General features: G+C 37.4%; 26 protein-coding genes, 1 long non-coding RNA gene and 1 pseudogene across 43 annotated transcripts; 14 read left to right on the plus strand and 14 right to left on the minus strand.

The window, feature by feature from the left end:
- Positions 1 to 720: 720 nt before the first annotated feature.
- Positions 721 to 2244, plus strand: LOC117635776 (annotated as a pseudogene).
- Positions 2245 to 6555: 4311 nt separating this feature from the next.
- LOC117634860 (polygalacturonase-like) lies at positions 6556 to 8192 on the plus strand. Its single transcript, XM_034369126.1, has 4 exons — positions 6556 to 7042; positions 7130 to 7419; positions 7617 to 7845; positions 7969 to 8192. The coding sequence occupies exons 1-4, from the start codon at positions 6569 to 6571 to the stop codon at positions 8185 to 8187; spliced, it is 1212 nt and encodes a 403-aa protein (XP_034225017.1). The 5' UTR covers positions 6556 to 6568; the 3' UTR covers positions 8188 to 8192.
- A 1215-nt stretch (positions 8193 to 9407) lies between these two features.
- LOC117634089 (ankyrin repeat-containing protein At5g02620-like) lies at positions 9408 to 14246 on the plus strand. Of its 2 annotated transcripts, XM_034368004.1 has the most exons (4): positions 9408 to 9754; positions 10074 to 10601; positions 11262 to 11671; positions 12730 to 14246. In XM_034368004.1, exons 2-4 carry the CDS (start codon positions 10115 to 10117, stop codon positions 13594 to 13596), a joined length of 1764 nt encoding a protein of 587 aa, XP_034223895.1. In that variant the 5' UTR covers positions 9408 to 9754; positions 10074 to 10114; the 3' UTR covers positions 13597 to 14246. The 2 variants fall into 2 exon arrangements, with proteins under 2 accessions (XP_034223895.1, XP_034223894.1); XM_034368003.1 differs by having other exon boundaries at positions 9408 to 10601.
- A 514-nt stretch (positions 14247 to 14760) lies between these two features.
- LOC117633927 (probable thiol methyltransferase 2) lies at positions 14761 to 17798 on the minus strand. 2 transcript variants are annotated; one of them, XM_034367787.1, is made up of 8 exons: positions 17190 to 17798; positions 16898 to 17040; positions 16711 to 16797; positions 16521 to 16621; positions 16341 to 16440; positions 15998 to 16044; positions 15770 to 15848; positions 14761 to 15034 (listed from the first exon to the last, which is right to left on the minus strand). In XM_034367787.1, the coding sequence occupies exons 1-8, from the start codon at positions 17590 to 17592 to the stop codon at positions 14981 to 14983; spliced, it is 1014 nt and encodes a 337-aa protein (XP_034223678.1). In that variant the 5' UTR covers positions 17593 to 17798; the 3' UTR covers positions 14761 to 14980. The 2 variants fall into 2 exon arrangements, with proteins under 2 accessions (XP_034223678.1, XP_034223679.1); XM_034367788.1 differs by lacking the exons at positions 16341 to 16440; positions 16521 to 16621.
- Positions 17799 to 17912: 114 nt separating this feature from the next.
- LOC117633928 lies at positions 17913 to 25046 on the minus strand. 2 transcript variants are annotated; one of them, XM_034367789.1, is made up of 7 exons: positions 24952 to 25046; positions 22175 to 22440; positions 21071 to 21265; positions 20045 to 20161; positions 19753 to 19902; positions 18823 to 18881; positions 17913 to 18284 (listed from the first exon to the last, which is right to left on the minus strand). In XM_034367789.1, the coding sequence occupies exons 2-7, from the start codon at positions 22367 to 22369 to the stop codon at positions 18149 to 18151; spliced, it is 852 nt and encodes a 283-aa protein (XP_034223680.1). In that variant the 5' UTR covers positions 22370 to 22440; positions 24952 to 25046; the 3' UTR covers positions 17913 to 18148. The 2 variants fall into 2 exon arrangements, with proteins under 2 accessions (XP_034223680.1, XP_034223681.1); XM_034367790.1 differs by lacking the exon at positions 24952 to 25046 and having other exon boundaries at positions 17932 to 18284; positions 21071 to 21293; positions 22175 to 22284.
- On the minus strand, positions 23681 to 27181 carry LOC117633926 (outer envelope pore protein 37, chloroplastic). Its single transcript, XM_034367786.1, has 6 exons — positions 26444 to 27181; positions 25961 to 26050; positions 25289 to 25459; positions 24952 to 25046; positions 24354 to 24474; positions 23681 to 24088 (listed from the first exon to the last, which is right to left on the minus strand). Exons 1-6 carry the CDS (start codon positions 26864 to 26866, stop codon positions 23957 to 23959), a joined length of 1032 nt encoding a protein of 343 aa, XP_034223677.1. The 5' UTR covers positions 26867 to 27181; the 3' UTR covers positions 23681 to 23956.
- A 150-nt stretch (positions 27182 to 27331) lies between these two features.
- LOC117633925 (la-related protein 6B) lies at positions 27332 to 32963 on the minus strand. Of its 2 annotated transcripts, none has more exons than XM_034367785.1 (10): positions 32115 to 32963; positions 30923 to 31004; positions 30501 to 30595; positions 30250 to 30321; positions 29888 to 29967; positions 29671 to 29770; positions 28905 to 28952; positions 28723 to 28791; positions 28228 to 28374; positions 27332 to 27979 (listed from the first exon to the last, which is right to left on the minus strand). In XM_034367785.1, the coding sequence occupies exons 1-10, from the start codon at positions 32586 to 32588 to the stop codon at positions 27725 to 27727; spliced, it is 1422 nt and encodes a 473-aa protein (XP_034223676.1). In that variant the 5' UTR covers positions 32589 to 32963; the 3' UTR covers positions 27332 to 27724. The 2 variants fall into 2 exon arrangements, 1 of the variants encoding a protein (XP_034223676.1); XR_004586720.1 differs by having other exon boundaries at positions 27863 to 27979; positions 28692 to 28791; positions 32115 to 32809.
- Positions 32964 to 33596: 633 nt separating this feature from the next.
- On the minus strand, positions 33597 to 40678 carry LOC117633924 (inositol 1,3,4-trisphosphate 5/6-kinase 4). Of its 3 annotated transcripts, XM_034367781.1 has the most exons (12): positions 40203 to 40542; positions 39901 to 39936; positions 39353 to 39551; positions 38458 to 38552; positions 37788 to 37856; positions 37189 to 37391; positions 36493 to 36646; positions 35219 to 35332; positions 34890 to 34952; positions 34552 to 34697; positions 34295 to 34451; positions 33597 to 33912 (listed from the first exon to the last, which is right to left on the minus strand). In XM_034367781.1, the coding sequence occupies exons 1-12, from the start codon at positions 40380 to 40382 to the stop codon at positions 33775 to 33777; spliced, it is 1554 nt and encodes a 517-aa protein (XP_034223672.1). In that variant the 5' UTR covers positions 40383 to 40542; the 3' UTR covers positions 33597 to 33774. The 3 variants fall into 3 exon arrangements, with proteins under 3 accessions (XP_034223672.1, XP_034223674.1, XP_034223675.1); XM_034367783.1 differs by lacking the exon at positions 39901 to 39936 and having other exon boundaries at positions 40203 to 40678; XM_034367784.1 differs by lacking the exon at positions 37788 to 37856.
- Positions 40679 to 41094: 416 nt separating this feature from the next.
- Positions 41095 to 46066, minus strand: LOC117633733 (probable uridine nucleosidase 2). The gene is made up of 9 exons (XM_034367464.1): positions 45514 to 46066; positions 44736 to 44851; positions 44512 to 44571; positions 43607 to 43792; positions 43421 to 43525; positions 42969 to 43065; positions 42040 to 42147; positions 41813 to 41948; positions 41095 to 41552 (listed from the first exon to the last, which is right to left on the minus strand). Exons 1-9 carry the CDS (start codon positions 45563 to 45565, stop codon positions 41444 to 41446), a joined length of 969 nt encoding a protein of 322 aa, XP_034223355.1. The 5' UTR covers positions 45566 to 46066; the 3' UTR covers positions 41095 to 41443.
- On the plus strand, positions 46047 to 48332 carry LOC117633732. The gene has a single exon (XM_034367463.1). The coding sequence runs from the start codon at positions 46125 to 46127 to the stop codon at positions 48138 to 48140; it is 2016 nt and encodes a 671-aa protein (XP_034223354.1). The 5' UTR covers positions 46047 to 46124; the 3' UTR covers positions 48141 to 48332.
- A 1731-nt stretch (positions 48333 to 50063) lies between these two features.
- LOC117633734 lies at positions 50064 to 51083 on the plus strand. The gene has a single exon (XM_034367466.1). The coding sequence runs from the start codon at positions 50313 to 50315 to the stop codon at positions 50754 to 50756; it is 444 nt and encodes a 147-aa protein (XP_034223357.1). The 5' UTR covers positions 50064 to 50312; the 3' UTR covers positions 50757 to 51083.
- A 2533-nt stretch (positions 51084 to 53616) lies between these two features.
- On the plus strand, positions 53617 to 54699 carry LOC117635552. Its single transcript, XM_034369854.1, has 2 exons — positions 53617 to 53957; positions 54258 to 54699. Exons 1-2 carry the CDS (start codon positions 53617 to 53619, stop codon positions 54592 to 54594), a joined length of 678 nt encoding a protein of 225 aa, XP_034225745.1. The 3' UTR covers positions 54595 to 54699.
- A 60-nt stretch (positions 54700 to 54759) lies between these two features.
- LOC117636200 (thioredoxin-like fold domain-containing protein MRL7L, chloroplastic) lies at positions 54760 to 56922 on the minus strand. The gene is made up of 5 exons (XM_034370704.1): positions 56722 to 56922; positions 55730 to 56468; positions 55361 to 55442; positions 55159 to 55270; positions 54760 to 55075 (listed from the first exon to the last, which is right to left on the minus strand). The coding sequence occupies exons 2-5, from the start codon at positions 56440 to 56442 to the stop codon at positions 54942 to 54944; spliced, it is 1041 nt and encodes a 346-aa protein (XP_034226595.1). The 5' UTR covers positions 56443 to 56468; positions 56722 to 56922; the 3' UTR covers positions 54760 to 54941.
- Positions 56923 to 58028: 1106 nt separating this feature from the next.
- LOC117635976 (poly(ADP-ribose) glycohydrolase 1-like) lies at positions 58029 to 62550 on the minus strand. Of its 2 annotated transcripts, none has more exons than XM_034370384.1 (11): positions 62262 to 62529; positions 61728 to 61925; positions 61049 to 61152; positions 60611 to 60815; positions 60372 to 60476; positions 60107 to 60225; positions 59682 to 59825; positions 59073 to 59217; positions 58660 to 58854; positions 58435 to 58497; positions 58029 to 58326 (listed from the first exon to the last, which is right to left on the minus strand). In XM_034370384.1, the coding sequence occupies exons 1-11, from the start codon at positions 62508 to 62510 to the stop codon at positions 58186 to 58188; spliced, it is 1668 nt and encodes a 555-aa protein (XP_034226275.1). In that variant the 5' UTR covers positions 62511 to 62529; the 3' UTR covers positions 58029 to 58185. The 2 variants fall into 2 exon arrangements, with proteins under 2 accessions (XP_034226275.1, XP_034226276.1); XM_034370385.1 differs by having other exon boundaries at positions 58227 to 58329; positions 62262 to 62550.
- Positions 62551 to 63177: 627 nt separating this feature from the next.
- On the minus strand, positions 63178 to 66185 carry LOC117634500 (4-hydroxy-tetrahydrodipicolinate reductase 2, chloroplastic). Its single transcript, XM_034368643.1, has 8 exons — positions 65861 to 66185; positions 65466 to 65703; positions 65199 to 65332; positions 65031 to 65105; positions 64382 to 64483; positions 64042 to 64151; positions 63862 to 63949; positions 63178 to 63499 (listed from the first exon to the last, which is right to left on the minus strand). The coding sequence occupies exons 1-8, from the start codon at positions 66095 to 66097 to the stop codon at positions 63431 to 63433; spliced, it is 1053 nt and encodes a 350-aa protein (XP_034224534.1). The 5' UTR covers positions 66098 to 66185; the 3' UTR covers positions 63178 to 63430.
- A 179-nt stretch (positions 66186 to 66364) lies between these two features.
- On the plus strand, positions 66365 to 69477 carry LOC117634501 (6,7-dimethyl-8-ribityllumazine synthase, chloroplastic). Its single transcript, XM_034368644.1, has 8 exons — positions 66365 to 66652; positions 66769 to 66881; positions 67054 to 67149; positions 67748 to 67843; positions 67963 to 68041; positions 68235 to 68281; positions 68389 to 68448; positions 69060 to 69477. The coding sequence occupies exons 1-8, from the start codon at positions 66484 to 66486 to the stop codon at positions 69096 to 69098; spliced, it is 699 nt and encodes a 232-aa protein (XP_034224535.1). The 5' UTR covers positions 66365 to 66483; the 3' UTR covers positions 69099 to 69477.
- A 1234-nt stretch (positions 69478 to 70711) lies between these two features.
- LOC117634945 (inactive glucose-1-phosphate adenylyltransferase small subunit 2, chloroplastic) lies at positions 70712 to 73809 on the plus strand. Its single transcript, XM_034369236.1, has 9 exons — positions 70712 to 71139; positions 71286 to 71576; positions 71703 to 71972; positions 72068 to 72235; positions 72359 to 72462; positions 72585 to 72699; positions 72945 to 73043; positions 73308 to 73418; positions 73546 to 73809. Exons 1-9 carry the CDS (start codon positions 70942 to 70944, stop codon positions 73660 to 73662), a joined length of 1473 nt encoding a protein of 490 aa, XP_034225127.1. The 5' UTR covers positions 70712 to 70941; the 3' UTR covers positions 73663 to 73809.
- A 2985-nt stretch (positions 73810 to 76794) lies between these two features.
- Positions 76795 to 79484, plus strand: LOC117634123. Its single transcript, XM_034368053.1, has 3 exons — positions 76795 to 77015; positions 77306 to 78312; positions 79087 to 79484. Exons 2-3 carry the CDS (start codon positions 77332 to 77334, stop codon positions 79090 to 79092), a joined length of 987 nt encoding a protein of 328 aa, XP_034223944.1. The 5' UTR covers positions 76795 to 77015; positions 77306 to 77331; the 3' UTR covers positions 79093 to 79484.
- Positions 79485 to 82634: 3150 nt separating this feature from the next.
- LOC117636068 lies at positions 82635 to 84746 on the plus strand. The gene is made up of 2 exons (XR_004586985.1): positions 82635 to 83177; positions 83714 to 84746. It is a non-coding gene; the product is annotated as an uncharacterized LOC117636068 (long non-coding RNA).
- Positions 84747 to 87177: 2431 nt separating this feature from the next.
- On the minus strand, positions 87178 to 94139 carry LOC117634134 (ankyrin repeat protein SKIP35-like). The gene is made up of 4 exons (XM_034368067.1): positions 93989 to 94139; positions 92571 to 93750; positions 91197 to 91629; positions 87178 to 88255 (listed from the first exon to the last, which is right to left on the minus strand). The coding sequence occupies exons 2-4, from the start codon at positions 93209 to 93211 to the stop codon at positions 87449 to 87451; spliced, it is 1881 nt and encodes a 626-aa protein (XP_034223958.1). The 5' UTR covers positions 93212 to 93750; positions 93989 to 94139; the 3' UTR covers positions 87178 to 87448.
- A 3810-nt stretch (positions 94140 to 97949) lies between these two features.
- LOC117633918 (guanosine nucleotide diphosphate dissociation inhibitor 1) lies at positions 97950 to 102965 on the plus strand. The gene is made up of 13 exons (XM_034367775.1): positions 97950 to 98247; positions 99249 to 99311; positions 99447 to 99530; positions 99647 to 99754; positions 99871 to 100043; positions 100445 to 100556; positions 100672 to 100752; positions 100837 to 100899; positions 101053 to 101154; positions 101357 to 101481; positions 102053 to 102263; positions 102351 to 102425; positions 102624 to 102965. The coding sequence occupies exons 1-13, from the start codon at positions 98161 to 98163 to the stop codon at positions 102672 to 102674; spliced, it is 1335 nt and encodes a 444-aa protein (XP_034223666.1). The 5' UTR covers positions 97950 to 98160; the 3' UTR covers positions 102675 to 102965.
- Positions 102966 to 104474: 1509 nt separating this feature from the next.
- On the minus strand, positions 104475 to 109392 carry LOC117634404 (MLO-like protein 1). The gene is made up of 15 exons (XM_034368504.1): positions 109221 to 109392; positions 108668 to 109034; positions 108511 to 108568; positions 108167 to 108414; positions 107675 to 107791; positions 107521 to 107581; positions 107299 to 107393; positions 107083 to 107157; positions 106886 to 106974; positions 106379 to 106428; positions 105968 to 106008; positions 105329 to 105538; positions 105164 to 105231; positions 104978 to 105038; positions 104475 to 104870 (listed from the first exon to the last, which is right to left on the minus strand). The coding sequence occupies exons 2-15, from the start codon at positions 108785 to 108787 to the stop codon at positions 104568 to 104570; spliced, it is 1596 nt and encodes a 531-aa protein (XP_034224395.1). The 5' UTR covers positions 108788 to 109034; positions 109221 to 109392; the 3' UTR covers positions 104475 to 104567.
- Positions 109393 to 110777: 1385 nt separating this feature from the next.
- Positions 110778 to 115666, minus strand: LOC117633701 (methylenetetrahydrofolate reductase 2-like). The gene is made up of 10 exons (XM_034367412.1): positions 115001 to 115666; positions 114762 to 114822; positions 114331 to 114587; positions 113433 to 113606; positions 113222 to 113322; positions 112978 to 113089; positions 112610 to 112690; positions 112345 to 112522; positions 111345 to 111679; positions 110778 to 111180 (listed from the first exon to the last, which is right to left on the minus strand). The coding sequence occupies exons 1-10, from the start codon at positions 115403 to 115405 to the stop codon at positions 111097 to 111099; spliced, it is 1788 nt and encodes a 595-aa protein (XP_034223303.1). The 5' UTR covers positions 115406 to 115666; the 3' UTR covers positions 110778 to 111096.
- A 1551-nt stretch (positions 115667 to 117217) lies between these two features.
- LOC117634549 (histone-lysine N-methyltransferase ASHH3) lies at positions 117218 to 124138 on the minus strand. 5 transcript variants are annotated; one of them, XR_004586789.1, is made up of 15 exons: positions 123628 to 124132; positions 122777 to 122906; positions 122363 to 122474; positions 121662 to 121761; positions 120852 to 120930; positions 120556 to 120727; positions 120387 to 120467; positions 120066 to 120240; positions 119485 to 119512; positions 119294 to 119384; positions 118591 to 118639; positions 118412 to 118495; positions 117835 to 117935; positions 117644 to 117691; positions 117218 to 117540 (listed from the first exon to the last, which is right to left on the minus strand). XR_004586789.1 is itself a non-coding variant. In XM_034368700.1 (12 exons), exons 1-12 carry the CDS (start codon positions 123643 to 123645, stop codon positions 118424 to 118426), a joined length of 1107 nt encoding a protein of 368 aa, XP_034224591.1. In that variant the 5' UTR covers positions 123646 to 124132; the 3' UTR covers positions 117814 to 118423. The 5 variants fall into 5 exon arrangements, 1 of the variants encoding a protein (XP_034224591.1); XR_004586790.1 differs by lacking the exon at positions 117835 to 117935 and having other exon boundaries at positions 120114 to 120240; positions 123628 to 124136; XR_004586788.1 differs by lacking the exon at positions 117835 to 117935 and having other exon boundaries at positions 123628 to 124131.
- A 6754-nt stretch (positions 124139 to 130892) lies between these two features.
- LOC117634169 (E3 ubiquitin ligase BIG BROTHER-related-like) lies at positions 130893 to 138560 on the plus strand. The gene is made up of 7 exons (XM_034368123.1): positions 130893 to 131376; positions 134838 to 135174; positions 135287 to 135327; positions 135448 to 135489; positions 135572 to 135693; positions 135782 to 135890; positions 138264 to 138560. Exons 1-7 carry the CDS (start codon positions 131128 to 131130, stop codon positions 138309 to 138311), a joined length of 948 nt encoding a protein of 315 aa, XP_034224014.1. The 5' UTR covers positions 130893 to 131127; the 3' UTR covers positions 138312 to 138560.
- Positions 138561 to 139470: 910 nt separating this feature from the next.
- On the plus strand, positions 139471 to 142136 carry LOC117634171 (putative pentatricopeptide repeat-containing protein At5g08310, mitochondrial). The gene has a single exon (XM_034368128.1). It carries the CDS (start codon positions 139655 to 139657, stop codon positions 142022 to 142024), a length of 2370 nt encoding a protein of 789 aa, XP_034224019.1. The 5' UTR covers positions 139471 to 139654; the 3' UTR covers positions 142025 to 142136.
- A 9827-nt stretch (positions 142137 to 151963) lies between these two features.
- LOC117634170 (stromal processing peptidase, chloroplastic) lies at positions 151964 to 169451 on the minus strand. Of its 3 annotated transcripts, none has more exons than XM_034368126.1 (25): positions 169139 to 169451; positions 166772 to 167015; positions 166066 to 166307; positions 165728 to 165926; positions 165388 to 165435; positions 165119 to 165226; positions 164836 to 165024; positions 164431 to 164730; positions 164152 to 164253; positions 163019 to 163153; positions 162188 to 162412; positions 158283 to 158486; positions 158032 to 158202; positions 156520 to 156669; positions 155678 to 155815; positions 155267 to 155494; positions 155011 to 155163; positions 154786 to 154912; positions 154513 to 154639; positions 154067 to 154187; positions 153898 to 153978; positions 153696 to 153797; positions 153318 to 153468; positions 152918 to 153053; positions 151964 to 152326 (listed from the first exon to the last, which is right to left on the minus strand). In XM_034368126.1, exons 1-24 carry the CDS (start codon positions 169306 to 169308, stop codon positions 152971 to 152973), a joined length of 3798 nt encoding a protein of 1265 aa, XP_034224017.1. In that variant the 5' UTR covers positions 169309 to 169451; the 3' UTR covers positions 151964 to 152326; positions 152918 to 152970. The 3 variants fall into 3 exon arrangements, with proteins under 3 accessions (XP_034224017.1, XP_034224016.1, XP_034224018.1); XM_034368125.1 differs by having other exon boundaries at positions 151964 to 152345; XM_034368127.1 differs by lacking the exons at positions 165728 to 165926; positions 166066 to 166307 and having other exon boundaries at positions 151964 to 152345.
- Positions 169452 to 185001: 15550 nt separating this feature from the next.
- Positions 185002 to 192160, plus strand: LOC117635588 (uncharacterized metal-dependent hydrolase YabD). Of its 4 annotated transcripts, none has more exons than XM_034369899.1 (8): positions 185002 to 185382; positions 185480 to 185553; positions 185633 to 185717; positions 186453 to 186503; positions 188464 to 188564; positions 189185 to 189338; positions 189422 to 189625; positions 190478 to 191610. In XM_034369899.1, the coding sequence occupies exons 1-8, from the start codon at positions 185260 to 185262 to the stop codon at positions 190484 to 190486; spliced, it is 801 nt and encodes a 266-aa protein (XP_034225790.1). In that variant the 5' UTR covers positions 185002 to 185259; the 3' UTR covers positions 190487 to 191610. The 4 variants fall into 4 exon arrangements, with proteins under 4 accessions (XP_034225790.1, XP_034225788.1, XP_034225791.1 ...); XM_034369897.1 differs by lacking the exon at positions 190478 to 191610 and adding an exon at positions 191625 to 192160 and having other exon boundaries at positions 185008 to 185382; XM_034369898.1 differs by lacking the exon at positions 190478 to 191610 and adding an exon at positions 191625 to 192160 and having other exon boundaries at positions 185009 to 185382; positions 185636 to 185717.
- Positions 192161 to 234190: the final 42030 nt, after the last annotated feature.

A 234190-nucleotide genomic window follows, 5' to 3' on the forward strand; every position in this document is an offset into this window, starting at 1 on the left:
TTGACTCACACACAAACGTGTTAAGTGGGTAAAACTTAAAAGATTAGATATAAATGAGTAGCTGCTTTGAGTCTTGACTTGGAGAATGGGCTCAATCAAAAGTTGCAACCCTAAACCCTAATGAGACAAAGCTAGCCTAGCCATGGACTGAGCCTTGCATTTGTCTCAAGTTTAGCCCACATTTCTTTAACAGGCCTTCTGACTAAATACTAATGTGTTAGGGCTAAAGATCGAGTGTTGTATACTCAAAAATATTCGGGTGCGCTGTAAGCCACCCTAGCACAAGATGCTCCGATTCTAAGAATTCCCCACGTTGTCTCTTGGATCGGAGACATCCAAAACAATACGCTTAATTCATGGTGTCATGACTTGTATATTAGGTAGCGTTGGTGTGTGTGACAATGTGAGATTATTCGTAAAGGATCTATAGATTGAATTTTACATAACTGTGTCTGTCAGTAATACTACTGCACCGCCACCATTGCCACCATTGCCACCATATACCTGCGTAACATATATACGACCATCACATTAATTGTTGAGTACAATTTGTATAACAAAGAGAGTCACATTTAAGTTAACCATTATTAATGAAACAAACTGTCGGTCCAAAATATCTTAAGTATGGGGTTCAATTTTACTTTTTGATTCATTCATTCATCAACTTCTTCATTAATTTTGATCATCATCATCACAAGCTAATCATTTAATTAAGGGGAGATGGCGCCTAACATTGCTGTCACCTTGGTGTTGTTGATAGGATTGTTTGAACGCTGCTCATCAGCTACCGCAGCGTACAATGTCGTGAGCTTTGGTGCAAGAGGGGATGGGAACACAGACTCAACCAAAGCATTCCTTCGGGCATGGTCAGCGGCATGCTCCACGTCGGTCAGAGGGGCAGCCACAGTATACGTTCCTCGAGGCAGTTTCTTAATAAAACCGGTGGTGTTTAGCGGGCCATGCAGAAGCAGCAGAGTTACGTTTTAGATGGATGCTACCGGGACCAGTCTCGTAGCCCCATCCAATTATTGGGAACTTGGAAACTCAGGAACTTGGATTTTGTTCATTAAGGTCACCGGCCTTTCTGTCTACGGTGGAACAGTGGACGCGAGGGGACATGCGTATTGGCAATGCAGGAGATACGGAAAGAGTTGCACGGCAGGAGCAAGGGTACGTATATGTATATAGTACATGGACACACACATATTATATATACATTATACCTAGTTCAGCCAAACATAAATAACATATATCCCTAATATATTCAGTCAGTATCGTTGTTTTGGTGTAATAATGTGGTGGTGAGCGGGTTAAGATCCATGAACAGCCAGACGATGCATATGGCGATTGACAATTGCAACAATGTTGTGGTTAAAAACGTAAAAATAAGAGCCCCGAGCTCAAGTCCTAACACGGATGGCATCCACATAGAAGCTTCCACGGGGGTTACCATCAGTGGCAGCACCATTATGACTGGCGATGACTGCATTTCAATCGGCTCCGGCTCCAAGAATTTGTGGCTTGAACGCATTGCCTGTGGCCCTGGGCATGGAATAAGGTACGGAAAAGAGAGTTACCCACCCTTTTCTTCTTTCTTGGACAGATTTTTCATATATAATATCTGTCGAGACTGGAGATAGAAGAAGAAAAAATTTAATGTTTCCCTTGAATTTGACAGCATTGGCAGTCTTGGGGATAATGCGAATGAAGATGGTGTCCAAAATGTGACGGTAACAAGTTGTGTGTTTACTAAAACCCAAAACGGGGTACGCATCAAAACATGGGCCAGAGCTAGCAATGGTTATGCAACAAACATTGTTTTCCGCAATCTTATCATGAAAAATGTCAATAACCCCATCATCATTGATCAAAAATACTGCCCTGGTAATCAAGGTTGTCCTCGTCAGGTAATTAACTAATAACTAATTTTTTCCTACATTAGACTTCCACTCTGCACCAAGCATCCGATTGATTAATTGATTGATTGATTGATTGATTGATTGATTTCTTTCTTAATTACTTTTATAATGAACAACAGAGCTCTGGTGTGAAGATTAGTAGAGTAACATACACGAACATAAGGGGAACATCTGCCTCAAAAGTAGCCATGAATTTCTATTGCAGCTCTAGTAATCCCTGCTGGGGACTGAAGCTGCAAGACATAAGGCTTACTTACTTGAACAAGGCAGCCACATCCTATTGTGCCAACGCAGGTGGGTGGTCATACCAAGAAGTTGTTTCTGAATTGTGTACATGTATGAACAACAATTCATTTATGACTTCACCACCACCTTTTGTCGTGATTAATTACCTTTGATCTTAATGTAACATATACTGTTTATCTATTGTTTTTCGTTTTTCTTCTTTAGAAAAGATTGTATTACAACCAATCTTGCAACTTTGTATAGTACGTATATTTCGATTTCCTTAATTCAATACTTTGAATAATGATGCATTTAACCCTTCCACAACTTCCAATTGGTTAGATATAAATTAAGGAATACGAAAAAAGATATATATATATATATATATGTAACACCCCGACTCCAAATTTAATGGTTATTTTTTTATCGATTTAATTAAAATTACGAATTTACCCTTGGGGTAGGGGTAAATTGGTCACTTTCTTATCGGGAAGGATTTTGGGACCACGAATGGTATTTTTGGGTAGCTGGTTCTGAGACGAATTCGTAGACAGGCGGTAGGCCTGAATCGGAGTTGTAACGAAAAAGTTACGGGCAAAACACTCCCAGTGGCAAACTTGTAATTATTTCAAAAAGTTTGGTAAAAATCAGATTTTCACCTCAGCTTTCTCTCTCTCTCGCGCGACACTCTCTCTCTCCTCAGTCTCTCTCTCTCCCCGACGTCAACTCTCTCTCTCCTCGGTTCGCGCAGCTCCTGCCACGGCAGGACCCGAGACCGGTCCCGATCGATCCGTCTCGCCGTCCCGATCAAGCCTAGGCCGTTTTCCCCGTCGGAAACCACGAGCTCCGGCCACGAGCTCGACTGGTTCGAACCGAAGCCTTCTCGCCGTCGCGCCGCCGCCTCCGCCGCCCAAACCCGGTGATTGAGGTATGGTTTCTCCTCCTTTTTACGAGTTCTAGCTGATGTTGGTATAGGTTTGGATCGATTGTGAGTGTGGGAAACCGATTAGAAAACCTAGGGTTTGGGCCGAATTTCAAACTGAAATTCCGGCCAGTTGCCGCCCGAATTGGGCCTCCCCGTAGTTGAAGAAAGTGATCCTGACCTCGAGTAGAAGCTAGGGTAGGAAGGGTGACCTCGGGTGTGGAGTTTTTCCGTCGCCGGAAATTACTCTGCACACCCACGCGCTGCCGGCGCGTGTGGCGGCGCGTGGGCGAGTCTGGTGAGGCTGCATTGTAACCCGATGAGATCCTTAGGGTGTCACGAGCGCGTAGGAATTCGCGGATCTCAATTCGGATGTCGTTTGACTATCGAACGGATTTTCGCATATTGTGCGTTATCCGGGTTCGATAGGTTTCGACCGTTAGATCTTTCTCGAAGAAAAGTATGTTGTTCTAGGAATTCCTAGGACCGTATGGGACTTCACGGATTATGAATCGGAACCCCGGATGTTCCGATTCAAAAATGCAAAGTTTGCGGGTTAGCGATAACCGTAAAATCGGGATTAATTCCTAAACCTGTAATCGGACCTTAGGATACCTTCTATAACGTGCACGTAGGGGGATTTGGGGGAATTAATCATTTAATTGGTAATTTCCGCTTCGACGTAATTTTATATTAATTAACGGTTCGTATCTCGAAATAGGTGTTTCGACTGCACGTACTCAGCAGGCAGGACCCTCACGTGGTCAGGCAGCGTGGGACTATCTGTGAGTGGACTTTGTTTTAATCATATGCATGGTTTTAATTGATGAAAGTTTCTGCATAATGTTTTAATGGTTTATGGAATATATATATATTATATTCTTGAAATGATTTTTGTTGGTCGGGTAGTTTCTGAATATATATATATATATATATATATCGAGTTTGGCATTCTTGGGTTTTGAGAGTGTCTTTGTGTGGATATTGGGGAGGTATATTTATATATTCACTATAGATGAGATATTGGGGTAGTTGGAGGTTGTTGTGGAAGAGTGTGGTTTTAGAGAGAAGTCGGGTGATTACACTACGTAAGTACCTTCCCTAGTTACTAGTCTCACTCGCGGCGTTGGATGTTCCGGCGTGTGAGACACTTTCCATATGCTGCGTTGGATGTTCCGGCATGTGGAAAGACTTATTATAGAGTTTAGGGTCATCACCATGGCGTTGGATGTTCCGGTGTGTGATGACCCAGTCTGCGCGCGTAGGACATAGTTTGGAAGCTACACATGGCGTTGGATGTTCCGGTGTGGGAGCTTTGGAGTTTCGTTCCCCCGGTTGGACCGCTCATCCCTAGACGCAGGATAGCACCTAGAAATCCTGCGGACTAGTTAAACGATCCCCCAGTTGGATTGTTTTCCCGGTACCTAGGTGGTGTGCTGAGTTTATCGTATAGCTATTTATATATATATATATATATATTTATTTATACAAGTATCTTTATACGGGTATGTATGGTTGAGTGGGTAAGGAAGTTAGTGGTTTGAAAGGAGTGGTAAGTTTGAGTGGGTGTGGTTCCTTTTTAAAGGAGGTAACTGGTATTTTCTGAAATGTTTTTAATGAATTAAGTTTTGGGTAATTATTTATTGAATTGTGAACCTGCATGTCTTGAGCATTATTTTTACATGGTGGGGTTATTATATTGTTTTAACTGCAATTTGGTTTTTGTCCACTCACATATTTTCTGTTTTCCAGTAGTCGCTCCAGGAAGCGTGCAAGTGGTGTACGAAGTTCGATCTGTGCATCTTTCTAGTTAGGAACTGAGTAATTTCTTCTACTCAACTGTACTTGTAATCTAAATTCAGTAGATGCTCTGTATCGCCCAGATAGATTTTACTTGTGAGGCCGGAGGCCACTTTAGTGACTTGTAAAATTGTGAAAGCATGCTGTTGGTTGGGATTTTTAATTACTGTGTGTTACAGGTGAAGTAAATTTTGTTGGGATTGCTTAGTTTACAGGGGAGACTCTGCCAAATTTTTGGTAGAAAGTCTCGAGTTTTATTTTAGTGGGCCCGGCATCGGGATGATGTCGGAACAAAGACGGAGTCCGCTCCGGTTTCCGGGAAATTCCGGGGCGGGTCCTGTCAATATACATATAGCTTTTGTTTTTCTAAGATTTGTCAGAATGATATACAAGCAAGCAACTTGGTTATTAATGAAACATGCGTGAAGTTGATTATCATAATTGAGTAGTGGATAAAATGAATAAAATAGTCGCACTTTTTTTTATTGGCTCCCCCTCGAAGTTGAAAAAATGTATATATATTAATATGGTTGGGAACCCTTTCACATGGTTGCAAGTTTCTTTACATAAGTAAGATATTGAAATAAGTAAGTAGTGGGACGCAGACTCGTCTCTCTGAAATTTAACAAGTTTGTCTCTCTTTTTAAACTTTTTAGATTATAAGCGACTTTGAATAAATAATAGTAAAAATGATGTATTATGTGCTGATAATTGCTAGCTACGTACTAGTGGTACGTAAGTGAGTACGGCATATATGGCCCCATGTTAATTATTTGCCAATAAGTAACTTCCTATTTTTTGGGGTCAAACAAACAGAAACTTTATTAAAGACTAATACAAACGATTACATGTTAAGCTAAAACGATTAAATAGCCAACTTGATGCCATGCCATCACTTATATATTTAAGGGGAGGGGATAACTTGCTTAATTAAGGGAATATATATTATTAACTTGAACTTGATGCTCCAAACCAAAGGTCATGATGAATCACTCAATGATTAGAACTTAGAAGAAGAAGCAGAAGCAGAAGCAGAAGCAGTATACACAAGTTAGTGGATGGATCATGCAAAGCAATATTGCAATGTGCAAGGTCGTCTTGTTAATTTTCTTGTGTTGTGGTACGTACTTGACCACTGTTTGTGGCTCTCTTTGTTCGGCGACTTCTCCGCCTGCTATTGCTCCGGGTTTCCTCCACGTGTCACATGACACCCCAAATGCAATTCATGTTACCTGTGCTGTCTATATATCTATCTCATTCCTTACGTAAGCTCCTTGCCAAAACCCTAATTAACTACCAAATCCAACTAACACAACATATAATATATATCATCGCCGTCTTTCGCTCTCTCTCTCCTTCTCTACTGCCTGTCTATACGTATAATATATGATGATCATGTATAAGTTATCACATGCATGCATGTCTGATGTCTCCGTACTTATCACAATCACATGTACCTGCTATAGCTTATAGCCGCCGCAACCCAAAGCTAACGTTCGTTCGACGACGTGCAAATACAATATACTTTTTGACTTTTGTTAATCTCAGCATAATCAATAAAGCTGCACCGCAGCCTTGTTACCACCACTTACAGAATCTAGCTAGCGTGTCATGTATTATGTACAGCTAGCTATAAATACCTCCAAACTATTGCCTGCTTTTGCAGCATCCCAAGTATACGTATTTTTATCTCATCATAAAAATGGCTTATAGAAACATCTGCAACTGCAACAATTATTGTGTAGCACTAGTTGTGTTATTTATGGGCGTACTATCATCCAATGCAGCAGCAGCAGCTAGCAATAGTTTTAATGTGATGAAGTTTGGTGCAAAACCAGATGGGAAAACAGATTCCACCCAAGCATTCGTGAAGACATGGGCATCAGCATGCAGCTCTGCTTCTGGTCAAGCCAATGCTGTCATGTATGTCCCCAAAGGAAGGTTCTTGATTAAGGCTGTGGTGTTCAGAGGTCCTTGCAAGACTAGAAGAGTTACAGTTCGGATAGATGGAACCCTCGTGGCCCCGACAGACTATTGGGCTTTGGGCAACTCAGGCTACTGGATTTTATTCATTAAGGTCACCGGAGTTACAGTGGTTGGTGGTTCCCTCGATGCCAAGGGTGCTGCATTTTGGGCTTGCAGGAGATCTGGGAAGACTTGCCCTGTTGGAGCTAGGGTCGGCACTTTCATTTACTTATGTTAAATTAACTTAAATTTATAGACTAATTATATATTAACTATCTATGTACTTGTGTGCCTGCAGTCCATAACGTTCAATTGGGCAAACAACATTGTGATCACTGGTTTAACATCCATCAACAGTCAGCAAACTCACCTTGTAATCAACAGCTGCAACAACGTGGTTGTTCGAAACGTGAAGCTGATTGCCCCGAGTGAAAGCCCCAACACAGACGGCATTCATGTGCAGAGCTCAGCTGGTGTAACCATCACCGGCAGCATCTTGCAAACTGGAGACGATTGCATATCAATTGGTCCTGGCACCACAAACCTCCATATCAGTAACATCAAGTGCGGCCCAGGCCATGGCGTAAGGTAATCCCTATATATCATATCAATTGGATCATGTCAACCGTCTATACATTTAATATTGCCATGGAGTGGAGTGGATCATATGTATTATGCAATTAACTTACGGGCTTAATTAAACATTCAAAATTAGCCTAAGAAATTAATTAACAATGGTTTGTAGATTGCAATAGTGATTTCATTGATGTGGTGATTGTTTGCAGCATTGGAAGTCTAGGCAAGGAGCTGAAGGAAGATGGTGTACAAAATGTGACGCTAACAAATGCAGTTTTCAGTGGATCGGACAATGGAGTACGAATAAAGTCATGGGCTAGGCCCAGCACTGGCTTCGTAAGGAACATTCTCTTCCAAAACATCATAATGAGGAACGTTGAAAACCCGATCATCATTGATCAGAACTATTGCCCAAATAACCAAGCCTGTCCTAATCAGGTATTAATGATTGTGATTGTGTGTGTGTGTGTGTATATATATATATATAAGGGTTTAATCCCTTCATTAATTCCTCCTCATTTATCTGATTCTGATCTGATGTGGTTTTTCCGTTGGATACAGAGTTCGGGTGTGAAGATTAGTCAAGTGACGTTCAGAAATATACAAGGGACGTCGGCAACGGCAGAGGCAGTAACATTTGACTGCAGCCCTAGTCATCCATGTACAGGGATTAGATTGCAAAACATTAAGCTTACATATATGAACAAGGATGCCACGTCATCATGTAAGAACATTGACGGAACCAGCAGTGGACTACTGGTGCCTGAAAGTTGTCTATAATAAATCTATATATATATATATATATATGTAACTTTTGACGTGCGTACGTGTATCTATGTGATCGGAATTACCAGTGGATGGATCATGGATGGATGGCTTACATGGATTTATATAATGTATGTCACACATGTGTAATGGATCACTGAGTCTATAGTCTCATATATGTCAGTCAAAAAAAGGATGCAGGTAGCTAGCCAGCTATCGAGAGGAGAGAGGAGAGAGGAGAGAGAGGTGAGAGCAGAGCAGCAGCATATAAATATAATAGTTATCCAATTCCAACTCAATCTCATGCAGCGTGCGTAAGTTAGGTATATGTCAACTTTAGTTAATAGATAATCACACACGTAGAATAATTGAAAACAAATATTGGTCGTATCGTAACTTTTTTAAAAATAATTATAAGCAGTAAACAAACGTGGAAGAATCTGTGTATTATTCTCATTGTGTTGATGATGTCATAATACATTTGAACATGTGACGCGATCAAAGTTTTCATAGTAATTTGTAATTATTTGTAATTAAAAATTCAGATGAGTGACTCGTAATAAAAATTGATATAGGCATATAATTGTTTTATTTTACCTATATAGTATGCAATTGGGAAACGTCATTGACCATTTCAACGCTATACAGAGTATAGAGTAGAGAGTAGAGAGTATAGAGTATAGAGTATAGTACACGAAATGATACATGTACATATATACGTTCCCTTCCCCTATCAATCAATTTTATCAAGTGGGGTGTGTAGAGTGTAGGCGTGCAATGATTTTCTGGTTGATTTGACCAATTATTGTTTTGTTTTGGAAAGTTTTGACCATTAACTTTGAATATAAATGAACAAAGCGCAATCTAACACAAACTCTCTTTGTAAGTTAGGAGGGCATGCATCATAAAAAGAGGGAGATGTGCAGTGCATCCATCATCCATGTGATGTGAAAGTGATATGCTATACCATATTTCTATCATGGATTCTTTCCTTTTTTGTATTCATTTCACCTCTCTCTCTCTTGTTGTAACTAATAAATTCGAGTCCGCCTAAATGAATTATTACAAAATCAAGATCAAGAAAGAAAAAAAAAAAGCATATTGATTATGTTTATTATAAATGGAGAAAAAGCAAAAAGAGTTTTCAATAAAAAAATAAAAACAGCGTTTTTCTGTGAGGCAGATAAAAGTATCTTACTTAAAACTCTAAATTAAAGTAAAAATAAATAAAAATATCGTGTGTCTTTGCTTGTTACATGGATGGATGGTTTTCTTTTGTCGATAAGTGGAGTAGAAACACAAACATCACACGGATGGATGGTTTTCTTCTGTTCTTGCTGTCTCATCTCGAGTAAATTATTATACATGAGTTGAGTTGGGGTTTGTTCTGCTACTGCAACTGCTACTGATACGGTGATTGGATACCCTTTCAAGTTTCCAAGTTTCAGCTTCTGGGTTTCAGCTCCTGATCTAATATTCTCTCAGCCGTGTATGGTATTTCTAGATTCATTCTAGATTTTCAGATTCAGAGAAAGCTTCATTTTGGCTTTCTTCCCTTCCGCAGTAAAATATCACAATCAAGGTACCGGCTATTGATATTTTGTTTCTTCACCTATTGGCTTGCGTTTTGGTTTCTGGCTTCTGTTGCTGTGCTCACTAAACAGCCGCTTTTGATATTTCAAATGGGTCAATTTCGGTTTGGATTAGATACAGATTTTGAGTCAGAATATTGGAATTCGAAATAAGTAGTGAACAAGTTGTGTGAGTGAGTGGTCTTTCTATATCAACTGGGAATTGGGATTCTGAGTGTCTCTGTAGGGAAGTAAACTTTGTTGAAATGTTTATCTAATCGTGGAAAAGTAGAATTTAAACTTGGATTTAATCAGGATTCCAATTGCTAGGAACTTGGATTTTGTTTGAGATCATCACCCAATTTGATCATATGGAGAGACAGAGCAGTTTCCGGGCAGCAAAGATGGAAAAACAACCAAGTTTCAATGGGGCAATCGAGCAACAGCCTACTTTCCGTGGAGCAATGGAGAAACAGAAGAGTTTTCGCGGATTCATGGAGAAGCAGAAGAGTTTTCGGATAGTTATGGAGAAACAGCTGAGCTTTATTGGTGGAGAAAGGAGGAAGAGCAAGGAGTCACCCGGTAAAAGAGGTGACTCCCAACTCCATTTGGCTGCTCGAGCAGGGAATTTAGTCAGAGTCAAAGAAATTCTTCACAATTGTAATACTAGCAATGAGTCAATTGGTTTATTGTCTAAGACAAACCAGGAGGGAGAGACTCCGCTCTATGCCTCAGCGGATAATGGGCATGCTGTTATTGTTGGGGAAATGCTAACGCATATGGACCTTCAAACTGCATCCATCACAGCCAGAAATGGCTATGATCCATTCCACATTGCTGTAAGACAGGGCCATCTTGGTAAGATACTAGTATGAAATTGAATATGTACGCTTCTGCAATTACTATTCGCATTATGTATTCTGGAACTTGGTAGTTGGTAGCACTTCTTCCCGTGTTGAAAATGATGGACGAAAATCACTTCCCCTTTTCCTCGGATGACAAATTTTAGGGAAGGAGTTGCACGTGCTGATTTAATGATCTGATTACAATTCTAGGAAATAAGTTGTAGCTGAACACAGCAAAGGCTAGACTAAACTGGGTTTCTTAGACCAAATTGTACCGTGTGACGTGAATCTTTTTCTTCCCTGATCTTATCAGTTGAAGCCACACCACCACCCCTTGAGTTGTAGCTTAAAGTTCCAAAATTCTAGTTGTTTGCATACTTATCCAACATCATTTGGAATTTTTCTTTTGTTTTTCCTTGCAATTAATAAGCAGTGTCTTCATTTTAATTTCTTCTATCATTCTTCAGTTTCATCATTTGATACGGTTGCATTTTAATTTCTTCTTGTAGACTGTACCTTCCTCAATCTAAACACACGCACACACACACTTATTGACTTCTATCTTCACCTCATTTTTTCTGGTGAGCTATAAGAGCCTAATTATGCTTGAGAAACTATCAAATAATATTTTCTTCATCTATGCATCATTATGATTCAGAATTGTTTATTTCAGAGGTGTTGAAAGAACTTCTGCACGTGTTCCCCAACTTGGCCATGACCACAGATCTATCCAATTCAACTGCCTTACACACAGCTGCTACTCAGGGGCATATTGATATTGTAAATCTCCTTCTGGAAACTGACTCAAATCTCGCTAAGATAGCCCGCAATAATGGTAAGACTGTCCTTCATTCAGCAGCAAGGATGGGGCACTTGGAAGTAGTCAAATCCCTACAAAATAAGGATCCAAGCGCTGCTTTTAGAACTGATCTGAAAGGCCAAACTGCGCTGCACATGGCTGTGAAAGGGCACAATGAGGAGATTGTGCTGGAGTTGCTGAAACCTGATCCCTCAGTTTTGACTGTGGAAGATAACAAGGGGAACACAGCGTTGCATATTGCCACAAGGAAGGGCCGTATTGAGGTGTTTCCTCCTTTCTTTTCTTTCAGTTTTATTTAAAAATTTAAAGAAATATGCTACATGTTAGATCAATGATTCAGGTTTCAATTATTGCAAAGCCAAAGTTCTAAACTAGGTATGTACTCTGGCTGGCTTCCATAGTTGCAGGTTTCGTGAGATCATGCTAAGTAATATATCATTAATCAATTGCTAATATTTTAACTCAAATGTATGGTACAACTAAAGTTGTGGCCATAAATTGGAATTTCTTTTCTCCTTCTATTAATGCTATGGCTTCTCTTCGTCATATATGTTATTTTCAGTTGTGGCTTCAATCAAAGTTTGAATATGGATGTCATCCTGGAAAATGTGCTAAGTTTAAGTCTCATCCTCATTCCTCATTAACCTGGTATTTTGTGAGGGAGGGGGCTGGGCAGGAGGAAAGAAGTTAGCTTGATTCACAATGCGTTTGTGGTCCATTCTTAACATCTTAAACTCTTAAGTCTGTCCTACTTATGAACTTGCAAGTCTTTGGCTCACAAGGATTACCTACTAGAGTATCTATTGCTTAACAAAGTATACTTGATTGCTAAAATTCATTGGGTATTTTAGTATTCAACTTTGAAACCTATTATTCTGTTTTGAGGACTCAATTAAAGGAAGTGAATGCTTCAAAGTTCATAAATCAGCCAATAAGATGACCCCTTTTCTTTATTTTCTAAAACTCAGTAAAATGGACATTTTGACTGAGGTTATTAGGAGTGTTGGCATAAATATAACAAATCTGCATTTGTGTTCTGTTTGTGCCACTTCAGAAAATTTTAGTTCTGCTAGCCAGGTAAAAGATCACAAGGTTTATTGTCTTCCTCTTTCGGATCACAGTTTACTCTGAAGAATGGTTAGGCAACTAGAGAGTTTTCATTATAGCAAAGGCTGAACACCTGTAGTTTTTACATTTGAATTCAAGTTCCAATTGAACCATACCAATCTGAAAGTCTGAAAGTTAGTTGGAGACATAAGTTTCGTATCTTTGCCTTCCTGTTTCTAGTGACAGAAGTTATGCTCATGTACCATATGTGCAGAATGTACGCTGTCTATTGTCCATTAATAATGACGGCAGTAACATCAATGCAAGTAACAAGGCTGGAGAGACCTCACTCGACATTGCAGAAAAATTTGGGACTCCAGAACTCGTGTCCGTGTTAAAGGAAGCAGGGGCCACCAATTCTAAAGACCAAGGAAAACCTGCAAATCCAGCAAAGCAGCTTAAGCAGACTGTGAGTGACATAAAGCACGATGTCCAGTCCCAACTCAAACAGACCCGTCAAACTGGTGCCAGAGTCCAGAAAATTGCAAAGAAGTTGAAAAAGCTCCACATTAGCGGCCTCAACAATGCTATAAACTCTGCCACTGTTGTTGCTGTGCTGATTGCCACCGTTGCTTTTGCGGCCATCTTCACTGTTCCTGGCCAGTATGTTGAGGAGAAAACTTCGGGGCTTACGCTTGGACAAGCTCATATAGCAAACAATGCTGCTTTCATCATCTTCTTTGTGTTTGACAGCCTGGCGCTCTTCATCTCCCTGGCTGTTGTTGTAGTCCAGACATCTGTGGTTGTGATTGAGCAGAAGGCAAAAAAGCAGCTTGTTTTTGTGATCAACAAGCTCATGTGGCTAGCTTGCCTCTTCATTTCCATTGCTTTTATTTCTCTCACGTATGTGGTGGTGGGTTCACACTCGAGGTGGCTTGCTGTGTATGCAACAGTTATAGGCAGCACAATCATGCTTACTACCATTGGCTCCATGTGCTATTGTGTCATTTTACATAGGATGGAGGAGTCCAAAATGAGGAATATTCGGAGAGCTGAGAGTAGGTCTCGTTCTCTCTCTATGTCTATGGCATCAGAGCACGAGATTTTGAACAGCGAGTATAAGAGGATGTATGCACTGTAAGTTCAATTTAGGGAGAAATGAAACACAAGGATTGAGATTGGGTGACCTATGCATGAATCGTGCTGTATATAGGACTAGGATCCATATGCTGCTGCTGTTGCTCCTAGCTCCTACTCCACTAATCAGATTCTAATGGTAAGAAGTGATGATGTAGAGGCCGATCTATCTATTTATCTATCTATCTATCTCTTAACCTAGAAATATGGAGTATAAATGAAGAAAGAGTGTTGGGTTTAGCAAGTAACCTCCAACTACTTGTTTTTATACCTTTACATGAGATTTTCCTTGAAAGGATAAGGAATGTCTTGGTTCTTCTGTTCTGTGTGCGGTCTGTAGTTACTGGTTATGATGACGTGACCCTGCTATGCTACGAGCTCAGGTCAGGATGTATGTTTACCGTTGACCCTTGAGGCTGTCACAAAATTTATCCACGCTATGAACTGAGGTCAGGATCCATGTTTAGCCTTGAGTTAGGGTGTTGCAGTTGCAGAATTTAATCCAAGTTTCTTCAAGGCATATCCAACTACTATTATTCAAGTATTTAATTAGGAGTGAGTTTATAGATGATGTTTATTATGTGCAAGTATTGTAATAGCAGTACGTGATGTTTATAATTATTAATAAAAATCTGCTGCTCTTTTTCGCATGCTTTTCTTTTTGTTGGATTCACATGCTTTTTGTTCGTCTCTTTTGTTTCGCACATGTATGGTCAGTTGGAAGTTGGAACGTAGCTTTTTCGTCATGTGACCAACGCAAGGGAGAATGAGTCAAAAGAAACTATTTTGGTGAAGAATAAATTCCATGTATATATAAATCTGTATATAACTGTAACAGTTGATGCCCCATAAACTAATGGCTTCTGTTCAGAGAGAGAGAGAGAGTTTATGACCTACTCATCATAAGAAAAGAAGAAAAAATGGTAAGCATAGTTTTAGTTAGAGACGCCAAGCAGTTGACGATGGACGGCCGCCGCTTTCTTCGTCACAGTTCCTTTTTTACAGCCTCCACCCGCAAAGACAAGCTAGTTGTTTGACTTGACTAGAAAGCTTTGATTTGATGTAAAAAAATGAACCAGTGATAATAAGCAATAAAGAGAGACATGATGCTCGACATATATATATATATATATATATATATATATATATAAAACTAAGAACGAAAGTATAACATAATTGATCAATTCCAATTATTTTTTCCTTTCTTTTCAAACCAATAAAAAAAAATAAAAAAAAAGACAGCCTAATGCACTAACTTCACGAAGCTCCCGTTCTCATAAAGTTGAGGAAGAGGAATAGACTCAAAACGTACACCACCTCCATCCACCCTCTCGTTTCCAAACTGATAATCCTCTGGGGGGCAAACGAAAAATATACAACGATCATTCTCAGAGAGAGGATTTGCTTAGAGATCTCTTCCACCTTCCAAGCTTTTCTCTTCCCTGCAAAATATAATGAAAATATCTTTTTAAAACTTAATAAACATCCACTGTATTCTTGATTATGTCCAGAAAAAGGTGTAACTCAACTGGAGTGAAACTTTCATGGTAAAGTCTAGAGAAACACAAAGTGCAAAGCAGTAAAAGCTAGCAACTTAGGCTTATCTCCGCAACGCAAACATAGATGGACAAAGAGCGTATCAACATCAAGCACACATCTACAGTCTTCGCCCATAAGCACCCTTATAAGGGATGATCAAAATGAGGCCATTGACAATGTAATTGTTGCCTAATGCTAAGTTTGCTTTATAACAATTCAGTTCACTGTTCATGGGTTTTCCCCTTGCAAGTCCATTCATCGTGTTCTTTTCCACCTAATTCTCATCTTTTTGAATTGTAGAGAACCTTTACCCAATAATTTGTGAATTTCCTACTAAAATAAGATCCCTCCGAGTACTTATGTGCGTTTTAGGAATTAAAATTTAATTGGGTTCATGTTCACCCTGAGCTCTATCCTAAAATTTCCTTGAGGTTGAACAATAGCAAGAAGATGAGATTGAACATTTTCTTGAGGATCATATTGTAGCCTGATCAAATTGGGAGTTATCAACACTATCTTTTGCAATTATTTTTCTTTTGGTACAGATATCTGTAATTATATAATTTATCTTGCAACACAGACTTCTTAACTTTTGCAATCTCATATTCAATTTAACTAGAGCAACCTTTGATACATACCTGGCGAGGTGGGACAGCTAGTTCATTGTCTACGATAGAGGTTGCCTTAAAGCCCATGGGATGCAACACCTCTTCATAACTGCACAAAAATGAATCAAGAATAATGAGTATGGAGACTATAAATAAAAATAGTATCATTTGTACATCAAAAGTTCACTACTCGTAACAACACAAGTTTAGAACTAAGTCTAAAAGAATAGCAAAACAGGATATGGAGTAGGAACTTACTCTGAAACTGACACTTTGTAAGGGGGTCCACCAATATGATCACTGATCTGCCAGAAAATAAAATTCGTTTTCAATAGAACTATCAGAAACTATGTAAAAAAGTTAAATGTTGAAATTCAAAACATTTTAACAAACAAAATTTCAATAAAAGTGGAAAAAAATTTAATGTGTAAAGGGAAATGGGCGATCACCATAAAAACAGGATGTCCTTTAAATATCAGATGGATGTGTTCATGTTCATTGCAAGAAGGGAATATTAACGAAGAACAGAGAATAGAAACACACACATACACACGGAGCAAGAGAGAGAGAGAGAGAGAGAGAGAGAGAGATAAATGAATACAGGAAACATTAGTGTTATGAGCTCCCCATCTGGTTTTAAAATATCTCGAATCTTTCGTGCCCACACTGATCTCATCTCTGGTTCAACAGCACAGAAGAACCTGTTCCATTAGAAGTGATCAATCAAGGCAAGAGATCTTTCTCATGGGAAATAATTACGCGATGTTTTAAGTCAACTTACGTATAATCAAAAATGAGATCAAACAATTCAGTTGGATGCCAAGTGAAAAAGTCCACCTTTAAGAAGCTAAAATAGCGTGCTTCGGGAAGTGAGGAAAACAACTGCCATGACATTTCAAACAGAAAATGAAAGTAAATTCTACCCTCTTGTATTGAGGCACTTTGATTTTGCCAGTGTAGTCAAGTCTTACCTCGGCTGCTTTCTTAATGGCATTCTCTGAAATGTCCAATCCAGTGACATGGCGTTCAGGGGATGCAATTGCCACAACATCATAACCCTGCCATATCCAAACCACGAGAAATTCAACGAGCATATATTAATTTATTAAAAGCTTGAATGCTAGACTAGTACTGAGAGAGAAGAATCGAGATACATACAGTGCCACAACCAGGGACAAGAGCCCTGCCCTTGGGAAGGGCACCCTGACGATGAAGATGCGCAATCACTGGCGTTGGCTGTCCTAAATCCCAAGGGGTCAAACCTTGCTCCCAGCACTTGTCCCAACCAGAACCACCACCACCTTATTATGAGTTGGAATGCCAAAATCCATCAACAACAATAAGAAAACTCATTTCATCTAATCATTCAAACCAAGTTTCTTTTTTTTTTTTTTTTTTTAAAAGAAAAAGAAAAAAAAGACAGACAGATATAAATGGAACGGGTAGCTACCTGTAGACAGGAGTTGTTGAAGCTTATCAACGGCAGGAGGGTTGTGGTGAGATCGTATGGAAATGCTCTGTGCTTCGATAATCTTGGGGGGGCGGGGGTCTTCTTTCCTAATCATCCTGGATTGGTTGGCACGACCAAGGAGGGTTTTCGAGGGAATGGAAGGCACAAGATTGAGATTCCTAACGCATGTTGAGAGGAAATGGTATCCTCTTCTTCTACTGGTACTGGTAGTGATGATGATAAGGCTTCCTTGGTAAGCCAGATCGGACTGGATTGAGTTGAGAGTTGGAATGAGAAAACAAAACACGATTGTAAATTTGTGATTGTGGCCTGGTGCTGGACCGTGAAATAATAAATTATTGTAATCCTTTTTCGTTTTGGGAGTTGGGAGGATGTATATCATATATGTATTTCGACTGTTTCCAAAATAATTGCAAATATTTGAACAAGGTGATGATTTGATTACATTCAAGAACAACAGATAAGACAACTTGCTCCATGAATTTCTCGAATCAAGCTGTGTTCACTTCACTTCACAGTCCTCTTGCGTAGCCCATAAACTGTCTACTGCATGCAAGATAAGAACAAAACAAACGTCTCTATGATAACTCAGTCTTCCTTTTTTTCTTTTTCTTTTTCTTTTTTTCCCTTTCGGCTTCAAATTCCATATTTCAAAAATGGCATGTATGTATTTCTCATACATTTTGTGGTGAGCTCATGAAATTTAATTCAATGCACCAAATTTATTTCCAAGATTTCCTTCCCCTTAAAAATATACCAACAAAATACACCTCTTTCCAATTACAGAATGCGAGCAAATTGATCTCTCACTATTTCACTCTACAAAGTCATGTGGTCTGGTAGGTTCCATCTAATTTTTTACAAACAAAAATATAAGTGCTCTCTCCCTCTCTCACTCTCTCACTCTCTCAAAATGTATGGACAGCATGAACAATGGTTCAATCTAGATAGAAGAGAGTCACGATTTTCCGGAGATTTTTGGCCTCTTGACAAGTTTCCATGAGCAATTTACTATCATGAAACGCAAAGCATATAACTTGTTGTACATGTGAAATGATGTCCATATTGCACAACCTGCAGTTTCAACATGGAAGACATGAAATTTGTAGTATTGCCTGCTATAACATGAAAGCTACACTAACTACCAATCACGACTAACTATTTCATTTTCAGATTCTAGTAGACCTTGGTTTAAAGGAATTTACACGAGCAATTCAAGTAGACGTTTGGCACAATTTGATGAGTTGCTTGATCAAACCTAGAAAACTCAAAGGGACTCAACTGTCTTGATAGAGACTGGGTAAAAAATTCAAGCTCATCTACAAGCTTGATCATAGTAAATAGAGCAATGGCCGGTAACAGTTGGATTGGGTTCTTACAAGAAAATACACCCTTTTGGCTTCAGTCTTATCAGGTGCTGCAGAAGCAACCATGGCTTTGGCCCTTAGGAGGGGAGATGCTTAATATCAAATGCTTTGCATATATTAATATCTTGAATTTTCAGTAGGCATTATAAATAGGTAATGATTAGCGCTATATAGTACTGGAAGAAAACATGATAGTTGAAATTATAATAATTAAATAAATATAAGTAAGTGGAGCAACTACCAACCTGCTGGCTTCTAACAGAGGTAGATGATCATTGTAAGGCTTCTCTATCACATTCTTGACCTGAAAACCCCAAAAAATTATCAATTCCCATAACAATATTGCTTTTCCTTTTTCAGGTGGTGGGAAAAAGTGTATCATTACCACAGTCCATGGAAATATTAACTAGAAACATACTTCAGCACCTGAACCCATTAAATTCGGTTCCAGCTTATATGCACCAATCAAATTCGTAAATAACTATAGCCCCCGATTCAAATTCATTTTCTGAGGAATTCTACTGCAGACCTACTCTAGTAATGCTTTCACTCTCTCTCTCTCTCTCTCTCTCTCTCTCTCTCTCTCTCTATATATATATATATATATATATGTGTGTGTGTGTGTGTGTATGTGTGTGTAGTAATAAATTGTAGGAACTGTATTCTAACATAACAGAACGATTGAAGCTAGATTCATGAGTGTTCCCTAACAAGGAATTGATTGCAAAACGACCTTACCCAACCAAATATGAATGGATGAGTATTTTGAGAGTGTAGGCAGATGAATAAAAATTTCTATTAAAAATTCCTTAAGAATAAAAAAAATGAAAAACAAAGATCAAATACGTCAAAAGAGACATGGATCTTGTATAAATAGTTTTTCTTTGATAGATGAAATTTTACCAAGAAGAATGCACAGGGCAAGAATGATGTGCATGAGAACTACAAAAGACGCTTCTGTAGTGTTTAAAGAAATTATTTTAGAAAAATAGCATTAAGAAAAGCCAAAAAGGCAAAAAGAAGAACGAAACTCAACTGAGAGTCAAAACTAGGAGACAAAAAGCAATTAATAACTACAATTATGTAAATACTATGAGAAAATTTTAGTAAAGACCAAAATTCTGCAATAGATGAAAGCATAATATTTAAGGAATGTCACTTTAAGAAATTCTTACTTTAGACAATAATTCCTGGCTCTCAGGAGGTTGCTTCTTCAAGCTTTGCGGCAAGATTACCGTAAGTAATTCTGGTTTCTCTGCTCTGAGAGCACCCCTGATAACAGCTGCATTAGTGCCAGATGCCCCTGATGTATATATGTGATTTTTCTGCAAACAGGAGTTGAGGAACATACAAGTCAAGGGCACTGATCCGTTCAGATTCAACATAAACTGAAAAGACCCAGCATTGTTGAACATCTGATAGCTAAGTACTCATAATGCCAGAGAAAATATAATATACAGCTCTTACAGTGATAACCATCGCATAGCTAAGAATCTCGATAAGTTCTTGATGCATGAATCCCATATTACGGGTCCCAAAGAAGCCAATTGCTCGGGGCCCTTGTTGCTGAATGGCTAATAATTCCTGCAGATAATATTACAGAAATAAAATTCTAAATATCTGAAGTAGCACAAAGTAGGAAGACTGATTGTGCTTTCAAGCTGCAAGTAAAATTACAAATGAGAGACAAGACAAACAACACAAGGCATGCAACATCTGTAAGAGATGGGCCACTCAGAAGTTGCTGCCAAACATCTGTGACTGTTGGACTGAGAAAGAAAATTTATTTGAAAAAGATTATCAGAGATACCTAACCCCAAGTTTTAACTGCACATTTATCTCAAAATAATATCCTTAGGTCCCAAACTTTTGGTTTGAAAGGAGACAATGCATACTATGATTCTTACAAAGCTTGGGGTGAACAGGTGAGGGACAACTATATTGAAATTAGAAAAGGAAAACGACTCGAACATGATTTAAAACAAAATATCTAATCACCCTAATTTTGACTGTGGATTCGTCTTAAATGATATCCTTTAGGTCCCAAACTTTTGGTTTGCAAGGAGGCATTACATACTATTGTTCTTAATTCTTATAAAACTTTGGGTAATCAGATACAGAAAACTGATAGTATTTATTATTTGAGCAAATCAGTGTCTTTTGTGTTTTAACAGTACACGACTCAAGTGAGTATTAATACTGCAAAAGGATATTGAGGATAAGGCGAAGTACCCTGACTCAAGTTAGGGGTTTCACCAGTTGAATTTTGTTGTTGAATTAGTTGAGTAACAATTTTACAATATGCGTTGAGATCATCCCTATACTTGTCTACTTGTCAGTTTAATTTGGGTTCAATTAATGTTTGCTTAGGTTAATACAAAATTGACAGGGCTAAGACAAGGGTAAAAAGGAAAGTCACACAAAAGAACCCACCCCAACCCCAAACATCCACCAAAGGAGTGAAAAGAAAGCCAAATTGATTAATAAACACACCTGTAGATAATCAACATCGGCCACAGGTCTAAACTCTGATACCAGAACTGCTCCTGATCCTTCAACAACAGATTGAGCTTGGGTTGGGATTTGGGTGCCTACTTCTTCATCAGAACCGAACATGCTCGCACCCTTATTGTCTTCATTTGATGGACTATCTATGTCTTGATCTCTTCTCATATGTCCGCAGAGCCACTATACCAGTACAGAAAAAACAGATCCCCTGGTAGTAAATCATTAGTGAAAACCAACTGCCCACAAAGAGTGGTGATCATACAAGTTCAAGCTCGCATGACTTCTAATACGTGTATAAAAGAAACAATAATAATAATAAAAACTGTTCTCTGTAGCATTTCCATGGTGAAAGAAATGTTTTTTTGCCTAAAAAGTTTACAGAGAGCTTGATGCTGGTTGATCAGTCCCAGTAAGTGATACTAAAACGGGATACAAGTAATATCAACTAAACTCTTTGAAGCCGAATATAATGACTACTTGCATTGGCTACATGTTTGATCCCCAAAGTTTTAGGTGGGGATGAAATCATAAAAATACTACACATGCAGATGCACTAAAACTTCAAAGCAGTTACCTTTTGTACTCCTGTAGACCCAAGAAGCATACATATGAACAACCGATGGACAAATTCACGAACCTTATGCTAACATTTTCCATGTTAATTCATAAACCATACAGTAACGAAACTAAACTACAACTGCGATCATGGAAGATACACGGCTGAGTCTTACAAGAAATTAAACGGGTTTAGGACAAATAAAAATTGAAAATCAAGATTAAACCCATTTGTTTTAAACCTGTACCTCAACGTACACTAGGAGCAAATCGCATTGCAGCCTCTTCAGATAACAAAGAAACCCATGAAGCGCTTAAACAAACAAGACCCAATTTTCAAGGAAAATTTCAATTACTATATGAAGGAACAGCGTCCCATTATAGCCAGCTCATTCCAAAAACTAAGGATAAGGATCTCCAAGCCCAAAAATACTACCTTTCCCATCACAAGAACCTCAATGAACAAGACCCAATTCTTAAAATTAAGAAAAGTTGATGATATAGATACGAACATATAAATATGTAGAGAGATACCTTCCGCTTGGAGCGAATGGGTGTCTTGTTTCCAGTACATGTGTGTTGGTGAGATGAGAGAGAGGAAGAGTAGGAAAGCTTGAAATTAGGGCTTGCAGAGTGAAAGGATTTGAGGGACTTGGAGGGAAAGTCTGAAGAAGAAGAATAGGCAGTAATGGTGGTTAGAGGCAAGAAAAGCCTCAAAGGTGCTGTCATTCCTGCCTTTCAAAACTTTGCTCCGGGCAGCTTTTCCTTCCTTCTATCTTTCTGTGCTCCTTTTCTCTTCTCTTTTAATATCCTCCAATTGGAAAAGAAAAAAAATCTAATAAGCGAATTGAATAAGAGCAGATATGATATGTTTTATTTAGAAGTTATAGAAGATAGAATTGTGAAATGGAATAGAATTTTGTCAAAGGGGTCCTTTACCCTTTACCCTTTACTCTTTCCTCTTTTCGTTTGCTTTTCGGCTTTTTTATTATATATTTTTCTTCATATTTTGACCTCCGCACAGCTCTCAACTGAACTGGTAAAAAAACATCTACTTTACTGCCAACTGTATAATGAATTTTTCCCTTTTTTTTTTTTTTTTTTTTGAGTACAAGCTATAATAAACTACAAGAGAGGGAGATTTTTCACACACGCACGATTATAATGCCGTGAGATTCGAATATAAGAACTCTGATTTGCAAGTTTGGCCGTTTTTCCTTTTTAATAAATGTATTCTGAAGTTTCTAAAAGGACAATACTTGCACCAATCCATTAAAGATGAGAATACTTTTAACAATCCAAATGTTCATAAAATAAGAGGCAACTCCAATTCCAAATTCCAATGGGTAGAAAGAAAGAAAGAAACAAACTCGAACGAACATCTCTCTACCTTCACGTCCAATTTCCAATACTAGAGTTGGACACTTTGCTCTTTCGCTTCTCAAAACTTAGTGCCCCTCTATATTACAAAGTATAAATAAATGTATAAATTCATATGGTTTACATGAAAATACAACGCCATAAATCATTTTACATTTTTCAGTTTTCATTTTACAATTTACAATACAAATAAATATTATAAATGTAGCTTTCTTCATGCGGTCATGAAGGGAAGGGGATGATGCATGGAATGCGATGAGTCTCACAAGAATTTCATGAAACTCCAGGATTTCAATTTTCTTGAAACATTGGATCGGTCTACTACGCAACGCATACCATTGCCATCAGCATCAGCATGAGCTGGTTGTTTTTACAACAGAACAGACAAACAGGGACCACAAGCAAGCAGTTTATGACAAAAAATATAGAAAGCCACTTGCTTTCATCCCTCCCTCCCACATCTTTTTATTCTTTAGTATCTGATCCAGCAACAACTACACTTCTCACCTCTCAAATTTTATTCGTACGTAAATCAAATGCAGACTAAATCCAAGGCATATTTTTCTTTTGGGAAAAAATTAGTAGCCACAACCAACTAGTTTGGAGGCAAGGAAGGAACAGTGGAATTTGTGTTACAAAGGCTAATCTGAAACAAAAACAAAACAAAAACTGTGTTAATGCTTTTGCCGCATTATTCAGTTGGAGGGAGGACCACATTTTCTTATTTTTGTTTCATTTCAGAGAAATGACTTCTTTGTGTGGTTTAATAGGTTTCCGTTTGGACTGCTTGCTTGTCACCAGCTAAACATCAAAGTATTTTTTCAACTGGTCAAATACAAAACAATTGATGCCATTATACAGCAATAAGCATTAGAACCCGAGTTGAAAGTGTATTAAAGGATAGCATGATCCCATGATCCCACAACCAACCAGAGACTATATGTCCCATCTCTTTTTAACCCGGAACATCAAAGTTGATGATCGAATGTCATCTTGTGGCACTTGGAGCATGAATTGAACCTTCATCTTCATTGGGGCTGTCCTTGCTTTGCCACCTTCATCTCCAACCTGAAGCAGGATCACGATCACTATACTATACTATCATTTCCTCATAAAAAGCTAATTTTTATGAACCTCAATTTTCTCAACAAAGCATTATGTCAATACTAGTGTGGGTATAAGTGAAATACTTGTTTGACCCCACATATACCCTTAGGTTTTCCTTCCAAATTCCCCTTTCAAGAGCACCAATGCCTCCTTTGTGCCAATTCCAAGCCTTCTTGCCTTCTTTAACAAGAAAACTTTAAAATACTTTTCTCATATAAGCACTTACCCAAAGAGATGCCCAGCCAAGGCGCACCTCTGAATCATAACCAGCTTTAAGTTTCAAGTCCTTGCCATATGTGTGCTTGTATACCGCACTCCAGTAGTCGGAATCAAAATTGTACCAGTAGCTGGAGATGAAATCATCAAAATGAAGGATAAAAACTTTTCCAACAGTTTGGACACAGATGACTGAAACATGATATAGTAATTGGCAAACTCAAAAGTGCTCCTCTCAAGCTCAAGAAAAATTCATGCTAGACCAATAAACTATTGGAGACTCTTTATATGAATAAATACTGGAGACAAGATTTGCTTTCAGTTTTACAAATGCTATGCATGAATTGATGATATCAAGCAGACAACACAGTTACTCACACAGTGAAATATGATATAGAGATTGGCCAACTCAACCTGAATGGATTTATAAGCATTAAACCAAGCACCTCATTCTCTTGACCTAACATTTATAAACGGTCCTGTTATCCTAAAAACTAGAAAAACATGATTGCCAGGTACATGTTTACATCTGTCAGCAAGCAAGTCAAGTATGAATCCAACAAACAAAAGAAAAAAAATTGAATTAGGAAGAAGAAAAAATTTCTAACCTCAACTTGTCTGAAGGACCAAACCGACGCTTAAAAGCAAATGACAAAGCATTCGAAGGCAGCGAAAAGGTCGGGATAAAAGACATCTCCTCATCCTGTGAAAAACTCAAACATCTCAGCAAAACTCACAAAGATGAAACACCAACATGATGAAAAATGAATTCATTCAGCTATTAAGAGATGATGAATATTTTCGTACGGAACATGTTCTGGACTACACCTTTACACAACCCAGCCATACATTTTTTCTACATTTTTTATTGGGTGGGACCCAGTCATCCATCTTGTTTAATTGAAAAGCATCCAAAAAGAAAAACCAGAGTAATATAATGCTTACCTTGTATGAGTACCTCAACTTCAAATCCTCATCCGCATAATGAGCAGTGCACAACCCATTCAAAATTTGGCCTTTCACAATGCCATTGATCGACAACATTCTCTTCATCTCCTCTTCTTCTTTTTCCTCCAAAGAAACTTCGCCAAGGGGGAATTTAAGGGTAGCTTTTGGCTGCAGCACCAGAAAGAAATTAACGTAATAAAACTTATCATGTAATATGGTGCAACCAGATCCTCCAATTCTGTTTCCGCCAGTAAAAATTAAACAAGGGGAAAAATAAGGGATACTCTGGCAGCAGAAACAGGAAGATAATAAGTTACTAAATAATGGATTCATTCAATTTTTTTTACTGTTAGGTAATTCATACATAGTAGCATTACTTGTAAATTGTAAAGCGGTGCGATGGCATCAGATAAAAACTACACTAACTCAGCAATCCAAATAATGATAACAATCCAAGTTATGAATGCTGAAGCACGCTTTAAAACAGAAACAAGTTTGCAACACTATTGAGTCCTGACAGCAGTAGAACTCCAAGGACATGTCCTATTTGCGTCTGGTTAGAGTTACATGCTAAGATTATACACAAAAACAATATGTAAATTGAATGCCAGATGAAGGTCCACACGTGGGGGTGTCAAAACATGGTATCGTGTGATATATTGTACTTACGAAACCAACAGAAGGTACAGGAGAAGAGAGTTCAAATGCATAGCCAGGTTCAGCAAGCTTCGCAACCACGGATGCCTCTCCTTGTTGTGCCTAAAAACATTATGACAATCAGAGAGGCAACATAAGCACATAAAAAATAATCATCAAAGGTATATATCATCACATGCATCAGAGAAGAAGGGGTCAATCTCATGTCAAGAAGCTTGGGTAAAACATAGACATAGACATAGACACGAAGATATTAATTTCTTTTATTAATAGAAATGAAATGACATTAGTTACACATTGCTCAACAACTCATGGGGCCGGGCCAGGCCAGCAGAAGCAAGCTCCTACTGATAATATGGTGTAAGATTACATTAAATTACAAATTTGCATGTGAAAGAGAAGAGACTTGAAGAGTTGAGTTAAGGGGGCAAAATTAATAAGAAAGGTAAGAAGAGAAAAATGAAAAATAGATAGATAGGGAGAGAGATAGGTAACCTTGAGATCATGGGTAGCACGGAGTTGCAATCGAGGACCAACATCGACGGAGCCGCTGAGGAGAGTAGATTGATCTTCAAAGTCGTAGTTAATGGAGAGGTGCTTGGAGACAAGTGCCAAGTGGGGCGGAGAGAGCTCGCCCTTGTGGTTGTTGTGGAAGGAGAGCTTCAGTTTGGCCAGGCTGTCAAACAGCTTGCACGAGACCTTATGGAAGAAAACGGACGAGTCGCTGTCGAACTCGGAAGTGAGTCGAATAGAAGGCCTTTTCGGGAAGCTGAATATGACGGGGCTCCTCGAACCTCCTGTGGCTGGTGGAGACGGAGGAGGAGGAGGAGGAGGAAGATCAACACTTGCAGTTGGTAGGCCCTGGTAATTAGGGTTTGGATTCCCCGGGAGGCTGGGTATCATTATTGGCTCCGCCATTACTAAATTCACTCACTCACTCACTCACTCACTCACTACTTCCTTCTCCCACCTCTGACTCTAGACTCTGAACCTCAAAGAAAGAGAGAGAGAAGAGTGCGCATGTCACCTGTGTTTCTTCTATGATTCTTTTTATTAGGCGGAAATGTAGATGACTGGCCGGTGGCCATTCACCTTCACTCTTTTCAGGTCTTTTATTTAAGTATTTCTTATTTCACTTTGATGCATCATTCAGGTTTCGAACCTGGACCCTTGTGTTTTATTATTATTATTTTTTCATCAAACCCCCTGTTTTTTACCAACCAAAGATTTGTTTTTTCAATTTTTAAAATAGCTAAAATCATAAGCTAGGAGGATACAAAATTGCAGAATATATATATATATAATATTTTAAAAACTGAATAACATTGTTCTTTTGTTGGACTGAGGACATGACACTGTGAGTGTAACAACAAAGCCGACTGATGATCTCACCCTCTTATAATTCAATACATGTAATTTTTCTGGTCGAAGGAGAGAGGAAGAGTGATGAATGTCAAGAAAAGTTCAATTTCAAATCCCTTTCACTCACATTTAACCATTGGCGTTTATGGCTTTCGCTTCCTTTTTTCCCCTATATCTTTAAAAAGAGGGCAAAATCACATTTGTTCCTAATCATCCTTCTCTCAGTAACAAACACAATCAGAAAATTTAATCGACATATAATGGAGAGTTGACCCTTAAACTACACTGGATTGACAGCCCTTGTAAAACCTTGCCATCAAACACCACACGAGAAGGCATAGTTTCCCATCCCCAACATGTACTTGCAGCCACAGATACAAAACGAAAAAACCTCTCAAATACCGTCCTTAATCCTTATGCAATATTAACAGCAACTGGCTTCCCCCGACCCATTGCAAATCCCCTTGTGCCATCCGGCATACGCGGCCCAGGAGGCTGCTTGGCTACTCCTGGCTGCTCAATACTACCAACTAAATTGTGAGGAGGAGGCCCCACATGATTTCCACGATTAGTATTATGATGGTATTGACCTCGCCCACGCCCCTTCCCACGGCCTCGATTACGCCCTTTCCTCTGCCCGACCTCCTTGTCATTGCCATGCTCCTCTCCCTGCAAAGAAAAAAAATTACAACATACCTATGTCTTCAGGAAGTAATGATTTCAGATGTAAAGCTACATTCCAATACTATGCATATGCTACCATTAAGTTTATGGAAAAAGCCTTGACCAAAAAAATTTAAAAAAAAAAACTTTAGGGAAAAAGTTTGTCCAATTAGCATCTGTGAAAATTTATCAATGAAAATCTAATTGTCCAAAACAAAAGACATACACATTTAAATGAGTCTGTGAGTGCTTACATGTTCATGTGAATGGGCATCAGACTGCTGGGAAGAATCTACTGATTGTTTTTCATTGGCCTGCTGTTCCGGTGAAGAAGCATCCTCTTCGTCTAATTGCACTTCCCCATCTTGCCCCTTTTTCCCCCGCACTTGAGCAGGTTTTGACTGAGAATGGAACAAACAGAAACATCAATGGACTGGTCCAAATCAACTAAGTTACTATGCTGAAAGATCATTCAGTCAAGCAGCATGGGACCAATCACATACACCACAATCATATGATTAACTAAAATAACAAGAAAGTAATTTATGTCAACATTTATTCTATAACATTAGCTCATTTGGGAAAGTATACATTTCAATTATACAGTTCGAAATCTTAGCTTTATAAGCCAACTGAATTTCAGGAACTGAATTTAACAATAATTTTATAAGCCCACAGTTCGTGTTAAACTATAATTTCAGGAACTGAATTGAACTACCTAACAAAGAACCATAGTTTTGGGCATATACCACTCGTCTAAGCATTAAACGGACTTTAAGGCCACTCCTCCAGTTGGCCTCATCATTAAGCTCTGCAACCTGAAGATAGAAATGCACAGTTATCTGTCTTACCAAAGAAAGAAATGCACATTTATTCTGTATAATGAGCATGGCGAAAGCCATATTGATGTTAAATCACAGCAAACACTTACAGCTTTCTCTGCCAGCTCAGGGGATTCATATTCCACAAATGCATGCAACTACATAAAAAGAGTCCAGATATCAGATATTTCTGTCCAGCTTTAACTGTATGAGTAATAATTATAACAAAACTATTAACCATAAACATCAGTGACATTTGCATTAATGTTGATCTATTTCACCGAGTATGATTTCTTAAAACGTAGCATCCTTTTTTTTTTTGGGGTGAAAGAATGTCGCTACAGCCACTGCAATAATAGTGTTAAGTTACAATATAAAATCGATGCAAGGAAGGTCCTTCACAGGCCAGGCCCAAAGCCAATGATGATTGCATCATCAGACCAATACACTTTGGTTTGGTTAATCTGCAATTTTCCAGATTACTTTAAAATTTGAGGCATAATTTTGTTAAAGCATCTTTCTGTGAGACAACTTCTCAAAAGGTTAGCCCCCTCATACTAGAAAATATTGTAACCTAATAAAATTTGAGTCAGAAACCAGTCTTTTTTGGGGCATACCCTATTATCTTTTTATACCTGAAGCAATCTAGAATGAACGATTTTCTTTTTGTTACATTGGAAGGGATCAAACCTTTCACCAATCCTAATATTGACCCATTTCCCACCCTCCATCACCACTTGGGGTTAGAAATAAGCAAACTTTACTTCACAGAAGAAAAATGGTCATAGTTGCTGAAAACAATGAAAGCCAAAGAACAGCACAACCCATAACAAACCATAACCTGCTCCAAGCAAGTGCATGTGTTTTTATGTATACCTTGTTACTGAAAAGCGTGCTATCTGCTTTTGTAGATCTGGATGCCGGGGAAGCACTACTATTGGAGGTTTGTGGCTGGCAGGTACGGATTGTCTTCACACTGTCAAAGAACAACTCAACGTTATATAGACTTCTAGGATTGATAAAACAGATTTTACTCAGAAAATAAAGCATTCGAATAAAAAAAAGTTTCTACAGCACAATGTGATGTTGGTACCTCCCAGCAGCAGAGAAAACCTTCATGAGGTTTTGGTGGCAATGATCCTCAGGCAAATTTTCAGCGACAACTATGCGAGACTACAGATCAGAATGCACATTATATGATAAGAGGAAACAAGTATCTAGTTTTCATGAAACATCAACAATTATCAATTTAAGCAAGGATTTAAAATGAGTCTTACGACAGAAGTATAACCATAAAAATAAAATTTACCTGTTATACTTAAAATGAAACTTTATAAAAGACCCATTCACAAATTTTTTGGCATAAAGGAACAAAATGACACTATAGACGAGACACCAAACCAAAGCTTTTGTCCTGAAAACATGTAAATGGGACTGAATACAAGTAAAACATACTTGCAACTCTTCCATATCTGACTGAGTCAGGGGATGCTGGCGTCTAACTTTCTTTCCATCTTCATGAACTAGCTGCAGATTATGACATCATTAAAGATTAAAAACATAGACTAAATGAAAAAAAGATACACGGGTGAGTCGAAAAAAAGTTCCATTTTTAGAGGGGAAACAAAAAACAAAAGGAGTCAACAAGAGGATTCCTTAAGGATGACAATAGCATAATAAGCACGAGCTCAAACATATAAACTCACAAGTTTTGAAGAGTTCCGCAATACAGTTGCAAGCTGAGATTGACTATTTACGAGGGCCTTAATCTTCTTGAAAGATGCAACAACAGATATTGGCACTATATCAGAATGAATATTAAATAGTTAATAATGATTAAAAAATCAATAAAGGACTTCCAAAATAACAATTAGAATACAAAAATCGTATAAATTACTTAGTGTTTCAGCAGGCACACATGCCCGTCTTAGAGTAAGCTATTTTCCCTTTAACTTGAAGGTAAGCAGATCAAGTATATTACGGGCACACAGACAGTGAATCCAACTCTATGATACATATAAAACCATACAAAATTATAAAAGAAAATCAAAAGAAAAGTAAAAGAAAAAGATTGGTATGTGCTGCTTTCCTAATCAAAGATGGGAAAGGTAAAAGAAAAATAGCTTACCAAATCCTTCAGGGTCTTTGTTTATGAACCTCATAAGATGATCAGTAGTAGCCAAGTTTAGGTCACTGAAATAATACTCCACCTACAAAATGTAGGCCAACAAAAAGAAATCAGGCAAAGTTCATGAAGTGATCTTCACAATTAATAACAATAGCTGGTGACTCTACTGCACATTTTCATTCTCAAATGTCTTTTTTTTGGGATCAACTTGCATTATCTGAACCATAATGAACTAAATGAATGGTATTGCTTTGTTTAATACTTCCTTTTGATGAGGACTGACTTATTCAATTTCTAATGCATTTTATGTCATGTGATGATTTAGTCTATTAAAGCTTCTTATTTGAAGAGACGCACAAGTCAACCTCATCACACTGATTCTATCTTGACCACTAGGTCTGCCGGTGTTCTGACAACCACTATTCCAGAAGCTTTACCTAATGTTTCCTCTTTATCTATGTAGAAACCTTCTCCTCAAGGTTTTGTATAGGTCCGTTGTTCCATCTTCTGCTCTTTCGGACACTCAGATCTTTAAAATCCCTTTTTCATCTGTTGTGGATCTTTAAAAGACTTGTTGCTCAGGTATGATCTAGGTTCTACTGGAGAATGAAGAGCTACCTGAAGAACCAAAGCACTGCTTAAGATGGTGTTCTTTGCTTGATCTTACACTTGGGGTAGAGAATTGTCACCTATGATAACTTTAGGAGGAGGATCATTTGACCACCTTCTACGGAGGTAAAGGAGCAGTAGATGTTTAGAGAATGCAGAGGAGGTTCCAATTTGAATTTGGGTAAACTTAATTAGTGTTTAATTTTTCTCAGGTCCATTTGGAGACTTGAATTGTATGCATAGGAATACAGGACACGCTGCTCTTCCTTCCAACTTATTGAATCTCAACTGCACCATTGGAATTTGGAATCGCTAATTATATCCGAAAAAAGATTAGGCACAATTCACAAGCACAATAAACTGCCAACCTATAGAATCAGAATGAGACACGTGTGTGTTTATGGTTCGAGATGTTCAAAGATTAGGATCTGGAGTGATGGACCGAAATCCAAAAGAAGCTAATAGTATCCGAAACATGATTTAGTGAAGATTGAATATTTGGAAAAGACTAAGACAGCATAAGGCAGAGTATGGGCTATGAAGAAAAAGGTAGTAAAAGAGAATAAAAAAAGTAAACGCGAACCTGATTCAAAATCTTGGAAGTAGCTTCATCGGAAAGCTTGTGAGTCTTCGAGGAGGAGGAAGAAGCATGATCCGCCTGAGCTTGCTCTCCCAGCTGCTGCTGCTGCTGCTTGTGCTGCACGGTCGCCTCTTGGTCTCCAAATCCAGAGTAATGATACTGGTGGTGATGATGGTACTGGACTGGCAAGTGATGATGATGGACCGGCACCGGCACCACATGAGGAGGAGGAGGAGGGACGACCTGGATCGGCACATGGAAAGGGACCGAAGGCGGAGAGTAGACGTGGACCTGACCCACAGACACCGGAGGCGCTGCCGGCCCCGGTGCGGGTGTGGGCCCAGATGTGGGTGTGCTGCCACTGCGATTGGTTGGGACGAACTCGGGAGCCTGGGCGTTCAGCCGGCTAAACGAGACGTTCCGGGACAGAGATGGATCTGATGTAGAATCGGACGGTGGGGATTCCCCTTGGGCCATTTTAATCTTGTTTGTAGGGGGTTTAGGGGTGTTATGGACGAGGGTGGGGGAAGAAAGAGGAACTTGTTGGAGTAGAAAAACGAGGGAGAGAGCCCTGTGAGGGGCGGAGAGGACAGTGGAGAGGACTTCTCGGGTTTCAGGCTGCTTCCGATCCTCGCCTATTTATACTTTTGATTCTCATTCCTCATCGATTGGTCCATTTGGATTTTCGTAATGTGGGGACCCGTACTAATGCTTGACTCTTCTCATCTCACTTCTCGCTCTTCTTTCTGCCCTACTTCTCCCACTGGACTGCACTGAACTGGACTGGACTGGACTGGGCCTTTGTTCTTTACCCGTCGTGCCCGCTCTCACTAAGTCAGTCTCTTTGTCAATTGGTCAACGTACGCTCAAAACAGTACGGATACAGTCACCCCCAAAAAAAAAGTCTTTTTTTAGCTATTCGGCAAAAAAAAGTCTCTTTTTCTGCCATCTGTTTGAACGAAGGAAAATAATTCAGAATTTAGTGAAAAGTCAGAAATTAAAAGGGAGAAATTGATATTTCTATTGTTTGACAACTTAAGCATAAAACTTAATCATTGGCCAAAAAAAAACCCTTGGAAATTATTCACCTATTTTCAATTGCCATAATAGATCCTATAATGTAACCCCATGATTTAATGAGACTTAAATTGTTTTCTTTTGACATCCAACACAACTTTTTTTAAAATTAAAAAAAAAATTCCATTAGTAAAATAAAAATTCCATCGCAACCCCCTCCTCCTCAAACGTTTCCTTGATCGTCTTCATACTTGAGCCGTTTAAAATTCCTGCTCACAAAGTTTACAACCTTTTTATTATTATTTTCATTTTAATTTTTAAACAAATATTCGATTCTACTTCTTGTAGTTTTGAGAGGCCGGTATAGCAGTGCCTATCCCCGATCGGCTCATGTTTTTCAAAGTAAAGATTTCCTAACTTTTAACTCCTTTTCTTTAACATGATTCTTGCGATCCAAAGATATGAAAATGACCAAAAAGGAAGAAGAAGGTTTCATTGCTTAGAGTTCTTGAGATAGAGTGCAATTTAAGTAATAAAATGCAATTCTATTACACGAACTCTTGCCTCTGTAAATCCGTTGTCATTATCAAACTTCATGTTAACAAACCAACTACTTGCAGGTACAAGTCAAAACACTAGCAGTTGCTCATGTCGTCCTTTTCAATTCAAATTTCTTCTTAATAGCATCCCAAAACGCAGGGATGGCAACTTCATTGGGAACTTCCTTGAATGAGGGAAGGTAGTTTACATCAACAATGACATGGTCACCAGTGCCTTCCTGAATCTGCATCCACATGACAAGAAAAATTGGGTCAAAATGTGGACAAAATATCATGGCCACACACGTCAGCACAATCCAACACAGGGATGTTCATTTTTGCTCTACTGCGCATAATGTATGAAGCAAATAACTTGTAGGAGACAGAAGCAAAGATGTCTAAATGGGTGTCACGGAGCAAACAAGTAATATCACACTACCTTGCTTCAGATAGATAAGGAAGTTCTGGTGGTTACGAACCATACAGTTGTCCTCATTGTTCTATTTTGTTTTTCCTTTTCCCAAGCATAATCCTCAATCAACGCATCAACATAGGCTTACAGCTTAATTTGGTGAAATTGTGGGTTGCTATAATATATAATTGAGCAAACTGAACTTGGTTACTTACAACAACATCAAAGCCAAAGATAGTCAGTTCAAGCTTTCTCATAAGCCAATTAGCTGCACTAGTAACCAGCTCGAGATCAATGCAGTGATCAGTGTCCTTTGAGCTATTACCATCTCCAGAATTTGGGTTTCCCTTGGTAGTAGGTAGAGATTTCAAGCTGTGAAGGAAAATCACCACGACATGGGTCATTGAATATATGCATTAACAAATCAAGAACAAAAGGAAAGGTAGAGCAGAAGGGGAAGAGAGCATGCTACCTGTCAAAGACCAAGGGTTTGAGCTCATTACTTCCAGATAATTTCATCAAGGTATCTGCATTTGGAGTAGAGTTCTTAACTGCATGATAAACTTTTTCACCCAAGACGTAAAATTTGTAGAGTGTTGATGAATGATCCACATATTCCTGCAAATAATTTCTGATTTTCAGACCTGTAAATTAGCATGCATGGACACGCTTGGCAAACCATACCTGGACGTTGACGCCTATTCTTTTAATACATAACGTTGCATTAGGTTGGAGTAAATATAATTCCTATATCAAATATGTTAGGTAAGATGCTACACTAAATTCATCTTAAAATTAAATCTTTCTCACCTGTATAATTGCTGGAAGAGGAACAGTCAAATCCTTGAAATCTTCAACTCTAAAAACAATTGCCTGTAAAGTAAGGGTTGAGTTTTTTCAAATTTAAACATAACAGCAGAGGCGGTGACTTTAGATGAAGAAATCAACTTGATAATGTATGCTTCCATAATCTCATTCCACTATACTGGCTCCACAACAGTTCAATGCAATTCATTTAACAAATATATAAACACCTTTCAGAGATGGTGATAAATGCAATCAGATATGAAGGGGAAAAGAGAAGTATTTGCAGCGATGTGACTGATATCCTTATATTTTAAAAATAGAGAAAGAATTACCATACTGTGAGAATCGGCTACACCACAAGCAACTTGAGGTTTTACTATACTTGGAAGAGCTAATTTAGCTTCAGATAGGCTTTGAATCAAACCAGCCTGGTTAAAATCATAAACCTGTGCATATTTAAATTTTAAATAAAATGAGAGTAAGAAAAACTCCACATATAACTGCATCTAAGAAGAAACCAACAACTTTGTTATACTGCCCAACCTATGCCATATATTGTGAATCTCATAAATTAACGCAATAACTGCAAATAGTGAAACTCCTACATAATACAGGATCCCAATTGACTACCCAATTCTAATACAGGAGAACACTATCATTAAATTGATGAAGAAATAATGATACGGAAATATCTAATCCCACTTACTATGCGCATGTATATAGATAGTTCTCTCTTCTACTTTTTTCTTTTTTTCCCCTTTTTTCAAGTAATTTTCTTTGAACGTATAGGTGGTTTTGACAAGATTTAACTCTTATGTCAACTTGATAATTATGAGCAGTAACCACCCATCCATATTTGCATTTGCAAATACTTAAAAAAGAAACCCCCCAAAAAAAAAAAAAAGCAGTTGCGACTTAGAAGAAAAAGATTGATTCTGTTAGAATATGAAAACAATAGTTGATCCATATCTTACCCTGTCAAGTTTTCGGAATGGTGATGAACCAACAGAATTTAAATGGTATTAGATCAGGAGATCATAAGTTCAAATGCTTACCACTACAACCTCCCAATTTAGGTTAAATTCCACGTATTAGGCTCTGATGGTGGAGAGAGCCCCACATGTGAAGGTTTGTGTTGGAATATTAAAGCAATAGTTGACAAGCATCCTCAAAATTTAACCTTCTAAGAAATAGTATACCATCAACATTAAACAAACTCTAAGGCAGTTAACTTAAGTAGTTATGAATGGTTACCAGCTCAAAACACTTTTGCGCTTGCAAATAAGTTAAAAAATACAAAACAGATGTGTGCTGGCAAAAGGGTCACATCCCTACCTTAGCATCTAGGTATTTTATAATAGAATAACAGGCAGACACATTTAAAACTAAGCTATTGATGCAACACATACGAACAACTCTTATTGTCGTATGCATAGAAAGATCAATCACGTCCTTAACATAGCTACTTACTTAGTAGACCATGCCGACAGGATATATCCATGACTATTTATGCTGTATATTACCAAAAAGTTCACTGACAAAGTATCGGCATCAAAGTTTTTTCTTTCAAATTGTGAAACCATTATGAGGAAAAGAAAAAAAACACCTTGAGAAAATTGGCCCCCCTAATTGCACGGCAACCTCTGGTTTTGAGATCCTCCAACCCAAGTAGAATCTGTTGAATTTTCAATCGATCCAGTACAGGATAAATATAGTTAAGTGGGTCAATCACACAGAGGTCCAAGTGATGTTCCATATATCTGTGTAAGAGAAAGAAGGGTCTTAGAAACAACCAAATGGATTAACTTAATACAAAAATAAAAGAAATAAGGACTGTATAATATGGTGAAAAAAAGGCTTAAAACTAAATTGGAGCTGCGCAGATATATTGCTTAATAGAAAGAAAAGAAAATTACAGAAGAGCATAAACTATAAACCCTTGCATTTACAAATCATTAAAGCACACATGTGTGTGCCACATTTCAACTTCAGTACCGATAAATCATATCTTATGATTCAAGAAAATGTTCTAATTCAGTTCAATGTGTCACTAGGAACTTAAAGAGCACATTGGGTTTCTAGTTCTCAGGTGTGTTTCAGTTCCTTATAGGTGGAAACATTTCACGGGCTAAGATGGAAGCACCACAAAGTGTAAATTCATCTCAAATACCGTGTATAGTGGAATAATTGCCAATAGAAGATATATGAAAAGACCAGCAAATGTTAAGATGAATTATATTTTTTGGCATCAAGCCAACTACTCTATGGGGAAAAAATCAGATTCATAAACTTCGTAAGTTACCTTTGCAATTCCTGCATCCCCCTGCTGTAAGTTATGGTGTTAGAGGACTGTAAAGAACTATTCAAATCAATGGATATAATTTCATCAGTTGCTTTGTGGAGTACTACATCAACTTCTTGTAACTGAGGTGATAGAGGGAGCTCAAATGTGAGGGGAACAAACATCAGCCCATCTTGAGTAGGATACATAGGGAATGCACCCCTCTGAAAAATTCAAGATGACTTGTAAGTTTCAAAATGCAATAATATATACATGTCAAATTTACCTGATATTTTTTATGAACAAATCAGACCAAACTGAGATTTTCTCAGGACAAAAGTTACCAGACATCTCCAATTAAATAATTACAGCCATTCAATCTGTCATGGTTCTTTCACAAGTACCAAAAGCCAAGAGAACAGTCAAAGCCCTTCAGATGAGTACAGTTCAGAAATTTGCACTACACCAAGTATCAATAACACTAGCATTTTGATGAGGCATGTTTACATAACACAAGTCTATGGTGTCACAAGGCCCTCTTACAAGTTACACTACTTCCTTTTCTTAAATATTTTCTTAGCTACTACCACTGATCACCTTCAATTATACAGACGGCTCACCTTAGCAAAATCTTCTTCACGAGAAGGCTTCATAATATAACCAACAGTCACAACACTGTTCCCAATTGCCTGTTTTCCATGTGAAACATAAAAATTCAAACTTACAAGCAATATATAAGAAAACCTCTCCTTTTTCCTATGCATAGGCCGATAAGCTGAAGAGGTTGTACAGAAAATAAGAAAACTTCCAGGATGAAACCATTTTTTGAATGTGCAGTATATTGAGAGCAATGGTGGAACCAGAAAATTTCAGTGGCAGGGGCCATAGATGAGCCACAAAAAAATTGTTAAACAAAAAACTTGGGAAAAAAGCATGTATAGATCAAAATTAAAATGGAGGTTCGTTTAATACTTTATAGGTGCTTTAATTCTTTCTCTTAACAAAATGAATGTCCGCCTCTTCTTAGTTGCTATGAGTGTGCAGTGTAGTGGCCATACAAGCCCATGTGGGCTGCTATCAGCTAGCTTCTATCCAAATGACTAATAAAACTTGTTGCCTTGTCAAAACTTTGGAGGGGCCATGGCCATACTTGGTGCCGTTCCACCTCTAGAGAGCATATAAACAAAGTACGGCACATTCAAGATGCATATGTTGAAAGCACATATCTATACGACCACCCATGTAGACAGTAGGAATAGTAAAATATGGACAGCAGTTACTCTTTAAAACCTTTCTATTTATGTGGCAAATAGTCAAAGGCAACTCCTGTAGTTTGTTGATATAAACCATGCTTGAATTCTCACATGCACTGCTGCCTTCAACATCTGGAAGCAAAATAATTTGTACTTGAGCAAACAACAGGACAACATTGACTCACAATGTTGCAGACAACTTTGGATATAAAACATTCTTATATATACAAGCCCCAACACCATCACTAAGAATTTTATAATGACAGTGTTCTAATGCAAGTTTTCCCTTGCCATACATTAAAAAAGAATACTTAGTACTGAAATACTCACTTGTGTATGCACACATGGGTGTAATATGGAATATATTATCAGAAGGCCCCATTTAAGCTCCTTAAACAGCTTCTCAAGTCAAATTTTCTACTTCAATATATAGAAATGTCCCAACTCCATAGAGAACTTTATTCCATTAAATTTTTTGGCTTTCACTAGTTTATTTATGCCTACAAAGAGTATTTTATGTGATATGGACATGAAAGGGGCACTGTATGATATCACCGATTCTTCCTGAGGAGATATTCTATTCAATGGAGAGAACTTGCAAAAACTCCTTGTACAATTTCCATTTATCACAAGGTCATTCCCTATGAACCGATTTATACATACTAAGAAATAAATAAACAAAAAATGTAATCCTAAATATCTGAACCTTTGTCCTTAACATCAAATGCACCTGGAGAATTGTAATCATTCTTTAGGTTTAACAAGAACCAAAACAAGAAAATGGTGTTTGATATCACTTGATCAAGTCAAATTTGGTATAACACATGACAGACCTAAATTAGTAGACCTGGTTTTCATGCCATAGTGCTGCTAGTGCAGAACAAAAAGTCCTGACTCTCATTGTTGGGGAAAACATGAATTCTGATACTCACTTAGAATGGTGATCAGCCAACCGCATTTGCTTAGTTTAGGATAGATGTCTCTCTTCTTGTTAGAAACCAGATACAAAATACAGCCTCCAATGTTACTCCAAGCTAGCTTGACCTCTCGTGTAGTATCATCTATAGAGGACGCATCCAAGATGAAGCAATGGATTGAATACTGTGTCGCCACCTCTTTAAGAATACAAACCTATAACAAGCAGACTTGGTAGTAAGGATAAAGTTTGGGTAAACTATTACAGCATTTTGCTTTCTTTTTATAATTTATTTAATGTGGTATCAAAAGGGAATTTTTATTGTTTTTACCAGCAAAAGCACAAATGAATTATAAAAACATTTAAAAGCGCTAAGTTGAAAAGAAATGAGAATTATACTATACACAGCTAAATGAATCAGTAAAAACAGTAGAGCGTGATAGTCAAATTGGTAAGCGCTCTAATGAATATCTAACTATAGTGTTAGAAAATTGAAGGTTGTTAGGTAATGTAATTCTTTCTTTCATTAAGAAAAGAATAATGTGCAGGAAAATGAGAAGCTACCTTATGAGCTTCAAGACCTGGTCCATAAGAAATGCCCTGCAAAGAGAAGCCAATATATATATATATATATATATATATATATATATATCAAAAGATGAACAATTTCCATTTTTCTTACAACATCATTGAACTTTTCCTTGGGAAATGTAAGATGCCCAGCACAAAAGAGAATTATTTTCGAATACATAGAAAAAGCGGAAGAAGAAGAAGCCAGCGAAGTGATGAGAAGAAACTGATGTGAAATGTTGAAGAATTAGGCAGAATTGGAACAAGAGAAAGTACAAGTAGAAGTAGTAGCGTACCGTAGGGATGTTGGAATGGCGGAGCTTACGGAGCAAAAAGTGGGCGTCTGGTTGGAAGGAGGCACAATTGCTGCTGCTATGAGAAGAAGAAGAAGAATCGGGATGCTGGAGTTGTTGTGAGGCCAAAAGTACAGACTCGTCCAGTATCACTCCTCCTACAACACCACCCACTCCCGCCATCTCTCTCTCTCTCTCTCTCTAAATCTACTACTAATGGAAGAAGGGAGTAAGGAAATGCGGAGAAAGAATGCGATGCGGTGCGTGCGAGCGAGCGAACGAGGGAATGGAACCAAAAGCGGAGTGCGTAAGCGTTTTCTGCTTTCTCCTGTCTTATTTTCAAATAAATTTATACTTATAAGAATTGGTTAGTTAATTAATTGATGGAAATGGGCCCAAATGCCCATTCCAATATGAAGGATCCGATCCTATCCTATTCCATCATCTGCATTCAATTCTACTTGGCACACTGTCTGTTGCACTGCAACTGCAATATGCCTCATTTGATCACCGCTTCTCGTCTCTCTGTCGTATCTTTAATGTACGTTCTTCTTCCTCCTGATACCTCTTTTCTGTATCGCTTCTATTTTATTGCTTTTTTAAAAATATATATATATATATATATATATTCTTGGGCTCGAAATTTGTGTCGTCTCCTTCCAGACACTCATTACTGTATATATAAAAAGAGAAATTCAAAAGGGTTTGGGTCGTTAGGACATTAGACAAATGGGTTGGGTCCCTGGAATGCACCCTTGTGCTGGTTCTGGCCCATGTATATTCTGAAGAAATATCCAGTTGCGCTCTTCTCATATGCATCATGGGATTTCATGAGAAGAACCAACCAACCTCATCATTATTAATTGCAATTTGCAAAGGAAGAAGAAAAAAAGTGAAAACAATTTTAATTGCCATAATAATCATCAATAAAATATACAATGCTTGCAAGTTGCCACAACAAAACTGTTACCACATCAATCATCATTGATTATTGCCACCCTCACCCCAGAAGAGACTACAATACAAACAAACAATTTTATTCTCTGTAAATGGTTATTATTATTGTGCACATGAAGATGGTAATGTATTATATGCAATGCAGCAGCAGCAGGCAACATCCAAAACCAGATGCCGTGAGCATGATCAACCATGTTTGTTTGTTTTCCTGTAAAGAAAATGAAATGGATGCCAACATTTGTTCAATCATCAAGGTGCATTAATTTCATCAGCACTTGTTCAATTCATCAAGAGTCCATGAGGCGTTCCATAATCAAGTTGACTACTGCGGGAGCATCAACCGTCACTGCAACCTTCACCGTGGGTTTATCAGACCACTCCGTCACTTCACCAAACCTAACCAAAGTAAAAAAGAGATCACGACTCCATCAAAACTACATTATTATTGGAACTCGGGTGGGGTCTTCTAACAACACATGCAAATCTGCCATGAACTCAATATTTCCATTATCAACAGCGAACAAGCATTCCATTCCATGCATGCAGAAGAATTCTAAAAGTTTTCATCTTTTGCCTTTTTGAATTAAAAACTTCTTAAAAGTACTGTATCATCTGTGCTTTTTGACATCTCATCGTGGTAAAGAAGGGCCCCCTACCTTTTCTGTTTGTTGTACAAAATTGTGAGTCCTCTTGTGATGCCGTTTGTCTGTACTCTAACAACACCCTCTGTGTAAGTGATGAGTGAAGGATTAACAGCTGCAAGAAGTGTTGTGGGATCATGAAGGTAAACTCCTACACCAAGATTAAATCCACGATCAATATAACGTCTACAATCATCGTTATTCCACTGCTTTGAGATGCATCAACACTTCAGTAAACTAACCTTTTGTGCTATAGGCATCACGATGGTAGGAGAAGTACACATCTAAAATTTTGCACAAGTACTGAGCAAATTTTCCATTTGACCTTGCCAACTTTTCCCGATCAGCATCTTCATGGGTCAGAATGAAAGTAAAATATCATGCAGAAAGCATGATGATTTATGTAATAATTACAATCAAGCATGAAGTTTTCATACAAGAATTTTATTTATCCACTGGCCATTTCAAACATACTGATTTCATAAATGCCACCACAGTTTCCAGATAAATTACCGATTTGGCACACAACAGGAGTCCAACAATTGTATTTTAAGATTTCCTGATGAACTAAAAAAGGAAGTAGATTGTGTGGAAGTTTTTGCATGAAGGCTAATTGAACTCCTAAAGCCTCTGTGACAAAAGTGTTCACAAAGGCTACGCTTTTCAGAAATCAGATCTTAGTATTAGTATTACTTCATTTCAAAAATAGGTAAAAGAAACATAAAAACAAACATGGCTTCTTAAAGACATTGTCCAGCACCACCTATTATTTGGGATATGGCATGTTGAGTTCAGATAGCTTCTTTGATACTGCTACAAGAAACAGTACCTATGAGAAATCTGTTTCTTGAGGAGGACAACATATAATGATTGGTCCAATGATTCAAAAATTGAATAAAAACCTCCGAGGATATTAATGCAGATGGTCATGGCCCATGGGTAAGAAAAATAGGTTTTTCAGGATACAATTTATAGGACAATAAAAGAAGCAAAAAGTTTATTACATTTAGAAGACACGCAGAGTTAGGCTCTACAATGAATTTGTAGGATACTACTTTGAGATCACAAATATGGAGTATATGTATTATTAGAAGGCATTTCTTTGATAAGTATGTATGTTTTTCATCAAACATCAATAACAATGTAGAATAAAAATTTCCCAATATAGTACCTGTCAATACAACTTGATGGGTAACATTTATCCCCACACCCAAAATATCTGCTCCACTTGTAAATACTATATCTGCAGCATCTGGATCCCCAAATATCTGTTCACGGATTGCATCCAAGGACATTATTATCAACATCTATTTAAGTAGATCTTGAAGATATTGCCATAGAAACTTCCAAAGCTTAAGTTCAGGTGGGAGATGAATAAGCCCAATCAAAATATTAGTCTGGCTGATATACAATAGAAAAATGAAAAGGTTGTAGCTGATTTGGAACTAATGGTATTCCACAATAACAAATAAACCCAATAAGTAAGCAGGAACTGGACAGATAATAAACTGAATTCAAAGCTAGTTTCAAAGCTAGTTACATGCATAAACTCGAGCTGAAGTCTTGAAAATTTTGAATCTGAAATGTGTGTGTAAATATATGTATATAGTTTAAGCAGCTTACGTTGGCCTCTGCTGCTGGATTCACATTCCCATTGACTGCAAAAGCACCCCCAAGAAGAACAATCTGCCCAATGTTCTTTGCAAATGCAGGTTCTAGTTGAGTAGCCTGTATCAATGGATACTCTGTTACAAAAGATTAAGAATAATTGTCACAACACAAAAGCATGCAATGCATCAAGAATCTGACCAGTGCAATATTTGTAAGTGGGCCCAATGCTACCACAGTGACTTTTCCAGGGTAAAGGTTTGCTTGTTCAACCAGAAAAGCTGCTGCTGACTGTTCAATTGGCTTTCCTTTTGGTGGGGGGAAATTTTGGTTGCCAAGTCCATCCGCACCATGAACAAAATCGGCAATACGAAGTTTTGTTCCTTTCTTTTCATGGAAAAGATGAAATGATTGATGAGTTATGGATTTTAACCATACTTCAGCTTGTCTATAAGCAAGAACATAGTAAGGCTTGCTAATTGAGGCTCAGTTGGTAAGTGATTTTAATGCAAGAAATAAAGCTGAAAAACAGCTGCCAAAGGAAATGGATAGGAAATTTCTTACTAAATCTGCAGTGATCTCAGGTTATCCCTTCATTCATTTACACAATGTGCATAAATGATACACATACAGGTAGATTACCATCAAGAAACTAACCACATGTCAGTAGGGTAGCACTACGCCGTGTGTGTGTAACTATATTTTAGTCAATATATAAGAAAAATTTTCAAATTGGTTTATAGATGCATTTCCAATTGGCTTCCTATGTACAATTTCTTATTAAAGGACATGTCAGACTTTCTAACTGGTAAATATCATTGTTTGTTAAAAACCATAAAAATATAAATAAATAAAAACAGACGAGTTAACTAATTTATAATCACCATTCAGTGCTGGTTTTAACTTTTATCACACAGGAGCACATTAAAAATGAAGACACTATAAAAAGAAAAAAAGAGGTCGGGACACAGAACAATAGGAGGAAGACAAGAAGAAAATCTCTGGTAGAAGTTATGAAACTGACGGAACATATATACAAACTTGAAGAACCACTAATAGATTAATTTATTGATAAGTGAAGAAAACCAAATAGGATGAGAACTTACAGTTATTGTGACATGAGATCCTTCAGCCACAGGAATATCAGTTCTCCCTGCAACCTCCAACTAAACCAAATACGAAAACAAAAAGACAGGGTATAATTATTTTTTAATGAGCAACGAAAACAATGAATGAAATGCCTAATCCAATGCCTAGAATATACAAGGAAAAGGAGATGAAGGTCAACATATAGTACGCAGAACAAAACACAAACGGGCAGTAAGTGTACCAAATGCAAGGCATTTCTTGTGGCCAGAGTCGTATAAACGTTTCCATATATAGTAGTAAGTCCAATCACTTCCACCTCCGGGGATTGTAATGCCACAAAGATGGCCATGGCATCATCTGCATGCATAACGCAACGGTATTACTAAAAACATACACAAAAGCAGAATCCTCCATTTGGTTGCCAATAATGTAAAATTGCACAGGAAAATGCATTGGCCTGAAGCAGAAATGGACGGCTCTGCAGCAGCATTGGGTTCCTGAGTCCCAAGTGATTATGAAGAAAAGTCCTAGATTTATCAGAATCTTGATCTTTTATAAGAAGTTGTTTTAAGAAAAGAAAAGAAGTGAAATTGGTGGCATTGGCATACCAACTTGAAAATTTCCCAGGGATGGATCATGGATGCCCTAGGCCTATTCAATACCCGGATTGATATTAGTTCAATCGCAAGCAAATTGGAAAGGTATTCTTGGTGGTGACCGAAGTGGAGATAGCCAAAGTTGGCTCCTTTACTGATTAATTAAAAAAAATTCCAGATGCTGATTAATTAATTAGGGAGAAGCAGCACGAGCATTGATCCACTTAATTGAAATCTGACGAATCCATTAGTACCTACATGGCAACATGGAGCAGGGGCCACGGCAATCCATGAAAGCTTGAAGCTTGAATTAATTTATAGATGTTGGTAATAAAGTTCCAGAATTGGAATAGTGTTGGAAGAAAGATGAGATTATTATGAGATAGGATTTGCAAGAAAGTGAAAATGTGAAGGAATTATTACCGATGCCAGGGTCGGTGTCAATGATGATCTTCTTGGGTTCAGTCACTGCCATTGTCGACGACTGTCAAACAGTCAAAAGGAAAAAAAAGACTTAACTACTACTAAGGACTCTCGCTCGCTGCTACTGCCTCTGCCTCTGGCCGGGCCCGCTGATGAAGATGAAGATGATGCACTGTTTGATTGATTGATTATTTGTACCAGAAAAGAAAATGTGAGTTGGAAAAAAAAAAGAAAAAGAAACTGTGAGTGTGAGAGAGACTGAGAAAAAGTTTTTATTATTCTAAAACAACCGCACTGCTGCAGTTGTCCCCTCCTAAAATAAAAAGCTAAAACAAACAAACAAACAAACCGCACAAAAGCTGACACTGATCCCATATGCTCTCGTTTTGCTAGCTATGAACGGCTATGAGGGACCACGGCCCCACTTGAGAACTGATGGCATTTCAGAAAATATATCTGAAAATAATGGGTATGTTGATAAAACAATGATGACCTTCCCCCCCTTACCCTCTCTCCCTCCGTTAGATTTTGAAATCATTTCCTTTTCAGATCTGCTGTTTCCCTTGCTTAACACTCACTCACACACACGCAGAGTGAGGCCTTCATACGCTATGAACCGATCGTTGTCGTCAAAAATCGCCAAGAAACCCTCTCCAGCTCCGTTTCCGTCTCCGGCACCGGTAACGGCGAACAAGAAGAAGAAGAAAAAGGAGCAGAGCCCTCGAAATCCATTACAGGATCTCAATACCAGCAGCACCATTAGCAGTAGCAACAATGGCAGCGAGGCTTCTTCTTCTATCTCTGTCGAAGCCCCTCGAGGTTGCCTCAGGTTCTTTCTCTCTCATTCTTCTTCTTCTTCTAATTCAAAAACTCCTATTTGTAGGCCTAAAATACTGTCCAAAACCCCTAAATCGGCTCCTGTTGTAAAGCCTTCAAGGCCATTAAAATCTAAGGACAACCGGTCCAAATGCAATGCTTTGGAAAACCCAGAGAAACTCACATCCCGGAATGCGCACAAATTTAAGAATAATTCTTCTTGTTTGTACCAGTGGCAGTCTGGGAACAAACCCAGTTCTAGAAATGGACAAAAGATGAAAACTTGCTCAGTTTTAAACTCAAATGGAAATTCCCGGGGTAAGTTCGAATCTGGGTCTGTGGTGGAAGATATTGTCAGGGTGGTTGGTAATCCCGGTCAGCCCACTGAGCTCAAATCATGTGGTATTGATGAAAATTTTACACCTTTGAGTAAGATAGTGACAGGGTTGGGTTTGGACTCCAAAACTGTTAAGGATGAGGATTTGCAACAGAATTCTAGCAAAAGTGATAGTAGAACTCCACCAGTTCAGGCCTCTGTATCTCCAGAGATACAATGTGGATCGTCTGCGGTGTCAACAGCCACACGTGCTTGTTATGCTACTGGCCATGTTCTTTCTGGGATCACTGACAAGAGGAAGTGCAGACCTAGAGGAATTCTCAATGTAGAAGAGAATGATTCAGGTTTCAGTAAAGGGAAGGCTTTAGGCAGTTTTGAGGATGATGCTGACGATGGTGATGATGATGAAACTGGAAAAGGAGTTTTTGGCAATTTTGATGCTCCCATGGTTCCTTTACCTACTGAAGCTTCAATGCATTGGCTGTTATCACCGTGTAATGAGGAGGATGAGGATCACAAGGAGCATTCTGAAAAAAGTTTTCAGAATTCTGTAGAGTCTGTCAATCTTTATTCTCCATTTTCAACCTCAGGTCATCATGGATTTTCTTTAGATGTATGCAACAATGCTAATATGGGAAGTACTACTAACTGTAGCCGGAGGAGTACTTCAATTTCTCCAAGCTATCAAGAAGTGTTAGAGCCCTTAAATACCGATCCTGTTTTGTCGTCTCCCCCTTGCACACCTGGTTGCGAGGCTCTAACCTTGAAAGACGAAAGAAAATACCATTATGATTATGGCGGCGATAATTCTCCATTCTCTATGGTTTCACTGGGTAGTGAAAATGTTATTCGTACTCCTCAATCACACTCAAGTATGGACAATCAAAGGAAACACTACTTTGATTCTGAACTCAGTTCAGTGGCTGAAGCTATTCGGATGGCAAGCTTGTCCCCAAACAGTAATGTATTAGTTGAGGATCAGATTGATTCAAGTTTCCAGTTTGATTGTCTAACTACAACTTGCAATTCAATCAGTCGATTTCAGAAAGTTTTGGATGATCGGGCTTCCTGGCTTTCCAACTCTACACCAGAAAATGTGTCACAATCCGAGATGAGGATATCATGGAGAGAAGGGTCAGTGAGTCGTATCTACGATATGGATGAATATGATTGCTGCAGGTGTTTGTCAGACGAAGAGGAAGATATCAATGGCTGCAGCAGTGATCGCTTAAAAAAAACTTGTCAGAGTCCTGAACTCAATATCAATGTTGGGAAAGATCAGATTTTAAGTTATAATTCTCGATCGGGTGAACTGTTGGATGATGAAGCAGGAGCGGGGAAAGTTGAAGAAGGCTTTCCTTCTCAGTCATCATGCGTGTGTGCTGAGTCCATAAGCACTGATGGAGGTGGCCTGCTTGCTTCAGGGGATTCAGATTGGACTCTGTGCTACAAGAACGAGTTGTTCCATGTATAATTAGTTAGTCTTGCAATCATATTAGAGCAAGTCTGGCAATCCTTGATCCAAAGTGGTTTTTTTTTTCACCCCGTTAAAGGACCACTGTTGTATCCTATTCTTTCCATAGTTTAGTTTCAGTTGTGTATCATATAAATTCCCATTCAATTGAGATATTTTACATGAAATGCATGTGTAAGGTTTTTTAGGAAACTTAAGAATTGTTACATAAACTCTTCAGCAGTCTGTCAAGGATAGGAACAAGGAACTTCTATCTCCGTTGTCATGTGAACGAATTTACCCACATCATTATTCATTTGGCAGTAATAAGAGGTGGGTGAGCATGGATACCTCAAATGCGGATTGAAAGTCATTGTAACTGGTGAAAATGCCATAATACCAGTATGAGGAAGCAGTTGACTTGTGATATGGGGTTCCAGTCATAAATTTGATTCTGCCCCTTGGTTGGTACCCTGAACCGGTAGGCATAAGAGGGAACTTCTTGTAAGTTAGCCTACCCCTAGAATGTTGGACGAAAACTCTGTTTAGAATAACATATCGCAAATTGGAAGAATATATAAATATTTTAGGTGCAGATTGGACATTTTATAGATCATTAGTTGGGAATAGATTAGTTAATGCCATGAACAAGATTAAATGTGAAAAATGAAAGAAAAGAACAAAAGTAGACACCTAATATTAATAAGCACCTGGAGGGTCAAATTCCCTTTTTCTAAAGTGAAAAAAGAAAAGGGTAACTTGAACAACGATGTTAATGTATTTAGGAAGAGACGAACTAACTAATAATCTTCCTAATAGTATGCATTATTATTTTTGGTTACGTATGGAGTTTCGAACCCGGGTGCCAGTTGGGGGGAAAGATGCTGCCAAACCACCGCAGCTAAACTCCATTGACCTAGTAGTATGCATTTTGTAGCTCATATTTTTGTATATTAATGAATTGAAGCTCATAGAAATTTTCCAAGAGGATTAGGTGAACGAGGAGGCCAAGAGAAGGGACACCACTTTGTAAAATATTCATTCCACCAACCATGCATTGCCGACTCGGTTCAGCTGCTTCACTCAACATTAATTTAAGACGTACGGCTGCTGCTGCCTGCTAGATTTGGTATATGGTATTTACTATATGCGAAGGATGATTAATTTTGACTTAGGCTAGAATTAATCGAACTCATTAATTATTATGATCATTACATAAACAGGTGAAGTGATTAGAGTAGAGGGAATGTCCCATGTGCATGGATGGACAGTAATGGTATAGTGGACTAGCTCAGCTAGAAAGTTGAAAAGCTGGTGTGTGTGTGTGTGGGTGTGTGTGACTGAGTTTTTAAGTTTTTAAGTTTGTGTCTATTTCTTGCAGTTGCTGATAGATTTTGATAAGGATCCATCCAGAGAAGAAATCTAACTGGCGATCATTGGCAAAGGTCGGAGGAACTGGGCAAGTAGATAAGCTTTGAATTTTAATTTGACATGGCCATGGGCCAAATGTCAAATGACATATGCCAAATGGTTGGACAATCCTTAGCAAAGCTTGACCAAGTAAGCAAAAACCAGATATGCTTCTTAATTGCAATTCTTTATTTCATTTATACTTAGATAAAACCCAAAAATAAACAAGAAGATGAAGATGATGACGAAGCGTGCGTAATGTGTTTCTTATTTAATCGAATTTCAAGATTGATTTTGCATATGCTGAGTCACACTATGAGACTTTGAATTGGATTGGATTGGATGATATTATTAGTTTGGCTGGTGGAGGTAGGGGGCGGCATTTGATTAGTTTCCCTGTTAGTTAAAGTCAAAAAAAAAAAAATGGCGTGTTGGACTTGCATTCCAGTCCATTCCAATGGTGTGTGTTGATGTCCCTTGTTAGAACAAGAAAAGAATAATATATATATATATATATATATATATAACAAGGAAGAAAAAGTTATTCTACTATTCAATTATAAACGAAAGTCTCCCCTTGCCAGCCACCCAGCCTTTTTGTTGGTTTGGTCCTTATTGGTCATTTGGTTAGTTTTTGACATGCATCATTTCATCAGCCATCATTCAACTGCATCATCAAATTTATATATATATATATATATATATATATTTTATAATGTATATATTGCAAATTCTTGCTGCTCTGCTTGGTAATATATCTTCATCATTAATTAAGATCAATCAATGGAAGGTCTGATTCCAATGGTGTACAAGGCAATGAAGAGGAACAGAACTCGCCGCCAATACAGCAGCCTCGCATCATCAGCATCAGCAGCTCAAACTAATTACAACATTGCCGACTTCTACATTGATCCTAATCAAACTAATTACGTCTATGTGCCACCACCTCCTGCTGCTGCTTCTTCCACTCTTCATGATCATCATCGTCGTCTAAGTCTCGACACCATATTTAATGTAAACAACAATGGTGGGTTTTCTACAGTATCTGCCCCCGTGGAGCACAAGTCATCATCGTCCACAAACAACATAATCAATGGTCAAGTAATTCAACACCGACGACACAAATCTGTTTCTGTTTCTGTTTCTGCTCCTCCAAAGCAACTTGTCCGGTTTCGGAGCCATCGACGAATCTTCTCATGCATGACTTGTGGTGTGGTGCCTCGCTAAGAGCTGATTAACAACGTATACCACCTGCCTGCACTACAATTAATAGATAATATTTTGATTATCTAGCATAGTTAACTTAATGTTGTCTTGTAATTAATACCTCTGCACTCTGTTCCTCCATTGCCTCTGTTTCTCTGCTTTTATAATTTCTCCATCTGCCAAATGCAAATCTATAAGAAATGTTGTGATGCTGGCCTCAGGCCTGCCTGCCTCCAATAATGAATCAGACACCAAGCTTAATTAGGATTTTTTATTTTATTTCTAACTTTGTAGGATGGTTATCTGTTAAATGTGGACCTTACATTACATATTGTAAGGTGATTGATATTCCAGTCTTACACAGCTGATCACTTGATCACAGAAATTTATTAATTAATTATTGATGAAGCCTGGCCGGTCATCAATTATGAATTATGAATTATGATGATGGAACATTAATCCATCCATACAAATTAAACTCGTTTCATATGACTCTAGAAACTGGAAATTGGCAATCTTTGGTCAGTCAATGGTCGAATGCAGATATGGTACTGAATATATCAAGCAAAGGTTTTGTTGTTGAGAGAAGGAAAAACAAAATCAAGGAGTTTTGGATTTCTATTGGAAGGAAAAAGAAAAAGAAAAAGAAAAACAGAAAAAAAAGGCAGCAGGAATTTATATAAGAAGAAAGACATGAATTGATTCATCCAAAACTTAAACAAACTCTGAGACTGGGAGAAGGAATGTAAGACCACCAGCACAAACAGAGATCTGAGATTGCATTGCAAGCATATAGATATATCATGAATGTGTTTGTTGATGGTCATCTAATCATTATGTCATATATTAATTGTACAAAAATATTGAAGCAGAATAAGTAGATGACCATAAACAAACATATTCACTGCTGCAAACCTGCAACTGTATTTTACCAAACTTTGAGCTTTCAGTGGATTCAAGTTCTACTTCTCAACTGATATATTATCCGAGAAGGGTTCAAGTCAGATACCATACCCTACCATACCACCAGTATCGTACACGAATTATTATTATTATGTTATATATATATATATATATATATATATATATATATATATAAAGGAATATGCCCAGTATCATTCCCCTCCCTTACAGGAGAATATACTTGAGAATAAACTTTGAGCTTTTAGTGGTTGGTAGGAATGGGAGTTGGAGGATGGAATACACATTCATAATCATCAACTGATTATCAAAACTTGGATTCATTAAAGGAGGCAAGGCAATGATATTAGATTGTCGTTCCAAGATATATATTTTTTTCTTCAATAAACTTGGGGATTGCTAAATGAATCAAATAGAAGACTAAAATGACACAAGCACCAAAATTATAAGTAGGAGGTATGAATACATAAGAGGTGAATTTGAGTGTGGTATATAATATGTCAAAAAGACAAGATGTAAGACTGTACAAAAATAAATATATAAATTTGCCAAACTAATCATTACGCACCTCTCCTATATTTTTATTTTTTTAGTTTCATTTTATTAGGAGGGGGTGCTATTAGAAATTGCATTTGTAAAGTGAGACAAAAAGAAAAAAGTAGTGTAGAATGACTACTTTAAAGTCTTATTTTACACGGTCAATTATATGATACGTATATATAGAACAATTACTCTTATAAATTATGTATGTATCATAAAAATATAAGTATCATGTTGTTTTTTTTAAAAAAAAGCAAAGTTCAGCCCTATTTACACCGTATTTGACCGAACAATCAGAAGACCACACGTGGAAAGAAGAGATCCAAGAAGATGACCCACTAAAAAGCCGCGGTCAACTGCGTCTTACATGAGCACCATCGTCAGGAAGAGCCCTGGGCACCCATGATTGCCAATTGCGACAAAAGACTCATTCCATTTAGGTGTTTCTCACAAGTACACGTGGAGCCTCCTCAGACAATGTCCACAGTCCCATATCGAAGTTTCACTCAAAATGCACACCTCTCGAATTCTATATAAAAAAAAAGGGCGTAAGTCCCAAAAAGAAGGTAACTGCAACAAACGGCAATCCTGTCATTACTCTGTCCAGATTACTATTTTCTCCATACTTATCCTAAATTAAGTATTGGAGAGCCTTCGGCCGGTACCACACCGGTGCCAAAGAGCTTACCGAGCGCTTGTCTTGCAGATGCTCTACCAAAGCTCATGCTAGACCGAAACTGACAACATCACTAAATTGCGCCCAGAAGTGTCAGATCATTTTTAAGCATCAACAAGTCCAAATATGACTAACAGAACATCAAAGCACTCTTACAAAAAGTCAGTCGCAGAGGTGCGGAGGTCTAATAGGCCGATCATAGGAAAGCATCGTATGCATGTGTATGTCCGAACACTGTACTTTCTTGGACAGTAAAATGTCAAACAATGTTAACAGGTTAATTTATGTCATTAAATTATTGAGCCTGCCATGAGAATGAGAATGATCAGCCGGCCACCCCATTTGCCCAATATATATATATATTCACTAATGGGGATGGGAAAAGAAAGAAAAGAATCTACTGTGAAGATATAGAATTTCATTTGTGCCCAACTTTCCTTCTTTTGGAGAAAATCAGGGTGCAAACAGAACAAGGAATGCAAACAAAACTTGGTGTCCAGTTTTCACAACGACCACTAAGAAAAAAGGCCAACCTATCACCAGCTATTGTCTTGACAACATAAGGAATCCGCAAGTTAAATTCCATTAATCATATTAATACAAAGGGATCTGATAACATCAAGAACAAGAAAGCGTATATAACCATGTCAATCTCTTCTCAGGAATTACCAACAATTCTTATCTATAGAAAGATAGAGAGTGAGAGAAAGGGAGGCAAGTAACACAAGCTACAAGCCTACAAGCATGGGCATGGATAGGCATTGGCATTGCCTTTCTTTCTGTCTGCTTCTCGTCCTCGTAATAACTAATGCCTATGCAGCAAATGATGCCCCAGATTTGAAGAGTAAGCGGCTTTGCAGCCAGTGCTCCAAATGTGATTCAAGTAAATGCCCTGCAAGTGAAGCCTACCCCCATATGACAGCATTTGATGACACTCTTATTGCTGGTGCTTTACAGTCTGACTATGTGGACATGAATGACAAAGGAATCTACTCAGTGCCAGATATCAAAGGTGGCCAATCAGCAAAACTAAATGCTTATTTTGGCTGGAAATCTACTTCTGGTTCAGCTTCTGGTTATCACAGGTGAGTGATCCTATTTTTGCGCTTAATGTGTTCTCTGAAACTAAGGCCGAAAAAAAAAATTGAACAAAAGAAGAGCATGGGATTATAATATATAGATAAACGATTACCTAATGCCTTAAGGAGGCTCTCAACCTGGTAGCACTTTCTTTTCTCTGTACATTCCCATACCTAATGAAAGTGATTTGATCTCAGGCTGTAATACTATACCAAACGACTTTAATATCAAACTAGATAGATGACACTCCATTGTGACTGAAAATTCCATTAAGCATATGCTCTTTTTCGTTGTGTGCTCCCCAGGTTTAGCAACTACATGGACAAATGTTCAGGTGGACAAACTTACCTCACTGTGGACAAGCATGGGAAGGTTAGCCTTCGGTTGTTGAGCTTGCTAAAAAACTTGGCAGAGGCTGACTGGAAATCATTTAATCCACCCAAGAAACTAAATCACCGCGAGTTCCGCTTCTGGGTCTCTCACAGTACAGGAAAATGCCTCACTGTATTTGGAGGCAACACAAAGAAACGAACTGTAGGTGTGGCTGAGTGCAAGTTTGATGGCTCAAACCCGTACCAGCTGTTTGCCTTCCGCTTTCATTACCACAAAGCCTTCTGTTGTTGCGGTGTTCACAATGAGTGATGAATTATGTTTTAAAAGAGCCTAAACTCAAAGCTCTCACAATTCAAAATAATGTGGTACATATGTGTGTGTCTGTGCGGTTGCTATACTCATAGCAAAACTAAATCACTTCCATCACAGGGTATTAGGGTCCAAATCCTTAAATTTGTGGTGTAAGACTAAATATGAATTTGTAATATGTGAGATATATTGACACACAATGCTATTTCCTGTAATAAAATATTATAGAAGTTCCAAACTATGTGGCTTAGCCTTAATAACTGTAAGGAGGAAGAATTTACCAACCACCCTGGAATATTACAGTTTAGCACCAACCCCATGCAAAGTACAAACTATTCATCACAATATCATGGTTGGACATTGGCAGAGACATATGGAATCGGTTCCTGCCTATCTCCAATGCCATTCAAACAAGGTGGTCTGGCTGCTCCGTAGTAAAAGAAGGCCATCACTTTTGACAACTCATCTCCACTTCGAATTGCTGAACAGATTAAAAAAAAGAGCTGAAAACGTGCTGCAAATCAGAGGCAAGAATCAGATGCACATTCTCTAAATAAAAATTACCTTTCTCACGATATAAAATCTTCCCAGCCTTAGTGAAGATGATCTCGGGGAAGACAGACACTTTGAGAGCAGATACCAAATCATGCTCAGTAACAGCATCAACTGCAATACACTGTTAAATACGAAAAACAAATATTAGCAATAATGACCAATAAAGGGGGAAAAGGTACTAAAGAAATCATACGGTAGGCTGTAGCCTTACTCTTGGTGAAGGTAGCTTGCAGTTCCATATGATGTGTACAGCCTTCTCCAGTTCATTCCGAATCTTTTCATTTTCTTTTGGTCTGAAGAAGGAAAATTTTCTAATAAGAAAAATATGATAAACAATTTTCTCATAGCAAATATAACATAAATACAGTGTCATGAAAGAGTTCCAAATTGGGCAGTGTCCAGGATTGGAACTGTCACATGACATCAACAACGATTGGTTGGTTGGAGGCCTTTGAATATCCTAAATTCGTAATAAAGAACTATAATCTGGAAACAAGGTGCTGAAATCATAAATGTTAACAAGGATAAGGTAACATAGCAAGAAATAAATAAAAAAGAAGAAGAAAAAGGAAAAGCAAACCTTTTATAGCGATTATGTACAAGAATGATTAAAGGGCTGATGTCCTTGAAAACAGCCTCTTCCCATTCTGCAGTTACTACATCTTTAATGGGACGAATGTAATTATCATCCTGCCACACTATTTCATTGTCGCTATCATCATTATCATTGTCATCCTTTCTTGCCGTATTATTCTTGATAGTAATCTTGTCAAAGAATTGATCCAATTTGAAACCCCGCCCATCTGCGTCGTCAGGCCATTCTGGATCATCCTCCTCCACAACAAGAGGATAATTGGCCAGAAGTTGTTGCACCTTCTTCGTCCTTTCAGTAGGGTCTAACTCCTCCTCAACATCAGGGTTGGTATCTAAAACTTGTCTAATTTTGCTTCTCCACTCGCGTCTCTCTTCAGAACCCATCAAATAGGGATCATCTTTGTCACCTAAACAAGGTTCGTCCTCCTCATCAGAGTCATTAAACGGCTTAAACGGCTCTCCCTTTTCTTCATCGGAGCCGACCTTCTCAACAGTTTTAGAAGCATACAATCTAGTTACTTTGGAGCTACCACCACCATGTGTTGGTACACTGGTGTTCTTCACCCATATTCTGTTTTCATTAGCTCGAATGTCTTGAGACTGAGGACCTAAAGAAGCTAATGAAAGGGGTATTATGAATTTGTTCTGTTTTGGTGACGAGAAGAGATATGGAAGCCTCAGGGTATGTTGTAGAGCCATTTTAACACACAATTACTTGCAGATATCTGAAAAAGCAAACAATTGGTAACTAGTAACTAGTAATGTAATGGTTCACACAGTAAATGGCAGCTAGAGAATCAAAATGCATATACTTATACGGCAGACAAAACACAAGTTTAATTCATTCAGAGAGTTCTCTCTTCTGTCCTCAGTCAGTCGTCTCCATTACAATTCACATGGTACATATCCAATCAATTCATTCCATCTCTGTAAGAAAGGGAATTGAAGAAGAAAAATAACAAGAAAAAGCTGACTAACCTGGTAAGTATATGATGATGTTCCTTCGTCTTCTTTCTTTCCTATTTTGACACAGATGAGATGAGCTTGGCATCAGAAACCAAACCCCAGCCCAGCGGCAACTAATAGCCTAAAACCCCATATGCCAAAGCAGTGCCAGCAAAGATAAGGTAACGTGGATGGTTACTGTTAACCAAAGGGGAAAAAAGCTCCGTCGGAAAAGTGAGCAGTGAAGATGGATGTTTAAAATAAAATAGCCCATGAGATGAGCCGCAACTTTATTTGGGCCTCCGCTTTCGACTTTTCAGCCAGTTTGGGTTTAGGCCCTCTTCCTACTTTTTTTTATTCCTACGGCCACTTTAGACCCCCTCATTTTTCTCACCACCTTAATTCGAGTGTAGACCATCACCATTCTTAAAGCATAACATATGCCTTAGAGGATCTACAATAAACTTCTTAAATCACCTTCTTAGACAACTTTTAAGGATGAATTGGAAAAATGCAACTCCAACCATGCTTCCTATCTATTTTTTAAAATAAAGACCTCTAAGAGTTCTTAAATCTGAGGAGAGAGAAAGGACTTTTAGTGACTCTCTATAATTTAATGTTGTTTTGTTTTATCCATAGTTTAAATTTTTAATTAATACTAACTAATTTATTTTACTTTATTTTATAGAGATGGACCAATCATATTTAATTAAAAAATAATTTTTGTATTTATGACTCCCTAAACTAGAGAGTATAATTGGAGTTCAAATTTTATAGAGAGCACCTAAAATAACTTCTGTGTTTTTAATCAAATTTTAACTAGAAAATAGGAAGCATGATTATAAATGCTCTTATTAACTAACCATAGTTAACCTTCATCTTAGCATTTATAAGAATCCATCATTATAACAAAAAAGAAAGAATCAATAAAGTTTTTATTATAATTTTAAGAGTAGTGCTATTAGTACCATATTTATTGATCATATTGCTGATTTAAGTGGTTTTAATCACTTAAACTACAAGCCACTTACAATTTTTTTATTAATCTGACAACTAAATTGATGATGCCATTGTCTTTGGGTCCTTGCACGAATCATGCCACATTTTTTTCTCTGTCCCATCTTTACCATTTTATATTGATTTAATTCTTCTCGTCTCCCTCTTTGTCTCTGTGAAACAATGGGGATGGGAGAGACGTCCTATTATGTTCTTGACTAAGGGTGACAGCGAATATGCGACAAAGCCTTCTATACCCTTCGCCAAACTCACGCACCCTCATTGGTCATTACGATGCATTCGCCATGAAAACGATCTGTCACAGCCTACCCTAAAATGCAAAGAAAGAAAGACATTATGCATATCAACAACTAGGAAACCAGGCAAACAACCACAAAAGTAAAAAGCCAAAAATGCAACGTTCTACATAAATAACTAGATCAACAAGCCAATACAAGCAGCAAGTTTTAAGACATTATTGGCAAATCCAACATCTCAGTATCATGGGTAAAGTAGAGATGGAAGGAGCCAAGTAAAGAATCCATCATTAGTCTCTCCCTTCAATCTCTGCAATGAGTACTCCACCAGCAAATTCCAGAGATCACCAACTGTCCATTCATGTGACAGTATCCATTGAGTTACCTACTTCAGACAAAGTGAAAAAATTAATAAAAAGAAAAAAGAAAAAAGCTATACATAGGAATAAAGGCTTAGCATGAGCTGGGTGTGGAGCCAATGAAAATTACATACCTGGTCTAGGTTTTGCAATGCCTTCATGCCAAATGTGTAGTACGAAATGAAAGGTCTTAGTGCCTGAAACAAATGCACCCAGATAACAGTCATTTTGTGTCACTGATCCTTTGTTATATTTATTTACACACACAGACATAGAATCCTAGTGAAAATTGTCTGAGTAAGCTAAAGATGACACAGAATCCCATTTAATTGCTTTTTGAAGGCTTAAGATAAAACTACCTGAGAGGCAGCAAGCCACTGAATTATGGTCTTCACTTCAGGGTCTCCTCCAAAAGCACCACATCCCCAATTCCCAGTTGCAATCCCAACATCATCCTCATTATCAAGAGACAGGATCTCCTCAGAATCTCTGATCACTTTGTGTACAGATTTTCCTCCACACGTTTCAACAGAAGTTATGCTAGCTCCATGACTCTATAGAAAAGCAAATGTAAAAATTCAAAACAAACAAATTTCAAAGTGGAAAGAGCAAGTTTGGACACTGCTAAACCAAACATAAACTTCAAAAAAAAAAAATCCTACATTAGGAACTCAGCTAAAGTTAGTAATGCAATATCATTTCTAAATGTAGAGCATCCCCTAACACACACACACACGCACAAACCAAGATGAAACTGATAGAAAACTCATACCAAAAGATTATTACTGTATACGTCATTGGAGTCTTTAACATCTGAATGAGGCTGAATTCCAGAACACCCGCTCTCTTGAAACAATCTCTTGTACTGCTGATATTTTGATTGATGAAAAAAACCACAGAATGCCTTATTATTCTCCCTGTAGGAACCAACAAGTAGGAGAGATAAAATTTAGGATTAAGAAAATGTTATATGAAGGATCTGAAATCTACACAATTGGGATAATGATCCAACATATTCAAACATCACCGAGAAATTTAAGGCAAGGATTTGGAATTAGAACAAAAAAAGAAAACCACAGTTTAGGTGTGCTACTCTTTTCCTGTGAAGAGTTTCCAATAATAGTAATTTGGATTTAATGGGAATTTCAGTTTATGCTTGAAGCCTTCCTGGAAGTTACAGGGAACATATTATAATAAAACAATGAAAAAAGTCTTTGACTAGATAGATCTTGGATTTCTGTTCTGGAAGTAAGACTGTTCAAAAGATCAAAACTGCATGGAAACCCCATTCTATGCAGTAGTTTGAATTATATTGTCTTATTCTCCATTGAATTCCATATGTTTCTAGTAATATGTGTGCGCTGAAGTAAACTATACATACCGGAGGAGTAACTTTTGTTTGTACTGTCTCATCCCTGGGCTGCATAACGCATCTATTGCAATGATTCTGATTTTACGTCTTCTAAGAGAGTCTGTATCCCTTTTGTCCACATAGTCACCAGAAAAACGAAAGGAAGAAGCATACCTACACAACTTAAAAGATGGTAACACATTCGGAAATCAATAGCAATAGTAACCAAGTTAAATAAGTGAAGTTTAGATATTTAAGTTAATACTTAGAAAATCCCCTGCCATCTCATAGAATTAATGCATGCATAAAGTTTAAGAAAGAACCAAATTTGAGTCATTATATGTCTCCACACATGCATGTATGAACAACATATGCTCAACTTCTCTAAGAAAAACATATACATTAATATTTTCTGATACAAAGAAATAAGCAAACAATAGGCTATCAGTACTCACCCTGTATAATTTGAAAACCTTTCTGCACCAATTATTTCTATAGCCTCATTATCTGCCATGGAAGGCATGAACAGCATGCTAGCAATTAATTCAGGATTGATCATGAAACGGATCTCTTCCTACGTGAGACGATAATAACAAATAAAATTAGGTGCTTCTGCAGTTAGATCATGGCCTGCGTGATTCAAGAAAAGGTAAAACAAATAAAAATATAGTTTAAAATAGCCAGAATGCAAACGTAGATAAAATATATAACGAATCACACCTGTACACAGCCCCTATGAAGAACACCACCTCCTATATACTTGTTTGCAAAGTCGACTTCAAGAGCTCCACTTGATTGATTTTCTATAAAGCCTGAACTGTGAACCTAGAATGATATGAAAAGACTTGTTAACAAGTTATTTTATATTGCTAAACTGAATTAGGAAAATAAAAAGGGGAAACCAATTCATCTGCATGTAACTAGAGGCTTATTATGTAACACAGCTAGTCATGTAATACCTCAAAACGGCAGAGAGGAATGGCTGAATTGCTCCAGAAACTAGCCTTGGGGTAAGAAATGCTTAGAGGACCATGTTCCAGAGGAAGTACTTTCCGCTCAAATGAGACATAACCCTTAGGCATATGGAAACTTATCCTTTCAAAATAGTGTATAATACACCTTATCTTATTCTCCTGTTTTTCATTATAACTGTCATATAAAGTCCTGAAAATACACTTCAAGTGGTAAGTATATTTAAGTAAAATAACAGAAGTAGATATCTAGTGATGCTGTATACGAAATGGGTGACAGGATATCTCTTAAAATATTATGGCGAGATATCTAGCATAAAATTGGAAACCCCAAACCCAGTATTTATAGACAAACATCTGTGACCAAAAAAATATATATATAGAATAAAGGATACCAGTGACGCATAAGAAAGCAAAGTCACATACGTAAACAAATGGTCGAAGTTGATCGTTGGGAGATGTTTGGCACCTCTATTATTGATTGGGAACAAACAAAATAAAGAGCACCCAAGAAGAGCACTAATTAGTTCCTGAAAAGAACATAGACAATAATCAGCAAAGTAATACCGCAAATAAAAGAAGTTCTAACAAAGTAAAGAAAGAAGTATTCAGAACTAGTTTTTAGCATATGACAGAAAACAAGCGTCAAACATACCACAAAATCATAAGAGATATTTGAATTAGTCTCCGAAATAATGAAAAAAGAAATAATCACTTGATTTTCCCTAGATAAGACCACTTAAACTCAAATGTGAGTATAGATCTATATAGAAGATAAACCTTTGCATTGGCAGAGATCGGACACGAAATATCTGCATAACAATAAAATAAATAAATAATTTACAATTTTTCCGAAGTTCTGTTACATTCTTTTTTTTTTTCCTTATTCCAATAGAAAATGCTACTCATTTTACTATGCATGTTCAGTTTCTGCCGCACCAGGTTGTATGACATTAAAAACAAAAAAGAGAAAATTGCAAGTACCGATGCCTCTTAGTGTAAGTTTTGATTCAAACCATGCTGTGATGTGTGTGAGTGGTTATGGTTGTCCGGGCATATGGGAGCGAAAGATAAAAAAGCAAAGATTCATGAAGGATATAGGTACCTGGCTGAGGAACACGATTCCTGCTTCTTGTGAATGCAGTAGACGAAGACCAGTTTTGACTCCATCTCTGCCTCCATTAATAAGGGCGTCGGCGTTTTGATAGTGCAATTCTAACAGGGAGGGCAACCGCAAAAGCAAATTTGCCAATGCCGGGACAACCTCTCCAAACCATTTCCTTGCTTCAGCCCTAGACATGAGCTGCACTAACACTTTTCATTCAGATGCTATGGAATGGATAATACCGTTCATTCAGATGCTATGGAATGGATAATACCGTTTTAACTCTTAATGCCTTGCCTTAACTAATGATGATGATATCATGTATACCTACGCTATCAACATCTTCTATACACAGACAGACTATATTGCAATTCAATTCTATTTCTATACCTCAATGAAAAGTCACAACTCAACTCAACGAAAAACATTTAATTTAAACGATTATCGGATACTTGTAAAAAGTAAATATTGAAAAGAAGAAAAAAAAAAAGAAAAAGAAAAAAAGGGCACAAAATTGAGTGAATGGTGGATGACCTCGTCGAAGAAGAGGGCGTAGCCGTGTGGGGCGGAAGGAGGCAAAGGGTGAGAGGAGAGAGAAAGAGAGCACCTGAGGTCCGAAATGGCTGAGAATAGCAGCTCCCCAGAATGGACCCCACTGTGCTCAGGACCTCTCGCCAACGCCTTGAGAGCCTCCACCACTTGGGACGGCCAGAACAGACTCCATGTCCTCACCACCACCGGCAAATACTCTAATATCGACTTCAGGTCTTCCCTGCCTTCCATTCTCCCTTTCTCTCTGCCGTTGTCCGTTGGGGAAGCACTTATATTGCTGGATACTTAAATTTACATGTTTTGTTGTTGGAAGTCCACGTGTTATTTGACGGCAACTTTACAGCGTTTGACGAGATGGACTCCTTGGACCCAAAAATTACTAATTGCACAAGAATTAGGGCCGTTGGTTTGGGTTGGGCCATTACCAATTACCAATTACGAAGTGGACTTAATATAAAATCACGTTCACAGAGAGAGAGAGAGAGAGAGAGAGAGTGGTTAGCTGTGCATGAGGAGGCGGCATGGAGGAGCTGGAGGCTGGTGACTTGTGTTGGTCTTAAATTTGAACTAAAACCTTATTTTATTTATTTAGGGTTTGGTAAAGCTGAAGCAGGTATTGGAAATGTGTGCATGCCTAAGTAGCACGCTTCTGCCAACTTTATGTCGGCGGCTCATCTGAGCTCCAACTAAAACACCCACCTGTTTGCAAATTGCAGGAACAAGAAAGAAATGTGCACCCCTTAATTAAACCTCTCACTGCTTAGCTAAACGGCTAATATGCCCAGCAGCTTTCCAAGCTTCACAAACCAAAGCAAGGCAAGAATGCCATCAATTGAATTGAAGCAAGCCCAAGCATTCATGATTCATCCCACGCCCAATCAAACTACAAAGGCCAATATAAGCTGCATCTCTAACAAATATTACTTTAATTGAAATACTTGTATATTTGTATTTCCTTCAACAAAATACAAAATTTTCAAGCTCCCAAAGTTTTCCCAAACACAAACAGCAAGGGAAGTAATAACAGGAAGAAGAAAAATTTGAAACTACTAGTCCAAAACTTATGTCCCTATCTTCCTAAACCATAATCTAATTATTCTAAGCTAATTAATACACTAATACAGACAACACCCTTCGTACATAGTCAACTATCATCGCATATTACCCTCTCGCAGGACATCCATCATATTGTATATCCGCTTGTCTGCCCCTGAATGAACCTGCATTAATATTTCATATCAGAAAGTGAAGGAGTGCATAGTCCTATGAGTACAATAATAACTAACCAAATGTTTGTTAACAATATTCCTGCCAAATAATCGATTGCTATTCCAATCAGATAGGATCATTTGAATCTGAATTTAACCAATCTTTTTCCCAGAAATAAAATTAGTTCTTAACATATTATACTTTCTAAGACTGAAATTTCATTATTCTAGAACAATGAGATGTTACAGAAAAAAGGTAAATGCAAACGGATGGCAATGACAGCTGAATTACACCAAAGATACTTTGATTTATAAACCATCATAAGCACTGTAACAAGTAGTAAAGCAAAAGAGGGATGGAAAATCTTCATCACCTTCTTAGCAAGGAAAATTACAGCATCAACTGTACCCTCTGCATATATTGATCTACCACAAACATTATGCTGAAACTCAAAAGAAACTCTGCAGAGGGGAAAATTAAGTCAATGCAATAAAATGAAAACTACATACGCATAATAAATTGAGACAGAGAGAGCGAGGATATTTCTTATTACGTTTGATCAGGTGAAGTAAGATGATACATATGAAATGCATGACCAGACAAATGCTCCTCTGGAACTCCCACCATCTCTATCTGTTGCTGGGTATCCCGGATCAATTGGATCTGACAAAATTGTCAAAAGATTGAAGAAGAAATATTAAAAGATGAGGCATGATAAGAAAACTCTCTAAGCTTGTTTGGTACTTCATGTATGGGGACTGAACCCATTGAATAGATTCTAATAGACACATAAAAAAGGAGGGAAGCAGGTGAAAAGGGTGAGGAAAAGAGATGCTGCAGTTAACCATTTCTAATTATCCAAAGCTATAATTAACCATGTATCCTTAGCATGCCTGTTCCATATCAAAGCACAAGCCCAACTTCTGGAAGCAAGAAATAACAGCCTTGGCAGTTCCAGATGTGTCAACTTTACTTGATTGATGGGATTCCATCACCTAAAATTTTAAAAAGATGAATCAGCCACATCATCCAATATGAATAGAAAAAATAGAAAACAAGCACCTTGAAAATTTATAACATTCTGCCGTTTTGAAAGATATTAACGATAAATAAAGTGCACACAGTTGCAAGATTAGTTTATGCAACTCGCAGGAAGGCATAAGCACACAGAAGCCCAAAACAGAAAAACGTACCACTGAAAAAAAACATGAACATGAACACTAACTACTGGAGTTCTACTGGACAAACGTATTTACCGTGAATAAAAAGATACCAAAATAAATAAATAAATGAAAGTTTTAATTGATATATGAAAGTTGTCGTTTTCTTCATTAATAATTCATTTGGAAAAGAAAAAAAAAACAATTGCTATAGGTAGGAAGGATATAAGATAAATACTCGTTATGAACAGAAAGAAAAATATAACAAACCAGAGAAATGAACGTCAATAGCATACTGAAATATGACCTTTGTCAAATAATTAGACTATCTCTTATTCTATATTTTGCATTTGTACCAAATTCTAAGAAAAAAGTGAAGCACCTGTAGGGAATACCCAGAGAAAGCTCCAGGAAATTGCTCAGCCATAATTTCCATGGCCGCAAGAAATGCCACAACCTAATCATACAAAACGAATATTAGGATATGGAAGGCAAAGCCCTCACAGTAGTAAACAATATTAGAAACCACTGAGATACAAAATCTGATCACCTGCTTTCCCATTTGTGGGGAAATTACAGCATAGACTTTTGAGTCTTCTACAGTTTTATACAACTGATCCCTATCTCCACCGGTTGTTCCCATCACAAAGGGAACTCCAACTTTGCCATATAGCTCTGCATTATCTGAATATGACAGGAAAAAAAAAAAAAAAAGATCCAAAAGAATCAAGACATAAAGTCACCTAGAAAATTTACCATTTGCTGTTTGCAGCATCAATGGAAAGTCAAAATAGAGTTTCAAACCTACGATATTTACCATTTACTGCAGAAGGCACAGTGAAGTCGACCACAATCAAATTGGGATATTTCTCAAGCAGGGATGCAAGGGTGCTTTCTCTTTCAGAAGGACCATGCACCAGAATCTCGGTTGCACCGACTTGGACTGTTTGCCCAGATTCCTCAGCAGAGCCAAATGATACGGGAACCACTCCGAGTCCTGCAGAGTCTGCTGCTTGGATAATGGCCTTCCCCATTTTGCCACTACATCCGTTTACCTGTTGGACAAAATGAACACAAAGAACTAAATGCATTTCGCATATGCAGTTACAAGCGTTCAAATTATCAAAGCAGCAAGCAATGTAGCTACTAGAAAAAGATATATTATACAAAATGATGAAATATATTTCAGCTCAAACCTAGATTTGGCATTACCATGATAGGAATGTCAATCTTGTTCTTGGACATAGACTTGTCACCACGTTGGTTAGGAATGGCTGAAATTGACATCTTTGGGATCATACTGATAGCTGATGATGATGATGAATAAACTCTTTGCTTCCGATTGGTACTAGTAGCACCCAATCTACTGGTTCCAGCTCCACCCAAGAATGCCCGCTTAGGTTGCTGAACAACGATGCAATTGGCTGGGACTTTGAGCATCAACTCCATCGTACGTACGGAGTCTGAAATGCCACAGCTTCTTTGAGGTTAGGGTTTTAGAAACCAAACTGAGAGTCAGACACAGCGCATCGCTTTGTTTTCGTCTCTTTTTTGAAATAATCGCAGCCATCGGGTTAAATATTTGTATCATAAATACAATCCAATGGCTGAGATTAAACAAAGAGGGAGGGAGATTGAAAGAGGATTGAAACGCGGCGTTTTGCATAACCTGGTCCAGGTTTAGGTTAGGTTAAGTTAGGCAAGCGGCAAGCCTATGTAGGCATTTGAGTTGAGTTGACTCTATTCTCATTCTCTCTTGACTAGCTGCTAGTGAGTAGAGTTAATTGATTCAACAGTCGAACGGTAACCTAATTCTTGTTGATCTGAAAATTGAAATGGCTACTGCTTCCGCCTCCGCTTCAACCCAGTGTTTTAACTCATGCCTCCCACTCACTGATAATTGCCATTCTCATCCTCGTCATGGTGGTAGCAGCATTCTACGCCTTCAGCTGTCTCAGATACCCAAATCGCGCTCTCTTTCTTCATCTTCATCTTCCATAGGAGGTTCGCTTTATTCTCTCTGCTCCACAAAGTAATTCAAAAAGTATTCTTATTTGTTATTATTGTTTTTACTCAAGTCATGTAATCTATTTGGATTCAATCAAACAATTGAGGGGCAGGTGCAATTGAGAGGAAGGACCATCACCCCCAGCGTTCGTCTTTTGCACGAACTGCTGCTGTTCGCCATCTCGTTGGTTCCGTCACCACAACTCAGGGCCTTCGTTTCGCAGTGGTCAGTCTTCACTCTCAATGTCTCAAAAGCGCACACACCCTATGTATGTACGTGTGTATGTATGTAATTGACTAATTGTTGTTGAGTGAGTCGCTTTCTACTTTATGGTACTGACTTCTCTTTGCTTTCTATATTTCTTTGATTGTTGTTGATCTAATTATCTATTTTCAAGGTTGTAGCGCGGTTTAATGAGATTATCACAAAGCAGCTGTTAGAGGGAGCTCTGGCGACTTTCAAGAATTATTCAATTCAAGAAGAGGATATTGATGTATATACCTAACATAAACTTCCAGTCATCTGCTTAGGCTCTTCTTCTTCATCTAGTTCTTTTTACACTTGTTACCATTGATAATGATCCTTGTTATAATGAAAGGCAGAGTGCTTGGCAGTTTCTTTGTCAAACTAAGGTTTACTTTGATGTTTATGCTGTAATTTCCAATTTGATGTTTATAGGTAATTTGCTGAATTGAAACCAACTATATGCCCTCATGTCTTCTTATCCCAAACTCACCTGTTTTTTGTGTATTTCACCAAAAATTAAAAATAATAATAATCAGACTTTGACTGCTTCTTTGTTATGTCGGAAATTTCTATTTCTGACATACCACTGCTGTCAAATTTCATTCCTTGGCAGTAAGATGATAAAATCTCAAAAAGAAGTAAAAATGTACTGTTTTTCAGTTCTTAGCATTTTGCAATATCATTTGGAGACAACTTTAACCCCAAAAGAATAATTTGTTACTGTGCTTTTTGGTTAAATGCAGCAGATCTGATATCATGCCTTATATTTGTAAGGTGGTCTGTAGTCTTATTGTTGCATGAGCTGATTTTACGTGGCCTGATTATTTCTATTGCTTCTCCCTCAGGTTGTATGGGTTCCTGGTAGCTTTGAAATTGGTGTAGCTGCACAGAGGCTTGGAAGTTTAGGAAGATATCATGCAATTTTATGCATTGGAGCTGTGGTATTTTCATGCAATTTTACATGTCCTTAATATAATATATTGTCTCCATGAGAAGTTCATTCTTTAGCGTACTGTCTTGCTGCTAAAACCCTAATTTATGAACTGATCATTGTCAGTAGATAAGAGGTGATACAACTCATTATGATGCAGTTGCTAATTCAGCAGCATCTGGAGTACTTTCGGCTGGATTAAAATCAGGTTGGTGTCTGTTTTTTGTTAGTTGCCGAATTAGTTTTATCTTATATCTCGTACTGAGAAACAATAGCATTAGGATGGTCTGGGAAATCTTTTCCCGTCTTGAATTTCTTCTTTGGTTGGTGGTATTGTTTCCTTTTCTTCCAAAATGCTTGAATTTTGTTTCCTCATAACCACTTCTCTTATGTCATACTAGGAGTTCCATGCGTTTTTGGTGTCCTAACTTGTGATAATATGGAGCAGGTAAATCTTTTAACATATTCAAATGTAGCACTGACAACTCTCTACAGTTTTCTTCTAATTACCAAAGTGGGGAATGATCTTACTGTTGCCTCTCATAACAATTGCAGGCTTTAAACCGAGCTGGCGGTAAATCTGGAAATAAGGGTGCAGAGACTGCTTTGACAGCTGTAAGTTGATATCAAAGTATCATAATAAGCTATGATGGTACTGGAGTTGTTGCATTTGGAATGGATTGCTTCTGTTTATATGTATATCTTTTATTGAGTTGGGTTTGGTCTTGCTTCTCTCTCTCGAGTTTTCTTCCCTTATAGTTCATTGTTTGCCTAGATTTTTGCATGCTGTCTTCTTGTTTTGGGGAGGGAGTTCCAAGATTTCTCCTTCTTGCCTCCATTTTAATCTTTTTCTTGCTGAATTTTGTTGTAGAGTATGTAGTAGAAGATAAGTGTAAATAGAAATTATGGAAAATAGTGAAATATTAGTTAGATTTATATAAACTTACTTCTGTTGCATTGATATACTATAACATTAATTTAGAAACTGTAATCTGATTAATAGCCTTTCGTATGACACTAATATGAAACAAGAGGGTAGTAGCAAGTAGGTGCCATGTTGAGGAGGGGTTTGTATTTTATTTTTTCTCATGAACCGCACTTAGATATATAGATATATATATATATATATATATATATATTAGATTTGTTCTAAGAGTAATGTTATTTGTCTTTGTATTTTGATTTTTGGTATAACCCTTTCATGGTTATTTTGATTTGTACTGCAGATTGAGATGGCATCTTTGTTTGAGCACCATCTGAAGTAGTGGTAATGTTACACTGAGGAGAGGCAGATAAATTCTTAATTTGGCCAGCGTTTTCCTTTACTAGATGTGCTTGGTTGTTGTTGTTGTTGTTCCATTTTTGAACTGCTAAAATATATGTCTTGTGGGTGATTGAAACTCCAGCGAGGTAGCCATGTTGTTGATTGCTAAGCCCTGATAAAAGCATAGAGGCTGAAGCTGAATTTAAAAATAAAAAAAAAACAAGTAGCAATGTTTGATGTTTCGAATAAAAGATTTCTATCTTGCTGGGTAGATGTGATTCGATGTTGCTTTTTTTCCTATTTGCGAACATTCATTGTGGTTCCTTCACCAATTATCTCACTTTGAGGTTGAAATCTGAAAGGAAAGGTCGTTACCCTCACCACTTGCTATGTTTTTGGTGACCGACATGTGCACGAGATGTGTTTGATTTCGTAGCCGAACTTTATTTTTTGCAATATTTCGTAGCCAAACTAGCATACTTGTTTTTTGTGTACGATTGCACTGGAAGATGTTTGGGATGCCGCTAGTTACTTAAGAATCTAAGATGTTGTAAAAGACAGGTCGGTCGGTGATCAACAAAATTTGATTTGGCTGACAGCATCAAACTAAAGTATTCAAGAAGCGGGCTCATGTCCCTTGTGAGTGCGTTGCCGCATAGACCCGCCATATCCAAGACCTTTTCCTAAGCTGCAAGCTTCTTTGGCGCATAACAAAAAGAAAGAAAGAGACTGAACCAGGAAAACACACAAGTCTTTTTTATATAAAATTTTTAAATAAATAAATAAAAAAGAGGAAGAAGAAAGATACTTTTTGTTATATATTAAACAATCATTGTGGCTGGCTGGCTGTCTGGCTCGTAAGATTAGACCAACTGAACTTATTAGCAAGTGAATAGTCGTCACTTGTTGTTACACATATATTAGCTACACGAATTTTATTTTATTTTTTTTTAAAGTAAATTTGTTTTTACAATTTTACATGTGCGCCTGGCCAGTACTCTTAATTTGAAGAGAAGACCATAAAAGCTGAGCCAACAATGCCTAGCTTCGATGCCACTCCATTCCAAAATGCCCAACAGTCGCCAGAAGGCTTCAAGCTTCATTTCCAAACTAAGTGACAAAAATGACCTTATGTCCACCCCTTTCTTTCCCTAGTTAAAACTTAAATTTAAAAGATGACGAGGAAAATGACTGGTCAAATAAAGTGGTGCAGTGCAACTCCTAGTCTTAAACCGTGAGTGAAGAGCAGCGGTAAGCTTCAAAATCCATGTTGATTTTACCGAACATTTTTGCCATGAAGAAGCTGTCGTTAGGTTACTTGTTAGGTTAAGAAGGTCATTTGCAGTTGCATTTTATATTATTGGACAACTGGTTTGTTTGTGCATCCGTTAACTATGAATATAACTTTGAAGTCTTATGAAACAAAGAGAACAATTGAAAAGAATAAAGAAAAAAAGGGGCAATAAGAAGCTTAGAATCAAAGTTATATGTACATAAGAACACAAGAGGAAAGATTGATGGTGTTCGACATGCTTCATGTGTGATATATATATATATATATATATATATATATATGTTCATTAGAAAAATGGTTCTAATCAGGTTTACGCAAGTGGGATGGTATTTGCTCAGAAACCAAATCCTTGCCTCTAAGCCTCTAAAGCCTCAATAGCCATGCAAGGAAGATTTCCTCAATAGCCATGAGGCGGAAGAAAGTAAAATACTCCCTGCTTATTCTTTCTATTTAGTGATCTTAAATCAGTTGGGAGGAAGTTAAAAGCTGAAAATACAGATTGCAAATTGTACATACATACATTACATAGAGTCTCTCGCTCTGTATTGTCATGGTGATCTTGCAGCGTTCTTTTATTCATACCTCCCTTGTTAGCACCCAAGCAAAGCACCACATAACTGGATCGGATTCTATTCATGAAAAAGGTTCACCGAAGCTTCATTCGTCTCTTCCTCCAAGTCCAAGCTTGTTGATAACCAATTCACAGCAATCTCAAACTCCCACTTTGTTGTTTCCTTCAGCCAAACAGGTTTATTTAAATTTCTACTTAAATCATGTAAATGATACATAATTTGCCTCTTAAGTAAGCCTAAGGGTATGTATATTCTTTACTTTTATTATCTTTAATCAATTCTTCTGAAGAGCATCGATCTAGATTACATTTGTTCATCTCAGAGTGTGGCAGCTATTGTGTTTGGAGACGGACATGAATCACAGCTTTACCCATTGACAAAGAGAAGATCACAAGGGGCTATACCTATTGCAGCAAACTACAGGCTCATTGATTCTGTTGTGAGCAACTGCATTAGCAGCAACATAAACCATATATATGCTCTAACACAATATAACTCTACTTCTCTCAATTCCCACCTTTCCAGAGCTTATTCTGGAGTAGGTCTTGGGAATGAGGGGTTTGTTGAAGTAATTGCAGCATATCAGAGCCCTGGCAATAAGGGATGGTTTCAGGTCTGTATAATCAAATCCGCTGGAGTTTTATTATTTCATTTACATGTACAAGTAGAAGATATGTGTGTGTGTGTGTGTATATATATATACTCTCTCAAGTCTTGAATTCTAATAACTTGATATTAGGGAACTGCCGATTCTGTCAGAAGATGCCTGTGGGTGCTGGAAGAGTATCCAATGACTGAGTTTTTGGTCCTTCCTGGTCACCATCTCTACAGAATGGACTACCAAAAACTCTTAAAGGCCCACCGAGACAATAAGGCTCACATTACAGTTGCTGCATCAATTGCCAGGAAACTTCATGATCCGGGTTTTGGCTTTCTAGATGTGAACTCTGAAAATCAAGTTGTGGAGTTTAGATTGAAGTTGGAGGGAAAGCCAGTTAATGCTGTTTCAGTAAGTGGTAGTAGTAGTAGTAGTAGTAGTATATTTTTATGTTTGTTTATGGTATTTCTGGTGTTTCCTGAGTAAGCCTTAATCTGAAACTTCAGGCCAAAAGCTCAAGCGAATCCAAAGATACTGCTCAAAATAGCATGACGAGTATGGGAATCTATCTCATCAATAGAGATATAATGAAAAGGCTTCTAGAAGAAGATTTTCCCAAGGCAAATGACTTCGCAAGTGAAGTAATTCCGGGAGCCATGTCTATTGGAATGAAGGTCCAAACCATACCTCTGACAATTAACCAACTCTCTGTAGTGCGTTTGTTTCAAATTTCAAGTCCTTAGATAGTTAGATGCAAAGATTTACTATAATTTTGTGCATGTGATGTGAGAGGTCAGGTTCAAGCTTATGGATTTGATGGATATTGGGAGGACATGAGGAATATTGAAGCATTCTACCAAGCAAATATGCAAAGCACAAAGGATGCAGACGTGGGATACAAGTCGGTAGTAACTTCTAAATTAAGTTGTATATATTGGAGTCGATCCCCTCCCTCAAATTTCAATCTCATGGACTAACACAAACTTGCTCATTTCTTCCATATATGTAAAATGAACAACACAGCTTCTACGATAGAGAAAGTCCAGTCTACACTTTGCGTCGGTGTCTGCCTCCAACTCATATAACTGACGACTGTGTAATAATAAACAGTGTAATTGGAGATGGCTGCATTCTCAATGTAAGAACTTAGAAGAGGATTGTTGAATAATGTCTTCAAATCATTTATCTATGTCTCCAATTAAACAAGTAGTAAGTACTAGTGACCACTGATATGTATGGATCTTAATAGTTCTTGTTCTTGTTTTCTTGTTTTCTTGTTTTCTTGTTTTCTTGTTTTCTTGTTTTCTTTGTTTTCTTGTTTTCTTTTTTTGTGGGTGGGAAATGGTTGGTTGGTTGGTTGGTTTTGGACTTGCACAAGAGTAGGGATGCAGGATCAAAGATACAGTAATTGGTACCAGGACAAGAATCGGAGATGGGGCTATGATTGAGGATTCAGTGATCATGGGTTCAACTATCTATCAAGTAAGCTTAATTAAGTTTTAGTTAGGAGGTTAACTTAATGTGCTGAAATCAGAACCACTAGTGTGTGTTTTTAGCTTTCTTTCTAATGATCTGATAATCCTTGCCATTAATTATTAAGTGCATTTATTTTATACTTTGAAATCAAAATCCGGCCAAGACCAACCACAAACCATATATCTAATTTAGTCTAACTAACTGTTTCTGAAGTCAATGTTCCATTATGCTGTGTTTTTAATATCTAATCAACCGCTCTCACACTCACAGTTACAGACAGAAGGTGGTGAGAAGAGGAAAGTTCCCATCGGAATTGGTGAACATACTTTTGTAAGGAAGGCCATTATAGACAAGAATGCAAGAATTGGCAAGAATGTTAAGGTACATACATTATACATTATTATGTAGCTGCAATTCAATGTTTCATAAGCCTTGAGTGATTTGACGACGACGCCGATGATGATGATGATGATGATGGTAACTAACTATTATTCTGGTGCTGCTGCAGATCATGAACAAAGACAAGGCCCAAGAAGCGGACAGAGAAGCTAATGGCTATGTCATCCGTGACGGAATAGTAGTCGTTGTTCGAAGTGCAGTAATCCCAGATGGCACCATCCTCTGACTCTCACTCTTTCTCTCATGATCATGCTCATCCAATCCAATCAATTCTTTCTTATCAACGCCATGTCAAATTGTCAATGCCATTCATTCTTTTACAATTCAGTTGAGATCATGAAATAAAATAAAATTTATAATTACTTTTTTCTTTTTTTTAAATGTTGGAATTTGCTTCAGCCTCCAGGCATCCATCGATGCAAAATTGCAAATTTACCATTTTCCTCCAATTCTTCAGATCGTTATCCACTCTCTAGTTCCTCCAAGTTCCCGTTTTCGATTGTGCGTTTCACGGAACAATTAATATAAGCTTTCTGAGAAAAAAAAAACAAACAAACAAACAAACCATAAGTTATCTTATCTCACACCTGCATCAAATTCTCCCCCGCACAGAATATAAACAAAACAAAAAAAGTAATTAAATATTTATTTTTTCCTTTTCCTTTTTAGCCTGAATATTAAGTATACCTGCCAACCAATAATAATAATTAGTCTTACAATGATTGATTGTAATGAGGTGGAATCACTGGAACCGTGGGACCTCTCTTGGATGGGGAGACTTCTCTGTTTCATTTAATTCTAATTTTAAGTGGGAATACTAATACCGAATCCACCAAAAACACATCTTTAGGAGAGAACTAATAAACCCATATAGCTTCATTATATAATATAAGATAACTTTCATAAGCTAGTTAATCAGAGAGACTTAAGGGAGAGGGAGGCTCATGCGAAAGAGAAGAGAGGAGATTGTTTATTTCATAATTATAATATCAGATAACTTTCATTCCATCTTCTAAAAATCTGGAAATGAAAAACCATGAAGAATAGTTTGACTATCAAAACATAAACAACTATAATAAATAAACCAACGGTGAGTTTCCATTGTGAGGGTAATGGGTTTTTTTTTTTTTTTTTTTGGAATAATGCTACTCTTATCACATTTATATACCATATTCTCATACCACATAATGTGGCAGATGAGGTGGATAGCCACATCAATTAAAATTATATAACATTTTCTTTTCTTGTATGATTTATTAACACTTAAAAAAAATATTAATTAAACTTTTTTTATATTAAAATACACTTCATTGATTTAATTGATATGACATATGATATAAACATGTCACATCACGTGGTATAGAAATATGGAATAAAAATGTGGTGATGTAGCATGGGATTGCAGTCATAATTCAATATGTTTTAATTTTTGTTATTTTTAAAAATTCTTTTAGATCTGTTTAGTGGCTTCATTTGATTGTTTTGCCCATTTATATTGAATTTCTTTGCTTTGGTGTTTTTCATAAAGAAAGGGTAATTTCAGGGTTTTTGAATATTTTACCATTGTATATTGGTAACAAATTAACAATTGAATTAAATGCATTCACTGTGTCGTGTAGGAGAGATTTCGCCATTAGCCGACCCCCAATATAAGTGCTTGTTTGGCATTGCTTATTTAGGATAATAAGTTATTTTAAAAAAAAATTGGGAAGCTCAGCTTGTTTGGTAAACTATGATAAAATCACTTATTGTTAAAAATTATTGTGACAGAAAGCTATAAGGGAAGCAAATAATGAAGTGTTGTCATTTTCTGATTATGCGGGAATTAGTTTCGAAAAGGCACTGAGTTTAATGAAATTTACAAACTTCTGAAAATACCTCAATCTATTTCACGCAATCTCTTCTCTTGAATCTCTTCTATTCTTCCTTCTTTTTTTTTTTTTTTGGGAATCAATTGAAGCACGCTCCTGAGAAGTCACAAGACTCATGTAAGAAGTATATTATGTTTATTTCTTCTCAATTTCTTTCTTCTCTCTTTCTCTTTAATTTCTAGAATTTTAACTTCAATAGTTGTTGATGTTGGTTTTTATTTTTATTTTTTTTGTTCCTGCTTTTGTTTCTTTGACGGAATATTTATTTTTAATAGAATATATTAGATTTAACTTGAAACATTAGTTTAGAGCATTTGGATACAAATATTTAATTTTTCAACATAATATTTATTTTATTTTATAATTAAAATAATTTTAGAGTGTGATGAAAACAAATTTGATACAATAAATAAATAAATAAATATATTTATATATTTATATATTTATATATTTATCATTTTTAGTCATTATATACAGCTCACATCACTTTTACAAAAAAAATTACCAAACACTTAAAAATTGATTATTATACCAACAACACTTTTAACAAAAAGTTCAAAAAGCCAAAATATTTTCTCTCACATCTGATGTATCTCACAGCCATAGTCTGAAATATCGATAATATCGAGGAAATATCGAGGATATTTTGGTTTTTTCGAATCACGGATATTTCGGAACATATCCATGTACATATCGTATAAATATCGACAATATCGACGATAATATCGGAAAATATCGATGTCGATAATTTCGCTCACATTTCAGCAATATTTTGTCAAAATATCGGTGTAATATCGCTAAAATATCGATGTGAAGGAAAAAAAAAGGGAAAAAAGGGAGAAAAAAGCACAAAGGGGATATGAAACCCTCCCATTTTACTCCTCCAATACCTTAAACACCATATCACTTATGTTTTTGTGATAATATGCTAAAATATTTATATTTATATGGGTGGTATGTTAACAATTACATGCAAAACTATTTTGGGGATTTATCATTTGATGACTACTCTTCACAATACACTTATTCTACACATAGAGATGATGAAGATAGTGAAAAATTTGAACCTCGTAGGAACTCTATGTGGTACTAAGTCACTCATGTATCTTACCATGCAATGTATAAAGTGTAAAATATTATAGTAAATCATTATATATAAATGATTACGGTGTATTTAATCTTTTTTCATTAATTATTACATATTTTTTACACTCATAGTGTTTGCCCGCTTGCTGTATAATCAACTTAAAATTAGTTAAATCCATCATGCAATGCATTTCCTTCTAATTTTTTTTGTGATAAACTCATAGATAATTGACTAAATAAACATTCTCCAAAGTTTCAATGAAAATTTCCAAGTTTTTCTTACAATTTCCGTGGTTTTTATTCATTTTTTATCGATATCGATAATATCCCGATATTTCCATCGAAATTTCCATATTTTTGGACTACCGATATTTCTGATATCATCGATATTTTAGACCTTACTCACAGCCAAATCTGATACCGATTATTTTCACAACAAATGAAACTAGCACAAGTAAAGTCATATAACTCGCTACCCCAACCGAAGCTGCCGCTGCTTCTTCTTTCTTACTGCTCATTGCTTCTGCTTATAATTACATACTCAATTTAATTTTCTTTCATTAAATCTTTGCTGCTTGTGTCGTTGGGCTGCATACAAATTGAACTCTGCTCCAGCTTCCAGGTATTTTAGCTTAGATCTCATCCAAAAATCAAAAATATTTATTTAGATCTGACATGTTCTTCTTCTTGGAGTGAGTTGATATTCGGTTTTTTTTTTTTTGGGGGGGTCAAAATTGTTCATTTGTTTTATATTGGGAGTCAAAATTATGATCAAGTGGCATGCTCTGCATTCGCAAATAGATCAATAAATCAGAATGATATCCATGTATCATCAAAATGTGTTAGTAATTGGTATATATGAACTTTTGAAGGTGTTGATAAATCAATTGTAAATTGTATATATATGTATAGGGCGAGTAGGTAGGGAATACATCTTCATGGCATCGTATTCGTCGAGAGATGACAAGCCAGAAATTGCTGATCGGGATGCTAAGGAGAAGAAATCTGACAAGAAGAAGAAGGAGGGAGAGAATGATGAGGATGATGAGGGTGGATTTATCGATAGGGTGAAGGATTTCATTCATGACATTGGGGAGAAGATCGAGGGAGCAATTGGGTTCGGAAAGCCAACAGCGGATGTTAGTGCGATTCACATCCCTAGCATCACTCTCGAGAAGGCGGAGATCGTGGTGGATGTGCTGATCAAGAACCCAAATCCAGTGCCCATCCCTCTCATCGACATTAACTACTTGATCGAAAGTGATGGCAGGAAACTGGTCTCTGGCTTGATCCCGGATGCCGGAACAATCCATGCCCACGGAGAAGAGACTGTCAAAGTTCCAGTCCACTTGGTATACGATGACATCAAGAACACCTACGATGACATCAAGCCTGGAAGCATCATTCCTTACAGGTTCAAGGTCGATCTCATTGTCGATGTCCCTGTTCTCGGCAGACTCACTCTCCCCCTCGAGAAAACTGGAGAAATCCCTATCCCTTACAAACCCGATGTCGATGTTGAGAAGATCAAGTTTCAAGCCTTCTCCTTTGAAGAAACCGTTGCAGTCCTCCATGTGAAGCTGGAGAACATGAATGACTTCGACTTAGGCCTCAATGCTCTTGACTACGAGATTTGGCTCTCTGAAGTCAACATTGGCGGCGCGCAGCTCTCCCAATCTGCGAATCTTGCTAAAAAGGGTGTCACTTTCATTGAGCTTCCCATCACCTTTAGGCCTAAGGATTTTGGGTCTGCGCTCTGGGATATGATTCGGGGAAAGGGTACCGGCTACACCATCAAAGGCAATATCAATGTGGATACGCCATTTGGAGCCATGAAGTTGCCCATCGTCAAGGAAGGTGGCACTACACGCCTCAAGAAGAACAAGGAAGATGGCGGCGATGACGATGACGAGGATGAGGTAATTTATCTACTCGATGCACGTTCACTCTGCTGCACTGCAGGATTCTCATGATTCTCCTAGATTAGATAGTAGATCAGTTGTGGTTGATATATTCCTTCCATATATAATATATTCAAACCAAACCCCTGAAACAAGGATCATCCAATCCAATTATTGGACTCTATATTATTACATCTCACCACCATGTCCCATACGTAGGGAAGAAACTAGCAATTAGTTTAATGTACGATGGAACAAACTGCAAAAGGGGCGGCCATTATCTTAGAGAAACTGATGTGGGTGCAATGCACTTGCCTGATCAAATAGACCACAGAGGCACAAGGCAATATTCCAAAAAGTATTTCACAACTGCACTCAAATTGCCAGAGACAAATTTATGATATATCTATAAATTGCAAGAGTATTTCTCAAAGTGCAACTATATACATGTTCTGTGTATGGTGTCGTTGTATATTGACTATAAATGATGATGTACTCCTGCTCTGACTTCCCCTGGAACATTTTGCAACTTCCACTTTTAGGAAGCATCATAAGCATTCTTATGGAGTATTAGTGTTGAGCTTTCACATGTTTTCCGCACAGAAGCCCCTGCAGTTGCAAATAAAACTCATGGTTACATTAATACATAAAATGGAAACGAACACTCAAAATTGAACACAAGTATCACAATGTTTTTTTCTTTTTCTTTTGCGGTTAACAGTGTCACAATGCTTTACCTTGCTACATTGACTTCTTGCTCTTGTAACTCAGTTTATAATTTTCTGTTTGCAGGACTAGACAAGGATTTGGCTTGAACAGTTAAACTCGTTGCTGTTGTCTGTTTATCTGTACTGGTATTTTAAAATAATAGATAAATAGGCACTTGAACTTTAGGTATTATAGCTTCTGGTTGGGGGAGAAATTGATATGATTGTTACCGTATAATTGTTATGTTTGGATAGTAATACACATCTCATAAAGAAGGTGTCAGTTGCTTTCTTATTGTAATGGATGTTGCAGTTCGTGCTTTTGGCTCCAAGTCCATTCTACTGTTGAGACTTTTGGGGCAAGTGATTGAATAGTTTATTCTCTCATTTTTCTTATAAATTTCAGTATCATGTGATTGTGTAAGCCAATGTCACTATGATAGCATGTTTACTTATCAGTTAATGGGTATAGTAATTATTCCATTTCTTTTTTGCTCTGTGTGTACTAACATGTGTTTTAGATTCATTCTAATTCCTTACTTCCCTTGTGTTTACTTACACATACGGAATAAAAAATTATGGGAGTTCTATAGTAAAATCGGTAATCAAATACACTTTAGTGTTGTAATTGTTTTTCCTTCTTCTCTTGTTGTGAACCTCTAGCCATCTTGTAAACAATTCTTGTGTCTTGTATAATTGGTTTATTTTTGTGTTTCTCCATCGTGTTTATAATGTTTTGCACTTTTTCTTTCCGAAAGGTTAGGACCCTAATTTCCTAAAAGTATAATCATGGTTTCAAGAATGAATTTTCGTACTGGTTCTTTCAGTATCACAAACGAATTTTCGCATTTTGTGGTTTCGAGAATGAACTTTCACATTTCATGGTTTGAAGAAAGAATTTTCGCATGTTGTGGTTTCAAGAATGAATTTGTGCATTTTGTGGGTTTCGCCAATGAATTTTTACATTTTGGGGTTAGGTCAATGAGTTTTTGTAATTTAGCGTTTTGCTAAATAATTTTAGAATCTTGGGGTTTTGCTAATGAATTTTTTCATTTCGTGGTTTCAAGAATTAATTCTCACATTTTAGGGTTTTGCTAATGAATTGTCACATTATGGAGTTTCGTCCACGCAATTTGAGATTTTGTTAATGAATTTTCACATTTTTTGTATCACAAATGAATTTTTACATATGAGATCTTACTTCAACATAATCAAAATAGTCTCTCTTAATCCATGTTCCCAAGAATCCAAACATTGCCAGTGTCTATATAGCTGCCTCAAATCCACAAACCTAAGTGGAAATATCCTCCTGTGTGATGATGTTTGGGAATCCAGCCTCCCATCCTCTTTGGTCTTTGTGTTGCAAGCTGATGGGCTCTCATATCCCCCTACGATGTGAGTTCTGGCTATTAGAGGCGGACACGTTCCCTATTGGGCGGTGTCATACGTTTGGCCTATAACAAATTTGTTTTTGTTTTGCTATGGCCTGTGTTTCATCTTTTTTTTGCTGTGTCTGCTTTAGTTTTGCCGTAGCTTGTTTTTCTCCTTTCTTTTCTCTGGCTGTTGGTAGCTTTGTTGTTCTCTGGTTGTGGCTGTGGGTAGCCTACCTCTATGTTTGTACTTCTCTTTTGGTTGGAATGAAAATATTCCTGACCCAAAAAAAGGAAAAAAAAAAAAAGAAGTTGAAAAATCCTCCTTGATTTGAATAATCTAACTGACCCCAAATCAGCCCGAACTCATGCCCCAAAATTGGCCCTAAAACAACCCAAACTAAAGAGGTGGGCTTCATTTGCCACATCACCCACTCATTTGGTGGATAATGATTTATGTGTACATTAACGGATTTTTTGATGGAGTTAACGGCAGGAGATAAAGTGAGTCACCATTAAGGGATGAAAGTGACCCATTTTGAATATTTTTTTGTGGACAGGGGGAATAAAATTTGACCGAAATTTCAATAGACATTGCCTTCTTTATTATTTGATTTCATATTAATATAATTGAAATTTTAAACACTTTATTTTACATTCTTACACAAACCAAATATGAGAAATGAAATAAAATTATATTTCTCGATTACTTTTTCAATATTTCCAAATACATAAAAGAAATCTTTCATTTTCCAAGACATGAAAAATAACCTCTCATGGAATCCTTTTCGTGAACCAATCAGATCACTAGCGTACGAGGAAGGGAATTGAGAATCACAGAGACAGAGTTGCATTGCCTTGCATTTGTATGGTATTATTGGAATCATATTTATATTTAATTTAATTAATGTATGGTGGTGAATGAAAGATGCATTGAATTAGGTAGAGAGAGAATTGGTCCAGCACATGACACATGCATATGCCCATATGCTGCTGCTTATGCTTCTCCTGCTGCATCTGACGTCTATGTCTATCATCTCCCTCAGCCACAAATCAAATAGAATGCATGCACTACACACACTTACTATTTTCTGAGGTCCACTTGATAAAACTGGATTGCATATGCGGCTAGCTCATCTCATCTCTTCACTTGAAGAAAACCCACGACACATGTCAAATTCCATTTCTTCTTTTTTGGTCAGGATTTTCATTTTCTTCTCAACGACAAGAAACCGGGATTTCTTGTTTTGCAATGAGAGAAGGAAATGCCTTTTTTTCTTGTTTTTTAGATTAAATTTTAATGAGATGTCATTAGAGAATAAAAATCAAACATATCATGGTAGAGAAAATTATAGGAGATGATCCGAATCTAACAGAAAACTCATAATTAATATTTATTCTCTAATCACTTTTGATGTTACCTTGAACAAGTTCAATTTTTAAAACTTTTTTTGATAGACAAAGGGAAACTCAGTTCATATTTCGAATTCCAATACCATAAAAGAAATACATAGAGGAAATTGTTAGAAAAGTATTACCATATATTAATCTACTTCCTTATTCGATAATATTTTCTTTTTCTTTTTCTTTTTTTTTTTGGAAAACAGAAACAAATTGATGTGAAGAATGGGTCCTTCTCACTTATTGAGAAAGTTATAAGTGAGACAGGACATGTATCATGTATGTAGGCTTTTTATGCTTTCAAAATCATCTAACGACATGAGCAATGTATGACGATGCGTAGATAGATGGCCACCACTGTCCGCATGACCTCTCTATTTGCAAATGTAATAAAGAACTGAGACATAAAAGGAAAGGAATGATTTCATACTTGAATAGATTTGCAAATGGGCCCCCTTAATGTCAATTATCTTACAAGTTGTGTTTGGTTTGTGGGAAAAGCACAAAACTTGTATGAAACAGAAATATTACTAATTTGTTATTTCTGATCAACCACGATATGTGACATAAAAAATTTATCGTATATGACATATCTTAATTAGCAGAGAATTATAAAATAATATTATTCTCATTACACACAATCTTTCATTTCTTACATACAGGAAAAAAAAACATAAAAAATAATTTCCCATCAAATCCTTTTTGATGAATTACTCAAAATATAGAGTGGGCTTTTCTGAACTCAACTGGGCCTTTTCTAGAGAGAGACGAGAAAAAGGAGAGAGAGAGAGAGAGAGAGAGAAATAAATAACAAGAGTCTAGGGGTGAAGAACCTTGGGGGACACAGCCCTGATTTTCCAAAACCAGCAACTTGCATGTCAGCAAACCCCACTTGAATGTGGAATTCACTGAACCAAACCTTTTTTTCGCTCTCCTTTCTCTCTCTCCCCCTAACATAATAATAATAATAATAATAATAAATAATAAAGAAGGGAGGAGAGGAGAAGGGAAAGAAAAGGATAGTAATAATAATACAAATACAGTGCAACAACCCAAAACCCATCAAAATTCATTCCGTTGCTTCAACAGGTTGATTAGCTAGCCAGCAGTCTCTTGCTTTTCAGTTTTCACCTTCCTCATTCTTTCCTTCTTTATCTCCGCAACCCAGCAGCCCCTTTCAGAACTTCTTCTTCTTCTTCTTCTTGATGATTATGTATTTATTCTGCCATAGCCCAGTAAATCGAGGCCGTCTTTGACTCTGCCAAGAGAGTTTTGAGTTGAAGGTGGAAGAGCCATAGATAGACACTGAGATGCAAAAAGCGCTCAAGGGGACCTCTCTTTCTTGCTGCCTCATTCGGAAATTTTACTACCAAGATAACCAGAATCAAACACAAACGCATCACAGGTACATATATATATATATCTATCGACCTTTATAATTTGTTGTAGATTCCACATGTCCTCTGCTTTTCTATTGTTGATTTCCCTTGTTTCATCTCCTTCAAAGCCAAAAATTTAATTTTTTATTTTTTAGAAAAAGCAAAGAAAGATGGAGATTTCATTTCTGGGTTTGTTCCCCTCCCTATTTCGTTAGTTCATTTGTTGGGTTTGGGGGCCAAAGGCGCACGCTTTAACAAAATTTTATGCTTGTTCTGTTTGTTTGAGTGTTTTCCAAATGTATGCTATTGTATATCAGCAGTAAGATTGATTGATGTATGTGAACATATGTTATTGGGCGGAATATATATTTGTTCCAACATTTATACAATATATATACTCTCTTTTTTTCTTTCAACTTTTGGTGGTTCATGTTCTCTTGATTTGGCTTTCAATTTTCGATTTTGATTGAAATTCTTATTCAGTTGGATTATTTGGGACGACATCTCATGGTTTGTGCATTGTAGACTTGAGGAACTAATCACGTTTTCTTGCGATTTCTAGTATCTTTCAAACAAGTCTGAACGTCATTGTGGAAGTTGAGATCTCAGAAGCATCAAGCATCACAGGCTCCAAACAGATTCAGTGAGTTGTGGGCTGCATTGCATTGGATTGCTTTGCTTGTTATAATAGTTTGTTTAGATTTGTATGAAACCGGCATTAGTTAAAAGTGGGTTGCATAGTTTGAGTTTTAGGGATAAATTGGGTCTTTGAAGAATTCTCAGTGATATTGGGATTGGGTCAATACTCAATACTCTACTCAGTTGGGTGCTGTGTGTGATTCGGGGGAGCACATCAGGTAAGACTTGTGCCAGAAGGTTTTATTGATTTGCAAGATCGTTGTTCAAGCTGTGCGTCATGGATGTTAAAACAAGAAAGGTTTCTGGTACCCCAGTGGATGAAGGGCATAAACTAGAGTATCATCATCATCATCATCAGAGACACATCAAGACAACGGAATACCGTCGAACACTATCACACGGTAGAGGGAGTGGCAGAAGACTGCTGCCGGCAAGCTACTTCAGCCTGGAGTCATTGCTTTTGCTTATATGTCTCACGGCGACTCTGTTGATCCTTCCTTTGATACTTCCACCGCTGCCTCCCCCACCCTTCATGCTGCTGTTGCTTCCGATTGGCATTCTAGCAGTGCTTATGATCTTGGCTTTCATGCCTTCTAATGTGAGGGACTTGACTCATACATACGTTTGAGTATATGGTGTGTTTGTTTCCAACACAACATATACACGCACCTCTTTCATCATACAATTTTTGTACTTCACCAAATGTGCTTTATTTTTATTTTTATTTTTGGGTTCAAACACTAAATGTTCAGTACAAGAAAAACACTTCTTTTTTCTTCTCCTCCCTTAACCATTCGCTAAATGTTCAATACAATACAACGATAAAAGGATGGAACAAGTGACATATGAGGTGAGGAAACTCTAATTTCACGGTAAATGGATCGTGATTCATGTATACCCATATGATTGTGATGACGGGTTCTCCTTGTTGACCTAATATATTTCTTTTTCTTTTATTTAACCAAATCTTGCTAAACAGTATCACCAAATCTAATTGATAAGGCTGCCAAAACATTTTTAATGCGGTCTTCTGATGGTTGGTACTTGGTATTTTACGTTCTGTGGAAGCTGTCATTTGAGAAAGTGAATACTAACCAAATGTGGGTTTTCTTTTACATCCGATTTCGATCTTCTTCTATGTAATTAGCACAGTGTAATTTAAAAAATCGTATCAAAAAACGAACACTACATTATTTTAATAATGGGAAATCTCTCCTGAACAGGCTTAGTCAAGTTTGTTAGAGCAAATGTGCTCTTCACGCTTACTCAAGTTTGTTAGAGCAAATGTGCTTCTCACGCATTCAATTTGGTTAGAACGAATGTGCTCCTCACGCTTACTCAAGTTGATTAGAGCGAATATACTCCTCACGCATTCAAGTGTGAATCCCTCCCCCAATAGTTTAAACTAAAAAATAATGGAGATCTCACTCTCGCATATATTATCAAACCCACTTTAACAATACTACTCCAGCACCTTTTCTAGTTTCCTCCTTCCCTCCATCTTTTCTAGTTTTCATCTTACCGAATAATAAATCCCTTCTTGTGACTTTAGCTGAGTTATGCTTAGATTTTAAGTACTCAATCACCTCTTCTATGTTCATCCCTCAATCCAATCTTTGCCTCAAAGCCCTCTCTCTAAATTCTTCCATTTTCTCTAAATTTCTACCCACGATATGAATGACTTCGCTGTGAGTTGCCTATATGTATCTCGCGATCTTTGTCAAATCAGGCTTTTGTTCGCTATTATGCGACTCTTATTTGCTTTTATGCGCAGTTGGATATTGTTGAGGTTGATTCTTCCCCATATCTGTTCTACATGTTCTTCTTGGTTAGATACGGTGGGTTCTATGGCGGCACGACTTCGATCCGTGTGGTAGTCATGGTTTTTAGGCTTATGATTTAATTTAAGGTTTTGTTTATTTTGGGCTGTTTGGATTTGGATATGGTCTATATTAGATTTTGGCGATTTTGGTGTTTTAGGCTCTGTTTGGGATTGCTTTTTTTCCTCCAAAAATCTGCTTCACTTTAAAGTTAAATATAATGTGTTTGATTAAAATAAAATATCTCAATTATTTCAAAAGTAGTAGTCTTTTGACAATAGTTTTTAAAAGTAAACTTTGGGTTGCTTCTCAAAATTGCTTTTAAAAGAAACAGATATGAGCTTTTAATAAATTTTTTAATTTTTAAAATACCATCATTAATTTTTTAAAAATGACACCACCTCCACCTCCACATCCAACTCTACCACCTCCACCACCAACACCACTACCACCATGCCACCACCTCCACCTTCACAACCGCCATCCCCACCACCATCACCACCACTACCACCAACACCACCACCACCACCACCACTTCCACCACCTCCACCACCTCCACTTTCATCACCACAACCACCACCTCCACCACATCACTACCATCACATGATTAGGGCATAACACTTTCAACATCATGTTTATTTTAGTCATTATTCATAGTTACAACAATTTTATATTAAGATTTACCAAACGGTTTTGACATTGCTTTTTGTACTAACATTTTAAAAATATTATTTACCAAACATGGAGCTGCTTTATTTTACAATTAATTATTTTCAAAACACAACATAAGCAATTTTTTTTTTAAAGTAACAGCAATCCCAAACTAGCTTTTAATTAACGCAGATTTTGTCCGATTTAGCTTTTCCTTTTGAGTTGTTTTTTTTCTTAGTTGTTGCTGTTGCAGTCATGATATTCATGTCTTTTTTATTTATTTTTTAATGAATAGCGTTTGATTTTTTTAAATTTTTTTAAAAAAAACAATAATACTCCAGCAAATTGTAATAGTTTGTAAGAGCATCTCCATCAATGCTCTAGCCAAAACTTGGTTAATTGTGACTTTAAATGGCACAAGTTAACTATATGGTTACCCACTTTAACAATACTACTCTAACCATGCTCTCTAATTTTGACTAATATTGAATTTCAAATTGTTTTTGTATGAGTGGTTTTTTTTGGGTTGAATTTTGACTAAAAGCACCTTTGGCTGGTCTGCTCGAGATGCTCCCTAAAACAGAGAGCGTTGTTTTATTTCAAAAATCCCAAAGGCGACGGTCGTCAAATAGTCGCTTTTAACTATACATCCCCCTTGTTGTCTTTACGTTTAGGTTTGAATGGTTCTCGGGGTTTTGGTCTGTGGCTCTATCTATGTCCATGCTTACGAAAGAAAGGTGGCAGAGAAACATGGCTCTATTCATTGGGATGCAGCAACAACATTCCATTGTTCATTCTCTTCTTTGAAACTTCCTTTGACAAATTATTTTGGGTTTCTACATCCAACCAAGACAAAAAAGGCGACAGGAGAAGAAAATAAAGCCCCCAACACGAGGTGGAGAGGAGAAGCGAAACGAATTAAAAGTTACAATGATAGATATGACTTATAAGATAATAGTAGTCAAATACAAGCTCGTCATATTTCAACTCTTTGGACAAGCACGTTCAGACTATCATAATGTGTCATGTAGAAGAACTAAATTACAAGGTAACCACATGATGGAAATAAAATTGACAAACCTTGGCTTTGTCATCTGAACCCAGCTAAGACGTTATTTCCATTACATACATCGGATAGTGAGGGGAAAAAAAAGGGAAGCAAAACCCCAAAAGTAAGTAACATCTGGCTATGCATTGCTCGGCGAATGAAGTAAAAATGGAGGAAGATGATGCTCCAGAACAGCCAAGAGCTCTCCGCACTGGCTCACCCCTTCTAAGACCCCACCACCAAGCCTGCTTACAGCTTCAACAACCTGTCCTCTCAGTTTTTGTGACAACAAACAGCCACCTGCCTTGACACACTCCCTATACAGGGGCAGGTAAGCAATCGTTACCCTCAGAGGGGCTGGTAGATCTCTTAAGCAGATAGGAGATCCACCCCATTTTAAAATCCTCACCAGGCTCAAGTAATGTTCTTGTCCTAGTCTTATTCCACGCAAGAAAGCTTCCTCTGACCAATGCTCCCGAAGAAAAGCTTTTAACTCGGGAGCTACAGCCTCATCATCAGACCGAGCAATACTGTCTGCAACAGCATAAGTAGCTGCTGGATCACCCAAGAAGTCGGAATGGAGAAGAAATGCAACACCATCAAGAGAACCACCACTTCGTTCACCAGCAGCCTTCAGAATTTCAATGCTTAGTGCTGCAAGGACGTGATGAGGAACATGAGGAAGGAGATAGGCAGCAACATCAACTTGGCTACTAGATGTTGCAGCTGTGAGAGCAAGGCAGAGCTCCATGTCTCGGCAACCCCTTTTCACAAACCACTCAACAACCCGCATACAGCCCCTCTCAGCAGCTCTCATCAGGGGGCCCAAGAAAGCTATGGCATTACCCTCTTCCACAAGGCATTCCATAGTACCAATCTTGCAGTAGTGAGAAGCAAAACCCAAAGCCAGGTCAACATCAACATCCAAACTGTTCCTTTGGGCAATCTAACAACACAAAACCCAGATGCCAAATATAAGTAAGATGAAAAAATTCCAGACAAACCATATATCATAACAGCAAATTTTGGGTCTCGATCTTCTTCTCAAAATTCTCCTAAACCCAGATGCCAAACAAAATTGAGAAGAAAAGCTGCCAGTAGAACCATATATCATAAAAGCAAATCTTGGTTCACAATCTTCTTCTCAAAATTCTCCTAGAACTGATACATAAGTAAATTATTTATTCAAGTATGCTTCAGCATTAAAGAAGCAACAATGAATAATGTCAATGTCAGAAAAAATATTTTCGATTTTCCAGATTTTCAGAAGTAATAGTAAAAAGTAAGAAAGGATAGACATTACTTTAGAATTTTTATAAATTTATCATTAAACATGTAAGCAAAAAACAATACACACGACCAACACACATGAGCTTGAATATCAATATATAAAACCATCTTATAACAACATTTTTAAAAAAATGACGATTATAGTCATTAGAAGAACTAAAAACTTTGGCTTAATAACTATAATACTAATTACCATTATTATATAATTAGTATTTATATTATGTTGAGTATTACCTAGGTACTTTTATATAAAAATAAAATAACTAACAACAGTTAAACATAACTAAATTATAATAGATATTAGGGTTATGAATTTATCCTAAAAGAAAAAAGATACATATTTTTTAATTTTTTGTTTATTTTTGTAGTAAATGCATAAAGGACAATCAACCTCATTCTCTCTTCGAATCCAGAGAGTTAATGAACATTTTTTGGAAAAGCCCTTTTTTTTTTTCCAACTGTTTGATATTCGGATTTTGCTTCATTATGATTAGTAAAATGACTTCTTTTCAAAAAAACAAAAAACAAAAAGATTAGTAAAATGACCAAGCAGTGATACAACATTGATACATCATACATGAACAAGCAACCATGACACATATGTCTTTCAGATGAATAACAACTAGGAATGAAACTACGGAGATATCCTTGAGATATTCTTCTGCTCATCCCTAAGGCAAAAGTGTTATTTTATGTGACATTAGGAAGGGATTTATCCCTGAATGAGTTTCAAGGCGGGCAATCTCCCGCGGGCTGCAAGTCACATGTACTCTTGGAGAACTCACCTAAGTGAGAGACTGTGAGAATTGGGCTATTCTCTAGTAACTCTCATGAGAATCAAGATTGGCGCATGGTCATAAATAGTGCTACCCCGCATCCAAGCCTCAACCAATACTACGTGTGGGATATGTTGAAGTTTGGTCAAAGGTGCCAAGTTCAATACTTTGTACACTCAGGTTCCTCAAATGGAGACTATCATCACTAAGTGAAGGTTCAAGCCCGGAAGGCACCTACACCTATTGCATAGTATTATGTTGCCCATATATTTTGTCATGGTAAAATTTTGAAAACCTTGTGGGGATTGTTGGAATTTTAAAAAGGTTTAAATTTTTTTTTACCGTTTTGATTTGTTTAATTATTTTGGCTGTTTTATTTTATTTATTGTGGGGGTTAAAAACATTAAATCTTCAAGTTCTATTTCTATATTGAATGTCTTAATTTTCTAGTTTAATGTGGTGGAGGTTACATGTTCTTGGATGCCTAAAAAAGTCACTCATTCACATTTGAAATACGACCACATAACACAAATACAAATACAATACCATACTACCACAACCACCACTACAATCTGATTCTCTCATCTTCTACCTTTCATACTTTCTCTACTTATATTATTATTTTTGGGCAACAACTCTGACTTGGAAACCTATATCCGAAATGCTCATAATGGACCTTGAGCTTGTGTATCGGGGGTCGTATCTTAGAGTCTTGTAGACCATTAGTACCTACATGTAGGGAGGCTACAAAGGCTTTAGGACAACATCTTTAACGTGCTTCACCATACCAGGCTTGCTTTCATAATCTTAATTTTTTTTAATTTTATTTACCTATTATTTGTTTATTTAGTTTTACTTGACTTTCAAATTTATTTTATACATTATTTATATTGTAAAGGGTTTTGCCTCTCTCTCTCTGCAATTTGCTAAGTGGGTGGTGGTACTTCGATTTGAGACAGGTGGTATTGATGGTAGGGTTGATTGGGTTTGACTGGGTGGTAGTGCAATTAGCAGGTGGCTGGTCTGTTGTGGTAACTATGGTTCAATTGGCTTGTAGTGGCTGTTGGGTGGTATTTGACGATGGTGGCTTATGCTCTGTTTTTTTGCCAATGAATCCATATTCTCTGAAAATGAAAACATCATTTTGACGTTTTCTGCATTTTCAGTGAATTATAACTAAAAGGTTGAAAACGATTTCAGAAAACATTCTGCGTTTTCTCAAACCACCGAACGCAAATCTCAATGTTTTCTGAGAATGAAAACGGAAAACCGCCCCCGAAAACACCACCGAACAGGCCCTAAGTATCAGAAAAATACATAACTACATACATACAACTATGCTTGTTAAAATATAGCTTGCTTTTGTTTAGTTTCTTGTGAAAAAAAAATTCCATAATGAATTCCTACTCATCTGATGTTCTTAGGGTGCCTTTCTTCCATTTTTGGCTTTTGTGGAATGTTAGAATCATGGCAGGCATGAATGAATGAATCAAGTATAGATTCCTTTTTTTTTTTTCTTTTTTTTTTTTTCTGTTCCTTTAATTTCTTTTATCAGCTCCTAGTGTCCCATCGTGGAATTGGTGAAATCAGAAAGCATTCTAATAAACTTCATGATGCCAGGCTGCTCTTTCTCTAAGGTTATTTTGTAGCTTGGTATAGTAATATATTTTACAGCTTTCTAGATTTTACCCAAAAATAAACCACATGACTAATTTTCCACATAAACTACTAATAAAAAAGTACTCAGGCAAAAAATAATATCCAAAAGCTAGGAAGGCAAATAAACATCATCATGGCATCTAAACAAAATATTAAAGTCACCTGCAATAAGATCCGCACAAGCTCTGTACTCCCAAAACGAGAGGCTTCAAGAAAACACTGATTAACATTGTCCGCACCCCCTTCCACCAACATACCTAATAAACCATGAATTGCAGTTGCCGAGATCCCAGATGCCCAGCCAGAGTTGAATGAACTAGAAAAGAGAGTTAGGGGAAAGCAAGCAGCATCAAAGGCCTCCGTGAAATCCTTCCCGGAAAGCTGGTTACCAGCAAGATCTATGAACGTCTTAAATGCTGATAACTGGAGTTGGATCTCAACTGATGAGCTATTGTTAACTCTATCCTTTTTACCCTGACCACGAGAATGGAAGCCTATGCATTTCAGAGCCCATTCGGTAAACTTTTGAACCTTAGCACCAGCTTCTGCCTTCAAGACCTCATCTCCATTGCATTCCTGGAGACGCTCATGCAACCTATAAAAAAAAAAAAACAATGATGCTAAAGGCACACCAATTACAGGATTAAAGGGAAAAAGACTGACAAGGTGCTCAGCAGACACAATAAAAAATACCACACTATACTTTTGTACTTCAAATAAAAGAAGGGAAAATCAAAGGACATCACAGAATGAAATCTATGCATTCGTAAGTTTTGATAGAAAGTGGTGCCTTTTGCACAACTCCCAGGTTTTCTACATGTATGTTCGTACACAGATTGGCTGAAAGCATATGAACTGGCACATAAAAATTACTATAATATGATAACTACAAAAACTGAATATATGCACTTTTTCTGCTTAACAAATTGCTCACTTCATTAAGAATTTAAGAATAAGAGCAAGGCATAAACGAACTAGAACTATACACTTCAATCACAAACATCAATAAATAAAGTAATTTTATCCTACTAGTAAGAAAGATAATGCATCCTAATCTACCTAAGATAATGCATCCTAATCTACCTAGTCCTCCTTATTAGTTATAAAGTCTTCATCTTCAATTCTGGAAAAGACTTCTGTAGTCTTTAAGGACCCATGCAGAGTACAGACACCCATGCAAAAACACAGCAATATTTGTCATTATACAAGCATACGGTTTTTTCTAAGTGTTTCTGATTCAAGCCTGCGCAACAAATGCAAAAGGTCAAAGAAAAAAAATTGAAAACTACTTTCTCAAATAGATGGCAAAAACAATAGCTCTCAGTACATATTAAGTGACATCTCTACAAATTTAGCATGTATATCAACAGTACCAAAAAATTAACACATGGTTTCAAATATTGATAGATGATCACTTATTAACTACAGAAGATATAGCAGAACCATACATGATGTCAAATCAAATTCAATCTTCTCAGAAAGATAATAAAATAAATAAATATTTCCCCATATAAGACTGAAAACATTAAGCCTTACCTTTGGGCCATCACTGTGACTGTATCTGCAAGACTCATTGTTCGGCTCTGACAAGCAGAGACGCAAGAAGCAAGAAATGAAGTCCTCAAGGCAGCTCTGGTGAAGTCATACGCACCATTGACAATTATCTTCTTTATCAATCCCGTTATCCCATAGAGCTCTTGTTGTGTGCTCAAGAACCATATTGAATCCAGAGTGATGCACAAAGCATCATTCAAGGTTTGTGGATCAGCTAACAGGATCAAACTCTCTGCAAGTTCCCAATCATGGGAACTCACCGCACCCTGAAACAAACGACCCAACTCAATCCTATCTTGTCTACTGAGTTTCTTCTCTTGCTCAATTTTCTCCTTCTTCTCCAGGTTGGAATCCACCACAGCGGCCTGAGATTTGAGTTTCTTGGCACTACAACTACAATTAGTGGACATCCTTGACTCCTTCCTGACAAGGGGTCCTTCTGTAGAAAATACCACATTACTTCCCTCCCCTTTGTCTGATGCTAAACCTTGAACTCCGTTATTTGGACAATCAATTCCACTCTCTTCTGCTTCCATTTCAATATACGTGGGGTCTTCGGAATTGGTCTCGTTTACCACAATCCAACCACCATTACCCTCAACAGGTGCCATCTCCTTTTCCATCCTCACCCTCTATAGACTATTCTATTCCCCTTCCCACGAATTTCCGTAATTTAAAATAAAATTAAAGGAAAAACCCCTCTAATCAGGCTATCACACAAATTTCCCAAAAAGCATCATCAAACAGCCCAAGTAGTAAAAGTATAACTAATAATATAATGGAAGAAACTCATCGCTCACGATTCCAAATCCAACAACACCAAATGGTTAGTGCACGAATTCGTTACAAAAGTTTACTCCCTTCTTTGTTTCTCCGACTTCGATCACTGCTCCACTTGGAGTTAGGCGAACAAAATCGAAAAGCAAAGTCGTCAACAGGCAATGGAATTAAAATAAGCCCTAAATTCTCGAATTCCTATACATGTTGGTGTTAAGAGACAATCAAGAACAAGCAAACCAGAGAAACAACCTACCAGCCATACCCCTCAAATATCAAATGTCAGAGAGGACCACAGTCGCAACAACACTGGAAAAACCCTAGAAACCCTCCTTACAGCGAATCCGAAGGGATTCCAGCAATATATCAAGGATCGTGAATCACCCTATAACACCCAGAACCTCGTTTATCAACACGTTAACAAAAATACTAACAAAATCGTTAAAGGCATCAAATAAAAAATAAACTACCTAAAACTAAAACAGAATCTGTTAGGGAAGGAGGAAAGAAAGGAAACGAAAAGGCAATGCAATCGAAAATGAGTGCATAAATAGTAAGAACTTAAATAAAGAGGAAAAAGCAAAACGAAAAATACATGGAATGAATAAATAGATATAGCAAACCTCTGATTAATTGTGGTGGAGGACAGAGACTCATCAGACAGCAAAACCCTGTGATGTTTATTCATTCCCTTCAATTTTTTTATTTCCTCTCTGGAAAACCATTATAGATGTTTTCTGTTTATTTTATTTCCTTTATTATTCATTTTGTTAAAGGAAATCTGCCAATTTGCCCCTTGAATTCTACGATCACTGTCAATTTGTCTCCGAATTAAATTTTCTAAATTTTAATTAGTCTATGTATCTCTCAATGTTAAATTTTTACACATGTCATGTCACACCCCGGACCGGCTCCGTCGTAGCAGGATATTGTCCGCTTTGGGCCTGGCTACATTCTCACCAGCCCGCACGGTTTTGTTTCTGGGAGCTCACGGAGCAACTTCCCATGGTGGTCACCCATCCTGGGATTGCTCCAGCCTCCAACTCGCTTAACTTCGGAGTTCCTACGAATCCGAAGCCAGTGAGTTCCCAAAAGGCCTCATGCTATGAGGATGCGAGGTGTGCCATATAAGGCACATCACCCCCTCTCCGTTTGGTCGATGTGGGATCTCACAATCCACCCCCTTTAAGGGATCCGACGTCCTCGTCGGCACACTCGCACCACACGGCAGAGTGGCTCTGATACCAAATTGTCACACCCCGGACCGGCTCCGCTGTAGCAGGATATTGTCCGCTTTGGGCCTGGCTACATTCTCACCAGCCCGCACGGTTTTGTTTCTGGGAGCTCGCGAAGCAACTTCCCAGGGTGGTCACCCATCCTGGGATTGCTCCAGCCTCCAACTCGCTTAACTTTGGAGTTCTTACGAACCCAAAGCCAGTGAGCTCCCAAAAGGCCTCCTACTATATTGATGCGAGGTGTGCCATATAAGGCACATCACCCCCTCTCCGTTTGGTCGATGTGGGATCTCACATGTCATTCAATTTGCCGCTTGATAATAATGTCTTTTTTATTTATTATAAATTATAGAATAGTACGCTAATATGATCATATGAAAGAGTATTTTTGCTCATCATTTTAACCCAAGGTGTATATTCATCACCCTTCTCAACACTAGACATGTGTCCATATGCATAATCATAGTTCCATAATACAAAGTAAAAAAGTTAACTATAGTTATATTTATGAACACGTATAAAGTATTAAAAATGGTGGCGATGATACACTTTGGGTTAGAGTGGTGAACAAAACTATTTTTGGTCATGTGATATAGTTTGTACACGTATTATAATATTATAATATGAATGAATGAAATGATTGATTTTACCCCTTTTAAGGAATAATATCAATAAGCTATAAATGATTTTGAAGTGTTTCAAATTACTGTAAAAAAGAACAATTTGTCCTTTATAACGTCACATGTGTGCACCCATCACATGACACTATTAAAATTTGATGGCATATTTACTAATTCGTAATCGGATTAAGATGAAGTGAATTGAGGAGGAGTTGGATTTAGAAAGGTTATAATCCGGATTCCTATGAAGTTGTTTACCAAACCATATGAATTGGGGTAGGAGTGGTACTAATTCCTTGTAAGTTATTTAATAAATTCTCATGAACTGGAATTGAAACCAAATTGATTACTAAAATGCTCTCGTTGTTGGGTTAAAGTGATGACAAATTTGGAATTTTTAAAATTTGTGTGAGGATATAATCGGTAAAAAGATAAATTCCTAATGGGTTATTTCTCCATCAATTAGAATATCACCTCTCACCCAAGAGTCCAATTCTTCCAAAATCAGGAGTTGATTCCTCCATGTGAAGTAAACACATGAGTATCCGTAGGAGGAATTCAACTCATTATTTTAATTCCGATTATAGATTAGTAAACATGTAATGTGTAGATATTCACAATGTGTGGTAAATTGACCAATAAAAATAGTACAAAATTCTAATGTGTAGATATTCACTTTTTTTTTTTTTTTTTTGGGAGACCTTTCTTATTGAGAGGAGCAATAGCATACTAAACTCACACACACTGGCGGACCCAATACATGCTTACTGTGGGCAGCTGCCCACACTTAAGTGTTTTCTTCACCCATCTAGCCAAACACTTTGGCAATAAAACCAAGACACCTGACTAATATTTTGCATGCAAAATCCCCACTCAACACCCTAGTAAAGCCTTCAAGATTTTAGCCCAAAACCTCTCCTATATTGAAAATATCAAGGCCCAAGACTTAATGAAGATGTGGTCCAATATTTTATAGCCTTAGATTTTGGCCCAAGATCATATATTAAAAAATTATTGAAATAGATTATGTGTTATAATATATATCGTATTGCTATGAAAACCTAGACTTTGTAGGTGTCAGTTATGAACTTGTTTTTTATGCCCCCAGATGGGTCCGCCACTGCTCACACACACTACACGGATGCTAGAACTTGAACCCATGACCTTTCCTGAATGAGTAATTGCTCAAAACCACTATACTAGTGGATCTTTTACAGATATTAACTATTAAATGTAATACATAATATTTATTATATATTTATAAATGATAATTTTAAATACAAAACCAGGAAAAGTGCTTACGGGCATATGCAATGTGATGTTATAAACTACAATACAAACATATAGAGAGCAGAGGATTTGAATTTTCAATGCAAATGGTGGGTACAGTGCCATGGTTAATTGGACTAACTCATATATGCATACTTTACTTTTTCTTTTATTGCAAACATTTGCATGTGTTTGAAAGAGGAAATTTAAGAATGTTGATAAATAGTAAAAGTATGAGGTTTCAACTAAAATGGCAATGAGATTTAATACATGACTTAAAGTTTATGTACATTGGAAATTATACTATGAAAATATGTGATGCTGATGGCGGTAGCTACGTTAGTAGAGTTGATGTTATTGGTGGTGTTTGATGGGTGATGTGAGGTGCTCGTACGGAGGTGGCGACAATGTTGGATTGACGAAGGTAATAGTGGTGGCGATAGTTGGAGTGATGATGTTGGTCATGTTGTTGATAAGGCGGTGAGGATGTTGGGTTGGTTAGTTAGGAGAACTCATATTGCCCATTTTATTTGATGCGATATGCGTTTTAAATTGGCATGGTTACTTGTAAGTTGCAAAAGAATGGGGGAGGTCATGAATTGGGGAGCTATATGATAGTTAGGAATTGGAATCCTATAGTTGATATGATTCCAAATTTTGAGGCTATTACGAATTTTATCAAGGAACTCCCATATTTTTTTATTATGTAAAGTGTAAATAAACGCAGGAGAAGTACGAAATGAGATTTATTCAAATACCCATGTGTTAGTAAACACGCATGAAGAAATAATTGAGAGCATGTTTACTTACTAGAAATGGAGAAGCCATGAATCGAGAAATTTAGATAAGGGAATCAAAGTATTGGAAGTGGATCAACTACTCTCATAGTTGATCTTATTTCAGATTTTGAAGTTATTTGATTACATGTTTTAAAATGGAATTCACATAATATTTTTTTATTACTTATATATTAGTAAACGCCAGAAAATCAAGAATTGGAATCATACACTCAAGCTAATAAGAGCATCCACAATGGGGGATGTAGTTTCGGGGTTACTTTTACACCGCCTTTACACTTTCGGGGGTTATAATGTGGTTTTTGCTCAAATGGGAAAGATGTATAATTGATTTTGCTCACTTTTGTCCACATTTTCTCATGTAGGCCCAACTTTCAAGAGATGTAAAAAAGATGCACATGTGCATCTAAATTTGTATCTCACGGTTGTGGTGTAAATTTACAATCATTTACACTTTACCATTATGAATGATTCAGATCACAAATAATGTATATTTAACATACACCTCATTATACAACTCTCACTGAAAATGCTCTAACAATAACTAATAAATAAATCGACTGTAATTACCGAGTAAAAGGAAATACGAAATCATTTTCCATCCCAACACAACAAGAAATGTAAAGGAATAAAAATCCTCGTAAGCTTTTCCTAATAGACACACAAAGCATCTTACTAGAAATTGTAATATATTCAGATTTATATAAAATAAAAAAATAAAAAAAGGAATAAGGTAGTAGTGCTGATATATTATTAGTGCAATACCAGCACGACATAGATTAGACTTGTGTGAGAAACTGGGAAGAGAGCTTGAGACCAAAACCCTAGAATTGTGTGAAGTTTGATCTGTTCAGATCAAAGAAGCGAGGAGGAAATGGATGAAGAGTATGATGTCATAGTGTTGGGAACGGGTCTCAAAGAATGCATCCTCAGCGGTCTTCTCTCCGTTGACGGCCTGAAGGTCACACCTTCCGCCATTCCTACACTTTTTTTTCTTGTTTTTTCAATCTCATCCATGGACTCTGTTTTTTCACTTTGATTATTATTATTATTATGTGTAATTGCTTTTCCAACTGGGTCGACGGGGTATACTCGCAGTTGTGATCGGACGGATCTAGATGTTCCAAACCATCTCACGGTCTTTTTTTTGTTCCATTATTTTCATTTCTCCGTTTATGTTTACTTGGATGTTTGTCTAAATTCGTATCGTCTTACTTCAACTGGTTTTGATCTGAACCTATTAGTCCAAAGTGCGTCTAACCAAGTGCGCTTTACTGTCAATCTTAGACCCTGAAAAACTGCCACTCAAACTGGGCTGCCAGGTAATTAGCAGCTTCAACTCTTACCCATTTAACATCCTCAATTCTCCAACTATTTTGGCAAATAACCAAGGAGAAAATCTCTAATGATAAATGTCTGATAGGGCCAGTGGGATTTTGTCCTACTTCTATAGCTTGCCTGATGACAACCGCTCCCCAAAATTACTTAACGTCTGTGCTTAGTTACTACATTATTATGTGTATTTGAGTTCCTGATGCGATGTGAAAGTTTTTGCTTGCTATGACTATTTACTTCTATTCTCCTTAACAAACTTTAATCTGTTTAAACTGGAATAATTGTTTGAGATTGATTTTCTGGTTGATTTCTAATTATTTTTCTCTGAGATAATGAGTACTCCCTCCTACATGTAGAAAGAATGGTTATTAAACCACTTGTTCTTTTGTTGGTGCCTTTCCTTCTCTTCTCATTCTGTTTTTCCATGGTCTTTCCTTTTTGTGCTTATTTCTTCTGTTGGGGCATGTAGGGCAAAAACCTTAGCCCTTTTGCTATTTATTAACCGTTATATATTTACTGTTATTTATTTATTTATATAAATTTCTTATCTGCCGATGATGATTGAGTGTTGATAAAAAAAAAAAAACTAGGGACTTTTAGTATTGATGCGTGCATCTTGTGAACCAGGTTCTGCACATGGATAGGAATGATTATTATGGAGGAGAGTGTGCATCACTTAATCTTTTCCAGGTCCTGTTCTGCCCCTTATTGTTTAAACTAAAGTCTCAATGAAGTATCAGTTCTGTTCTTCTATTGCTATCTCTCTCTCTCCCTTAAACTTTCCAATTAAATATTTATGTTGATCTTTAAATGATTAACTTGCAGCTATGGAAGAGGTTCAGGGGAGATGATAAGCCCCCAGCACATTTGGGCTCAAGTAGGGATTATAATGTGGACATGGTCCCTAAGGTAGGTTTTGTGTGTTTCCCTGCTTTCTGCATTGTGTTTGGCCCACTATTTGTGGGTTTTATTTATTTATATTTATTTTCTAGTTTTCTTAAAGTGTTGTATTTTTCTCTGTGTAGTTTATGATGGCCAATGGCACTCTGGTGCGTGTCCTAATTCACACAGATGTCACCAAGTATTTGTACTTCAAAGCTGTGGATGGCAGTTTTGTGTATAATAAAGGAAAGGTAGAATTTGTGCTAACTTATTCGAAACCTGTATTTAGTATTTACACACACTCAGACATATGTGTGTAAAGATTTTATCTTAACACTTATGAGTGGCATATGAAATGTTGCAATAGGTTCACAAGGTTCCAGCAACTGACATGGAGGCACTTAAATCTCCACTCATGGGCCTGTTCGAAAAGCGCCGTGCCCGCAAGTTCTTCATATATGTTCAAGATTATAATGAAAGTGATCCCAAAACACATGAGGGAATGGACTTAAGAAGAGTGACTACTAGAGACTTGATTGCGTAAGTGATTGGATGTTGCCCTCTTTGCAAATGAACTCATTGTAAGAAGAATCCTAATTTGCAATCTTGATGGTCTCAATATCTTATAAAAATAAATTTTAAGCAACGGATCGAAGATTAGTTGGTTGGCATATTGCTTAATGGTTGTTCAAAATTTATGCGATAAGTATTTGGGGTGTAATGTTGGGATGGAAACTTGTTCAGAGAGAGAGAGAGAGAGAGAGAGAGAGACCTAATTGTACCAACCAATGATTGCCTTTGTTTTATATTGTATATGGTTAATCTCTCTAGAAAAGGGAGGTGATCTTATTTTGATTGCACTGTTGATACTGTACGTGTAATGAACTTAGTAACAATCTGAGACCATTTGTTTATTTTTTGTGTGGTTGATGTTTTGACAGAAAATATGGTCTTGATGACAACACTGTTGACTTCATTGGGCATGCATTGGCACTTCATAGAGATGACCGCTACCTGGAGGAACCTGCACTGGAGACTGTGAAGAGAATGAAGGTAAATACTAGTCGGGGTTCACAGTTGATATTTGTATTCCTGGATTTTAAATTCGCATATATTACAAGTTTCATTTTTTCATGAACTTGAGTTTTACCTCTTGTTTTTGTGTTAGCTATATGCGGAGTCTCTTGCACGTTTTCAAGGAGGATCACCATACATATATCCATTATATGGATTAGGAGAGCTTCCCCAGGTCTCTTTCTCTCTATTTAAACTATTGTAATTAATGTCAAAGGTGGTGAAGATAGTCATTTTATTTTTTTGGCGCTTCATGTAGGCATTTGCACGACTTAGTGCAGTTTATGGTGGGACGTATATGTTGAATAAACCCGAGTGCAAGGTACTCCTTACTCATGTTTATTGGATTTTACACTCTTTCACACTCTTTCCCTTATCTTATTGCATTAGTTTTTTCTACTCTGTATTTGGAAAATTGCTGTGTACGTGAATATTATTGTTGGTCAAGACTGAGTTTGGTACTGCATGATACCAGGTAGAGTTCAATGATGAGGGGAAAGTAATCGGTGTAACATCTGAAGGGGAAACTGCTAGGTGCACGAAAGTTGTCTGTGATCCTTCTTACTTGCCCAACAAGGTAAACCCTTCTAAGTTGGTTTGCGGTTTTAATATCAATTTTCTATTCACCTTATGCATTGTAAGTAGGCAGATGATTCTATTGAATTATAGGTCCATAGGGGATAGACAATTGCTTATCTTTTCTTCTGTGCCATGCTTGAAGGGTGAAGAAAAATGCTCATTATCCCACACTTGACTGAAAATTTATTGCATTTCAACAGGTTAGGAAGGTTGGTAAGGTTGCAAGGGCTATTGCGATAATGAGCCACCCAATTCCGAACACCAATGATTCTCATTCAGTGCAGGTTATCCTGCCGCAGAAGCAGTTGGGTCGCAGATCAGATATGTGAGTTCTTATGTTTGTGGCAACTATGAAGGTTGCAAGCAATGCACTTATGTATCTTGTATCTGTGATTTTAGAATGGGGTTAAAGGTATCTAAATAGTAAAAATGTTTCATGTCTGGAGCATGGTATGTTTACCTGATCTATAGTTGATTGGTTAGAATATACTAAGAAGATCTAATTTAATTGCGCATCGTGGAAATACCACGGACTCTCAAACTTTGGAAATCATTCGTGCTCTGCAAGTCCTCTCTTGGGATACGGTGAAAATTTGAGCGAACAACCAAATTCTTGATCTTACCTTGATCTGATTTGAGGTCTGTGTCACTGTTGCTTTAGCAAAAAGCAATCCCATGACTAGCTTTTCTTTTGCTATGAGAAAGAAATGGCTTCTTTTTATTTTTCTTTACTTAATGAACACTAATTTATTTTTTATGTGTGTTCTGTATTGGATATGCAATGTTATTTCCAGTGGATTTCTTACACTACTACTACTACTACTACTACTATTATATTATTATTTTGTATCGTTTGTACTACAGGCTAAGTTTTGTGATCTTTTATGGCCGAGCAGGTATCTTTTCTGTTGCTCTTACTCTCACAATGTTGCTCCAAAGGGAAAATTTATTGCATTTGTATCAACAGAGGCAGAGACTGATCATCCTGAGACTGAGCTAAAGCCAGGAATTGACCTTTTAGGACCTGTTGAAGAGATATTTTTTGATATTTATGACAGATATCTGCCAGTCAATGAACCCTCTTTGGACAATTGCTTCATATCAACCGTGAGTCATTTTCCAGTCTTGGCCTGTTCCGTGTATTCTTCATTATTACTTGTGCACACTTGACGTATGCCTTCTTATGTTTAACAGAGTTATGATGCGACAACACACTTTGAGTCCACTGTCATGGATGTACTCAACATGTATACCTTGATTACAGGGAAGGTAAGAAATATAATCCATACTCGGGCTAATTGGTTCCATTCTTTTCCATTTCATGTCTCCTTCAAGTCTTGACAGAAATTGCCTTCAATTAAAATTCAAAAGCTACTATTGACTAACTTGCCCCTGTTCATTTTACTGTTTCAAAGAGTTATGTTTATCATACAAGGCTTAACCAAAATACCTTGAATTTTGGAGCAGGTTCTTGACCTCAGTGTGGACCTAAGTGCTGCTAGTGCTGCAGAAGAATGAGTAAAAACTACATGTGGTGCTTGTACAATTGTGCTTTGTTCCAAGTACGTTGAACTGCTTAAGTTGCTGGTGGTAATCCTCATACCGTGGAGGACTCTATGAGTTTTCACTTTTATTTATAGACTTGATATGTGATATAATGCTGTTTTAAATGTACTAAACGTCCTTTCAAGAAAAATTGTACTTTAAAACATGTCTAGATTTCGGACGTGCACATGTGGTAATGTTATTTTCAGGTTGCGAGTATGCGGGGAGGCATATAAAAGTATTACTTATCAGGGGATTTGCAAATACGCATACGTATAAAAGTATGCGGGGAGGCATAAATGACATACGTGTTATATGTGTGTGTATATATATATACTTTGAATACATATACAACAAACCACCAAAAAAATTTATAAGGAAAACAACAAATATTTTTACTTTTTCTGGAATCAACCAAACATAACTCTCCAAATTCTTGCCTTATTTTTGTTATTTATAAATCAACTATTGTTGATTTGCAATTTGCGTATGCAAACTCATATAAATTAAACATGTCTTGAGTTTTCGTTTTTTATTTTCATTTTTTGTCCTAGAATATAGAGGAAAATGAGAGTGAGAATGGGAGTAAGGATGAGATTGAGAGAGAGAATGAGAGGGTAAGATAAGAGGGAGGAGTACCAAAAGTGAAAACAATTTCAAATAGATTTCAGTTTTTAGTTCTTGTTTTCACTTTTGTTACTCCTTCTCATCCTCCCTTCTCATCTTTTCTCTCAAATCTCATCTCCACTCTCATTCTCACTTTCATTTTTTCATTTTTTCTTTTATAATCTAGCACAAAAAATAAAAACTAAAATTGAAATAGTTACCAAGGGACCCTTATTTTATAAGATTTTATGCTTGTGTTAGGCATCAATAGTTGATGTATGAATTCTTTCACCTCATCAATATATGAATTCTTTTATTCTGTCTATAGTTCTTGTATGAATATGAAGTCATTTTCTAGTAAATTTGTTGTATTTCAACTTTTTCTAAAAGATAAAAGGCATTTTTTTTTGTTTTTTGTTTTTTGGTCAAGAGATAAAAGGCATTTTAGGATTCAAAGTATGTGTAACTTAATATGGAGAAAATTACTCTTATGCACTTATCAGTCAAATAGTTCATTGTTTAAGTCATCCCTTCAAAGGTGATCCAAATTAGCTAAATAAAAAATAAACTGCTCATTTCAATATTTCTTTTAATTATATTGAAAATAGTGTTATTGTCTCTTTATTTGCTTACTATAAAATAAATAAATATTGATTAGTTAATGCATCAATGGAGGAGGAAGATTTGAATTTGGAATATTTTTTTGGTAAATACCACGAAGTGTTCCCACACCCGAAGGGTGAGATTAATCCTAGCTAGTTCGGCTTGCCCCTAACCACAAAGTGCTTTCAACGGATTTCGAACCCCTGTCATTGAGGTACTAGTTTGTTCGCCAGCTGGAGGTGGCAGTTTGCCAACCACAATTTGGAATATTTTTCAATGAAGTTTCAATAGACTAAGAGTGTATTCGTTTTTTTATTTTTATTTTATTTATAAAAATGATCATGTTTTCTTGACCAATGAGTAGGGGGATTCGAGAAAGACTCACCAAACTCGATTCTAGCATTCTTGCTATATTATAGCAAAGGTTGTGCATAGACATTTTAAAAAAAGTGAATGTATAAAGTCGGCATATCATTCTTGCTGTATAATTTATAACAAAGGTTGTTTCCTCCGAAAAAAAAAAAAAAGAAAAAAAAGGAAAAAAAAGAAAAAAAAAAGGTTGCACATAAACGTTGAAGATACGAATGTATAAAGTCGGCATATCATTCTTGCTATATAATTTATAACAAAGATTTACTTCCACTTGCTATCTTGATTCTATTGAAGTTTACTAGTAAGACTAGTTTGAGTGAGACCAGGAGGTTTTTCATTTTGATTTTTGAGTGGCAATTCAGGCTCAATTTCTCCTGTATTGTGATCATCTTCTCGTGAAGATTCCTTATTTCCTGCTACTTGAGCCAATTGAACTGTCTGAGAAGCCTCTTTGGGACCTCCTTGGCTAGAAGAAGAACCATTAGCAGCCCTTCTCAACGCCTTGTTCTTTTTAGCCGACCGAGCCCAGCCAACAAGCCCCTCTTGTATATGTTCTTCAAATATAGCCTTCTTGAATGAACTTCCCATCTTCATTACAAGTAAACATAGATATATCTGAGTCTAAATTCTTCAAAAGGATAATAAAAAAGGAAAGCAATTGCAGCAAATCAAATTCTATGCATCCTGCAACTCACCTGTGTGACAATTGCGTACAATGGCAAAGTACTGTAACTGCAGACGAACTGAATGAATGCTCTGAGAATGGATATTCGCATCCAGAACGAAAAAAACATCTCAGATTTATGAAGCTGTGTTGGGATATATCAATATAAATATAATACAAGGAGTACACAAACATATGTAATTAATATGGTTTTTACCCAATAACAAGTCTTGGGATGATATAACCAACTTGCCCCATTATGCAGGAATCAAATGAATATTGAACCTGCAAGAGATGGAGGCAACGAAATATGATAAATCTACCGCAACCATTTTGATCAGATATAAAAGTTTTACTAGGTAATTTTATATTACATTCTTACCCATATCCAGAAGAAAAATGCCAGTTCAAAAGAATTTTGGAACAAGATGATTTGAATCAGTAAGAGAACCAGTCTGGGCCTGTGGAACCAGAAGTGATCATCTGAAGGTTGAACAACCAAGTCCCCTTCGATTGCAATGTGTTTCTCAGCAACCTCATGGGCCAGTTGGGTAATTACATGCTCCAACTTAGTGCCAACAGCAAGTAAAAGCTGTAGGAAAGATTTAAGAAACCACCACAAACATTAACTTCCCTGTCCTATAAGGTTTCCTGGTTAGTCTAATGCACAAATTTATGGATCACTGGACATGGATGAGAATTACTATTTAACCACACAAGCAAATTCCGATATACTCATCTAAAAAGAAACAAGTATATGATCTGAAAAAGAAGACTATGGAGCAAAAAGAGACCTCATGCATCGCGTAGCTTTTATTATAGATGAGATGACCATAAACAAAGAAATAAGATAATCATCATCATCAACATAAGTATGTATAAACTGAATTTTGGACTTGTGCTAAGTAGCATGGGGCAGTGGCAGAGCTGCAGGTAAGTCTAATCCAAACAACACAGGTGTTGGCAGTGTGATAAAGACAAAACCAGCACTATATTACAAGCATATATTTGTCAAACTTACAATGAACGGAATGAATGCTATCCAGAAATAGGCATGCCAACCTGCATAGAAACATCACAAGTGGTCATGCACCAGGTCAAAAATGCAAATGAAGATGATAAGGTGGATTGTGTTCAACTCCAGTTCTAGGAACTTCTTGTCAATAAAACTAAGATAATTCTAATCTCATTTGATGTGTCAACTGCTTAAGAACTCAAGATCTCTGCCACAAAATATCTATTTCACTTTCAAGGCAGAGACAGAGGATCTTATTGTAGGCAAATGAGTTGACCAATATCTCATTTCCATTCTAACTAAACATTGCAGAACAACAGTGCAAAGTTGTAAGAGCAACTGAATTTATTGAAAAAGGATAAAAATAATGACGTAGTCATTACAAACCCAAAAATAAACCGAAAGTTAAAAGCTTACCCGAGACATTCAGCAACAAGAAGATGACCACAAAGATCCAAAGATACCAACTGTAAATGATAATTAACAAGTTAATGACACAGCAGTATGCTTTATGAACAGAGAGAACAGTCCAAAGACATGATTCTAAACTTTCGTAAAACCCTGAAACAAATGATTTTAGACTATAGAAGTATAAATCTCTCATGCCTGCACTTGATGTGCTTGATTAAGTCTTTAAGGTATTTTTATGTTGTGGATGGGAAGGAGTAAGGCAGTAGTAACTAGTAAGTGCAGCCCTGCCAATGAGGCTCCAGCCATTGCAGGGTTTATAGAGGGTCAGATAAATGCAGACTTCTCCCCGTTTGAGGAGAGGGAGATGCGCTGTTTCCTGCTTCAAGGCTGTGGCTTCTAGGTTGCAACTCATCCTCAAAGAGTAAGGCAGTGAGCTAACTAGTAACTACCAAAAAGATGCAACTAGTGAAACTATGAGCATGAGGTGAATGATCTTGTAAAATTGTAACTAACCTTATTCCAACGACTCTCTTAAAATCTGCTTCAAGGGCACGTATCATGTACTTGTGGAAATTAAAATTTGGATTCCCCCTGCAATGGGTCTACGGGAGAATTACTTCAAAATTTGAAACAGGAATTTTGTGTAAACATTCAAAACGTGTGATAGCGCAGAGAGAAAAGAGGATGCAGAAATAAATAAAATAACTTACGCTGATGAAGCCTAATCGCATTGTCATATAATCTGTTTTGGTCACAGACCCATAAAATTGCTTGAAAAACGCATGCTGGATAAGAAAAGAGCCATGAGACAGACAGATAGATAGACAGAGAGACAGACAGACAGACAGACAGACAGACAGACGACAGAGAGAATTATGCGACATTGCTTATTGATGCTGAAGGATGATATATATCATATGACTCACCAACCAGCCTAGAAAAGCTGAATTCTTTCCAATACCAAGAAAACGACCCCTGATAAAGTCATGATCTTGAACGTGCGTGAACTTCTTTGTCAAAACTGCACACATAATATATATTCCAAAAAGAAGAAAAAGCACTCCAGAATCAATTAGAAGTTGAAGCACTTCCTTCCAATGTGAAATTAATTATAAAGAATGATGTAAATTAACATTAGCCAGTGGTACCTTCTTCTGGGTTGTACTCCTTTTTTGCGATAGAATCCTCCCAATGTTTCCATTGACGTATCTACTCCATTGAGAAAACATGAAACGGAAAATGTCGATGCTATAGAATGAGTCGATGAGAGACACGAATAGGAAATTAAACCAAGGATGTTACCTTTGCCCCTCCAAAAAGAATGGTTAGAACACAGAAAGTCACATGCACCACAGCCAGCACAAAGATGAAGATATGAAGATGATGCAATGCAGTGGTGGATAACAATGGGACCTTCCCCTGGAAAAATTTAAATGAAAAAAAAAAGTAAAAATTAATTGGTGGCATAATGGCTTTGGCATGATATTTCAAGTGCAACATGAAGGAAGGAATCAATCAATCAATCAATCTTGTTGTTTAATTACACGTTAGTTTGGTGGAGTTTTGATGATCAGGTCATTTCAATTTTCAAGAGATCCGGTGTTATCTAGTTAATTTCATTTGACCAGAAGACGCGGGTGGGTTAAAGACTATATATAATCAAATAAAAGATAATAATTGAGCACCAGCATTCGAATGGTCTCTCTCAAAGAGCTTTAAGTTAAAACTTGGAGACAAGTTTTAAAACTCAACTTCCTCCAACTAAAAAAGAAAGAAGAAAAAGAAGATGAATACCTCCGGACAGTGGTGGCCAGCAGAATCAGAGTCGTCAGCAAGAAGGCGACGGGCAGTAGTAGTAGTCCAGGGAAGAAAGGAAGTAGTAAACAAGGTCTGGAAATGGGCAGTAGTACTAGTAGTGGTCTCTTGTTTTTCTTTCTTACAAGGCAGCCATTGACTAGCCTGTTTCTCCGTTATACAGATTTTGGCTATACGATCTTGGCACACCGTCAGCAGCAGTGATATAAACCCCAAAAGCATCAACTCTGCATCACCAATTCACCATCATATGATTGATCACTGATATACATATTATATTGAATGAATTGGATTGGATGAGTGAGGTACAAGGAAAGGAAAACCTTCTTTGATCTTCTGCAGGGCCTCAAACAGAGGTTTCTGGTTCTGTTTCTTGAGATACTGCAAACAAACAATTAAATTATATATGTTAATAGTTACAAATCGAGATGAGAATATATGTGGGTGTGTATGTGTAGGGTGGATGGGGAGGATGCATGCCTTGCCAGTGTAGTGAAGGATTCTCTCGAGGGCTAGGGATATGAGCACTATGACACTACACACCAAAGCCACCACCCATGTCGGCGTGTGCTCCAACGTTGTTCCTCCTTGTGCTGCCATCCAATTCCAAATTCCAATTCTTTCCAAACCCTCTCCCTGAGTTCCTCACCCCTGCCTGCTCTGCAGACACTCCTACCTAAGCTTAAGCTACCTACCCTAAGAAACAAACCAATATATATATATATATATATATATATATTATACCCAGCTCCAGCTCTGTGACGGCTCCGTCTGTCCGTCTGTCTGTCTGTCTGTCTGTCTCAGTACTGTAGTCTAAATACTTGCTTAGAGTAATAAGTAATTTGATCTGTAAAAAAATAATTAATTAGTGTACGTTATTAGGAACAAAGGCCTTAGGCCTGGCCAGGTGAGTTAAGGCTGGCTGGGTGGCTAATATATATGTCGCGGGCGGCGGGCGGATTGTGATGAGCAGTGAGAATAATAATAATATTATATCAAGGAAGGAGCTGTAAAGCAGCTTAGCTTGGCCTACCCGCTACTACAAATCGCATTTCTCATCATTTCGTTTTGTGGTTGGCTTCATTCTCTCTGCGCGCCTTCCTTTCGTTTTGTGGAGGAGATGGGAGGTGAGGTGGTGGACTCCCTCCCAGTCAGTTCCAGACCTGCAGTCTTGTTCGTTCTTTGTGTTCACTCTTGACGTTGCAGTCCTGTATTAATATTTTTCGATCAAATTAAAGAAACAAGGAAAGAAAGAGGAAATTCCACAAGGGCCTCCTAGTCGCGCGGAAGACGTGGCCCGTGGGCATAAAAAACAAATACTCCAATCCATCCGATTCAATCTGCCCTGTCTGTCAGTGAAGACAAATAATAGTATATACTGTACTTTGTCAAATTCATTCAAAAAAAGCCCTTCTCATTTATGAATATTTATTTATTTCGTTTGGAAGCTACTATTCTCTCCTATCTCATACCACGCGTCCTGTCTCCATCCCGCGTGTTTGACAACGTATGTCAGGGTTATGTGATGGATGAACATGAATATGATGGGTAGGAAGAATAACTTGAATGTTACGGTAATAACCTTGTTTTGTTGGTTCCATTCAATCACGTTTCGTCAGAAAAGTTATTATGTTTGATAAAACGTGATTAGTTGGGATAACAAAAAATTACTATTCCCATGATATACAAGCTTTTTTGGATCGGTAGTTAATGAAAAAAATGTCCTTCTCATTTATTAATATTTAGTTATTTCGTTTGGAAGCTTCTATTCTCTCCTATCTCATACCACACGTCCTGTCTCCATCCCGCGAGTTGACAACGTATGTCTGGGTTATGTGATGGATGAACGAAAATCTAATGGGTAGGAAGAAGAACTTGTATGGTATGGTAATAACACTGTTTTGCTGACTTCATTCAATCACGTTTCATCAGAAAAGTTATCACGCTTGATAAAATGTGAATAGTTGGGATAACAAAAAATTACTATTCCCATGATATACAAGCTTTTCTGGATCGGTAGGTAATGAATCAATCTCATCGACTCAATAATATTCAAGCCATCCCTAATTTGATTTCATATTGTTGCAATTTGCAACCACGGAGAAGGTTTGAGAAAGGACTGTGGCTGAGCATCTGTGTTCTGCGTAGCAAAATTTGAATTTGCTGTGCTGATCCACTTGCGGGAATAATAAATGACTTCTTGTGTTGATCTATTGCTTATATGTGACTTAAAAGCTGGATTCATTATGCATGCATTTGCAGAACCTCTTTTTTTCTCTTTCTTTTTTGACATTATATGACGGGTGGATCTACCACCTTTCACAATCTCAAAGAGTGATACTTCGTTAGTTTCCTAATTCTCTACAATTGCTAACACAATCCTGAAAGTTTTGAAACCAAATTGTTATCTACATTGATTTGTTGTATTTATGAAAAATGACATACTTCTGATATGTGGCATGGTTCTATATAAACAGTTGTGACATAATTTCTGAACCAAAAACAAAACAAAAGAACCATTCTGAACTCCGGTTTCTTTTAAATAAGATATTACCAATCATGTAAATGTCAAGTACTTTAACAAATGATATTAATAAAGAGAAAAGACCACCTATTAATTTATATGTCATTAAAATGCGGATTCCATTGCCACAAAGCACATACTGGAAGCAAACACACAAGATGATCGTATCAATTACGCCAGACATTGATGAACTCTGATACAGACCGGTAATCAATCACGAACGCAGATGCGATTTGCACATGATACGGGGGAGATATCAAAATCCCAATGAGTTATTATTACACATCCCAGTGACAATAAATTTATAACCCGACTTACAATGAAAGCACCAGTTTAATGGCTTATGCGGCTTTAAGAAATGGAAGAGTTGACAAAATAGCTTCATTCAGAAATCAGCAAAAACAGCAAAAACATCACCCTGGATATAGTCATTATCTACCAAACTGGCCAAGAAGTAGCTGTTCTGGACCTGCAATAGTCAAGAGAACATCACGTCAGCATTACTAAACTCAATGCTAATCAAAAGATTGAGCAGAAAAGTGTCTGCAGGGCTGTGTGGTAGGTATACGTTTCAACAATCAAAATCATAATTATGTCAATAAGCAAGAAGGGACATTAATGAAGAAAATAAACCTCTTCAAGCAATTTCCTAGATGAGTCACCCTCAGGGTATAAGCAGGCCCATCCTCTTGACCAGATTTCAAATGCCTCATCCTTCCAAACCATAAAACTAGCAGGATCCACAACAGTCGGTTGGATTATCTCCCTTGCGGGAAAGACTCCCCATGTCACAGCATTCACATCAGTCTGACCAATATTAGATATCCATCTCCCATCCTTGTTCACGGCCATGTAGGTTAGAGATGGAAGAGCCTTGCATTTCTCAACAAGAGCATTCAACTTCTCCTTCGAACAGAAAAACTCTAGATAGGCTTTCTGATAAACATATCCTCCAGGCCCGCCCCAGCCTGAGAAGCAAGAAATAGATGTTAAGAGTCTACATATATAGGTAAGTTTCTAGATCTGGTTCGAGGATAATCATCAAATCTAAATATCAGTTTGAAGAAAAATAGAAAGATTAAAATATAATTTAAAAAAAACTAGTTAAAACTTTTTTATGAGGGAGGGAGAGAGGTAGAACTTTTACCGAGCCAAATAACAAAATTTACTAGTTGGGAAGTGAAGTAAATAAGAGGATATTTTTATGAACAAAGCTATACTTCAAAGCCAAACAGATGTTTAATTGGCGCTCAAGCAGATTTCTATAAAGACCTGAAACCACAGCATGGCAATACTAGTAATGGTTAAACCTCAATTAGGGATTTATGATCACCTTTCTGAACTCAATGTTGAGCTATAGTTTTGAAAAAAGTAATACAATCTGATCTTCATGAATGGAAAACAAAATCATATCATGTGGAATTTTTAGGCCATCAAATTCAAGTCAGTTTATGTCTCCATTGAGACTCACACTCCTGTAATCATTAAGTGACTTCAGTGACTCATGACCAAAACTCTCAATGATAAAAATCAAATAATTCATCATAAATCCACGCTCACAAAAATGAGATACAAATTGAAATATTCACATAATTGTCATGACCGTAAACTCACAAACATACTTATTACTTACCAACAGACGTGGAATCAGATCTTTCCCCATTTACCGCTGGTTGGCTGTTGATGGTAAGGAAACCTTTCGTGTTAATTTTACCTAGAAGTTCGTTTATGATCTTCGTCTCTGGCTGAAGCCCATCTAGTTCGGACCAAGGGCTGCTTCTCAATTTTCCAAGGCAGAATTTCTTAAATTTCTGATATAAAATAAATTCCAATACATCAATTTATATCTAATTTGCTGACAATGCAGAAGACAAAACACACAGAGATGGAAACTTCACCTCATGGATATCTTCAACGCTTCTCAATGGGACAACCCATTCTTCAACAAGTTTCTTGTCGCGTGCACGTGGCCGCATGAACTGTTGAGAAAATTATGACTTAAAGTCATACATAGCCAACTCTACCAACTCTAGTGCAAAGGGATAATATAAAATAAGAAAGGATGTGTGCCTCAGCCAAGCGGTGGTTAATCAAATGAAAATAAAATGGATTATGATTACAAGTAAATTTTCCTTTGAGGGAACATCATGGGAAGGTTTACTTATTTAACTACTTCAAAATTTTTGATTAAAAAACAAAAAATGATCCACCCAAATTTATCACAAAATTATAGGTACCAAGATTAAACTTATGTGATTATATGTACCTGATAATCAGTTAGTGCTCCATATGAAGGGTTACGAGAATCACCCCATCGCCCATGTGGATAAAGGTCCCAGCCTATGGTCCTTGATATGTAGCTCTTGGGACGATTAGCCCTATCATCATTTGCTAGGACGATTAGAAATTTTGAAAGATGTACAAGAAGTTAATTACATCCTTTTTTGTTTTCTTGTTTCTGTTTTTTTTCTCTCTGTTGGGGGTGGGGGGACAACAGTTGGATTGCATACCAGAATATTGGACGAACATCTTCTTTAACACGGAAAACATTTGCAGGACGTCTCCAAGGTAAAGGCCTTGATATTTTGGTCTCTTCAATCAAACCAAGATTCTGCCAAGGTAGTATGATTAGAAGGGATCAGATTTGGTAGTAAGTGCTAATCATGCAAAGAGTATTATATACATCTGAAGTGAGACAATTAGAAAGGTATGAGAAAAAACCATTAATATAGCCAACGCTGATTTCTCCATGTTCAGTGTATAAAGATGCAACGTCCTAATCCCATGAGCCAAAATCTTCTTGCACATCTCGGTTCCAAGGTGAATTCCATAAGATTTGACAGCTTCTTCATTATCCTTGATAGGCTCCAAGGCAGCAGTAACCTCAGCTGGTATCTACAGTATCCCATTAATTGCAAACATTGCACTAATTTAATATATAAAGCAAAACTGCTGAATATGCAAAGGAAATGGCATAAAGTTACTATGTTCTTTTTATCTTTCAAATGCATTTATCATTGTTTTCTTTTGTGAGGCCAATGTGCATAACTAACGGTTTCATATGGTTCCGTAGGTTATATCCAAAGGCTATGTCTAGGGTAAAACCAGGGTTTGAATTGAGTCTTTAGGTTAAAATTTATGAGCGTATATTTGTAGATCTGGGCTTTCACAAAATTCCTAGTTCAGGATTTTTTTTTTTTTCCCTCTAGTGTTGGATGAGTGCTTTGATTTGCCCTTAACTTTGAATCATATATGGCTGCTTACACCCAACCTGACTCAAAATCATTCTAAAAACCTCCAAACTTCTTCTACAATCCTAATCCTTAAAAATGGAAGTTTAAAAGCCTAAGTCACACCATATATTCAATTTCAGGATAGTAAGGTTGCCAAACATGTCCTAGATAAACAGCCAGACTACTTTTGAATGTCGCGTGTTATGTTCACAACACCAAGTCACAATAGTGTTACAACTTATAAGGCAAGAAAATATTTCTGAACCAATTTAGTTCCCCAAATTTTAGGCCTATTCTGGAATACTACTTGAATTTCACGATGTTAAGAAATGAAAAAATAATAAATAAAAAACAAATAAATGCAGAAGAGAACAGTGAAGAGGTACCTTGGTTTTACAGAAACCAGTCATGCGTATGAATCCCTTGTAGTTATTAATGGGCATAATTCCAGGAACAATAGGACAAGTAATTCCAATTTGGCGACAGTCGTGGACGAATTTGAGGAAAACATCAGTGTCGTAGAATAACTGAGTGATAATCAAATCGGCACCAGCATCAACCTTTCTCTTCAAATAAGCCAGATCACTTTGATAGGCTTCGGGAGAGGCGAGGCCATCCGTTCCAATGGCGTCCGGGTGTGCCTCTGGTTTCAATGCCAGCCATTTGGTGATTGTTATGTTAAATTTAGACAGAAAATAGCAACAAAGCCGATAAGACAAGAATGAATCCTCCTTGATGGGGAGGATTGCTTATCCTTCTCTTTATCAATACAACGTTTCTATTTAAATAAATATAAAAAAGAGTAAAGTATGTATACCTGGATAGCCAGCAACAGTGACGCCAAAGTAGTCACCATATTTGGCTCTGATATGGGTGACCTGTAAGCAAGCAAACAGGCAAAAGATGAGAGAGCGAGAGAGATCCGTTTGGGGAAATGGTGACAAATATTATGAACTCCAAATATCATGAACTCCAAACAAATATGGCATTTATCTATCAGAAATAAACAAAATTGAAATAAGATAAGATAGCATTTATTTAGTAGTTATGAATTACCAGGTCGAGGGCGCAGGCAAAGCCTCCTTGGATCTGAACAAACTTGTCCTGGCCATGGGGCGGGTCGCCCCGGAGAGCAAGAACGTTTTGGAGGCCGTTAGACTTGATGGTTTGGAGGGCGTGGTCGATCTTGTCGACAGGCATGTTGGTGCAGGTGAGGTGCATCATGCTCTCCACGCAGATGATGTTCTGCATCTTGTTCGCAATGTCCAGCGTCAGATCCGCCGTCGACCCACCCGCACCCCACGTTATGTCGCAGAACGCCGGGTTGTGGGCCACCATCCTCTCCATCCTCTCCAACAGGTTCTCCACCCCATCCTCCGTCTTTGGCGGGAAGAACTCGAACGAGAACAAAACCTTCTTCTCCTCCAACAATGCCTCCTGGATCTTCTCTATCACCTTCATTCTCTCTCTCTCTCTTACCTTTCGGATAGATCTGCAATGACCTGTTTTTGCTTTTGTTTGTTTTTGTTTAGAGAAAGAAACCCACCCACCAACCGCTCGACTGGAACAAGCTTACACAGAGAGAGAAACAGAGAGTGAGAGTCACCGACACGGCACACTTTTAGCCTATGGCTCTATATTTAACTATAACTAAGAATGATGCATAAACAAAATTCATTTAAATTTAGAGCCAGATTAGATTTGCAACAAATCAAAGGACAATGCAATGTGGTGGCATTTCCCCTCACCCCCCCTTTCTCTTATTATAGGATAGGAGCCCCCACCAACCCCCATTCCGTTCTTTCTTATTTACTCCTTTCTCAAACCCCTAGTCTCTAAAAAGACTGTTAAACCACCCGCACCAACAAATAAATAAGGCAAAAAGTCACTTTGGTATTTATAGTTTGTCACTTCTATCACTTTGGTTTAATTTGGTCAATTTTATACTTTAAATTTCGAGCAATTTAAGAGCAAAAATGAGTTTCTGTCAAATGTATGTAACTTCTGTTAGTTTTTTGTCATGTGCCTCTCACGTGGAGGGGCAATTTTGTCCAATCATTCGCAGCTTAAGGTCTGCCAAGCTACCCTCCCTCCATTCCAAAGAATTTTGTAGGCAGTGGCGAAAATACCCTCGAAAATGCATCAAGTCCGCGGCTGTGACCAACACTAAAATTTAACGTGACTGTAATCAGACGAAAGAGACTGATTGTAACCGTTTGTAAATATACATACGGTGAACAAATTGCAACACAGTGACCAAATAAAACTTCACTGTCAAAACCGACCCACCAACCATTTCACATCCTTGTATACTTCCTCGGTCCCACCACTCTCGCTGGCACCCAGAAAACGGCGAACGCGTTTGCTTGGGCTTGAGTTGGGTTGGTGGCGTGGGACCTACCACACCTACTTTACTCCTTCCACTCCTCGCCTCTCGTCAACTTCTCCAATTTCTCGGCGTCCTCTTATATATAAATATAATAGCTTGTTTTTGTTCAGATATTTTTTCTTTCTTCTTTTGATGTGTTCCTTGCTGGAGGATTCATCATGTGCAAAGTCGTGGGGTCTCTCGTTCCGCACATCAGAGTTTTCCCTATGATTTTGGCCCAAAACTCAGCTGATCCTTTTCTCCTCTTCAGACACTTGCATGGTAATAACACTTTTGCCCAATAAAATTACGGTACGAGTGACGACTTTTTCATTATTGGCCAGCAAATTGATGTAAGTGTAAAGTGTTCAAATACCTCAGAGAGACCGAGCTCCCCAAAAACAATTCAGTTGTATATTTCCAGGCCCACGAAAACAAACAAAAAGCATTTAATCCGCCAGTGGAGTGGACAGTGTCCCTCCCGTGTCCCTCCCGAGAGAGAGAGCATGGGATATTTTTTATGTTCAACAGTTAGTGCCGCACTCTGTCTGCTCTGATCCAACAGTTGGTGCATCGTACCAAGCACAATGCGAAAATCCAACCATCCTAAAATTAAATTAAATTAATCTACCCATCACTTGAAGACGATGAAACAATCACTTGACCCAGTGAGAAACCAAAATTATTTATCAGAACAGAAGAAACTCATTCACTGAATTCTAATGTGACCACGCAGATCCAAAGAAAGTTAACCAGCGCACAACACCAACCAATTTCAACTGTCTTAAGTTGAAAGTAAACCCTCCTACTGTCGCTATGTGTGTTGTGTTGGTGTGGTTTTCATAACTCTGCTTTCGCATTTCCATAGTCTGTCTAGTCAAACACTTCTAACCACAACAATAATCTCTTATTAAACTAGAACAGACGCATACTTATTATCCAAACAAGAAAAGAAAAGAAAAGAAAAGAAAAGAAAAGGTGCAGAAATACATTTAATACAACATCCTCATCAACCCTATGCAAGGAATATAAAATACTTGCTTTGTGAGATTAACACCTCTGATTCTCTTCTTCTTCTTTTTTTCTCTTTAGGGAGGGGAGGGGGCTTTATTATCACTTAGGTTTGGTACATTTGTTACAACATGCATTGCAAAGAATTAATCCTTAGTTTAATGAAACAGCACAGTGAAATCTAAATCAGCGTTCACTAACTTTAGTTATTGGGTACCTGTGACAGAACAAAGATAAATATCAGGGTAACCATGTTGTGCATTCAGTTTAAAGCAATTATTAGCCATGCCTCAGAAAGGAATATGGACATACTGTCTTACATGTTACGATTGCGGACCACCATATGTCATCCTTGCTTCAGCAGAATCCTTCATGATGAAAATAAGCACCAAAGCAAAATATATCATCAAACATTGCACATGAAAAACAAGTAGTACCAGCAAATGAATATACAAGACTTTTTTTTTTTTTTTTTTTTTTTTTTTTTTTTACACAAGGCTCAAGTGGATACATGAACACAAATGTCGATAAAGTCATGGGCAGAACCACACATAGGCCTGATGTGGCCAGGGCCCCCCAACTCCAGCAACTCCCTTGAAGTTCATATAAAACCTACAAAACTATGTCTGAAATAAGTGCATGTCGCAAATTCTCCATTAAAATGGAAGTGGAGGTACGGCAACACATCCATGCAAAATCAAAGATGCAATGCATTTCTTTGAAATTTTGTCCTCCCAATCTCACCACAGAACCCCCAAAACCTCTCCCCTTCCCAGTACCCTTAAAAACTATATTATAGTCAAACAGGCCATATGTAAGTATGTACGTATCAGTATGTATGCTTATACCGAATTAAGTAGTAGATCTAGCCTTGGTACTGGTAGAACCCAGTGCTCATGTCTGACCAAACAAAGCAAGAACAGCCCCCCTCATATCATAGGTTTTGTTTAATTCTCATGACAACTTTGCTTAGAAAGTGCAAAGAGTTAGCAAACATGAGTGTGATACATCGTATGGATAAAATTTGGGAACAAGGGACTGAGGATGAGGATATAAGATGCATTAATAAAGGAATAATTTGCACTTGCCTCACAATCATATCACAGTGTTACAAGTTCCCATTCTTCTTTTGACATGTCAAGGAATTCGATGCCACCATCTTCAAACATGATCTGCAACCAAAAAAATAGGTCCATTTTCAATATCTTAATTTATTACAATAATAACATTTTATTGTTCTCTCTCTAAAAAGTAATTCATCTCTTACTGAGTGTTTTTTGGAATATGTATCAAACCGCTTGATAATCCCAAAGGATCTGAAACATTGGAAAATAAAGAATAATATTCAGCATCAGCAGATTTAATTAAATAACATGTCACCTCAGAATTTAGAGCATCAACAGATATGTATAGAAAATTTTTAAAAAAACAAGCAGTACAAATCAATTATAAATAACTTCAACAGAGAAGACATCAACCTAAGGCTATTGTTCCAACTGAGAAACTTGTAAAAATCTTTTGACTGTAAACATCACAAACACACACATAGAGCCATGAAGGCATTGACATTTGACGCTGTCCATTTCACATCTATTATTGCTCCAAAATAAATTTTAAGATCTCTTATGATCCCTAATGTTTTCCTATTGTTCCCATAACATAGGTGGGAAAACAAAGATGTTTTCTCCAATTTCCACCTCTTGTTTGGTTTTCGTAAAATCTTTAAACTTTCTTGAGGTAGTGAAGATCAGCAACCTTAGCAACATCAGAAGGCCACTAAATCAAACCCATGATTTTAGTATCATGCGGGGGTTAGTTTTCAGAATTTCCCAGATTAGAAGCAGGAGGACCTCACAATATTTTTTCTTCATATTGCACATAAAATAAAACAACTAACACCAGTGCATAACACATTGAGGAATATGAAGCATTACTCTAAAGTGAAAGATTCATAGATATTCTGAAATTACCTCTGATTCTTGGGGCGACTTATTCGAATCACTTCACCAATGCAATTACAAGAACGTGTACCTCTTTGGTTATGGAAAGGTTGTGAATTTCCTAACGGACAAGAGGATGTGAAACAAGAGTTTCAAATAGTATATCATTAATTTTGAAACACTAGTAAAAAACAATAAATACATAATAGAAAAAAGCTCACCTATATGTAGACCCCCGTTCTGATAAACCTTTTCCAGAAAAGAGTCCCACAATTAGTGAAAGTTTGCAGAACTTCAAATATAATTATTACAAAAGAAAAAAAGGCAGTCATTTGTACAGCTAAAAACTTTACAAAGTCAACAAATGCAATAAATCATAGCCAACATGGAAACATTTCAGCGGCAACTCTTGGAGCTGATTTCAGACATCCATCCTCCAGTATATTAGTCATAACAAACTTATATCCAGTATGGGTAGGTGAAATGAGGAGAGTTAGTGTGCTGGGAGGGAAAATAAGCACTACTGAGAATTAAAATGCTAGCAGTGCAAAAGTTTTCATTTCTGCAATATGCCACTTAATTTGCAAGAGGGAAGGGTAAAAATCAAAAGTTGTCCAACCTGTTTCAATAAGGACCATCTAGAACTAATTGAATGGTGATTACACCAAAATGGTCTATGACATCAAACTTTTAAATGATCGTTTAAATTAGCAGCAAAACTTTGTAGGGCTTTGGCAGATTGGTGGTGATTTTCAAAACATATAAATTTCTGTTAGAAGTAAACAGAGACACTTGTACATACGTCTTTAGCAGAAAGAATTGCTTTCAATTTGGGAGAGGACACAGCCACCTGACATGCTACTAGTTTCAAAGCAGCAACTGATGACATCTTTGGCTTGGTAGGTCTGACACCAAGTTTTCGCCGACAACCACGTGCACCGCAATGGCAATCTTGATCTGCACCAAATTGAACAAACCTGCTAAATTTATTAGACTGGACTAGAGGAATACAAAGTTTCACATCTAGCAATAGTTTTAGTGCAAAGGAAGTCCATGATGATTCTAGAAAAACATGCATAAATTAGTAAAGCATTAAATTAAAGGGTTATGCATGTGTTCATACTGATAATCATAGGTCAGGTGTTCTCCCTTTTTTACGTCACGAGTTGCGAATATACCAATTCTTGTTTCGCCATCAATTATCCTTCAAAGAAAAGAACAAGGAATACATGTAAGATATAGTATTAACTATAAAATGACCTAAAAATCAGTGACAAGGTCAAGTAGAAGACCATTTTTGCATCTCAGTATTAGGACAACAACTATGGTTTATATATCTCGACTTGTTTCCTTTGTATGTGGCATCAATAACCATATCTCGATTGATTTCACATAAGTAAAAGTTTGTTTCTCCACGGTGTTTCATATTCCATAGCCTTTCCTCGCATGTTTTGTCATCAATAACTGTACAAAGAAACAGCATTGATTAATAGGTTTCAAATGATATTTTTGGTAAGACGATAACTTTCAAATATAAAACAAGCTGCATGTACTGACATGTAGAGCAAAAAAGGACTAAGGAAGTTACCTTCTCCCACATATTCTATCACAAATTCTCCTTGCTTAATATCTTCATCCGCCACAATTCCAGAACCACATTTCTCAGTCTACAAGAATACCCTATTCCATTAAGTCGCTTACCAATGTCTATAATTCTAATAAATAAATACAGTTACTGGAAACAATTTAATCAATGTACAAGGCATTAGAAGACCAAAGAAAAAATAATAACAATAAATGATTTCCAAACATGCAATGCAAGCAGCCTCCCTTATGTGAAAAATATGTTGCCCTGGAATCTATCTTCTCCGTTCCAAAATTGAGACCCTTGATATTTTTATGGGGTGGCAATCAATTACATAAGATGAGTTGAATAGTTATATTGCTGAAATGTAGCAAAACAGACGCCAACTAAATTGCAGATAATGCAAGTTTAATAAATGTCCACCAACATGGAAGACAAATATCTGAATAGAGAGTCAGCTATCTCTTCAAAGAACCTTTCAGCCTTCAACTTATGCTATTATACGTGTAAAAACATGAATCAAAAGGTCTGCAAAGTAAATAAATTCATATGATTTGCGGTTCATAAAAACCTGAATAGCGTCCAAATAGATACTAACAAAAGCTATTACTTCAGACAGAACTTCAACTTATGCTAATTTGTATGTTTAAACTTGAGCATTTCATATCTGCAGTTCCTCCTGCTCTTCTTAAGAAGTTACAAGTCTCCCCCATACCTATTAAATTTTTCTCTATTTCTATTATCTTTTCAGAAAAATAAAAATATACAAAATCTTAACCACTGCAATTTATATTCCAACATAAGGCGCATTACCTGCACCAGTTTCATCTTCTTCACAGGCCGATGCTGGAATGGTTTGTTCAGACAGGAACTTCCACATTTACAGACTGAGGAACAGCTAGACAGAAGCATCCTGCAGATATAACACATTCAACTTATTTATTTTTAGACAAAAAATAAAACCTGAATATACACTATCACATAGAAAATTAATGGCCCTTTTTCCCTATATCTACATCTGCCTGCATCAATAACATCATAATGCCTAAGGTTGCAAGTCACCGAACATCACAACCATAGGTTTCATCCCCTTAATTAGTTCCAAAAGGAAAATGAAAAACAATCAAAAACCCACAGCAAGCATATTCTTCTGTAGTATAAATGCCTGCACTTCTCTATGAAAAGGCATCCCTCAATTGAGTGGAACACTGCCGAATAGCTGTGCCCCCTCAATAAACAATGTTTATAAAACAGCATCACTCACTGGACTGGAATCCTGTTGAAGAGGTATGCCTTGCATAACTTACTTACTGCCTGTACCCAAACTTTATCAAGATAAGAGTTCAAAGTAAAAAGTTAGGATCTTAGGAAATACCAGACTATGATTAAATATCCATGTCCAAAAGATCAAAATGATGTACAAGTACAGTACAAGATGATTAAATGCAACCTTTACATTGCTCCTTTATTACACATGAGGTAACACAAACACCATTGACAATGATCGTCCTTACCCACAATGGCAATCTCTACCACAAACACTAGAAGACCCTTGTGATGGGCTGCAGGAACAGAATATGCCATCATCCTCAAGTCGTCTTTTAATCTTCTTCGTGAGATATATATCTTAAATTTGTCAACGAAACTAAGAGTGGAGAGAGAATTAAAAAAACACTTCCAACGCATATAAAACCATTGAATAAACAGACAGATGGAACATATCCGAGAAAATAGGCAGCAATACAAAAATATTAAACTATGGCAAGTCCAACCTATGAGGAGTGTTTCATGGGGAAAGAAAAGAAGAGAAAACCCGATAGGTATGTAACATGCACTAAAGTATATAAAATTAAAATGATAATTTCCAACATGAAAAGGTTTGTTCAATAAAAATTTAAAATTAGTGAGTTCAAGACTTAAGAGGATACTGCGCTTTATAAAAGTGTAGGGCATCGGTTTCCATTTATTAAACCAATCTGGAAGTTCAAAATCTACAGGATTTCCAATCTGCTTCAGCAACTTGTTGAATACGTTCCCAATGTGACTTCGCTCAGAATTCTGATAAGCAAGAACTCAAGTCATAAAATTTCATAAGCATAGAAAGCAAATATAAGGAAATAAGAACAATATAGCAACCATTCCTTGGAAGGAAAAAAAACTCATTGAAAACATCATGAGCAAGCAAAGGCATCCAGGGAAAATGAAAAAACAGAGAGAGAAGAATAAAATTAAACAAAGAAAATCAGAAAATCTGGTGAGCACTGGAAGCCTTACCCCAACACTAAATAAATAAATCAACAAGAAGAAGCCAGAATAAATGTGTTGTTCCCAATAATTTAAAATGGGAAACATAAGTAATTCGCAGCCAGAAGCCATAGACCAAAACATTGTAAGAGGAAGGATAGAAGCTTATCCTACGCAACATCGCATAGAACGTTAAACAAACTTGTGAGAAGAAAGCGAATCTCTCAAAACAATGCCACATTATCAGTTTCTCAAGTCCTTTCATTTAAATTATATTAAAGCTAAAATAAAAAGGTAGTATGTCAGCAATAATTTTTTCTCGATGGGCATCCTACAACGAACCGACAGTTAACTTACAGAAATCTGCAATTGCATCAAATATACATTATATACAGCTGAGTGATATAGTGACCCAATTACGTAAATAAGCATTTGAAACAAAATCAGAGACACATTTTGACAAATTTGACATATCATTCATTCAACTACTAAGGATATATCCAATATTGGGGGATTCAATTGCAGAAAAAACAACCTTGTTAATAGCAGGCATGGCACCAAGAGCCGCCACCGTGTAATAATTCAACAACTCACTATAGAAAGCCAGAGAACTTCCACTCGACCAGGACGCTTGGACCTAGCTAGGTATATCTTCTGCATACACTACACCGGGGGTGATGACTGATGGCCAAGTCCAAGTCCAAAACCAAGTCGTGGAGTAAGAAAAGAAAATAATATTTTCAGTACAGATGTAGAGTAGGGACTGGAGATGATGGGTTTGGGGATGAGGAGAAATGGTGAGATTTTGTTGGCTGCGAGCGAACCTCTACGATCCTTGGAGTCGTGGTTCCCAGTTTGATGCGCGTCTCAATTTGGGTAACAGAAATGGGTTGAGTTGGCATTACATGGATATGGATGGAATTATCAATATCATTCAGGGTAATTTGGGTAACAAAACATTTGGCGATTGTTTTGCAGGCAAATGACGTTGAGAATGTCCGAGGAAAAGAAAGTGGTGCTTGGGAAAGGAGACGGGTCAATTGGGAAGATATTAATGTCATTGTGGAAAAAGTTTCTTCCTATAAACTTAGGGCTGGCAAATCGGACCGGTCGCGGTTGAGGAAACCCCAAATCGGGGGTTCACCGAACCAAATTGATATGTGTGTGAAATTGTGCAAATATATGCATTATGGAGGTTGTTTGGTACGGCGGACTATCATGGACTGGACTAAATTCTGAGACTGTCTTGGATTAGCTCGAATTGAACTAAGTTGAATTAAGTATTGACCTATGTTTGGTGCTATATCGGACTAAGAAACTGGATTGTAAAAATAATCCTATGTTTGGTATTGTGTCGGACTAAAAATAATTATTTTAATATTTAATTTTAATTAATAAAATTCTATTATTTAATTTTAATTAAGGCTTTTTTGACATAAAAATAATAAAAAGAAAACAAATAAATTTTAACATTTTTAACAGACTTAAACTATCTTATCTCTATTTTCTTTTTCTATTTCTTTTTCTCCTTTTCTTTCTTCCTTCCTCTTTTCCCCATTGACTTTTCTTCTTCCCTCCTTCTTAGCCCGTTCCTTTCTTCTTCTTTTTCCTTCTTCCTCCTTTCTTCTTCCTTCCCAAGCCTCCCTTCTTTTTTCTTTCTTCCATTCCAGGCCGTCCCTTCTCTTTTCTTTCCTTCTTCCTATTCTTTCCTTTCTCTTTTCTTCTTACACCCACCCCTCTTTCTCTCTGGTTCCACTAATTAATGGTTGTGGTGGCTGATTATGGGTGGTTTTGATGCTTTGTTTGACTAACTAGGTGGTGATGATGGTTCGATTGGGTCTGTGGTGTTGGTTATGGGTTTGATGGTGGTGGTCTGATGATCATGGACTCATGGTGGTGGTGGTCAAGCTTGTGTGTTTGATGGTGATGGTGGTACTCGCATGTTCAAAATAGCACCATCGCTATTTTGAGAACCATATTTCGGGCTCGCTTTATTAGCCAAGCAAGTCCCATTTTTTTTTCCCTTTGGACTATACAATCCCATTTAAATTAATCCCCTCCCTTACCAAACATAGGTTTCAAGGACTATTTAACATAGTCCAATCCAGTGAGGCATAGTGAGGCATGCCAAACATACCCATAGGGGATTCGATCCCCTGACCTAAGGTTTCAAATCATTCCATCTTTCCACTGGACTGCTTGGCTTTCTTATTAAATTTTTGTACAACAAGAGTATTTAATAGCTTCTAAAGAGAATTAAAAAATATTATAAAAAAATTAGGGTTTTTAACCCTAGCATCTCTTCAATTCCAGACCCTATTCTTTATCTTCTTCTTTTTATTTTTCTCTCCAGCCGCCATCTTCTTTATCCCCCTCACGAGCTCATCTCTTCTTCTCCTCCCTCATCTATTCAATTCCACCATTGTTCTTCGAAGTTCGTCTCACCATCTCTTCTTCTTCTCCTTCTCCTCCATCTTTTTTCTTGTCCTCGTCACAACCATTCTTCTTCTTCTCCTCCTCCTCCCTCTCTCTCCTCTTCGCCTCCGGCCTTCATCTTCATCTCCTCATCTTTCTTCTTCTTCTTCTCCTTCTTTTTTTCTCTATCTATTGATCTATATAGTTTCTTACAGTCACCAAACCATTCTGACTGATGGTTTCGGTTCAACCGAAATTGGGTAAATTAACAGAGTCGGAGTCGACAACGGTTTCAATTTTGGGTATACCGACTACCCTCGGTCGGTTATCGGTTGGAGCCCATCGGGTCGGTTATTGAACCGATTCCACTCCTACTATAAACAAGGTGGGATGAGATCTTAGGCCACTTGTAAAAATAAAAAATAAAAAATTTTAGACACCCTCACCCTCCGATTGGATGAGGGGAAATAACTCGGAATTTAGCTAAAAGTTATAAATTTAAAAGAAAAATTAACAATTCTCTTGTTTGGTAATTTTTATTTTAATCAAAGCATGAAATTTCATTACGAAAAACTCACCCAAAAGGATGGAACAAATACAACAATACAAGGAAGCACATATCTAATTTACAATATCAGATGAACAGAGCAACAGACAACCCTAGATGATGATATCAACAGATAAACAAAACTAAAAGTTAATTAAAAAAAAAAGCTAAAAGAATAATTAAAAACAACATTGCAACAAAAACCACAGAAACATAGAAGCATCACCAAACAGCAATCATAAATCAGCAACTCTCAAGGCAACCCGAGGGCAAAACAAATAGAGCCATCAGGACAAGAAGGAGGTGGTGCAAGCACCTGAGCCGTAGTAGTGCCGTGACTCTACACACCTTCCAAGATAAATGCAATAAATCGCTTTGCGGGTTATCTGCTATAACAAAGGGAAGCAAGAACCGATTGGAGAACAACCAAAGCATAATGGATTGACAGAGATTTGAGGGAACAATAAAGATAAGAGGCAAGAAGCCTCAACGGAGGCATAAAGTCCCAGCAGAGCAATTGCCCCAGCAAAGAGGCATAAAACCCCAACAAAGAGGCAAGAAGCCCAAAAAACGAGCAGGAAAGCTTGAGCACGAACAGCGAAAGAAAATCAAAAACCAAGAAAGAGAGATGGGGGAGGGGTAGAGGCCTCCTCCCCCCAAAAGGAGGAGATGCGGCTCTGGATCTGGGTTTTGCTGGGTTGCGGCACTGGAGAGAAAAGCTTCATGAAAGTTCATGTGCATGAATAAATGCTTTTAACTACCTAAGCTAAAAGCTCATTGCAAATCACTCCGTTTGGATGAAGGAATTGAAAATTACATAGAATTCTAAAATAACGGAATGTAGATTTCTATCATTTCAAATTCTGGCAATGACGGAATGTACATTTATATCATTTCAGTGTTTGGATTTATGTATGTCTGACACTATGAAAATTGTGAAATGACACATATTTTGGTGGGAAAAAAAACTTGAGAATTTGATTCCCCAATTTCCACAATGTTTTCCACACGTCATTTAATAAAGGCTTAATTATTGATATGCCCCTTGTGCTTCACCGAAAATCTCATTTTGCCTCATACACTTCAAAATGAGTCAATATGCCCCATGTGCTTTATTTTTGTGTCCCCCGTTACCCTCTTCCATCAGTTTGGTCAGTAAAATTGTTAACTTGCTTACGTGACATAAGTATTTTAGATATTTTAGTTATTAAAAAATTTCAAATTTTAAAAAACTGTTTATAAAAAAGAAAGTTCTTTAAAAAAAATAAAAATAAAGCCCCTAGCACCCAAATAGCCCCGCCACCACAACAACCCAAACCTTCCTCACCGCCATCCGCCGCCCCCAACCTAAGGCCACCACTCCACCATTTTTCAAATATGATATCCCTACCCAGGTGATGCACCCACCCCAAACCATTAATAACAATCAATCCCAATCCACCTAGCCACTTTCAACCCCGAACCATACTCACCCCGAGCTGACACCCCAAATCCACACCCAACCTCACAAATCCAATATGCCCCCAACCGTAGCCATCCCAACAAATTATCTGAACGCCAAAACCCCAAGGCGCAAGAACTTCTCTTATCTTCTCCAACTTGGTTTTATTTGATTTCATGCTTGTCATTTTCACATATTCTCTGTGCAGACATGAGGGTTATGCAATTGGAGTTTATAAACAGTAAACTCATATTGAAGAACTTTATTTTGTTTTTTACTTTTTTACCATGGAAGAGGAGAAATCAGGGTGGCAAGATGGGGAGGGAATGGTAAGCATGGGTTGGGGGTGGTTGTTGGCGATGGGGAAGGGTTGGGTTGTGGTGGTGGGGGATTTATTTTTTCCCACTTTTCTAATTTATTTTATTATTAAAATGTTTTAAAATGTTGAGAATTTTTAATAGTTAAAATTACTAAAATACCCATGCCACGTCAGCAAGTTAATGATTTGACTGGCCAAACTAACAGAATGAGGTAACGGGGGACGCAAAAATAAAGCACATTGGGCATATTGACTCAGTTTGAAGTATAGGGGCAAAGTGAGATTTTCGGAGAAGCACATGGGGCATATTAATAATTAAGCCTTTAATAAATTCCGCACTTAGTTGCCAACCAAGGGAATTGTCAATTTCTTCTCTTAAATTCCCGACTTTTAGCTAAATTCCAAGTTATTTTCCCTATTCCAAATGGAGGGTTTAGTTTTCATTTTTTTTTGTCCTCCTTTCTCATTCATTAATTTTACATCACCACATATACATACTAACTTCTTGTAAGTGGGTTCTGGTGTGAAGTTTGAACGTCTTGATTAGGGATGCAAGTTGGATTGGAAAAATCTGATTCTTGCTAGTTCAGATTTGAAAATGTCCAATTTTGGCATGCCCAAATTAGGGCTCGTCAATGGGCCGGGCTTTAAAGAGGAGAGAGAAAATACCGAACTGGGCCGGGCCAATTTTTTAGAAAATTCAAAGTCCAAACCCGACCTATGGGCCGAGCTTGAGAAGGCCCATCGGGCCTGGCCGGGCCTACTTCATTAAAAAAATCATAAACTTAAGCATAAAGGCATTTTAGTCCAAATTTGAGATTAAACTCACTTAATTCCAATATTTTCACATCAAACCAAATTCATAAAACACCCAATAAAGTCACACAACTTAATAAGATTTTTCACAAAAATAATAAAACCAAGTATTATTTTTGAGGTTATTACATAATTAGGTCGTAATACGTTTAAAAAAATAATAAGTATCAAATTTTTTTGTTTTTAAAAGGATGGTATGAATAAATATGCAAATATTTGGTGTTGTGTTCAAGAAAAGCATGATTATATTTGGTGATGTGATATGTTGTTCATCTTATATATATATATATATATATAAAATTGTTGAATTAATAATTGACATAAATTAATGTGCTAATCATCCAATTATAAACTAGGAATGAGTAAAGAAAAGTAAATCAAATGAAACAAATTATATATGTGATTTAAGTGATATAATCATAAACCTAAACTCTTATTTATACATAATTATATATGTATGTGGGCCTAATGGGCCGGACTTTTGTGGGTGGGCCAGACCAAGCTTTCTTGGGCTTAATTGGGCCGGGCTTATGGGCTTAGACACCCAAGCCCAAGCCTAGCCTAGCCCAAGGCTGGCCGGGCCATCTCAAAGCCCATAACGAGCCCGGCAGGCCCCCATTGGCCCATGAGCTCGTGGGCCAAATGATGAGGCCTAGTCCAAATCAAATATGATATTCGAAAGTTTTGAAATATGAAATATTTTGGAATTTAAAGCTTAGACTACAATAATGGCTAATTTCATGTTGATGATCAGTGTCAGTCTTGAGGGTGGGTAAGGAGGGCGATGGCCATGGGCCTCGCATTTGTAGGGCCCCAAATATATATGTACCAAATTGAAGAATATGATGATTAGAGAGGAGAATAATTTCAATAGTTTGACATTCGGAAGCTCCAAATGTAATTACAAGTATTTTTGAAGAGCTCAAATGAAAATTAATGAAAATTATGTAATATCAGGACATCCATTGCATGTCTTTAAGTATTTAATTGCCAAAAAGTATTTAATTGCTAAAAGTAGCAATCAATGAAAGAAAGCCAATAGGACTAGAAATTCTTTTATTTATCCAGAAATTTTTTGTTAGTAGATTATTTAGTAAGAAAATATGAAAGAGAGCAAATTATTTGTATCCTCATTCTTGTTAGTATTTAAAATCTTGTTTATTTCTAGATTGGGGCAGCCATTATATGGCCAATAATGGAGCCATGTTTGGTTAGCCAAATTGTATTTAATTGCATTTTTTGCCTTGTTAGTTTATTATATTCAAGAGAATGAAAGAAAAATGGGCCTTATTTTCATGAGAGCTGATTTTCCTACTCATCATTTATCCACTTACACTCACTTTGTTAAAAATTGTATGTTCCCACTCATCTTTTCTCCACTTACACTCCCCTTTTTGTTATAGTAAAAACTATTAAAAAAACAAAATGGAGTGTAAGTGAACAAAAAGAGAATGGAAAAATCACCACCAATTTTCATTTTTAGCCTAGAGCCACCCAAAAGTCAGGGCCAGCCCTAGATATGATGTAATGGCCTAATAGACGTTATTTTACCAACGTCTAAGTACTATTAAATATAATAGGTTTTTGAACTTTTGACACAAATTTTCAATTTTGAGCGGATTTCAACCTTTAAATGGTTGGGCCAGGTTAAAGTTTTGAACAACTTTGTGAAAATTTTCGAACAAAATTCCGAAATATTCTAAAATTTTCAAGTTTTATGAATTAAAATGGATGTTGAAATTTCAAAATTGTTTGGAATGAAATTGGAACCCATAATTCCGATTCACCCCAAAATAGGCCGAGAGACCAAAAAAACAATAAAATTGAGAAAAATTATTTTTTGTTGTAAAACGACAAAGGAAAAACTGTTAAATATGATTTTAGCTTATATATATATTTGTTTTAAAAAAAGAGATATTTAGTGATATACCCATTTCTAGCACTAATATTATAAATAAACCCTACACAATTGAATTCCTATAAACAAACCCAAAAAAACCCAAAAAATGATAGCTAGCCTTATTGAATTTAATATTGATTATTAAATTACTTTGATGCCCTATTGAGTGCTTTGAGTATTTTTATGAGATTTTGGGGTTGGGCTTGTTTTAAAAAATTGATGGCAGTTTTGTAATTTATAAGAAGTTAAAAGCTTTTTTGTTATGTTGTAAATGAGCTTTGGGGGTGTTTCTAAAGTCCATTTTATATAGGGTATTTTTATAATTTGGGCCCCCATATTGGGTATAATAGTGAATCTCCCTTAAAAAAAAAAAGGTTTTTAGACGGGGCTTAACGCGTTCCTTCCGATCTCACTCCAACACCTGACATCCGTCCTCCAAATAATTTCTCCACCCCCAACCCAATGGCCCCTTATTAGTGTGTCCGACTATCTGAGATTCTTGTAATAATATGTGATTTGGTCTCTCCCACCCTTCCTCAATTTCGATCTCTTTCCAGTTTCTTCCGATTTATTGGTTTCCAACCTCTCTTTATATCCATGGAAAATCATAACGCCAAATTGGGCTCTGGCGGTGGACTCAAACCCAACAACAATAACAGCATCAGCGAACAAGAACAAAACCCCAATTTGAATCAATGCGAAGAACAAGAACAAGAAGTAACTACTGAGTCCTCGCAATTGGTGGACCCTCCCTCACCTCCTGTTCCGCAGTCTTCAAGAACACCCTTTACTAATCTCAGTCAGGTCGATGCTGACCTAGCCCTTGCTCGAACCCTCCAAGAACAGGTCCTCAAACTCCGTCTTTGCTGTTCAATTTCGTTTCTTTATCTCTTCCGTAATGTGTTTCTTAATTTTTCTTTTGATATTGCTTTGTTTGTTGAATATATGAGCTAGTCTGAAAATTGAAACATGATAGAATCTGAATTCTTTGTTCTCTTTTTTGACCTTTTTGTTTTTCATCTGTTATGGTCGCGAGCAAAGGATTCATATTCCATTTATTTGTGATGGTTTCCATAGCAACCGAAGTTGGACTAAAGAATTTCATCTCGCGCTAGTTGTTTGATAGCTTTCTTTTATTTCTCTTTAAATCCTCTTTTCGTTCCCTCAGCGACCTATGGAAAATTTCATATAAATTTTGATCTTGTTATGTGATATTCAGAAGTTAAATACAGCCTAAGATATAATTTCCAGTTTTTGTTTCATCCTTGTCTTCTGACGTTTTGCAGCTACCATTGGTGGGCTGTGGTTTCATCTTATGATGATGCCATTGTTTAAATTTTAGACTGTGCTTGGTATGTGTACTGTAATAGCCACAGTTCTGCACCTTCTTATCAAATAACTGAGGTCTGCCCAATAGAATATTGCATACTTTTCTAGGCAGTTCATTATGTTGTCAGTGTCAATTAATTCTTTAATAGAATAGGCCACCAACAACGCTCAATTTCCTAAAGCTCGCAGGCTAGTTTTTTACTCCATCACCCACTTCGGGTCCTGTTATCCCAAATTCTCAACCCACATCACCATGAACCCCAAGTACCACCTATGGATAGCTCTCTACTGAAAGAGTGGTGTCCAGGCTTGGAAAACAGATGGCAGATCGTCTTAATGGCCCTTGCCATCGGTTACCATGGAGGCTTTGATGTTGATAACGTCATTTTGGGGGGGGGGGGGGGCAGTGAGAAGTGAGGGGGTTGATCGGGGAGTGAGAGAAGATGACGGTGAATGATGATGAAAAGATAGGTGGGATTAGAGAAGAGGGTTGGGTAAAGGAAAATATAGATGGGTTTGTGGTGGTTAGTGACACAGCTACAGAATTGCAGCTGCACTTTTGATCTCTTTGAAGTTAAGATCCACTTCTTTCACGTCTGGTTTCACCATAGTCCATGTGAAACCCTCCTGTTGTTTTTTTTGGTCTGGTAAAGTTAAAGTTCTTTTTCTCTCGGGGAAATTGGGATTGCAGGGAATCAAGTGGTTCCAAATGAAACCCTCTTGTTGATTTCCTTTCCTTTTCATTGAATAATTTTATTACTATTTTCTCTGTGTGAGTTCAATTGAAAAGTTTCATTATATATGCCCTTTCCTCCCTACTCGATCCCATCAAAGGCCACACACATTTCCTCTTGCACAGACTCAAATGGCTTCGCCTTTAGCAATACTTGATAATCCAGTGGTGCTATCAGTAGATTTTACTTTCCTTTTAGACTAGTGCCCAAAATCTTGTGTTCATGACACTGTATTTTGAGGACCATGATTTTCTTGGGGTTGGACTAGTAGTTGGATTTTAGATAGACATGGTGATGTGGTGAGCTTGTGTCTGTGGACAGATAAGGTGGTGTGCTCGGGTGGTGGAGGCCTGGAGTTGTTGACAGGAGGTTGAAAAGCTAAAGAAGAATTCGAAGAATTCCTGATACGGAAACTACTGGAGAGGCAAGTTAGTCGGTTGGTTGAAATGCTTCTTTCGAGGGCGTGGTCCCCCAAGAAAGAATGTAGGCATTTGTCTATGACTAGAAAAGTAAATGCTTGAGCTTGAGTCTAAGGCCCACCATTCCTTTCAAACTATTGAACAAGGCACTACACGGGGGCTCTGAGTGTTTTAGGGAGTTAAAAATGCTACTAAGGGTGGTTTTGGAATTTTAACATAAAACTGAAGGATGGAGTGCAGAAGTACAAAGGGGAGTGCTAAAATCGCTTCCCTTGATCATTACATTGAACTGCATCTTTGAAAAATGATGGTCCTCTGCCAATTTTCCTCTTTGTATTCCTTTATAAGCGAGAAGAGGACGGAAGGCCTTACGTGTTGTTGCTCGTCACTATTTTGTATTCCCCTTTTCCGCCTTAGATACTCTAGGTTCTTGCCTAGGGACTGAAGATGAATAATCCATGTCTACATTTTTGCCTCATCCTATCATGTTTTTTCTAATCATAAAAGCCAATTAATTTTTATTTTATTTTTAAGGAACTGGCCATTTTTAACTACTCATTGATTGCCTTACTATCGCTTTGGCAATCTTGAGTCAAAGCTTCAACTCTCAATGATAGTTTTGCATTTGTAACGATTATAATTTGTTTATACCATGACTGACCAAGCAACTAGAGGCATTGTCAAGAGTCCTACATCGGAATATTACAAGAAGTGAAGATTTCCCCTCACCTTTATAAGGAGACCACTCTCCACTTAGAGGGGTCCCTAGGTCCTTGCTCCCTCTCTCTTTTCCCCTTTATCTTTGGGCCATACTCCTTGTACAATGTAAACAACCATTATTGTAATGAGAATATCATTCTCCGTCGATGTAGCCCATTCATTAGGGTGAACCACATACGCCTGTCTTCTGCATGCTTGCTTACTTTCCTTATGTCATCTGTAATTGCCTGCCGAAGGCATACATGAACTCGACGATGACACTTGCCTTCTGAAGGCACAAACCCCTGCTTCGCCTTTGCACATCATCCATCACACCCCACACTTCTAAGTTGGGTCCAACATTTTTGGGCATCAACATAATTGAATATATAAAAAGAATTTGGAAGGAAAGCAAGGAGGATATGTTGTTCAGATACCAATATTGATGCAGGGGACAAAAGGTGGGTGTTGCTTTGGGACGTGGTGGGCTTTAGATGCTAGAAATTTTTGTAATGAAAAGAGGATATATGATGGTTGCTGTAGATTTAGAGCAAGTAGAGAGATGGAGAACAACGTACAAAGAGAAAGAGAGGCAATACCATTGGCACCAAGCCTACAACAAAACCTAATTGTCATTTATTCAAATTTCCTTTTGGCTTACAAGGAATAGCCTTGTTTATAGGCTTCAAATAGAACTTTTAATGACTTAGATATTTTTTAGCAAAACACTCATTAATTCCGTAAAAGACTTAATTAAATAGTACATAAAACTAAAAAGACATTGTATTTTGCTAGGAGCCAAATAAATACTCATAATAAAGCTTAATATTAACTCTTAGATTGGTGCTTGACCTATTTGTTTATTTTTCTATTGACTGACCCTTAAACTACTATCGACATTTCATTTTAAACCAAAAAGATCTCATTGTTAGATTTGGGCCAGTGGGCTCAGTCTTGGGCTTCCAAAGAAGGATATTTCTTTCTAACCAAGCTATAGCCTCTGCTTCAGTCAATCTTAATGTGAATGCTGTTCACTGTCAATCTTTATTTATAAGTGGTCTAGGTTGTTTGTGGAGAGGTTTTGTTTGATCTTGTTTTGCATGTGATTTAATTGGATATTGAGTAGGAAAGGGCATACATGATGCTACGAATGAACAATGAAGATAGTGATTATGGAAGTTGGGAAGCTGGAAGTTATGTGCATGAGGATGAGGATGATTTTAATGATTTTCATGACGATACTGATGATAACGATGATGAGGAGCAATATGATGGAACTGAGGTTGACAATGATGAAGATGCGTTTGATGTGCATGGTCATGATGCTGGAGAGGATGATAACCCTAGAGTCGAATATGACCCGGCTGTTTTTTCAAGTGATGAGGCCTATGCAAGAGCCCTGCAGGATGCTGAAGATAGAGAGATGGCCGCTAGACTGATGGCTCTTGCTGGGATTAATGACCGTGAGTGCTTGTGACTATTACAATTGTAATACTCTTTTTATATTATCGCTTTTGAAGTCCTTGAAATTATGTAATACTTTTGTTTCGGGTATATATCTTGTTGTGTTTGCAGGCGAAGTTGAGCACACAGAGGAACATGGAGGTAACTCTCAGGTATTAATTTGTAGCTTGTATGCTGAGATTAGTTTGACGATTGAGACTCTTCTAGAAGATAGTAGCAGTTCTCTGTTTTGTCTATGATCAAGATGTTTCTCATCTACTGTTGGTTTGTAGGATACATGGGAGGAGGTTGACCCAGATGAACTTTCATATGAGGTGAGGCGGCTTTAAATTCTAATGCCTTAGGTAGTGCATTTTCTTTTTGGCTTGTTCTGTGACCTTTATATAACTTTATCAGGAGTTAATTGCATTGGGTGAAGTTGTTGGAACTGAGAGCAGAGGGCTTTCGGCTGATACCATCGCCTCATTGCCTTCAGTAAGCTACAAGACAGGAAGTGGTCAGAATGGAAGCAATGAGTCGTAAGCACATATTCCTTAGTTTTATGTGCTTTCTAGAAGTTGTGCGTGCATGTTTTCTTTTCTTCAAATTTTGTTACTTCTGTTTCAGGTGTGTCATTTGTCGGCTGGATTACGAGGCTGGTGAGAACTTGACAATACTATCTTGCAAACATTCCTATCATTCTGAGTGCATAAATAATTGGTTGACAATAAACAAGGTATGGTTTTGAAATTATATATTTTCTATTCACTGCCAATTTCAAACATTCCTATACTTCTTAGTGTAATCTGTTCATGTTGTTTATGATTTTCCTTTTTATTTCCGAATCTTAATCCTATTCTCTCCCAAATATACTTGGAGGCTTTATTGCTTCCTTCCATTTTTTAGAATATCCAACGTGGTACCTTCCTTCTGTTATCAAGTTTTGACACTTGTAGATTTCCTTGCTCATTTTTTTGTGAATTGCTACCCCTTCAAGCTGTAGTATGGTTGATGACTCTTATTCATTTTGTTTGGGTCTATGTGACCTGTCCATGTTTTACAAAAAAGTGCTTCTCTTTTTCCCACTGATTATCTTTCTATGTCTGTGTATGTCTTAATCAAAAGTTTACACATTTATGTATTTGTGTTGACACATATGTATGGTTTCGGCCCCATGTAATGTTCCTAGCTGGGTGAGATCAATTGGAAATTACATCTCTCAAGTTTAGATGGACCAAATATGTATTTTAACTATTGCATAGTTTTTCCTGTGTGTCAAAGTCACTTAATAAAAATGAAAACTATTCTACAAAATCACTGTCAAATAAAAGCTATGCATGGATGCGTATCTTTGGATCTGAAATTCTATGCTATAACAGTTGGTAACAGTTGTAGCTATTTGTTTCAAATCCTTTGTGGCTGGTTTTAACATATAAGTGTTGTTAGAAGTCTCCTAAGTGTAGAATTTGGGGCCTTAAATTCAGTTTATGTTTGGATTGGATTTGAAATCTGAGTCAAATATTCTGAATCATGATATTGAAGCACCCCTCTTGATCTATTTCCAGCCAAGCTGATGGAGTTTCCTTCCACCTTTATATTTGTTTTAGGGTCAAAGTATATAAATCCTCCCGTCCCCTCACACACCCCACCCCAAACCACCCAAAACCCCACCACCCCCCCCCCAACTGCCCAACTGCCATCACCCAAACGCCCAAGCACCGAGCCCCATTCTAGTAGGATTTCTACTTTTCCAGATTTCCAGATTTCTAGTTTTACGTTTCCTATTTTATTTGGGTTATGATTTCTGTTTAAGCCAGGGATTTGTATCCTATTATGTCTAGGTTTTAGTTTGCTATAAATACCCCCATGTAGTTCTTTAAAATTCAGATTTGGATATTGAGTAAACCGTCTCTTAAAACTATGTGATTTCTGTCCTTCCTTCTCAGTTCTCTGATTTCGGTCCGTTCTTTCGTCCCTTCGATCTATATCTTCGTCTCCTCGACCTCCGATATTCTTCTTGTTCTACTGTTCTACCATTTCTTTCGTCTTTTCGATCTATATTTTCATCTCCTCGATCTCTTATATTCTTCTATGTTCTATTGTTTGAATGCTTAATCTAATACCTACGGGCTGTACTACATCACTATGCCATTAAGATGATTTGAAAATCCCAAAAAATAAAATCCAAAGAAGACTTATGAAAGGGAAAGGATCAAAAGAAGAGAAAATAAAAGCTGAGTTATAGACCTGATAATGAATCAACAAAAGAAAATGAGAAGAAAGGAAAATGGAAGCAGTGATGGGATTGACGAGAATAATGCCTCCCAGGCAAACCGAGACAGCTCAAATACACTGAGATGGCTCTCAGCACTGCTCTCCCTTTAATGGCCAAAATGACGGGGCTTAATAGATGTAGCTTGTAATATATGTTGGGATGCATATCTAAATGAGCCAATTTGAAACAGGCCCTCACAGGGTTGTGGAATTTGTTTATACTTAAGTTATGCTTTTAATATGTTCTCCCTCTTGCTCCAAAAACACTAAGTATTGCAGTCAGAAAGTTTTCGACTAAAGTTTAGGAATCTCCAGCTCTCCTTCCTCTCCCCCTTAAAGAAAAAAGTTAGGCAAAGGGGCCGTCAAAAAGTAAACATGCTTCAACATGTTCTTCACAATGTTCTGTAAGCCAAGGCTGGAGAAAACATGGTAGCAGTTTGCATGAACAGCCAATTTTATTTATTGTTTTCTGATATGTAAGACTTATTTGGGACAATTTTATGGTTTCCGGTGCTTGAAATCCATCCTGTTTGTCAGGTTATTATTCACACTCTGGCATTAAAGCTTAAACCAGTTACAATGTTTGGTTATAGTTAAAATTGCCATAGTTGTAGTTGAAATTTGCGATAATTGAGAATTGGAATATGAACAGTTTTTCCATTCCAAATTGATTTTGTTTTAGTTGAGGCAGTGGTGATTTCTTATTATTGTGGTGTTGAAGTTGTGTTTTCATGTGTGCTTGTGGAATAGCGGCACTTTTCATTTTTGGAGAAGTATTGTATGTTATTGATTTAGCCTGAAAGCTACTACATTATGCCTTGCACTGTTACTGCAGGTCTGCCCTGTTTGCAGTGCTGAAGTCTCCACCTCTGGAAACAGCTAGCAGAATCTGTGGACCATCTTTTCTTGCAAATCAAAAGACTATTTGTACAAGTTGTTGCACAGCAAGGGCTAGAGCCCTTGTTGGTTATTCATATTGCATCTCTTTCACTTGCGAAAACTGTACTATCCGACCATTCAAATTAGATTTACAATGCTTGTATTATATGACCTTTCTGGTTATTCAATTGAGAAACATGGTGGCAGGTTTTGCTTAATAGTAAGTTTTCGGGATTACCCTAATGATACAGAAGGCTGGTAAATTAAGTTTCTCCGTATTTTTTCTTTTCACAAAACTTTGCAAGAACTTGAGTAAATTTATTATGCAGACGACTAGGTTATAGCATGCCAAGCCAACCCCTCAGCAGCTCATAATTATGTATGGTCAGTTGCTAATACAGAAGACGCTCGTGTGTCAGTCTTCCAAGGAATAACAATATATATAAGATATATGTAAAGTAAGACGCAAAACATCAGTCAAATAGACAAAATGGGTCACTTTGACTTTCAGGGTGCGTGAGATTTGACCATGCTTTTAGAGGGCACTGTAGTAATTAAGTCTTATTATAATTTACTATTTATGTGACCATGAAAAATGAAATAAAGTGATCTCTCGGTTATTTTCCTAGCATTATCAAACATGAGAAATGAATATTCTGTGAACCAAATGGGTTAAAAGGGTTTGCTTTGTTTGCCCGCAGGTGTTAAAAAAGACTATGGGATTGTTTTCGGTAGTTGATACTTTCTAACGAAAGATACAAGTAAATTAGCTTGTTTTCTAATTTTACTCGTTAGAAAATGAAGGTAATGGTATTGTCTAATTCATTGTAACACATGTTAGAAATTTTTATATATAATTTATAGTAAAAACATGTTTTATTTTAACAAGTTTTCTAATATGTTACCTAAATGTTGGTAGGGTCAGTTAGACAAGGTACTATTCCCACCTCCTCACAGCCGAGTTCAATTCTTTGTTCCTCGATTAGCTTATTTAAGTTACCGAATTTAAGGCTTCCCTCATTTCTGATAAGTAAACATGCCATAAGATAAAGAGAGAAGTGAAGAATGTGTAAAATAAAAAATCATTTTGACATTGCTGTTAGATATCCCCCTCCCTCTTTGCAATTTTTTTGTTGTCGAAATCTCCCCCTTGCCTTATCCATTCTTTCTTCCTTGTTTCTCCCATGCATTTAGCAAAAAACCACACAAAAAGATTAGGCATTGTAGCATCAGAATATTGTGTCGCGTATGTTGAGCCGTTGAGGGTAATTGAGCGTCGCTAAGGCACAACAGCACACTCTAATTTCTCGACATTACAAGGCAACTGGCACAATAGTCGATTTAGAAATGGCATTGCCAAGAATCTCAAAAACTCATCTTAATCTCTGGAAATCAACAAAGCCGATCGACCCAAATGCGCTTCTTTCACTAGTCCTCGCCAAGAACCTTACAGCCTCGTCAAATACACCAAGACCCATTTGCACCAGAACCCATACTGGCCCTTCTCTTCCTTCACACCTCACCGGCGTCATCAATGGTTTCATTTCCATCTTTACCGAGCAACCCTTTTCCCCAGATAACCCAGAGTTGAAGAACCTTGCTTCAAGACTCACCACCAAAGTAGTAGAAAGTGTGCTAGATGGCCTGAAGAGTTGGAAAATAGCTCACGTGTTCTTTACCTGGGCACCAACCCAATCTGGGTACAAGCACAATTGCTATACTTACAATGCCATGGCCTCTCATCTATCACGCGCTCGACAAAATGTTCCATTGAGAGCCATGGCTATGGAAATTGTGAATTCGAATTGTTCTCTGACTCCTGGAGCTTTGGGTTTCTTTATAAGATGTTTAGGTAGTGTAGAGTTGGTTCAAGAAGCTAACTTTTTGTTTGATCAAGTTAAAGTGAAGGGTCTTTGTGTTCCAAATAGTTATAGCTATAATTGTTTGTTGGAGGCTATATCTAAATCTAAGTCAAGTTCAATTGAATTGCTTGAAATGAGATTGCAAGAAATGCGAGATTCTGGGTGGGAATTCAGTAAGTACACGCTGACTCCAGCGTTGCAGGTTTATTGCAATACAGGGAAGTTTGAAAAGGCTTTAAATGTTTTCAATGAAATGTATGAGAAGGGGTGGGTTGATGCCCATGTCATGTCTATCTTGGTGTTGTCCTTTAGCAAGTGGGGTGAGGTGGATAAAGCTTTTGATTTGATTGCAAGAATGGAAGATCGCAATCTTGTATTGAATGAGAAGACATTTCATGTTTTGATTCATGGGTTTGTGAGGCAGTCCAGAGTGGATAAAGCCCTCCAGTTGTTTGATAAAATGCGGAAGTCAGGTTTTACAGTTGACATTTCTCTTTACGATGTACTGATTGGAGGACTCATTAAGAATAAGGAGCTTGAAAAAGCCTTGTCTATGTATTCGGAAATGAAGGAGTCGGGAATCCATTCTGATGTTGGGATACTTACGAAGCTCATACCATTTTTTTCTGATGAAGGGGAAACAATCCGTGTACTTGAGGAAATCCAGGAAGATTTAGATGAAGAGGATATGTGTTTGCTTTACACTTCTGTGTTGAACGGTCTTGTTGATAACGGCTCCATTGACAAAGCTCATCGACTTCTTCAGGCAATGATGGAAAATGAATCTGATGCTGATATTGAGGCAGATAAGCTCCTTGTAGTTAAGAAAAGGGTTCATCCTGTCACAACTAATTTTCAAATTGTCATTGATGGTCTGCTGAAGTTTGGTAAGTTGGAGAAGGCCTTGAGCCTTTTCAAAGAAATGATTCAGATTGGCTGTAAACCAAATGTGTCAATGTATAACAATTTGATTGATGCACTGTGCAATTCAAATAGATTGGGGGAAAGTTATAAGCTTTTGAGAGAGATGGAGCAAGCAGGACTTGAACCAACACATTTTACCCATAACTCTATATTTGGGTGCCTATGTAGAAGACAGGATGTTGTAGAAGCCCTTAACCTAATGAAGGAGATGCGTGTTTGTGGACATGAACCATGGATAAGATATTCCACCTTACTTGTAAAGCAGCTGTGCGGACATGGAAATGCAGTGGAAGCTTGTAAGTTTCTTGATAACATGGTTCAAGAAGGTTTTCGCCCTGATATAGTCGCCTATTCTACGGCTATAAATGGATTAATCAAAATTCAAGAAGTAGATCGAGCTTTGCAGCTGTTCCGTGACATCTGTGCTTGTGGCTATTGTCCTGATGTAGTTTCTCATAACATCTTGATAAATGGGCTTTGTAAGGCTAAAAGAGTTTCAGAAGCTGAATATCATTTGAATGAGATGGTGATGAAGGGGCTTGTTCCCTCAGTTGTAACCTACAATCTGCTGATAAATGGATGGTGTAAAAATAGTGATGTTGATAAAGCGATGCTTTGCTTCTCCAGGATGTTTGGTGAAGATGGAGAATCAGACAGAGAACCGAATGTGATTACTTACACAACATTAATAGATGGGTTGTTCAATGCTGGAAGGGTCGACGATGCTCTTGTGGTTTGGAACAATATGGGAAAGAAGGGATGTGCTCCAAACAGAATTGCTTATATGGCTCTCATTACGGGTCTTTGCAAGTGTGGCAGGCCTGATGAGGCTTTAGTTTATCTTCGTCAGATGGAAGATAAGGAGATGAAACCTGAAATTTTTGTATATGCAGCAGTAATAACTGCTTTTCTCTCTGACCGAGACACTTGAGGTACTCAGGTGATCCATGAATCGCTAGTCTATACTGTATTTGATGGTACTTTTATCGGAACTATCAAAGCCTATTTGAATGAAGGAATTGAAAATTATTAGAATTCTAAAATAACGGAATTTAGATTTCCATAATTTTAATTTTTGGTAATTGAAAATTTCAATGTTTGGATTTATGTGTATTGAATTTTGTAAATGGCACTATGTAAATTGTAAAATGACGCCTATTTTGGTGGAACTTAAACTCGGAAATTTCATTCCGAAATTTCCACGATTTTTTCCAAGAATCATTTAATAAATTCTGCGATTAAGTTACCAAACAAGGGAATTGTCAATTTCTCTTAAATTCCCGACTTTTAGCTAAATTCTAAGTTATTTTTCCTTATCCAAACAGAAGTGCGAAAATATAACACAGCTCCCACTTCTACTAATGTTGACTTTCTTTATTTTTATTTTATTTTTATATGAGCTACATAAATGATCACATGAGCAACAAAGTATTAAGAATGTATAATATACAGTCCCGATCTCTTGGACCATAGGAGTCTAAGAGATTGTGGTCACCCACCGTTGTATATTAATCCAATGGTTCAACAAAGTTTTTTAAAAGGAGTGCAAGAGTGAGTGAACCGTTAAATTTACATCCAACGGTAAATGACTACAAATCTCTTGGACCGCTGTAGTCCAAGAGATCAGGACTGTACATCAGTCCCAATCTCCTGAACTACAGGGGTTTAAGAGATTTATGGTCACTCACCGTTGGATATTAATCCAATGATTCAAAAAAGTTTCTTAAAAGGATTGCAAGAGTGAGTTCATCGTTGAATTTACATCCAACGGTGAGTGACCACAAATCTCTTGAACCCATGTAGTCCAAGAGATTGGGACTGACATGACATACCCAATATAATTGAAACTGTGGACTGCTACCGTAGTATAGCTGACATGGTACTATGGACTAATAGTTTTCTAACACCTCACCGAATATTGACACATCGACATGAAAGTAAAATGCATTATTAGCGTCGTCACCTCATCCTCGAGGTTTTGATAGAAATCAGATGTCATTAAATTCCTTCCGTATTTCTATGAATTTGTATTCTTTGAACTCTGCAAATTCCTTAAAGCCATTTTTCTTCATACTTTTTGTGGTTTTTAAGTGAAATTGTTGGTCTATTGTTCTTAAAAATCAGGAACAGTATCAAATTGCTTAAAATTTTACGAAGTCTGCGTCTTCCAGTTGGCGAGATTCCGGCGTCCTCGCAGTCTTGGCGGAGGCCTTTTCTGACGTGGAAAAAAAATTAGACTCATTCACCGCCCCTCCTTAGCCTTTGCATCAACAATTTCATACAAATCTTGATTACAAATCAATGATTAAACCAGAAAAATAATTGGCTTAAAAACCAGGGAGAATTTTGAGGAGCTTTAAGAGCAACTTCAGCAATGAGCTGAGCTCAAGGCTGGGAAAAAAAAAAAAAAAAAAAATCTCATTCCAGTGGTGAGCCCAAGCCCGGGCTAAGAATGGATCCCACGAAGTCGGGCTGGCCTGAGGTCGAGCCCGCGTGTTGTGACGTCAGGGCAACGTCTCGCTGACGTCAGCGTGACGCAACCTCCAACGGGCAAAAGCCACGTGTCACGCCCCCAGGGCTCTGATCTGCTTCTTTGAATCCAATCCAACGACTGACATTTTTTAGGCAATAAAATTATGAAAAAAAATTGAAAGTTTTTTAAAAAAATTCTAAATTTTTTAAATATATATATATATATATATTTCTATAAATACCTGTCAATACCCTTCACTTTCAAACACCAATCCTCATACATTTTATTATACTTCTATTATTATTCACTATTTACTCAATATTTTCCTCTCTTTCACCTTGTATTTTTATGCCTTATTTTTATGGCTTCTTTTATCGAAACTGGAGGGGCTTGGAGCACCATGGAAGATGTTTTCTTGTGTGAGGCTTGGCTCCAAGTTTGTCATTGTCCCATGTCCGGCAATGAGATGAAAATTTTTCATATGTGGAAAAAAATTCATGCCGAATTTTGTGAAAAAATTCCGCGGTCGACTTGTACGGAGATGACATTATCTAGTAGGTAGAAAATTCTCAATAAAGAGTTGGGAAAATGGAGAGATGTCTTGGCAAAAGCGATGGACAACTATAGAAGTGGGGAAAATCATACTAACGAGGTAAGTATTTTATAATTTTCATTTTATTAAGTTTAATCTCCTAATATATATATTTTATTAATATTTATTGCATTTTCAATATTTTGTTAATATTTCTTTCATTTTAAATATTTTGTTAATATTTCTTGCATTTTCAATATTTTGTTAATATTTCTTGCATTTTCAATATGTTGTTAATATTTCTTGCATTTTCAATATGTTGTTAATATTTCTTGTATTTCCAATTGTTTCTTAATTTTTCTTGCACTTCTAATTTATTTGTTAGGTTAATTGCATTTCCATTATTATTTTTTTTTTGTTACTTGCATATCCAATATATTTTAAATATTTCTTGCATTTCCATTTTTTTGTTAAATAGATTATTCAAGCACAGATGTAGTTCGGTGCAACCGGGGGTGGCAAAAAAAGTTTCAACCATCATGAATGACAGGACCCGACCCAATTTTCACTTTGGAATTCGAGCCAAGTCCTGTGCGTGTCCGACACCTGGCGAATGTCGGGCACAAAGGACCTTTTTACCCTTTTTGTTTCAAATTCTTTTTAAATTTTCCCTTAGACTTTTGCTGAAAATTCGGCAGAGTCTCCCCTGTATTTTGACCAAACCCAAATTTTTCCACCTGTTAAACAATCAAATAAATCCACACCAACTGCCAGAATATCTCAAATAACAGGTCTCAACTCCAGTTTTCCACTAAAACTAGATATCAGAGCATTTTCTAAAGTTCACAAAGTTTTAGGAATTTTTTCGAAAAACTGTACCTTATTTGGTGGCGCGGAAGCTAGGGATGGCCCGGTGGTGGGTGCCTGCATCATCTACGGCCTGGGGGCGAAAAACAAGTTGACAATGTGAGTGGACAAAAATAATATTCTTGAAAACAATTTTATAAACATAATAACCCCCAGTTAAAAATAAGTAAGGATCTAAATCGAGGGTTTATCTACATTTCAATACAAGGTATTTAAATAAGCATGTAAAAACCTACTGATGAATGTGCTCGTATAACTGAACAAATATGCAAAGATATAAATGTGCGAATATCAAGAAACTGATATAAAATAACTGAAAGTCATATTTGAATAAAAGAAAACTCAAAATCCTTTGAAAATACCACCTATTTGTACCCCTGTCATATCCGTCAATTCCCCTGGTAGGCCTCGAGCGCCACGCAGTCTACCCGAGCCGCAAACTGGCGAAATCAGGGGACTATGATCAGCCTGATCTGCCGGCAGATTCCTCGAGGACACCAAGTCAGCTCGAGTCGCTCTGGCAGGATGCGGGGACCGTAGTCAGCCTGATCCGCAATCCTGGCAGGTCTCGGGGACACAGAGTCAGCCGAGCCGCAATCCTGGCACTCACGGTCCGAGCGTCCCCGCAACTCATGAGGCAAAGTCAAGTGCACTGACATAAACTGAAATCGGACTGGATGTCCGTAGACATCGGTCCAACTCTGGGTAATCACCAAGTAAAGGGTGGGTACATGGTGGTTCTAAAATAAACTATTTTTTTTTTTTTGAAAAATCTAATAACTCACTGCCTTTCTGTGAAACTGAAATGTTGCTGCTATCTCCTCTGTTAGAGTTCTCAAACTCTGCTTTTTATATTACTGAGTTTCAGTAACTAAATAACACGTAAATCAAAGTATTGTACAGCACAAATCACATTCGAAATGAATAGTTCATAAAACTTCTTCAAGATTAAATAATGACATTAACCCATATAAACTGATTTGTAAAAAGCTTATTCGTATAAAATCATTATAAAAATCACTTAAATAATCTCATTTATATAAATCATTTATATAACTCATGCATATAAAATCTTTTAAGATATAACTCTTGCATATAAAATCGTTTATGAAAGAAAGTCCACTCACTGATGGTCCGAGCTAATTGGACCCTTCGAAGGTCCCTCCTGCAGGTCGACTGGACCTCTGGTGCCTGATTATCCATGAATAATAAATCAATAAACCGCTGAATAAAAGAATTAAATTAAACACCCTGCCACCAGCTTCTAGAAATACGTGCACTCATTTTAAAGTACTCTTATGCCCACATTAGCTTTTTAAACAGTTAGAATGGCCTTAAAAGACCCGAAGCCTTACTAAGCGATAAACTGCCAGATCGGCCGATCCGGGACCCCGTGGGTCCACGATTTTCGATGGCCAATCTAGGCTCCTCTGAAGGTTCCTTACAGAGGAGGAACCATGGTCTGCGAGTTTGGTCCGAAACGGACGGTAAGATTAGCCAAAATCGCGTTATCTCTTAAAATCCAAACCCTAGCCCCAGGGTTCGCGATTTCGGAGTATCCGGGACTCTGATTCGCAATCCGTCGAATCCTACACGATCCTGAAATCGTGTAGACCGACATATCCGAAATTCAGCGTGATCCGACGATTTGACGACACTGCACCCAAGGATCGCGCGATATGGAAAATCCGTTAGGGGCTCAAACGGACTCCGAATCGAGATCCGCAAAATCCTACGCGCTCGTGACAACACGAGGATCTCAAAACTGCACAGAATTACTTTACCACCCTCGCCCACGCGTCCGAGCACGTGCGGTCAGATTTGGGTGTCTTAAGGGATTTCGGGTGGCCGAAAAATCTCGGAACCAAGACTCTAAACTCCTATCGTAGGTAAAACACCCCATTTGGAGTCACTTTTGTTCTTGGACACACCCCCAAAAGTGACCAGAAACAGTAGATCTCGGCGACCGAAGTTTCGGCCAGAATTCAAGTCGAAAATTGATCACTTTAGAGCGAAAATCGATCGAAACCCATACATCCATCAGCTAGAACACGAAAAATAGCTGAGAAACCATACCTTACTCGATTGATTTGGTGGAGAAACGAAGGAGAAATTCGAGGTGGAAGATCGGGTGAACTCGGGTGAACATCCGTCGGAAATCATGGTTTTCCTACCAGCTCCGGGCGGCCCAAGGGTGGAGGTCGGTCAGGTCTTGATGGCGAGAAGGAGGCGGAGCCGGCGGTACCCTTGCCGGTGATCGGCTCGGCCTGTGGTGGCTGGGTCGTCGCCTAGAAGTCGAAGCGTCGCACGGCTGGGTGCGACGGGAGAGGAAGATAGGAGAGAGAGAAAACTGACGGGGGAGAGGAGAGAGAAGGGATAAAAATATGGCTTTTTGACCAAATTACCATTTTGCCCTTCGCGGTATTTTGATCTTATCTTCTTCGTTACTACTCCGATTCGGGTCTACTCCGTGTCTACGGACTCCTTTCGCCGTGCTCTACGCAAGGCGTAAGCGGAATTCCCAAATTCTTTCTCGATTAAAAAGTCAAATTTTCCCCCATTAAATAATGCGAGGGCAAAATTGTCTTTTCGCTAGAAGATATTAATCCTTACTTTTTAGATATTTTATTTCTTTTTAGATATTTTGTTTTGGGTTATTACAATGAATATTGGGAGGTGGTGAAATATTGCAAACGCTTTATAGTTATTCCGACAGGTCCCGCCGTTGTGTTAAACGAGACGCCACTCCGTGATTCAATGACATCGAATTCACCTCTCAATTCCCTTATGAGTGAAGACTCACCCATTAAAAAGTAGCCGAGGCCCATTGGCTGAAAGGCTGCGAAGGCAAATAAAGCGGGTAATTCAAGCAATAATAATTCAAAGTTTTTGGAGGAAATTGCAAGGCAGAACGACATAAGAATTGAAATGGAGCAGAAACGCCAAGATAACGAGATGACAATTCAAGCCGAGTTTGCACGAGAAAGGGAGTATTAAAGCAAAAAAGATATGGACAAGACGGATCGGGAAACGATGGCGATGGATACAAGCCATATGTCCCCTGAAACAAAACAATTTTGGAAGCTAGAACGAAGGGATGTTATGAGAAGAAGACTTTTCCGGGATGATGGGCTTAGCAACACGGATTGGTTAAATGATGGAAACCATTAAATTAGTTGGTATACCTTTTATGTATTTGTATTTTTCATGTTTTCTATTAAAGTTGTTGTAATTCATGTATTTTATTTTAGTAGTAGTAATTCTTAATGATTTGTATTGGATTTCTTTATTTAATAAAATACCTTTTTATTCAACATATTCCATACATCAAACAAAACAAAATTAAAATTAAAAAAAACTACAAACAAGGTACAATAATAATAACAAACCACAACCAAACCATAATAAATAAAAAAACAACACAACCAAACCATAACTAAATAAAACATAACCATAACTAGATAAAACATAACCAAAGCATCTATGCTCCATTATTCATCTTCATTGCCTTTCACCGCCCATAGATGCTCAATCAAGTCAACTTGACGCATTTCATGAATATACGAAGATTACATCTCTGTATATCGATCTATCATCCGAGTCATGAAACGACCATCCCTCACCAACGGTTATGGCTCAAACGGTTCTCCACTTAACCCCATGGGCCTTTCATAAATCCGTGTCAAGGCCATGTTCATTGGATCCGGTTCGTAGACCTCTAAAGCATCATAATCGTACTCATCCTCCATAATGCAAGTCATCATAATGTTTCTGAGGATCTCCTCATCAAACATACGGGCCGCACCTTGAATAATCAACTACCGAGCTTGAAGGATGCCAAAACACCTTTCAACATCTTTCTTGTATCCTTCTTGATAAGAAGCAAATAATTTTTGCTTCTGGGATCGGGGATTCGGAATGGATTTGACAAAAGTGGTCCACCTCGGGTAGATGCCGTCAGCTAGATCATACCCTATCTGGTACACTGTATTGTTGACTTGATAGGTGATATTAGGGCCCTGGCCTCTCAATACATCATTGAAGACTGGGGATTGACCCAATACGTTGAGGTCATTTTGGGATCCGGCAACTCCAAAGAAGGCATGCCAAACCCATGTGTCGAAGCTAGCAACGGCTTCCAGGATGATACTTTTTTGGCATTTTCTATTTCCGTAATCACCTTGCAAGGCAGTTGGGCAATTCTTCTATTGCCAGTGCATGCAATCGATACTACCAATCATTCCTGAAAATCCTTGAGCTTCGATTTTTTGTGGAAGCCATTGGAGGTCCCTAGGAGTAGGTCTACGCAGGTTGTCCCTAGTGTACAGAGTTTCAACTGCTTGACAAAATCTTACCAAAGCCTCCAACGTAGTGGACTTCCCCATCCGGGCAATCTCATCCACTTGATCAACAGATGCTCCATACGCCAACATTCGTATAACAGCTGTAAGCTTTTGCTTTGGAAGAAGCCCCAAAACCCCAGCAACATCACACTTTTGAACAAAGTATGCATCATAATTGCAAATATCATGCATGACTTTATTGAACAAATGAGGTTGCATTCTAAATCGCCTTCGAAAATCAACATCAGAGTACAAAGAAGTTGAGATAAAATAATCTTCCAATAGATTTTTACCCCAAGAATACCTATGTCTGTCCACATTCCCGCGGCAGCCGACTTGTGAACCACAGTGGCGACCTTGGTTCTCTTCATCTTGCAAAGCCACTGCTATGACAACTTGTTCATCGACTTGTCTCTGCAACTCATTGATTTCATATAATATACAGTTTCTCTCATTTGTTTCTTGCTCTTGCGTCTCCAAGCATCTCCTAAAATCTTCCATTGAGAATGAATGAAGTATGAATTCTAAACTCTGAGAAATGAAAATATAGAAAGATGTAGTGTGAGAGGTATGAGCTCAGCCTTTGGTTTTCTAGAAAATTTTGGCAAGATAGATATGCCACGTGGCTTGATTTGATTGGATGAAAATCTTATCTGAAATTTGAAATTCATCCGAAATTTGAACCCAAATTTGTATGAAATTTGAATTCTGAAATTCATTCGAAATTTGAACCCAAATTTATCTGAATTTTGAATTTTGAAATTCATCCGAAATTTGAACCCAAAAATTTATCTGAAATTTGAATTTTGAAATTCATCCGAAATTTGAACCCAAAAATCTTATCCGGAAATTTTATCCGATTATGAATAGTCTTGACACATAGGAACCCGGAAATCTTATCCGAAAATATTTTCTAAATTAATTATTTTGATTAAAAAATTTGTGAAAAAAATAAAAAACTAAATAGTAATTGCCTTTAACCATGGCAATGGGTGAAAACACAAAATACTATTTGCAAGGAAAACCACTATTCACGTGAATAGTGGCTGTCCTAGCTCCCCCCTTGCCATGGCTAAGGGCAAATGGGTGGAGTTGCTCCAAGGGACGGACCCAGGAGTTGAAAATAGCATGGGCCAAATTCGTGGGCTAAATTTTTTTTTTTTTGGGGGTAAATTATAAACCTTTGTTTATTACCAAAAATAAAATAAAAATAAGCCCTCTTTTTTCAATATATTTTCTTGATCATATTTAGAACTTTTTATTATTATTATAATGACAATTGAAACAGACAAAAAATCTCGGAATTAATGATAAGATTGTTGAAATATTTGGAAGGGATTGAAGGGAAACAAAGAAGAAAAAAAAACAGAAGAGAGCTACACATGTACTAGAAAATATTTAGAAGGAATTAAAGTAAAAATAAAATAAAAACACATATCTCATCCCCAACACACACATCCGTTTCTTTATTCTATTTCCACTCCTCTCCCCTTTTTTTATTCTCTCTCTCTCTCTCTCTCTCTCTCTCTCTCTTCTTTCCAATTGTTTATCATCTCCCCCTCTATTTTTTTCCAATTGTTTATCATCTCCCCCTCTATTGTTTTTAAAAATTCTTTTTCCTCTTCTTTCTTTCTTTCTTTATTATTTTTCCTTCTTCTTCCTCTCTTCCTTTTTCTTTCTTTCTTCTTCCTCTCTGTTCTTTCTTTCTTTCTTGTCGGCCGACTAATTGCCTAGGCTAGATTATTAATTTAGTCCGCAAAAAAAAAAAAAAAGTTCCATGGGCTATAGCCCATGTCAACATGTTCATGGGACCGTGTCATTTGGCTTGTCTTCTGGTTTTGCTCTATGTTATCGCCTGTTCTTGGAGCCCCTGCCTTTTGGTTTGATAAAGTTCGATCTTCTTGACCGAAAAAGAGATCTTTGATTTCGGTAGAGGAATCCAGTTCACATGCCGTTGACTTGCTGTTAATCATGCCTTTTACTTTCATGTCGACGTGTCAATGTTCGGTGAGGGGTTAGAAAATTATTAGTCCGTATTACCACGTCAGCTATACCACGGTAGTAGTCTATAATTTCTCCGGACGTAGGAAGTCCACTATTGCATTAAATCCACCCTAAACTCTACACCCTATACCCTAAACCCTAAGCCCTATATAAAAAAAATACACATTGCTCTCTCCAGACAAGAAATCTAGGTACTTGGTAGCCTAGTTAGTAAAATCACGTATAATGTGTATTATACACATATGAACATACCTTTCAAAAAAACTTTCGTTTTCCATGTAAGTGTACGGAAATACATTTTTGTTTCTTTGAAAATAACACATACAATACACGGATGCATTTAAAATCATCCTTTTTGTATTTAAATTTTTCCAAATAATCCGCACACGTATTTTATTCATATTTTTCATGTCCCGGCCCATATAATCCTTGGATTCAGTCACTAGACTGTTGGAGTTTGAAAATGAAAAAGCTATTTACATTGGAAAGTTACAACTTTCCACAAGTCTCTATTTACTAAGAATGGAAACCCTTCAATTAGTAAATAAAGTTGGACCCTTGGATTGGATCTATGAAATAAACGAAAAATTTCTTCCACACCAATCCAATGTGCGTCAATCTACTCATATAACAAATTAAACAATTATAAGGTATAAAAGAGGTTATTACTAATCGGTCTACCAAGTGTTGACTATAAGTTAAACAAAATTTAGAAAACAATTTAAACGTAAAGGCTCATGAATTTACAATATGGAAGAATTGACCCAAGCGACCAGTGCACTTGATATAGCCGCAATTATGTACAACACAATGATAGCTACAGCTGTCGTTTTAGTTCCTAATGCTCATAGTTTTACAAGGAGTGTAATCAGCATCAGTGCCCAATGCTTCCAATGGTAATAATATGTAGTACTATGTCAATCAAGCCAGTCGATGAATTCACCTGGAATGATCTGCTGCAGACAATATGTTCTGCCACAACTTTGGCAACAGGGCCTTTTAACATCAAGCGGTCTGCACTTCTCAACAAATTCTGAAAATCAATACTCTAATCAACCACAAGACAAGGGAAAAGCCATCTACATTTTTAGCGAATCACATATACATGCAACAGAAGCTAAAAAATCAATATTCTCCCCCCGTTTTCCCAAGAAATTTCACTGACAGACGGGGTGTCATTTACTGCAATCACAAAGTCCTGACAAACTCCAATACTTCGCAGCCAAAATATATTACATTCATAGAATAAAATATTCTAAACTTAGAGCCCACATTACAAAGGAAGGTTTTCAATAGTTATTGTATTCATTTGCAGTGTTCAAAAGTTAATTAGCATTTAAATTATTTGATTGCAAATACTAACCCCAGAACATCTTTCTATTTTTCTTAGGAAAAAATTATGCACAATTCTTCCTGTCCACTTTGTCTAATTGTAAAAACAGTTATTTTTAATAATTAAAATGCATTTTCCAGAAACTATAGTGTGAGTCATCAACAGAATGCCAAAAAAAGATAAAACTTCAACCCAGAGGTACTTATAAGTTTCAGCGACTATTAAAAAGCTGTATTAAAAGGAAAATGAGAACAGCAAGCTTGTGGATATACCTTAATGCTAAATCTCTTTACTGCATGAGAGCTCAAGTAATCGTATAAGAATGTCATGTTGTAGGCCGTGTCATAGTAGATAAACCACGCCCGACAGGGAAAACTCCTGAAAAGCCTTCATCTGATTCTTCGACTTCTAAAGAAGAGGACATTACAGGTTCATGAGATAAAGCAAGCATGTAGAACTGATAAATGGACCCAACTCTAAATGATGAGGCAACATCAGACTCGGTACACACACCCAAAAAGAGAAAAAAAGTTGATATTTTTATGAGGTCTCATTGCCACTATTTGAAGTCAAAAAACATTGTTGATTGGTTAAAGATAATCCACTACATCTTTAAAACGTTCAATGACGGTTTGGCAAGAGTTCAACACAGTACAAAATATGTCCTCTCACCAGTCATTTCGTCACCAGCCTGAGCTCCAGCCACTCCAATGCACGAGTATATAGAATCATCATCGACTTTCAATTGATCATATGCAATGTATATGTCTTCAATAGCAGCAACCTCATACAAATTTGTGAGATCTTTGATGCAAGATATGTCCTGGACCAAAACAGCACTATGAAACATAATATCGTGATGAAAATAGTGTTTATTTTGATTGTTTTGGCTATTCCTTAAGTTGATTTTTGATAAACTAAATGGCAACCTCAAGGAATTATGAATCACAGTGATAATTTCAGCCCTAACACAGGAAAAGATTGATTGCAACCCACTTCTACGTTTTTTATGAGTATCATCTGTAAATGCTAAAGAAATTTTTAGTTTACCTTCCTTGGAACCGAAGAAGCCTGCAGATGAGCTAACAGTCCAAGCCAATATGCATTTGACTTGATCTCAGCATCATGTCGCATCAGAAGGGTCCGTTTTGCCTTTAATTTCGACATAGGTCAATAAACAAGAGACGTGGTCAAGAGAATTCCATTTTAGTGAAGAAAACAAAAAGGGATAAAAAATTAAAAACTAACTAACCCTGTCCAACTCCCTTTGGGAAATCTTGTTGCCATGCAAACCTCTAAGGACATTCTTGCATGCATCAACAGCTTTGTGAACCTGAATATTTATTAGACCTAAACAGGTGAAGAGAGTGCAAATGATAGAACATATTTTGCTTGAATATATACAAATACAACATACACACCTTGTCAGGGGTTGACGTTACAGATATGACATACCATCCAAGATTGAGCCTATCGAAGAGGTTCAACTCGAATGATACATCATATGTCAATCCAAGAGAATCTCTGACAGTCGTAAAAAGCCTGTGCAAAGCAGATGGAAAATTTCACAGCAGTGAAAATAACAAGAAATATTCATTAATCTGACATAGTATCTAAAAAATGTATGGTACAAACTCCTAGTGCAATTACATACTGCATTTTGTGAAGTTCAGATAATGTATGGTACAAATGACTAATGGGTTAGCGAAAACCACTGGCAGTTATTGATGAACATAATTGCACAGCATGGAGAAATAACACATTTTACTCATAAATTCAGAGCATGCAGATAATGGAGAAAGATGAACACATTTGCAGATAAACTTGAAGTTCATATGCATCCTTCGTACTGTGCAGAGAAAACTACCTAGAATTTATAATCTCAGCCAGGAGCCCCATTGTGATTCCAAAGAAAAGGGGATGACCACGAAGTTTTCTTCGCAGATCCTTCTGAATATCCTTATCCACCATAAGCAGCTCCTCCGATTTCAGTTCTGCAACCATATAAGAAATTACAGCCACAACACATAAGTACTTATACATACATATATATATATATATATTTTTTTTTGAATAGACATAAGTACTTATATCAATAAGCCGCAAATTCAAAACCTAATTCCAGATTTCATAAACTTGCCATCATTAGTTGAAATATGAATAATTGACTGAAAGAGATCTTTGCCATCGACTGTAAAACCCCAACGGTTTGGTGCAGGGCCTGCAATATAGGCACATGCCCTCTCATCTGTATCTTTCAAGAATACCTGCTTAAAAAGAAATGAAGCATGAGCACAATTCAAACACAATTCAAAGTATTACAGAAATTCCACCATCCAAAGTGGCAAGGATTAAGTACACTCACTTGCTGAGACTGCAAATCAGAAGGAGATGGTCGAAACACAACCGGATTATACTTATTCTCCATCTCATAATTTCCTGTCGATCTAATAGTTCCCAAGTAATCAAGAACACAAGACTCAACATCCTCCTCCGAGAAGTCCCCAACAATACTTACCTAAAAATAAGCAGACGCAGCCATATATAAATGAGAAATGTTGTATAGTATAATTTTATTGTTGTGTGCATAATTTGTAGAACCAAATCAGCAAAGTACACACCTCCATGTTATTGCCTACAAATTGGTTCATCACTGCATCCTTTACAGATTGCAATGATAAATCTTGCAAAGACTTTGGTGTAGGCTCCACAAACCGCTCATCTCCGTCCATCATTGCTAACATGAGTTTGTGAGCAGTTGAACGCTCCAAGCTTTTGGGAATGGACCGATAATAAGACAAATACAATTGCCTTGCTCTATCAAATGCATCATCCAGCCAGACACTGTGCTGCAAGTCAGCAAGAACTACCGTCAATTATAAATTCATCCTGCATGCATCTCTAATGGGAGGCCTCCTATGAAGCCGAAGTTACAACAATGTTGAGTCCAAAACAAGTGGACAACAACCAAGACAAGAATACTCTACAGAATCCACAAATCAGCACAGTGACTACAAGTTATGATGGGTTACCTCAAGTACCATATGAAGCAACTGGAAAGCCGCACGCATTCCATTATCTCTTAATGTGAAACGGAATTCCATAGAAATAAATTCCTCGGTGGACTCTAATGAGCAGTTAATCAGGTGATTCACACAGAACAGTTCTACCTGAGGATAACAGTATGCATACATGAGACAATCTCAGGAAAATGAGGGAAGTGGATTTTAGAATGCAAAAAATAGCACGATCCTAATTTAAATAATAATTACAAATAGCATATGAATAATCAGTGTACTTAGTAATCAGCTGCATGCCACATAAATTTTGCTAGATATTGTCTATATATTTTTAAAAAATAAAACTTGCATATTATTGAAAATACACCAGCTATTTGCTCTTCCAACAACTACTTGTGAGGTTGTGAAAGCTAATTTACATAATGACCATTTGTGGTACCTAACTTACTTACCAAACATCTACCTCAGATATATAATTTACAATTTAGTGAAAAATTCACGAGGAAATAATCTCCTGTGCAGAAGTAAAGACCTATTTGGAAGTGCTTCTAGAATAGCTAAAAGCGCTTTCAGGTAACTACAAACACTCCTACAAGCGCTTCTGACAGCATTTGGCAGAAAAAAATAAAAGTGCACTGGATTATAAAAGCACTTGGAAGTGCTTTTTGGAGAAGCACCTACCAAGTGCCTTTCTTCATGAAGCACTTGGATTTTAATGAAAAAAAGTGCTTATGAACAGAACTGCTTCCTACATAAGCACTTCATGGGCCCTAATTTAGCAATACCAAAAAAAAAAAAAAAAACCATGTATCTAATATATATGAACCTTTTGGGCAAGAGAAGAACTGACATACCTGCTCCCTTGAAAAGTTTCCAACACGACCTCCCTCACTAAGAGTACGTACGCCCACAACAACAGAACCTCTTGACTCATAACTTTCAGCTGCTCGTCCACCACCAACTATAAGCCGCATTACACCTCCCCTAGCCTCACTTTCTGAAATCTGTGATTGAAAAAATATATAAATTGTTATTTTTAGTAACAATCTTTACTCATCCATATTCTCGTTGATATTAACTGACATGACATTTCAACACCATAATCATCTCCAATAATATATATATATATATATATTTTTTTTAAAACAAAATTTTACTGCAAAGGAGCAGAAAAAAAATACAAGACAGCGAACGTGGCCTAGAGAGCCACCAGAACCAACATAAAAAAGAACAACGAACTAAGACATCTACGCTACAATATAACAGCATTCCAATCTAAATGAATAAGCTGGAAACTGATATCCTTAAATTCTGAGGAAGATGAAGCCCAAAGTGAAGCCCAAAAATGAATTCGGTCCCATAACTGATCAATCTCGTCACCTTTAAAATTATAAAAAATTATTCTATTTCTCTCTCCCCACACTACCCAAAACACTGCCATCATTGCGCAATATCCCCAGAACTACACTCCTTATTCCTCCAAAAAAGTTAAACTGATCCCCCAACATGTCACCACAAGAGATGTAATTCCCCCACGCAATCCCAGCCACCTGAGACATTCTCGCCCATAAAGATGGCAAAACAGAAATAAATGGTCCACTGATTCATTACCGCCTTTACACATAACACACCAGTTAGGAGAAAAATAAAGCAAGGCCTTCTTCTTTGAATCAAATCACAAGTGTTTAACTTACCATGAGCAATTAACCAAGCTAACACTCTTACCTTTGGTGGGAACTTTAGCTTTCCAGATTGCAAGTAGTTAAACCCTAAAGCAATTAACCAAACTAACACCATAATCATCTACAATAATGTATCTCATGATTACATCGCACCACTCTTTTCACAGATTTCCCTATTTCAATCTTCTTGCATTTTACGACGACAGGCAACAAAAATTTCATCTAATTTTGTATTAGCAACAAACTTTCATTAATAAACTTGAAAACAATACAAGTGATGTAGGACAGAAGTGTTGGGCTGCTGTTGGGTCTCTGTAGTAGAGCAAAACCACACTAGAAAAGGAATTTCCAACAATGAACAACAAAGAAAGAGAGAGATAAAACAACAGGATCAAAGTTGGAAGGTCCATAGATGAAATCTAGTCAAAGAGACCCACAAGAAACTCAATTATCCGATTTCTCTTGGAAAATTAAAAACTGCACACAAAGTCTCTTAATAGAGTATTTAAACTAGAGTTACAGCAGTTCTAGCATCCTAGTCTTTATTACTTAAATAACTATTTAATCTTGGCAGTTCTAGCATCCAATGACAAACTATACGAATACAGAAACTAACCCTCCTTAAAATAACCAAATCATAAAAATCAACAGACCCCATTACCATATAAACATAAGACGAGATACCTTGTAATTTACAGAAATTCCATTTGAAAGGCGACACTGAGTGATCCCTGTTTCTTTGTCATAAACTTCGGTCACATTTGTTTCTGGACTAAAGGGAATGAAGGATGGCATGCGCTCCTGCCTTAATTCCTGTAACTGCAATGATGATATCAATTCTTTTGGCACCTCAAGCTGCGCAAATAGGAGAGAAAATGAATCAGCCATAAATCAAATTGGACAGAAGAGCGAGCTAAGTTTATATGGAAAGACACCTCAGGCTCAGGTTCAATGGGTTCCTCCAATCCAGCTTTTATAGCAGCTACAATCTCACTAGGGGAAATAGCGAACTCAGTTTCACTCTTCCCCTCAACATGCACTTTCTTTGGAACACAAGCAACAATCGCTGCAGGAAGAGGTGCAGTAGGATTTCCAAAATTAGAAACGAATTCCAACACCTTCGCGCCAATGGAGTTGGTCTACACAACAAAAAATTGAAATTATATGAGATATAAGAACAGAGGATTAAACTAAACTTTAGTTCATCTATCTCACTGCACCGGCATTGCCTCAATAATATCAACCCAATTTTATCCTCTACTTGTCTATCTATGATTAACGAAAATACATAATTTACTTCAACAGAGGATTGAGTGAAACGCATTACAAATTCTTAACCAAGAAAAGAGACAAAAATTCATTTATATTACATTATATATCTATATTATTAACATACATATAATATACAAATTACATTAAGCACAGTCTTACTAGATCTATCTTGCATTCCTTTATATATGTCGCTAAAAATATACTTAAGGTACCAACATGACCCCAAAAGTATTCTAATGTAGCGAACTAGCCTACTTGTAACACATACCAGAGTGAACGGCCATCTTGGCAACATTGATATGGCATATTAGTACGTGGCATAAAAAGTAGGGCAGTAAGAATAAGCTGCTGTCCAGCAGCCCGAAAGGAGATTCAGATATTATGTTTATTCTCTTGCATAATCACAGTATCAAGTAACACTAACAAATGATAATGTGATGCAGGGCAGCGGCTATAAGCTGATGTCCACCAACCCAAACATACCCAAAATACAGTGGATAGAAGGATAAAGCAGTAGAATCGAAGTTGGAACGAAGAGAACTGAGTTCTAGGGCAAAATCTCAATAGAAACTCCATAGACTAAAGTCTGAAATTATATTCATCAACAAAAACTAAATACAAGAGTCTCTTAATAGCCTATTTATACTAGAATATAGAAAACCTAATTGACAGAGGAAATTAAAAACCTAAACAGGAAATTAAATCAAATCCTAGCAAGAATAAGAAAACAAGTAATAAAATAACCTATTAATTTAATATAACTAAAACTTAGCCTTATTGGTTGAGGCCCACTTAGATTAGGAAAGTCTACTAGATGCTCCTGCATCAACTCCACCGGGTTGGGAAGAATTCTTCCTCGAATTCCAATCGTTTGGTGAAAACTGCCTTGACATAACCTCCTCTTAGATAAGTTGTCCATAGAACTTGTCCTTGATATTGAACCTTCCCACTCCAAAGAAATAGATATTTAGAATATTTGATCCTTCTGGAACAGTACCAGATATCTTCTGCAGCCAAGCTCTCAGCCCAAAAACTCTTCACTCCAAAAACCAGTAGTATGACAAGGTCAATGAGGTTCTTGGTAGTTTGCAAATTAAAAGAATCAACCCCAAGAAAATCAGCATACTCATAAGTATCACCTTCGAAGGAATTCATCTCATCTCCAACAATTTCCTCAAGAATTTCTTGAATCACCTTTCCTTCGAACGTGGGTTTATTTTGTTGCTTCAAAAGTTCAAACCCAACTTCTTCGTGATTCACTGCCTTCAATATTACACCAGATTCAGCTCGTTTACTCTCACCAAGTACCTTGTCAAAAGCTTTCTCAATTCCCAAACAAACTTCACAATCTTCTTCCAAACAACAGTCAAACATGGGAGGGTTTTCTAAATTTAGGAGATTGTCATTTTCCAATTTATTTGAAGCTCCCTCAACATCCTTCTTAGCAACAAGTGGATACACAGATGCCACCTCCTTGCTCTCAGTGTCAAACTTATGGGCTCTCAAATGACCATTAACCCCTGCATCTTTAGGAGCATGGCAGAATCATTCTTCAAGCGGCTGCAAAGTCCACTTTCTCCCATCCTTATAGAATGAATACGTGTTAGCTTTAGCAGAATGCATCATGTCTTTGTCAAACAACCATGGTCTTCCCAATAAGATATGACATGCGTTTGTGGGAACAACATCACACCAAGCTTCATCCTCAACAATATTACCAATAGTGAATTTGACCAAACACTCCCTTTCGAAACCATGCAACCTTGTAAGGATTAGGATGCTTCTCAATTGGTAACTTCAATTTTTCTACCGCCTCTTTTGAGATAATGTTTTCACTACTTCCTCCATCAAGAATCACGTTGCACACCTTTCCCCCACAAAGGACTCGTGTTCGGAATATATTATGTCGATGCCAATCTTCTTCCTTAATTTTGGGAGTTGTCATCACTCACCTTAACAACAAACATTCTCCTTCAACTGGTACGGGATTGGCATAAACATCATACGCTGGTTTTGAAAAGGTGATCTTATCACCTACCAAATTTATTCTTCTTTGTGGACAAGCGTAAAGATTTATGCCCGCCTCTCCGCAATTGAAACATCGAGCTTGTGAAGTACTTCCAACCTTGGAATCCTTGAGATTAGCACTGTTCGGAGTATATGAAATTGTGTTATTTCTTTCCTCTTCACTCTTATCAGCACCCAAGTTCCTACCACCTATTCGGGTACTTGAATTGGCTTCTTATCACTTTGGATGCCATGAACAGCAACAATCTCTTTGCCAACCCGTATCTGGGTGGCTAGAAACTACGCTCTTTCCACCACGAAGTGATTGTCTTTGCTCCATTAAAGCATATTTTCGAGCATCTTCAAGGTTGAACAAACGGACCACTCCCATCTCATCTCGAATTGTCTGGTTCAAACCAGAAAGAGAATAGGATGTCATATGTTCATTAGTCTCATTCAAACCAACTCGAATTGAGAGATTATTAAACTCTGACGTATATTCTTCAACATACATGTCTCGTTGCTTTAAGTTATGAAACTGCTCATAAAACTCCATGGCATAATCACCCGGTAAAAACTGCTTTCGTAACTTGGACTTCATACGATCCCATGTGTTGATCTTCTGCTTCCCTTGACGAGCACGCTGCTCTTCAACTAGCTTCCACCATTGAAGCGCGGTACTCTTCAATTTAAGCTTTACAAACACCACCTTGCGATCTTATGCCATAGGCTTCCATTCAAAATAATTCTCTAGACTTGCCTCCCAATCCAAATAATCTTCCCCATGCATCTTTCCATAGAAATCAACTTCTTCAATTTTAATTCCTCCACCATTCAAATCCAACGCATGAACCAACCGCACTTCCAATCCACCTCGATGACCATCACCATGGTTTCCAGCTTCATGAAAAGGGTTTTCGACTTCCGTCTCGTCTTCATATTCATCCTCACCACCACCTTCCGGTATGTATAAGGGTTCGCGGTTGCGTTCCGGAATCTCCATATAGACATCTGCACGTTCCTGTCGTTGGAGGGCTTGCACCGCTCTCGACAAGTCTTCCATCATACGCCGCATCTCAGCCATCTCTGTGTGTTGGGCTTGGTTCCCTCGTCCACGACCTCTACCACGTCCGACCATGCTGTGGAACAAGGATTAACCTAGGCTCTAATACCAATTTGATACTGTCCAGAGACCCAAACATACCCAAAATATAGAGGATAGAAGGATAAAGCAGTAGAATCGAAGTTGGAACGACGATAACTGAGTTCTAGGGCAAAATCCCAATAGAAACTCTATAGAGTGAAATTATATTCATCAACAAAAACTAAATACAAGAGTCTCTTAATAGCCTATTTATACTAGAATATAGAAAACCTAATTGACATAGGAAATTCAAAACCTAAACAGGAAATTAAACCAAATCCTAGTAAGATTAGGAAAACAAGTAATAAAATAACCTATTAATTTAATATAACTAAAACTTAGCCTTATTGGTTGATGCCCACTTAGATTAGGAAAGTCTACTAGATGCTCCTGCATCATAATGATTTTGAACATTACCTCTTCAAGAGTAACTGTTCCGGCAACAGCAACCAAACTCTCATGTCCTTGCCTCTGATCCATCACTGTATGGCCAAGCGCATCACTCTCCATAATGAAATCCAAATTATCAACAGAAGATACATTATCTATCATAGCTGCCAGATGTTCACTATCTTTTAATAAAGCATCCATGTAGCGAGTTAATTCACCCTTAGTAACACCAAATTCTTTGAGCCTTCTAACCTGCACCAAATAAAGCATAACATCAAGTTTATATAACGTATCTGTAACAAGATATATGCCGAAACTTTGGATCAACTGGAAATTCACTAGGACTGAGCCAACTATGAAGTTTGTTCTTTCCAAGCTTGAGCAAGAAAGATACAAGAAAAGTGCAGTCCCACAGAGCAAGATATCATGGTGGCCTATCATTATGTTTATCTCATAACTTAAAAAACATTGATTTTCGATTCATGTGTTCCAAATAATGACAAAACTAAAATAAATATAATAAGAGGTGAAAAAGATGACTTATCTCCCTCAAGAATACATTTTGACCACCACGATAAGAAACCCAAGCTACCATTAGTTTAGACAGCAGAATTTACTCTAAAACTGAGTTAATTAAACAAAACTTGCATCCATGGCATCATCTTTTAAAAGAAAAAGAGAAAAAAAGTATACGACTTTCTTGAAATTACAGAAAATGTCCAATTGTGGACAAGTGGTCCACCAATTAGACACCAGTACACAATTTGTCTAAACTGACAACATGCAAACTACACTTAAGAAACCCAGAAACAAGCTCCCCTTTCAGAGTGTGTGGCAGAGCAAGACAGAAATACCAACCTCTTGGACAGCAACTCTTATTGCACTTTGCCAATTCTTGGGTTCAGCAGTTACTGTAAGAGTAGTGACGGTACATCCTTCCCTTCCAGAGTCACTATGATCCAATTCAATTGAAGTAAATGGTGGATTTGAACTCTGCCATTTTTAAAGATTAGCAAACTTACAAAGAGCTGCATGGTTTTTCAAGCTAATATAGAGTGCATAACATGATTTCGGGTATACAATAATAAAACATTTCAGATCAACAAGCTGATGATGTAAGGAAGAAAGAAATTTGTACCTATTCTAGGCGTAGGTGCAATGGTAAAAATTAGGCTAATTTTTTTTATCTACTAGAATTAGAATTAAGAGATTCAAGTATTCATTTACAGTAGCTTACGTGTAAAATTATTATGGTATTGCAGTATTGTACTATGCAGGGATTCCCTGCATAATTAGGCCTTATTATTATTGGATTGGAGAGTTTTCATATTCTGAACATAGAATAACAAATGTAATTGAAGACTTTTCACATTAAATTGAGAAAGCAAACATAAAGTTGCCGAGTTACCGTTCCTCTGTTCTAGAACTATTTCTCTTCCTCACTTTTTCTCTCTTCTATTCTATTCTTGCTTCTACAAATCAAATTTTATTACCACCATGATTGGATGATGCAAATATTCAATTTGAACTTAAAAGAAATAGATAACTGATTATTTACTAAAAACAATACGTTAGCAACGAGATTTTCAGACAAATTGCAAGATATTATGACAACCGCTTATCAGTTATAACTTATAACCACAGGCATTGTGGTACAGAAAGTTCGACATCCCTACATATAAAAAGAGAAAGCCTATAATATCTTCATGGACAACTTTGGTGGGTGTGATCTTGACTCTTTTGTTCACTGTTTAGTTGGAAAGAAACTGTGAATTATTTGATTTTGCTTTGAAGGTTACCCTCCTTGATTTTGACGCACTTCTTGTATGTTATTTGTATCTCTTCTTTTTTCTTTAATTAAGCTTGTATTTATATATATATATATAAAATTAACAAGCAAAACCAAATTAATAAAACAGCTAATTAAAGCAAAGCAGTGACATTTTTCATAGTGGAAACTGGAACTTGTATACGTAACACTAAAATTGCACCTTGTATCTTGTATTAATTCGGAAATGCAAAGCAGATAGAAATATTCTCTTCATTAGAACATTTCGCAAGTCACCAAATGTTTGAACCCTGCTCACAGGAATCTGCAGCGGTTCCATAAAAAAGTTAGAGAGAGAGAGAGAGAGAATGGTAACTAAATCTGGAAGGCACAAAACAACCAAATTACTAAGGATATATCAAACAAGAAAAATATTCATAATAGCCCAACAGAAACACAACTTAGCACATAATTAGAAGAAACTCTACAAAACCCCTTATACCTTGCAGAACATATTAAATGAAAAGTTTTGAATCAATTCATGCTGAAAAATCTGTGGAGGCTTCAAATCCGTACTACTTCCAGGGAGTGACCAATTGTGCTTCACAGGAGGACGAACTGTGTGCCTTTCCTTTTTAAAGATTTTAGCTTGATCAACAGAATTAGATGACCTTTCATTAGGTAAACTTCCAGTCAGCCCAACTGAAAACTTGGGCACAAGGAAACTAGCCATTGCACCAAAAGCACTAGGAGCAGGTGCAGAAACTGCCTCATTTTCTAGGCCAGTTTGTCCAAAGACAGCCTGCAATAAAGCAACCAATTTTATTCAACTTATGACTCTAAAAGTGAATGCAAATTACTCATCTACACAGAATTAAAGTCATTCAGTAAGTGAACTCTTGCATACTTCAATTTGGTAAATCGTTTTTGAGATGTTATCAATATCCCCAACAATGTATAAGGTTGCATTTGCGGGGAAGTACCAACGCTCATGGAATTTCCTTATTTTATCAACATCCCACTTCTTAATTTGCTCTTCTAATCCAATTGGGAACCTTTTGCTCAGCTTGTTTTCAGAATGCAGATGTTGTAATAACTGCACTCGATCAAACGTGTAAAAGTTGAGATAAAGCTAGGCAAGACAAATATATTAACCAGCTTAGAGAAATAACAAAACTCCCTAGGCAAACCTGGCAGTCAACGCGATAATCTATGGTATTCATCATCTGTAATTCTGAAAGTATAGCACTCCGTTCTTTTTCAACACGAGAAGAAAGGAATTTCGGGTGAAAAGCAATCTGTACACATGCATGAAGCACAAGTAGATAAGAACTTAAAGGTTACCAACTTCCAATTCAGTCATTTGTTTTTCTCTAATTTCATTTTTTCGTCTAAAGCATCATATAATCGTCAATATATGTATATGACTAGCTCATATAGAAAAATCAATCATTCATACCTCATTTAAAGCATCCAGTACATATGGAAGTAGATCTCCATCAGAATCCTGGAAAGCAAAATATAATCGTCAATATATGTATAAGACCTAGGTTGGAAGAACAATATACAAATTAGCTTAAAGTGTGGATTATTATTTTCTATTTTTGCAAAAACATCATAAAGTTTCACACCAATAGCTTACATTCTGTTCGATATATATATATATATATATATATCACAACTACAACAACTATGATTACCAGCTCTGTTATATTGCTTGGTATTGACATACATAAGACCACAAATACTAAAAATGACAAAAACTCAATTCCTGAATATTGGTGTAACAGAAAAGGGACCTTTGAACTAATGGGTGAATGGATGTGAAACACTGTATGATGGAAGTCAGTGTAAGCATTAGATCGAGCCCCTGTCCCAAGAAGTTTCTCACGTTTCTTACTTCCAAGGAAAGCAACATGTTCAATCATATGTGCAATTCCTTGCTCATCGTCTTCCTCATCGATTGATCCTACGTGAACTTCCATGTGTGCTTCAAACCTAAAACTCCAACAAATGTGCTCTATTTGAGATATGAAATTATCTTATAAATAAGCTGCACATGAAACCTGGCCTTTCTATTTTCTACATAACCATAAAGCATAAGCCAACTAGAAGTAGTCCTGTAGAGAGGCCAAACCTGTTTGGCGGAACTTTATTTGGTAAGATCAGATAGCGCAGCCCATTTTTCAGTTGTCCTCGATACAACTTTGGATGAGATGGAATTTCAGAACTTAAAAACCCCTCTAACTCTATTTTTCCTACTCCAGGATATAATAAATCCAGATCCTGTTTCTCCAGAATACCATCTTGCCAGGCTGTACTTGCTGCGTGTGGCTCATCTGGACCCACGGTTGCGTATGGAAGACGATCATGCTTCACCTAAAAATTACATGGACCACAATAAGTAAGAAAGAAGTTGTCTTGAGAACATGAGCAGAATGTTTCCTGTTGGAACCTCCAAAACTGCATCAGGAACTGTAAAGTGACAACGAGAGTTTCTTAAAAGTTCACTGATAATCAACATACTAGATGGTGTGAAACAGTTTAAGTTCCACAACTTATTTCACATTTGTAATTTTTTTCCCAAATTATTGTTTCATGAATGCAACACACAAAGAACGTGTCTGTGCAATTCAATCAAGATGAACAGAAAGAATGCTGCTCTGAGCTGAATCATTATTGTACATTCTCAATCAGTTGCTTAGATTCTGTAATTTACACTTCTAGGGCCCAGACGAAGAGACATTAGAGATGGTTCATGTGAAAACACCAGATAATAGTCAAACACAAGACGTAAAATGAAAGATGCATCAACAGAAGGAAATTTGTTGTGGACTACTTACAGCAGCATTGTCAAGTTTAGGCTTGGACAAACAAATAGAAGTTTTGTCATTAAAGACACTTGGTGTAGATGTCCTAAGGCGATGACGACTTCTGTTCTGGGAAAAAGAGCTAGAAATGTAGTTATACTTTCCTGGAAAAAGTGCTTCAGTGACTGGCTCTCTGAGCATGGAGATACATTGTTCCCAAGTATTAGTTTTCTTTCTATGTAAGCCTGATCTACCAGCACCAACTTCGAGCAGACGCCTTTTACCCACAAGAAAATGCCCAAAAGCAAAAGTGAATAAAAGTTACCGTTTATATCCAATGAAGAATATAGAGGGCACTGAAATTGTAGTTACATAATATAGAAGAACATTCACAACAGCTATATATTCAGGTCCACACCACACAGTTATGAACATATAAACCGGTTGTGAGTTGCATACTAGTCAATACATGTTATCTTCTGGATAGGTGGGTTGAACTGAAATACAACCAGTTGATTAGTTGTGTTAAACAGCCAACACCATTTCAACATGAACACGACTATGCTTGATACTAAGTTATCAGCCCCATAATATTGTGCAGGTTTCAAACTGGGTTATCGCACTCTGTCAAAAATAGTCATCCCCAATTTCTACTCTTCATCATGTTCAACAGGGAATTAGTAATCTTGTTATCCATGCCTAATAACACCAAGGCAGTAACCTCTTTCTTGTTTCAGAATGTTTTTTTCTTTTTAAATCCTTGAACGGTGGTTCTATCAGAAACCATATTTTATTCAGCCATATTTAATGAAAACGCTTAAACTATCAATCTGATTTGATACCTGTATACACAAAACCCAACTCTTCATCTTCCCTCTCCACAACCCATATATGTCTAAACTTTGGCTAATGATTTTCCTGTTCGCACAATTTGATTGAAAAGTAGAATCCATTTCACATCGTTGTTTCGGAGCCTTTTTAACAAAGTGCACGTGTGTATTAATTGCTTCGAACTAATATTGCTTTGGGTTTTCTTTTGTAGGTTTGATTAGCCAATTAGGGTATGGTGGCTAATCAAATTCGCTTGTTCTTACATTGTCCATGTGCATTGAGAATGGGTTGGCGATTAGTCAGGGCGGCAGGGATTAATTGGGTTATTCCTCAGTCATGTTCAAATATTCTTTGTGATGCATACGTGTCTTGGTGGTGGAAGGAAGGCAAGAATTTTGGGGAATTGTGATGTGTTAGCTGTCTTTCGGGAATTTGGTTTGTGATAAATAGAAGAATATTTGAAAGCTAAAGAGGGGATGTAGAGGAGAGTTTTTGGGAAAAACTCAGGTTTGGGGCATCCTTATGGGCTTCTCTTTCTCCAGCCTTTAGGGATATTTCATTTTCTGTAATTTATTAGATTGAGAAGCTCATGTAGGATAGTTTGTAGAATTGTATTACATGTAAGAGGTGTTTTTTGATTTGCTATTGAGGGCTGTATCTTTTGTTGGTGGACCTCTGGTTCACTAAGTTTTATATTGTCTTTTTCATCTCTTTAATATAATATTGTTTCTCATAAAGAAATAAAAAATTAGCCAACCATAACTGTAATAATTTGGTTGTCTTGAACTGAACAAACTTGTCTTGCTCGACCAAACCAAAATAAATTTGAAAATAAAAACAAAAGACTAGCTTTAGCATACTGGAATTTATCGCACTTCATATCATCATTCTTGTTCTGTTATGTATATGTATACACACAGAGGGATGCCCTCTGAAAGTGCCCAGCATCTATATAAATCTTAGCAAACAACAAACACAATCTACCTCAAAATCAAATAATGTAAATGACATAACTTGTAAAGGTGGTGGTGAGGGCGGGCTTGGAGTCCCTTCAGTGAAATCAAGAGGGAAGAATCAATAAATTAAAGAGATTGAAGAATCGGCCAAATGAAACAAGATTATGTTCGACCAGACCAGGAAAAGAAAACAAGGATGATGAGGTGATGATGGTTTAGGAAGGGTAAAAAGAGTTTGAACTATGTGGATGGGTTAGAAATAGCACCTTATAAAATGGAAGGTGGGTCAACTGAAAAGGGCTAACAAAGCAAAAAAAGAAAAAAAGAAAACAATTACGATGTTTTTAGCAGCAAGTAGAGTAAAGATTCTACAGTTTTAGTCTACGTTTCACAATGTATACCAAAAATTGACAGAAACCGTGGTGAAAAGCAAATAAAAACAATGGAGGTTTCCAGTGAACTTCGCCGTTACATTCATTGCAAGTGCGTGTAATTCCTTGTCCAGTTACTCAAGAGCTAGCAAGATAACAAGGACTTGGGAATAAACCCTATGAGGAAGAGAGAAAGAGCAGAGAAACCCTAAGGATAGAATTTGAAGGAAACAAGAAATTACCTGGTTGGGGAAAATAAAGATAGACGATTAATATGTACAGGGGTCAAAGGGCCACGAGCACTACGAATACAAACCACCGAATTCACCCGCCTATTCGAATAACTGTCGTCTCTGCTTATTCTCGGACGGATTTGTGGCATGTTTCCTACAAGAGAGCTTATGGCCGCCATGGCTCTGCGAGAGAGATATGGCCTTCGATTTTTGATTCAGTTGAGACTTGAGATAAGGGAAGGGAGGTACAGTTCTAACTCCTAAATTCCAATCCGCCTCCTGTGGAGAGTGGCGTTACACACAAAGGGTCTGCGTGCCGCGCGCGAGGTGCGAGCGAGTGATTAAAATTGGATAACCCTCCTGATCAGTGCATGTGTGGGCTCCACAAGATATGTGTGGGCTAACGAAACGAGTATTGAAGAAAAATAAAGATCTGTTATAAAATATGAAGCCCACATAGGTAAAATTAGGTGGGAATTAGTGGAGATAAAGCTAGTAGGTATTAGTTAAAAGATGGAATAATGATGTTGGGGATAAATCATTATGTCTCCATTAAGAGCCATTTGCTTTACCTATAAATAGGCATTATATTTGCTTGTAAACACACATAGAGAAGAGGAAGAGAAGGAAGAATGAGGGTGAGTGAGTTGAGAGGAAAGAGCAAGAGAGAAATTCTCCAAGAGAGAAAATTTAGTGAGCCATACATATTGTAAACACTAAAGTTGTAGCCCTATTATTTTACATAGTGAAAAGTTACTGCTGCTGCTCTCCGAGGACGTAGGCATAGCCGAACCTCGTTAAATGCTGTGTCTCATCTACTTTACGTGCAGCTCAATATTCGCACATATCCCAGTTCATTTACAACACGTTATCAGCACGAGAAGCTCTCAGGTATAATTTTTGTGCTGCACTATTATCTATACTATTCACGCCTTTACTTTTATTTAAATGTATGGAGCAAAATTAGTGCCCATACAAGCACGTTTACTTTATCGCAAATTTACTTTTACTTAAAGTATGATGTGGAATTAACCCTCATACTTTATGAAATTACTTTACTGTACATTATTTACTGTATGATGTAGGTTTATTACCCATACAACAGTATCTATATAAAAGGGTGGTGCGGGTTTATCGTCCACGCCTTTATTTTTATTTAAATGTATGGAGCAGAATTAGTACCCATACAAGCACGTTTACTTTATCGCAAATTTACTTTTACTTAAAGTATAATGTGGAATTAACCCTCATACTTTATGAATTTATTTTACCGCACATTTATTTTTATTAAAAGTATGATGAGGAATTAACCCTCATACTTTATGAATTTATTTTACAGCACATTTATTTTTATTAAAAGTATGATGTGGAATTAACCCTCATACTTTATGAATTTACTTTACCGCACATTTACTTTTATTAAAGGTATGATGTGGAATTAACCTTCATACTTTATGAATTTACTTTACCGCATATTTACTTTTATTTAAAGTATGGTGCGGAATTAACGTCCATACAGCAAGCAATTTACTTTATGAATTTACTTTACCGCACATTTACTTTTATTAAAGGTATGATGTGGGATTAACGTCCATACAGCAAGCAATTTACTTTATGAATTTACTTTACCGCACATTTACTTTTATTAAAGGTATGATGTGGAATTAACCCTCATACTTTATGAATTTACTTTACCGCACATTTACTTTTATTTAAGGTATGGTGCGAGTTTATCGTCCATACCAGTAATTTATTTTATGGATTAATTGTGCTGTATGATGAGTTTTTACAGTATGCAGATCAGGACCAGAAGTTCCTTGATCCTCATCATACAATTACCTCAGGACTTGAAGATCCTTGATGATGATATTGATATGAGAGCTGGCAGTCTCTCCGGTACTATACTTGTAAACAAGAGATCGGACTTGAAGATCCTTGATCCTTGATCCTTGACATGTAAATAAGGACCTAGAGTTCCTTGATGATGTAACAGTACCGTATTGGTTAAAAGTGTCGTACACATGAATAATAATTGTACTGGCAAATGTACTGCACACATGAATAGATATGTATTCATGACTTGATGAATAGTACTATACACATGAATAGTGACGTATGCATAAATATTAACCATTTTGGGTAAAACCGTCACTATATACAAAAGGGAACCTGCAGTTCCTTACACTCATGGATGAGCAATTAAATGAGATGCCAGAAGTTCCTCAAAATATGGACAATTATGTAAGGACTTGAAGTCCCAAAATATGTACAGAAAATTGTAAAAATGTCCATACCATGAGAATATGTGATTTTGGCCTGAAGTTCAAAATCTAACAGTGTTGAGAACCTAAAGTTCCAACAGTTAAATGGACAACATTTGAGGTATTATTGCAAATTGTAGTACACCACATATTTCTTTGGCATAAGAAAATGATGAATTTAATAAAGTTCGATTTTGTTATAATCGACACCTCAAGGAAGAAATATATTTTGTGAATTTCGGTTGTTAAGAATACACCGCGAAATGGATAATATCAATATAAACCTCAAATAATGAATTGAGGCTCCCCACATATTTTGTTATATCTGGGTCGGAAGCCCATGGATCCAAATATATGAGAGATCCTGAACTTGAAGTTGTGGGTATATAGTAGTTAATGCTCTTCACTACTATATTGTGATATTAGCGTGACTTTTACTCAATCCATATTTCATGTCCATTTGAAAAGGGCGAATAAATTCTGAGTTTGTGTTTAGCCCGGTCCAGAAGTTACGGGCTCACATGCATTGAAATATGAAATTTGGGAGAGTCGATGTGGTTATTTGAACCTATAAGGCACAAGGTTCCAAACCGTCATTTTGATAAGACGTAAAAACCATATGTGCAAGTTTAAGAATGTGCGCAATTATTATAACAGAATAGGAGCATAAAACAGATAGATTTTTTCCACCTGCAATGAAGGTGCAGGCCCTGTAAAATCTATAAAATTACATTATGTTCTGGAAGCCTCTGAAGGAAGAGGACGGCGCCTCTTAAGCTTAGCCATGAGCCTCTCATGGTCTCCCAAAATTCTTTCATTGGAGACCTGCAGCATGTCTAGCCTTCTCAATGTATCAACGGAGTACGAACTCACCAGTTTCAACAAGGAATTATTCTCTCCTTTAAGTTTCTCAACCTCCTGTTGAGACTCATGAAGCATTCTTTGAAGAGACGAATTTTCAGTTGTTAGTTTCTGAACCTCGTTTGCTCTAGCACGCAAACGATCAGCCATGTTAGAAACAGAAGCAGCACTCTGAATGCTAGAAGCCATTGAGTCATCAATAGCCTCTTCCTCAGACCTCCCTGTCAACAACATTTCATCCATTGGAATAATGAAATTCCTAGCTACTATGACAGCAGTAGCATCATTCATCATCACAGAATCATTAACTGTGAGATGACGATTTTGGGATACAAAGGATGGATGCCAAACTTTGGTATCATTGGTTGTTGTGGGAGCATCATTTAAATTGAAATAATTTGGGCAGGAAGAAGAGGAAGCCATTTTAAGAAGGTTTCAAAGAAAGTCTTACAAAAACTAAAGTTTCAGAAAATGAAGGAAGTTGAGTTGAAACGCAGTTGCTCCAATCAAGTTTTGCAAAGGCAATATCTATAGACGAAAATGTGGCAACATTTCCAGGATCCCAATATCTTCTCGAATCCCCATATTATCTTTTTCTTTCCCAGAGTCCAAAACTTCACGTGGCCTCTAATAATGTCTGTCGGCACTTTCGGCGTTTTCAAGTATTATTTTCGTCAAAGCCGATCTTGCTTTACGGATTTCACGGAGCTACTTTTTCAAAAGTATCCCGAGAATCTCGCAATTTTCCTATGGTTAATTTGAAATTCACCGTTTCTACCTATTCATTGTATTTGTGTATAAATGTGTTACTAACGAAATTTTCTTTGCAGAAGACATCCAGTTTTTCCCATACCTAGTGATGCGATATCTACTTGTTTTTCTTATTAGTAAGCACTCAATATGCCCGAGAAGCAAGACTATCTCTGATCATCCATTCAGGAAGCGAGACTATCCCTGATCACGTTTCCGCTGCATTAGGGAACTATGAAGGCGACCTTATGCTCTAATCTCCTGAGGTCCTTCTAGACTAGGAGAAATGAGAGCTTGTTGTCTGCTCCCACCAGCTTCCTTCCTTGATTGCTGAGCTTGTTTTCTGCTCCCACCAGCTTCCTTCCCTGATTGCTTACCTTATCTTGCAATCAATATCACAATTTTTTTTGCATTTTTTCTCTTTTTGTAACTCTCTGTTCATAAGAGATTTTATTTCTTTAGAATGAACATCTGAAGAAAGAATCCATGAAGTGATCCTAACTCTGAGGGTTATTTGTTTTGACAGAGGCAAAAGAATTGTGATTTTTGCTCTTGCAGGATATAACTAGATCATCAAGCGCTACATTATATTTACTGGGCCGATACGAGTTTGAATGATACTTGAGAAAAGTTTCTCCCACCTAAGGATGTAAGCAATACTTGTGTTATTTTATGCTTATATACTTATTTGATATTTTATCTTGAAAGGTAACCAAATGGGGAGATAAGTCCGTTCCAAAAGAATGGCTTGTATGTATCCATGAATTATTAATGCAAATTTTACAGATTGCAAGTTGGATACATTGATAATACACTGCACAGATTAAAGTCCCATAAGAACAAAATATGGGTATAGCAGTGATCAATATGATGCACGCCTGTTGCGTAGCAAATGATGTGGATTGAAGTCCCGAAAGGACAATCCTTTGACATGTCAATATTGATATTGTGCACGCCTAATGCGTAGCAAATTGTATGGGTTAAAGTCCCAGAAATTAATTGACATGTATGTATTAATCTGTGGCATGCCTGCAGCATGATAGATATATGGGTTCTAAATGTTCCAACTCCCTAAATGGAGATTATCCACGCCCTACTATAAAATAACGCTCCATTGGAGGTTATAATCCACATTCTCACATAATAAAAGCCCCCTGAAGTGGCTTGGGTACCCAAAAGCAAAGAAATGCTTATAATTGATGCATGCGCATGCACATGAGAATGGTGGGATCATGAATTGATGAATGACAAATTTTAATTTTGGAGTAGCTACTCAAATCATCAATGGGCTGTGTTGATTGGAACCACGTTCAATTATTAAATGTCGACAATATCATTGGCCAAAATGGAATGAGATAATTCCATTATAGATAAGAATGAACGTGAAAGAACAAACCCACAGTACGAACCCCAAAATTTGTTAATACTGAAAGTTATACTTGGGTGTTCGGAATAAAAGGGAATATACCTACTTTGTATGACACAATGTTTTTGGCATAAACAAGGAATGTTGGGTTTTCTCCATATTTATAGATTCAATTGTGCCCCTTTATTGCACATTTACGGAGAACAACATGTTATCTTTAAGGGTTATTAAATGCACGGAGCATATTGCCAGAAGCGATTCCCTAAAGATGTATAAATAGCTGGGTTAAAGCTATATAATGTGTCATAAAGTTTAATCCCTTTAAACAAAATCCTTGAAAGGATTGAAATTGCATGAAGCAAGTCCCTGAATGACATGTGCCTGAAGCACAAAATCTATACTCAATGTTAATGTACATAAATTGCCTCAGTGAGTATATTGATTATAATGTGTTTGCAACACATTAAAGCTTCTGAAGAGTTCAAGAAATATTTGTCTCGACTTAAAGATCGAGCATTATGCCAACGAGATTCTTGCTTATACTAAGAAAGTATTGAAGCATTTTTATGAGGATTATCCGTTGGACACTTTAAGGATTTTCCGGAAGTATATTGGACCGGACATCATATTTTCCAGATAGGGCTCAACTCCATCACCATCATTTTGGGATGATGTGAGGTATATTTGATGCTATCTCCGCATAACACCATGTACGGGCATATTCTTTCAAGTGAACTTGCAAATAGCCCAAGTTTTGTTGAAAATGCGGACTCTGAAAATTTCTATGATTTACATAGAGATAGCTCACTGGAAATATATTTACTTACTCAACTGCGAGAATTGTTAATGGCTACATCCTCCACTCACTCCGAAAGATTCTCACTCCAAAAGATAGTCATGAAGACATCAAGGGGAGATATTAATCAAGGGGAGCATCTAGAAGTATGCTATACAGATTGTTGTACTCTTCCTTCCATCAGTTTTCTACCTCACTAGGTTTTCTCCAAGCAAGTCTTTAATGATGCAACTAACATATCACATGTGGTCTTCAAGGGGGAGTGTTATAAAATATGAAGCCCACATAGGTAAAATTAGGTGGGAATTAGTGGAGATAAAGCTAGTAGGTATTAGTCAAAAGATGGGATAATGATGTTGGGGATAAATCATTATGTCTCCATTAAAAGCCATTTGCTTTGCCTATAAATAGGCATTATATTTGCTTGTAAACACACATAGAGAAGAGGAAGAGAAGGAAGAATGAGGGTGAGTGAGTTGAGAGGAAAGAGCAAGAGAGAAATTCTCCAAGAGAGAAACTTTAGTGAGCCATACATATTGTAAACACTAAAGTAGCCCTATTATTTTACATAGTGAAAAGTTGCTGCTGCTGCTCTCCGAGGACGTAGGCATAGCCGAACCTCGTTAAATGCTGTATCTCATCTACTTTACGTGCAGCTCAATATTCGCACATATCCCAGTTCATTTACAACAAGATCAAATATCTGTGAACCGGTTTGTGAATTATAAGCAAGGTTTAAAATATCGATGGTATCGAAAATATTGGTAATTTAAAAATACAGAAATTTCGATCTATATCGATAAAAATTATATAAAAACCACGAAAATTGTAAAAAAAACTTGAAATTTTTATTGAAACTTTGAAGGATGTTTATTTAGTCCATTATCTATTATTTATCACAAAAAATTGGAAGGAAATTCATTGCATGTTAGGTTTAACTGATTTAAGTTGATTATGTAGTGAGCTGATAAACACTGTTGAGTGTAGAAAATATGTAGTAATTAATGACATAAGATTAAACACACCATTATCATTTAGATATAATTATTTACTACAATATTTTACACTTTATACATCGCATGGTTAGATACATGAGTGACTATGAATGTAACATCCCGAACCAAAATATAATCCTTCGTGAATTAAATTAATTTAATTAAATATGAAATTACGAATATGCCTTTGGGGTAGGGATATTTTGGTCATTTTCTTATTTGAAGAGATTTTGAGGTAATGAGTGATATCTTTAGGTAGATCGTACTGAGATGAGTCCGTAGACACGTAGTGGGCTTGATTTGGAATTGTAACGAAAAAGTTACTATCAAAAGAAACTCAATGGCATAATCGTAATTATTTTGAAATGGAATTTTTATAAAAAACAAAAAACTCTCCCAAACACCCCTCCCCGAATGATTTTGTGTAGCCATGATTTTCTCCGGGCTGCTGTCGCTTCCACCGGCAGCCACCAGAGCTGGGACCGGTCCTAAAATGACCGGTCAGACTTCACCCTCCTTCCCCACCTCTTCTCCGACACTAGCCGCCAACGACATCATCGAATTTTGTAGAAAACTGGCCGGTTTTGGGAGAAAAATTCCAGCAGCTCGTTCTCCCTTCTCCGGCTACCGTTTCCACCGAGTGAGGTATGCTTTCTCACATATTTTTCATGATCTAGCTGATCAATTTTGAGCCTGGGTAGTTTGATTTTCGAATTGGGTTTCGATCGAGTTTGGGATCGTGATTTTTGCCACTTTCGGACACTTTTTGGAGTAGGCTCAAGAATAAAAGTGACTCCAAATAGGGTGTTACACCTAGAGTTAGAGTCTTGAGCCGTAATTATGAGTTTTTCCGACGAAGCGTTATCACTTTGGACACCTACACGCTGTCGGGGCGTGTGGCGGTGCTTGGGCACTGTATATGACAGCACCCGACCCAAATTTCACTTTGGAATACGAGCCGAACCCTGTCCGTGTCCGACACCTGGCGGATGTCGAGCAGGAATGACCTAATTACCCTTCTATACAAAACACAATAAAATAACACTGTTGACTTCTACCGAAAAATCGGCAGAGTTTCCCTTGTAACTGGATCAATACCAAAACATTTACACCTGCCAAACAAGTATATATATATATATATATACAACCAACTGCCAGCATACATATATATATATATATATATACATTCCAATAGTTACATTCCTAGTCTAGGGCAAATTATCAGAGCGACAACTAAAAATTTACAAAGGAGTTAATCCTTTTACAAAACAAAAAGTCCTACAGCAAAAGAAAGGCGCGGAAGGTGGAAAACGGCTCGGTGGTGGATTTCTGTGCACGCCTACTGCCTAGCGGCGCAAAACATTAAAAAAGGTGAGTGGACCCATAAACAAAGTTTAGAAAATAGTATATGAACATACTAACCCCACTGTAAAAACAATTACACAAACTAAATTATCCTCTTTATTTCTGAAATCAATGCACTTATATAATTATGCATGTATAAAGCCAATCATACTCATGGTCAACATTAATTTTTTAAGGCATTGAAAACAGTTTAAAACTACCACCTAGGTGTACCCTTTATTTCCGTCAATTCATAATATTCGTCAATTCCTTGCATCACCATGGGTGATACATACTCGCAGGTCTCAGTGACACGAGGTCAGTCCGAGCCGCAACTCGCAGGATTCTGGGGACCTTAGTCTACCTGATCCGCATTACTCGCTCCACACAAGTTCGAGTACCAAGGAACTCGTGGGGCAACTGTCAAGCATGCTAACTAAACCGAAGGCAACCAATACAATCATCGGAAGGCAACTTATTTATTGAAGGCAACATTTGTATATCTGGGTACAAGGTGGTTTAGGAAAATATAAAGTTTCGGAAGAAAATCTGCTGAATAACTAAACAACTTATAACACTAATCTTTGAATAAAATTTATTCAAGATCAAATACTGTAACTGAAACTAAACTGCTTAAATTCATTTATAAAAACAAAGAGTCCACTCACTGGTAGTCCGTGCTCGCTGGACCTCTTGAAGGTCCCTCTTGCGGGTCAACTGGTGCCCGGGTACCTGATTCAATGACCATAATATTCTATTAATACAATACAGTATTAATTTAAAAACCCTGACCCCCGGCCCCTAGAAGTACGTGTGTGAAATTAAAGTTATTCCTATGCCCATAAAAGCTTTCCTAACACTTGGGATAGTTTAGCAGTATCTTGGGACTCAAAAAGCACTAAAGTCCAAAAAGTCAACTCGAGACCCTGCGGGTCCATGACCTCACAATATGATCCGGAAGCCTCTAGAAGTTCTAATATATCGAGGACACATGTCCCGAGGATTTTGGTCTCGATCGGACGGTCGGATTGATCATGATCGTACAATCGCACGATTTCTAAACCCTAGCCTTAGGGTTCGTGATTTCGGAGTATCCGGAACTCTGATTCACGATCCGTCGAATCCTACACGATGCTGATATTGTCTAGATTAACATATCTAAAACTGATTATGATCCAACGGCTCAACAGTATTGAACCCGGAAATCGCACAATATGTAAAATCCGTTCGAGGCTAAAATGGTATCCAAATTGAGATCCGCGAATTCCTACGCGCTCGTGACAACTTAAGAATCTCATTGAGATATATGTCCAAAGCGATTACATATCACCAGAAAATCTCAAAACCACGGTTCCAAACTCCTTCCCTAGGTATAACATTATATTTGGAGCCACTTTTGTTCTTGGACCTACCCCAAAAACTGACCGGAAGTGGCCGAACTCGGAGGCCGAAAACTGGCTGAAATTCCAATTCGAAAATCAATTACCTACGTTCAAAATCGATGCAATCCTACCCAACCATCAGCTAGAGTATGGAAAATAGGTAGAAATCCATACATTACTCATTAAATTTAGAGAATTAAAGAGGGAGAACGAGTGGTTGGAAAATTTCGAAAAAATGGCCGGATTGTCTGCAATTTCCGACGACACCGGTGGCAGAGTGGAGCGGCCGAGGGCAGGGACTTGTAGAGGATGATGAGCTGGTTCTTTTGGGACCAGTGCAGACGAAGATGACGGCTGGACGTGGTTGCGGCAAGGAGAAAGCCGCTCGGCTATTGAAAGGGGAGGGAGTCGTTCGCGACGAGAGAGAGAGAGAGAGAGAGAGAGAGAGAGAGAGAGAGAGAGAGAGAGAGAGAGAGAGAGAAACTGAGGGAGAAGAGAGAGAAGTGAGTTTTTGTAAAATCTATTTTTTTCAAATTACCGTTTTGCCCCTCGTAATATTTTAACTGTATTTCCTTCGTTAAAGCTCCGATTCAAGTCCACTTCGTGTCTACGGACTCATTTCGTCGTGCTCTACGTTACGGTGTGTGTGGAATTGTCAAATTCCTTCTCGATCAAAAAGTCAACTTTTATTCACTAAATTATTCCAAGGGCAAAATTGTCTTTTCTTCTCAATAAATTAATAATTAAATATTAATTTAGGTTTGGGTTATTACAGTATAAAAAGGGGCATTGTGTCCCGATGTGATCTCCTGGTCCGCACGAGCACGTAGGTACTTTCGGATTCCTATTTGGTTAGCGTTTGAACCCTAAACGGATTTCGCCTATTATACGTTATCTGGGTTCGATAGGTTTGAACCTTTAGATCGTCTCGAATTTAATGTATTTGATCTAGACATCCCTAGGATCGTGTGAGATTTCGCAGATCGTGAATCGGAGCCCCGGATGTTCCGATTTAATAACTTAAAGTTTGCGTTTTACATAATCGTCTGATCGTGCAATCGTGAGCGATCCGATCGTCCGATCTGGACCAAACTTGCAGGACCTGTATCCTAAACCTTGTGGAACCCATAGGAACTTTTAGATCGTAAAACAGAGGTCATGGGCCCGGTTGACCAAGTTCAGGTAGTTTGATCCCTCGGTCAACCGTGAGCCTTCTGAGGTAGTTTTCCTCTTCGAGGTGTACTATAACAACCTTATTAATGAGTCTTAATCATTATTTGAGATATTTTGACCATGTTGGGACTTTGAGAGTGTTTTATATTATCGTATGAAAATTATTGGATATATTATATATTCAATTGTTGAATTTGATGTTTTTATAGAGCTTTTGTGAGATATTTTGGGTTTTGGCATATGTGAGTATCTTGAGCATGTATTTATGAATTTTGAGAATTTCTACCTATGTTTGGCTATGTGTGGGGTACTTGGATTGTTGTTGTGAGGTTGCAGAAAGAAAGGAGTTTAGAATGTTAGTTTGAAGTGCTATTAGCACTACCTTATTTACCTCATTGATTACGAATTATATGCTTGAGAGCTTATTGTCTACACTATGAATAGATCCTTGGAACAATTGAATTAAGGAAGGAAATATCATTTTAAAATATTGTTATAAGGGTTACGAACTCCACCATCATACGTACCTTCCTTGGTTACTATACACATACGTGCCGTGTTTCAGGAGTGTTGGCTTTCTTGGTTATGGATTATGGAATTGTTGGATATTGAAGAATTGTGGATATGGTTTGGATATGTTGGAACTCAGACACCCTTGACAGGGGTTCGTGTAGGTTTGGATATGTTAGAACTCGGACGCCCTTGACAGGGGTTCGTGTACCCTTAACAAGGTAATCTGCGCGTGTAGGACGGGTCACAGGCAGACGAGTCTTGAGGGTCTCGGCTGTACGTGCCGATTGAGAGTTAGTCCCCTAGTTGGACGGCTCGTTCCCTAGTCACATGGTCTATTGAAGACTCTTTCATGTGGACTCTTCCAGGTGGACTAGTCAAACGATCCCCGGTTGGATTGTTTTCCCCCAGTACATGATGTGCAACATCATATGTACCTTCCCTTGGATACTAATACTTGGATACATGGATATGGATACGTGGGTATGTCGGAAACCCGAGCATACCTTAGCAAGGTGTTACCGTAGACCCTTGATTGGGTAGTCTGCCCGCATAGGACTTGTCATAGGCGTACGAGTCTTGAGGGTTTTTGGCTGTACATGCTGGCTGAGAGTTAGTCCCCTGGTTGGACGGCTTGTTCCCTAGTCACATATATATATATATATATTGTATGGGCATATGAGGATTTGTTTTCTGGTTGAGATCCGTGAGTTTGTGCTTTGTGATTATCCTGCACTGGTATGAATGTCTAAGTCCCGGTTTGGGAAGTGTTCTTGGCAACATACGCCTTGGATAGGGTATGGTTGCGTGGAAAGAATTGACAACAGAAAGAAAGTTTGTATATTACCGGAGTTGTGATTGTTGACTTTAGAACTACGTGTGCTTGATCCCTTAGTAAAGATAGGTAGGTAGCCTAGGGTCCCACCTGGGTGCAGCCGCGAAATGAACTTTATTTAAAAGGTTTGGCCGATTCTGAGTATGTGATTGGTTTTTTATGTGGTTGTTGGATTTGAATCCTAAATATTACTATTGTTGGGTTCAGTTTTGATTATATTGTATATTGGGCCGAGGCCCCAGAGACTGCTGGTGATAATTTTTAGATGGTAGTTGTTGCATTGCTAGTTGTTCTGCCTTGATTCATTTGAAAGCCGGAGGCCTATACGTAAATTACATATTAATATCTTGTGCATGCTGCCAGTTGGTGTTTATACATTGTGTTTTCACAGGAGAAATTTGGGAAAGTCATATTTACAGGGAAGATTCTGCCGAAATTTCAGCAGAAAGTCTCGTGTCCTTTATCGTTGATTTTGGATGAGGATATAGTATCAGTAGTGGGCTCGACATCGGTGTGATGTCAGAATTTTCCACAGGATTCGTCTCAGGTTTCGAGGAATTGGGGGCCGGTCCTTTTAATGAGGTTCAAAATTTTCAGTATCTTCATAATCTCTATGTGTGGAGTAAGTGTATTGTGAGTAGTCATCAAATGATAAATCCCCAAAATAGTTTTTCATATAATTGTTAACATGCCACCCATATGTATCTAAGATTGGTTGTGTTGTCCATAAGCAAAATCATTTGAAGATTGGGTCTCGGATTCTTTCCACGAGTTGCTCCATTCCATCCCAAAAGGAAAGGTCAAAGACTCATATTCTCATGTGAAAATCTAATTCTTGCAAAAACGATTCAAAACAAAACAATATTAATATACATATTTTAGCATATTATCACAAAAAAAAAACATAAGCAACATGGTGGTTAAGGCGTTAGAAGTGAAATGGTAAGGGTTTGAATCCCCCTTCGTGTGTGCTTTGTTTTTTGTTTTTTTTACTTTTTTCCATGACATCGATATTTTTGATATTTCAAAATATTGCTAAAGTGTGAGCGATATTATCGATATTTATATGATATGTATATGGATACGTTTTGAAATATGCATAACCCAAAAAAAGGATATTTTTTCTCGGTAAGGTATCGCATTGAGCCGGGAATATATTTGGGCATAGCCTTAGATTTTTTGGGCCTCAACACCCTCTTGACCAAGGTTTGGTGTTCCAATTTACCCCATGCCGTCATCTCCATTCATAACTTCGTCAACTTTGATGATGTGGCAGGGTTAGTTTAGTACTTTCATACACATGGGTCATTGACCCACATCCAACTTGGACAAAAAAAAATAATTAAAAATCATTTAAATGTAAATACTTTAAAAACTTTATAAACAATTATACAACAAAAGAAAATAACATAAAATTGAAAAGGAAAAAAAAAACCCTATCCCAACCCAATTAGGCATAGATATTAGTTATGGGATTAGAAATTTAGCATTGGACTTAGATAATTAAAAAAGCTAAAAAAAATACACACCCTAGTCTAGTTCAGTTTTGTAAGGTGTCAAACCAACACGAAATTAGTTTAAACTAATCTGATCCGATTCGGTGCCAATTTCTTGACTTTTTAAGTCAACAAGGTTTTTTTTTTTTGGTCTAGGTGTTTGGGTTTTCCGGTCTTAATGCCCACCACTAAATAACACGGCCAAACCACAATTTTTTGAGGCTTAATTGCTACAGTGCATCTTGAAACATTGGTCAATTCTCACTTTACCCCCTTAAAGTTAAAGTGACCCACTTTGCCCCATTGACCAAGGTTTGATGTTTTACAGTGCCCTTTACCGTCAATTCCATCCAAAAGTCCGTTAAGTTTGATGATGTGGCAGAGGTGTTTTAGTAATTTTATGCACCTAGGTTTTTATTCACAAATTTGAGTGGGTAATGTGGCAAAGTGGAGCCCACCTCCAGCATGGATAAAAAAATTAATAAAAAATTATAACTTTAAAATACAAATTTAAAATTGAAAACTTTAAAAAATTGAACTCTCTCTCTCTCTCTCTTTGTGTAGGGTGGGTTGCGATGGGGAAAATGGGCTAGAGGGGCACGGGTCGGGGAGAAGGGGAATGAGTATGGGGGCTAGGGTTCAGTGGGAGTGGGGTAAAAAAAACTAGATGAAGGGGGCGATGGGTCTCGATGGGTACAAGGGGAGCATAGAAGAAATCGAGGGAGGTGTAAGAAATTAGTGGGGGTGAGGGGGCGATGGGTTTTTGGGTTCTGCCCAAGTAGAGTTGGTTGCCATGGGGGGGGGGGGGGGGGGGCGATGCGTTTCTGGGTTTTGCGTAGGGAGGGGGTGGGTTCCAAAACTCAAGTTGGTGTTTATTAGGTAAGTTGAAATGCAAAACCGCCAAGATCTTTTTGCAATTTGATGCAAACTAGATTGTCTTAGAGTCTCTTTAGTTGCTCGGTTTGACATCAACAAAGCTACAAAGCTAGACTCCGTTGAGGGTGAGTAGTCCTACTGGTGACTGGGACTGGCCGCCTCCCCTTCCCCCTTCCCCATGAAGGTTTCCCTGATGGGTTAGACACTTTGCTCTCCCTTAACAAGTTGACTATAGAGTATTGCCTTTAATCTTGTATTAAAGTATTTAAAAAAAAATCTTATATTAAAAATATATGGGAAACCTTGGAGAACATTACTTACTGACCATAGAGGCAATCTAAACATATTCATAAAACCATGGAACATCATTCTATAGATTGTTAATTGTGAAGGGCTTACTCAAATACAAACCTTTCATGATTGATCTTGTTTTATATTTGGTGCGACTGGGGGGCGAAAAAGGGGGGGAGGGGGAGGAATAGGTTTCTGGGATGTGCGCAGAAAGGGGTGGGTTGCAGGTGTGGGGCCGATGACTTTCTAGGTTATGCATAGGAAGAGGGGTTGGTTGTGGGTTGTGGGTTGCGGGTTGGGTGGGGTTTTTGGGATAGAAGAAGAAGAGGTGGATTTGGTGCGGTGATTGGGGAGAAGGGATGTGGTTTTTTTTTTTTTTTTCCCTAAAATCTTTTTTTATTTTCAATTTTATGTTTGTATTTTTTTTTTAAAGTAATTAAAAAACCTAAGTGCACAAAATTACTAAAACACCCTTGCTACATCATCAAACTTAATGGACTTTTGGATGGAGTTAAAGGTAGGGGCAATGTGGAACATTAAACCTTGGTCAAGGGTGCAAAATGGATCACTTTAACTTTAAGAGCACTTCCATCCATTTGCCATGGCAAAGGGCAAAGGGCAAAGGCAAGGCAAGAGTTGTTAGTATTCATGTGAATAGTGGTAGCCATTGCAAAAGGTTGTGGCGTTTCAATCTATTGTCATGGCAATCACTATTCACATGAGATATAAGGACATGAATTTGTATAGAGTTTTGGGGTGGGAAGTGAAGAATATGACTAAGTATTTATTAAAAAAAATTATGAAAATTATAGTGTTTTTTTAGATTTTTTTAAAATTTTTTTGGTTTTTGACGTCATTGCTAACTTCAGCAAACCTAAACTAAAGGTTAGGCTAGTTTGGCCTGCGGGCTGGCCCAGTTTCGTGGGTCCCACCGCTTGCCCTGGCAAGCAGGACCCGTTGGAAGCACTTCCTTGGACTTGAGCTCTATCCTGTATGGGCTGCAGCCGATTGTTGGAAGTGCTCTAAGAGGGTAAAGTGAGAATTGATCAATGTTGCAGAGTGCAGGGAGCAATTAAGCCTTTTTTTAATTTTAAGAAACGACCTTGAGGGTGGGGTGTGGCCATTAAACACTTGCAATTTGCATAGCGTGGTTGAACAGCAGAGCAGAGCAGAGCGGCAGGCCGGGGGCAGACGATGAAATTGTTTGACGCACACTGTCACTTGCAAGACCCAAGAATCTTTGACAAGGCACCCCACTTGATTACAGCAGCCGTTGATTCTGGCGTTGTTCGTTTTGCTGTTAATGGAGTCTCTGAGGTACCGCTTTCCATATCACACATTTTCTCTCTCCTTATTGTAATGCCTATGGCTGCTCAATCTTCTTCAACATCGTCATTTTAATTATTCCATTCAGAAAGATTGGCATTTGGTCAAGCAGATTAGTGAGTCCTATCCTTGCGTAATTCCCTGCTTCGGTCTCCATCCCTGGTAAATCTCTCTCTAGGTCGAGATTGAAGTTTTCGATTGTATTTTCTCCAACCCTTTCTTCTCTTGTATTGTATGTCAGTAGGTATGTTGCAGAGAGGACACCCAATTGGCTCAACACTTTAAAACAATTCTTCGAGGCTACTCCCTCTGCTGCAGTTGGAGAGGTTGGTAGCTGCGGTCCATTGGCTTAAAGAAACTTTTTTTTACTTTATGTTTATATCTTCTGTTTTCCAGTATGCAAATGTACGATTCGGTTTTTAATCAATGACTTCAAGTGAGGAGCTCTGTGTTGATAATTCCTTAGAACATCTCCAATCATTTCCCTCCATATTTTCCCTTCGAAATCTAACTTGATATGATTTGAGGAACCCCAAACATAACTTGATGGGTGAAAAGTTCGGGGAATTCTCAAAATTGGGAAAGGCTTAGGGATGGGTGGGAGCACGATTACATGTCATTTTCCCTGAGTAGGAAGGATTGGAGTAGCTCTAAGGTCAGTTTCCTCCCTTCCTTCTAAATGAAATAATTAATTTCCATCAAATGCCCTTGCTCTCATTATGAGTTCTTCCTACCCAAACTAAGACAAACGTTTTGTCTGTTACTTGGCTCTTGGGGTTGAACTTCTGCTTTACCCATTTGGGGGGCTTTCCTTGCTATCTTTAAGAACATTTATGAGCAAAGCTTTGGATGTGTCTTCCTTATATCACCACTGCTATCTCTTTCTCTGATTTCTGGTTCTTTATGAGCCAGTCACATCAATTGTTTAGCTCACATGAAGTTCCTACTGGAATAATCCTATTCTTTGCAAGTATGAAATTTATAGGTTCCAAAGCCTCTATACACATGATTAAAGGCACCTCTAAATTCTAAGTTCTAATAGAGTCATGTAAACCTTTCAGATTGGCTTGGACAAAGGTTCACAAGGGAAGAAGGTTGATTTCACAGATCAGGTTCTTATCATTCCAACTCATTCTTCCTAAATATTCATATAAGTTGGTCATCTCTTGTTGTTATCATTTATTGCTTCCTCTTGTTGTTATTGGTGGGGAGCCCAGATTTGTGATTGAAAGTTTTCATGATAATCAAAAACTTCATTTTAAGACAACCTTTTGTTTTATTTTATCTAGAGGACATTATTTCTCAAATTATATCTCATAAGAGTCTTACTGGAAGCTTATTCCATGCAAGCATCTGGAGAAAAGAGCATTAAAGTCTTAAAGAGATGAAAAAAGAGAGAACTTAGTGGATGCGAGAGAGAGAGAGAGAGAGAGAGAGAGAGAGAGAGAGAGAGAGTGATGCAGTACGCGTAGGACCGAAATTTATTAGTTTCCTAATGTATTTGTTAGTTTCCTAGATTCTCTAGTTTTCTAAATTCTAGTAGGATTTCAACTTTTCCAGATTTCCAGATTTCTAGTTTTAAGTTTCCTTTTTTATTTGGGTTAGGATTTCTGTTTAAGCAAGGGATTTTTATCCTATTATATCTAGGTTTTAGTTTGCTATAAATACTCCCATGTAGTTCTTTAAAATGCAGATTTGGATATTGAGTAAAACTTCTCTTAAAACTATGTGATTTCTGTCCTTCCTTCTCGGTTCTCTGATTTTAGTCCTTTCTTTCGTCCCTTCGATCTATATTTTTGTCTCCTCGACCTCCAATATTCTTCTTGTTCTACTGTTCTGCCCTTTCTTTCGTCGTTTCGATCTATATTTTCGTCTCCTCGATCTCTTATATTCTTCTTTGTTCTATTGTTTGAGTGCTTAATCTAATACCTATGGGCTGTACTACATGAGAGAGAGAGAGAAAGAGAGAGAGATGATGCAGGGCAGCGGCTGTCCAGCGACCCAAACAAACCAAAGTACAGAGAGAATAGAAGGATAAAGCTGTAGAATTGAAGTTGGAACGAAGAATTTTGAGTTCTAGCGCTAAATTCCAAAACTCTTTAGACTAAAGTCCGAAATTATATTGATTGAAAACTGAATACAAGAGTCTCTTAATAGCCTATTTATATTAGAATACACCAGTGTAGAATTCCTATTCCTAGTTTACTAAGAAAACCTAATTGATAAATGAAATTAAAAACAAAACAAGAAACTAAACCAAATCCTAAAGAAGATACGAAAACAATTAATTTAATAATTTAATATAACTTAGCCCTTTTTGACTAGGATTGATGAGAATTTCTGCACAGGAAATGTATTAAATTCCAGTTATGTCCTTGCACAAAAAGATGCTTGTAACTCTAAAATGAATAACTCAATCTAAAAGTTATTTTAGCCCTAGACTCCTAACCCTGAGAAAATATAAGCTGGCACCATTCTTTGTTTGCATCATACATGTGCAGCCATACATAATCACATGCAGAATTTTTGCCACAACCGACGTATGTTCTCATGCAGAATTTTTGCCACAACCTTTTATTGGTTCCTTGGTTCTGGTATTCTTCAATATTCTTTGCCCAGTTGAATAAACTTGGGGCATTTTTCTGCACAGTTCTTTCTTGGAACAAGGACACTACGTTTTAGACTCAATGGTTGGGATGTTAATGGAATGTTTATGGTAATTTCAACTGAACCAAAGAGTATGTACACGTGATCTCACTTTGTATCCTTCTTGTTAAAGTTGGAAGAGGTCTTATTAGGCAGAATGAATGTATGTTGGGGACTGTAACTAACTCTTTTGACAACAAAATAAAGAAGAGCATGGAAGGCAATTTTATTTTACTTTTTCCTTTTATCTTTCAGTCAAGCAAGTCTCCATGTTGTTATTTCTGTAAAAATTTGAATTGCCATGATATGTAGCTGCTTGCACATGCTCCTGGTATCTTAATGGGCTGTTTAGAATTGTTTTTTTTATATCCCATTTATCATCAATTGATTCCATAATCCTGTTAATGTGTAAGGTTTCTGCTGCAGGTTAATGTATTCAGGCAACAACTTGAAATTGCAAAAGAGTTAAAAAGGCCAGCATCCATCCACTGTGTTCGTGCTTTTGGAGACCTTCTTCAGATAATGAAGTATGCACACACACATATATGTATATCTAATTTAAATTTTGCTTTTTATATGTTTCTTAATTGTTTAGTTTGTAAAGATTATGAGTTTTAGTACATGGGCATGATTATAACAACCAAGAACAGAACAAGCTATTGTCGATGGGAACCAAATTGAAAGTGGGCTTTTCACTGTGGTGCTGCTCGGTTACTATATCGCCTGAGTTTTTCCAATTTCTCATGTTTAAACTTAGAAGTTTGTTTCATGCATCCATCCGGCCAGCACCCCACCTGAAGTGGTTTCTTGCAATTGCAACCACTGGATTTCATGGCCGCTCGTCTCTGTAATCCTTCGTATAGAGCCTTTACTTATCAGAAAAATGTTGTGCTCTGTGTTCTTGGACTTACTGCATAATGATTGCTATTTCATGGCCCGTAGGTTGATTCTGCAGTTTGATGTTTTCATGCAGAACAACCTTTGGAGAAGGCATAATTTGCTTTTCCATGGCGTAGATGCTGCCTTCTTCTCTATTAATGTTAATTATAGCGTGTAATTGAGGTTTATCGAAACTACTTATCTATCATTGCCTCATATTATATTGTTTTATTTCATGCTTTCTAAAGATGAATAATTATCTTGTCAGATCTTTGGGTCCTTTTCCTGCTGGCGTCATTCTTCATTCTTACCTAGGTTCTGCTGAGATGGTTCCTGAATTTGCCTATCTTGGTGCTTACTTTTCTTTCTCTGGATTTCTTATGTCCATGAAAGTACACAAGGCAAAGAGGATGCTGAAGATGGTTAGTTCCATATTTAGGTTGTTGTGTCTGTACACCATTAGACATTATTGGATCCAATTTTGTTTTTAATTTGTTCTTTCTAGGTGCCTTCTGAAAGAATTTTACTGGAGACAGATGCACCTGATGCATTACCCAAGTCTGAGTTAGATTCTGCGCATCTGGTTGAAGGAGCTTCCCTCCCTGAAGAGCTTCAGTCAATAGAAATTTCCTCAGCTCCATTTGCTGGTGCAAGAGATGTATCAACATTTCCAAAAGAAGCACTAAATCACCCAGAAAATATTCACAAGGTAGTGTTTTACAGTACACATCTTGGTCATTAGACGTTTTAAAATATATTAATTGTTGTTGTCATTGTAGTTTCTACGGCCACTGTTTAAACCCTAATTGATGTAGGATATGGATGAATTATAGATTTAGGTAGTTTAGTGGAAGCGAAAACACTGGAAAGCAGAATTAAATGAACAAGGATTGGTCTGGAGTCACTCCAGGGGCTTCAAGAATTCTCCAATCTCTGGAAAATAATTTTTTTTTTTGGGGGGAGGGGGGTATCCAAATAAAATTAAAAACTTAGAAATCCTACTGAAATCTGGAAAACTAAAATCCTACTAGAAACTGAAAAACTTAGAGAACCTAGGAAACTAACAACAAAAAAGGAAAGGTGCTCCAGAATTGCAGGATTTGAAGATTGAATTAAATGATTTCCTCTTACATTTCTTTTGTTTGTAAATCCTAATGGGTTTGACAAAGATGTTCTCATCAATTTTCCTGGGCTGAGAAGAACTCAACTCGGGGGAGTTAAAATTGTAGTAACATTCAAGAAAGCTGGAATTAGTGTGCAAACATATAGACTCATCTTCTGCCTTCTGAATCCGCTAGAATCAATTAGTTGTAGGAATTCCAACTGATCAGTTACACCTTTCTGTCCTTTGCTGAATCGTGATTCAGTCAACGGTCAACTTACCAGTGTCATCATAGGTTCAACAATCTCACTAGATTCAATTTTAGAGTCCTCATCGCTAGCTGGAAGTTCAGCTCACAAACTTCTTCCTTAAACTCACCTTGCTTGATTCTCCATGGTATTGTCTTGAAAATTTTCTCCTTATCAAATCATCAGTGGATTGACGTTCTTGAGATTCCAGGTTCTTTGAACAAACATCGACCACGTCAAATTTATCCACAAAATGGCGACTGGATGCTTCTATTTTGTCAAGATGACGTTCAATGATTCTGAAATACTCATCAAAGACGGTGATCTGATATGACACCTTCTCTGTTAGAGTTTCCAGCAATTGAACAATCCGTTCATAGACCATCTCGGGCTGGTCTGTTTGACTGGTGCACTCAACATACATCATGCAGACAAGAGAGTTGAAAATTTCAAGCCCAAGGAAAAATGAAAACTAGGCTTTGATACCAAATTTGATGTAGGATATGGGTGAATTATAGATTTAGGTAGTTTAGTGGAAGCGAAAACAATGAAAACAGAAAATTAAACAATGGGTAAATTACTCAAATGGTCCTCAAACTTATACCTGATTTACATTTTGGTCCCTAGACTAAATTATTCGTTCAAATGGTCCATCAATTGTATATTAATCACTCCATTGATCCTACTGTTACATTATGTTAATGTTGCTGTAAAATGTAAGGGTAAAACCGTCCATAACCATCCTATGTTCCCTAAATAGGTGATAAAGTGGTGATACATGGATGATAAAGTGGTGATACATAGGTAATAAAGGGGTGATACATAGGTCAAAAGTCTTATTTACCCCCACATCAAATGATAAGTGATGTGTGGATAACTAACATGATAAGTGATGGTAAAAATCTAATGAATGTAATTATGTATAGATCCAACTATGTGTAACCCTTCATTTAGTTCATTATATATTGCAGAAGCCACTTAACATGTCATTAATGAATACTAAAGAGATGAATCAAATGTTCGTTCAGATGTAAAATTAATAAGTTCTTTTATTTTGTTAGAAAAAGAAAAGGGAAAGGTTCAGACATGCCTTTGTGATTAAATCTTTTTACGTGAATCTCTTGGACGAGTGTGTTTCTTTTGATACTTGTACCCTATGGTTAGGCTGCATAGAAAGTAGTGTCTAAATTGACATTGACACTTCTAGGCCTCAACCGAATTATTTATTTATTTTTTAATGTTGACCAAATTTAGTTATTGCGGGGTTGAGAGTTCATGTATACATTGTAACATCCTTTATGTCAATGATTGTTTATTAGTTTATAATGTTTGTTTAAGCTTAATGGCTCCAATTCCAGGTACTCATCTATGTAGCATCTTTGGTAGAGATGACCAAAGAAGAACTCGCTGAAGTAACTTACCAAAATGCAGTACGCTTATTCTCTTACGATACCTGTGGCGGGCAATCTTAAACTAAGTAAGAGCCTGAGTATACTGTGTATTCCACTCAAGTTCTTGTTTCAGATATGGAAAGGCCGTATGGATTTTTGTGATGTGCTATAATAACAAAATCATGGTCGGAGATAGTGAGAGAGAAGGTGATGATGGTGGAGTATTTGCTCCTTTATTTTACCGGCCATGTGATTGAAGAGGTCCCTTGTTACAAAATGAGAAATACCTTGTAATTTTATGTAAAAATTTGAGTAGCTGCTGAATCTTTATGTTGGTAACTTTTTGTCAACCTTTTCTACTTTTTATTAGTCTACAATATCAAGGGTTTGATGTTCTCTATGTGCTGGTGCGTCTGGGTTTTACTTTCTCCTATTCTTTGCTCTACCCAACCGTTGCTCAAGGTACAAACAGGTATTGTTGAATGGGATCAGTTTTTTTCATTCGTGTTGTAGCAGATTTTTTGTTTCAATTTGAATCCTTAATCTCTAATTTGAATTCTCATACTTTTTCGAATCAAATTGGCCACTTCTAGCCAACCCTAGTTCACGATGCGTACATGTATTGTTGAATCGTTTCAGTTTTTTTCATTCATGTTTTAATAGATCTTTAGTGTCCATTCGAATCCAAAATTTCTAATTTGAATTCTCATATTTTTTAACAATCAAATTGGCCACTTCTAGAATTTTCGACAGTCAACCCTAGCTCACGGTACAGACAAGTATTATTGAATCGGTTTCAATTTTTTTCATTCATGTTTTAATAAATCTTTTGTGTCCATTTGAATCCTCAATCTCTAATTTGAATTGTCATACTTTTTCCAATCAAATTGGCCACTGCCAGCCTTTTCTACAGGCAACCCTAGCTCACAGTACAGACTGAAATTGTTGAATTGGTTAAGATTTTTTCATTTCTGTTTTAGAAGATCTTTTGTGTCCAATCAAATCCTCAATCTCTAATTTGAATTCTCATACTTTTTCTAATCAAATTAGACACTTCTAGCCATTTCTACAGCCAATTCTAGCTTAAAGTATAGACATGCATTGTTGAATGAGTTCAAATTTTTTTTTTTCATTCATGTTTTAGCAAATCTTTTGTCGCCATTCGAATCCTCAATCTCTAATTTGAATTCTCATACTTTTCTCAATCAAATTGGCCATTGCTAGTCTTTTCTACAGCCAACCCTAGCTTACAGTACAGACAGGAATTGTTGAATCGGTTAAGATTTTTTCTTTACTGTTTTAGTAGATCTTTTTTGTCCATTCGAATCCTCAATCTTTAATTTGAATTCTCATACTTTTTCCAATCAAATTGGCCAATTATAGCCATTTCTATAGGCAACTTTAGCTCAAAGTACAGACATGTACTGTTGAATGGGTTCATTTTTTTTCATTCATGTTTTAGCAAATCTTTTGTGTCCATTCGAATTCTCAGTCTCTAATTTGAATTCTCATACTTTTTTCAATCAAATTGGCCACCTCTAGCCATTTCTATAGCCAACCCTAGCTCACAGTACAAGCAGGTATTGTTGAATCGGTTCATTTTTTTTCTTTCATGTTTTAGCAGATTTTCTGTGGCCTTTCAAATTCTCAATCTCTAATTTGAATTCTCATACTTTTTCCAATCAAATTGGCTATCTCTAGCCATTTCTACAGCCAACCGTAGCTCACAGTACATACATGTATTGTTGAATTCGTTCTGTATTTTTCATTCATGTTTTAGCAGACCTTTTGTGGCCATTCGAATCCAATATATAATTTGAATTCTCATACTTTTTCCAATCAAATTGGCCACTTATAGCAATTTCTACAGCCAACCCTAGCTCACAGTATAGACATGTATTGTTAATCGGTTCAGCTTTTTCCATTCATGTTTTAGCAGATCTTTTGTAGCCATTCCAATCCTCAATCTCTAATTTGAATTCTCACACATTTTACAATCAAATTGGCCACTTCTAGCCATTTCTACAACCTACCCTAGCTCACAGTACAGACAGCTATTGTTGAATTGATTTTGTACTTTTCATTCATGTTTTAGCAGATCTTTTGTGGCCATACGAATCCTCAATCTGTAATTTGAATTCTCATACTTTTCCAATCAAATTGACCATCTCTAGCCATTTCTACAGCCAAACCTAGCTTACAGTACAGACATGTATTGTTGAATCCGTTCAGACTTTTTCTTTCATGTTTTAACAGATCTTCTGTGGCCATTCGAATCCTCAATCTCTAATTTGAATTCTCATACTTTTTCCAATCAAATTGGCCACTTCTAGCCATTTCTACAGCCAACCCTAGCTCAGAATACAGACATGTATTGTTGAATCGGTTCAACTTTTTTCATTTATGTTTTAGCACATATTTTGTGACCATTTCAATCCTCAATCTCTAATTTGAATTCTCATACTTTTTCAATCAAATTGTGTACTTCTAGCCATTTCTACAGCCAACCATAGCTCACAGTACAGACAGGTATTGTTGAATCGGTTCAGTTTTTTTCATTCATGTTTTAGCAGATCTTTTAGGGCCATTCGATTCCTCAATCTCTAATTTGAATTCTCATACTTTTTCCAATCAAATTGGCCATTTCTAGCCATTTCTACAGCCAACCCAAACTCACAGTACATACAATTATTGTTGAATCGGTTATGTATTTTTCATTCATTTTTTAGCAGATATTTTGTGGCAATTCGAATCCTCAATCTGCAATTTGAATTCTCATACTTTTTCCAATCAAATTGGTCATATCTAGCCATTTCTATAGCCAACCCTAGCTCACAGTACAGACCTGTACTGTTGAATCGGTTCAGTTTTTTTTCATTTATGTTTTAGCAGATCTTTAGAGGCCATTCGAATCCTCAATCTCTAATTTGAATTCTCATACTTTTTCCAATCAAATTGGCCACTTCTAGCCATTTCTACAACCAACCCTAGCTCACAGTGCAGACAGTTATTGTTGAATCGGTTCTGTATTTTTCATTCATGTTTTAGCAGATCTTTTGTGGACATTCGAATCCTCAATCTCTAATTTGAATTCTCATACTTTTAAACTACCAGATATATACTGGAAAGGTATGATGTTTTTAGAAAAACAAGTTATTTACTCCATAAATTACAGGTAAGATGTTGCGTTCTCAGATATATAGGCCTTTTACACTATAACTTACCTGTAAGATATAGTGTTTTTAGAAAAACAGGCTATTTACTCAATAAAATACGGATAAGATGTTGTGTTCGCTAATATATAGGCATTTTACACTATAACTTACCGGTAAGATATGGTGTTTTGAGAAAAAAATAAGTTATTTACTGTATAAGTTACGGGTAAGATGTTGCGTTCTCAGACATATAGGCCTTTTAGACTATAACTTACCCGTAAGATATGGTGTTTTAAGCAAAAAGGCTATTTACTCAATAAAATACGGATAAGATGTTGTGTTTTCAGATATATAGGCATTTTACTCCATAACTTATCGGTAAGATATGGTGTTTTTAGAAAAATAATTTATTTGCTATATAAGTTATGGGTAAGATGTTGTGATTTCAGATATATAGGCCTTTTACACAATAACTTACAAGTAAGATATGATGTTTTTAGAAAAATAAGCTAATTACTCCATAAATTACGGGTAATGTAATAACCCAAAACAAAATATCTAAAAAGTAACAAAATATCTTAAAAGTAGGATTATTATATTCCAGCAAAAAGACGATTTTGCCCTCGCATTATTTAATAGGGAAAAAGTTGACTTTTTGATCGAGAAGGATTTTGGCAATTCCGCTTGCGCCGTTGCGTAGAGCACGGCGAATCGAGTCCGTAAACACAGAGTAGACGAATCAGAGTTGTAATGAAGAAAATACGGTCAAAATACCGCGAAGGGCAAAATGATAATTTGGAAAAAAAGTCAAATTTTTATCTCTTCTCTCTCTCTCTCTCTCTTCCCCGTCAGTTTCTCTCTCCTATCTCTCTCTCCTCCCGCGCGACTCCTCCCCCGACCTTTGCCTCTTCTCGTCGCTACCCCGGCCACCACAGGCCAGCTTGATCTCCGTGGGTATCGTCGGAACCGTCACACCCTTGCCGTTCTTCCCCGACCGACCTCAGCCACGGCGCCGCTCGGAGTTCGCCGGAAACTGGCGAAAATCGCCGGTTTCCAGTCGAAACTTCATCCCCTTCGATCTCCTTCGTTTCTCCACCAAATGTAAGATCCCACATCAACCAACGGAGAGGGAGGTGATGTGCCTTATATGTGCACACCCGCATCCATCTAGCACGAGGCATTTTGGGAGCTCAGTGGCTTCGGGGTCGTAGTAACTCCGAAGTTAAGCGAGTTGGAGGCTAGAGCAATCCCAGGATGGGTGACCCACTGGGAAGTTGCTCGTGAGCTCCCAGAAACAAAACCGTGCGGGCAGAGAGGAGGGGCCCAAAGCGGACAATATCGTGCTACGGCGGAGCCGATCCCGGGGTGTGACACCAAATCATTCGAGTAAGGTATGGATTCTCACCTATTTTTCTTGTTCTAACTGCTTGGCTGGGTTTCGATCGATTTTGGCTCTAGAACACTCGATTTTCAACTTGAAAATCGGCCGAACTTCGGCCGCCGTGATCAACCAGTTTCGGCCACTTTTTGGGGTATGTCCAAGAACAAAAGTGACTCCAAATGGGGTGTTTTACCTAGGATAGGAGTTTGGTGTCTTGGTTCTGAGATTTTCCGACCACCCGGTATCGCTTTGGACACCCAAACTGCCTGCAAATGTGGCGGCGCGTGGGTGAGGGTAGTGAAGTGATTCTGTGCAGTTTTGTGATCCTCGTGTTGCCACGAGCACGTAGGATTTTGCGGATCTCGATTTGGAGTCCGTTTGAGCCCCGAACGGATTTTCCATATTACGCGATCCCGGGGTGCAGTGTCGTCGAGCTGTGGGATCGCACTCAATTTTGGATATGTCGTTCTACATGATTTCAGGATCGTGTAGGATGTGGATTGAGAATTGGAGTCCCGGATACTCCGAAATCGCGAACCCTGGGGCTAGGGTTTGGATTTTAAGCGATAATGCGATTTTGGTTAATCCGACCGTCCGTTTCGGACCAAATTCGCGGAACATGGTTCTTTCTCCGTGAGAAACCTTTAGAGAAGCCCAGATTGGCCATCATAGATCGTGGACCCCACGGGGTCCCGGATCGGCCTGTCTGGTGGTTTATCTCTTAGTTTAGTTTCGGGTCTTTTAAGGCCGTTCTAACTGTCTGAAAGGTTAATGTGGGCATAGGAGTGACTTTAAAATGATTGCACGCATTTCTAGAAGCCATGGGCAGGGTGTTTCATTTAATTCTTTTATTGAGCAGTTTTATTTATTAAATCTTTATGGGTAATCAGGCACCAGAAGCCCGACAGAACCACAGGAGGGACCTTCGAGAGGTCCAGCTAGCTCGGACCAACAGTGAGCGGACCTTTCTTTCATAAATGATTATTTATAAACGAGTTTATATACATGATTTTATAAATAAGTTTATAAACGAGTTTATATCAATGATTTTATAAATAAGTTTATATGAATGAGTTTTATTGGAGGTTTTTACGAGTATGATTTATGCAGTACTATTTCTATAATTTTCTGCTGCTTAGTACACATGCTAAACGGATATAGAAAACAGAGTTTGAGGCTTATGTCAGATGAGATAGCACTATGATTCTAGACTTCAGTTATTGATCAGACTTTTCTAAAAATAGTTTATTTTAAAACCACCACGTACCCATTTTTATTTGGTGATTACCCCCAGTTGGACCGATGTCTACGGACATCTAGTCTGATTTCAGTTTCGTCAGTGCACTTGACTTTGCCTCACGAGTTTCGGGGACGCTTGGACCGTGAGTGCCAGGATTTGCGGCTCGGCATACTTGGTGTCCCGAGACCCGCCAGGATTTGCGGCTCGGCTGACTTTGTGTCCCCGAGACCTGCCAGGATTGCGGATCAGGCTGACTACGGTCCCTTGTATCCTGCCAGAGCGGCTCGAGTTGACTTGGTGTCATCGAGACCTGCCGGCGGACCATAGTTCCCTGTATCCTGCCAGTTTGCGGCTCGGATAGACTGCGTGTCGCCCGAGACCTGCTAGGGGAATTGACGGATTGACAGGGGTACAATTAGGTGGTAATTTTAAAGGAATTTCAGTACTTTTATATAATTATTGTTTTCAGTCATTTTAAACTAGTTTTCTCGATATTTATGCATGTTTTATATTGCCATATATTTGTTCAGCTTTTCGAATATATATATATATATATATAGATTTAGATATGTTTAAATGAAGGCCTCGTGTTTGAGTACAGCCGAACTGTAGCCTTACTTATCATTTTATTTTTACCATGGGGGTTATGACCATTATAAATTTGTTTCAAGAATAATCTTCGTCCACTCACACCTTTAACTTGTTTTTCACCCCCAGGCCGTAGAAGTGCGCAGGGATCCACCACCGGGCCACTCTTAGCTTCCGCATCACCAAGAAACGTAGGATTTTATTGTAAAAGTTCTTGAAATCTTGTAATTAGTAGAAAATGCTCTGATATCTAGTTTTAGTGGAAAACTTGAACTGGTGAATGTTTGGTTGTTTATTCTGGCAGTTGGTGAAAAGCTATTTGCTTGCTTAACAGGTGGAAGATTTTGGGTTTGATCAAAATACAGGGGAGACTCTGCCGAATTTTCGGCAGGAGTCCAAAGGAAGTTTTAATAGTAACTGTAGCAGGAAGGGTAAATTGGTCATTTGTGCCCGACAGTTGCCAGGTGTCGGACACGCACAGGGCTTGGTTCGAATTCCAAAGTGGAATTGGGATCGGGTCCTGTCAGGTAAAATATTGCGTTCTCAAATATATAGGCATTTTACACAATAACTTACCGGCAAGATATGGTGGTTTTAGAAAAACAAGCTGTTTACTCCATAAACTACGGATAAGATGTTGTGTTCTCAGATATATTATCATTTTACACTATAACTTGCAGGCAAGATATGGTGTTTTAAAAAAAATAAGTTATTTACTCCATGATTTACAAGTAAGATGTGGCGTTCTCAGATATATAGGTCTTTTACACTATAACTTACCGGTAAGATATGGTGTTTTTAGAAAAACAGGCTATTTACTCAATAAAATACGGATAAGATGTTGTGTTCTTAGATAGATAAACATTTTACTCCATAACCTACCGGTAAGATATGGTTTTTAAGAAAAATAAGTTATTTACTCCATAAATTACGGGTAAGATGCTGCGTTATCAGATATATAAGCTTTTTACACTATACCTTATCGGTAAGATATAATGTTTTTAGAAAAACAGCTATTTACTCAATAAAATATGGATAAGATGTTGTATTCTCAGATAGATAAGCATTTTACTCCATAACTTACCGGTAAGATATGGTTTTTAAGAAAAATAAGTTATTTACTCCATAAATTAAGGGTAAGATGTTGCGTTCTCAGATATACAGGCCTTTTACACTATAACTTATCGGTAAGATATAGTGTTTTTAGAAAAACAGGCTATTTACTCAATAAAATACGGATAAGATGTTGTGTTCTCTGATATATAGGCATTTTACACAATAACTTACTGGTCAGATGAGGCGTTTTGAGAAAAATAAGTTATTGACTATATAAGTTACGGGTAAGATGTTGCGTTCTTAAATATATAGACGTTTTACACTATAATTTACCGGTAAGATATGGTGTTTTTAGAAAAATAAGTAATTCACTCTACAAATTACGGGTAAGATGTTGTGTTCTCAGATATATATGTCTTTTACACTATAACTTACCGGTTATGGTGTTTTCAGAAAAACAGGCTACTTTCTCAATAAAATACGGATAAGATGTTGTGTTCTCAGATATATAGGTATTTTACTCCATAACTTATCGGTAAGATATAGTGTTTTTAGAAAAATAATTTATTTACTATATAAGTTACAGGTAAGATGTTGCGATTTCAGATATATAGGCCTTTTACACTACAACTTACAGGTAAGATATGATGTTTTTAGAAAAATAACTTAATTACTCCATAAATTACGGGTAAGATATTGCGTTTTCAAACATATAGGCCTTTTACACTATAACTTACCGGCAAGATATGGTGGTTTTAGAAAAACAAGCTGTTTACTCAATAAAATACGGATAAGATGTTGTTTTCTCATATATATAGGCATTTTACACTATAACTTACAGGTAAGATATGGTGTTTTAAAAAAAATAAGTTCTTTACTCAATAAATTACGGGTAAGATGTTGTGTTATGAGCTATATATGCAATTTACGCTATAACTTACTAGAAAGGTATGGTGTTTTTAGAAAAATAAATTATTTTCTCCATAAATTACGGGTAAGATATTGCGTTCTCAGATATATAGGTCTTTTACACTATAACTTACCGGTAATATATGGTGTTTTTAGAAAAACAGGCTATTTACTCAATAAAATTAGGATAAGATGTTGTCTTCTCAGATATAAAAGCATTTTACACGATAACTTACCGTCAAGATGTGGTGTTTTAGAAAAATAAGTTATGTATTCCATAAATTACGGGTAAGATGTTGCGTTCTCAGATATATAGTCTTTCACACTAGAACTTACACGTAAGATATGGTGTTTTTAGAAAAATAAGTTATTTACTGTTTGGGCCTAAATTTAACATACCAAAAGATCCAGAAACAGGCCCGTGATGAAATCACTTACCCATTCCCAGAAAGCCCAAAAGCATAGAAAACTGCCATATTGGGCCTTTGAAGATCAGCCCACGAAAACATTTGTTTAAAAACTCAAGCCCAAAAGACTAAAAACACATTCACGTGGCTACCTCAGCTTTGAAAGTCAGCATTTTCAACTAAAAATTCTTTATACAGGAAGGGACGTCTCTGAAAAACTGCCAAAACAGAAGATCAAAAGGACCCATCTATATTCAGAGATTTTCTCTCCAAAACGAGACGCCATCTTCCAAAGGATTACAGGTCACGCCTTCTCAGTTAGAACGGGAAACAAGGAATTACTCAGGAGACACAAAAGAAACCAAACCGCCATAAGAAGCATAGGCGGTGGCGTTGGTTAAAACAAAGAAACAGCCGCCCAGGAAACCAGGGAAGGGATTGCTATGGAAAAGACTACTGGGAGCCTATCTGCCATAAATTGATAAAATCTTTTCTGCTTTACGTTTTGAGAGATCTGTTGCCGCCCATTATTAAAGTTTAAAATCACCTTCAAAGAGAGGATCTCTTATAAAAAAACAGAAGTAGGCAAGAAAGGAAACTCAATTCATCAATCAAAAAAAAGACAACAACAAGAAAAGCCAAAAGCTCACTTGAATCCTAAGAAAAAGTTAGCCTCAGATCAAAATCCCAAAGTTCAGACTTAGAAAATAGGTCCTTCAAAACGAGATTTCTCGTTACAAATTTGGTTCAGCAAAAGCCAAGCCAAGCAGAGTTTTGAGTTTTCACGAAACGTGGAGACTTCAGCAAAATTAATGGAGAGCCCTGTCCAAGCAGAACGACTCTCTCTCGTAGTGCAATCCATAGTCTACCAGATTATCGAGAATAGCCAATTCTGCCCCTTTCAAGCTGAGGAAGTTGCAGTTCTGCCTACTCAGAAGGCCTCACAAGCATGAAGCGAAGATAAAGCTCTGCCAAAATCTAACTTTGGTATCGATTTATAGGCCAGCCTAGCATTTGAAGTCATAAATAGTACGGGCTGACCCAGACGCGTCCAGTCCAGCCCAAGTTGGAACCTTCCATCCAAGCAGAATCGGAGTTCCAGCCATTTTCCAACCTCCCTAAAGTCGATATGAATAGTCATTGTTTTGAAAAAGGCAGTTCTGCCTAAAACAGTCTCACTTATATTAAACATTTCGGGCCAGAACAGCCATTTGATACTGAGATAAATTGTGAAAGTCCTCACCAGTCTGAGGCAAGAAAAGAACTTACTTGGGAGATATTCCTCACCCAAATTCACGATCGTTTGATTTTTAGAAGTTAGTAACTTGGGGCGCAAGTCATCTACTCTAAAAGAAGTCTGCTAGGATTTACATCGCTAGCAGTGGCACGCTCGCACACCAAAGAAAGCTGACTTGTTGACCAGTACTTGGTCTCTAAGCCAGTGGGGAACTTCGCCCTTCCATCACAGGAGCAAACCATAAAACGGGTGAACATTTACTAAATAAGTTACATGTAAGATGTTGCGTTTTCAGATATGTAGACATTTTACACTCTAATTTACCGCTAAGATATGGTGTTTTGAAAAAAATAAGTTATTTATTATATACGTTACGGGTAAGATATTGTGTTCTCAGATATATATAGGCCTTTTACACTATAATTTAACCAGTCCCGATCTCTTGGACCACATGAGTCCAAGAAATTGTGATCACCCACTGTTGGATATTAATCCAATGATTCAAAAAAGTTTTTTAAAATGAGTACAAGAATGAGTAAACCGTTGAATTTACATCCAACGGTGAGTGACTACAAATCTCTTGGACCCATGTAGTCCAAGAGATCAGGACTGATAATTTAACGGTAAGATATAGTGTTTTTAGAAAAATAAGTAATTTATTCCATAAGTTACAGGTAAGACGTTGCGTTCTCAGATATATAGGCATTTTACACTAAAACTTACTGGTACGATATGGTGTTTTTAGAAAAATAATTTATTTACTGTATAAGTTACTGTAAGATATTGCATTTTCAGATATATATATATATATATATATATAGGCATTTTACATTATAACTTGCCGGTAAGATTTGGTGTTTTTAGAAAATTAGGCTATTTACTCAATAAAATACGTTTAAGATGTTGCGTTTTTAGATATATAGGCTTTTACACTATAACTTACCGGTAAGATATTGTGTTTTAGAAAAATAAGTTATTTACACCATAAATTACGGGTAAGATGTTGCTTTCGCAGATATATAGGCATTTTACACTATAACTTGCCGGTAAGATATTGTTTTGGAAAAACAGGCTATTTACTCAATAAAATACGGATAAGATGTTTTGTTCTCAGATATATAGGCATGTTACGCTATAACTTACCGGTGAGATACGATGTTTTGAGAAAAATAACTTATTTACTATATAAGTTACGGGTAAGATGTTGCGTTTTCAGATATATAGGCCTTTTACACTATAACTTGCTGTTAAGATATGGTGTTTTAGAAAAAGGGTTATTTACTCAATAAAATACGTTTAAGATGTTGCGTTTTTCGATATATAGGCCTTTTACACTATAACTTACAGGTAAGATATTGTATTTTTAGAAAAATAAGTTATTTACTCCATAAATTACGGGTAAGATGTTGCGTTCGCAGATATATAGGCCTTTTACACTATAACTTGCCGATAAGATATGGTGTTTTAGAAAAACAGGCTATTTACTGAACAAAATAAGGATAAGATGTTGTGTTCTTAGATATATAAGCGTTTTACACTATAATTTACCGGTAAGATATAGTGTTTTTATAAAAATAGGCATGTTACTCAATAACATGCGGACTGCATTCTAAGATATATAGGCCTTTTACACTATAACTTACTGATAGGATATGGTGTTTTTAGAAAAATAAGTTATTTACTCCATAAATTACCAGTAAGATGTTGCGTTATCATATATATTGGCGTGTTACACAATAAAATACGGATAAGATTTTGTGTTCTCAGATATATAAGCATTTTACACTATAACTTACCGGCAAGTTGTGGTGTTTTTCGAAAAAGAAGTTATTTACTCCTTAAATTACGGGTAAGATGTTACGTTCTCAGATATATAGGCATTTTACACTATAACTTGCAGATAAAATATGGTGTTTTTAGAAAAATAAGTTATTTACTCCATAAATTACGGGTAAGGTGTTGCGTTATCAGATATGTTGGCCTTTTACACTATAAGTTACCGGTAAGATACGGTGTTTTTAGAAAAATAAGTTATTTACTATATAAATTACGGGTAAGTTGTTGCGTTCTCAAATATATAGCCTTTCACACTATAACTTACAGGTAAGATATGGTGTTTTTAGAAAAATGATTTATTTGCTATAAAAGTTACGTGTAAGATGTTGCGTTTCTAGATATGTAGGCCTTTTACCCTATAACATACCGGTAATATATCGTGTTTTTAGAAAAATAATTTATTTACTATATAAGTTAAGGGTAAGATGTGGCTTTTTCAGATGTAAAGGCCTTTTGCACTATAACTTACCGGTAAGATATTGAATTTTTAGAAAAATAAGTTATTTACTCCCCAAATTACGAGTAAGATGTTGCGTTCTCAGATATATAGGCTTTTTACACTATAATTTACAGTTAAGATATGATGTTTTCACAAAAATCAGTTATTTACTCCACAAATTACGGGTAAGATGTTGCATTCTCAAATATATAGGCCTTTTACACTATAACTTACCGGTAAGATATGATGTTTTTAGAAAAATAGGCTATTTACTGAATAAAATACAAACAAGATGTTGTGTTCTCAGATATAGAAGCATTTTACACGATAACTTACCGTCAAGATGTGGTGTTTTTATATCTGAGAACTTACACGATAACTTACCGTCAAGATGTTGTGTTTTTAGAAAAAGACCTGCTAAAACTTGAATTAAAAAAATGAACCGATTCCACAATACTTTTCTGTACTGCGAGTTAGGGTTCGTTGAAGACAAGTATTGTTGAATCGGTTCATTTTTTTTATTCAAGTTTTGGTGGATGTTTTGTGTCCATTCGAATCCTCAATCACTAATTTTTCTTCTCATACTTTTTCAAATCAAATTGGCCACTTCTAGCCTTTTATTCAGCCAAACCTAACTCACAGTACAGACATATATTGTTGAATCGGTTCAGTTTATTTGATTCATGTTTTAGCAGATCTTTTGTGTTCATTCGAATCCCCAATCTCCAATTTGAGTTCTCATAGTTTTTTCAATCCATGTGGCCAATTCCAGCCTTTTTTTTAGCCAACCCTAGGTCACACTACAGACAGGGGTTCAGTTTGTTTATTCATGTTTTAGCAGATCTTTTGTGTCCATTCCAATGCTCAATCTCTAATTTGAATAAGTCGTACATTTTCCAACCAAATTGGACACTCCTAGCCATTACATTTTCCAGCTCGCTGTACGGATAGGTATTGTTGAATCGGTTCAGTTTCTTTGATTTATGTTTCGGCAGATCTTTTGTGTCCATTCGAATCCTCAATCTCTAAGTTGAATTCTCATTCTTTTTCCAATCAAATTGGACACTCATAGCCTTTTCTACCCAACCCTAGCTCACGGTACATACATATATTGTTGAATCGTTTCAGTTTTATTGATTCATGTTTTGGTAGATCTTTTATATCCTTTCGAATCCTCAATCTCTAATTTGAATTCTCATACTTTTTCCAATCAAATTGGACACTCCTAGCCTTTTATGTAGCTAACTCTAGCTCACGTTACAGACATGTATTCTTCTATCGTTCAATTTTTTTGATTTATGTTTTGGCTGATCTTTTGTGTCCATTCGAATTCTCAATCTCTAATTTGAATTCTCATACTTTTTGGAATCAAATTGGCAACTTCTAGCCTTTGCTTTGGCCAACCTTAGCTCACGGTACAGAGGGTATTGGTAAATCAGTTCATTTTTTTGACTCATGTTTTGGCCGATCTTTTGTGTCCATTCGAATCCTTAATCTCTAATTTGAATTGTCATACCCTTTCCAATCAAATTGGCCACTTCTAGCCATTTATGTAACCAACCTTAGCCCCCTGTGCAGAAGGGTATTGTTGAATTGGTTCAGATTTTTTAATTCATGTTTTGACAGATCTTTTGTGTCTCCTAGCCATTTATGTAGCCAACCCTAGCTCACGGTACATACAGGTACTCTTGAATCAGTTCAGTTTTATTGATTCATGTTTTGGCAGATCATTTGTGTCCATTCGAATCCTCAATCTGCAATTTGAATTCTCATACTTTTTAAAATCAAATTGGCCACTTTTGGCCTTTGCTCTAGCCAACCCTAGCTCACTGTACAGACTGGCATTGTTGACTCAGTTCAGATTTTTTGAATCATGTTTTGGCAGATCATTTATGTCCATTCGAATCCTCAATCTCTAATTTGAATTCTTATACTTTTTCCTATCAAATTGGCCACTTCTGGCCTTTGCTATAGCTAACCCTAGCTCACGGTACAGACGGGTGTTGGTGAATCGGTTCATTTTTTAACTCATGTTTTGACAAATCTTTTGTGTCCATTCGAATCAATCTCTAACTTTCCTCAATCTCTAATTTGTATTCTCATACTTTTTTCTATCAAATTGGACACTCCTAACCCTTTATGTAGCCACCCCTAGCTCACGGTACAGACACTTATTACTGGATCGGTTCAGTTTTTTGTGATTCATGTTTCAGCCGATCTTTTGTGTCCATTTGAATCGTCAATTTCAAATTTGAATTCTCATACTTTTTTGAATCAAATTGGCCACTTCTAGCCTTTGCTTAAACCAACCTTGGCTCACTGTACTAATGGGTATTGTTGAATCGTTTCAGTTTTATTGATTCATGTTTTGACAGATCTTTTGTGTTCATTCGAATCCTCAATCTCTAATTTGAATTCTCATACTTTTTTGAATGAAATTGGCCACTTCTAGCCTTTGCTATAGCTAACCCTAGCTCACGGTACAGACGGGTATTGTTGAATCGATTCAGATTTTTTGACCCATGTTTTAGCAGATCTTTTGGGTCCATTCGAATCCTCAATCTCTAATTTGAATTCTCATACTTTTTCCAATCAAATTGGACACTCCTAGCCATTTACGTTGCCAACTCTAGCTCACGGTACAGACAAGTATTGTTGAATCGTTTCAGATTTTTTGACCCATGTTTTAGAAGATCTTTTGTATCCATTCGAATCCTCAATCTCTAATTTGAATTCTAATTCTTTTTCCAATCAAATTGGACACTTCAAGCCTTTTATGTAGCCAACCCTACCTCACGGTGCATATAGGTATTGCTGAATCGGTTTAGTTTTTTTGATTCATATTTTGGCCAATCTTTTGTGTCCATTTGAATTCTCAATCTCTAATGTGAATTCTCATACTTTTTTGATTCAAATTGGCCACTTCTAGCCATTTATGTAACCAACCCTAGCTCACTGTACAGAAGGGTATTGTTGAATTGGTTTAGTTTTTTTGATAGATCTTTTGTGTCCATTTGAATCCTCTGTCTCCAATCTGAATTCTCATACTCTTTCCAATCAAATTGGACACTCCTAGCCATTTATATAGCCAACCCTAGCTCACGGTACATTTCGGTATTGTTGAATTGGTTCAGTTTTATTGATTCATGTTTTGGCATATCATTTGTGTCCTTTCGAATCCTCAATTTGTAATTTGAATTCTCATACTTTTTTCAATCAAAGTGGCCACTTTTGGCCTTTTCTCTAGCCAACCCAAGCTCACTGTACAGACTAGCATTGTTGACTCGGTTCAGATTTTTTTATTCATGTTTTGGCAGATCATTTGTGTCCATTCAAATCCTCAATCTCTAATTTGAATTCTCATACTTTTTTGAATCAAATTGGCCACTTCTAGCCTTTGCTATAGCTAACCCTAGCTCACTGTACAGACTGGTATTGTTGAATCGGTTCAGTTTCTTTGATTCATGTTTCGGTAGATCTTTTATGTCCATTCGAATCCTCAATCTCTACGTTGAATTCTCATACTTTTTTCAATCAAATTGGACACTCCTAGCCTTTTCTAGCCAACCCTAGCTCACTGTACATATCGGTATTGTTGAATCTGTTCAATTTTTTGATTCATGTTTTGGCAGATATTTTGTGTCCATTCAAATCCTCAATCTCTAATCTGAACTTTCATACTTTTTCCAAACAAATTGGCTACTTCTAGCCTTTGCTCTAGCCAACCCTAGCTCACGCTACAGACAAGTGTTGTTGAATCTGTTCAAATTTTTGATTCATATTTTGGCAGGTCTTTTGTGTCCATTCGAATCCTCAATCTCTAATTTCAACGCTCATACTTTTACCAATCAAATTGGACACTCCTGGCCTTTTATGTAGCCAACCCTAGCTCACGGTACAGACGGGTGTTGTTGAATCTTTTCAATTTTTTTCATTCATGTTTTGGCAGATCTTTTGTGTCCATTCGAATCCTCAATCTCTAATTTGAATTCTTATACTTTTTCCAATTAAATTGGACTCTCCTCGACTTTTATGTGCCCAATTCTAGCTCACGGTACAGACAGATATTATTGAATCTGTTTAATTTTTTTGATTCATGTTTTGGCAGATCTTTTGTGTCCATTCTTTTTCCAATCAAAGTGGTCACTTCCAGCCTTTGCTCTAGCCAACCCTAGCTCACGCTACAGACAAGTGTTGTGGAATCGGTTTAGTTTGTTACATTCATATTTTGGCAGATCTTTTGTGTCCATTCGAATCCTCAATCTCTAGTTTGAATTCTCATAATTTTTCCAATCAAATTGGCAACTTATAGCCTTTTCTCTAGCCAACCCTTGCTCAGACTACAGACAAGTACATTTGAATCGGTTCAGTTTTTTTAATTGATGTTTTGGCATATCTTTTGTGTCCATTCGGATCCTCAATCTCTAATGTAAACTCTCATACATTTTCCAATCAAATTGGACGCTCCAAGCCTTTTATGTATCCAACCCTAGCTCACGCTACATACATGTATTGTTGTATCGGTTCAGTTTTTTTGATTCATGTTTTGGCAGATCTTTTGTGTCCATTCGAATCCTCAATCTCTAATTTGAATTCTCATACTTTTTTCAATCAAATTGGACACTCCTAGCCTTTTATGTACCCAACCCTAGCTCACAGTACAGACAGGTATTGTTGTATCGGTTCATTTTTTTGATTCATGTTTTGGCAGATCTTTTGTGTCCATTCCAATCCTCAATCTCTAATGTGAACTCTCACACTTTTCCCAATCAAATTGGACACTCCTAGCCTTTTATGTACCCAACCTTAGCTCATGGTACAGACGGGTATTGTTGAATCTGTTCAATTTTTTGATTCATGTTTTGGCAGATCTTTTGTGTCCATTTAAATCCTCAATCTCTAATTTGAACTCTAATACTTTTTCCAATCAAATTGGCCACTCTTAGCCTTTTATGTAGCTAACCCTAGCTCACGGCACAGACAGGTATTGTTGAATATGTTCAATTTTTTGATTCATGTTTTTGCAGCTATTTTGTATCTATTCAAATCCTCAATCTCTAATGTGAACTCTCATACATTTTCCAATCAAATTGGACACTCATAGCCTTTTATGTATCCAACCTAAGCTTACTTTACAGACAAGTATTGTTGAATCGGTTCAGTTTTGTTAATTCATGTTTTGGCAGATCTTTTGTGTCCATTCGAATCCGTAGTCTCTAATTTGAATTCTCAAACTTTTTCCAATCAAATTGGACACTCCTAGCCTTTTATGTATTCAAACCTAGCTCACTTTACAGACAAGTATTGTTGAATCGGTTCAGGTTTTTGAATTCATGTTTTGGCAGATATTTTATATCCATTCGAATCCTCAATCTCTAATTTGAATTCTCATACTTTTTCCAATCAAATTGGACATTCATAGCCTTTTATGTATCCGACTCTAGCTTACTTTATAGACAAGTATTGTTGAATATGTTCAGTTTTTTTAATTCATGTTTTGGCAGATCTTTTGGGTCTATTTGAATCCCCAATCTGTAATTTGAATTCTCATACTTTTTCCAATCAAATTGGACACTCCTAGCCTTTTATGTATTCAATCCTGGCTCACTTTACAGACAAGTATTGTTGAATTGGTTGTGGTTTTTTAATTCATGTTTTGGCAGATCTTTTGGGTCTATTCGAATTCTCAATCCCTAATGTGTACTCATACTTTTTCCAATCCAATTGGACACTTCTAGCCTTTTATGTAGCCAACCCTAGCTCACTTTACAGATAAGTATTGTTGAATCGGTTCAGTTTTGTTAATTCATTTTTTGGCAGATCTTTTGTGTCCATTCGAATCCTCAGTCTCTAATTTGAATTCTCAAACTTTTTCCAATCAAATTGGACACTCCTGGCCTTCTATGTAACCAACCCTAGCTCACTTTATAGACAAGTATTGTTGAATCGGTTCAGTTTTTTTAATTCATGTATTGGCAGATCTTTTGGGTCCATTCGAATTCTCAATCTCTAATGTGTACTCTCATACTTTTTCCAATCCAATTAGACACTCCTAGCCTTTTACGTAGCCAACCCTAGCTCACTTTACAGATAAGTATTGTTGAATCGGTTTAGTTTTGATAATTCATGTTTTGGCAGATCTTTTGTGTCCATTCGAATCTCGAATCTCTAATTTGAATTCTCATAATTTTTCCAATCAAATTGTCCACCTCTAGCTTTTTATGTGGCCAACCCTAGCTCATGATACAGACGGGTATTGTTGAATCGGTTCAGTTTTTTTAATTCATGTTTTGGCAGATCTTTTGGGTCCATTCGAATTCTCAATCTCTAATGTGAATTCTCATACTTTTTCCAATCAAATTGGACACTCCTAGCCTTTTATGTATCCAACCTTAGCTCACTTTACAAACAAGTATTATTGAATCGGTTAAGTTCTTTTAATTCATGTTTTGGCAGATCTTTTGGGTCTATTCGAATCCTCAATCTCTAATGTGAACTCTCATACTTTTTCAATCAAATTGGACACTACTAGGATTTTAGAAGAGAAAAGAAACTAGGAGTCAAAAGTGAAAGGTCAAAGTCAACTATCAAGGCAGAGTCAACATATTTGACCTGAGCAATTGACGAAGTCAAATTAGTAAGACTATAATAGTGATTGAAGGGTTAAATCATAATTCATAATTAAGAGTAAATTATGGAATTAACTTTGACATAAGTGTTGTATGGCAACACAAATCCAAGGACCCAACTCAAACCCACACTTCTACCCATGGCCGGCCATAGGAAAGTGCAAGTCGACACCAACACTGCGGTTGCTGCTCAAATTTCAGCCTTCTTTGAGGCTTGCTTCTTATGATTAGGAGGCGAAGAAGGCAGGACAAAGAATGTATTTACTAAAATCCTTTGTTTGATGACGCAAAACTTAACAAAAACAAAAACATGAAAAATGTACTAGAAATGACACATAAATTAAAAACAAAAGTTGAGAATGCTTGGGTTACCTCCCAAGAAGCTTTTCTTTATAGTCATGAGCTAGACTTTTCGAATGCCTATGGTGGTGCGGAAGTAGCAAAGAATGCTACTTCTTCCAAGTACTGCTTCGGTTGTTGTCCGAACTCCTTGCGAACAATAGCCTTGTCAAGTAATGTATTGGTGTGATTCTTGGCAAGGAGATGCCACAAGAGTCGGCTCATCTTGGAGAAGCTTTTGATAAAACGGCCACAAAAGGGACATACTAGTTATGCAGAAGCTGAAAAACACGGCACAGCCAATGATGCCGAGGCATAGGTTAGTCAAGCCGAAGTTAACATAGACAAGCCCTTCATGTGCAAGGAGCTTGTTAAGGCTAACAACAGTAAAACGAAGCTTCCAGACAACAAGTTCAAGGCCTAAGAGACTAAAAACTTACACCTTCAAGTTGACTAGAGCTGAAGGAATTTTTGATTTACTGTTGGCTGAAAAGAAGGTCACTCTATCATTCTGCCACAAAATCCCTAAGGACCAAGAGCTCAAAGGAAATACATTAAGTGAGTATCACAGTTTTTGGTCTCATAGTACTAACAACTGTATTTTCATACGTGATGGCATACAAAATTGATAAACAAAAATAAGCTCCAATTCACGGAGAAACCGGCTATGAAAGTAGATGCTGAGCAATTCCCTCCACCTATTATCAACATGGTCGAAGGATAACAGGCTCGACAAAGAAGAGCTTTATGGCCTGAGGTCAGATCGTTAGGGGCCGAGAAAGGGGTAAGCATGCAAGAAATTCTAAATCCAAAAAGCCAAGGAGAAAAAAAGAGAAGGAGCTCAAGCTTGAACCCGTGATCTGTGACCGATGCAAAAATCAGCCAGTCGAGCTCAAGAGAACATAAGAGAAAAACGGCCGAGCCTACCAGCTAGGCTGACCATAGAACTACAGATTTGCCGAATCAATGGACCACATCCAGTGCTGTTTTCGATCGACGGGGAACTATTGTCGGAATATTGGGCCGATGACTCTTTATTGCTGAACTCGCCGATTAATTTGATCGAATTCCAACAAGAGTCAGACGACGCCGATGTATTAACCATTGACGACCTGGATCCTGCACCTACTGAGATGGAAGACAGCCATCCCGAGGCCTAAGATCCTTTGTTAGAAATCAATGTAGGAACTAGCGGCGAACCACGACCTCTCTTTGTTAGTAATCTTTTGAACCTGAACCTGAGTGTCGAAATTATCGACCTCCTCTGCGAATGTAAAGATTGTTTTGCTTGGGACTATCATGAGATGCTTGGATTACCAAGAGGTTTAGTAGAACACAAATTGAAGATCAAAGACAGGTTCAAACCTTTCGAACAACAACCACCTGCGATTTTCTGCTAAGGTACAATTAAAAGTCAAAGAAGAAATTTAACGTCTTCTCAAAGCCGGCTTTATGTATACCGCCCGATATGTTGAGTGGCTGGCCAACATTGTGCCAGTGTTGAAAAATAATGGAGCTTTAACGGTTTGCACGGATTATAGAAATCTAAATCTTGCAACCCCCAAGGACGAGTATCCTACGCTTAATGAACCAATTAAACACAGAAATTTCTCAAAAATAACACAACCAGCAGCTAGAACACGTTGAAAGGATAGAAAATCATACCAGATTCGAAAGATTTGGTGGCCGGAGGCTTCTGAACGAGCTCCTGAAAATTTCCTAAAAAACTGTCCAACACCGCCTGTTCCGTGGCTGATTCCGGCGACCACGCCAGCAGATCAAGACTAGGACCGGCTGGGAATCAAAGGGGGAAGTAAGGCGGTTCAAACGGGACCGGTGTCGACAAGAACGAAGGTGTGTGGTGGTGGTGGTGGAGGAAAGAAGTTGGCTGATCGTGAAGCTTCTGAGGGGAAGGAGAAAATCTGGGTTTTAAAACTGAACTTTGAAATATTTACGGTTATGCCACTGAACTTCTTTTAATCGTAACTTCTTCGTTACAACTCCGATTTGAGCCCACTACGTGTCTACAGACTCATTTCGATGTGCTCTACACAATAGTACAATAGGAATTTCCAAATTCCTTCCCAAACTTAAAATGACCTTTTTGCCCCTTATAATATTAAATAATATTTTAATTTCTCAAAAACCTTAATTAATTCAAATCATTTTATTTTAATGTTTATTTCAATTTATTTCCTCTTTTAAATTTATTCTCTCTTAATTTAAATATTTTAACACTTTTTCAGCCCGGGATGTAACAATTTCACCAAAGTCTCCCCGGTCAACAAGTCAACATGTAAACCTATTAAAATATTCTGGGGTAAGATTGTCTTTTTCTTTAATAATTTAGTATTTAATTATTAGTTTAGGACCGGGTCGTTACAATCTACCCCCTTACAAAAATTTCGTCCTCGAAATTTACGTACCTGTCATTTGAAGCGATAAAGGTACTTGGTACGCATCTGTGCCTCAACGACATGACATGACGAGAACTTCACTTCCCTCGTTCCTCGAACCTCATCACACCTTTCAAATAAATAATTCTGAGAATACGTACTTACCAACTATGATTTCTACCTCCTTGGGCCAACTGTCCTTGTACCCCTTCTGTCTGATTAGGCAAAAGCTCACTAGGTCTAGTACCGTCAAAGTCTCCACCCTCTATTTCATCAACTACATAACGTGGACCTTTGCAAGAGAAGAATAGTATATTTAGCATTTCCGACAACTTATTCTAACTCCTTCCCATATTTGGCCTTTAAAACATGAATATCACCAAAATGCCACCAACATGCCTATACACAAGTACTCTCTCCCAACATTTGTTCACTGTTATGGTCTCTAGTCTTCCGATCAAATTCTGGTGAAACCAAATTTGGAACCCCTTTCCATGTAACTTGTCCATCGACTTCCTCAGACAATTTCGCTTCTATAGTTTCTTTTATAAAGTGAAAATAAATCAAGCATTTCTTAAACACTCCTAGCTCAAACTAGTTTAGGTTAACGAAGACATTCCTCCCAAATCGTATATTTCCAACGTGTATTCTACATTTTCATATGAAAACCTCAACAAATTTGTCAACACTTCTTGATGTCTTTTACTTAATCATACCGACAAGGCAAAACAAAATGAAGAAATGTCAACAGTTCACTAGAACAAGGATGCACACGAGGTGTCGAGTCTACAGGAATTTAACCTAATGCTCTGATACCAAGTTGACAGGACCCGACCCAAATTCCACTTTGGAATCCGAGCCGAACCCTGTGAGTATCTGACACTTGGCTAATGCTGGGCACAAAGACCAAACTGCCCTTCTAACTAAAAATCCACTTTTAAAATAATATTATCTTCTTCCAAAAAAATCCGGCAGAGTTTCCTCTGTAATTTACTCATTCTCCAAAATTTTCACCTGTCATCAAACATTTATATAACTCAATCGTTCATCATGCATTCAATTATATCTAAAAAAATTAAGCATCATAATATTCTGGTCTCAAGTTGCCATAAATCAAATGAACGAATCTGCTAATAAAATTCATCTCAACTTTCAAAACAACACTATTGCATTGGTAATCTCAAGCATTCTAACTCGTGGCTGCACCTTATAACCATAGGCTGCCTACGTCCCCTTACTGAGGGATCAAGCCACATGTAGTTCTTTAATTGCAAAACCACTTTAGTTCTCAAATTTCATCTCAGCTTTCTGTTTCAAGCTTCCTGGCATTTCTCACATGGATATATATAATCAAACAAAGAAATAAAAAAATTTATATCAAGTAAGCATGCTTGGAAAGCCATAACCATCAATTCCTCGTGACACCAATGGTGACACGTCCTGACCTGTAATCCTCGCTGGACTCAGAAGACATCTGGTCAACCTGGTCTATAATCCTCGCTCCCACGGTCCGGATAACTCTAATACTCGTGGGGCTAAACATGCTAGAAAAACTTATGAAATTTAATACTATATAAAATAATAGAAGATAAAGATAAATAAATATACTAAAATAAAGAAAAATGAAATGAAATAAGTAAAAGATTTAGAAGCTTCAAAGACCCTTGTATCCTTGTATTGAAACTCCCGTAAGGTTCATAAATAATATATATATATATATATATATTATATATATATATATCAACAACTTAATTAGAATCTATATGTATATTTCCATCTAACACTTGTAAAACAATTGTGACGCTTAAGAAAATAATGGTAGCGGTATAAAATCCTCAATTTAATTTAAAAGCATCTTAGGACTTAAATTCTCTCCACCTAGGCGTACCCCCATTTCTGATCCGTCAATTCTTTTAATACCTTCAATTCCATATATGCCATCAATTCCATATATCCGTCAATTCCAATAATAATCCGTCAATTCCAATGTTAGTCCATCAATTCCATCCTCGCAGGTCTCGGAACCATAAAGTTAACTGAGCCGCAATCCTCGCAGGTCTCAGAGATAACACTTCAATCCTCTCCGCAATCATCGCACCACACGGTTTAGGCGTCCCGAAACTCGTGGGGCATCATCAAAATAACAAACTGTCTCAAGGCAACTGGGAGGGAGGGGGGGTTGTTACCCTCGCGGTGGGTTTGAAAACCATAACTCGTCATTTATATAAACTTTCAATAAAGTGGTTCTGAATTAAACTTAAAATATATACATATATATATATATATATATACCACAATCCGATAAAAGCCAAAAGCTAAGATTCATCCTTTTCAACTATTGAATATATATACCAAATACTTGGCTAGTTTGTTAACTATCTTGGTCTCTGCTTAGCATACCATTTCCAATATTATATTTATACTCTTACCACACAATTAACCATATGAACATATATAAATAGGTGATAAATAAACAGATAATTAAATACTCATCTCGAAATCACATAAAATCATGAAATTAGAACAACAACTAAACCAAGTGAACACTCGCACACACATGAGCTTTCTAAAGGCTCAAACATATCACATGGAGCTCATCCTCATCATTATTTGATCCGTCGAGTCCTAACGATCCTGGAATTGTCTAGATCAACATATATAAATTGACTACAATCCAATGGTTCAAACGTATTGAACCCGAAAATCACACAATATGCGAGATTCGTTCGGGGTCCAAACGTTGTCCAAATTATATCCGCGAATTCCTATGAGCTCCTAAGGACCAAGAGATCATTTTAGGTTCTGTAAGTGACTTCCCTATGCTACCCACGCGCCGCCACCCCAGCCGGTAGCGCGTGGGTGGCTTGATCAAATTCGGCAGCCGAAAATCCTCAAAACTGGAAACCCAGCTTCCTATCCAAGGTAAAACATCCTATTTGGAACCACTTTTGTTCTTGGATCTACCCCAAAAAGTGGCTGGAATCGAAGGCCGAAACTGGCCAAAACTTTAATCGCTTAATCAACCATAAAAGCAGAAATTTCTCAAAAATAACACAACTAGCAGCTAGAACACATTGAAAGGATAGAACATCATACCAGATGCGAAAGATTCAGTGGCCGGAGGCATCCGAACGAGCTCCCAAAAGTTTACTAAAAAACTGTCCAACACCACCTGTTCCGTGGCTGATTCCGGCGACCATGCTAGCGGATCAAGGCTGGGACCGATTTAGAATTGAAGGGGGAAGTGAGGTGGTTCTAATGGGACCAATGCTGCCAAGAACAAAGGTGTGTGTAGCGGTGGTGGAGGAGAGAAGTTGGCTGGTCGTGAAACTTCTGAGGGAAAGGAGAAAATCTGGGTTTTAAAACTGAACTTTAAAATATTTACGGTTATGCCACTGAACTTCTTTTAATCGTAACTTCTTTGTTACAACTCCGATTTGAGCCCACTACGTGTCTACGAACTCGTTTCGATGTGCTCTAAATAGTAGTACAATCAAAATTTCCAAATTCTTTCCCAAACTAAAAATGACCTTTTTGCCCCATATAATATTAAATAATATTTTAATTGCTCAAAAACCTTAATTAATTCAAATCATTTTATTTTAATGTTTATTTCAATTTATTTCCTCTTTTAAATTTATTCTCTCTTACTTTAAATATTTTAACACTTTTTTGGGCCGGGATGTAACAATTTCACCAAAGTCTTCCCGGTCAACAAGTCAACATGTAAACCTATTAAAATATTCTATGGTAAGATTGTCTTTTTCTTTAATAATTTAGTATTTAATTATTAGTTTAGGACCGGGTCGTTACACAAATCCTCACACCACATAGTTCAGGCGTCCTCGAGACTTGTGAGGTGTTGTCATAAATGACTAGACTATTCCGAAGGCAACTGCCAGGAGGGAGGGGGTACTCCTACGATGGTTTTGAAAACCATTTTCCGAAACTTATCATTAAATTCCTCTTTTTCTACAAATCCACTTTCATAAATCCATTTCCAAATCCTTTCTCAACTTTCCAAAAATCAGTTCTTAAATAAATAGCCAAAAATCCCTTTTTTAAAACGAGATCAATCCCAACATTCCTTAATTTGAATTTGACCATGCAAAATCTCTCAAAACTATTCTCAAACTACATTCAAATACGTATAATATACTATTGAGAAAACTAGTGTTCATAATTCATCGATTTCAAGCCATTGAGCATATATTTAAATATAGACATATAATCTGGCATTTAATTAATTTCTTATTCATTCCAAAACCCAGTTATCCAAGCCATTCCCAACTCCACACAATTAAACATAATATAACATGCTTAGAAGGTAAAAGAGATTGTATAATAATTCATAAGCATTCCATGAAACTCTCATAACATAATACCATTTTAAAACAAACCTCCAATTATAATTACAACTACTAAATAGCCTCAACCGAGTCGACATAGACCACTATCTAAGTCAACTGGGTTCGTAAGGCCTACATCCTCAATTTGTTATATGATAATTCCTATTGGTCCATAACCATAAGTTGAACTCATCCAAGAAGTCTCATCACGATCCAATTGGGCTCGTAGGGCCTACATCCTCAATTTGGTCTGCGGGGCCCACAACCTCCTATTTCTGATCCAAACATTCCTATAAGTCCAACAAGGTCCAATTAACAAGTTCTGAGAGCTTGGTCTCAATCGAGCGGTTGGATCACTCTAGATCGCAAGATCGTACAATGATCAGTTTCTTAGCCCTAGAATCATTGATTCAATGTATCCGGGACTCCAATTCTCGATCAACCAATTCCTAAATCAAAAATTCCTTCAGCTCTACTCAACTTGAAGGTGTAAGTTTTTGGTCTCTCTAGCCTTGAACTTGCTGCCTGGAAGCTGCGTTTTATTGTTGTCGGCCTTAACAAGCTCCTTGCACATGAAGGGCTTGTCTATGTTAACTTCGGCTTAAATGACCTATGCCTCGACATCATTGGGTGTGCCGTGTTTTTCAGCTTCTGCATAACTAGTATGTCCCTTTTGTGGCCGTTTTCTAATGAACCTCTTTTTTCAAAAAGGATGCGTATATGTTGACTTTGTAGGTAAAGTCATGCATTTTACAAAATACAAAATTCGATAACTTGACTTTGCAGATAGGTCAGTCACATATCCTAAAGGAATCATTGAAGATGTGTTTATCAGAGTGAAGAAATTTGTGTTTCCGGCTGATTTTTTTTAATTCTTGATGTGGAGGAAGACCATGAAATCCCACTCTTGCTGGGCCGGCCCTTCCTTACTATTGCTGGTACATTGAAAGATGTACAACAAGGAACTTTAACTTTGAGAGTTCAGGGCGAATCCATTGAGTTTAAGGTGTTCGAGGTTGTTAAAAAACTGAGGGACTTCTAAGAGTGAGACCGCATAGATCTTCTTGACCCAATTGTACATGTCAACTACTTGGAAAACACCTCTACTGATGTCTTGAAACCCAATTAAAATAGTGGGAGGGCTCCACTTCTATGAGTTGACTTGTGAATTAAATCACACCAATTAATTCTCCATTTTGGGGAATTGAGTGTCATCGTTGGGTAGAGCTCAATGATACGAGTTCGTAGACAAGTGGCAAGTTCAGTTCAAAGTTAAAACGAAGAAGTTATGTTCTACGGAAGTGCAGTGGCACAATCATAATTTATGATCACTAGAACCACATCCAGCTTCTCTCTCCCGCGACACTTTCTCTCCCAGACCATCTCTCTCTCTCTCTCTCTCTCTCTCCTCTCTGTGCGATGCCGTTCTTTCAGACGGCAATTTCATCATTGTTCGGCGACTAAATTCGACAATTCTAGTTCCAAAAGAATCGTCCCTCTCTCCTATACTTGACCTACCCATTTTCTCCAATCGAAAACTAGCGTAGCGCCGAAGATATTGACTTGAAAACTGGGCAGATTTTCGAAACCCTTTTCGGAGATTCCGGCAGCTGTTTTCTTCAATCCAAGTATACATCTTCATCCCCTCAACTTGCTCTAGCTGTCTATGATGATACCTTGAATTGATTTTGAGGTTTTACTGATCGTTCAATATACCCACTTTCGCCGACGGTTTTAGTTTCTGTTCGGCTAGCTCTGTCCTGTTTTTTGCCGTGGTCCAAGAACAAAAGTCGATCATCTAGTTAGTATGAATCTATTGGCATTATCTTGAAATGCCGGTATTAGACAGAAAATTGATGGAACACAAGCTTCCAATTAAGGAGGGCTACCTTCCAGTCAAGCAGGCCAGAAGAAGAATGTTTATGGACACAGAACTGAAGGTCAAGGATAAAATCAAAAGGTTGCTCAAAGCAAGATTCATCAGACTAGCCATTTATGTTGATTGGCTAGCCAATATTGTGCCAGTTCTGAAAAGAAAAACAGAGGCAATTAGAATCTGTGTGGACTACAGGAATCTAAATGAGGCATCTCCCAAGGATGAGTACCCTATGCCAATGGCAGACATGCTAGTGGATGGAGCTGCTCATAACCAAATGCTATCTTTTATGGATGGGAATGCAGGATATAACCAGATTATAGTGGCAGAAGAAGACATCCACAGGACAACCTTCATGTTGCCAGGAAATATAGGTGCTTTTGAATATACTGTAATGCCTTTTGGCTTAAGAAATGCAGGAGCCACTTATCAAAGAGCAATGAATTCTGTTTTCCATGATATGATAGGGCATTCTCTGGAAGTATATATAGAGATTAAATCCTCAGAGGAGGGAAACCATGCATCGAATCTAAGAAAGGCATTCCTAAGCGTGAGATAACATAAACTGAAAATGAACCCTAAGAAATATGTTTTTGGAGTTCAAGCAGAAAATTTCTTAGGATTCTTGGTCCACCAAAGAGGCATAGAGAGTGACAAGAACAAAGCAAATTCCATCATAGAAGCTCTACCACCCTGGAACAAGAAAGAACTACAGAGTCTCCTAGGAAAAATTAACTTTCTAAGGAGATTCATATCCAATTCTGTAGGAAAGATCTAGCCTTTTTCCTCCTTGTTAAGATTGAAACAGGAATAAATGTTCAAATGGGAAGAACAGCACCAACAAGCTTTTGAGGAAATCAAGCATTACCTCTTAAATCCACCAGTTCTGTCATATGAAAGAGAGGAAGACCACCCAAACTCTATGTTTCTGCATCAGAAGTTTCCATAGGGAGTCTGTTGGTTCAAGATAACAAGGAAGGAAAGGAACAGGCAATCTACTATCTGAGCAGAACTCTGACAGAAGTAGAAAGGAAATATTCTGCAATTGAAAGGCTTTGTCTAGCCTTATACTTCACTGTTGTGAAACTCAGACACTATATGCTGCCTTTCACCATCTACATCATTGCCAAGATAGACCTAATCCAATACATGCTAACGAGGCCAATGTTGAGAGGCAGAATTGGAAAATGGACTTTGGCTTTGACAGAATTTGCTTTCAGATATGTTCCTCAGAAAGCTGTCAAAGGACAAGCTGTAGCAGATTTCCTAGCCGATTACCCAGGAGAAGAGATTGAAAATATGGACTCTTTGGACATAGCAAATGCAAATCTGCTAACTAGAGGTCATACTTTCCTCAATAATCCCATCTATTCAGTTCACCTTACACCTTGGGAACTGTACTTTGATGGATCAAAACTGATGCAGCTTCCGGAGCAAGGATTGTTTTAGAGGAACCACTAGGGATCAGACATTGTTATTGTTTCCAGTTAGATTTCCAGTGCACCAACAACAGGGCTGAATATGAAGCTTTAATCATTGGCCTAGAAATGCTGGTGGAATTAGGGATCTAATCTGTGGAAATCCTGGGAGATTCTATGCTTGTGTTGAAACAGATTGCTTCAGAATACAAGTGTCTGAGTCCTTCTTTAGCTGTTTATTTAGTTGCAGCTCGAAACCTGCTGACAGAATTCAGAGAAGCTACTTGGGAACATATCCCAAGAGAAGAAAATTTGCAGCCAATGAATTGGCTCAGATAGCAACAGGTATACAAATGCCTGAAGACTATGTGCAAAGAATCATCAAGGTAGGAAAGAAAAGTCTACCATCTGTTTTAACCAGAGGAATGGAGATAGATGTTAATTCTGCCATAATCACTGAAGATGATTGGAGAAATCCTATCATAAATTACTTGCAATACCCAACCCTGCCGTCTGAAAAGAGAGTCAGAATCATGGCTTTAAACTACCTTATGTGGAATGGAGATTTGGTTCGAAAAACCAAGGATGAGGTGCTCCTGAGGTGCTTTGGAAAGAAAGAATACATGAAAATCATGGGAGAAACTCATGAAGGAATCCATAGAGCTCACCAAGGAGGAAGAAAGATGTGCTGGTTAATCAGAAGATATGGCTACTTCTGGCCAACTATGATAGAAGATTGTATTGATTATTCCAAGGGGTGTGAGGCTTGTCAAAGGCACGGCCCAATGTAGCAGGCTCCTTCAGTTCCCATAAATCCAGTAGTAAAACCATGGCCTTTTAGAGGATGGGCAATGGATCTCATTGGTAAGATTTATCCAGCCAGTAGCAAACAACACTATTTTATCATTGTAGCTACAAACTATTTCACCAAATGGGTCGAAGCCAAGCCTGTTAAGTCCACAACATCTCAAGAAATCATCACTTTCATAGAAGAGCAGAATATACAAAGGTTTGGCATTCCAGAATCGATCACAACTAATAGAAGATCTTCTTTCATATATGGAGAAATGCTAAAATATGGTAGAAGCATTTAAATTCAAACTGTTTCAATCCACCCCTTATTATGCCCAAGCTAATGGGTAGGCAGAATCAAGTAACAAGGTGATCATCAACATTATCAGAAAATGCTTAAGAGAAATCCAAAACAGTGGCATGAGAAGTTGTCAGAAACTCTGTGGGCATATAGAACTTCAAAAAGAGAAGCAACTGGCATGACCCCCTACGCTCTAAGCTATGGCTGTGATGCAATTCTGCCTATGGAGATAGTAGTCTAATCCCTCATAATTGCTCATCAGCACAGTCTGTTTGGAGAAGACTACTCTCAAGCCATGCTACTAGAACTGGAAGGATTGGATACAAGCAGGATTAATACCCTCAATAAACTCTTAGCATGAAAGCAAGCTGTATCAAGGGCTTACAACAAAAGAGTTAAGAACAAGAGTTTTGAAGAGGGGGAAATAGTTTGGAAAGCAGTACTGCCCCTTGGAACGCATATAGCTGGTTCTGGAAAATGGTCACCTACATGGGAAGGTCCTTTCATAATTAATCAGATCCTTGGAATGGGGCATACATATTACAGAATCAAGATGGAGATGTCCATGCTGCACCAATTAATGGCAAATGGTTAAAGAAGTTTTATCCAACTATGTGGGATTCACAGGCTGTGCAGACAGATCCTGGAATAAAGAGATAGCAAGATGAAATTGTTGTTTAAATTTCTGATCACTTTCATTTTTGTTGTAATTTGTGAAGTATGCTTTAATTTACTTTCTCTCTTTCTTCTTTTTGTCAAAAGAAATCGAATTTCCACAAAAATAAATAAACTTTTATTTAAATATAGCCACTTTTTATGGCTAAATTATTTATTACATTTCTAAAAGCTAGAATCTAAAACCCTAAGGGTTTCTTGCAAATGGCCTTCTTGATAGAGAGTTCCTTCTGAAGCAGCACCCCTGGTGGATTGAAGCCTCTGCAATTTCCAGAGCTGGCCCAGAAGCTGAAACCATGTTCTGCACAAGGAAGGTAGCCTTGGTCTTGGAACTCAATCTAGCCCAGAGCCTGCTCTATACCTCCCTGCACTCTACCAGCCGCTTTTGTAGCTCCTCAATCTGCTTCTCCACCAACCATCTGATCTAGTTCTGCCTTTTGCTTTGCATAGTCAGCCAAGTTGGCTTCATGGGTGGCTTTGCAGAACTCAGAGGTCTTGAAGGTGGGCTTGAGATCCTCATAACAGTCGTGAAGGTTGAGCATATCTCTTGCTAGGCCAAGGCTCATCTCAAGTATGGGTTTGAGGGCCATGTTCTATCTATGCAGTAGGTCTAGATCCTTCATCAGTTGGTCAAAAGCTTCCCTATCCTCATCCAGCTCCAGCTCAGTAGATTGCCAGATCTTCAGCCTCTCCATGGCTTCCTCCACTACCTTGGACTTTGCCTTGCCAAGAGTGGAGCTGAGTTTCTCAAGCTTGTCCAACTGGGCGTCTAGATCCATAGCCTCACATTCTGCCAGCTCTGGATCAGCATAGGAAGGCGTGGCAAATGAGCCTAGAAGGGAATAGATAGGCATCTGCAAAAAAGAATGTAAGTCAGAACTAGGCAGAGACAAAAGAAAAAAGCCCAGGAATGCATTAACACTTACAGCAACGATGGTAGGCTTCAAGGGACTGGTCACCATTGCCAAAACCCCAGCAATCCTAGGCACTTCTACCTGAAAAGACTAACAGATAAGGAAGCATAGACATAACAGAACTACAGGGAAACAGGTGGACAAAGTTAAAATAAATTTACCACAAGGTCAAAAACAGTAGCAGCTACTTTCACTTCAGGTTCTGGGATTGCAACCATTTGTTCTGCCTGATCCACAGGTTCTGACACAGACTGCTCCCCCTGTTCCTCAGGTGCCAGAACAGCAGTGGAGTATTCTGCCTCTGCATCCTCAAAAAGAGCCAACTCTGAACTAGTTAGCTCTGCTTTTGGGATCTCTTGCTGTTTCTGCGCCACAGCGATGCTCTCTGCAATCACTTCAGTAGGGATTTCCTCCTACAGAAAAACAGAAGTCATAATAAAGGGAATCAAAAGGCAAAAAGCATTGATACAGTCAAAAAAATTCACCTCTTCTTCTAATTCTTTCGTCTTTTCATGGGGTTCTTCTTCTTCTCCTCACTCCTTCTCCTACTCCACAGCTTCAAAGGCCTCCCTCAGTTCCTCATCTGTGCCAGAAGGGGTTGTAGGAACTACTGCGGGTTCTTATGTGGCTACATACTCCACCAAAGTCCTCTTTCTAAGTCTTTTGGACTTGGCAGGAGGAGGAGGGGGACTTTCAACTGCAAAGAAACAGTCAATAAAGACGATTAGAACATACGAGAGGAAAGACAGAACAGGATTAAGAAAGCTCAGAACTCTCGAAGACTTTACCTGAAGTGTCTGGCTGGGCAGTACTCTCATAAACTGGAGCAGTTTTTTTTCTCTTGTTCTTTCTACCAGAAAGAGTCACCTCAGCAGCTGGTAGTTCCACATGAGTTTCACCCTCTTCATCTCGGGAGGGAAGCTCCAAATCTCCAGCAGCAATGATAGAGTTGACTGAGACAGAAAACATAAACAAGTCAGAAGTCAATCCAGCGAAAAAATAATAAAAGAGACAGAAAGATGGAAGGCTTACCAATCACTTCTCCAGCGTGGACAGACTGTCCACCTATGTTCCTTGTAAGGGAGGGGTCTAATACAGACAGAACGGAAGTGTTAGGCATCACCACCAAAGGCAAGATAAGTTAAAAATGGACAGAATTGGGAGACTACCTTCTATGACTTCAGCATTTATGTCCTTGATGGTCTGCACCATGAATATGTGAGTCTCCTCTCCTGCATGAACAACCCAGGAATCCCAGCTATCAAAAAGCACCTTGAGTGCAGTGCTGGAGGCAGGCAGATCTCGAAACCTAACTTTCCACCAAACGTCAAAATCGGCGGAACTGCAAGAATTAGGCTCCCAGGCTGAATAGAGAGTGTTTGCACTATTATTTATCTTGTTGACTGCACATCTAGCATCCTTATGCACTTCCAGATCATCTGCATCTCTCCACGAAGTGGCCTGATTGCAGCTCCTATAGGATTTGAGTGGAATGAGCTATGGGCAACTTGCCGCGCGCAGAAGTTGGTATGGTACACTTCTGCCCCCAAATGATAATTGGGAGGTTTCCCACCTCTATAAGGCAGATCTCTAGGATGGGTGACGCTCAGGAACTTCTTCCTGAAGTCACTTTTGGCAGCTTTTTCCTCTGGTTCCTTCTCAAACAATCTGAATCTGGGCTAGAAAAAAGGATATGTTCTTCTGATCACCACCTGCCACTGAGCTGCAGACCTCTTGGTGCTATGCCTAAAGAAAATTAGGTACTCCTCAATCAAGCGCTTGGGCACTTCTGCTGACAATAAAGGATGGGCCATAACTTGATCTTCAGGTAGAACTGTGTCTGGGAATCTCAGTTCTTTGAAATAAACCTGCAGCCAGATCTAGATCATCCAAAATGCACCAGGAGCCGACAAGTTCTTGGGATTCTACAGAGTGGCAGTGTGCAGATTCTTGAACAAATGGGCCAGAACTGTAGGCCCAAGCCCCACGTTAGTATGATTGTGCAAAGCCTCTGCCAAATGCCTGTATTCTAGCAGAATTGCTGAGGAACGGTTTGGAAAAACAAATCGGTTTACCGAGTATAGAAGAAACAGCATGTGCTGCTGATCCTTGTCTTTCTCAGCACTGAAGTTCTTAAAAAAAAAAAAAAATTAGAGAAGGAGCAGTTCTGGTTGATTGTTGTAGGAGGGATGGTGAATGGTCTTGCCACTTTTTCTTGGTTCTTCCTGTGGTAGTCACCCACTACATCTACAGGTCTTTCATCGGGCCTGAACCCAAAGATTTGAGCCATGTCCAACAAAGTTGGAGCCATGGGACCCACACGAAAATCAAATGTATTGCTAGCAGAATTCTAAAAACACAGAGCAACAGCAAGTAGATTCTCATATCTATTAATGGACTGCTTGGACAGAAGAATGGCGTCATAGATGCCAGCCCATTTCTAATGAGCTCCATACCGTGGGAGAAGTCTGTCAATCCAGTCTACCCATTTGACTGGACAATTCCTCACCTCACTAGATGGAAACAAACAGCTCAAATTCTTGCTGACCCAAGAATGAGAAGCCAGGGCAGAGGAATTCTCGAAGCAAAAAGGAGCTTCAACATCATCTTTGAGCAATCCTTCCATTTCAGTAGGTATTGGACCAAACCAGTGAGAGCCTAGCACCAGGGTGTTTTCAAAAAGATAAAGGACATTCTCGTCTAGATTCTTTTGGGCAAAAGGGTGAAGCTTGCTCTGAACCTCAATGGCATGTTTGTCAACACCAGCCCCAGTGATGTAATCAGGAGGAACTGATGAAGACAAACCCTGGGCATGAGTTTTTGGAGAGGACATTATTAGGGGTTACTAGTCGAGGCAAAGGAAGGATTAAGGTCTGAACACCGGAAAGGACAAGGTCTGAAAAGCTAGGTTTTTTTTTCGAATGAACAGGAACTGTAAGTTTGAAATTCTTTTTAAGGAAAAACTCGTAAACGTGAGAAGAAGAAGGCAAAGCGTCATCTATCGATAGCTAGCTGGTAACTAGCTATTAATTACCCAGTTCCTCACAAACTCTAGCTCAATAGATGAAACGTGGCAGACGTGGGTTAGCAGAAACGGAAGAAAGTGGCGGGCAACATTAATGGCCAATTAATTGAATCTGAACCGTTAAAAATCAAGGTCAAACAGTTCAGATTCAAAGGGGGCATTGTTTGGGCCGAAATCTACGCACCCAGCCCAACGCTACAGAGCCCAGAATAACAAAGACAAAAATGCTGGGCCCAAGAAGTCTGGACTCTGAAAAATAAACAAGAACCAAAGGTCCAAAATCTAGCAAAAGCCCTGCCCAGAACCTATCTCAAGCTTGGACTTCGAAGAAACTAAATTGGGCTTGGCATGATCAAAGTAAAAAGTGGAAACCCAAAAGGAAATAGACCCACATGATTTTTTTATCTGACTTGGAAAAGCCAAACAAATTCAACTGGGTTGATAAAACAGTTGACAGAGGCAGGCAAAAAGAAAGGACGTCTTTGAAATCTCTGCCACAAGAAGATCTAGACCCGTTTATATTTTAAGAGATATTGTTTCTACTCCAAAGAGAGCACCATCTTTCAAGGGATACGCAGGCTAAAGTTCTCGAAAAGAGATAAGCTGGAAAATGGGGAGTTGTTCAAACTGGAAAAGCAAATTGAACAGCACGGTTTGAGCTCTCACAAAGGGGCAGTTGGAATTAAAGAGGGGTAAGGTTCTCTTCCAAAAAACAGAGAAGTGATTGGTCTTAAAAAGAACTGACTATTGAAAGCATATCTACCAGAAATTGATAAAAATCCCTTCTTCATTATATATTTTTTTTTAAAAAGAAAGATCTTTTGAGAATTTTTGCCGGCCATTATTGAAAGAAAGAAACCCTACTCTAGAACATTTCTTATAAATATAAAGAAAGGGTAAACAGAGCAGGACACTTATTATTCAACAATCAATCAAACAACAGAAATCAACCAAAGGCAAAAAACTCAAAATGATCACTTGATCACTGAGAACCTTCAAATAAACTGGAGCAACTAAAAGCTCATTTGAGCCACAAAAGAAGCCAGCTATAGATCAGAACTTCCAAAGTTCATGCCAAAGTTCAGGCTTAGAGAAATAAGTCATTCAAAACGAGACTTCTCTCGTTACAAATTTGGTTCAGCAAAAGCCAAGCCAAGCAGAGTTTGAATTTTCACAAATATGAAAACCTCAACAAATTTTACAGTGCAGTTCCAGCTTATTAAGTCCTCAAGTCCAGCCACTTCTGCCCCTTCAGACTAAAGAAGCTGCAGTTCTACCTGTTCAAAAGCCTCCCAAGGCTTGAAGTAGATTAAAGCTCTGCCAAAATTGAACTTTGGTATCGATTTACAGCTAAAGCTAAGCAATTGAAGTTGTTAAAGCTCATTCCAGCATGAATGTTCTCGGTCTAGCCTGAATCAGAAGTTTCTACCGAGGCAGAAATGGGATTTCAGCCGTCTTTTTGTCTTTCAAGAGTTGATTTTTCCCTTTTTAATTCTGTAGAAGGCAGTTTTGCCTAAAACAGTCCACTTTATTATCATCTATTTGGCCAGAACTACCAATTTTATATTGTGATAAATTATGAAGTCCTCACCAGTTTGAGGCAAGAAAAGAACTTACTTGGGAGATATTCCTCACCCAAATTCACAATCGCTTGTTCAGAAATTAGTAACTTGGGGTGCAAGTTATCTGTTTCAAAGAAGTCTACTAGGATTTTTCATTGTTAGCAGTGGCACACTCACACACCAAAGAAAGTTGGTTTGTTGACCAGTTAATGGAGAACTTTGCCCTTCCATCACAGGAGTAAAAACAAAACGGTGAACACATTGAAGACATGTTAATCAAAGTGAACAAATTTGTGTTTCTAATTGATTTCTTTATTCTTGATATGGAGGAAGACCATAACACATCCCACTCTTGCTAGGCCGGCCCTTCCTTACTACTACTGGTACATTGAAAGATGTACAACAAGGAACTTTAATATTGAGAGTTTGGGGCAAATCCATTGAGTTTAAGGTGTTTGAGGCTGTTCAAATGCCGGGGGACTTGGAAGAATGTGACCGCATATATCTTCTTGACCCAAATGTACATGTAAACTACTTGGAAAACACCTCTACGGATGTCTTGAAAGCCAAGTCGCCACTCCCTCTAGTCATGAAACGCATGCGCACTTCTCTTGGACGTGCCAGAATTTATCAATGTTTTATCAAAAGCTTCTCCAAGATGAGCCGACTCTTGTGGCATCTCCTTGCCAAGGATCACACCAAGACATTACTTGACAAGGCTATTGTTCACAAGGAGTTCGGACAACAAACCAAGCAGTACATGGAAGAAGTAGCATTCTTTGCTACTTCCGCACCACCATAGGCATTCCAAAAGTCTAGCTCATGACTATAAAGAAAAGCTTCTTGGGAGGTAACCCAAGCATTCTCAACTTTTGTTTTTGCTTTTTTATTTAGTTTATGTGTGATTTCTAGTACATTTTTCATGTTCTTGTTGTTGTAAAGTTTTGTGTCATCAAACAAAGGATTTTAGTAAATACATTCTTCGTCCTGCCTTCTTTGCCTCCTAATCACAAGAAGCAAGCCTCAAAGAAGGCTTGAAATTTGAGTAGCAACCGCAGTGTTGGTGTTGACTTGCACTCTCCTATGGCAAGCCATGGGTAGAAGTGTGGGTTTGAGTTGGGTCCTTGGATTTGTGTTGCCATACAACACTTATGTCAAAGTTAATTCCATAATTTACTTTTAATTATGAATTATGATTTAACCCTTCAATCACTATTATAGTCTTACTAATTTGACTTGGTCAATTGCTCCGGTCAAATATGTTGACTCCGACTTGATCGTTGACTTTGACCTTTGACTTTTGACTCCTAGTTTCTTTTCTCTTCATTTGTTTCCCTAATCTCATTTCTAGGTGTGCGATCCATGGTTCCTATCAGCAAGATAGTGGGAGGGCCCCACTCCTATGAGTTGACTTGTGAATTAAATATCACCATTTAATTCTTTATATTGGTGAAAGTCAATTGAGTTTAATCCTTTCAAGACTTCCACAAACCATGGTTGAAGCCTAGCATGTCATGGTTATCCAAGCTAAATAGGGTGTGGGGCATAATCTATTTAAATTGGAATGGCCATGCAATTTTATCCTTCTCTTATACAATACTCCTATTCACATTATTAGATAAAGGAATCTAATGTCACATACCATAATGTGAATTATTCCTTTATATGACTATTCTAATAAGAATTGAAGACCTCTTCTTTCAAATCTTATCTTCTACTTTGTGCAAAGATTTGATGAATCATATCTTTGGAGTATTCACTCTCTTTACTAAGAGTAGAGATCCCTTATCATACATTCATTTGCCTCCATGACTTTATTAAGAGTTCTGACAAACACCTTTAAGTCATGTCTTCTTCAACACAACGGTACAGTGATCTCAAAGACAAACAACATAGCCATAAGACATCTATGATGTCTCAGGTCAAAGGATTACTTTGCACCATTGCAATCCATGAGACCTAGTTTGACATGTGAGTAAAGACTTCCATTGTAGAATCATGTATTTGATCGCATTCAGTGTACTTGTTCTCCTGCAAGCACCTACATACATGTCTTGGTATCGGCACACTTAATGACTTAAGACCTCGTCATTTGGGAGAAGACACTATGTATGCTGATCATAGCGGAATATCAATGCCCAATTGATACTCATATGACCAGGAACATATTTAGGATTAGGGATCATGATAAGTCTTGATGTATGCAATCTCATTACATAGTTCTCATGTCCACTTATATATATATTCCTAAGACTATAGTTATCTTGTATTTAGTTGTCTTGTATTTCATAAGATAACATAGTCATGAATTAAAACAACTGGCGTTGCCTATAAATAACTTAATAGTCATTACAAAAGATGTCCTCAATACTAACTATTACATAATTACTTGGTAGGCCATATATACAACTTAAACAGTACTATATTAAGACTCAATAGAAACATATTAAGATTCAATAGAACCATACTACGGCTCATCAAAACCATATTAAGACTTGCCATAACTGTATTAAGGGTCACAAAAATGATATTAAGGATCATCGAAAAGGAATCAGGGCTCACCACAAATGACTTAAGGCCTACCAAAACCATAACAGGGCTTACTAGAGCCATATTATTAAGGATCACTAGAACCATATTTAAGGCTTCCTAAAACTGTAACACCCCGTTCCAAAAATGACTGTTCAATTAATTATTGATTGTGAAATTACATTTTTGCCCTTGGGCATAGAGGCACTTTAGTCACTTTTGTTCGGGAAGAATTTTGGGAATTGAGTGTCACTGTTGTGTAGAGCTCGATGATACGAGTTCGTAGATAAGTGGCAAGTTCAATTCAAAGTTAAAACGAAGAAGTTACGATTTACGAAAGTGCAGTGGCACAATTGTAATTTATGATTACTAGAACCACATCCAGCTTCTCTCTCTCGCGACACTCTCTCTCCCCGACTATTCTCTCTCTCTCTCTCTCTCTCTCTATCTCTATCTCTATCTCTATCACTCTCTCTGTCTCTCTCTCTCTCTCTCTCTCTCTCTCTCTCTCTCTCTCTCTGCGATGCTGCCGTTTCAGACTGCAATTTCGTCTTTGTTCGGTGACTAAATTCGACAATTCATGTTCCAAAAGAATCGTGTCTCCCTCTTTTACTTGACCTACCTATTTTCTCCGATCGAAAACCAGCATAGTGCCGAACATATTGACTTGAAAACTGGGCAGATTTTCAAAGCCGTTTTCAACAATTCCGGCAGCTGCTTTCTTCGATCCAGGTAAACATCTTCATCCCCTCCACTTGCTCTAGCTGTCTATTATGACCCCTTTAATCGATTTTGAGGTTTTACCGATCGTTCAATACACCCACTTTCTCCGATGGTTTCGATTTCTGTTCGGCTAGCTCTATCTAGGATTTGGAAAATGAATTTATGCAAGTGGATTCGTAGAAAAAGAGGAATTTTATGATAAGTTTCGAAAAATGTTTTTCAAACCCACCGTAGGATACCCCCTGGCAATTGCCTTTGGAATAGTCTAGTCATTTATGACAACACCTCACGAGTGTCGAGGACTCCTGAACTGTGTGGTGTGAGGATTTGCATTCAGGTTGATTATATCTTCCGAAGTCCTGCGAGGGAAATTGATGGATATGAGTTTCAGGCTGGTCCCTCGATTTTGCGAGGATATGTGTTCTCGGGTTAACTACGTGTCCCCGGAGTTCTGCGAAGATATGCCGATCATCCTACGATCATGCGTTCTAGAGTGAACTGACTGCTCGATTGAGACCAAGCTCTCAAAACTTGTTAATTAGACCTTGTTGGACTTATATGAATGTTTGGATAGGAAACCGGAGGTTGTGGGCCCCGTAGACCAAATTTGTCAAATTCCACGATCGGGGCCGAACCGATAGTTGCATCATGATGAGACTTCTCAGATGAGTTCAACTTATGGTTATGGACCAATCGGAATTATCATATAACAAATTGAGGATGTGGGCCCTACGTGCCCAATTGACTTAGATAGTGGTCTATGTCGATTTAGTTGAGGCTATTTAGTAGTTGTAATTGTAATTGGAGGTTTGTTTTAAAATGGTATTCTGTTATCAGAGTTTCATTGAATGCATAAGAATTATTATACAATCGCTTTGACCTTCCAAGCATATTATATTATGTTTAATTGGTGGAGTTGGAAATGGCTTGGATAACTGGGTTTTGGCATGAATAAGAAATTAATTAAATGTCAGATTATATGTGTATATTTAATTATATGCTCAGTGGCTTGAAATCGATGAATTATGAATACTAGTTTTCTCAATAGTATGTTGTACATATTTGAATGTAGTTTAAGAATAGTTTTGAGAGATTTTGCATGGTCAAATTCAAATTAAAGAATGTTGAGATTCATCTCATTTTAAAAAAGGGATTTTTGGTATTTATTTACGAACTGATTTTTGGAAATTGAGAAAGGATTTAGAAAATTGATTGACGAAAGTGGATTTGTAGAAAAAGAGGAATTTTATGATAAGTTTCGGAAAATGGTTTTCAAACCCACCGTAGGGGTAACCCTCACCCCACCTAGCAGTTGCCTTTGGAATAGTCCAGTCATTTATGATAATACCTCATGAGTCTCGTGGATGCCTAAACTGTGTGGTGTGGGGATTTGAATTCAGGTTGATTATGTCTTCCTAAGTCCTGCAAGGTAAATTCATGATTATGTGTTTCAGGCTGATCACTCGATTTTGTGAGGATATGTGTTCTCGAGTTGACTACGTGTCCCCCGAGTTCTGCGAAAGATATGCATTCTCGGGCTGACCACGTGTCCCCCGAGTTTGTGATGATGTAACATATATGGTACTTGTTTTGACAGAATATTATTGGAATTGACGAATTATGATTGGGGGTACGCCTAGGTGGAGAGTATTTGAGTTTTAAAATGTTTTAAACTAAAATTGATGATTTTATCATGGTACTTATTGGTGAAGGTTTTAATACATGTTTTCAGATTTATGAGACAATGATTGAGAGTTTTCAAAGTTTTAAAGATTTTATACAATTCACAACAACTTTCTTAAGAGATGAGTTTGTTTCAGCAAATTGATTAGAGTTTGAAGCCTTTGGTTTTCGGAAAGTGTGAAGGAATATTTAGTTCATGTGCTTACATATGGGTTGAACTTTGTTTCTTCTATAAAGAACTACGTGCGGCTTGATCCCTCAGTAAGGGGATGCAGGCAACCTGGGCTAACCTATGTGCAGGCGCAAGTTTATAATTGGTTTGTTACGATCAGTTTTGTAAAGTTGAATTTGTTGAACGGTTGGGAAATTATTTGAGTTTGTTGTGTTGGTAAAATTCTGGGTTTGTGGTCTTTTTAATGGGAGACTCTGTCAGTTTTCCAGTAGAAGCCATACCCTAAAGCAGTTTTTGGATTAGGCTAAGAATGGTATTTTGGTTATTTGTGCCCGACACCTGTCACGTGTTGGACACGCACGGGGTTTGACATGGATTTCAAAGTGGGATTTTGGTCGGGTTCTGTCAAAAACTCTATTAAAACTCCCTAGAATCATTTTATGGCTTCGTTAGAACCATATTAAGGCTCACCAAAATGATATTAGAGCTCACTATAACCATTTTGTGACTTACTAGAACCATATTATGGCTTACCAGAACAATAACATGGTTTATCAAATTTATATTATGAATTATCTAAACCATATGAGGTGTACTAGAACCATACTAAGGCTTACTAGAATCGTATACAAGCTAACCAAAAACATATTAATGCACACCAAAACCATATTATGGCTTACTAGAATCATATTATGACTAACTAGAACCATATTAAGGCTTACAAGAACCATACTGAGGTTTAGTAGAATCGGACTAAGGCTTATCAGAACTGCACTAAGGCTCACCACAACCATGTTAGGGCTTATCATGACCATTGTGGAGGCCCAAAAAATCCAAGGCTGGGCCCAAATATATTTCTAGCCTAGTACGACACCTAACTTGGGAGGAAACCCAACTTGGGT

Source organism: Prunus dulcis, chromosome 7, assembly GCF_902201215.1.
Source record: "Prunus dulcis chromosome 7, ALMONDv2, whole genome shotgun sequence".
Classification (NCBI taxonomy): domain Eukaryota; kingdom Viridiplantae; phylum Streptophyta; class Magnoliopsida; order Rosales; family Rosaceae; genus Prunus; species Prunus dulcis.

What these genes read in the sequence shown, in the direction of transcription:
- LOC117634860 (XM_034369126.1), top strand. Translation starts at nt 6,569, where the DNA reads ATGGCTTATAGAAACATCTGCAACTGCAACAATTATTGTGTAGCACTA. An exon ending in CTTGCCCTGTTGGAGCTAGG is followed by an intron (nt 7,043 to 7,129) that starts GTCGGCACTTTC and finishes GTGTGCCTGCAG; the next exon opens with TCCATAACGTTCAATTGGGC. An exon ending in GGCCCAGGCCATGGCGTAAG is followed by an intron (nt 7,420 to 7,616) that starts GTAATCCCTATA and finishes GATTGTTTGCAG; the next exon opens with CATTGGAAGTCTAGGCAAGG.
- LOC117634089 (XM_034368003.1), top strand. Translation starts at nt 10,115, where the DNA reads ATGGAGAGACAGAGCAGTTTCCGGGCAGCAAAGATGGAAAAACAACCA. An exon ending in TGTAAGACAGGGCCATCTTG is followed by an intron (nt 10,602 to 11,261) that starts GTAAGATACTAG and finishes TGTTTATTTCAG; the next exon opens with AGGTGTTGAAAGAACTTCTG. An exon ending in CAAGGAAGGGCCGTATTGAG is followed by an intron (nt 11,672 to 12,729) that starts GTGTTTCCTCCT and finishes CCATATGTGCAG; the next exon opens with AATGTACGCTGTCTATTGTC.
- LOC117633927 (XM_034367787.1), bottom strand. Translation starts at nt 17,592, where the DNA reads ATGATATACATCCTCCCAACTCCCAAAACGAAAAAGGATTACAATAAT. An exon ending in TACAAAGTGTCAGTTTCAGA is followed by an intron (nt 15,849 to 15,997) that starts GTAAGTTCCTAC and finishes ATTTTTGTGCAG; the next exon opens with TTATGAAGAGGTGTTGCATC. An exon ending in TAGCTGTCCCACCTCGCCAG is followed by an intron (nt 15,035 to 15,769) that starts GTATGTATCAAA and finishes TATATTTTGCAG; the next exon opens with GGAAGAGAAAAGCTTGGAAG.
- LOC117633928 (XM_034367789.1), bottom strand. Translation starts at nt 22,369, where the DNA reads ATGACAGCACCTTTGAGGCTTTTCTTGCCTCTAACCACCATTACTGCC. An exon ending in CCGATGTTGATTATCTACAG is followed by an intron (nt 20,162 to 21,070) that starts GTGTGTTTATTA and finishes TATTATCTGCAG; the next exon opens with GAATTATTAGCCATTCAGCA. An exon ending in GCTATGCGATGGTTATCACT is followed by an intron (nt 19,903 to 20,044) that starts GTAAGAGCTGTA and finishes TCCTGTTTGCAG; the next exon opens with AAAAATCACATATATACATC.
- LOC117633926 (XM_034367786.1), bottom strand. Translation starts at nt 26,866, where the DNA reads ATGGCGGAGCCAATAATGATACCCAGCCTCCCGGGGAATCCAAACCCT. An exon ending in CTGTACCTTCTGTTGGTTTC is followed by an intron (nt 25,460 to 25,960) that starts GTAAGTACAATA and finishes CTGGTGCTGCAG; the next exon opens with CCAAAAGCTACCCTTAAATT. An exon ending in TTGGCTGGGCATCTCTTTGG is followed by an intron (nt 24,089 to 24,353) that starts GTAAGTGCTTAT and finishes ATCCTGCTTCAG; the next exon opens with GTTGGAGATGAAGGTGGCAA.
- LOC117633925 (XM_034367785.1), bottom strand. Translation starts at nt 32,588, where the DNA reads ATGGCCCAAGGGGAATCCCCACCGTCCGATTCTACATCAGATCCATCT. An exon ending in GCACGCTTTTCAGTAACAAG is followed by an intron (nt 28,953 to 29,670) that starts GTATACATAAAA and finishes CTTTTTATGTAG; the next exon opens with TTGCATGCATTTGTGGAATA. An exon ending in CTGAGCTGGCAGAGAAAGCT is followed by an intron (nt 28,792 to 28,904) that starts GTAAGTGTTTGC and finishes TTCTATCTTCAG; the next exon opens with GTTGCAGAGCTTAATGATGA.
- LOC117633924 (XM_034367781.1), bottom strand. Translation starts at nt 40,382, where the DNA reads ATGGCGGGAGTGGGTGGTGTTGTAGGAGGAGTGATACTGGACGAGTCT. An exon ending in TTGGCTGATCACCATTCTAA is followed by an intron (nt 38,553 to 39,352) that starts GTGAGTATCAGA and finishes TTTTGCTTCCAG; the next exon opens with ATGTTGAAGGCAGCAGTGCA. An exon ending in TTTGCCACATAAATAGAAAG is followed by an intron (nt 37,857 to 38,457) that starts GTTTTAAAGAGT and finishes CATGGAAAACAG; the next exon opens with GCAATTGGGAACAGTGTTGT.
- LOC117633733 (XM_034367464.1), bottom strand. Translation starts at nt 45,565, where the DNA reads ATGGCAGTGACTGAACCCAAGAAGATCATCATTGACACCGACCCTGGC. An exon ending in TGACACCGACCCTGGCATCG is followed by an intron (nt 44,852 to 45,513) that starts GTAATAATTCCT and finishes TTATGCATGCAG; the next exon opens with ATGATGCCATGGCCATCTTT. An exon ending in ATCCAGCAGCAGAGGCCAAC is followed by an intron (nt 43,066 to 43,420) that starts GTAAGCTGCTTA and finishes ATCCGTGAACAG; the next exon opens with ATATTTGGGGATCCAGATGC.
- LOC117633732 (XM_034367463.1), top strand. Translation starts at nt 46,125, where the DNA reads ATGAACCGATCGTTGTCGTCAAAAATCGCCAAGAAACCCTCTCCAGCT.
- LOC117633734 (XM_034367466.1), top strand. Translation starts at nt 50,313, where the DNA reads ATGGAAGGTCTGATTCCAATGGTGTACAAGGCAATGAAGAGGAACAGA.
- LOC117635552 (XM_034369854.1), top strand. Translation starts at nt 53,617, where the DNA reads ATGGGCATGGATAGGCATTGGCATTGCCTTTCTTTCTGTCTGCTTCTC. An exon ending in TCAGCTTCTGGTTATCACAG is followed by an intron (nt 53,958 to 54,257) that starts GTGAGTGATCCT and finishes TGTGCTCCCCAG; the next exon opens with GTTTAGCAACTACATGGACA.
- LOC117636200 (XM_034370704.1), bottom strand. Translation starts at nt 56,442, where the DNA reads ATGGCTCTACAACATACCCTGAGGCTTCCATATCTCTTCTCGTCACCA. An exon ending in GCAAGCTACCTTCACCAAGA is followed by an intron (nt 55,271 to 55,360) that starts GTAAGGCTACAG and finishes CGTATTTAACAG; the next exon opens with TGTATTGCAGTTGATGCTGT. An exon ending in GATTTTATATCGTGAGAAAG is followed by an intron (nt 55,076 to 55,158) that starts GTAATTTTTATT and finishes TAATCTGTTCAG; the next exon opens with CAATTCGAAGTGGAGATGAG.
- LOC117635976 (XM_034370384.1), bottom strand. Translation starts at nt 62,510, where the DNA reads ATGGAAGGCAGGGAAGACCTGAAGTCGATATTAGAGTATTTGCCGGTG. An exon ending in GAATCGTGTTCCTCAGCCAG is followed by an intron (nt 61,153 to 61,727) that starts GTACCTATATCC and finishes TGTTCTTTTCAG; the next exon opens with GAACTAATTAGTGCTCTTCT. An exon ending in TATACAGTAATAATCTTTTG is followed by an intron (nt 58,855 to 59,072) that starts GTATGAGTTTTC and finishes GCTTTTCTATAG; the next exon opens with AGTCATGGAGCTAGCATAAC.
- LOC117634500 (XM_034368643.1), bottom strand. Translation starts at nt 66,097, where the DNA reads ATGGAGTTGATGCTCAAAGTCCCAGCCAATTGCATCGTTGTTCAGCAA. An exon ending in TCTCTGGGTATTCCCTACAG is followed by an intron (nt 64,484 to 65,030) that starts GTGCTTCACTTT and finishes TTAAAATTTTAG; the next exon opens with GTGATGGAATCCCATCAATC. An exon ending in CTTACTTCACCTGATCAAAC is followed by an intron (nt 63,950 to 64,041) that starts GTAATAAGAAAT and finishes TCCCCTCTGCAG; the next exon opens with AGTTTCTTTTGAGTTTCAGC.
- LOC117634501 (XM_034368644.1), top strand. Translation starts at nt 66,484, where the DNA reads ATGGCTACTGCTTCCGCCTCCGCTTCAACCCAGTGTTTTAACTCATGC. An exon ending in ATCTTCATCTTCCATAGGAG is followed by an intron (nt 66,653 to 66,768) that starts GTTCGCTTTATT and finishes ATTGAGGGGCAG; the next exon opens with GTGCAATTGAGAGGAAGGAC. An exon ending in TTTTATGCATTGGAGCTGTG is followed by an intron (nt 67,844 to 67,962) that starts GTATTTTCATGC and finishes CATTGTCAGTAG; the next exon opens with ATAAGAGGTGATACAACTCA.
- LOC117634945 (XM_034369236.1), top strand. Translation starts at nt 70,942, where the DNA reads ATGGTGATCTTGCAGCGTTCTTTTATTCATACCTCCCTTGTTAGCACC. An exon ending in AGCCAGTTAATGCTGTTTCA is followed by an intron (nt 71,973 to 72,067) that starts GTAAGTGGTAGT and finishes CTGAAACTTCAG; the next exon opens with GCCAAAAGCTCAAGCGAATC. An exon ending in CCATGTCTATTGGAATGAAG is followed by an intron (nt 72,236 to 72,358) that starts GTCCAAACCATA and finishes GTGAGAGGTCAG; the next exon opens with GTTCAAGCTTATGGATTTGA.
- LOC117634123 (XM_034368053.1), top strand. Translation starts at nt 77,332, where the DNA reads ATGGCATCGTATTCGTCGAGAGATGACAAGCCAGAAATTGCTGATCGG.
- LOC117634134 (XM_034368067.1), bottom strand. Translation starts at nt 93,211, where the DNA reads ATGGAAAAGGAGATGGCACCTGTTGAGGGTAATGGTGGTTGGATTGTG. An exon ending in GTCACAGTGATGGCCCAAAG is followed by an intron (nt 91,630 to 92,570) that starts GTAAGGCTTAAT and finishes TTTTTTTTATAG; the next exon opens with GTTGCATGAGCGTCTCCAGG. An exon ending in TTGTGCGGATCTTATTGCAG is followed by an intron (nt 88,256 to 91,196) that starts GTGACTTTAATA and finishes TTGTGTTGTTAG; the next exon opens with ATTGCCCAAAGGAACAGTTT.
- LOC117633918 (XM_034367775.1), top strand. Translation starts at nt 98,161, where the DNA reads ATGGATGAAGAGTATGATGTCATAGTGTTGGGAACGGGTCTCAAAGAA. An exon ending in ACTACTAGAGACTTGATTGC is followed by an intron (nt 100,044 to 100,444) that starts GTAAGTGATTGG and finishes ATGTTTTGACAG; the next exon opens with AAAATATGGTCTTGATGACA. An exon ending in TTGGGTCGCAGATCAGATAT is followed by an intron (nt 101,482 to 102,052) that starts GTGAGTTCTTAT and finishes ATGGCCGAGCAG; the next exon opens with GTATCTTTTCTGTTGCTCTT.
- LOC117634404 (XM_034368504.1), bottom strand. Translation starts at nt 108,787, where the DNA reads ATGGCAGCACAAGGAGGAACAACGTTGGAGCACACGCCGACATGGGTG. An exon ending in CTGGCCACCACTGTCCGGAG is followed by an intron (nt 107,792 to 108,166) that starts GTATTCATCTTC and finishes AAATTTTTCCAG; the next exon opens with GGGAAGGTCCCATTGTTATC. An exon ending in CATTTTTCTTCTGGATATGG is followed by an intron (nt 105,232 to 105,328) that starts GTAAGAATGTAA and finishes CATCTCTTGCAG; the next exon opens with GTTCAATATTCATTTGATTC.
- LOC117633701 (XM_034367412.1), bottom strand. Translation starts at nt 115,405, where the DNA reads ATGAAGGTGATAGAGAAGATCCAGGAGGCATTGTTGGAGGAGAAGAAG. An exon ending in TTGCCTGCGCCCTCGACCTG is followed by an intron (nt 114,823 to 115,000) that starts GTAATTCATAAC and finishes GCTTGCTTACAG; the next exon opens with GTCACCCATATCAGAGCCAA. An exon ending in GATGTTCGTCCAATATTCTG is followed by an intron (nt 113,090 to 113,221) that starts GTATGCAATCCA and finishes AAATGATGATAG; the next exon opens with GGCTAATCGTCCCAAGAGCT.
- LOC117634549 (XM_034368700.1), bottom strand. An exon ending in AGAAGATGAAACTGGTGCAG is followed by an intron (nt 120,931 to 121,661) that starts GTAATGCGCCTT and finishes GTATTCTTGTAG; the next exon opens with ACTGAGAAATGTGGTTCTGG. An exon ending in CACCTGACCTATGATTATCA is followed by an intron (nt 120,241 to 120,386) that starts GTATGAACACAT and finishes TAAATTTAGCAG; the next exon opens with GTTTGTTCAATTTGGTGCAG.
- LOC117634169 (XM_034368123.1), top strand. Translation starts at nt 131,128, where the DNA reads ATGGAAAATCATAACGCCAAATTGGGCTCTGGCGGTGGACTCAAACCC. An exon ending in AACATGGAGGTAACTCTCAG is followed by an intron (nt 135,328 to 135,447) that starts GTATTAATTTGT and finishes GTTGGTTTGTAG; the next exon opens with GATACATGGGAGGAGGTTGA. An exon ending in CAGAATGGAAGCAATGAGTC is followed by an intron (nt 135,694 to 135,781) that starts GTAAGCACATAT and finishes CTTCTGTTTCAG; the next exon opens with GTGTGTCATTTGTCGGCTGG.
- LOC117634171 (XM_034368128.1), top strand. Translation starts at nt 139,655, where the DNA reads ATGGCATTGCCAAGAATCTCAAAAACTCATCTTAATCTCTGGAAATCA.
- LOC117634170 (XM_034368126.1), bottom strand. Translation starts at nt 169,308, where the DNA reads ATGGCGGCCATAAGCTCTCTTGTAGGAAACATGCCACAAATCCGTCCG. An exon ending in ATTCACCCATTAGTTCAAAG is followed by an intron (nt 165,436 to 165,727) that starts GTCCCTTTTCTG and finishes TTTGCTTTCCAG; the next exon opens with GATTCTGATGGAGATCTACT. An exon ending in AAACGATTTACCAAATTGAA is followed by an intron (nt 164,731 to 164,835) that starts GTATGCAAGAGT and finishes GCTTTATTGCAG; the next exon opens with GCTGTCTTTGGACAAACTGG.
- LOC117635588 (XM_034369897.1), top strand. Translation starts at nt 185,260, where the DNA reads ATGAAATTGTTTGACGCACACTGTCACTTGCAAGACCCAAGAATCTTT. An exon ending in CCTCTGCTGCAGTTGGAGAG is followed by an intron (nt 185,718 to 186,452) that starts GTTGGTAGCTGC and finishes TAAACCTTTCAG; the next exon opens with ATTGGCTTGGACAAAGGTTC. An exon ending in GACCTTCTTCAGATAATGAA is followed by an intron (nt 188,565 to 189,184) that starts GTATGCACACAC and finishes TTATCTTGTCAG; the next exon opens with ATCTTTGGGTCCTTTTCCTG.